The 288,358-nt window shown below is 46.0% G+C and overlaps 1 protein-coding gene and 1 pseudogene across 4 annotated transcripts; both read left to right on the top strand.

Annotated features, from left to right (window-relative positions):
• Positions 1 to 44,919: 44,919 nt before the first annotated feature.
• On the top strand, positions 44,920 to 61,848 carry LOC119939036 (annotated as a pseudogene).
• Positions 61,849 to 149,949: 88,101 nt separating this feature from the next.
• Positions 149,950 to 276,266, top strand: PHLDB2 (pleckstrin homology like domain family B member 2). 4 transcript variants are annotated; one of them, XM_038759212.1, is made up of 18 exons: positions 149,950 to 150,028; positions 180,825 to 182,194; positions 193,727 to 194,110; positions 196,236 to 196,379; positions 196,854 to 196,991; positions 202,115 to 202,243; positions 208,235 to 208,390; positions 211,285 to 211,395; positions 212,199 to 212,288; positions 219,620 to 219,727; positions 229,702 to 229,842; positions 230,339 to 230,438; positions 244,085 to 244,292; positions 258,814 to 258,904; positions 259,453 to 259,599; positions 261,513 to 261,732; positions 272,868 to 272,953; positions 275,704 to 276,266. In XM_038759212.1, exons 2-18 carry the CDS (start codon positions 180,839 to 180,841, stop codon positions 275,842 to 275,844), a joined length of 3,750 nt encoding a protein of 1,249 aa, XP_038615140.1. In that variant the 5' UTR covers positions 149,950 to 150,028; positions 180,825 to 180,838; the 3' UTR covers positions 275,845 to 276,266. The 4 variants fall into 4 exon arrangements, with proteins under 4 accessions (XP_038615140.1, XP_038615142.1, XP_038615141.1 ...); XM_038759216.1 differs by lacking the exon at positions 149,950 to 150,028 and adding an exon at positions 218,658 to 218,819 and having other exon boundaries at positions 180,830 to 182,194; XM_038759214.1 differs by lacking the exon at positions 202,115 to 202,243.
• Positions 276,267 to 288,358: the final 12,092 nt, after the last annotated feature.

The following is a 288,358-nucleotide window of genomic DNA, read 5'->3' as shown; positions in this document are numbered from 1 at the left end:
GAGGGCTTGGAAAGGGAAGTGAGGGAATAGTTAGTAAAGGCCTCTTGGAGGAGATATGATTTTAGTAGGGCTTTGAAGATGTGGAAAGTGGTGTTGTCAGGTAGGAAGGGGATGGAAGTTCCTAGCTAGAGGTAGATGTGGGCATGTGGTAGGTGGCAGAATAGGTGAGACTGAAGTACAGCAAGTAGGTTGGTGTTGGAGGAGTGAAATCTTTGAGAAATGTGTGGGTTGGGTTGAAGCAGGATATCAGTGAAGTAAGGTTGTAGAGAGCAAATGAGTATTTTAAAGCCAATCCTGACGAGTTTCTGTTTGAAGTGCAGGTGGATAGGCAGCCACTGGAGGTTTCTGAGGAGGGGGGAGATGTGGAGTGGACATTTTTTTTAGAAAAATGATCCAGGCACCAGAGAGATGTGTCTCATTGGAGGGAGGTGAGACAAGAGGCAGAGAGGTCAATAAAGAAGCTGATGCAGTAGTCAAGGCAGGATATGCTAAGTGCAAAAGCAGGAAGGGATGGAAACATAAGGAGGAGATTTAGAAATGAACAGCTCTTCATTCAGTGCATTTTTGGGTGCAGGGATCAAGGAATAAAAGTGATCTGTCCTTAGTGTGTTGTTTCTCTTTGGTGTCTGAAACATTTCCCTAAACTGTAAGCTCTCTAGACTCAAGCTCATTGTCGGCAGGGAATGTGCCCATTTATTTTTATATTGAACTCTTCCAAGCGCTTAGTACAGTGTTCTGCACACAGTAAATTCTCAATAAATACTAATGAATGATTGAATGAATTTCCCTTTAAAATCAAGAATGGAAGAGACATACAAAGTGTCTGCTCTTGGTAAGAATGGGAGGGAGTTTGGCAGAGCTGTCTATGCCATATAATCTGAGACACGTACGTACCGGGAATCACAATCATTGGTCCCATTCAAAGGCTGCAACTATAACCTAATTCTCTCAGAAAGCAAGAGGCCCCAACATTCAGTGTATGAAGAAACTTCAGAAATACAGTTTGGAAGGTACCTTATTATTTTTCCTCCTGCTTTTCAGAGAGATTTCCTCCTGCTTTTCAGAGAGACAGACACTGGATGGTGTAGGGGACAGACCATGCACCTGGGAGTCAGAAGGTCATGGGTTTTAATCTCAGCTCTGCCACTTGTCTGCTGTGTGACCTTGGACAAGTCATTTCACTTTTCTGTGCCTCTGTTCCTTGTCTGTAAAATGGGGATTGAGGCTGTGAGCCCCACATGGGGCAGGGACTCTGTCCAACCTGACTTTCTTGTAACCACCCCAGTGCTTAGTACAGTGCCTGGCACATAGTAAACACTTAACAAATACCACTATTATCATTATTATCAGTAAGAGTTAAAGAAAACTTACAGGCTCTGGTTCAGTGGGGCTTCATTCACCCAAAAGAATCCTTCATTTTTCCTGTCGAGACCAATCCAGGAATTCTTGAATTGCCGAATGAATAACTGCACCGGGAAGAAGAAGAAATCCTGCACTCAGTGTTTTTCCAGAGACACGGCCATTTTCTCTCATGGGAATTCATACAAAAGAGTCTCAGGATGTTCTGGCATCCTTTCCCACTAGAGACTGGAGGGAAGAACAGCGCACAGGTCCCAGAAATGGATGGTCTCTCAGTCATGGGGCTCCACCCTACATTCCCATCCATGTCCAAGGTCAACATGTCAGGCTGGAATCAATCAATCATATTAATTGAGTGCTTACTATGTGTACAACACTGTACTAAGCAATTGGGAGAGTACAGTACAACAGAACTAGCAGACAAAATCACTGCATTGTATCCCCATAGATCATGGCCCAGACGGACAGGACACCGAGGACCACTCCCTTCTCTTAGGAATACTACCTAACCCTGGTTTTACAGACATGGTTCTCTCCTGGTTCTCTTCTTACCTCTATGGCTGCTCCTTCTCGGTCTCTGTCGCTCCACCTCTCATGCCTTAACTGTGGATGTTCTTGAAGGCTCTGTTCAGCATCTTCTCTTCTCATTTTATACGCATTCTTTAGAGAGCTAATCCACTTCCATGATTTCAACTACCCCCTTTATACAGATGACTCAGAAATCTACTTGCTAAGCCCTGATCTTTCAATCCACTAGAAACTCATATATCCTCTTAACTCCAGGACATTCTGCCAACACTTCAGGTCAATTAGTGTAAACTTAAGCTCTATTTCTTCTCTCCCCAATCCTTTCCTCCACTAAATTCTCTCAATCACAGCTGACAACTATCCTCCCAGTCTCTGAGGTCTGCAAACTTGGCATTATCTTCAACTCCTCCCTCTCTTTCAAATCCCATACCAGATTGAATCTGTCACTAAATCCTGCCAATTATTCCCCTGCAAAATGGCCACCTCTTTGGTCCCTGCATTTTTTACATCCCAGTTTCATTACTGCATCAGTTAACTCATTCATCTCCAGCCTCCCCCATCTCGAGTCCATATTTTACTCTAATGCCCAGATCACATTTCTAAAACGTCGTTCTACATACATCCACTCCTCAAAATCCTTCAATAAATAATCATTTCTCTGTAAACCAAGCAGAAATTTCTGACCAATCAATTATTGTGTTCAGAGCACTTTACTAAGCACTTGGGAAACTACAGCAGAGTTTGTTGACACAGTCCCTACCCAGAAGGAACTTACAGTCAAAATGGGGAGATGGACGTTAAAATGCATTACAGACATGAGCTGAAGTTTTCTGAACCTGCGGATGGAGCAAATATCAAATGTTTCAAGGACCACGCATTCAAGCAGCTCTTAGAGAAGTAGCGTGGCTCAGTGGAAAGAGCATGGGATTTGGAGTCAGAGGTCATGGGTTCAAATCCCAGCTCTGTGTGACTTTGGGCAAGTCACTTAACCTCTCTGTGCCTCAATGACCTCATCTGTAAAATGGGGATGAAGACTGTGAGTCCCCTGTGGGACAACCTTATCACCTTGTAAGCTCCCCAGTGCTTAGAACAGTGCTTTGCACATAGTAAGCGCTTAATAAATGGCACCATTATTATTATTTCCTTCATACCTCTCCATTCTCTACTCCCACTACACTCTAGCTTGCTCTCCAATGATCTGTGTGTCACTTATCTCTGCTGTGTCTGATCCCTTGCTCATGTACATCATCCTGCCTGGAATTTCCTTCCCCTTAATATCTGCCAGACTGTTGTGCCGAGAATCAGCGAGTGAGACCCAAGTAGAAATTTAGAAGTGGATTTTATTAGCGCGCGGCTGCAAGGGGCCAGGGACCCAGATCAAGCAGCACTGATCCCATTCTCACTGCGTCTTTTATTCAGTTACAGCAACATGGGAGGGAGCATTTAGGAATTTCAGGAATCCAATTAGGACAAAAGGATGCTGTAAATTCTCTGTTTTTACTGCCTTGTAAAGGTTGTTATCTGCCATATGGCCTTGTATAAATAGGTGTAAATTCTGTTATCTTCTGTTGTCACTGTCTTGTCAGGATGTCATCTGACCTACGACCTTACACAGATAAGTGTTACTTGTTTAATGGCCTTGAAGGCATCTGTTGCAGACAGAACAAAAAGGAGTTGTTCTCTTAGCCTGCACAAAATGGAGTCAGTCATGTCAAGTCCGCTAGTGGACAACAGGGATGGCTTTTGTCAGGCAGGTCAGGGTGGGGGAGGCCTTTGTTAGGCAGGTTTTGTGGCGGGAAGTTTTGGTGGGCATTCTTCTTCCATGAAGAAGGGTGTACAAAGGGATGGGAACAAAATGGAGATCAGACAAACCCGTTCACAACAAGACCACAGCTTTCCCCATCTTCTTGGCCCTTCTGAAATTGTTGTGCCGAGAATCAGCGAGTGAGACCCAGGTAGTAATTTAGAAGTGGATTTTATTAGTGCGTGGCTGCAAGGGGCCAGGAACCCAGATCAAGCAGCCCCGATCAGGGGTAGGGCCGGAGTTTATAAAGGCACAAAAAGGCAAGGCTAATGGTCAGGAGTTGCGAATCAGTGGAAAGTTTACAGAAACAGAGGCTTGCAATTGGTTAATTTTCGCTTGGGGTCATATACGGCCCTGAACAGGGTGGGGGAGGGGTTTTGTCAGGCAGGTCAGGGTGGGGGAGGGCTTTTGTTTAGGCAGGTTTTGTGGCGGGAAGTTTTGGCGGGCATTCTTCTTCCGTGAAGAAGGGTGTACAAAATGGGGAGAGGAAGGGATGGGAAAACAAAATGGCGATCAGACAAACCCGATCACAACAAAATCACACCTCCTCCAGAAGGCTTTTCCTGATTAATTTTTCATCTCTCCATTTTATACTCCCCTTTCCCCACCAGCCCCAATCCACCCAGTTACCATTTCTGAATTCCTGCCAACTAGATTGATTACCTAGGGGGAAAGACAAAGCAACAGGGAAGCAGTGTGCCCTAATGTGATTGCAGTGATTGTATTTGTGGTGCTGATAAGTTCTCCAGGTGAGTGTTTAGTTGACTTGTTAATGTGTTAATGTTTCAAAAAGAAGAGTCAATAGGTGATGAATGCGGAGGCAAGTTAAGGACTCAGCAAATACCACTGATTGGTTGAGGGACATTGTCATTTGGGTAAGGAGATATTGATCTTATTGCTACCAATTCCTTCACTTAAGTTTTACCAACTTAGAAATATCTCCTTATGACTGAGTTACAGATTTACGAAGATATGTTAATTCCTTGGGTCCCCACTACTCGGGTTTTTCAGTGGTTCCTCCAGCATTAAAAAACAACACTAGAAATTCAGAATACCTTCAAACTTACCGACCAAAATTCTAAACGTTTCTTTATCAAAGAGGAAGGAGTGTCCCTGGATTGATTAGTTCATTTCAATTAAATGTTGGGTCTCTGTTTTAAAGGAATTGTCATTATTTGTTATGTCCCTCTGAATTTTCCCATTCCTTTTTTAATTATTCCCAAGTCCCAATGGGAGATCTATGTGAAGGCTTTGTATAATGAAATACTGCAAATCTAAGTCTTGAAGGGACAATTTTCAACAAATTTACTGACTGTATGCAGGGTTCAGCATTCCAATCACCAACATTGATCAATAAATCAATCAATGGTATTGATTGATGGCATTGAGTCATTATTTATTGAGTGCTTACTGTGTGCAGAGCACTGTACTAAGCGCTTGGGAAGTGCAAGTTGGCAACATATAAAGACAGTCCCTACCCAACAGTGGGCTCACAGTCTAGAAGGGGGAGACAGAGAACAAAACAAAACATATTAACAAAATAAAATAAATAGAATATGTACAAATAAAATAAATAAATAAATAAATAGAGTAATAAATACGTACAAACATATATACATATGTACAGGTGCTTTGGGGAGGGGAAGGAGGTAAGGTGGGGGGGATGGGGAGGGGGAGGAGAGGGAGAGGAAGGAGGGGACTCAGTCTGGGAAGGCCTCCTGGAGGAGGTGAGCTCTCAGTAGGGCCTTGAAGGGAGGAAGAGAGCTAACTTGGCGGATGTGCGGAAGGAGGGCATTCCAGGCCAGGGGGATGACGTGGGCCGGGGATCGATTGTGGGACAGGCAAGAACGAGGCACAGTGAGGAGATTAGGGGCAGAGGAGCAGAGGGTGCAGGCTGGGCTGTAGAAGGAGAGAAGGGAGGTGAGGTAGGAGGGGGTGAGATGATGGAGAGCCTTGAAGCTGAGGGTGAGGAGTTTCTGCCTAATGCGTAGGTTGATTGGTAGCCACTAGAGACTTTTGAGGAGGGGAGTAGCATGCCCAGAGTGTTTCTGGACAAAGATGAACCGGGCAACGGCGTGAAGTATGGATTGAAGTGGGGAGAGACAGGACGATGGGAGATCAGAGAGGAGGCTGACACAGTAATCCAGACGGGATAGAATGAAAGCTTGAACGATCAGGGTAGCGGTTTGGATGGAGAGGAAAGGGCGGATCTTGGCAATGGTGCGGAGCTGAGACCGGCAGGTTTTGGTGATGGCTTGGATGTGAGGGGTGAACGAGAGAGCGGAGTCGAGCATGACACCAACGTTGCGGGCTTGTGAGACGGGAAGGATGGTAATGCCGTCAACAGTGATGGGAAAGTCAGGGAGAGGCAGGGTTTGAGAGGGAAGACAGTCTGGCCTTCCCAGACTGAGCCCCCTCCTTCCTCTCCCCCTCCTCCCCCTCTCCATCCCCCCTGCCTTACCTCCTTCCCTTCCCCACAGCACCTGTATATATGTATATATGTTTGTATGTATTTATTACTCTATTTATTTTACTTATACATATTTACTCTATTTATTTTATTTTGTTAATATGTTTTGTTTTGTTCTCTGTCTCCCCCTTCTAGACTGTGATCCCACTGTTGGGTAGGGACCATCTCTATATGTTGCCAACTTGTACTTCCCAAGTGCTTAGTACAGTGCTCTGCACACAGTAAGCGCTCAATAAATACGATTGAATGAATGAATGAAAGACAAGGAGTTCAGTCGTGGACATGTTGAGTTTTAGGTGGCGGGCAGACATCCAGATGGAGATGTCCTGAAGGCAGGAGGAGATGCGAGCCTGGAGGGAGGGAGAGAGAGCAGGGGCAGGGATGCAGATTTGGGTGTCATCAGCGTAGAGATGAAGCCATGGGAGCGTTGAAGCCATGGGAGCAATGAGGTCACCAAGGGAGTGAGTGTAGATTGAGAACAGAAGGGGACCCAGAACTGAACCTTGAGGAACCCCTACAGTAAGGGGAGGGGAGGGGGAGGAGGAGCCAGCAAAAGAGACTGAGAATGAATGGCTGGAGAGATGAGGAGAACCAGGAGAGGACGGAGTCTGTGAAGCCAAGGTTGGATAGCGTGTTGATGGGAAGGGGGTGGCCCACAGTGTTGAAGGCAGCTGAGAGGTCGAGGAGATAAGTCGTCAAGTCTTCCTCTATCCCCCAACCTCACCTTAGCAGAATCCTTAACTCTGGACCTGGCCTTACCCTTCATAAGCATTTTGTTGATGTTTGCCTCACCCTCACTGCTATTTTCAACCGCTGTTGACTATTTCCCTCCTTCTTCAAAAATGTTCAAGTCTTCCCCATCTTAAAAGAACGCACACTCAGTTCCGTAGTCTAGTCCCTTTCAACAATGGCCCCACTTCCCTGCTCACATTTCTGTCTAAATCCTGAATGCGTTTTAGACACCCACAGCCTGCATTTCCTCTCCAACAACTCTCTTTTTAATCACTACAATCAGATTTTTGACTCCTTCACTCTACTGTGACTGCACTAAGGCCACCAATGACAGCCTTGTTTCTAAGCACCAATCCAAAGGGCTCTATCCTATTCTTCTTTGACCTCTTAGCCCCCTAAGACATCATTGATTATTCCTTCATCTTCAAAACCCTATGTGGCATCAGTGTTGCTAATATGATACTAATCTGGCTCTCTTCCCACTTCTCTGTGACCCCTCGATTTTGTTTGCAGGCTCCTTTTCTTTTTTCAATGCTATTTGTTAAGCACCTCTATGTGACAGATACTGTTCTAAGCACTGGGGTAGGTACAGATTAATTAGTATGGACACAGTCTTCTGCTTCCACATCTTACTGTGGGCAAGGCTCTGCTTTTGGTTCCAATCCCCCCATCCCCCATGCCCTACCTCCTTACCATCCCCACAACACTTGTACATATTTGTACATATTATTCTATTTATTTTACTTGTAAATATTTACTATTCCATTTATTTTGTTATTGATGTGCCTCCTCTCTGATCTCCCAACCTCCTGTATCTCTCCACTTCAGTCTATACTTCACTCTGCTGCCCGGATTATCTTTCTACAGAAACGCTCTGGGTATGTTACTCCCCTCCTCAAAACTCTCCAGTGGCTGCCTGTCATCCTATGAATCAAGCAAAAACTCCTCACTCTTGGCTTCAAGGCTCTCCATCACTTCGCCCCCTCCTACCTCACCTCTTTTCTCTGCTTCTCCAGCCCAGCCCGCACCCTCCGCTCCTCTGCCGCTAACCTCCTCTCTGTGCCTCGCTGTCGCCTGTCCCGCCGTCGACCCCCGGCCCACGTCCTTCCCCTGGCCTGGAGTGCCCTCCCTCCACACATCTGCCAAGCTGGCTCTCTTCATCCCTTCAAAGCCCTACTGAGAGCTCACCTCCACCAGGAGGCCTTCCCAGACTGAGCCCCCTTTTTCCTCTCCTCCTCCCCATCTCCCCCGCCCTACCTCCTTCCCCTCCCCACAGCACTTGTATATATATTTGTACAGATTTATTACTCTATTTTATTTGTACATATTTACTATTCTATTTATTTTGTTAATGATGTGCACATAGCTTTAATTCTATTTGTTCTGACAATTTTGACACCTGTCTACATGTTTTGTTTTGTTGCCTGTCTCCCCCTTCTAGACTGTGAGCCCGTTGTTGGATAGGGACCGTCTCTATATGTTGCTGATTTGTACTTCCCGAGCACTTAGTACAGTGCTCTGCACACAGTAAGCACTCAATAAATACCATTGAATGAATGAAATGAATGAATGAAAGTAGGGTGCAAAATAGGTTAACTGGCATAAAAAGGCCGCAGGGTTCGAGAACCCAAGGTGGTGATGCAGATAGGAAAAGGACTCAGAGACATGAATTCAGATAGAGCAGTAAAGGAGGAAGGTGGCTACCTGCCTGTTCACCTCCTGAGAGAGATATGAGTGACAAGCAGCCCCGAGTTCCATTCCCACTGTTCTTTATTGAGTTACAGCAACATGGGAGCGAGCAATGAGGAACTTCAGGGAATCAACGAGGACCGACAGGATGGTTGTGAATTTTCATTGGTCTCTGTTATCACAGCCTTGTACAGACAAGAGTTGCTTGTTATAGGCCTTACAACCTTGCTGTACAGACGGGAATTATTTGTTATCAACCCTACATCCTTGCATAGACAGGTGTTACTTGTTACTGGCCTTGAAGGCATTCTGTTGTTGAGCCTTGCATAAAATACAAAAAGCAGTTGCTCTCGGCCTGCACAAAATGGAAGGTTACTGTCGGTATGCACAAGATGGACTCAGTCATGCCAAGTCCACTGGCAGACAACATAACAAATACCATTATTATTATTATCTTTGACAAACATCAGATGCAGAAGAAGTACAGGTAACAGCACCAGGAACTTTACACAGTTTTCATGTGCCTCGTCAAATCATCTGACATTTTCAGCTGATCTGGATTCTGAAAGCTACTAAGCAAATTTGGCTGCCATGAAAAGTTCATTACAATTCTATGCCTGCTTCTTGGCAACATGGCTAGCCAGATCAGAGCCGAGAGTGCCTTGAATGAGCCATTCCCCATTGCCAATGGAATGAAACTAGGAAGTGCAATGGGTCTGGTCCTGTTCAACTTGTTCTAGGCAGCCATGCTGGAGGATGCAACAAGAGACCTGAATGCAGGTGGTAGAATATACTTTTACATCTCTGGAATTTCTTGCAATTCGACAAGCTTTGAGCTTCTTCCCATTGCTGTAATGCAGATGGCTGCTCCATAGAGGCCTATACCCAGGAAAATATGCAATTGATTGTAAATTGCCTTACTAAATCAGCTAGGTGTTACACAGTCCAATGATAAATGTAAAAAAAACTGAGGTGTGACATCAATGTAACATGGATTCTGCAGCCACCTTGTGGCCATTTCCTGCTACTTACCAGCCAAGTAGGAAACCTCTAATGGCCACCTGATGAACATAGCTCTCCTTCTTCAAACACTTACAATTCTGGATATTAAATGGGGTAAGGATACTGCAGGAAACTTGAAGTCCCGGGGACATGAATTCCAGGGAGAGAGGTCTCTGTACCAGGGCAAGGTTATTTGAGCTGAGGATGATGATGGCTACTTAACAGAACCATCAATTCGAAAGTAATGTGGCTGTATATTGGGTCTTTGCTCTCTAAAGAATGGGGTGAGGCATGCATAAACAGGATCTAGGGGGTACAACAGGCACTGAGTAGTAGTAGTAGTAGTAGTAGTAGTAATAGTGAGAGTATTTATTAAGCATTTACTGTGTACAAAGCCTTGTACTATGTGCTGAGAAAGGATATTCAGGTAGGAATTAGATACTGTCCCTGGCCCTCAAGGAACTCACTACCAAAGGAGAGAGGGCACTAGTGATACACACACCAGGAGCGATGAAACAAAACAACATGAAAACTCCAAATGGCAGTGCCAAATATACAAATTACACCAAATAAAAGCAGAAATCAGCAGATGTTGAGGCGAGAGAAGCAGAATTTCAGAGTCCTCGAGGCTCAAAGTTAAGAGCACATCTGTAGCCACAGCAACCAACAGTACAGCAGCCACCAAGCTTCCCTGGGCTTTGTGGCAGCCTCCTGCTGTGGGGGCTTTTCTCCTATCTGCCAAGGCGGAGGAAGCCAGGACAGAATTGAGTTTTCTCGATGGTGCAGGGGAGGAGAGGCGGTGCTCATTTGCGGGAAGACAGTGTTTTGCCTGGGGAAGGTGGGGAGGGGATTGTTAGGGTGCACTGCAGCAGCCACAGTACTCAGCTTCGGAGACCCAGCAGGATCAGTTTGGCCAAGCTAAGGCCTTGGTTGCCTGGCCATAGTGGAAGTCGTGCTGGGGAACTGACAGTGCTGTTCTGGTCCCAGCCAACTCTCTCTATCTTAATAATAAGAACTGTGGCATTTGTTAAATCACTTTTGATGTGTCAAGCATTGTACTAAGCAATGGGACAGAGATACAATATAATCCAGTTGAACACATGGGGCTCACAGTCCAAATAGGAGGGATAGCAGGCATTTAATCTCCATTTTACAGATGAGGAAACTGAGGCTCTGAGAAGCTAAGTGACTTTTCCAAAGTCCCACAACAGACAAGCAGCAGAGCTGGAATTAGAACTAAACCCCTGATTTGCGGGCCTGTGCTCTTTTCACTAGGCCATCCACTCTTTTCACCCTCTACAGCCCAACCCCTTTCTTCATTCCTCCTAAATTAACTGCATGATAGCACCCAATTCTTGACTCAGACCTTACTCTGACATGACCAGCTGTGCTGTCATGGAGCCACCTCAGAATCTTGCTGAATATTTAAGAGCCATTTTCCTAAGCAATAACAGGAGCCTGTATTTATTTATAGTATCAAAGACCTTTGTAAAAGTCTAGGATAATTATATAGGGGCCTTGGAACTGCTCTTGTTATTTCTTCAGTGTTCTCCAGTGTCTGGTGGGTGGTAAAGACATTGTCCACTGAGCCACACTGAGGTTTGAAGCAGCACTGATTCCAAGAGGTGGCGGCTGCAATATTCCTTAGTTGGCAACCAAAAGTATTCTGGCTAAGATTTGGTCAGCAGTAATAGTGGTAGTAGTAGTAATAATAATACTAATAATAATCAGTACTGTTTCAAACTACTGATTCCAAGAGGTGCCAGCTGCAATATTCCTTAATTGTCGGTCCAAAAAGACTCTGGCTAGGATCTTGTCAGCAGCAATAATGGTAGTAGTAGTAGTAGTAGAGTAGTAATAGTAGTAACAATCAGTCAATCGATAAATAATATTTATTGAGTGCTTACTGGGTCCGGAGCACTGTACTAAGGGCTTGGCAGAGTACAATAAACCTGGAAGACACAATCTCTGTCCACAGGAGCTTTACACTCTATTAGCAGTAGCAGTTATAATACATACCTATTGATTGCGTGATATAATGCATTGTTCTAAACATTTGGGAAGTATAAAGCAGACTAGTGATATTTTCCCAGCTGACAAGGAACATACAGTATAGACGGGAAACATTCAAAATATTTTAGGATAGAGTAATAAAAGAAAGTTATTGAATGTACAACTGAATAACCTATATACCAGAGTGCATTGTGATGTTACCGTACTCTGATCTTTCCCACTCCTCTGAGCTTGAAGACTTTGTCAGGTAGAGCCTCTGGCCTCAGGGCTTTGCCTTTTTGATAAGGGTCACATCCTCACTTAGTAGAATTTTCTGTGCTTTATAGGATTTCATCTTTAATCACTGAGGGTCTAATACTGATCTATCCTCTTTGGAGAAGTGTTTTCTAAAAGATTCGCTTTTAGGGTCTGAGTCTCCCCTTCTCTCCTTCTGGGTCGTTAATTTGGAGTGCCCAGACAGGCTGGGTGCAGGAGGGAGGTGCGCCCCTTGGGGGTTAAGGGGTAAGCGAGTTGTTGACCTCAGAAGACGTTCTGAGGGGCCTAGGAGATGTCCTAGAGGTTAAGCGCTCAATAAATAAATAAATACACAGTAAGCGCTCAATAAATACGATTGATTGATTGATTAATTAAGTGGAAAAGGGGTTCCAGTTGTTGGAACCATGGGCTGAGCTAGCTTCTCTCTTCAGAGATGTTGAGATTATGTGTATTAGTCCAAAGAGCTACCGTAGTAATGAAAACCCTTCTAGAGTTGGGCAAGAGTCATCTTTACATTTAGGGTTCAACTAACACTGTGCTGTGAGATATTTTAAGTTATCTAATATCTGCTCATACCTGCAGCAGGCCTCTTACAGTGTTGGAAGATGAAGGTAGGATGATGCATAAAGTTCTGACCTTTCCTCTGCAGGTCACAGAGATGAACAAGGAAGTAAGAAAGCCCCATTCTGGAATGAAGTGATAAAGGCCAATGAGCAGGTACCATGGTTCCCGGGCACTTCCCTGTTTTACCCTGGTGAAGTTGTCCAGTTGGCGAAGGAGCTGAAGGGGAGAATGGCACACCACTGCCATAACTGCTGCCACCACTATCAGTGGTATTTATTGTGCATTTACTATGTGCAGAGCACTGTACCAAGTGCTTGAGAGAGTACAATACAACAGAGTTAGCAGAAACATTCCCTGCCCATAAGGAGCTTAGAGTCTACAGTCTAGTCAGTCAGTTGTATTTATTGCTTACTGTGAGCAGAGCACAGAATTAACCACATGGGAGAGTACAATATAACAATATAATAGACACATTCCCTGCACATAATGAGCTTACAGTCTAGAGAGGGAGACAGGCATTAACATATTTATTTATTTATAAAATTACAGATATGTACATAAGTGCTGTGAGGCTGGGAGGGGGAGTAAATAAAGGGAGCAAGGCAAGGTGGCGCAGAAGGGAGTGGGAGAAGAGGAAAGGGGGTGCTTAGACAGGAGACTTAAACCCTCTTCTTGGAGGAGAAGTGCCTTCTAAAAGATTTTGAAGGAGGGGTAAAGAGGTTTCTGTCAGATATGAAGAGGAAAGGTATTCCAGACCAGAAGCAGGATGTGGGTGAGAGGTCGGAGGGTAGATAGACGAGATCAAGGTACAGTGAGAAGGTTAGCATTAGAAGAGTGAACTGTATGGCCTGGGTTGTAGTAGGAGAGTAGTGAGGTGAGGTAGGAGGGGACAAGATAATTGCATGCTTTAAAGCCTACTCTCGCAGTTGGCCCCACTTTCACCTAACAGTTTTCACATCCAGAGCAGCAGTTCCTGGAGTTTGCTTTATTCTGGAGCCTATTTTAAAATAATAATAATTATGGCATTTGTTAAGTGCTTACTATGTGCCACACACTGTTCTAAGCATCTGAGTAGATATAAGATGATCAGGTTTGACCCATAGTCCCTGTTCCACATGGGGCTTACAATCAAAGTAGAAGGGAAAATAGGATTGAATATCCACTTAATAGATGGGGAAACTGAGACACAAAAACATGAAGTGACTTGTCCAGGGTCACACAGCATGGGAGTGACAGAGCCGAGTTTAGAACCCAAGTCGTCTGACTTCCAAGTCTATGCTCAGAAGTAGCATGGCTCAGTGGAAAGAGCACTGTCCTGGGAGTCAGAGGTCACGGGTTCAAATCCCTGCTTCACCAATTGTCAGCTGTGTGACTTTGGGCAAGTCACTCAACTTCTCTGTGCCTCGGTTACCTCATCTGTAAAATGGGGACTAAGACTGTGAGCCCCACGTGGGACAACCTGGTCACCTTGTATCCTCCCCAGCGCTTAGAACAGTGCTTTGCACATAGTAAGCACTTAGCAAATGCCATTATCATTATTATTATAGACCATGCTCTAAGCCATGCCGTTTCTAACTTATGGCCTATTCATTCTTACCTCCACTACTGGGGAAACTCCATTCCCCTCTCCTGCTTTATGATGTTCCTGCCAATGCTGCTGGCTCCCTTTAGGCCACTTAAGTGAGGAGGTCAGACCAGGGTGGTTCAGGGAGTTGGCCTGGGGAGAGGTCCAGGGAGATGGTCCAGGGTTGTAGTCTGGGGGAAGTGATATAAGGAGTTGATTCTGGAGGGAAAGTGGCTTGGGAATTGGATGGGGAGGTGGACAGGGAGGTTGGGCTTGGAGGTGGTCTGGGGTGTGACCTCCAGAGGGAGTGGTGGTCCAGGAGGGAAGGTGTTTGGGGAGATAGATGGGCAGGGAAGGCGATGTGCGGAGATGGTCTGAGGAGATGACTGGGGAGGTATTCTGAGGTACCTGGTCCATGTAGGTGGCCCAGGGAGATGGTATGGTGTAATGGCTAGGGTGTTGGCCAGGGAGGTAGCTGGGGATGTGATCCAGAGAGGTTGCTGCGGAAGTGGTCCAAGGTGGTGGTCTGGGGAGACGGCCAGAGAGGTGGTCTGGGAGAAAGCTGGGGAGGTGGGCCAGGATGTGGTCCAGGAAGTGGATCAGCTGTGTTAGGAGCAATAGCAGGTGCTGCCATAGGAATTTCTACATAGACCCTCCCTTCCCACTGCCATGGGCAACTGACAAATCAGCAACAGCAATGGTTGCAGAAATGGCAAAGCAGTGTTCTGTCCACCTGCCCACCCCCCCTTCCAGCTTGTGTATTTCCTTGACTGCTGAAAGATTTTACAGTGGGATGAAGAAGGAGGAAAAGGAGAAGGAAGAGAAGGAGGAGAAGGAAGAGAAGGAGGAGAAGGAGGAGAAAGTACAGGAGGAGGAGGAGAAACAGGAGGAGGATGAGAGGGAGGACAAGGAAGAAGAGAAGGAGGTAGAGAATGTATCCAAATTCATTCATTCAATCATATTTATTGAGCACATACTGTGTGCAGAACACTGTACTAAATGCTTGGGAAGTACAAGTTGACAACATATAGAGACGGTCCCTACCCAACAGTGGGCTCACAGTCTAGAAGGGTGGGCTCACAGTCTCACAACAGACACTTCCTCCCATTCATTTACAAGTGTGGACAACTGTTTTTTTGAACTTAAAGAGGGCAAATGCTTTGATATATTTTAAATCAGCAGGGTTTTTCCCTACCTCACCCAATCCCTCCCCCAAATGCTGCCCCACCAAGCCTTACCCTTCCATTCCTCCCTTCCCTGGCCCTCATGCCCTTTGGGGCCATGTTCCCAACGTCCTTTCATACCCAGTTGAGCATCCGGTCCTTGAGCAGTAACCAGGAGAACAGGAAAGTCCCTTGATTAATTCAAGCTGAGGGAGTGACACATTTGTATTTTAATGAGTAAGCAGCAGGAGGAGGAGCAGTGTAGCCCAGTGGAAAGAGCATGGGCCTGGGAGTTAGAGGACCTGAGTTCTACTCTTGGCTCTGCCACTTGCCTGCTGTGTGACCTTGGACATGTCACTTAGTTTCTCTGAGCCTCAGTTTCCTCATCTGTAAAATGGGCATAAAATACCTGTTTTCTTATCATCACCCTCCCCCCTCCCCCTTTTTTGGGCTCCATTTGAGACAAGAACTGTGCTGTACTATACTATTTTATATCTACCCCAACGTTTAGGACACTGCTTAAAAATATTATTATTATTGTTATTAATAAACAAGATACTTTGAAACTGTCTTGTCTTAGGCTGTCAAGTCATCTCTGGCCCATAGAGACACCATGGACACATCTCTCCCAGAACACCCATCTGCAATCGTGCTGGCAGTAGATTGTGCTGCCAATCGTGCTGGCAATAGAGTTTTCTTGGTAAAAATACAGAAGTGGTTTACCCTTACCTTCTTCCATGCAATAAACTTGAGTCTCTGCCCTCTACTCTCTCCTATGCCGCTGCCGCTCAGCACAGGTGAATTTTGACTTGTAGCAGATTGCCTTCCACTTATTATCTTCTGGCCAAGCTAGGAAGGGAATGGGTATACCTCTGCTTGGCTCTCCCTCCTGCAGCCGAGACTGGTAGAGTAATAATAATAATAATGGTATTTGGTAAGTGCTTACTATGTGCAAAGCATTCATTCATTCATTCAATCGTATTTATTGAGCGCTTACTGTGTGCAGAGCACTGTACTATGCACTTGGAAAGTACAAGTTGGCAACACATAGAGACGATCCCTACCCAACAGTGGGCTCACAGTCTAGAATGGGGAGACAGACAATAAAATAAAACATATTAACAAAATAAAATAAATAGAATAAATGTGCACAAGTTAAATAAATAGAGTAATAAATACATACAAACGTATATACAAATGTACAGCTGCTGTGTTGAGGGGAAGGAGGTAAGGTGGGGGGATGGGGAAGGGGAGGAGGGGGAGAGGAAGGAGGGGGCTCAGTCTGGGAAGGCCTCCTGGAGAAGGTGAGCTCTCAGTAGGGCTTTGAAGGGAGGAAGAGAGCTAGCTTGGCAGATGTGTGGAGGGAGGGCATTCCAGGCCAGGGGGATGATGTGGGCCAGGGGTCGGTGGCGGGAAAGGCGAGAACGAGGCACATTGAGGAGATAAGCTCTGTTGTAAGGGCTGGGGGGATACAAGGTGATCAGGTTGTCCCACATGGGGCTCACAATCTTAATCTCCATTTTACAGATGAGGTAACTGAGGCACAGAGAAGTTGAGTGACTTGCCCAAAGTCACACAGCTGACAAGCGGTGGAGTTGGGATTAGAACCCATGACCTTTTACTCCCAAGCCCATGCTCTTTCCACTGAGCCACTGCTTCTCCAATTCTCCAGGAGTGATCCTGAGAGGGGTTTGAAACTGAGTCCACTCTCAACTCTGATTCCTAGCACCCTCCTACTAAATGAAAATACAACCAGGAACAAAGGTCATTCTTTAAGAATCACTGCAGACACTCATATACTCTGTCAAAGGAAGATGCTTAATAAATATATGGATTGATTATAAAATAAAGCAGAAAGAAAGGAAAAAATAAATAAAGGAATCAACCTCTGGGATTGGAAAGTATGGAACCTCTCCCCACAAGCTGCTGACACTGATGGGTTTTTTTTCTTCCTGACTTCTAGCCCCTCAGCATCCCCCCAACCCTGTGCTCTAATAAATAAATCAATTAAATGTATTGAGTATCCCCTAGTGACCCTGATAGAATTGTGGGAGGAACTGGATGTGGTGTCTGTGTGGGGTCCAGACGTCACAGCTATAAAGAAGGTTAGAAGCTCTGAAGGTCTTCCTCCGCACTGTGAAGGTGACTGTCCCTCAATCAAATATAGCTGAATACTTGCATCATACCTTTAACTCTACTCCTACTGTGGCTGCTTCTTCTCAAGGTCCCTCCTCAGGCCCTCTAACTCCATTATGTTTTGGGTTCATCTGGGTCCTCTCTGATTGTCACAGATGCACCCCACAGCTTAACACAGAGTTAAATGCCATCATTTTGCTGATTTCAATCAAGCCCTGAATAAAATAATTACATGTAGGCCTGTGCTCTTCAGAAGAGTTTCCTACTTCCCCACAGAAGACTTTTGTGGCTTAGACATGGTGAGGGTTTGTCACCCCATCTCCCCCACCTATGTGGTTTCCATCAGAAGGTGTCAGAAGCCCTTCCATGTTTTGGGTTCATCTGAGTCTACTCTGATTATCACTTATCCACCTGGAGGCCTGAATAAAGTAATTACACTTGAGCCTGTGCTCTTCAGAAGAGTTTCGTACCCCTCCACAGAAAACTTTTGCACTTAGACGTGATGAGGGGTTTTTTGCTTCCTCTTCCCTGCCCATGTGGTTTTCGTCAGAAGTTGTCAGAAGCCCTTCCATTTCTACCATCATCGCTAACCATGGAAGCTGTGTAGCTACAGTCAGAGGCAGAAGCAACCATACAGTCTCCCCACAGGGTGGGGTCACCCCCACCCCCATGAACCAAATCAGCTGGCCACATTTGTTGGTCATTCAATGTTATTTTCAGTTCAGGTTTTCTTATTTGACTAGATTTTGGCTAGTCAGTTTGCAACACGATTTGTTTCAGCTGCCTAATATATTTTAATGGTTTTGGTTAAGTTCATTTCATCCACCACTTCCAGTAAGTTTTTCCAAGTCTCCCAGTACTTGTTCCAAACACAATCTCCATGAAGGAATCTGCTTAAGTTCAAAATTGCAAGCTTAGTTCAGGTAGAACAGTTTCAATCTCACCCTTTATCTTAGCAGCTGAATTTTTCAGTACTTTCACTGACTTTGGGAAACAGCCATTTTGCCATCTAGAGAGTATTAGATTATCATCATGAATTGCATTTATGGATTGCTTACTGTGTGCAGAATACTGTACTAAGTGCTTAAGAGAGTGAAGTACAACAGAGGTGATAAACACATTCCCTGCCCACAGTGAGAAGCAGCAGGGCTTAATGGAGTATGAGCCTGGGGGTGAGGAGGACCCGGGTTCTAATCCCAGATCTGCCACTTGTCTGGTGGGTGATCTTGGACAAGTCACTTAATTTCTCTGTGCCTCAGTTTCCTCATCTGTAAAATGGGGATTAAGACTGTGAGCCCCATGTGGGACATGGACTGTATCCAACCTGATTAGTTTGTATCTACTCCTGCACTTAGTACAGTGCCTGGCAGATAGTAAGATTTTAACAAATAGCACAAAAAAGAAAAAAGATATTTCAGCCTAGATTATGATTACATCTTTCTGGTTTTGGTATATTAAAGGTAGATTAAAACTGTTAAACAATGACACCGTGAATAGTGTTTATTGAGGATCAACTCAGGGAAGACACCATTTCAACAGGTCCAAGCTCTTCGGTGGTCTTGTTTTCAGTTCATCATATAAAAAATACTGGCGTCAAAGCAGAGAGAACCCCCCAACTGTGTCACCCTTGCTGACACGACAGGATAGTGAACTCCATATGCTGGGTAAAAGCTCATTGTGCAATAAGAAGGCTCATAATGAAACTTTTCACAACCCCGTGAATCAGAGTTTCGCGGTTGAGGCATGAGAACCTATCTTCAGCTCCAGCCCTCCTACAGACCATGAACCATGGAGAGGTTCATGATTACATTCATAATACCATCATTTATTTATATTAATGTCTGTCTCCCCCTCTAGACTGCAAACTCACTGTGAGCAGGGAACATGTTTACCAACTCTGTTATATTATACTCTCCCAAGTGCTTAGAATAGTGCTCTGTCCACAGTAAAACACTCAATAAATATGATCTATAATTTACAAATAAGGGGAAAGAGAGAATGGATAGGTGGATATGTGGGTGAGGAGGGCCTTAAATTATAACATTTGGAAATGGGTACAAAAAGATGTTTTGCAGATAATAGTGAGTGCAAAAGTGCTGAGATAATATTTGGGAGGGGAGGAAGTGATCTGGGGAGAAGAATAATTCATTGAGGAAAATTGAGGAGAGGATAATTCAGAAGGGCTGTGGAAATGAGAAAAGCTGTCAGTTGGCAGATTTGAATGGGAAGTGAGATAATAATAATAAAAATAATAATACATTCATTAAGCACTTACTATGTGGGTGTAAGATAATCAGGTTGGACTCAGTCTCTGTCCCACATGGGGCCCACAGCTTAATGGGGGATGGAGAACATGTATTGAATCCCCATTTACAGATGAGTAAATTGTGGTTCAGAGAAGGTAAGTGACTTGCCCAAGGTCATACAATGTATCAGTGGCAGAGCCAGGATTAGAAACCAGGTCCTCTAACTTTCAGGATGTGGTCACATCCCATTACACCATAATGTTTCTAGGCATGAGTGAGGGCATGAGAAAGGGGTAAAAGGAGGGAGAGCTTCCATTTTCTTCTCATGTTCAATGAAAGCTTCTGAGGATCCTCTACTCTGTTAATTCCAGATCCTCTTAAGAATGAGTCAACCTCTTGTATTAAATGGATTCCAGTCCTGAACAGCATTTACAGTCAATTTATTTAGAAGACAAGCAAGAATAAGGTCTCTTTCACCAGCCTATACCATATTTTCTTTTCAATTCATTGCCGCAACCATATTCTGTGCCTTCATTACTAATGAATCCAGTCCTGCTTGTTTTTGTGTTTTGTTAAAAATTAGCAATTGACCTGTATTTTATAGGTTGGAACTATGTACAAATGAGTCTCAAAAATGAGCCCCATGTGGGACATTAGGTATTATGTCTCAGCTGATTAACTTGTATCTACCCCAAGGCTTAGTATAGTAGTTGGCACATAGTAAATGCTTAATAAAGACCATTAAAATAAAGCAAGTTCAGTTCTTTAACTTTTGTACTGGCTCTACAACACTTCCTGTTTCTCTCATTCTTTTAAAAGTCTATACTCTCTTATTAGTAAATATACCAACTTTAAGTATATGCATATAAAATATAAATAATGCATATATATATATATGTCCATTCACTCTTCTTTTCAGCCTTCTCTCAGGAGATGCCCACTGCATGCCAAAAGGCTAAACCATCTCATCTAGTGAAGATGAAGAAGATGAAGATAATGATGATGATGGTGATATAATAATAATATTAGTGAGAATAAATGTGAGGGTCAGAGTCCAGCCATTAATGCCCTTTAATTACCCTGCAATGCAAAAAGAAGAGTACTCTCCCACCATTGTATGACTGAGCCAATTTTAGAATGAGAGCAAGCAGCATCCCTTTTCTATAAACAGTGCCGACAGAATCAGAGGGACTTAGCATAGGGCCCTCCAGAGTGAGCTTCTCTGGGATTGGCTGGATGACAGGGGCCGGGGGTGGGGGTGGGGGCATGAACAACCTGAAGATTTTCCTATTTGTCTGAGGATCATAAGCTGAATCAATTATTCAATCAATCAATCAGTCAGAAGCATTTATTGAAGATGAGGCTGAAAGAAAGAAAACACGCAGAGGATCAATCAGCTAGTCACTCAGTAGTATTTATTGAATTATTGAGAAAACCTGGGAAAGGAAATCATATAGAGAGAATAATACTCTTTTACATGCCATCTTATCGTGACAAAAAGCAAGATTTCCAGTAGTATTTTCTGAAGTTAGTAGTAGTAATGAAATGGGTTTGAATATTCTGAATTTCATCCCGACAAATGACAGGTGGAAGTGATAAAAATATTTTTTGTTCATCTTTCCAGCTCTGCTTAAATGAATTGTATGTGATATTCAGATATTTCCTGTTTGGGGGCGTTATATCCTGTGTACAGAAGTGTAAACATCAACAGTCCCATGTACAGTATATTCTAGCCTTCTTATTTCCAACAAGAAAGCTTCAAACTGAGCTTCCTTTTTTCTTTTTTTATTAAGCTCTTACTATGTGTCAAACACTGTTCCTAGCACTGGGGTAGATACAAGTTAATCAGGGTGGACAATCCCTGTTCTGCATGGGGTTCACAGCCTGAGTAGAAAGGAGAAGAGATATTTAATCCCCATTTTACAATTGAGGAAACTGAGGCAAAGAGAAGTGAAGTGACTTGCCCAAGTCACATGGCAGGTAATTGGCAGAGCTGAGATTAGAACTCAGGTCCTCTGACTCCAATGAGCACACTCTTTCCAATAGGCCATGCTGCTGCTTCTTGTTCAGAGTTGAACATGTACCTTCAGAGAATCCCTCTGACTCTCCCACTCCCCATCTCCTCCTCTGCACCCCTAGAGTGAAGCTCAGAATGAGAAATATTTCCATTATTCCAAAATGTATGGAAGTTCCGTCCATACGTCATGCAAAAAGGATATCTGATCACTGGGCACCATCAAGAAGGGGAGAGAAAACACCTATGTGAAACTGTGGTACAACTATGCCTGGGAAACAGGCAGATAAATATAGATAGGTAAGCAGATAGATAAAACACAGTAAGTGTTCAATTAATATGAATGATCAATTTGTTGATTGACTAAGGACAATTATCATGAGGTTCCTCTAATGTTATGGCTCCTGGAGATAGAATCCTGACCTGGGTGGACTTTCGACCTGAGCCAGGAGGGTATTTCTCAGGTTTTTTGTTCTAAGATAAGGTAATATTATAAATTACTTATTTATTCATATTAATATCTGTCTCCCCCCCAGACTGTAAGCTCATTATGGGCAGGGAATGTGTCTGCTAATTCTGTTGTACTCTCCCAAAAATTAAATATGGTGTTCTGCACATAGTAAGTCCTCAATAATTATGATTGATTGATCAAGTGTGGAAAGTATATAAGCATGAGATCAATCAATCAATGCTATTTATTAAGTGCTTACTGTGTCATGTGTACTGTACTAAGCACTTGGGAAAGTACAGTACAATCGAGTTGGTAGTCATTATCCTTGTCCACAAGAAGCTTATACTCTAACAGGTGGAAACAAATACATCTATGTGCAAAACTCTAATTCATTCATTCATTCAATCCTATTTATTGAGTGCTTACTGTGTGCAGAGCACTGTACTAAGCACTTGGGAAGTACAAGTTGGCAACATATAGAGATGGTCCCTACCCAACAACAGCTCACAGTCTAGAAAGGGGAGACAGACAACAAAACACAACATGTGGACAGGTGTCAGGTCATCAGAATAAATAAAAATAAAGGTAGGTGCGCATTATTCACAAAATAAATAGAATAGTAAATATGTACAAGTAAAATAAATAGAGTAATACATCTGTACAAACATATATAAAGGTGCTGTGGGGAGGGGAATGAGATAGGGCAGTGGGGGGATGGGGAGGAGGAGAGAAAAAAAGGGGCTCATCTACTAAGCACATAGGCCTTGGGATTTGGGGGCTGCCGGCCCAAAAGCAATAGAGCTAATTTAAAAGAGAATTTGAAGTGACAAAGGCAGGCCTAAAGATCCAAGTCAGGCCTTCTTTTCTCCTGAAGATGGGTGAAAAGATGAAGGAGAGTGCTTAGTACAGTGTTCTGCACATATACATGTATTTAGTTGATTGAACTATTGATGAAGGCAAAGATGAAATGTAAAAGGATGGATTAGGGCTGTCTTGAGCCACTGTAGCTTAGAGTATGAGAGAGATTTAAGGCATCAAGAGGATTGAAAACAGTCAAGAGATGAGCATGGGGACCTAAAAACCCTGAGTTCATTCATTCATTCATTCTTTCATTCAATTGTATTTATTAAGCGCTTACTGTGTGCAGAGCACAATGCTAAATGCTTGGGAAAGTACAATACAACAATAAAGAGTGACAATTCCTGCCCACAGTGAGCTCACGGTCTAGGGGGGAAGAGGCAGGAGACAGACATCAATACAAAAAAACAGACATCAATGCAAATAAATAAAATTACAGATATGAACATTAGTACTGTAGGGCTGGGAGAGGGAGGAAGAGCAATTGGAGCAAGTCAGGGTGATGTAGAAAGGAATGGGAGCTGAGGAAAATTGGGGCTTAGTCTTGAAGGCCTCTAAGAGGAGATGTGCCTTTGAAGCGGGAGAGAGTAGTTGTCTGCCAGATTTGAGAAGGAAGGGTGTTCCAGTCCAGAGGTAGGATGTGGGCCAGGGGTTGGCAGCAAGACAGGTGAGATGGAGGCACAGTGAGAAGGTTAGCAAAGTATGTGGGCTGGGTTGTAGAAGGAGAGTAGTGAGGTGAAGTATGAGAGGGCAAGGTGCTAGAGTGCTTTAAAGCCAATGGTGAGGAGTTTTTGTTTTTGATACTGAGGTGGATAGGCCACCACTGTAGATTTTTGAAGAGTTGGGTGGCATATCCTGAACGTTTCTGTAGAAAGATGATCCAAGCAGCAGAGTCAGGTATGGACTGGGTGGGGAGAGGCAGGAGATTGGGAGGCCAAGCAAGGAGGCTGATGCAGTAATCTAGGTGGGATAGGATGAGCGATTGTATTAACCTGGTAGCAGTTTGGATGGACAGGAAAGGGCAGATTTTAGCCATGTTGTGAAGATGGGGCTGACAGGATTTGGTGATGGATTGAATATGTGAGGTGAATGAGAGAGAGGAATGAAGGACAACACCAAGGTTGCGGGTTTGTTTGACAGGAAGGATGGTGGTGTCATCTACAGTGATGGGAAAGTCCAGTAGAGAAGAGGGTTTGAGTGGGAAGATAAGGAACTCTGATTTGGACATGTTAAGTTTGAGGTGACAAGAGGACATCCAAGAAGAGATGTCTGGAAGGCAGGAGGAGATGCAAGCCTGGAGAGAGGGAGACAGATCGGGGGAGGAGATGTAGATTTGTGTATCATCTGCATAGAGATGGTAGTTGAAGCCATCGGAGCAAATGATTTCACCAAGGGAATGAGTATAGATGGAGAGTAGACGGGGACCCAGAACTGAACCTTGAGGAACCCCCACAGGGGGTGGGAGACAGAGGAGGAGCTCGTGAAAGAGACTGAGAATGGACAGCCAGAGAGATAAGTAGAGAACAAGGAGAGGGTAGTGTAAGTGAAGCCAAGGCTGGATAATGTTTCCAGAAGAAGGGGTGGTCGACAGTGTTGAAGGCAGCTAAGAGGTCGAGAAGGATTAGGATAGAGTAGAGGCCACTGGATTTGGCAAGAAGAAGAACATTGGTGTCCTTTGAGAGGGTTGTTTTTGTGGAGTGAAGGGTATTGGAAGCCAGATTGGAGGGGGTCTAGGAGAGAACTTGGAAGTGAGGAATTTGAGACAGTGGGTATAGACTCACTCAAGGAGTTTGGAGAAGAATGGTAGGAGGGAGATGGGCTGATAACTGGAGGGAGCTGTGTGGTCAAGGGGGGAGTTTAAGATTGGGGAGGTAAGGGCATGTTTGAAGGTAGTGGGAAAGAAACCACTGTAGAGTGAACAGCTGAATATGGCCATTAGGGAGGGAAAGAGAAAGGAGACAAATGTTTGGATAAAGTGTGAAGGAATGAGGTTGGATGTGCAGATGGAAGGGGTGGATTTTGAGAGGAGGCAGAATATCTTCTCTAGAGATACTGCTGGGAATGAGGGGAGAGTTGTAGAGGGGGTGGGAGGGGTGAGAGGCTGAGGACTGAGGAGGGGAGATTTTAGGGAGCTCACACCTGATGGTGTTAATTTTGTTAATAAAGTAGATGGCCAAGTCACTGGGGAAAGGGATGCCAGAGGTCGTGGGAACAGGGGCCCTGAGGAGGGATATAAATGTCTGGAACGACTGGTGAGGACAATGGGCATGGGTGTCAGTAAGGGAAGAGAAATAGTTTTGCCAGCAGAGGAGAAGGCAGAGTTAAAGCAGGCAAGGATAAACTTCAGATGGACAAAGTCAACCTTGTTTAAATTTCTGCCAGCAGCATTCTGCAGCTCAAGCACAAGAGTGAAGGAGGCAGACTGTGCAGGTGATCCAGGTCTGTGGGTATGAGAGCGGTAAAGGGATAAGGGAGCGAATGAGTTGAGTTCAGTAGAGAGGGTGATGTTGAGAACATCTATTTGGTCATCAAGAGTGAATAGATTGGGTATGGAGGCTAAGTGGGGTGTGATGAGTTGAGAGAGTCTGGTGGGGTCGAGAGATCGGAGGTCTCTGTTGGGGAATAGCACAGTTTTCCAGGGAGGAGGAATGTGGGAAAGGAGGCAAGTGAGAACATTGTGATCAGGAGAGGGATTTCAGAGTTGGCGAGGGACGAGATTGTACAGTGGTTAGAGATGATGAGATCGCGTGTGTGTTCACAGCATTGTGGAAAGACAGGACTTTTAGAAAATATGAAGGCCACAACAACTGTTTTTCTCATTTTTATAGTGTTGTTTCAACTAAGCTTCCCGAGTGAATTTGACAACCTTCCTTTTCCTTTGCTTGAGTTGACCAAGCCAAAGTGCTGCAGGAGGCTCTTCAAGCCCCTCATAATGATGGTAGCATTTATTAAGAACTTACTATGTGCCAAGCATTGTTCTAAATGCTGGAGTAGATACAAGATACACATTCTAAGTAAGAGACAACACAGGTATTTAACCCCCATTTTACAGACGAGGAAGCATAGGCACAGAAAAGTGAAGTGACTTGCCCTAAGTCACCCAGTAGGCAAGTGGCAGAGCCAGGATTAGAATGTAGGCCTTCTGACTTCCAGGCCACTGCTTGTTCCACTAGGCCTTATTGTTTTCTCATCAGAATTGGAATATCATTAGGATGCTAACCTTTCCATTACTCTCTTTTGAATCCACCCGGGTTCTCATCCACCTCAGGGCTGCTCCCCAAAGTGAGATGCACAGATATCAGCACTAATCATAAGGAACTTTGATCTTGTTACACTGAGTTACATCAAATGACTGGTAGTGGCTCTGACCCTGTTTTGTTCCTGTTATCGACAAGTAGGGTGCAAAATAGGTTAATCGGTGTAAATCAGCCGCAGGGTTCTTATACCCAGGGTGGTGACGCAGATAGGAAAAATGACTCGGAGACATGAGTTCAGATAGAGCAGTAAAGAAGGAAAGTAGCTACCTGCCCGTTCACCTCCCAGGAGGGGTACAAGTGACAAGCAGCCCCGATCCCATTCTCACTGTGTCTTTTATTGAGTTACAGCAACATGGGAGCGGAGCAATTGGGAATTTCAGGAATCCAATTAGGACCGACAAGATGTTACAAATTCTCGTTATTCTCTGTTCTCACTGCCTTGTACAGGTTGTTGTTATCTGCCCCATGGCCTTGCATAGATAGGTGTTACTGGCCTTGAAGACATCTGTTGCTGAGCCTTGCATAAAATACAAAAAAAGGAGTTGTTCTCACAGCCTGCACAAAATGGAGGGTTACTGTCAGCATACACAAAATGGAGTCAGTCATGTCAAGTCCGCTAGTGGACAACAATCCCCCCATTGATCCATCCTTCCGAGGCCCATGGCCTCCTGGAGGATCACATACAACCCTCCTCGGGATAACAAAGGTCTTCCGCAAAGCCAGCGCCTAAAGCATAGGACAAGGAAAAGACAAAAATCCAGGCAAAAAGGAAAAGATAGAAAAATCCAACCGAAAAATCCAGACACAACAGAGCAGACCACACACAACAATCCCCCTCCTCAGTGAAACGCAGCATCCAGACCGCGCTGCATGTCCATGATCTCAGCCTTGGACAGGGGTACAGTCGGGGGTTGCAGAAGCATCAGGGTAGATGAAGCATATCAGAGGCAGGCCTGCAGGAGCTGGAAAACACAGCACACCAAAAACAAGCCAGCAGCAACACACACAAATAAGCAAATAAGCAACCAGACAAATCTCACGGGACCGAGGCCCATCCGGTAGAAGTTCGACGCAGCCGTAAAGCTGGGACAGCGGGTGGCTCAGAATCCTGAGAGTTAGCAGAAACCAATGGGGGAATACAATTGGGAGGTGAAGCATCAAAAATGGCTGGCTTCACCTGGGAGTGGTGGATCCATGAGGGGCGCTCAGCAAGACGAACTGCAGAAAAGGAAGACAAGAGAACCTGGTAGGGCCCCTCTCAGGATGGCTTAAGTGAAGCGTTGCCGATCATGCGCTTAACCCAAACCCAAGTCTCCAGCGATGAACGGATGCAGATGATCGGTGAGAGGGGTGCGCTGACGGAGGATTCCAGCAGCCGGCAGCTCAGCTAGAATTCCCTGGAGAGACAAAACATAGGCTCGCAGGGCATTATTGCCCTGGTATGGTGCATGTAAAGAACATTCAATTCCAAGTGGTCGATAAATTTCAGATGGAACAGACTCAGTAAAATGTGATCCTTGATCAGATTCAATAACAGCAGGTGGCCCAAACCTGGGAATGACTTCCCACAAGAGACATTTCACCACCATAAGAGCAGTTGCTCGGGAGGAAGGGAAAGCCTCAATCCACCCAGTCAGATGATCAACAATGACTAGTAAATATCGGAAATGACCAGCCCTCGGAAGTGTCACAAAATCAACCTGCAAACCCTCAAAAGGGGAATAGACCCAAGGGTGTCCCCCCAAGGGAACCTGATGACCAGGGTGAGCATTGAAGTTCTGGCAAGTAGCATAACTGGCTGTAATCCGTTTGGCAACAGGATGGATACCTGGGGCAAACCAAACTTGAAGAACTGTGGCTGCCAAGGCATCTGCACCAAAGTGAGTCTCCTGGTGAAGACCCAGACAAACTGGTCGCAGTGCAGCAGCGGGCAGAATAGGCCGTCCATCAGGGACCCAAAAGAGTCTGTCCCATTCCAGCACCTCATATTGCTGAGGCCACTCAGCTCTTTCCTTATCAGTAATCAGGGAGGGCAACAGAGTGCCAGGCATAGACGTGGGGGCCAGGGCCATAACAGGAGCTACACATACAAGGGGGGCATGCCGAGCTGCCCAACGAGAGGCCTTGTCGGCTCGGCTATTGCCCAAACTCGGGGAATCACTTCCTCGGGTGTGGGCATGCACATGCACGATGGCCACCTCGGCTGGGAAAAAGAGGCGTAATAGGCACTCTATACGAGCCCCATTAGCAACCTGACGACCAGCTGAAGTTAGAAACCCACGACTTTGCCACAGGGCAGCTGTAGCGTGACAGACCCCAAAGGCATACTTAGAGTCTGTATAGATGGTCACACGCTTCCCTTTACCGAGTAATAATGCCTGTGTAAGGGCTTCAAGCTCAGCTGCCTGCGCACTGCAAGAAGCTGGGAGTGAGCCGGTCCACAGCACAGAGGTTAGGGTAATAACAGCAGTGCCGGTGAGGCGCACTCCTTGGTCCATAAAGGAGGAGCTATCTGTAAACAAAGTTAGATCAGAAGAGGACAAAGGCTCATCGCGAAGGTCAGATGGAGGAGCGACAGTTTCCCGAACTACTTCATCACAATTATGAATTTGGTCAGTCATGAGAGAGGACTCAAGCAGGGTAGCTGGATTCAAGGAGCCACAGCGCTCCACATGTACCTGCAGATTTTCCAATAAAGCAACCTCATATTTAGTCAGGCGTGCCACAGATAAGGCTTGGGTGGCTGCTCCACGAAGGAGGCGCACAACTTCATGCGGAGTCCGAACAACAACGGGATGTCCCAAGAGGATATCCTGAGACTTTTCAAGCAGCATTACCACTGCAGCTATACAGCGGGTGGAGAATATTTGACCTAGAATGATAGGATCAAGGACACCTGAATAATAGGCTACTGGTCGATAGTGAGGACCGAGAGTTTGGCACAAAACACCTGAGGCCACTCCGCGGCATTCATGAATGTACAAATAGAATGGCTTACTATAGTCAGGGAGTCCCAGGGCAGGGGCTGAACTCAGGCATGATTTTAGTGTCTGAAAGGCTTCTACAGCCTTGGGAGTCCAGTACAGGGGCTCTGGGGAGGTAATTTTTAGGAGCTCAAAAAGGGGTCTGGTTAACAACCCAAATTCTGGAATCCAAGCTCGACAAAACCCAGCCTCACCAAGAAAACCTCTCAAGGCCGGCTTAGTAGTGGGGCAAGGCATACATTGAATCAGGCTTGCTCAGCTGGGGGCGATTGCTCTTTCTCCCACCCGCAACATGAACCCAAGATATTTCATCTGGGGCTGACACCACTGCCATTTCTCGCAACTAACTTTAAGACCAAGCTGATGCAAACAAGCTAGGACCTGGAGGGAACCTGACCGACACAGATCCTCCGTGCCCCCAGCAATAAGGATATCATCCACATACTGGAACATACTGATCCCTTCGGGTAATATGAGGGGAGATAGGGCTCTGCACAATTCTCTCGAGAAGATAGTTGGGGAGTGAACAAAACCCTGGGGAAGCCTCGTCCAGGTTAGTTGACAACCTTCCCAGGTAAAGGCAAAAAGGTACTGGCTCTCACAGGACACCGGGATAGTAAAGAAAGCACCAGTTAGATTAATACAAGTAAAACAGGTTGCTTTGGGACTCACGGAGCTAATTACTGCCGTGGGACTTGGAACCACAGCATGCATAAGCAAAACATAAGAGTTAATTGCACGCAAGTCCTGGACTAACCAATAAAACAGAGGGGAGCCTGGTTTTCGCACAGGCAACACAGGAATATTACAGGAAGACCGGCATTCGACTAAAATTCCCTCGTGTCTCTTCTCTTTCTCCTTCACACACACTTAGTCTAACCTTCATACACGTACAATTTCCTTCAGAGGCAATCTCTCCACCCATCATTCCCCTTAGGAGACATCTGCTTCACAGGGTGTAGATGCCTGAGCAGACAATTTCCTTCAACTGCACCTTCTTTCCTCCTTCACCTTCTTTTTTCTTTCTCTTTTTCCCTCCTTCTTCCTTTATACACGTACAATTCTTTTAACCATCATCTCTTCTCTCTCACCAAGACAAGTGAAAAATTCATCAGAGGTTTCCCCTTCATTCTGGGCCATCCCATGAAAGGAGTCCCAGTTAGGAGGTTTACAGCCCAGTTCTTGGATGGCAGCCAGGAGAGTCTGCCGCCCTTGATTAAGGCGATTCCAATCTATTTCCACATTTAAGTTCCAATTAGGCTCAATTGTTGGCCACGCCACATGAGGCTGACCATCGTTTCCTAAATTTACAGTCAGAGCTCTGAGACGGGAGCTCTCATCAGAAGTGAAAAACAATTCATTTGTTTGAAAGGGTGGAGTATTCTGCTGCCAGGTTATAAGGGTTTGGGGGCTCGAAAGGGACATGAGCCCTTACTCCGGCTACTACAATATTCCTGCCTGCCCCTGGGATCTGCTGGTAGTTCTCGCGAACAGGGGCTAGAAATGGTACCGGAGGTAAATAAGCAGGGGGGATAGGAACTGAGGTACCTATCAGGTCCACTGAGTGAGACTGCGGACTCGGGACTGAAGGCAACGCAGCCTTTTCTGCCACAGGTGATAATGTTGCTACTTCAGTCTGAGAGGACTGATTCTTACTGACTTCAGCCCAACAATACCCATAGCACATTTCATCAGACCGGGAACAAGATAAAACTTCCCGGAGTTTGCGAAGAGTTTAAGGATCAAAAGACCCTCCCTCGGGCCAGAAAGAATAGCCCTGTTGGTCCCGGAACTTAGTCCAGGCCTTGTGACACCCTACAAGTTGTTTTTTAGACATTCCTTTAGTTACAGGCAAGTGACCCTCATTCCATGATTGGAGAACTTTAGCCAGGCACCAACTAGTCTTAGAGAGACTCGCACCCATATTTCCAGCAACCGGAACCCCCTTTCTGCTCAACCCGGAAACAACCCCTAGGACGTCTCCTAAGCCCCCTCAGAACGTCTTCTGAGGTCAACAAACCTTACCTCCTAACCCAGGAGGAGAAACCACCAGCCCCTTCCAACCGAAGAGGGGAGAAACCACCCGCCCCTTCAGCTGAAGGGGGGAGAAACCATCCACCGCCGTGTAAACGGAGGAGGAAGAAACCGCTAACCCGGAACCTCACCCGGGCGCTCGAAATTAACAACCCAGAAAGAGAGAAGGAGTGACTCAGACCCTAAAAGCGGATCCTTACTTACAGACTATTCAAGCTCGGTGGAGTCAACCGTTCTCACCCACGGAGGTTGTTCCTATCCAGATCACAGCACGAGGGTCTCTTCGTGGTTGCCAAAGAAGTTACTGTTATCGACAAGTAGGGTGCAAAATAGGTTAATCGGTGTAAATTGGCCGCAGGGTTCTTGTACCCAGGGTGGTGATGCAGATAGGAAAAATGACTCGGAGACATGAGTTCAGATAGAGCAGTAAAGAAGGAAAGTGGCTACCTGCCCGTTCACCTCCCGGGAGAGGTACGAGTGACAAGCAGCCCTGATCCCATTCTCACTGTGTCTTTTATTGAGTTACAGCAACATGGGAGCGGGGCAATTGGGAATTTCAGGAATCCAATTAGGACGGACAAGATGTTACAAATTCTCATTATTCTCTGTTCTCACTGCCTTGTGCAGGTTGTTGTTATCTGCCCCATGGCCTTGCATATATAGGTGATACTGGCCTTGAAGACATCTGTTGCCGAGCCTTGCATAAAATACAAAAAAGGAGTTGTTCTCATGGCCTGCACAAAATGGAGGGTTACTGTCAGCATTACACAAAATGGAGTCAGTCATGTCAAGACCGGTAGTGGATAACAGTTCCTTCTCTCTTTGAGCAGATCAGCATAGAAAAAACAAAACCTGTGGTTAGCAAGCATGCTTGCAATGGATGGGGGAGGAGAGGGCTCTGCAGCTTCTGATGGAAACCACACGAAGAGGACACTGTAAACTTCTCAATGTTTTGAAACCATAAACCCTTTCACTGTGTGTGAGAGGGGCCACTCTCTCCCAGAGTAGAGACCTAGGTGTTATTGCAACCAAGGCCAGAATTAGTAAGGAGAAATTCACCTATTGGAGTAGGTTGTTTCCAAAGACTCAAGCCTGGTGGACTTGGATTGAATCACCAAACTCCAGGACTCTAATGAAACTTCTGTTTAAAGGAAACAGTGAAGTCAGCGAACGTCCTGTAGCTCATTACAGTCTGATCGTATGTCCCAGGATCAGAGCAGTAAGCAGGCAGGCCTGAGCAGAGTCACAGAGGTGAGGGGATGAGAGGTAAGGAGAGGGTGGAAAAGACTGGAATGACCATCAGCCATGAAGAATGAGGTCATTTACAGGAATTCAGGGATTTCGGCAGAGAAAAAGCACAGTCTTTATAATACAGGAAAAGTCTACTTGATATTTCACTTTTAGATTTTTTCTGAGGGAAATAATTACACATTCCCTGAAGAAAATTCTGGGCATTTTTTTCACTGTTTTAATTTTCAGCTGAATAGTCTGGGTATGCTAAAGGAAAATTACTTACCTTTTCTAAGACAGACACCCAGATCCAAACTAGTTAAGGGATTCATTTAAGTAGCCTGTAAGTCTGTAAGCTCCTCTGCTACACTGCAAGCTCCTCAAGGGCAGAAATCACGTCTGCTAACTCTATTATATCCTCTCAAGCACTTAGTATGGTGCTCTGCACTCAGTAAGTACTCATGAAATATCAATGACTGTTTAACTTCTAGCAGGAAGTGAAAAGGTGATACAGCATTGCCTAGTAAAGCAAGGGGCTTGGAGTCAGAAGGATCTGGGTTCTGATCTCAGCTCCATCTCTTGCCTGCTGTGGGACCGTAGGCAAGTCACTTAACTTCTCTGTGCCTCAGTTACCTCATCTGTAAAATGGCAATTAAGAGCGTGAACCTCATGATTTGGGACATGGAGTCTGTCCAACCCGATTAATTTGTATCTATCCCAGCACTTAGTACAGTGCCTGGTACTTAATAATAGATTAACAAATACCATAAAAGAAGGTCATTGCTGTGAAAAATTAGTTTCAGTTACTCGTTTGTAAGTAAATGATCTGGCTAGTTCACGAGTCCTTTTCTAATCTTCAAAAGGAGAACCAAGACAGACCTGTGTCAAAGAAATGTGAGTGAAGTGACATTTTCAGGAGAAGGGAATGGTCAACAGAATAATAATAATAATAATAATAATGGTATTTGTGAAGTGTTTACTATGTGCCAAACCCTGTTCAAAGCACTGGGGCAGATACAACGTAATCAGTTTGTCCCACATGGGGCTTACAGTCTTAATCCCCATTTTACAAATGAGGTAACAAGAAGGCCTATAAACTAAGGAGCATTAGGACAGGGTGGAGTCCATTTGACTTAGCTTTGAGGCGGTCACTGGAGATCTTAAAGAGAACTGCCTTGGGGGAGTGAAATGAGTGAAAGTATTACTTGTTGTGGGTTAAGTAGAGAGTTTAGGCAGGAATGGGAGCAGGTTGACAGGTTGGGGTAGCTTTGGAATACAGCGATGGGTAGGCCTCCCTTCTGCCAAATCTTGCCCTAACACCACATCACCAGATGGCCCACCTGATTACTGATCTGGACCCACTAGAGCATCCTGGACCTGCTTTGTACCAGGTCCTGCTGGTTGGTGTGAGCTGTCCATTTTTCTATCTTTCCATCCTCTTGTGCCTACCCTCTGGCATAAGAATGAGTAAAGGAGAGGGGAGGAAGGACTGGGAATGGGAAGGGCAAAACGTAATTTGTTAAGCCGCTTAGAGGGAAGAACATTGGCAGAAAGGTTTTCCATTCACATCTCCCAGGGCATAATGATCCTGGAGGATTTTCTGACCAGAAGAATGTGAGGAATTATTGCCCCTGAACCTGTCATTTCTCTTCTTGGCTGGATCAGGGCCTGTGACAGTCCCCTGGAGGCTCTTTGAGAAACACTGGCCTGTGGATAGAGTGTGCAGCTGAGACTTTTTATTCTGAAGGTGGAAAGCATTGAGGAAACACTAAAAGTGTTTCAGTGACAAAAAGGGATTGAAAAATGCTATGTCATTTCCAGCATCAATTAGGGATGATGGCGAAGCTCTAGCATTTGGTTTTCTGGATGTCTCCTGATTAAACCAGGAGATATCTTGATTGGCATTGTTGCTTCACTTCTCTGTGAGCCAGTCTCTGTGGTTTGGGATAAGGTAGATTCTTCCTGTGTTGATACCACCCAAACTGAGCTGGTCTTGGTTTTCATGCCTACCTTTTGATTGCCCAATCTTTGCATAGCCTTTTTTGTGCCACCTTTCTTCTGATGACTGCCCACCAGGCTGGTTAGCTAGTTAGATAGTTATGGAATGGATTAAGAATATAATCATTTTGCAAATGTCTCCCCATCTCTTGCCATGGGGTTTTGGTATTTTATCCTGATTATCTGCCTTAGGCAATGCATGTGGAACTGGTCAAGTTATGGTGTGTTGCCCAATTCCATACAAACATCTAACAATGACAATAGCTGGGTAGACATAGATGAGGGTCTTTAGGCTGACTCCCCTTTCTTCCCAGAGGCAGTTTTCCTGGTAGTCTGTAAGATCCTTGTAGGCAGGGATTGTGTCTACCTACTATTGCATTGCACTTCCCCAAGTGCTTAGGACAGAGATCTGCACATAATAAATACTCAGTAACAATCACTGACTGATGGATTAATTATAAATATTTCATTGCCATTCTGATGATTTTTTAAATATCATCATCAGTGACATCATTTGGGGCTCGGCGTGCTGCCCAGGTAGCAGAATTTTTCAACAGCTTTAAGCTGCACACTGTTGACAGATGCTATTGAAGCAGAACCTCTTTGAAACATGATTTAGCTCTTCTTCAGACTGATTGCCAGTGCAAGGGTTTAGCGGCTCATGGAAAACATTGTGAGCAATTATATATCCTGAAGAGTATCCTTTAGACTGTAAGCTCACTGAGAGCAGGGAATGTGTCTACCGTATCTATTATATTATTATATTGTACTTGCCCAAGTGCTTAGTAAATTGCTGTGCACAGAGTAAGTGATCAATAAATGCAATTGATTGATTGGCCACTAGTTTGGAATATTGTAATAATAACTATTACTACTAATAATAATCGTAATGAATTAGTGGTATTTGTTAAGTGCTTACTATGCCCCATGCACTGTGAACTGGGACTGATATCTTGCCATTAGCTTTAAAGCATTGTCATATTATTATTATTATTATTATTATTATTATTATTATTATATTTGTTTAGTGCTTAGTATGTGCCAGGCACTGTACTAGGCACTGGGGTAGATACAAGCAAATTGAGTTGAACATAGTTCCTGTACCGCAAAGCACTCACAGTCTTCATCACCATTTTACAGATACGGTAACTGAGGTACAGAGAATCAATCAATCAATCATATTTATTGAGTGCTTACTGTGTGCAGAGCACTGTACTAAGCGCTTGGGAAGTACAAGTTGGCAACATACAGAGATGGTCCCTACCCAACAGTGGGCTCACAGCCTAGAAGAAGTTAAGTGATTTGCCCAAGGTCACACAGCAGACACATGGCACAGCTTGGGATTAGAACACATGACCTTCTGACTGCCAGGCCCATGCTCTATCCACTACGCCAGGCTGCTTCCTGTATCACCTTGCCCCTTCTTAACTTACTTATCTTATTAGCTACTACAACCCAGCCCACACACAACCTACTCACTCTATCTTGATATCATCTATCTCACCACTGAGCCCTTTCCTACATCCCGCCTACATCCTGGAATGCCTCACCCTTCATAACTGACAGATGATCACTCTCTCCACATTCAAAGCCTTATTAAAGTACATCTCCAAAAGGACTTCTCCTAATAATCCCTCATTTCCTCTTCTCCCACTCCTCACAACACATGGCCTAGAGGATAGAGCAAGGGCCTGGAAGTCAGAAGGGTGTGGGTTCTAATTCCGGTTCTGCCACTTGTCTGCTGTGTGACCTTCGCTTCTCTGGTCCTCAGTTCCCTCTTCTGTAAAACGGGGTTTAAGACTCAGCATTATGTGAGACAGGACTGTGTTCAACCCAATTTGACTGTATGACCCCCCAGTACTTAGTATAATGCCTGGCATATAGTAAGTGCTTAATAAATACCACAGTTATTATCATTACACACCTGTAATTTATTCATTTATATTAATGTCTGTCTCCCCCTCTAGACTGTAAGCCTGTTTCAGGCAGGAAATGTGTCTACCAACTCTGTTATATTGTACTCTCCCAAGTGTACAATATAACAGAGAAGTTATATGACTTTCAGAAGGTCATACAGCAGGCAAGGGTTGGAGTTGGGATTAGTAACCAGGTCCCCTGACTTTAAGTCTTATCCCATGCCCACAGATGAGAATCTTCTTCACCTTTGTCCTTGCATGAAGTCACTGCAAATTCCAGAGGCCACATCTAGGTGGTGTTCTCCTAAGTAATGGTTTCTGCATCAGCATCCTTGTTGACCTCTCTGCCTCCTGTCTCTCCCCACTCCAGGCATTTTTCTACAAAAATGTTCAGTCAGTCCATGTTTCCCCACTCCTCAAGAATCTCCAGTGGTTGCTCATCCATCTCCAAATCAAACAGAATCTCCTTGCCATTAGCTTTAAAGCACTCAATCACCTTGCCCACTCCTACCTCACCTCACTACTCTTCTACTATGACCCAGCTCACACACTTCACTCCTCCAATGTCAACCTACTCACCATACCTCAATCTCATCTATCTCGCTGTCAACCTCTCACCCATATCCTGCCTCTGGCCTCGAACACCCTCCCTTTTCATAGTTGATTATTATTCTCCCCACCTTCAAAGCCTTTTTGAAGGCATATCTCTTCCAAGAGGTCTTCCCTGACTAAGCTCTCAGTTCATTTTCTCCCACTTCCTTCTGGAAATGGCTGGAGTCACTTTCATACTTCGGTTGTACCATGATAGCATGTCATGGTGGTCTGTGGGTCTCTGCAGCCTTGGTCCTTGCCACAGTAGCCCACAGAGGTAGTTCTAAGAGACCAAACCCCAAGAGGTGTCCCCAGGGTCCTAGTGACAGCTCATGTTACTAGCTGAGGAAAGAACAACTTTAGAGGCAGACTTGAGTGAACCCTCAGTAACTCAACAGCTCCTCTAAAATTGATGCCACCTCCTCATGCCTTTCAGGATTGTTCCTCAGACAGCCTGGGAAGCATTTCAAGTCCATCTAGCCATTCCTCTGTCCATGAGGGCCGGTTGCTGGGGATGGAAGAAATTTCTCTCCTTCTCTGACTCTGCTCTGAGGGGAGGTTTTCCATGCAGGCATGAGTCTCACCTGCCTACCCCTAAAACAGGCACTAGGGGTTACAGATCATAGTTGGCTTATAATTAGATTTAACAATAAATGGCCAGCTAGTGTGGTTTAGTTTCTACAAACTATGGATAGAGAACTTAAACTGTCAGTTAATCAACCAATCAATTGTCCTTATTGAGCACTTACTCTGTGCAGAGCACTAAGTGCCTGGGCAAGTACAATATAAACTGTTCTTAACAGGGTGGAAGTTGACAAGATTAGCCAGATATTTTGGGCAGCAATTCTTTAAAACAAATTCAGTTTTTTAAAACTCTTTCCTTAAAGCTAGAACCTTTTCCATAGTGGGGAGCCACTCTCCTCCATATACCCTTGAAGTGACTTGCCCAAGGTCACACAGCAGACAAGTGGAGGAATCAGGATTAGAACCCACATCCTCCACAGTAAGGAGTGGGGGAGAAGGAAATGAAGGCTTAGTAAGGGAAGGCCTTTTGGAGGAGATGAACTTTTAATAAGGCTTTCAAGGTGGGGAGAGTGATGGTCTGTCAGATATGAAGAAGGAGGTATTCCTGGCCAGAGGCAAGAGGTTGGTGAGAGGCCAGTGCCAAGATAAATGAGATTGAGTAGGTTGGCCTTAAAGGAGTGAAGTGTTTGGGCTGAGTTATAGAAGGAAATCAGGGAAGTAAGATGGGGGGGGGGCAAGGTGACTGAGTGCTTTAAAGCTGATGGTAAGGAGTTTCTGTTTATGCCAAAGAGAATGTGCAACTACTGCAGGTTCTTGAGGAGTGGGGAAACATGGACTTTACGTTTATGTAGAAAAATGATCCAGACAGCAGAGGGAAGTATGGACTGGAGTGGGGAGAGGTCGGTGGCAGGGAGATCAACAAGGAGGTTGAAACAGTAATCAGGGTGGGATAGGGTAAGTGTTTGGATTACTGTGGTAGCATTTTGAATGGAGAGGAAAGGGAGGATTTTAGCGGTGTTGTGAAGCTCTTACTATGGGAAGAGCACTGAATTAATCTCTTGGGAACTACAATTCAGCAATAAAAAAGACAATCTCTGCCCACACCAGGCTTACAGTCTAGAAGGGGAGAGACAGACATCAAAACTGACAGGATTTAGTGATGGATTGAATAAGTGGGTTGAATAAGCGAGATGAGTCTAGAATAATGCCGAGGTTACAGGCTGGTGAAACAGAGAGGATGATGGTGCTGTCTACAGTGATAGGAAAGTCATGGGGATAACAGGGTTTGCGTGGGAAGATGAGGAGTTCTGTTTTGAAAATTTTAAGTTTAAGATGTTGACAGGATGTACAGGGCTGCAGATGTCAATTTGGGAATCATCTGCACAGAGATGGTAGCTGAAGCCATGGAGTGAATGAGATCTCCAAGGAAAGGGTGTAGATGGAGATTAGAAGGGGACCCAAAACTGTACCTTGAGGCTATACCTCAGGGAATGGTAGGTAGAGGAGGAGCCCCTGAAAGAGCCCGAGAATGAGCAGCCAGAGAGAGAAGGCAATTAAGCTAAGGTTGGGTAATGTTTCCAGTGTCAAAGGCAGTTGACAGGATGAAGAGGTTGAGAGGATGAAGATGGTGTAAAAGCTGTTAGATTTGTCAAGAAGGAGATCATTGGTGACCTTTGAGAGGACAGTTTCTGTGGAGTGAAGGGGGTAGAAGCCAGATTGGAGAGGGTCAATTAGTGAATTGGAGGAGAGGAAGTGGAGATAATTGGTATAGACTATTTGCTGATGGAGTTTGGAGGGGAATAGTAGGATGGAGATGGGGTGATAACTTGAGGGATCAATGGGGTAAAGGGAGGGGTTTTTTAGAATAGAGGAGACATAAGCATAGTGGTCTGGAATGTTCTGGGAGGGGAATGGTTTTTCGTCAGTGAAGTGAAAAGTTCTACTCCCCGCCCCCCAACCCCCCTTCCCCCTCCACAGCAGCAAAACTGAGCTCTACTTGAGGGCTGAGCAGGGGAAGCTTTAGATTTTAGAGTTGGCTGAGAAGAGGATGCAGGCCTGACTCCTGTCTGTGAGATCCAGTCAGAAGAATCCAGACCAGGAGATGGATTTCACTCTCTCCAAGCTCTCTCTGGGATAAAAAATGAAGGTTAGTGTGGGTTAATTTGATCCGGATCTTAATTTGCGGATCATTTAGACCTAGACCCAGTTCCTCAGAGTTCCCCAGTAAAAAACAATACCTTAGTTTTTGTTTAATATTTTTTATTCCCAAAGTGCTCTCACATTAATTATGTAATTTCTGCCCTCACAACAACCCTAGCACAGTGGCACATCTGGTATTCAGACTGATCCCTCGGTAGACTCCTTCAGCAGCTGAAAATAATTACATGACAAATTTCTCCTTGAATGGAAACACCAATGATCTCCTTTTTGCCAAATCCAATCCTAATCCTCTTCAACCTTTCTGTTGCTTTTAGGACTGCGGATCAAACCCCTTCTCTTGGAAAAATTATCTAACCTTGGCTTCATTGACATTGTCCTCTCCTGGTTCTCCTCTTATCTCTCCAGCTCTTCATTCTCAGTCTTTGTCACAGTCTCTACTCAAAGCTCAAGGCTCAGTTCTGGATCCCCTTCTATTGTCCATCTACACCCACTCCTTTGAGAGCTCATTTGCTCCCACGGCTTAAACTACCATCTCTAGGCAGATAATCCCCAATCTACCTCTCAAGCTCTGATGTCTCTGCTTCTCTTCAATATTGAATTTCCTCCTTCTTCAGGACATCTCTACTTGGATATCACACTGATATTTCAAACTTAACATATCTAAAAATACCCATATTTCCACCCAAACTCTGTCCTGTCTGTGATTTTCCCATCACGGTAGACAGTTCCACCATCCTCCCCATCTTGCAAGATCATAACCTTGGATTATACACAACTCATCTCTCTCATTCAACCTACTCATTACATCCGACATGAAATCCTGTCAGTTTTACCTTCACAACATTCCTAAAATCCACACTTTCTTTTCCACCCAAACTGTGACAATGCTGATTCAAGCACTCATCATTTCCCACTTTGACTCATCAGTCTCCTTGCTGACTTCCCTGCATCACTCCAGTCCATATTTCACTCTGCTACCCGGATCATTTTTCTGAAAAACAATTCAGTCCATATCTCCCCACTCCTCAAACAACTTCATCAGTTGCTCATAGGCTTTAAGGCAGTCAATCAGCTCTCTTTCTCCTACTTATTGGTGATATCCTACTACAACACAACCCATACACTATGCTTCTCTAACAGACCTACTCTCTGTACCTAGATCTCATCTATTTCACCATACAACTCTTTGCACAGGTTTTCCTTTGGGCCTTTAACTCCCTCCTCCTTTATATCCAACAGTCCATCACTATCCCCACCTTCAAAACCCTTCTAAATTCACATGTCCTCCAAGAGGCCTTCCCAGACTTCTTCAAATGCCATCCATTCGTTTCCAACCCAGAGTGACTCCATGGACACACCCTCTTCAAAGCGTCCCATCTTCTGTAATAATGTCGTTTCAGTTTGTGAAAGAGTTTTCTTGGTAAAGACACGGAAGTGTTTTACTACTGCCTTCTTCTGTGCAGTAAAAACTTGAGTCCCTGCCATAGTCTTTGATTAACATTTTGCTGACTTGATCATCTGCCTGTGACTCTTTCCCATGTTGCTGCTCCCCAGCACAGGTGAATTGACTTAGACTTTCCAGACTAAGCCCCTTATTTTCACTATCTGCCCTCCCTTCTGCATCAATTCTGTACTTTCATTCATGTCACTCAATCATATTTATTGAGCGCTTACTGTGTGCAGAGCACTATACTAAGCACTTGGGAAGTACAAGTTGGCAACATTTAAAGACGATCCCTACCCAACAAGGGGCTCACAGTCTAGAAGATTGTACACTTGGCTGTGCACTCTCTTATGCACTTTGTAACACCAGCCCCACAATACTTATGTAAATATTCTTATATTCTACTATTTCCCCTATACCTAATTCACTTAAATAATCTAATACTTCCCCTGATTATTATTTCCCCTCTAGCTGCTTTTGAGCAGAGAATGAGTATACCAATTCTGTTATACTGTAATCTCCCAAGCTCTTAGTACTGTGCTCTGCACACAATAGGCACTCAACAAATACCATCAATTGATTGATATTGTAAGATTATTCTTGGAGAGATTGCCTGTACCAACTCCTGTATTGTACTTTTTCCCAAGTACTTAGTACTGTACTCTGAACGCTCAATAAATACAACTGATTGATTGATTGATTGATAGTCAGCACTCAAGATACCACTGATTGAATCCATTCATTCAATCGTACTTATTGAGCACTTACTGTGTGCAGAGCACTATACTAAGCACTTGGGAAGTACAACTCAGCAACAGAGACAATCACTGCCCACAACAGGCTCACAGTCTAGAAGGGGGGAGACAGACAACAAAACAATTAAACAGGCATCAGTAGCATTATAAATAAATAGAATTATAGAGATATACACATCATTAATAAAAATAAATAGAATTATAATTATAAATATGTACATATATACACAAGTGCTGTGGGGTGGGGGGGTGGGGGGAGCGGAGCAGAGGACTGTGTTGTATTCTGTCCATTTGGGTGACTAATTAAATCCTGATATTAATCATGCCTAGTTTGGGGACATGTTCAGTCATGGTCCCTGGGGCCTATATCACTCAATCCATTGGGTGTCAGACAGGTTACCTGTCTACAAGGAGCTTACAGTCTAGATGGGGAAACAGACATTAAAATACAAAAATTACCTTGGACCCCAACAATCAATCAATCAATGGTATTTATTGAGCACTTACTATGTGCAGAGCACTGTACTAAGCACTGGGGAGACATGATAATACGAGTTGGCAGACATGATTCCTACTCTCAAGGAGATCACATTCTAGTGGAGAAGACCAACATTGAAATAAATTACAGATAGAAGAAACAGCAAAGTATATGTACATAAGTGCTGTGGGGCTAGGGATAGGGTGAGTATCTGAGTGCCTAGGGGGAACAGACCCAAGTGCATAGATGATGCTGAAGGTAGGGCAAATATTTTGGGGAAATGAAAGGTTAGTAACAGAAGGTCTAAAGCACTCCATCATATTTCTTCCTCCTATCTCACCTCACTACTCTCCTTCTACAACCCAGCTTACGAACTTCACTCCTGTGGTGCTAGCCTTCTAACTGTGCCTCAGTCTCTCCTGTCTCACTGCTGATCCATGGCCCACATCCTGCCTCTGGCCTGGAATGCCCTCCCTCCTTAAATCCAACAGACAATAATTCTCCTCCCATTCAAAGCCTTACTGAAGGCACATCTCCACCAAAAGGCCTTCCCAGACTAAGACCCCCATCCTCTTCTCTCATTCCTTTCTGTGTCACCCTGACCTGCTCCCTTTGTTCTTGCCCCCTCCCAGCCCCACTGCACTTATGTATATATCCGTAATTTATTTATTTGTATTGATGTCTATCTCCCCCACTTTAGATTGTAAGCTCATTGTGGGTAGAAAATAGTCTGTTCATTGTTGCATTGTACTTTCCCAAGCGCTTAGTATTCATTCATTCATTTATTCAATTGTATTTATTGAGCGCTTACAGTGTACAGAGCACTGTACTAAGCACTTGGAAAATGCAATTCAGCAACAGAGACAGTTCCTGCCAACAATGGGCTCATAGTCTAGAAAGGGGGAGACAGACATCAAAATAAGTAAACAGGCATAAATAGCATCAATATAAATAAATATAATTATAGATGTACACACATCATCAATATAAATAAATAGAATTATAAATATGTACATATATACACAAGTGCCTTAAGGAGGAAGGGGAGAGAGCAGAGGGAGAGAGTCGAGGCAATGGTGAGGGGAGGATGAGCAAAGGAAAAGGGGGGCTTAATCTGGGAAGGCCTCTTGGAAGAGGTGAGCTTTCAGTAGGGCTTTGAAGGGGGTAAGCAAGATTGTTTGGAGGATTTGAGATGGGAGGGCATTCCAGGCCAGGGGTAAGATGTGGGCCAGGGATTGATGGCAGGACAGGTGAGAATGAGGCACACTGAGAAGATTAGCACCAGCGGAGTGGAGTGTGTGGGCTGGGATGTAGAAGGAGAGAAGGAAGGTTAGGTAAGAAGGGGCAAGGTGATGGAGAGCCTCCAAGTACAGTGCACTTAGTACAGGGCTCTGCACCCAGTAAGCACTCAATAAATATGATTGAATGAATGAATAAATGAAAAGCATCTTGGAGGAGATGTGATTTTTGTAGGACTTTCAAAATTGGGAAAGTGATTGTCTGTTAGATATGAAGGGGATGGGATTCCAGGGAAGAGGGAGGACACAGATGAACCGAAAGCATTGAAACAGATGAGATCAAAGCACAATGAATATGTTGGCCTTAGGAAAGCAAAGAGCACAGGTTGAGTTGTAGCAGGAGATCATTGAAGAGATAGTAGAGAAGGAGCTGATTGAGTGCCTTAAAGAATGATAAGGAGTTCCTATTTGATGTGGAGATGAATGGGCAATCATTGGAAGCTTTTGAGGAATGGGAAAGCAGGGGAAGATTTTTTAGAAAAAAAAATGATCCAGACATCAGAGTGAAGTTTGGACTGGAGTGGGAAGAGAGACTGAAGGTAGAGTGGTCAGTGAGGAGGCTGATTATTATCATGGTGTTTTCAAGTACTTAAAAACTTTGCAAGTGCTATTATAGATATATGTTAATTAGTTCAGACATAGCCCATGTCCCACATGGGGCTCACACTCTAAGTGGGAAGGAGAACAGGAGTTTATACGTGATAAAACTGAGGCACAGAGAAGTTAAGTGACTTGCCCGTGGTCACACAACAGGTATCTGACAGAGTGAGGAATAAACCCACGTCTTCTGGCTCTCAGGCTCATGTTCTTTCTACTAATGCAGTAATCAAGGCAGAAAATGGTAAGTACTTGGATCAGCATGGTAGTAATTTGGATGGAGTGGAGGGAGCAAATTCCAAAAGGATGTTGTGACAGACCTAATACGTGGGTTGAATGAGAGAAATGAGTCAAGGATAATGTCCAGTTTATGGGTTTGTGAGACAGGGAGGATAGTGGTGTATTCTACAGTCATGTGAAAGTGACTTTATTTGTCCTCCATGCTTGATGTTTAGGTGCCTTGTGTCTTGACAGTTGCCAGGAACATTGAATCATGGAGAATTGTCCAATTATTTTGAAGGCTGGGTATTTGATTTGAGTTTCCTATTTTAGCGGGGTTGTTGTGATATTGCTGCCTGAGCTCTTGCTTCATTCTCCAGAAACTTCATGATTGACTGATTTGGGGATTTGATGGAATGGTTCTTGAGACAGTGTGATCTTGGAGCATGTGAGTTATTATCTGTCCTGCATGCCTGCTATAGAAATAACAAATGTGCACTGATTCTACATATTTTAATTTTTTTTTCTCCCCAACTATTTCACTCTCCACAACTGGCACTTCCTTTTCCAAACACCTTATAATTGTACAACAAAGTGAAAGTCACTCCCAACAGAAACATGCCAACTCGTTCCAGGCAAGAGCAGGAAAGTCAGGAAGGTAAGACACTTTTCTTTTTAATGAGTTCTTTTTAATGTGTTCTTCAACAATCCTGACCCAAATAGGGGAGCTCCTGGAAAGGCAGTGGCTTCCCTGCTCCTGTTTCCTGGCTGGAGTGGGGCAGAGTGTGGCATTTAACTTTTTCTACACATTCATCTATTAAATCATATTTATTGAGTGCATACTGTGTCCAGAGCACTGTACTAAGCACTTGGAAAGTACAATTCAGCAATAGAGACAATCCCTGCCCACAATGGGGAGGCAGGTATCAAAACAAGTAAACAAGCATCAGTAGCATCAATATAAATACATAGAATTATAGACATATACACATCAAAATAAGTAAACAGGTATTAATATAAATAGATAGCATTATAGTTATGTACATATATACACAAGTGCTGTGTGGCAGGGAGGGAAGAGCGAGTCAGGGCTATAGGGAGGGGAGGGGAAGCTGAGGAAAAGGGGGGCTTAGTCTGGGAAGTTCTCTTGGAGAAGGTGAGCCCTCAGTAGGACTTTGAAGGAGGGGAAGCTTGATTGTTTGGTGGATTTGATGGGGCAGGGCATTCCAGGCCAGGGGTAGGACATGGACCAGGGGTCGGCAGCGGGACAGGCGAGAACGAGGTACAGTGTGAAGGTTAGCACCAGAGGAGTGGAGTGTGCAAGCTGGGATATAGAAAGAGAGAAGGAAGGTGAGGTAAGAGGGGGCAAGATGATGGAGAGCTCTGAAGCCAATAGTGAGGAGTTTTTGCTGGATATGGAGGTTGATAGGCAACCACTGGAGATTTTTGAAGAGGGGAGGGACATGCCCAGAATATTTCTGTAGAAAGATAATCTGTGCAGTACAGTGAAGTATAGACTGAAGCAGGGAGAGATGGGAGGTTGGGAGATAAGTCAGGATGCTGATGCAGTAATCCAGTCGGGATTTAATAATGATATTAATAATGATGGTATTTGTTAAGTGCTTGCTATATGCTAAGCACTGTTCTAAGTGCTGGATGAGTGATTGTAATAAAAATAATAATAATAACAATGGCATTTATTAAGCACTTACTATGTGCAAAGCACTGTACTAAGCACTGGGGAGGTTACAAGGTGATTGTACTAGTGTGGTAGTGATTTGGATGGAGAGGAAAGGGTGGATCTTGATGATGTTGTGAAGGTGAGACCGGCAGGTTTTGGTGACAAGTTGGATAAGTGGGGTGAATGGGAGAGCATAGTCAAGGATGACACCAAGGTTGTGGGCTTGTAAGAAGGGAAGGTAGTGCCATCCACAGTGACAGGAAAGTCAGTGAGAGGACAGGGTTTGGGAGGGTAGGTAAGCGAGCTCTGTCTTGGATATGTTGACTTTTAGGTGGTGGGTGGATATCCAAGTAGAGATGTCCTGAATGCAGGAAGAAATGTGAGCCTGGAGAGAGGGAGAGAGAACAGGGGAGGAGATATAGATTTGGGTATCATCCACTTAGAGATGATAGTTGAAGCTGTGGGAGTGAATGAGTTCACCAAGGGAGTGACTATAAATGGAGAACAGAAGGGGACCAAGAACTGACCCTTGAAGAACCCCTACAGTAAGGGGATGGGAGGGAGAGGAGGAATTCGTGAAGGAGACTGAGACGGAATGGCCAGAGAGATAAGAGGAGAACCAGGAGAGAACTGAGTCAGTGAAGCCAAGGTTGGATAACATGTTAAGGAGAAGGGGGTGGTCCACAGTGTCAAAGGCAGCTGAGCGGGCGAGGAGGATTAGGATGGAGTAGAAGCCATTGGATTTGGCAAGAAGGAGATCATTGGTGACCTTTGAGAGGGGAGTTCCTGTGGAGTGGAGGGGACAGAAGCCAGATTGGAGGGGGCCCAGGAGAGAGTTGAAGGAGAGGAATTTGAGGCAGTGAGTGTGGGCAACTCGCTCTGGAGTTTGAAAAGGAAGGGTAGGAGGGAGATGGGGTGATAACTGGAGGAGGCAGTGGGGTCAAGTGAGGGTTTTTTTTAGGATGGGAGAGATGTAGGCATGTTTGAAGGCAGAGGGGAAAAAGCCATTGGAGAATGAGTGGTTAGAGATGGAAGTTAAGGAGGGGAGGAGGGAAGGGGCAAGAGTTTTTATAAGGTGGAAGGGAATGGGGTCTGAAGCGCATGTGGAGGGGTGGCACTTGAAATGAGGGAGGAGATCTTCTCTGAAGATACTGCTGGGAAAGATGGAAAAGTAGAAGAGGGGGTCAAGAGGAGGGGGGGATGGAGGAGGGGGAGGGGTTATTTGGGGGAACTCAGACCTGATGGTGTTACTTTTCCTAATGAATTAGGTGGTCAGATCAGTGGGAGTGAGGGATGGGGGAGGGAGAGGAACAGAGGGTCTGAGAAGGGAGTTAAATGTCTGGAACAGCTGACGAGCGTGATGGGCATGGGGGCCAGGAAGGGAAGAGAAATAGTTTTTCTGGGCAGAGGAGAGCGCAGAGTTAAGGCAAGAAAGGATAAACTTAAATTGGATAAGGTTGGCATGGTGTCTGGATTTCCACCAGGAGCATTCAGCAACTCGAGCATGAGAGCTGAGGCAGAGAGTGGAGGTGATTCGGGGCTGGGGGTTAATGAGTTAGTTTCCTACCCGACTCCCTTACTGCAACTATACATCCTTTCTGATAAGGTTCTACATGACAATGGACCAGTCATTGTCAGCAGGAATGGTGCCCTGTCTCACTGAGGAGTCAATATCACAATGCCCGAGGAGCGCTAGCTCATGGAGATAGGTGCGGCAGTTGCCCCATTAGGGAGAGATCTTTTCTCCTCTGAACAGGAACTGCTTGGGCAGGGCCTTCCCCATCTCCCCAGAGGAAGATGTGGCTACCTAGCATCTCTGTGACACCCCCACAAACAATCCCCTGGGCCTACCTCTGTCCTGCTCAGATGCTTCCACTGTAGTCTGTCTCCTGTCCATCTGGTTGTGTGAAGGACATAGACTGGGAAAACCAGGGGGAAGGGGAAGCATAAGGCAACAAAAACAAAACAAAGACTAGCAACATCAAGAAAAAATGTTAAGTGGAAAACTCTCCCCACCCATACTAAGCAACTCTGCAGATTATACTTGATGATTTTGGAAATGGATGTAGACATAGTAATGTCCTCTGCTGTTGGAGTCCCAGAAATTTCTATTCCATGGCCTTAGCCTGCACACCTTCTCCCTGCCTGCCATCTTGAAGTGAACACCATAGGCACCAGAGTTCGGAGGAACAGAAAGTGTGGATGGCTCAGGACAAGCTATCACCACAATCGCAAAGTAGAAAACTGGCAACCAAGCACATGATGTCCTGGTGGCGGTGGGATGAGCCTTTCCCTGTTTGGCAATCGGTGTCCAGACAGTGCTCATCCCCAAATGGCAAGGGGCCAGAAAAGGTGCCCGACTTTATTTTCAAGGGCAAAGTGTGCAAGTGTGACAGGGATTCTTTCTCATTGTCCCTCACAGTCAGCAGTGTCATCTTCAATCTCAAGGGAAACTCCTGCATGTATTGAAAATGAAAGAGCCTACTAACAGTCTTATGGAAACAGAGAGCAGAAGGTGACAAGAGAGACTGAAAAACACAAGGTAGAGAGAGCTATGGAGACAGACAGAGGAAGTCAGAGGATGTTAGAGAAACAGAGACAGAAATATACCAAGAGAGAAAATGAAAAAGAGAGACAGTAAAGCAGAAAGAGGCAGAGAGACTCAGACATGGGCAGGGATAACAAACACACTTGAACCCTGACATATGCAGATTTGTGTGGACACATGCAAATGCATCAATCAGTCATATACACACACATGCACACACAAACACACACTCACAGGCATCATATTTAATAACTCAATCAATGGTATTTATTGAGCACTTACGCGCAGAGCTCTGTATTAAGCACTTGGAAGAATACAACAGTGGCAGGACAATAAAATGCAACAGTGGTAGAAGAAGCACTGTGGCCTAATGGATAAAGCATGGGCCAGGGATCAGTCAATCAATCAATCACATTTATTAAGTGCTTACCATGTGAAGAGCACTGTACTAAGCACTTACTGAGTTGTACTAAGTGCTTATTTACTGAGTCAAAAGTACAGGAGCATAGATGCAGCCATAGGCAAAGAAACAGAAGCAGCCACTGATGACAGTGCTGCTGCTGCTGCTGGTAGCTCCCTACTGTAGAACCTACTGCAGAAATAACTCTGGGAAGCCAGAGGTGGGTAGCCATGGCTGTGCTAAGCTGTTGTCTTTCTTCTTACACTGATGGTCTCCTAGTTCTCCTGCTATCATAATTACCACAGGTGAAAGCAGAGTTTTTGGAGGTTCCATTATCTCTTCATGGGTGGCAGGACCAGGGGAAGACTGTGTTCATCCTGTCCTAGGTGGGTCATGCTGCGGGAGCTCTCAGAGCTGAGGATGGAGCCCACATGACTGAGGAAGCTTGTGTAACTGATACATGTCCTTTCTCTGTTTTAGGTTCCAGGTCTCTGTCTCTCCACTGCCACAGAGTCATCATCATCTTCCTCGGGATTGCCGTGTCTGCTTTGGTGGGCACAGTTCTCTATTTGTCCCTGAAATGTGAGTGCTTCAGCCTGACCCAAAGCCACATTTGAACACAATTTGCCCCTGTAAATGTTGGAGTCAGGAAAACCCTTGGTTTACTTCCCAACCTGAAATGTGAATAAGGAGGTCCCTCTGGTCCTTCAGGTTTGCAGAATGAATAATCCCAGGACCCTTTGGGATGGAATGGGATGCAGGTTGAAGGGGAAAGCCCACGGAAACAGTCACCTGCTAATTGGCTTTCCCTACTCCATTCTGGAATGGAATTTCCTTGACTTCTTGTTCAGCTTTGTGAGCTGCAGAGGAAAGGTCAGTGATTTGTTTCTCAGTGAACCTGCATCTTCCAACCCCCAGGATGTGAATCCTTCTGCAGGAAGGAAAAATTTAATGTTCCAACCAGATGAGGCAGCTCAGGCAGGGAAATTTAGATAGATCCTAACTGCAAAGGTTTCTTCTAGGCTTTGTGATGATTCGGTTTGGATTGTGCCATTTTTTCTCTGGCTGTCTCTGATCCTGAACTCCCTCTTTCTCATTTGCCTTATTGATCCCCAAATCAGTCCTGTTGTCAAATGGATCAAGCAGCTCACAGGACTCTGATTTGCACTGCTCTTCTGTCTACATTAAAAACTACCTTAACTACCCATGTTAGGGAGAGAAACAAATGTTCTCAGCAAAAAGTGAAGCAACCTAGTGGAGAGGGCACAGGCCTGAGAGTCAGAGGACTTTGTATTTTAATCCTGACTGCCACATGCCTGCTGTGTGACCTTGGACAACTCACTTAACTTCTCTGTGCCTCTGTTTCCTTGTCTGTAAAATGGCAAATTCCACACTTGTTCTTCCTATTTAGATTGTGAACGCTTGTAGGTCATGGGCTGTGTCCATCTGCTTATATTGTATCTACCCTCGTGTTTGGCACATAGCATTTAGAGAAGCAGCATGGCCTAGTGGAAAGGCCACAGGCCTAGGAGTCAGAGGACCTGGGTTCTAATCCTGGACTGCCAATTGCTCGGCCAATTGCTTCAATTAACTTCTCTGTGCCTCAGTTTCCAGACCTGAAAAATGGGGATTCAATACCTGCTCTCCCTCCTACTTTAGATTGTGAGCCCCGTGCGGGACAGGGATTGTGTATGACCTAACTGACTTGTACCTAACCCAGTACTAAGAACAGTGATTCAAACATAATAAGAGCTTAACAGGTACCATAAAACAAAACAAGCAAACCACGTTACTATTATCATTATCATTATTACTATTATTAAGTGGGACAGGAAACATATCAGTTTGGGGTGCTCACTTCTCTGGACTCTCCAGAGTCTTAATTTGGCCCTGCCTCTGCTCCTGGGAAACTGGCATTTTAACTTTACCTCTTCCTCAACTTCCCAGTGCTTGCAACATGCTCCCACCCCTCTGCTCCCCTTGGCATGAGGCTCTCCTTTTCTATTTCCCAGTAGCTGTGTACTGAAAGCCTCCTTAGTGGAAAATCCCCATGTTTCACTTTCCTCATTCTAAATAAATGGTAACACCAGCCCAGGCTGGACCTTTGACATTAGAGGTTGTCCACCCATTCTGCATCAAGAAATGCAGGAACTGAACTAACAGTTGCTAAGGATGGAGTTACTGTAGAAAGATAGTGAGGGGTGCAAGTTATATGGCTGCCCTCCCCTCCCCTCCCTCCTCCCAGAATGTATCCCTTCCTCAAGAAACTCCACTGTAGAAGTTCTTCATCTGCCTGGAAGAGATGCCCAAGAAGCATGTCTGGAATGAGTTTTGCCATAGTCCATCCTGAATCAGACCCATGAGTCTATGGACCCATGATCTGGTTGCTGAGGGGCAGCTGTCCCTCCATTAGCCCTCATATTCAAGGGTTGACCAGCTCTTGTACAGGAGCCAAGGGTTCAAAGAGCTCAGTGAAGCTCTGAGACAGTCGGGATCCAGTTCTTCCATTCACTGCCAGCAGGAAACTCTCCTCCCCAGTCTCTCCAAAGCTCACACCCTGCCCAATGTGTTCACAGAGCGCACATACCAATTTGGGGAGATGACACTCTCCCATTTTCCTATTCATTCTACAATCAATCAGAAGAGTACAATACAACAGAATTAGCAGTCACATTCCCTTCCCAAAATGAACATAATGACAGACATTAACATGAATAAATAAGTAGTTTATAGTATTTTAAAGATATGTACATAAGTTTCTCTCCTGTTTGATTTGCAGCCCAAGGCAGAGATTGGAGGAAAATCTGCACTCAAACTCAACAAGACTTGTGGCCCGGAAGGAGGAGCTGTGCATTGGTCAAAAGGGTAATGAGAGATGGTTGAAATGTTGTGAGAAGTTGCCCAGAAATTCAAGTGGATGGCTCTGACCATGATAGAGAAAACCAGGAAGAAAGCAGCTCCATGACATTTTCCTTGAAGCAGAGATCTCTTCACCCTGTTGCTTCTTCAGAAAAGTTTTTCACCGGGAATTCTCAACCCCACCTTGGCTGGGATGAGGGAACTGTGTAGGACGGGAGAGGGGCACAGACAAGGATAGAGATCTGCTATTCCAGCACCTTTTACAACCCCACTACTTATAGCTCTCCTCATGGGCTCTTTTCATTCCCCACAGGGTCTACTCATGCCCAATGTTCTGCTTATTCCTCATGGGTTCATATCACTCTCTAAGGGTTCTTCTAATTCCCCATGGACTCTACCCACTCCCTATAAACTCTCCTCACTCTCCATGAGCTCTTTTCATTTCCAAGGGGCTCTGCTCACACCCTATTGGCTCTGCTTGCTCTCCATGTGCTCTTCTCAATCCCCATATGCTCTTCTCATTCTTCACGTGCTCTTCTCATTCCCCATCTGTTCTTCTCACTCCCCATAGGCTCTGCCCTCTCACTATAGACTTTCCTCACTCCCCATGGTCTCTGCTTACTCTCCATGTGCTCTTCTCACACCCCATGTGATCTTGTCACTCTCTATGGAATCTGCTCACTCCCCAAAGGGTCCTCTCAGTCTCCATTGGCTCAAGTAACTGGGGAAGAGGCAGCATGTGGAGACCAGCTCCTCTTCTGAGTGTGGGAGAGATCTCCCCGGCATCATTCCTAGTTCTGAGTTTCTCCACCTGCCATATGCTATTCTCTAGCTCCTTTACTGATGAACCTATTGGACTTCCCAGCCCCATGGAGGTTATGGGGGAGGAGAGACTTTTATTGCAAGTATAACTGGGGATGCGCAGGGGAGGGGTCAGTTTTCCTATACCCTCAGTGTTAGTACATTCAGCATGTGATTTACATGACAGCAAAAAAGACAAATCCATGGACAATGAGGTTCAATTTCTTGTTTAGCGATGTGGGAGCCAACTTTATGGAAAGTGCTACTATCTCAACCACCCATTGTGGTCCTTCCCCCAGGTGCTGTGTGTCAGCTCTGCCCTCCAGGGTGGCAGCTGAGCAGCAGCCGGTGTTACTACTTCTCAGAAGAGTGTCGAAGCTGGGATACCAGTGACAGAGACTGTGCAGACAAGAAATCCCACCTTCTGGTCCTGGAGGATGAGGCTGAAGCAGTGAGAATTGGGGGAGACCTCAGGGCCTACAACAGTCCACACACATCCATTTACACACCACATTTGCCAGAACCAGCTGGAATTTCTGAATGGTGACTGCCCACGTCCTAGTTATGAACCTGAGGGGCTTCATCCTCCCTAAATAGGAGTCTGGGGAAAAATTTGAAGTTGTGTCCTTCTGGCAGAGCTCTGAGCTGGTTTTCAGGCTTGGGACAGGAAAGGGGGTTGAGGGGGTGCTGGCTGAGGGACTGTCAGGGCTCAGCATGTTTCCATTGACTCCACAGGATTGGGTCTCTAAGATGAGGCCACAGGATGAATATTTCTGGATCGGTTACAAGTATAACATAACCCAGGAAGAGTGGATGTGGTTGGACAACACTGGATTCTCCGGATACAGGTGGACCCCACTTCAGGCCTCGGACACTGGGCTGAAACAGGCCCATCATGTGGGTGTTTTCATAACTAAACATTCAAACCCACTTTAAGCTCTGACATTCTTGTCCAATGACACTGAGACCAGACCCTCCTGCCCTGCCTCATTCTTCCTCTGGGGGAGGAGGGAGGAGGAGAGAAGGCAAATAAAGATCCTGTGGTCCCAAACGCAGACTACAGCAATGGGTTCAGACTCCACTGCATGCAGCAGGGCAGGCTCGCCCGGGAGGAAGAAGGTTTCGGAGTTGCTCCCTTATCCAGGGTGCATGGCAGGAACTACGTGACCAAGATCCCATCCTCTCTGCTCCCTCCCTACACTCCACCCACCCCAAGAGAGGGACTGACTGGGGTCCTGGGGGAGGATAAGTCTATTTTAACATTTAATCATTTAAAGTCACATTTTATTCTTGATTAATCAACGGTACTTATTGAGCGCATACTATGTAAAGAGCACTATAATAAGTATTTGGGAGAGTACATTACAACAGGGTTGGTAGAAACATTCCCTTCACATGAGGAGCTCACAGTTTAGCAGGGGAGACAGACATTAAGATAAATTATAAGTACATACACGCTGGGGGGCTGAGAGTAGAATGAATATCAAGTGCCTTAAGAGTACAGATTCAATTGCACGGGCACTGAAGAAGGGAGAGGGAGTAAGGGAAATGAAGGCCTCTTGGAGGAGATGTGATTTTAATAAGTCATTGAAGGTGGGGAGAGTGGTGTTCTCCTGTATACAGATCTACGTCTCCCCCCCTGCTCTCTCCCCCTCTCTCCAGGCTCACATCTCCTCCTGCCTTCAGGACATCTCCATCTGGATGTCTGCCCACCACCTAAAACTCAACATGTCCAAGACTGAACTCCTTGTCTTCCTCCCAAATCCTGCCCTCTCCCTGACTTTCCCATCTCTGTTGACGGCACTACCATCCTTCCCATCTCGCAAGCCCGCAACCTGGGTGTCATCCTCGACTCCGCTCTCTCATTCACCCCTCACATCCAAGCCGTCACCAAAACCTGCCGGTCTCAGCTCCGCAACATTGCCAAGATCCACCCTTTCCTCTCCATCCAAACCGCTACCCTGCTTGTTCAAGCTCTCATCTTATCCCGTCTGGACTACTGCATCAGCCTTCTCTCTGATCTCCCATTCTCATGTCTCTCCCCACTTCAATCCATACTTCATGCTGCTGCCCGGATTGTCTTTGTCCAGAAACGCTCTGGGCATGTTACTCCCCTCCTCAAAATTCTCCAGTGGCTACCAATCAATCTGCGCATCAGGCAGAAACTCCTCACCCTCAGCTTCAAGGCTCTCCATCACCTCACCCCCTCCTACCTCACCTCCCTTCTCTCCTTCTGCAGCCCACCCTGCACCCTCCGCTCCTCTGCCGCTAATCTCCTCACCATGCCTCGTTCTCGCCTGTCCCGCCATCGACCCCCGGCCCACGTCATCCCCCGGGCCTGGAATGCCCTCCCTCTGCCCATCCGCCAAGCTAGCCCTCTTCCTCCCTTCAAGGCCCTATTGAGCGCTCACCTCCTCCAGGAGGCCTTTCCAGACTGAGCCCCTTCCTTCCTCTCCCCCTCGTCCCCCTCTCCATCTCCCCCATCTTTCCTCCTTCCCTTCCCCACAGCACCTGTATATATGTATATATGTTTGTACATATTTATTACTCTATTTATTTATTTATTTATTTATTTATTTATTTATTTATCTTACTTGTACATATCTATTCTATTTATTTTATTTTGTTAATATGTTTGGTTTTGTTCTCTGTCTCCCCCTTCTAGACTGTGAGCCCGCTGTTGGCTAGGGACTGTCTCTATGTGTTGCTGACTTGTACTTCCCAAGCGCTCAGTACAGTGCTCTGCAGTAAGCGCTCAATAAATACGATTGATTGATTGATTGATTGATTGTATATGAAAGGGGAGAGAGTTGCAGGCTAGAGGCAGGAGGTGGGCAAGGGGCCAGTGGAAAGATAGATGAGATCAGGTTTCAGAGAGTACGTTTGAATTAGAAGAAGGATCTCCAGCAGTTGCCCATCCACCTCAGCATCAAACAAAAACTCCTTAACATTGGCTTTAAAACACTCAATCACCTTGCCTCGTCTTATATTACCTCACTGCTCTCCAACTACAAACCAGCTCATACACTTTACTCCTCTAATGCCAACCTACTCACCATACCTTGATCTTGTCTGTCTTGCTGCTGACCTCTCACCCATGCCCTGCCTCTGGCCAGGAATGCCCTTCCTCATCATATCCAACAATTACTCTCTACACCTTCAAAGCCTTATTGAAAGCACATCTCCTCCAAGAGTTCTTGCCTGACTAAGCCTTCATTTCTTCTTCTCACACCTTTCTGCATTGCCTTTGTGCACTTGGATTTGCATCCTTTACGGACCCCTCCCTCAACTGTACAGCATTTATGTACATGTCTGTAATTTTATTTATCTATATTAACATCTGTCTCCCCCTCTAGACTGTAAGCTCATTGTTGGCAGGGAATATGTCTACCAACTCTGTTATATTATACTCCCGTAAGTATTTAGTACAGTGCCCTGCAAACAGTAAGCACTCAATAAATATGATTGATTGATTGATCTGGGTTATAGTAGGGAATCAGTGGTGTAAGATATAGGGGAGGGAGATGTTTAAGTACTTAAAAGCCCATGGTAAGGAGTTCCAGTTTCATATGGAGATGGATGGACAACCACTGTCAGTTCTTAAGGAGTAGGGAGGCAGAAACTGAACTTTTTAAAAAAAAAATGATTGAGGCAGTCAAGGGAAGTATAAGCAGGAGTGCGCAGAGTCAGGAGAAAGGAAGGTCAGTGAGAAGTTGATGCAGTAGTTAAAGTGGTTCTTTCCTGGTTTTCCTCTTCGCCCTCTGGCCACTCCCTTTCAGTTTCTTTCACTGACTCCTCTTCTCCCTATCACTCCCTAACTGAATGTGTCCGTAGAGACATTTCTGAGTCCCTCTCTACTTTTATTTTATTCTCACTCCCTTGGGGAGCTCATAATAATAGTAATGGTACCTGTTAAGCACTTACTATGTACCAAGCACTATACTAAGCACTGGGGTAGATATTAGATAATCAGATCAGACACAGTCCCTGTCTCATGTGGGTCTCACTGTCCAAGTAAGAGGGAGAACAAATGTCAAATACCCATCTTATTAATAATAATAATAATGGTATTTGTTAAGCACTTATGCACTGGGGTAGGTACAAGCAAATCAGGTTGGACACAGTCCCTGTCCCACATGGATTTCACAATCTCAATCCCCATTCTGCAGATGAAGTAGCTGACACAGAGAAGTAAAGTGACTTGCCCAAGGTCACACAGCAGACAAATAGCAGAACCAGGATTAAAACCCATGACCCTCTGATTCTCAGGCCTGTACTCTTACCAATTAGGTCACGCTACTTCTTATAGATGACTTACAGAGAAGTTAAGTGACTTGCCCAACATCACACATCAGGCAAGTGGTAGGGCCAGGATTAGAACCTAAGGCCCCTGATTCCTAGACCTGGTCTCTTTCCACTAGGCCATGCTACTCTGAAGTACATCTGCTCTCATGGCTCAAATCTATCTGGGTATTTCTCTTTTTACCTCCTCTACAGTCCCACATTTATTCAAGCCTGCAGAATATCTCCATGGAAATCCTACCAACACCTTGAGTTCAGTATGTCTGAAACCTAATTTCTCATCTCCCTTTCAAATTCTTTCCCCCATCCACCTTTTCCATTGTAGTTTACAAAACCACCAACCTATCCTCTCTGTCTTTGAAGCCCAAAATGCTGACACAATTTTTGACTTCTCCTTCTCCTTCCACTTTCATATTCAGCCATCACTAAATCCTGTCATTTTTTGATGCATATTTCCAAAATCTGCTTCTTCTTCTCCATCCAAACAGCCACTTCTCTGGCTCAGGCACTCAGCCTATTTCAGCTTGACTACTATATCAGCCTCCTCACTTATCTTTCTGCATTCATTCATTCAATCATATTTATTGAGTGCTTACTGTGTGCCAAACACTGTACTAAGCACTTGGGAGAGTACAACAGACATATTCCCAAGCGCTTAATACAGTGCTCTGCACACAGTAAGTGCTCAATAAATATGATTGAATGAATGAATGAACGTCAGGGTGGCTCCCAAGGAGATCGGGTTGTATGCAGGCCTTGTCCCGCAGCGGGCTCTTACCATGTGTATTATTCTATTTATTGATTTATTTTATATTTCTCTTTACTTATTTTATTTGTACATGTTTATTCTATTTATTTTATTTTGTTAATATGTTTTGTTTTGTTGTCTGTCTCCCCCTTCTAGACTGTGAACCCGCTGTTGGGTAGGGACCGTCTCTATATGTTGACGACTTGTACTTCCCAAACGCTTAGTACAGTGCTCTGCACACAGTAAGCGCTCAATAAATATGATTGAATGAATGAATATTCTACCTCCACGCTCTCCCCTCTCCAGTCCATGCTTCATTTTGCTGCCTAGATTATTTTTCTCTGTTGTCTTCTTTATAAGTACTTTGTCTCCTCAAATACCTCCAATCATCACCTATGCTTCTCTACATCAAGCAGATACTCCTTACTTCCAACTTTAAGGCCCTTGATCAGCTCAATCATACAGTGGTATTTATTGAGCACTCACTGTCTACACAGTACTGAACTTGGTGTTTGAGAAAGTACAGTTAATTAGTGGACCCAATCCTTGCCCCCAAGGAGCTTATAACCTCACTCTTACTTAACCACCCTCATCCATTACGGCTCACATTCTTCATTTCTCTCAAATGACCCTTCTCACTGCTGCTTCATTCTCATCTCTCCCGCTCCCCCTAGTCTTTGATCACACTCTTCCTTCAGCCTGGAACTCCTTCCCTATTCAAATCCCCTAGAACACAGCTCTCCCCATAGTCAAAGCCTCAGAAATTACACCTCCTCTCAGAGGCCTTCTCTGATTAACATTTATTCTCCTTAGGTCATAATCCCAAAGCTACCACATCAGCACCTCTGCTCCAACTTTGCATGTATCCACTTCCATCTACCCACAGCCCTTCTTTAAAGATTGATCTAGCTTATTCTGTGAGTACTTCCTCATGTGCATTTCCATTTTTCCTTTCTTTTCTTCTACTTGAAAATTATTTTGCGTTTGTCTCTCCTGCTAGACTATAAGCTCCTTGAAAGCAGATAGCCTATTTTCTAACTCTATTGTTCTCTCCCAGACACTTAGCACAGTGCTCTGCACATCGAAAGGGTCCAATAAATACTGTTGATTGATTATTTGATTCCTCCTTCCCATTTTTCTCCTTTTTCCCTTCTCCCCCTCACCCCCTACCATCTCTCCCTACTTGTCCTCACCCTTCCCTCTAACTGTGTTCTTTCTACTTTCTCCCAACCTCCTCTGTCAATACCTACCACCCCCTATTCTGAGCTTCTCTCTTCCCTCCTTCTTCCCATTCCTTCTTCTCTCCCTTTCCCTTCCCTTTCCTTTACCCTCTCCTATTGCCCCCCATTCTTCCACTTTCTCCTTCTCCTCTTCATTTTCCACCTCATTCCTCTTCTTCTTCCCCTTGAATTTCATCATTATGGAGAAACAACATCACAGGAAGTTTTGCAGGGAAAGATACCAGCAAGTTTCCAGAGGGTCATGGATGACTTAATGGATGGAAGTCCATGATGGGTTTTGAAATATTCTAAATTCCTTAAGAGCAGGGATCATGTCTTCCAAACAGTGCCTGGCACTTAGTAAGTGCTTAACAAATACCATTATTATTATTCCAAAAATTGCCGTAATCTCCCAAGCACTTGGTAGAGTGTTCTGCATGCATTGAGGTTTATTGACTGGGAAGGAATGGAAGGGATATTGGATGGTCAATCTCTAACCATGAAAATGGATGTCCACGAGGCCAATAATCAGGTTTCTACAAGATCCCTGGGGGTCACTGAAGGAGGAGGAATCCTGGACTGGATGAATTGGAGATCTGACCCAGCAATTGCATTTCTTATGTTCTTGTCACTTGCAAACTCATGATCTAACTTAAGGGATTCAAGAGACAAGGGGAAAGGATGGAGTTCCTATGGCATTTCTGGTTATTTTTGAGAATGGAGGACAGTTTCTAAAACTAGGATCCCAATGAGTCCAATCATTTGTGATTCGGAAGGGTTTCTCTTGAGGTTCCCTGCTAGCATACCCAAGTAATTTCCCTAGTAATTTGATGCCACCAACTTGGTACTCTTGGATTTGAAAACTTCAAAAGATTTGGGAAGGATATGGGGTTCAGCTGGCTTAAGGACCAGTTGCCAAAGTCTGGAGGAATGCCAGATGCCCATTCTCTTCCAGGGAAAGTGAATCTGTGTATTAGACTCTCTCTCACTGGTTATCAACAGGCCCATCAATACTGTCTTCAATTCGTCAATCAGTCAGTAGTACTTCTTGACCACCTACGATATTCAGAGTAATGTATGGGAGAGTGCAATAAAGGTAGAAGACATGATCCCTGCCTACAAGGAACTTAGAATTTTAAAGGGGGAGACTGACATCAAATAATAAAAAGTCGCAAAAGCAATAGTAGATGTTCAACTGAATCTAAAACTAGATCCAGGAAAAATGTGCTTCCCTAAACTGGGAAGTTCATTAACTTCCTTAACTTAAACCCAAGACTCTCCACCTCCATGGATACTGCTATTCTGCCCTTAGCCACTCCTCCTGGGGTGCCACCCACAGTTCACACCTTGGTAGTTCCTCCTGTTGATGCTCAGCCTTCTAGCCTTCCCTGACTAGGCCCTCATTTCCTCTTTTCCCACCCACTTCTGCATCACCCTTGTACTTGTAACTGTCAAGGGTTCTAATCCCAGCTCCTCCACATGTCTGCTGGGTGACCTTGGGGAAGTCACTTCACTTCTCTGTGCCTCACTTACTTCATATGTAAAATGGGGATTGAGACCATGAGTTCCACGTGGGACAGGGACCGTGTCCAACTGATTTGTTTGAATCCATCCCACTGTTTAGTACAGTACTTGGCACATAGAAAGAGCTTAACAAATACTACCATTAGTTGTATTTGCACACTTTTTCACCCCTCCTTCAGCCCCATGGCACTTATGTCCATATCTTAAATTTACTTATTCATATTAATGTCTGTCTCCCATTCTAGACTTATAGGAAGCTTGATGGATCATCACAGTCCCAACCACAGAACAGATGTGTGAGAACATGGGCTCAGGGTCAGATTGGGTCAGTAATAATAATAATGATGACATTTATTAAGTGCTTACTATGTGCAAAGCACTGTTCTAAGTGCTGGGGAGGTTACAAGGTGATCAGGTTGTCCCATGTGGGGCTCACAGTCTTAATCCCCATTTTATAGATGAGGTAACTGAGAGAAGTTAAGTGACTGCACCTACAACTTATCCAGGCTCCCAGTGTCCCATGACTCAGAATCTCCTTCCAGTTCTCTGTCCCTCTGGACCCTTTCTCTCCTCCTCTTCTCCCCATTTCCTCATCTGTGGTTCCAGATCTGGATACTCCTGGATGCTCCCAGACTCCTACGGTGTCATTCTTGAGCCAACCTGGCCAAAGTGCTACTCCTGTGGCCTGTGGTGTAGAAGGGTGTCAGGACCCCATCCTATCAGCCCTTGGTGCAAGATGTACATGTAGTGTTGCAGGGGAGGAGGGTCTCAGGACCCATCCTATCAGCCTTCGGTGCATGGAGGGTATGATCTTGTTTGGAGTGTAGAGGGCCTCGGGACTCCATTCTATCAGCCCTCTGGCAGGGAGCCTGTGTGGCCCTGTGGGGAAGGAGGGTCTCAGGATCCCACCCTATCAGCCCTCGGTGTGGGGAGCATGTGCGGTGCTGTTGGGGAGGACAGGAACTGGAGCCCTGTAGCCTCAGCCCCTCCACTGTTGTCCAGAGAGGGCACCCTGATGTCTCTCTGCAGCTCTGGCTGAGAGACATCTCTTTGTCTCTGTCTAGGGGAAAGGGCAGACTGAGTTCCTCCAGGTCCCAACTCATCTTTTACCAAACTGATCCGATGCAGGCTTGGCTCTGCTCTTTCCCCGACACCCTTCCCCTTAGATTCAACTGAGCCCAACACAGGCCCTGTCATTCCATTTGCCCCATCCCCACCCCCCACCCCCTGGCAGAACCAGTTCACTCATTCACAATCCTGTGGAAAAATGAAGGTCAATTCTTCTCTTCCTTTTGCTGTGTAAAAGTGGATAAAAATGTAAAAAAAATGAAATGTGCTGCTTTCAAAGTGAATGATGTACTCTCTCCCGAATTCTGCCAATCTACCCACAGCTGGATCTGTAAGCGACATTTGACTGTTCTGGACCCCTGAGTGGCTGTATGCAGGATCCCAGCATCCCCTGAGGCAGCCCATTTTCACAGTCAGGAACAATGATGCTCATTCTCCCCTGGCTCATTTGAAGCATGGTCTGGAACCCCAAGCCTAGGAAATGGGATCTGAAAACAGCTCCACCCAAGTTACCTGGCAGACTACCAGATGGCCGGTAGACTGTGGTTCAAGACAGTGAGGGCCTTTTTGTCTGTGTGATGGTGACTGTGAACATGGAAAAAGTGAACTATATTAAAAAAGATGTAACGTGCTATAACTTGCATTAACTCAATGAAAAGGAATTAAGGCCAATAAAAGCTAGGCAATGGATTCAGAGAGGGAATGGGATCCGGGAACATAAGGAGAAGTGTTAAGGAACAAGTGGAGCCATGTTTCATGGGCTGTTAGATGAGTGTTGCAAGATGGGGATGACACTACTGCAGCTTGGTGAGAGAACAGGGGAGATGAAGGTAGCTGGGTTCTTACAGCTGGGAGATGCCTAGGGTAGGATTAGCACTGGAGATTAGTATGGACTTCAATATACCGAAAATCTGTGTCCTCTCCATGATGAGGGTATCAAACAATAGTAATAATAGTAGTAATAATGGTATTTGTTAAGCACTTACTATGTGCCAAGCACTGTTCTAAGTGGTGGGGTAGATACAGGGTTATCAGGTTGTCCCTCGGGAGGCTCACAGTCTTTATCCCCATCTACCATCGAGTTGGTAGACATGATCCTTGTCCACAAATATTCTATTCATTCTTGTCTCCATCAGTAGAATGTAAGCTTTTAATAGGCCAAGAATAGGCCTTGTGTTTTTCTTAAACTTTCCAAAATTCAGTATGTTGCACTCAGTAGGTGATTAATACATACCATAACTGCCACCATTACTCTCTGGACAGGAGAGCTGAGCTATGGGGTTTAATATACCACAAGGACTTGTGTGAGTGCGGGAGGGTATGGATTTGTGATTTCACCAACTGTTAGCAAACAAAGGGATCTGAGTGGATGGGGGAAGGTGGGTGCGTGCTGGTGTTTGGAGAGGGGTTGCAAGGGGGTAGTGGAGGTGGGACGGGTGAGGGGCTGTTTATGGAACACACATTTCAGGCTAAGAACTCCAGCTGATCCCTTCAGTAGAGAAAACTGAGAACAATCTGAGAAGTGCTCAGGCATTGAGCAGCCAGTGAGGCCTTTGGACAGGGCAGTGATCTGGATAGGTCTCAACCAATCAGATCTCTAGTTAATTTAAAAGGAAAGCTGGACTAAAAAATTCAGGCTCTCACCTCACTTCAGTCTCTTAGAGGATGCAAACTCTAGAGAAACTAAAAAACCAAACCAGGGAAAGACTGGAGGACTAACTAGCTGATGGCAGTGGATGCCCATGGTTGTCAGTGATGAGGAGATCTTGACATGTCTGGATGTGGCCAGTATAGCATTTAGAAAGCTTGAACATCGACTTTGGAAAGAAAGAGGAGGCTGCCTAGATTAAGATGGAGGTCTACCATGCTGCTCTCAAATCATCCATCAGAAACCCCTTCCCTTTTAGCTGGAAAGCGCTCCATCAGCTCCCTCCATGCTACCTAGCATTTTGTCCTATCAAGGTAAAGGTGTTTTTAACTCAGATGAATGTATCCACATTCATTAGAGAAGGAGCATAGTCAAATGGAAAGAGCACAAGCCTGGGAGTGAGAGGACCTAGATTCTATTCCCGGTTCCGCCACTTGCCTGCTGTGTGACCTTGGGCAAATCACGTAACTTCTCTGTGCCTCAGTGACCTCATCTATAAAATGGGGATTAAGATTTGGAGCCCCATGTGGACATGGACTGTGTCCAACCTGATTACCCCAGCACCTAGTAGAGTGCCTGTTACTTCACAAATACCATAAAAATAGAAATAGCATACAGAGATACATAATAATAATAATAATGGTATTTGTTAAGTGCTTACTATGTGCAAAGCACTGTTCTAAGCCCTCGGGGGAATACAAGGTGATCAGGTTGCCCCATGCGGGGCTCACAATCTCAATCCCCATTTTACAGATGAGGTAACTGAGGCCCAGAGAAGTTAAGTGACTTGCCCAAAGTCACACAGCTGACAAGTGGCAGAGGCGGGATTAGAACCCATGACTTCTGACTCCTAAGCTATGCTCTTTTAACTGAGCCACACTGCTTCTCTTGGCTGGTACAGGTCTGCATGGGAGATGTCCTAGGGGTATCTGTGACTGTGTGTATATGGGGACAAAAAATAATAAATTTTATTTGAAATGGTACTTGCTATGACCTGTTTACCCAGAGAAAAAGAATTGAGTATAGTAGAACCAGGCTCTCGACTCATGGAGAATTGGCTCACAGGAACAAAGGGAGACATGCTGGAGGAGCGAGTAGGACTACGCTATTTCATTCATTCATTCATTCAATCATATTTATTGAGTGCTTACTGTGTGCAGAGCACTGTACTAAGCACTTGGAAAATACAATTCAGCAACAAATAGAGGCAATCCCTTCACAACAATGGGCTCATAGTCTAGAAGGGGGGAGACAGACAATAAAACAAAACAGACAGGCATCAATAGCATCAATATAAATAAATAGAATTATATATATATATACATCATTAATAAAATAAATAGAATAATAAATATGTACATATATACACAATTGCTGTGGGGTGGGGAGGGGGGTAGAGCAGAGGGAGGGAGTAGGGGCGATGGGGAGGGGAGGAGCAGAGAAAAGGGGGAGCTCAGTCTGGGAAGGTCTCCTGGAAAAGGTGAGCTTTCAATAGGGCTTTGAAAGGGGGAAGTATGCTAGTTTGGCAGATGTGAGGAGGGAGGGCATTCCTGGCCATAGGTAGGATGTGGGCCAGAGGTCGATGGTGGGACAGGTGAGAGGGAGGCAGAGTGAGGAGGTTAGTAGCAGAGGAGCAGAGTGTATGGGTTGGGCTGTAGAAGGAGAGAAGGGAGGTGAGGTAGGAGGGGGAAAGAGGATGGAGGGCTTTGAAGCCAACAGTGAGGAGTTTTTGTTTGATATGAAGGTTGACAGGCAGCCACTGGAGATTTTTGAGGAGGGGGGGATGACATGCCCAGAGCATTTCTGTAGAAAGATAATCTGGCAGCAGACTGAAGTATAGACTGAAGTGGCAAGAGACAGGATGTTGAGAGATCAGAAAGGATGCAGATGCAGTAATCTAGTCGGGATATGATGAGTGATTGTACTAACAAGGTAGTGGTTTGGATGGAGAGGAAAGGGTGGATCTTGGCAATGCTGTGAAAGTGAGACCGGCAGGTTTTGGTGACAGGTTGGATGTGTGGGGTGAATAAGAGAATGGAGTCAAGGATGACAGTCCAGGCTCAGTATTGGACTTGTTGAGTCTTAGGTGGTGGGTGGACATCCAGGTGAAGATGTCCTGAAGGCAGGAGAAGATACAAGCCTGGAGGGAGGGAGAGAGAACAGGGGAGGGGACGTAGATTTGGGTATCATCCATGTAGAGATGATAGTTGAAGCCATGAGAGTGAATGAGTTCACCACGGGAGTGAGTATAGATGGAGAAGGGGACCAAGAACTGACTCTTGAGGAACCCCTACAGCTAGGGGGTTTTAGACGGAAGAGGAGCTTGTGAAGGAGACTGAAAAAGAATGGCCAGAGAGAAAAGAGGAGAACCAGGAGAAGATGGAGTGCATGAAGCCAAGGTTGGATAACATGCTGAGGAGAAGGGAATGGTCAACAGTGTCAAAGGCAGCTGAGAGGTGCGTAGTAAGCACTCAATAAATACGATTGATGATGATGATGAGAGGTCGGGGAGGATTTGGATAGATTAGGAGTCATTGGATTTGGCAAGAAGGAAGTCATTGGTGACCTCTAAAAGGGCAGTTTCGGTAGAGTGGATGGGACTGAAGCCAGATTGGAGGGGGTCCAGGAGAGAGTTGGAGGAGAGGAATTTGAGGCAGTGAGTGTGGGCAACTCACTCAAGGAGTTCGAAAAGGAAGGGTAGGAGGGAGATGGAGCAATAACTGGAGGGGGCAGTGGGGCCAAGGGAGGTTTTTTTAGGATGGGGGAGATTTGGGCATGTTTGAAGGCAGAGGGGAAGAAGCCATAGGAGAGTGATGACAGTGACATTAATTAATTAATTAATGATGGCATTTATTAAGCACTTACTATGTGCAAAGCACTGTTCTAAGCACTGGATCACCAGCTTGTATCAGGCCAAATAGATACAGTATCTCCATGGATCCACAATCAAAACACTTTGCACTTCATCCTTCTACTAACTGCAGGGAGGCAGTACACCATCAGGAAACTGGGTGTTTGAGGGAGTCAGAGAGAATGAGATGATATGGATGGTCATAATGCTACCTCTAGGAAAATTTGATGGTACCAATCTCAGTACACCACACTCTCTTCTCATTCTGAGGCTCTCAGATGGTCACTAGTCACTGTCATGGAAGGAGTCTTAGGATCAGGGACAGTGCATTTGGGGATGATCAGGTTGAATCATTCTCCTGCCTGCAACCTTCCTCACGATGAACTACTAGTGACTGCTTAGTTCTGAATTTCCAGCAATTATTTCAGGGACCTTTTCCCCCAGTGTCCAGGTGATGGATGGGAAGAGCATACCTAGTTTCTGTGTCAGTGTCCAGTAGGCACATGGATGGGGATGAGGGTCGATCTGAACTTTTACCATTGGTCAGCAGCCAGGTCTGCCCTGGGAAATTGGGACTAATGAACAGAAGTAATCTAGAGAAGTGGGAGAAGTGTGTGTGTGTGTGTGCATGTGTGTGTGTGCGTGTGTGTGCGCACATGTTCATGTGCGTGTGTTTGTGTGACATCCAGTTCTCAGGGTAAGAAGTCCATGTTCCCATGGTGATAATGGATCTGTGAAGGGTAATAGATCAGTGGCTGTGCAAGGGACAGGTGGTGGGATTTGTTTGCTTGTTGTTGCCTGAGGATTGAAAGGAGAAGCCCCAAAGGCTCCACACTAGAAACAACTAGGGGTAAAGGAATGGGGAAGTAGAGATTCAAACTCTTCTGTAGGAGAAGGAGAAGGAAGAGGTCTCCCTTTCTCTTGACCCCAGCTCACCTTCTAGTTATCACCCTATCTTCCTCCTACCATTCCTTTCCAAACTCCTTGAACAAGTCGTCTACACATGCTGCCTCGAATTCCTCAACGCCAACTCTCTCCTCGACCCTCTCCAATCTGGGTTCTGCCCGCTACATTCCATGGACACTGCCCTCTCAAAGATCACCAATGACCTCCTGCTTGCCAAATCCAACAGCTCCTACTCTATCCTAATCCTCCTCGACCTCACAGCTGCCTTCGACACTGTGGACCACCCCCTTCTCCGCAACACGCTATCCAACCTTGGCTTCACAGACTCTGCCCTCTCCTGGTTCTCCTCTTATCTCTCCAGCAGTTCATTCTCAGTCTCTTTTGCGGGTTTCTCCTTCCCCTCCCATCCCCTTACCGTAGGGGTTCCTGAAGGGTCAGTTCTAGGTCCCCTTCTTTTCTCTATCTACACTCACTCCCTTGGTGAACTCATTCGCTCCCATGGCTTCAACTATCATCTCTACGCTGATGACATCCAAATCTACATCTCCACCCCTGCTCTCTCTCCCTCCCTCCAGGCTCGTATTTCCTCCTGCCTTCAGGACATCTCCATCTGGATGTCTGCCCACCATCTAGAACTCAACATGTCCAAGACTGAACTCCTTATCTTCCCTCCCAAACCCTGCCCTCTCCCTGACTTTCCCATCACTGTTGACAGCACTACCATCCTTCCCATCTCACAAGCCCGTAATCTTGGTGTCATCCTCGACTCCACTCTCTCATTCACCCCTCACATCCAATTGGTCACCAAAACCTGCCGGTCTCACGTCCGCAACATCGCCAAGATCCGCCCTTTCCTCTCCATCCAAACCGCTACCCCGCTGGTTCAATCTCTCATCCTATCCCAACTGGATTACTGCATCAGCCTCCTCTCTAATCTCCCATCCTCCTGTCTCTCCCCATTTCAATCCATACTTCACACCACTGCCCAGATCGTCTTTATGCAGAAACGGTCTGGGCATGTTACTCCCCTCCTCAAAAATCTCCAGTGGTTACCAATCAACCTATGCATCAGGCAAAAACTCCTCCCCCTCGGCTTCAAGACTCTCCATCACCTCACCCCCTCCTACCTCACCTCCCTTCTCTCCTTCTACAGCCTAGCCTGCACCCTCTGCTCCTCTGCCACTAATCTCCTCACTGTGTCTCGTTCTCTCCTATCCCGCCGTCGAGCCCTGGCCCATGTCATCCCCCTGGCCTGGAATGCCTTCCCTCCGCACATCCGCCAAGCTGGCTCTCTTCCTCCCTTCAAAGCCCTACTGAGAGCTCACCTCCTACAGGAGGCCTTCCCAAACTGACTCCCCCTCCTCCCCATCCCCCCGCCTTACCTCCTTCCCCTCCCCACAGCACCTGTATATATGTTCGTACATATTTATTACTCTATTTATTTTACTTGTACATATTTATTCTATTTATTTTATTTTGTTACTATGTTTTGTTTTGTTGTCTGTCTCCCCCTTCTAGACTGTGAGCCCACCATTGGGTAGGGACCGTCTCTATATGTTGCCAACTTGTATTTCCCAAGCACTTATGATGCCGGCCAAAACACCGGAGTCGCGTGGGGGAGTAAAGAATTACTCAGAGGATCGTTTTCCCAAGCAAGCTTTTATTATCCCGTCCAATTTCCCTCCCAGAGTGAATTTAGGTCTTTTGGGTGTAACGCACATAGCGGGCTCCGCGCCTTAGGGGAGGCAAGAGCCCTGACTGCTCAGCTGGAGTTGCTTATAAACTGTATCCGGGATTGTGGTGTTGACGGATTGGCTCTATCCTTCTAGTGTCACGTTGCTGGGCAGATTGTACATGGGGGGAGGAGGTGCTTGTCAGTTTCACCTCCTCCCCTCAGTTCCGGCCAGCTCAGGCCTTTGGAATGTACTGCCGGCAGCTCTCAGTTTTTGTCACGTTGGCTGCTCCTGTTCTTCTTGTGCCTGCTCGCCCGCGGTGCCGGCCTCACTTAGTACAGTGCTCTGCACACAGTAAGCACTCAATAAATACGATTGAATGAATGAATGAATTTGTGACTTTTATTGAGCATCTATTTAAGTGTGAAGCTCTTGTAATGACAACAGTAATAACTGTGGTGTTCATTAAGCATTTATTACATACACCTGGCAATCTCAGTCTATGGGTCGGGGAGAATAGGCATTTAATTCCTATTTTACAAATGAGGAAACAGAGACACATAGAAATCAAGCAACTTGCCCAAGGTACATGGCAGGCAAGTGACAGAATCAGGATTAGAACCCAGGTGTCCTAATTCCCACCTTTCCTGAACTCAAGAAGATCACCATCTAATGGGAGACAGAGATGGAAAGCAAAACTTTATTTAAAATAATGTGATGCAAGCAGGAGGAAAAACAAGGCTATAATGGAAAATATTTACTATATCAGGATGAAATAGAATAACTGCAGAAATAAATGGTCCAAGCTCTTGTCACATTGCAGCTGGACTATTGTTGTTTCATACTGCTTATTTGCTTCCCTGCCTTCAACCTCCCCGGATTCCACCCTTCCTGTATGGGCTACTCACTGCTGCTACACAATCATCTTCCTGCGGCACTCATCAGCCCACATCTCTCCACTCCTTAAAAACCTCCAACTTCCTGACACATCAAAGACTCTTCACAATCTTCAAAGACTCGACAAGGCTCTCAACTGATCCCTCCCCCGCCCCCACAGCATTTACATTCATGTCTTTATGCTTGATTCAGTTACTTAATGTTTGAACAAAATTTGATCTGCTTATATCTACCCCAGTAATTCCTAAAGTGCTTGGCACATAGTACAATGCTATGCACACAGTAAGCACTCAACAAACATGATTGATTGACTGACTGATTGATAGATAACAGCATTATGAAGAGGAAGGTTAAGCAGCTTGGAAGTTATCAGAGTCCAGCAGCAGGGTTCCTTAGTTCATCTTCCAGGATGGCTCAGTTTTACTGTTTCCAAAATGTCTATAACTTGTAGATTGCAGTTCTGCTTAGGATATTCTTCTCCAAGGAATGGGGTTTTGTGGAAAAGTCATCTCTCCCTCACCTGCATCACTCCATGACTTTCACCTGAATCAGCAAAATGTCATACGTACTCACAAAAACTAGGTCTTAGCTCTCCACTTCATCTGAGTCCTATGTGTGTGATTCCCATGTGGGACATGGACTATGTCCAAGCTGACTAGCTTGTGACTACCTCAGGGCTTAATACAGTGCCTGGCACATAGTAAGTGCTTAACAAATGAAATTTTAAAAATCTGTACAAAATCCAGATCCCAAAGTACAGAGGAAGTTAAAATACCATCCATAAGAGAAGCAGCATATCTCAGTGGAAAGAGCCTGGGTTTGGGAATCAGAGGTCATGGGTTCTAATCCCCACTCTGCCACTTGTCAGCTGTGTGACTTTGGGCAAGTCACTCAACTTCTCTGGGCCTCAGTTACCTCATCTGCAAAATGGAGATGAATAATAATAATGGCATTTATTAAGCACTTACTGTGTGCAAAGCACTGTTCTAAGCGCTGGAGAGGTTACAAGGTGATCAGGTTGTCCCATGTGGGGCTCACAATCTTAACCTCCATTTCACAGATGAGGTAAGAGAGGCACAGAGAAGTTAAGTGACTTGCCCAAAGTCACACTGCTGACAATTGGCAGAGTCAGAATTTGAACCCATGAACTCTGACTCCAAAGCCCGTTCTCTTTCCACTGAGCCACGTGTGAGCCCCACGAGGGACAACCTGATGACCCTGTAACCCCCCCCCCAGCTCTTAGGACAGTGCTTGGCACATAGTAAGCGCTTAACAAATACCAACATTATTATTAAAACTAAAACTAGAAATACTACAATGATTTTAACTGGTTTGAGATTGAGACTGATGACTGCACTTTCCCATAGATAAAATCTTTAGATTCAGGTCATCTGTAAAATGGGGATTCAATACCTGCTCTCCCTACTACTTAGTCTGTGAGCTCCATGTGGGACAGGGACTGTGTCAAACCTCAGTCAGTCATTCATATTTATTGAGTGCTTACAGTGTGCAGAGCAGTGTACTAAGCACTTGGGAGAGTACAGACGATTCCCTGTGCACAGTGAGCTTAAGATCTAAAGTGATAGACATGATACTCTTGTAGCTGTCCCAGAAAGTGTTTAGCAAGTATTATTATTATTGTCATTCTCATTTTATCAATCAATGGTATTCATTGAATGCTTACTCTATGCAGACCACTGTACTGAGCACTTAGTATATCATTCTCCATGGCTGGTGATCATAGAGGTCTTCTCCACCCTTTCCTTTCTTCACATTCCCTCTTATCCAGCTCAGACTTGCCCTGCTCACTGCTCTGCATCTAAGGGACATTTGAACAAACTGAAATGAGCTATCGGACACCCACTGTCTTCATCTTTTCCTTCGCATTTTACCTTTCAGCCTCTCTTAGTATTAGCCTAGGAATCAGTATCAGTTTCAACATTGGTTGTTCAATACACCTCCTCCAATAACATCTTTTTACTCAGTGTATATGCTAAGTATCCAAGTTTCAAATATGAGAAAGGTATCTCCATTGACATGCTGATATTGAAATACTGTTAATGATTCACCATGCAATGGTGCATAATGAATCAAACATTAATGGAAACCAAAATGCAGTGCAGCCTCAGGGAGGGAAATACAGTGGGAGGCACAGGAGAGAGAAGCAGCATGGCTCAGTGGAAAGAGCCTGGGCTTTGGAGTCAGAGGTCATGGGTTCAAATCCCAGCTCCGCCACTTGTCAGCTGTGTGACTTTGGGCAAGTCACTTAACTTCTCTGTGCCTCAGTTCCCTCATCTGTAAAATGGGGATTAAGACTGTGAGCCCCCCATGAGACAACCTGATCAACTTGTATCTCCCCCAGAGCTTAGAACAGTGTTTTGCACATAGTAGGCGCTTAATAAATGCCATCATTATTATTATTATTATCACCAAAGAAACAAACTGAGTTGTGGAGGACTTCCACAAACTGGTGTGCATGACTTCTAGACTGTGAGCCTGTTGTTGGGTAGGGACCGTCTCTATATGTTGCCAATTTGTACTTCCCAAGCACTTAGTACAGTGTTCTGCACACAGTAAGCGCTCAATAAATACGATTGAATGAATGAATGAATGAATGATGTTATTGTGTTACTGCATTCCCCAATGTAATGAATGTATGTGATGTCAAGCTGGTCTGTCCAGTGCCTGGGAAGACTGTCCATGGCCATTCTACCCGGGGCCTCTCTCTGGCCCCACCAAGTACCTGGTGGCTGACTGCAGGAAGAAAGTCATCAGAGTGGGGAATGGAGTCAGGCCCAACCAAAGTCTGACCTGGAGTTTCAAAGCGATTTGGGACAGGGCCGGCCTAGTTAAGGTGGAGCAAGGCAGGGTAGGGTGGCGTGGGGGTAGGTCAGGGCTGGATGGGGTTGGGGTGGAGCAAAGCAGGTGGGGCATCCCCAGCAGGGCTTTGTTCCAGGAAAAGATGAGGAGTCCCGCGGGACTGGCAACTGCAGTGCTCCAAAGTGGCCACGTTTCACCCTCTGGTCATGATAGCACCAACACTCAGCTTCTGAGTTTTCTCAGCTTCCCTTGCAGCTGGGCCAGAAATGGACAAATCCCCTGGCTGTTGGGAGATAAGAAAAGAGTCCAGGATGATGAGATGACACCCTCTGTAATATTGAATTTCCAATATTTCCTGGAGACACAGTTTGGAGGGGGTTCGGGTTTTCGATCTGAGAGCCGGGTTCCCATAGGTGGTATTACCTCCACTGCCCAAGGGCCCGAGGGGAGGGATTTATGTTTCCACTGCCTTCCTGCTCTGACACCCAAGCACACCAGCCCAAACTCACCCCAGCCCCCAGAGTAGGTGCTCAATAAACCTGAGTCCCATGCCTCTGTGCATCCTTTGGGTTACTATCCCGTGGGGTGATCTCATCCTCCTCCTCCTTCTCTTCCTACTAAGAACACTCACTCCATGGGAAGTACTATCTCTCACCAGGATTGTGTGAATGTGCTGGACAGGCACAGTGAAGTATCTTACTCCCTGAAACACAGGGGTTCAAGTGCTCTGTTCTTGGACCTCCTAGGGCTTGCAGCCATTAAATCTCTGACCTCCTGCAGGGCCAGTTTGATCATTCTCACACGTCATCCCCCGGGCCTGGAATGCCCTCCTTCTGCCCATCCGCCAAGCTAGCTCTCTTCCTCCCTTCAAGGCCCTACTGAGAGCTCACCTCCTCCAGGAGGCCTTCCCTGACTGAGCCCCTTCCTTCCTTTCCCCCTTGTCCCCCTCTCCATCACCCCCATCTTACCTCCTTCCCTTCCCCACAGCACCTGTATATACGTATATATGTTTGTACATATTTATTACTCTATTTATTTATTTATTTATTTTACTTGTACGTATCTATTCTATTTATTTTATTTTGTTAGTATGTTTGGTTTTGTTCTCCGTCTCCCCCTTTTAGACTGTGAACCCACTGTTGGGTAGGGACTGTCTCTATATGTTGCTAATTTGTACTTCCCAAGCGCTTAGTACAGTGCTCTGCACACAGTAAGCACTCAATAAATATGATTGATTGATTGATTGATTGATCTTCCAGTCAGACTGAGGCTAATGGATTTCTGGGGCCCCATATGCGATTCCTGTTGCCAATGCATATGACATCACTGGATGAAAAATCCAAGCCCAATCATAAATGTGTCTTCAGGCAATACCAGGAAGCCAACGTTAAATAGGATGTCAGCTCACCATCTCTGGCCTCTTTCTTGTCTCCCACCAGCTAGGGGACTGGCCCAGCTTTGACACAGCCAAAAAGGAAGCTGTGAAAATGAGTGCTGATGTTGCCATGACCATGGGGGGAGCATGGTAGCTTCAGGGCATGACACTTCTTCCTGGGTTCAGCAAGGGTTTTCTCTAGTTGGTGGGGGGGGGGGGGGGGGTGTCAATGTTCCCCTCCTGAAAGTCTGTCACTTGCCCATCAGTAGGCAGAGCAATGGTGGAAGATGAGCTAGGGAAGCTGAGAAGCAATGTGGCCTAGTGGAAAGAGCATGGGCCCGGGCATCAGTGCACCTGGGTTCTAATCCATGCTTTGCCACTTGCCTGCTGCATGACCTTGGGCAAAGTCACTTAAATTCTCTGTGCCTCAATTTCCTCATCTGTAAAATAAGGATTAAATCCTACTCCCCTGAATTTAGACTGTGAACCCCCTGTGGGCCAGGGACTGTGTTCCACCTGATTAACTTGAATCTACCCCAGTGCTTAGTATAGTGCTTGGAACATAGTAAGAGCTTAACAAATGCCATTATTATTAGCTGAGCAGGATCTCTTTTTTACCCCTCCCTCTCGGTCACCGTGAAGGCAAGCAGCCATTGCCTTCCATCTGGGGCTTCGAGGAGCTGGGAGAAGCTGGGAGGGGTGGTGGTGCTGAAGCAGAAGTGAGAGGATTGGGGCCTGCCACACCCCTGCCCTGTTCTGTCCCTGAGGCCAAGTGACAATTCCTGGCCAGTCTCCGGACAGCCCTGATGACAGGGGAGGGATGGGAGTGGAGGAGAGAGAGACTGGATGGGCTGTCCTTTGTCCCGTGCTAGGTTGGCACTGGGCAACACTCAGTCTCCCTTTGAAATGGCCAGCAGCAATTTAACCTATAATGCCACTGTGTGGGTCTGCTGGTGCTTGCTCTGAGATTGATAGTTTGTGTATGTGAAGAGCAGCTGTGACCATGATCACATCATGACGACTGTTTGCCTCTAACTCAAAAAACACCCTTCCCATCATCCCTCCATCTCACCTTATCACCCCCCACATAGCAACATACCACTGCCCCCACAAATAAAAGACACATCGACCATGGGATGAACAGGGCTAGTGGAAAGAACACGGGATGAGGAGTTAAGCCGGGTGCTAATCTCCATTCTGCCACAGCCTGCTGGCTGATCTTCAGCAAGTCTCTGGACCTCAGTTTTTTGTTAGGTCGGGATAAAAATACCCGTTTTACTCCTTTTAGACTATGAGTCCCTCTGGGACAAGTTCTGTGCCTAATTTTATTATCATATACCTATCTCAATGCTTAGCATAGTGCTGGCCACATCCCAAGTGTTTAAAAAATACCATGAACATAAAATACTGCATGTGGGGAGGGAAAAAAATCCCAGCTCTTCTCTGAATCTTCTCCCACACCCACAGCAGCAAGCCCAACTTTACAACTGCCCTGCTCATTCATGTCCTGGGGCTATGGGGGAGCCAGGGTAGTGGGACATTAACTTCACTTACCCCAACTCCCTCCCTTCACCAGAACACTTAGCTCCCTGCTCCCCAGAGCCTCCCAGTTTCTCCTCCCCTAATAGATCAGTTTACTATTTATTCTGATTGCTTCATTTATAAATATAATGGTAATAATGATAACATTTATGAAGCATTTACTATGTGCCAAGCACCGTACTAAGCAGCTCTGTACTAAGCACTGGGGTAGATACAAGATAATGAGGTTGGACACAAACCCTGTCCCACATGGGTTCACAATCTAAGTAGGAGGGAGTAGAATTTAATCCCCATTTAACAGGTGAGGAAATTGAGGCACAGAAAAGTTGTGACATCCCCATGGTAACATAGCAGGCAAATGGCAGAGCTCGGATTAGAACCCAGATCCTCTGATTCCCAGTTCTGTGCTCTCTCCCCTGCTTTCCTAATTCTGCCTCTCCCATTAGAGTGTAAGCTTCTTGTGGGCTTGGAACAAGGCTCATGTGTCTGTTGCACTTTCTCCAGCAATTAGTGAAGTGCATTTCATTTGTGGAAGCTCAATGCGACAGGGATTGTGTCCAACCTGATTATCTTGCATTTACCCCAGTATTTAGTGCAGTGCTTGGCACATAGAAAGTACTTAATGAATACCACAAAAATTATTCATTGCAATATTAATTCATAACCATTATTATTATTTAATATGTGTTGCTACTGTTCTTGCAAGGGAAACATTTCTTCTGTCTTGCACAATGAAATGAAAATAATAAAATAACCTCCTCCAAATAACAGCACATATATATGTATCTCTCAGCACCCATGTATTTATCAGTAATTCATTTATTTAGGTATATTAATTTCTGTCTTCCCCTCTAGAATGTGAGATCTTTGTAGGCAGGGAATGTGTCTGTTTGTGGCTCCTGTACCTGTACCTTCTTAATGTGCCTTGATTTCACTGTATTGCTGTTAACCCCAGCCCACTTCCTGCCTCTGGTCTGGAAGGCCCTCCCTCCTTAAATACGACAGACAATTACTCTCCCCGGATTCAAAGCCTTACTGAAGGTACATTTCCTTCCAAGAGTCCTTCCCAGGCTAAGCCTCACTTTTCCTCATCTCCCTCCCTTCTGTGTCACCCTGACCTGCTCCCTTTGCTCTTCCCCACTCCCAGCCCTGAACTACTTATGTACATATCTATAATTTTAATTGTATTGATATCTGTCTCCCTGACTCTAGACTATAAACCTGTTGTGGCAGGGAATGTGACTGTTTATTGTACTCTCCCAAGAGTTTAGTACAGTGCTCTGCACACAGTAACTGCTCAATAAATATGACTGATTGAATGAATGAATGAATGTTGTACTGTACTCTCCCAAGCGCTTAATACATTGTTCTGCACATAGTAAGTGCTCAATAAATACAATTGAATGAATGAATGAATGTATGAAAAGCACCACAGGGAAAATTATTAATTAATCAGTCATATTTATTGAGTGCTTTCTGTGAACAGAGCACTGTACTAAGTGCTTGAGAGAATATAACCCGACAATATAACAGATACATACCCTGCCCACAAGGAGTTTACACTCTACAGACATTACTATGAATAAATAAATTACAGATATATACGTAAATGCTGTGGGACTTAGGGTGTGGTGAATAAATCAAATGCAAGTGCAAGGGTGAAAGAGAAGGGCGTGGAAGAAAAGGAAATGAGTGCTTAGTCAGGGAAGGCTTCTTGGAGGAGATGAGCTTTCAGTAAATTTTAAAGGTGGGGTGAGTGATCATCTGTTGGATATTTAAATTGAGGGAGTGCCAATCAGTCAGTCAATCATATTTATTGAGCACTTATTATGTGCAAAACATTGTACTAAGTGCTTGGAAGAGTATAATACAACAATTAATAGACACAGACATTCATTCAATTGTATTTATTGAACTCTTAGTGTGTGCAGAGCACTACACTTAGCTTGCAAGAATACAGTATAACAATAAACAGTCACATTCCCTGCCCATAGTGAGCTTACAGTCTAGAGGAAGAGACAGACATTAATATAAATAAATGAATTACAGATATGTACATATGTGCTGTGGGGCTGGGAGGGGCGAGGAATAAAGGGAGCAAGTAAGGGTGATGCAGAAGGAAGTGGGAGAAGAAGAAATGAGGATTTAATCAGGAAAGGCCTCTGGAGGAGATGTGCCTTCACTAAGTCTTTGAACTGGGGGAGAGTGATTATCTGTCGGATTTGAGGAGAGAGTTCTAAGCCAGAGGCAGGATGTGGGTGAGGAGTCAGTGGTGAGATAGATGACATCAAGGTACAGTGAGAAGGATAGCAGTAGAAGAGCAAAATGTGTGGGCTGAGTTGTAGTAGGAGAGTAGCAAGGTGAGGTAGGAGGGCCCAAGGTGGTTGAGTGCTTTGAAGCCATTGGTGAGAAGTTTGGGTTTGGTGTGGAGTTGGATGGACAACCACTGGAGTTTCTTGAGGAGTGGGGAAACATGGCCTGGGTGTTTTTGTAAAAATAAAATGATCCAGGCAGCAGAGTGAAGTTTGGACTGTAGTGGGGAGAGATGGAAGGCTGGGAGGTCAGCAAGGATGGTGATTCAGTAATCAAAGCAGAATAGGATAAATGATTGTATTAACCATGGTTGCAGTTTGGATGGAGAGAAAAGGGTGGATTTTACAGATGTTGTTGAAGGTGGAATGACAAGATTTAGTGATGGATTGACTATGTGGATTGAATGAGAGGGAGGAGGCAAGGATAATGCCAAGGTAACGTGCTTGTGAGACAGGAAGGATGATACTCCCATCTATAATGATGGCAAAGTGATGGGGAGGACTGGGTTTGGGTAGAAAAATAAGGAGTCCCTGTATTCTGCAGGGCAACTATTTATAATAATAATTTTGCTGTTTGTTAAGCATTTACTATGTGCCAAGAACTGTATTAAGCACTGAGGTGCATATAGTACAATCAGATGAGACCCAGTTCCTGTCCCTTACAGTCTAAGAGGAAGAACAGGTATCTAATCCCCATTTTACAGATGAGGAAACTGAGGCCCAGAAAATTTAAGTGTTTTCCCCAAGGTCACATGACAGGCAAGTGGCAGAACTAGGATTATAACCTAGGTCCCTTGGCTCCCAAGTCTGTGTTTTTTCCCCTAGGCCATGCAGAACTCCCATTATGGGGGTTAATTGGAAGGTCAACAATCTCCAGCTGTAGACTGGATCCTAAATTGCAATACACTATGCTAGTCTCTGGAAAATATTACCCTTGTCTAGTTTCGTTTTCAGGAAGGTGAGGAGAGATTGAGTTCTTTTCTGAGAAGAGAGGAGAGAGCCAGTGCTCTTTCAGAAAAGTGAAGTAAGGACAGAACTCTAAACAAAGGTTGTCCTGCTGCTGGACGTGCCGGGTACCAGACCAGAATACCTCCACCTCAAACAGAAACTCCTCAACATCAGCTTTGAAGCACTCAATCACCTTGCTTCCTCCAGTCATACCTGGCTGATTTCCTTCTACAGCCCAGCCCACCCACTTTGCTCCTCTATTTCCGACATTCACTGTATCTTGATCTTGTCTATCTCACCACCAACCTCTCACCTCTGGCCTGAAACTTCTCACCTCTGGCCTTCTGCCTCTGGCCTGAAACTTCCTCTCTCTTCATATCTGGCAGATAATCACTCTTTCCACCTTCAAAGTCTTATTAAAAGCACATCTCCACCAAGAGGCCTTTCCTGACTAAGCCCTCATTTCCTCTTCTCCCATTCCCTTCTGCATTACCCTTGCATTTGGATTTACACCCTTTATTCACCCCTCCCTCATCCCCACAATGCTTACATATATATCTGTAATTCATTTGTGCACTTGTGCACTTGAGTCCAAGTGTACTTGTGTACTTGTGTAATACACTGGTGTATAATTGTACATATTTATTATTCTATTTATTTTATTAATGATTTGTGTATACTATAATTCTATTTATCTATTTTGATGCTACTGATGCCTGTCTACATGTTTTGTTTTGTTGTCTGTCTCCCCCTTCTAGACAGTGAGCCCATTGTTGGGTAAGGATTGCCTCTATCTGTTGCCAAACTGTACTTTCAAAGTGCTTAGTACAGTGCTCTGCACACAGTAAGCGCTCAATAAATATGATTGAATGAATGAATGAATTTATTTATTTATTTATATTAATGTCAGTCTCCCCCACTAAACTGTCAGCTCCTTGAAGGCAGGGAATGTTTCTACCAACCCTTGTTATATTGTAGTCTCCCATGTCTTTAATACAATGCTGTGCACACAGTAAGTACTCAATAAATATGATTTTTGATTGATTGATTAACTGCCATTCAGATGGACCACAAGCCCCTTTTCTTTTACAGTATATGCTTACCAACACTGTAGACAATACTGACCCTATCTTCATGATTCCACCAGCAACCACCATTTATTCATTAATTTATTCAATCGTATTTATTGAGTGCTCACTGTGTGCAGAGCACTGTACTAAGCACTGGGAAAGTATAATTTGGCAACAAATAGAGACAATCCCTACCCACGGGCTCATAATCAAATGCTTCAGGCTAAGCCACCCCTCCAGGAACAGAAGCATCCAGAAAAATGTGGTTATTTGAAGTCCAGGGCACCCCCCGTGTGCGAGTCTGGCTGCACACACCCTCTACTGCAGATCCCATTTCCCCACTCTGTCCAGTGGCCACTGCCCCGAAAATTCTGGAGAATCAATACCCTTCCCGGTGAGAATCGCTGAGGAGAGAATCCATTTAGGGACCTGTATATATGTTTATACAGATTTATTACTCTATTTATTTTACTTGTACATATTTACTATTCTATTTATTTTGTTAATGATGTGCATTTAGCTTTAATTCTACTTGTTCTCATGACTTGACACCTGTCCACATGTTTTGTTTTGTTGTCTGTCTCCCCCTTCTAGCCTGTGAGCCCGTTGTTAGGTAGGGACCGTCTCTATATGTTGCCAACTTGTACTTCCCAAGTGCTTAGTACAGTGCTCTGCACACAGTAAGCGCTCAATAAATACAATTGAATGAATGAATGACCATCTCCCCCTGCTGGCCGGAGAGGGAAGAGCCAGTTTTGGATTTTCACCACCTTTGTGAGAGATGTATATCAAATGGCTCAAGCTCTGATTTGGGATCTTGATACGACCCTAAAGGATGGTCTTGGACAGAGTCAAGACCCCAGAGTTTTCTTAGGGGTGAGAAGTGGTGACAAAATCTTTCTCTTTTCTCCTGGTACTGGTGGAGTGAGGAGCTTTGGCCAGATTGTAAAATTATTGAGGGCAGGCATCATGTCTCCCTATTCTGTTGTAGTAATAATTGCAGTATTTGTTAAGCATTTACTGTGAGCCAGATTCAGTTCATCAGGTCAAGATCAGTCCCTGTCCCGCATGGGCCACACAGTCTAAGTAGGAAGGAGAACATGTATTCAATTCCCATTTTATGATTTGTCCAAGGTCAAAGAAGGTAAGTGACTTAAGTGACTTACCCAAAGTCACACAACAGGTAAGTAGCAGGTCATGATTAGAACCCAGGTCCTCTGACTCCCAGGCACATTTTCCCATTAGTAGAACAAGTGAAAAGAAAATAGGCCTGAGAGCCAGTGGACCTGGGTTCCAATCCTGCCTCTGCCACTTGCCTGTTGTGTGACTTTGGACAGGTCACTTAACTTTGTGCCTCCTAATGATCTTGAATCATGCCCAGGGTTTAGTACAGGACTTGACACATAGTAAGCATTTATCCACTACTGTGATGATGATGATAATAATTAGATTTCCCTAATTTCCTAAACAGTCTTCATTTTCTTGTCTTTAATCAATTCTTCCCCTACTTGGTGACACTGGGCAAGGCAGGTCCCTTTGTTTCTCAGTTTCTCCAAAGGGATGACTGGCTATGCAAAGGCATCCCAGTGCTACTGGAGATCAATCAATCAATCAATTAATTATTGACATTTATTGAGTGCTGACTTTATGCAAAGCACTGTACTAAGTACTTGGGAGAGAACAATATAACAGAATTGGTAGACACATTGTAAGATTGCCCAGAGGAGTCCAGACCTGCTGATGGAAGGCCATGCCACAGACCCTCTTCCTACCACATGCTAAGCACTGTGTTAAACACAGGTAGGTGCAACACAATCAGATCAGGAACTGTCCCTGTCCCACACGGGGCTCACAGTCCCAGGGGAAGGGAGAACAGGTATTTAATCCCCATTTTACGAATGAAGAAACAGTCCCAGAAACTTTAAGTGTCTTGCCCAAGATCACAGAGCAAGTAAGTTGCAGAGCTGGGATTAGAACTCTGATTTCCTGACTCCCAGTCTGGTGCCCTTCCTGTGCCTGTGCGCATCCTGTCTCACAAGCCTGTAACCTTGGCATTATCCTTGCCTCCTCTCTCTCATTCAACTCACATATTCAATCCATCGCTAAATCCTGTTGGGCCCACCTTCACAACATCTTTAAAATCCACCCTTTCCTCTCCATCCAAACTGCTACCACTTTAATACAATCACTCATCCTATCCCACCCGGCTTATTGAATCAGCTCGCATCAGCTCCAGGCTTGCATCTCCTCCTGCCTTCAGGACATCTCCATCTGGGTGTCTGCCCGCCACCTAAAACTCAACGTGTCCAAGACTGAACTCCTTGTCTTCCCTCCCAAACCCTGCCCTCTCCCTGACTTTACCATCACTGTTGATGGCACTACCATCCTTCCCCTCTCACAAGCCTGCAAACTTGGTGTCATCCTCGACTCCGCTCTCTCGTTCACCCCTCACATCCAAGCTGGCACCAAAACCTGCTGGTCTCGCCTCTGCAACATTGCCAAGATCCGCCCTTTCCTCTCCATCCAAACTGCTATCCTGCTCGTTCAAGCTCTCATCCTATCAATCAATCAATCAATCAATCAATCATATTTATTGAGCACTTACTGTGTGCAGAGTACTGTACTAAGCGCTTGGGAAGTACAAGTTGGCAACATATAGAGACAGTCCCTACCCGACAGTGGGCTCACAGTCTAAAAGGGGGAGACAGAGAACAAAACCAAACATACTAACAAAAGAAAATAAATAGAATAGATATGTACAAGTAAAATAAATAAATAAATAGAGCAATAAATATGTACAAGCATATATACATATATACAGGTGCTGTGGGGAAGGGAAGGAGGTAAGACGGGGGGATGGAGAGGGGGATGATCCCATTTTACAGACGAGGGAACTGAGTCACAGAGAAGTGAAGTGACTTGTCCAAAGTCACACGGCAGACAATATAATAATAATAATGATAATGGCATTTATTAAGCACTTACTATGTGCAAAGCACTGCTCTAAGCACTGGGGAGTTTACAAGGCTATCAGGTTGTCCCACGTGGGGCTCACAGTCTTCATCCCCGTTTTACAGATAAGGGAACTGAGGCCCAGAGAAATAATAATAATAATGATGGCATTTATTAAGCACTTACTATGTACAAAGCACTGTTCTAAGCACTGGAGAGTTTACAAGGCGATCAGGTTGTCCCACGGGGGGCTCACAGTCTTCATCCCCGTTTTAGAGATGAGGGAACTGAGGCCCAGAGAAATAATAATAATAATGATGGCATTTATGAAGTGCTTACTGTGAACAAAGCACTGTTCTAAGCGCTGGGGAGGTTACAAGTGCTCCATAAATACGATTGAATGAATGAATGAATGAATGAGTGAGTATTGTGCTGTAACAGTGCAATTTAGCCTTGCTGTCACTTGATGTAACTCTTTATCAATCAATCAATCAATCGTATTTATTGAGCGCTTACTGTGTGCAGAGCACTGTACTAAGCACTTGGGAAGTACAAGTTGGCAACATATAGAGACAGTCCCTACCCAACAGTGGGCTCACAGTCTAAAAGGGGGAGACAGAGAACAAAACCAAACATACTAACAAAATAAAATAAATAGAATAGATATATACAAGTAAAATAAATAAATAAATAGAGTAATAAATATGTACAAACATATATACATATATACAGGTGCTGTGGAGAAGGGAAGGAGGTAAGATGAGGGGGATGGAGAGGGGGACGAGGGGGAGAGGAAGGAAGGGGCTCAGTCTGGGAAGGCCTCCTGGAGGAGGTGAGCTCTCAGTAGGGCCTTGAAGGGAGGAAGAGAGCTAGCTTGGCGGATGGGCAGAGGGAGGGCATTCCAGGCCCGGGGGATGACGTGGGCCGGGGGTCGATGGTGGGACAGGCGCGAACGAGGCACGGTGAGGAGATTAGCGGCAGAGGAGCGGAGGGTGCTGAGTGGGCTGTAGAAGGAGAGAAAGGAGGTGAGGTAGGTGGGGGCGAGGTGATGGAGAGCCTTGAAGCCAAGGGTGAGAAGTTTCTGCCTGATGCACAGATTGATTGGTAGCCACTGGAGATTTTTGAGGAGGGGAGTAACATGCCCAGAGAGTTTCTGGACAAAGACGATCTGGACAGCAGCATGAAGTATGGATTGAAGTGGGGAGAGACATGAGGATGGGAGATCAGAGAGAAGGCTGATACAGTAGTCCAGACGGGATAAGATGAGAGCTTGAAGGAGCAGGGTAGCAGTTTGGATGGAGAGGAAAGGGCGGATCTTGGCAATGTTGCGGAGCTGAGACCGGCAGGTTTTGGTGACGGCTTGGATATGAGGGGTGAATGAGAGAGCAGAATCGAGGATGACACCAAGTTTGCGGGCTTGTGAGACGGGAAGGATGGTAGTACTGTCAACAGAGATGGGAAAGTCAGGGAGAGGGCAGGGTTTGGGAGGGAAGACAAGGAGTTCAGTCTTGGACATGTTGATGTCCAAGACTTGGACATGTCCAAGACTATCCTGTCTGGATTACTGTATCAGTCTCCTCTCCAGTCTCCCATCCTCCCGTCTCTCCCCTCTCCAATCCATACTTCACGCCGCTGCCCAGATTGTCTTTGTCCAGAAACCTTCTGGGCATGTTACTCCCCTCCTCAAAAATCTCCAGTGGCTACCAATCAACCTATGCGTCAGGCAGAAACTCCTCACCCTTGGCTTCAAGGCTCTCCATCACCTCGCCCCCTCCTACCTCACCTCCCTTCTCTCCTTCTACAGCCCAGCCTGCACCCTCCGCTCCTCTGCCGCTAATCTCCTCACCGTGCCTTGTTCTCGCCTGTCCCACTGTCGACCCCCAGTCCACGTCATCCCCTGTCCTGGAATGCCCTCCCTTCGCACATCCGCCCTCTCTTCCACCCTTCAAGGCCCTACTGATAGCTCACCTCCTCCAGGAGGCCTTCCCAGACTGAGTCCCCTCCTTCCTCTGCCCCTCCTCCTTCCCCTCCCCACAGCACCTATATATATGTATATATGTTTATATGTATTTATTACTCTATTTACTTATTTATTTTATTTGTACATATTTATTCTATAAATAAATATTTATAAATATAAATAAAATATAAATATATAAATATAAATAAATAAATATTTATTCTATAAATAAAATAATATTTTGTTAATATGTTTTGTTTTGTTCTCTGTCTCCTCCTTCTAGACTGTGAGCCCGCTGTTTGGTAGGGACTGTCTCTATATGTTGCCAACTTGTACTTCCCAAGTGCTTAGTACAGTGCTCTGCACACAGTAAGTGCTCAATAAATATGATTGAATGAATGAATTAAATCAACCTTGTTGCTCACCTTCCAGACTCCTGCCTCTCCCCACTCCATTCCTTACTTCCCTCTGCTGCCCAGATCAGTTTTCTACAAAAACATTCAGGACATGTCATCCCACTCCTCAAAAAACTCCAGTGGTTGCTCATCCACCTCCACATCAAAGAAAAACTCACTATTGGCTTTAAAGCACGCCCATCACCTTTTTCCCTCCTACTTCACTTCCCTACTCTCCTACGAGAACCCAGCCCTCTCACTTCGCTCCTCTAATGCTAACTTTCTCACAGTATCTCGATGTCATCTATTTAACCTTGACCCCTCATCCACATCTTGCCTGGAATGCTCTCCCTTCTTGAATCCAACAATTACTCTCCTCCCCTCTCACAAGAACATGGATATGAGAGGAAGCCAAAGCATAATGTTGGGTTCCTTCTCATGGTAGTCAAGCTGGGGTGGGGTGGGGTACCCTGAAAGTGGGGTTTAGTTCTTTGGGGCAGCAGTCCAGAGGGAAGATAGTGTTGAGAGATGAGATAGTAGTTGGGGAAGACTGTTAGGCTGGGAACCTACTTAGAGGATGCAGGAGGCCCCAGTTTCTGTCCTTCTGAATTCATTCAATCAATCAATCAATGGTATTTATTGAGCACTTACTATGTGCACAGCACTGTTACAAATGCTTGGGAGAGTACAATACAACAGAATTAGCTTACAGTCTAGAGTCTAGAGTTACCAAAGGTCACCAGTTACCTTTGTGAATCTTAGTATTCATAAAGGCACATTCTCACTGTGCCTCATTCTCACCTGTCCTGCCATGACCCCTGGCCCACATCCTACCTCTGGCCTGGAATACCCTCCCTCCTCACATCCACCAAACTAGCACACTTCCCCCCTTCAAAGCCCTGCTGAAAGCTAACCTCCTTCAGGAGGCCTTTCCAGACTAAGCCCCCCTTCTCCTCTGCTCCTTCTCCCCTCCCCATCACCCAAACTCACTCCCTCTGCTCTACCCCGCCCCCCCACCCCACAGCACTTGTGTATATATGTACATATTTATTATTCTATTTATTCTATTAATGATGTATATATATATCTATAATTCTATTTATTCATATTGATTCTACTGATGCCTTTTTACTTGTTTTAATGTCTCTCTCCCCCCTTCTAGACTGTGAGCCCTTTGTTGGGCAGGGATTGTCTCTGTCGCTGAATTGTAATTTCCAAGCACTTAGTACATTGCTCTGCACACAGTAAGTGCTCAATAAATACTATTGAATGACTGAATGAATAGTATGCCCAACTGGAAAGTGGGTCTTGATGAAGTCAGGGGACTACTGACATCCCTCAATCTTATATCCTTCAGCAAATGACACCCCCATGAGGGCTCTGTACTGGAAAATGCCATGTGCTAGGCATACGTGATGGGCTGAGCCGTCCTGGAGAATGGCATAATGAGCTCCCTGAGGGCCCTTGAGACATTTCAAAAGCATTTTTCCAATGCCAAAGTCTCCTGCTGTCTCAAAAAAGGGGCAGAGTTGGAGCGGGCTAGATTGGAGGGAACAGGGCAAACCAGATTGGACTTCAGAGGTGCCTCTCCTCCCTCTCCCAGCACAGCAGAAACATGCCTTTATATCCGGACTTGACCCAGTTTCTGCAGCTTGCCAGAGCCCAACAATAATGATAACTGTGGGTATTTGGAAAATGCTTACCATGTACCAAACTCTGGAATAGATACAATGCAATCAGATCAGACACAGTCCCAGTTCCACATGGGGCTCACAGCCTAAATGGGAGGGAAAGCAGCAGACAAATGGCAGAGCTGTGATTAGAAACCAGCTCTCTTGACTTCCAATCCTGAGCTCCTCCACTAGTCCCTACTGCTTCCCTATATCTTTTTTTTCCCCTAAGGTATTTGTTAAGCACTTACTATGTGCCAGGCAGATACAAGCTAATCAGGTTGGACAGTCTATGTCCCACATAAGGCTCACAGTTTTAATCCCCATTTTACAGATGAAGTAACTCAGAAAAGTAAAGTGACTTGCCCAGGGTCACACAGCAGACAAGTGGCAGGGCCAGGATTAGGACCCAGGTCTTCTGACTCCCAAGCTCATGCTCTTTCCACTAGGCCATGCTGCTTCTCCATAGTTTGAAAAGAATTGCTCCTTTCTGGATAGATGTACGTAGTTGTCGATTTTTACCCTGCTGCCACACTGTCTGAGTCTGGGCTTGAAGCATTCCTCTGTCCTCTTTGTTTTCAGATTCCCCATTTCAGCTCACATCATTTAGCATGTTATCATACCATCATCCTGCCTCTTAACGTGTCCAGAAAAGCAGTGCTTTGATTCATTCATTCAATCAATTGTATTTATTGAGCACTTACTGTGTGCAGAGCACTATACTAAGTGCTTGGGAAGTACAAGTCAGCAACATATAGAGATGGCTACCCAACAACGGGCTTACAGTCTAGAAGGGGGAGACAGACAAAACAAAACATGTAGACAGGTGTCAAAATTGTCAGAACAAATATAATTAAAGCTATATGCACATCATTAACAAAATAAATAGTATAGTAAATATGTACTAGTAAATATGCTTAGGAAGCACTGTCCAAACCTGCACAAATATGTGGAGAGACAGGATTTCGCTTTTCAGTGCTGAAGAGTTGATTGCCCCTCTGGAGCACACTGTTGGAAATCTTGTCCTGACATTAGATGTTGGAAATGGCTCATACGTGACATGGCCAGAGCTGGTAGGAAGGATGGCGCATCTTGTATTGGAGAGCTAGGACTCAGATCCTCACTGATGAGAACCAGCGTGGCCTAGTGGAAAGAGCCCACAGGGTTTGCAAGACAAGGGACCCAAGTTCTAACCCTGATTCCACACAGGTCTGTGACCCAGGGCATCTAACTTCTCTGTGCCTCATTTTCCTCATCTGTAAAGTGGAAGGTAAATATCTAGTCTCCTCTTACACTGTGAGTCCTAAGTGAGACTGGGACTGTGCTAGATCTGATTATCTCCTATCTTCCCCAGTATTAGCATAATGCCTGGCACATAGCAAATGTTTAATAAATACCACAGTTATTATTATTCAAAGCTATGGTGGGGTCCAACCTTCTATTGAATCAATCAATCGATCAAGTCAATGGTATTTGTTGAGCACCTGCTTTGGGTGAAACACTGTATTAGGCTCTTGGGAGCTGCAACAGAAGTACAAGACAAATTCTCTGCCCAAAAAGAGCTTACAATCTGGTGGGGAATTGAAGCCTGAAGCCCTGTTGTCAATTTCCTACAATCCAACATTGGCTGTTGGGGTTTAAGGGGCACAGCATGGCTTTACAGGAGGGGGGCAGTGGTAACTCTCAACATGGAGAGCCCAGAGTGGACCAGATCAAACGTTGTCAGGGAGGAGGAAAACCCCTAAGCCATTAAGCCACAGAGAGGGGGCAGTGGCTGAGAGAAGACAAGCCCTGTGCCTTTAGGCCTTCTGGGAGGATGTTAGGGAGAGGCTGAGCATCTTCACCTGACAGGTGGGTCAGTGGACCATGGGGAGTAAGCAGGGGGAAGTCAAGGGGAGATCAGTGAGCAGAACCAGCCCACTGGGGGCACTGGTGTGTACTGGAGAGGCAGAGGACAGATCCATGTCCACAATAAAGTGTTCCTGGTTCTGGCACCACGTCTGATTCAAAGCCTAACCTACAGTAAGGGGCTGTATTAATGATAAGGATATTTGCTATCTGTGGTAAATATAATACAATCAATCAAACAATCAAGGATATTTATTGAACATTTACTATGTGCAGAGCATTATACCAAGCGCTTGGGAAAATACAACAGAGTTGGTAGACATGATTTCTGCCCACAGGGGCTTTACAGTCTATAAGGGGAGACAGATATTAAAATAGAGTAGGAAGAGGGGAAATAGTAGAGTATAAGAATATTTACATAAAATACTGTGGGGCTGAGGAAGTATTAAAGTGCTTAAGGTGTCCACAACCAATCAGGTTGGATATCATCCCTGTCTCATATGGGAATCACATCCCAGAGAGAGGGAGAGAATGTATATTATCCCCTTTTTACATATGAGGGAATTGAGGCCAAGGGAGGTTAAGTGACTTGCCCAAAATGACACAACAGGCAAGTGGCGGCTTCAGAATTAGGACCCAAGTGTCCTGACTCTCAGTCCTGATCACTTTCCAGGAGACCACACTGCCCCCTGGGGTCTATCATACTGTGGGCGATTGCAATTGGGGGAAGCAATGAGATATAAAGATATGTACATAAATGCTGAGGGGTGAGGGTGGAGTGAGTGTCCAATTGCCAAGCAGGCACAGACCTAAGTGCATAAATGACACAGATGTGAGGGAGAAGACGGTGGAGAGATGAGTGTTTACTCAGAAAAAGCTGCTCAGCTTGACTTTCACCATGCTGTCCCAGTTAAATGGAGGCTCTTTTCCATTGTTTAACACAGTGCTTTGGTGCACAGGAAGCACTAAATGCCCTACCCAGACCTGCACAAATGTGTGGAGAGGCAGGGTTTCTCTCTGCAGTTCCTTCCTGTCAGAAAAATGTGGCCACTCAGGTACCTGGGCTCAAGCATGCCCTTTCACGCTCTGTCCAAGCCCTAGGTCTGGGCTGAGTTGGGACAGGCTGGGCTGGACTGGGCCGGTGGAGTGAGCAGTGAGGGGTCCAGGAATGGTCTAGGGGTGGTGCAGGAGAGGGAAGAAGAGGGGTGTGAGGGAGAAAGGGAAGAGAGGAGGGGCCTGAAACTGGGCTGGACAAACAAAGGCAGAACAAATACTGGGAATGAGATGAACTATTTCTCCTCCCTTATTGACACCCATGCCCATCACCCCCGCCAGCTCTTCCGTACATTCAACTCCCTTCTCAGGCCCCCAGTTCCTCCCCCTCCTCCTTCCCTCACCCCCAACGATCTGGCCTCCTACTTCATTAACAAAATTAAATCCATCAGGTCCGACCTCCCCAAAGTCACTTCCCCCCCTTCTCCAACCCCCTGGCTCTCAACACTCTCTGCTACTCTCCCATCCTTCCCAGCAGTATCCTCAGAGGAGCTCTCCTCCCTCCTCTCAAGTGCTACTCCGGCCACCTGTGCTTCTGACCCCATTCCCTCTCATCTCATGAAATCTCTAGCTCCATCCCTTCTCCCCTCCTTAACTTCCATCTTCAACCGCTCACTCTCCACTGGTTCCTTCCCCTCCGCCTTCAAACATGCCCATGTCTCTCCCATCCTAAAAAAACCCTCCCTTGACCCCACCTCACCTTCTAGTTATCGCCCCATATCCCTCCTACCATTCCTTTCCAAACTCCTTGAACGAGTTGTCTACACGCGCTGCCTAGAATTCCTCAACAACAACTCTCTCCTCGACCCCCTCCAGTCTGGCTTCCGTCCCCTACATTCCACAGAAACTACCCTCTCAAAGGTCACCAATGACCTCCTACTTGCCAAATCCAACGGCTCATACTCTGTCCTAATCCTCCTCGACCTCTCAGCTGCCTTCGACACTGCGGACCACCCCCTTCTCCTCAACATGCTATCTGACCCTGGCTTCACAGAGTCCGTCCTCTCCTGGTTCTCCTCTTACCTCTCCGGTCGTTCATTCTCAGTCTCTTTGGCAGGCTCCTCCTCCCCCTCCCATCCTCTTACTGTGGGGGTTCCCCAAGGTTCAGTGCGTGGTCCCCTTCTGTTCTCGATATACACTCACTCCCTTGGTGACCTCATTCGCTCCCATGGCTTCAACTATCTTCTCTACGCTGATGACACCCAGATCTACATCTCTGCCCCTGCTCTCTCCCCCTCTCTCCAGGCTCGCATCTCCTCCTGCCTTCAGGACTTCTCCATCTGGATGTCTGCCCGCCACCTAAAGCTCAACATGTCGAAGACTGAACTCCTTGTCTTCCCTCCCAAACCTTGCCCTCTCCCTGACTTTCCCATCTCTGTTAACGGCACTACCATCCTTCCCGTCTCACAAGCCCGCAACCTTGGTGTCATCCTTGACACCGCTCTCTCATTCACCCCTCACATCCAAGCCGTCACCAAAACCTGCCAGTCTCAGCTCCGCAACATTGCCAAGATCCACCCTTTCCTCTCCATCCATACCGCTACCCTGCTCATCCAAGCTCTCAACCTATCCCGTCTGGACTACTGCATCAGCCTTCTCTCTGATCTCCCATCCTCGTGTCTCTCTCCACTTCAATCCATACTTCATGCTGCAGCCCGGATTATCTTTGTCCAGAAACGCTCTGGGCATATTACTCCCCTCCTCAAAAATCTCCAGTGGCTACCAATCAATCTGCGCATCAGGCAGAAACTCCTCACCCTGGGCTTCAAGGCTCTCCATCACCTCGCCCCCTCCTACCTCACCTCCCTTCTCTCCTTCTACAGCCCAGCCCGCACCCTCCGCTCCTCCGCCGCTAATCTCCTCACCGTACCTCGTTCTTGCCTGTCCCGCCATTGACCCCCGGCCCACGTCATCCCCCGGGCCTGGAATGCCCTCCCTCTGCCCATCCGCCAAGCTAGCTCTCTTCCTCCCTTCAAGGCCCTACTGAGAGCTCACCTCCTCCAGGAGGCCTTCCCAGACTGAGCCCCTTCCTTCCTCTCCCCCTCATCCCCCTCTCCATCCCCCATCTTACCTCCTTCCCTTCCCCACAGCACCTGTATATATGTATATATGTTTGTACATATTTATTACTCTATTTATTCATTTATTTTACTTGTACATATCTATTCTATTTATTTTATTTTGTTAGTATGTTTGGTTTAGTTCTCTGTCTCCCCCTTTTAGACCGTGAGCCCACTGTTGGGTAGGGACTGTCTCTATATGTTGCCAATTTGTACTTCCCCAGCGCTTAGTACAGTGCTCTGCACATAGTAAGCGCTCAATAAATACGATTGATGATGATGATGGTGAATACTTGTCTCCAGCTCTGGGCTGCCCTCCCCTCACTCCCCCTATCTGCTCTAACTTTCTATGTCCTACTCTAACCTGCCTGTCTGCCCATCCCCTCCCCTGCCCTGTACTTGCCATTCAGATGCAAAATTCCTGGACAAGCTTCTTCCCTGGCCTAGATCAGCTCAGTCTGTCACTGAACCCCCAGTGGCAGGCAGTCTCCCCAGACCGCACTGGTTGATCGCAGGTTCCAAGATGATCTCTCTGGGTGGAGTGGGGAGTGCAGCGAAGAGGCTGAGGAGAGCAATGCAGGGGTCCCTAGGGTCAGGGGTGGTAGTGATGCTATCTGGACTGTTGGTTGATTTCCTTCCTGCCTGCCTTAGGAGCTGAACAGCAGTCCAGGCCAGCCCCTTCCCAACTGACACCCTGCCTGGCAGTCTCTGAGCAGGGTTGTCACATCTGTGCCCTGCAGGGTCCAAGCAGCATTGTTACTTCCATGCCAGGAACTATCTGAGCATGGTTGTCACTTCTGTGTCCAGCAGTGTCCAAGCAGGGATGTTGCTTATGTGTCCTGGGGGGTCATGAAGCCCTTGAGACATAGGGACTGTGTCTGATGTGATTACCTTGTATCTGTCCTAGCACTTAGCTTAATATGGGCCACGTTAAAAGCACTTAATAAATACCATCATTATTAATATCATTGTTATGATAAACCTCCTGTTCATCTGGGCCCTGAACAGCTACAACAGGAATTCCAGCCACCCTTGGCTGGCTACTGGGTTCAAAATTTGGCTTTTAAGCCTCCGTGTCTGGGGTTTGAGGTTCCAAGTCTGGGAACTGACGTTTTGGGTTCCAGGTGCGGCTCTCCCTTGTGGAGGTCAGTCCAGTGCAGCACCCAAAGGCTGGGCCTTATCAGTAATACAATATCCCCTGGCCTGGTTGCCCTGCCATTCAGGGTGGCCCAAGGCCTGACCGTCCAGAGCAGGGTATGGCTTGACTCTAGGGGCTAGGAACCCTTCCCTCCTACATTGAGCTGCTTCCAGGGTGCCTGGACCTAACCAGCATGGAGAAAGCTGGGAGCCTGTTTTACTGCCAAGCTTCAGGGGCTGGGCCTCCCAGCCAATGCAGAGGATGGCGGTGATCCAATGTGTCTGTTGGCTGCTGTGTTATCCCATGCCTGTGAGACAGCTGGGCTCTGCCTCTCCTATAATTGTAGTGATGTTGGGCATTTACTAGGTGCCAAGTGCTGTAAGATCAGAAACAATTCTTGTCCCATACAGAGCTCCCAGTCTAAGTGGGAAGGGAGAACAGGTTTTGAATCCCTATTGTACAGGTGAAAAAACTGAAGTCAAGAAAAGTTAAGTCATTTGCCCAAAGTCACACAACAGGTGAGAGGAGAAGCAAGCTTAGAACCCAGGAATCTGATTCCCAGGTCCATGCTCTTTCCTCTAGGTGATGCTGCTTCTGCTGGATTTGGGCTGCAGATCTGTCAGCCCAGAGTAGGCTGGGAGGAAAGGTATGCTGAGCTGGACCTTGAGCTTCTGAAACACCTACAGCGAGATGGCCTCCTACAGCCTCAGGTCTGGGATCTGATGGAGGTTTGGACCCTGGGTGCAGACCCCCAGGGAGCCAGGTCAGTCCTGCCCCATCGGGTCCAGCCCAGCCCCAGGAGTGCAGGGGAGAAACAGTAGGTGGAGGACTCCCTGGAACTGTGGTCCTGGCAGGGTGAGGGTGGGCCGGGCACAGGGTGGGGCAGAGATGGCACAGACAGACAGGGGAGGGGAGGGAGGGAGACAGGCAGGCAAGCAGGAGGTAGACAAGCCTCAAATTTTGGGTAGTTAAGCCGGGGCCTCTAGTAATAATAAAAATTTAAAAACAACAACAACAACAATAACTATAGTGTTTGTTAAGCACTTATTATGTTCCAACCACTGTAGTAACATTAGCATCCATGTGTGTGTGCATGCATACACACACACACACACACACACACACACACACACACAATATAGGACACTCCATTGCTTTTCCCACTACCCAATACACCCCCCCCCCCCCACACACACACACACACCTGAGGACACTCCACATTTCCCTCCTACATATATTGTTGAATTTTTTTTCCTGGAAAAATACTCTTATTTTAAAGCTCTCATGGCTCCCTGTCACTCAGAAAATAATACCAAGTTTAATAGAAACAGCAACAAACACGGCCAAATTGATAAAGCACCCAAAATAAAAACAAGAGTGCATTTTCTTGTAAACCACATACATAGCAGGACATACTGAAGAGGGCAAGCAGAAGTATTTAATAATGATTTTTAATAATGATGGTAATTGTTAAACACTATGTGCCAAGCACTGTTCTAAACACGGGGGTAAATACAAGGTTATCAGGTTGTCTCACGTGAGGCTCACTTTCTTAATCCCCATTTTACAGATGAGGTAACTAAGGCATAGAGAAGTTAAGTGACTTGCCCGAAGTCACACAGCTGACAAGTGGCAGAGCAGGGATTAGACACAACATCTGACTTCCAAGCCTGTGCTCTCTCCACTAAGCCACACTGCTTCTCAAGTGTTTGTCCTCCTGACCCGTGTCCCCAGGGGTGGATAAATACTGCTGCTCCCTGGATGGAGGTCTCAGCAGGGAGGGGAGGGTCAGACAGGGGGAGCCTGAGTCCATCCAGATGGACTGCAGGTGCCCTGGCCCCCTCCCCATGCTCCCAGGCCCCATGTTTGTGTGCAGTTCAGCTAGGAGCTCCAGGCTAGTGCCAGCTCCCCCTCTGGGGGTAGCCTCAGCTGAAGTGATTTGGCTTGGGATTCCCCGGGGCCCTACCTGTTCCAGCTCTGCCTGTTAGTTTCTACATCAAACAGAAACTCCTCACCGTAGGTTTTAAAGCACTCAATCACCTTGGCCCCTCCTACCTCAGCTTGCTACTCTTCTACTACAACCTAATCCACCTACTTTGCTCCTCTAATGTGAACCTACTCACTGTACCTCAATCTTGTTTTTCTCACTGCCAACCCTTTACCCACATCCTCTCTCTGGCCTGGATTTCCCACCCCATCCATATTCCACAGACAATCACGTTTCTCACCTTCAAAACCCTCCTAAAGTCACATCTCCAAGAGGCCTTCCTCAACTAAGCCAACATTTCCCCTATTCATTCATTCAATCATATTTATTGAGCACTTACTGTGTGCAGAGCGCTTGGGAAGTACAAGTCTGCAACATATAGAGACGGTCCCTACCCAACAACGGGCTCACAGTCTAGAAGGGGGAGACAGACAACAAAACAAAACATGTAGACAGGTGTCAAAACCATCAGAAGAAATAGAATTATAGCTATATGCACATCATTAACAAAATCAATAGAATAGTAAATATATACAGGTAAAATAAATAGACTAATGAATCCGTACAAATATATACAAGTGCTGTGGGGAGGGGAAGGAGGTAGAGCAGTGGGGATGGGGAGGAGGAGAGGAAAAAGGGGGCTCAGTCTAGGAAGGCCTCCTGGAGGAGGTGAGCTCTCAGTAGGGCTTTGAAGGGAGGAAGAGAGCTAGTTTGGCAGATGTGTGGAGGGAGGTCATTCCAGGCCAGGGAAAGGACGTGGGCCAGGGGTCGACAGCAGGACAGGCAAAAGTGAGGCACAGTGAGGAGCCTAGCAGCAGAAGAATGGAGGATGTGGGCTGGGCTGTAAAAGGAGAGAAGGGAGGTGAGGTAGGAGGGGGCGAGGTGATGGAGAACCTTGAAGCCAGAGTGAGGAGTTTTTGCTTGATTGTAGGTTGACAGGCAACCACTGGAGATTTTTGAGGAGGGGAGTGACATACCCAGAGCATTTCTGTACAAAAATAATCCGGGCAGCAGAGTAAAGAAAGACTGAAGCAGGAAGAGGCAGGAGGATGGGAACTCAGAAAGGAGGCTGATGCAGTAATCCAGTCGGGATAGGATGAGAGATTGAACGAAGGAGGAACCCTACTCCTTCCTGTTTCTGCATTGCCCTTGCCATTGGACTTGTACCCTTTTTTCACTCCACCCTCAGAACCATAGCATTTAGGTATATATTCATAACATATTTTAATGGCTGTTTACCCCTCTACACGATAAGCTCCTTGTGGGCAGGGCACACGTTACCCACTCAGTTGTATTGTACTCTCCCAATCTCTTAGTCCAGTGCTCTGCAAACAGTAAGCACTCAATAAATACCATTAATTGATTTATTGATTAAAAGGAGAATCAATACCTGCTCTCCCACCAACTTGGATTGTGAGTCCTGCATAAGAAAGGGACTACATCTATTTTAACGGCATTTGTTTAGCACCTATTATGTGTCAGGCACTGTACCAAGTGCTGGGGAAGATAAAAACTAATTCATTCATTCATTCATTCAATTGTATTTATTGAGCACTTACTGTGTGCAGAGCCCTGTACTAAGCGCTTGGGAAGTACAAGTTGGCAATATATAGAGACGGTCCCTACCCAACAATGGGCTCTAATCAGATTGGATATGGTGCCTGTCCCCCATGAAGCTCACAGTCTTAATCCCCAATTTACAGATGAGGTAACTGAGGCACAGAGAAGTTAAGTGACTTGCCCAAGGTCACACAGCAAACTAGGGGTGGAACCAGGATTAGAATTCTGACTACAAGCCCACGCTTTTTTCACTAGGCCGAACTGCTTCTTCTGTATGTGACCTGATTACCTTTTCTCTACTCCAGCCCTTAGTACAGTGCATGACACATAGTGAGCACCTAATACCATTACTATTATTATATCAGAACAAGATAAGGTTTTTTTCATCTTCCTTATGTGTCTTTCTCCAACACTCACAGGCCCCACCCCTTCTTGTTCTTGGACTGTGAAATCCTAGAGGGCCGGGGAGATTGTCTATTTTCAATTTATATACTTTTTCCTGAAATTTAGATCTCTGTTTTGTACATAGCAAGATCTTAACATGGTAAGGAGTGTGGCCTAGCAGAAATCAATCAATGGGATTTACTGATTGCCTACTAAGAGCACAGCAACATACTAAATCCTTGGGAGAGTGCAATAGAGTGAGTGGACACCTTCCCTGCCCTCCAGGAGATTACAATCTAGCTGAGAAATAAACATTACAATAAATGTAGATGGAAAAAGCAACCTCTGATAAGGCTCTGTACATAAGTGCTTTGGGAGTGGGAAGTGGGGTGAATATCTAAGACTGAGGACTCTCCTACACAGGTGACACAGAGGAAGGGAGAATGGGGTGGAAAGATTAGAGTTTAGTCAGGGAAGGCTTTCTAAAGAAGCAATATGGCCACAAGGACAGAGCATGGACCTGGGACTCAGAGGGCCTGGATTCTGCCACCCAAGCTCTGCCACTTAGTTTCTGTGTCACCTTAATTTCTCTAGGCCTCAATTTCTTCATCTGTAAAATAGGGATTAAATATTTATTCTCCCTCCCCTTTCAAATGTGATTTCCATGAAGGATATGGATTGGGCCTGATAATAATAATAATAATGGTATTTGTAAAGCACTGAGGTGCTTAGTACAAAAAAAAGATACAAAAACATCGGGATGGACATCGGGATGAGTCCCTGTCTCACTTGGGGCACACAGTCTTAATCCCAATTCTCTGGGCATTGAGGCCCAGAGAAGTAAAGTGACTTGCCCAAGGTCACACAACAGATAGGCGGCAGAGCCAGGATTAGAACTCATGAGCTTCTGACTCCTAGGTCAGTGCTCTAAACACTATGTCATGCTACTTCTCTCTCACTATATCCCAGATCCTAGTACAGAGTTTGAGCACATTAATAAATATCAACATTATTCTCATAATTATAATAATAATTATTATTACTACTACTACAACTACAGAGAGAAGCTGGAGCAGCTGAAAACCAGGCTGGCTGGGAAGAACAAACAGTTGGCCCCTCAACCTGAGTGCCAGCTGCCAGCTAATAGCCCACTTTCAGAGTTAGAGATCCAAGAACCAGCAAGCATGGATAATCAGAAAAAAACTGCTGGGGTTCCAACCCACAGCCTCCAGCACAGTGCTGAAAATACCACCATGCCCTAAGAAACCACTGTGGCTACTTGTCCTAAACCAGGGAAACCAAGTGCTGACAGTCCAAGAGGTCATTTCTTTATTGCTGAAAAAGTGAGTGATTTGGCTCTGGAGGACTGATTGAACTCCCCTGGCCCTTTGGAGGAGCTCGGGGCTCATAGGTAAAGTAAGGGGATGGAAGATTAAAGGTCATTTCCACGTCTTTGAGCCTCCCTGCCACTGCAGGGGCTAAAACCATAGTGGGATGGGGAGAGGAGAGAGGAACCTGAGAAAGTGGGGGTGTTGGGGGAAGGGGAGCTAGAGGCAGTGGGGAGGATGAGGGTGAGAAGGAAGAGGAGCCAGGGGCCTGGGTGAGCAGAGTCACCCTGAATTTGAAGGGGAACTGGTGCAGGAGGGCCAGACATGAGCAAGTGTGAGGGAAACAGCAATAAAGTGGGCAGATGGACGGGGGCTTTGAGCCAGCTCCAGCCTCCAGGGAAGGTACAAGCCAGCAACTCTGAGAATGGGAATTGGGCGGAGCTGGGCCAGGCAGAGAGTGTAGAGAGCAGCCGGGTCCTGGGAAAAGATGCTGTTCCCCGGCATGGGACAGTCTTCTGTTGCTTCTGCTATTCTTGTCCCAGAAAAATGGGCTGGCGGGAATGTGAGGGCTGGCAGCAGCATGAGGCCTGCTGGCCACGGGAAAAAGCAGGACCTTGAGAATTTCCCTCCTTGGTCAGCACCCGCTGCCCATTCCCTCAGGTTAGTGCCACAGCTGACTCAACTTGGTTAGACAAAACTGAATCCAGCCCCACAGCACTTATGTACATCTCTTTACCCTCTGCTGCTTCCCCTATCTGCAATTCATATTATTGTCTGTCTCCCTCACTAGACTGTAAACTCCCTGAGAGCTGAGATCATGTCTCCCTACTCTATTATGTTTTAGTTTCCCATGTGTTTAGTACAGAGCTCTGCACACAGTGAGTTCTCATAAATGCCATAGATTAATTGATTGACTGATTGATTTTGCCCTCACTACAGCATGACAATCTGGGCCTTCAGTGCCTCAAGTAGCAGTCATCACTGCTAAGGGCCAAGACCGGATAGCACAGCAGACATCAGGAGAAGCAACAGGCCTATCCTCACCCAGTCCTGTTGGGAACGGAGGGCAGTAGGGGAGGCAGGCGACAGGTAAAGGAGCAGGACAGGAGAAAGTCTGCCTCAACATGGGCCTGCCAAGGGCTGAGGGTAACAGAAGAGGCAATAAACCTGTCTCTATCTGTGCCTGCAGGATGTTGAAGGCAGGCAGAGAACAGGAAGGCTAAATGAGGATTATCCAGCACATCTGTCCAGGACTCTAGCAAGTCTGGAAATGTTTGTGCTGGGATTCTGGTCCTTTCTGCAACTTAGCAGAGTGTGGCCTTTACAAGGACTGATGGTGCAAGGCTTGTCTGTTTCTTTCCAAGAGAAGGGGGTGGTGAAAAGGGAGGACTCATCAGGTCTCCCTCGGCTAGCTAACCTTGCTCCTCTCCCACTACAGCCCAGCCGACACACTTCATAATTTTAACTCCAACCTACTCATTGTATTTCCATCTCACCTATCTTGCCACCAAGCTTTTACCCACAACCTCCTTTTAGTCTAGAACTCCCCCCCTCAAATCCGACAGACCCCCCACTCTCCCCACCTTCAAAGCCCTCCTAAAATTACATCTCTTCCAGAAAGTCTTCCCTGACTCACCTGTCATCTCCCCAGTCTACTCTCCCTGCCTTCTGTATTGCCTATGCCCTTGGCTCTGCACCCCCATTGCCAGGCCTGGACCTGCTCCTGACTGAAGTTTCTGTTCCCTCTGCAGGAAGGCTCTGCTCAGCCAACCCTTCTGCTCTTCTTCCTTGGGCTTCAGCTCCAGGGCAAGGAGGGGAGCCCTGAGTCGTTTCTCCCATGAGGCCAACATGCTCCACTTTTCTCCTCTCATTCATTCATTCATTCATTCATTCATTCATTCGTATTTATTGAGTGCTAACTGTGTGCAGAGCTCTGTACTAAGCACTTGGGAAGTACAAGTTGGCAACATATAGAGACGGTCCCTACCAAACAACGGGCTCACAGTCTAGAAAACCCAAGTGCCCGGGGTTCCCCCCAGGACCCACCACTGGAGAAGCTGGAGCTATTGCTCACCTCCTCACAACGGGTGCTGTGGCCTACACTGCTTTGTCTCTGCTTCACCTCTCAAGGAGAGGTAGCCATCTGCCTAAAGAAGGAGTGATTTGGGGAGGAACAATTGTGGTGTGAGTTCAGTGCTTACTATGTTCCCAGTACTGTGCTAAGCACTGGGATAATGCAATACAATCAGATCTGACCCATGCAATACAAGATAATCAGGTCTCACACACAGTCCTTGTTGCAAATGGGGCTCCCAATCGGTTAGAAAGAGAATAGGTATTGAATCCCCATTTTACAGATGAGGGAACTCATGTCCAAAGAATTCATTCATTCATTCACTCAATCGTATTTATTGAGCACTTACTGTGTGCAGAGCACTGTACTAAGCACTTGGGAGGTACAAGTTGGAAGTACAAAGAAGTTAAGTGACATACCCAGGGTCATACAGCAGACAAGTGGCAGAGTTAGGATTACAGCCCAGAATTCCTTGTTTACCACAGGCTCTGTTTGTGGAACAGGCCTGGCACTGGTAGCCTCACACAGCACCAGCCACCTACTGCAGACAAGGGAAAGAAGGAAGGAGAATAAAAAAAAAAATATATGGATCTATACTGAGTGTGGGCTGTATTTAGTGACCACTTGATATTTATTGACCATTACAGTGGGTTTATTTATTTATTGACCATTGCACTGTTCTAAGTACTGGGAAGAATACAGTACAAAAGAGTTGGTGGTCACTGTATTGCCCACAAGGAGATTACAGTTCATATGGGGAGATGGACATTAAATTAACTTATGTGTATAAATATATATATATATACAAATACTGTGGGGCTGAGGGTGGGGAAAGCATAGATGACACAGAAGGGAAAGAGAATAGAGGAAATGAGGACTTAGTCGGGAAAGGCCTCTTGGAAGAGATGTGATTTTAATATGGCTTTGAAGGTGGGGAGATTAGTAGTATGTTATATTTGAAGGGGGAGGGAGTTTCAGACTGGAGACAGAACATGGGCAGGGGGTCGGCAGTGAGATTGACAAGATCGAGGTACAGCGAGTAGGAAGGCATTAGAGGAGAAAAGTGTGTGGGCTGAGTTATAATAGGAAATCAGTAAGATATGAGTTGGCAAAGTGATTGAGTGCTTTTAAGCCTATGGCCAGGACTTTCTGTTTGATGTGAAGGTAGATTCTGGAGAAGTGTGGCAAAGTGGATTGTTAGAATTTTTAGAAAAGTGATCCAAGCAGAGCAAAGCCTGAAGTCTGAAGAGACAGGAGGAAGGGAGGTCAGTGAGGAGGCCGATGCAGCAGTCAAGGCAGGATAGGATAAGTTCTTGAATCAGCATCATAGCAGTTTGGATGGAGAGGAAAGGGCAGAGTCAAGTGATTTTAAGAAGGTAGAACTGACAGAATATGTGGGGTGAATGACAGAGATGAGTCGAGGTTCTTGCTCAGGATGGCATATTCCCCTCTCCTCCTCATAACTTTCCATCTCTGCTTCCCTCTTCCCGAAGCCCACAAAATGAGTATCATTCTCAACTAAGCAACATGGCTTAGTGGAAAAAACACAGGCCTGGACGTCAGAGGACCTGGGTTCTAATCCCAACTCTGCAAGTTGTCTGCCATGTGATCTTGGGGATGTTATTTGACTTCTCTGTGTCTCGGAGTCCTCATCTGTAAAATGGGGATTCAAAACCTGCTTTCCCTTCTATTTAGTCTGTGAGCCCCATACGGGACTGAGACTGTATCCAACCTCATTAATTTTATCTACCCCAGCAGTTAGAACAGTGCTTGACACACAGTGCATGCTTAACAAATACCACTAAAAAAAACCCTCCTCTCAACCTTTCAGTGCTCACACTTAGTCAACTGCTAAATCCCACTGGCCCTTTCTCCACAATATTTCCTTGATCAGTCCCTTTATGGTGAGAGCCATTGGCCTGCCACCTCATTCCCTGCACTAACAAGGGATCCTGGCCTCATCACAGGGAACTCCAACCAACTCCCAACCTGGAGTCCTAATCCCTTAACTCCCAAAATAAAGAATGACTTCTGCTGAATTTTGTCGCTAGGATCAATCAGGCCCAGACAACTTAAAATGGCTGTCCTCCTTTTCCAATTAGCTGGCCCAATCAGTCAATCAATGGTATTCACTGGGTGCGTAATCTGTGCAGAGCACTGTACTAAGTGCTTGGGAGAGTAAGATTCAATAGAGTTGGTAGATGCAATAGATTCCTGCCCACAAGAAACTTACAGCCTAGCCCAATGCCCTTCCTCCTTAACCCCCTCTCCCGTGGGTTGTTTTCAGGTGGAATCCTCAAATAATGACTGAAATCTTAAGTTAATAAACCAAAGCCAATAGGTGATTTTGGGTCTCTTATGTCTGTGTGGGCAAGCTCAATGACTTTCTGAGCCCAGAGCACTTCCACTGGAGTTCCCTCCAGATCTGCCAATCTCATCTGCTGAAGGCTAAAGAGAGCCAGGCAGTGGGGTAGAGGTGGGGATGGGGGAGTAAGGGGGTCAGGAGGTTTGGAGTCCCCGGAGACCAGTGGCCCAGTATGTAGCCAGGGGCGGGTCAGAAGGGTTAGAGTCCCCAGAGATTAGCCACCCAGAATCCAGCCCAGTTCTGTCGCCGTTCATATGGAGGGTCCACTCTGGGAGTCAACAAGACAGTGGTCTGACTTCCAGCCCTGGATGAGACTACCAGAAATGCAGTGAGGGTGGCTACAACACCCCAAAGAGATTGATTTCTGGCTGGTGTGACTGATGATTCAGGGGACAGCGGGAAGAAGCAGACCAGAAAGGAAACAGCAACCAGTAACACCATCCCCACCAGCAAGGTCACTGCTGCCCCTACAACTGACAGGATTGCTACTGGGGGAGGTAGAAGGGAAAGACATATTCAGTTGGGCCTGTATGGGAGGTGTTTCTGGGCCAGGTTCCTGCTCACAGTTACTGGTGTGGGCTGCCAGGGGCTGGGACATCCTGGGATGTCAACTTAAGCCACCATTTTGTTAGGCCCTGACTCTCTAGGGACCCATTTTAGAGCAGGGAATTGCTCAGGGAAGGACTCATCCTTATTTGGTCATGTGAGCCATCCACTGTTCCTGCGTCCTGAGCTTCAGCCACGTGAGAAGGATGCTGCCCCTTCCCCAGGACCCCAAGACTCCAGGACTCTCTGAGCTCCCAACGGCCCACGTTCCAGCCTGGGGAAGGACTCTGCCAACAGCTATTGTGGCAGCAGTGGTATCAGCATGAGTCCTTCTCCCTCTTAGAACTTGGAGAAGGTCCCTGCCAAGGCTGCTGCTGGGATTGCTGGAAATGTTGGTCTGAGCTGCAAGGAGCCTGAACTCCCACTGCTCCTTTTGTGTTTTTTGTTCACTGTCTTTTAAAATTTTATTTGTCTATCCTTATGTTTCTGGAGTTGCCCCCACCCCCTACCCCTTCCACATTCTTACATTGTGAGCCCCTTGGGACTCATCAGTGTATTTCTTTCCCAGTGCTCAGTACAGGAGTTCGCACAGAGTAAACAATACTACTTCCGTCACTCGGGTGCAGGTCTTGGGTCCCTCAGCCTGATTTGCTGATCCATGTGCCAATAGCAGTAGGGGGGACAAGTAATGTTGGCTTTGAGGCTGGTATTGCTTAACACAATACAGGACTGTGCCTGAAGGCAAAAACAGAGAAACTGCCATAATGCAGAGCACCATGGCCCCTTTGCCTCCAGTGAGGCAGGGATCATGACCACCTAGGAGCTGAGGAAGCAGGGAAGGAAGGAAAAGAGTCTCCCCCATCATACTCCCTCTGGCATGTGGTCAGCAGTGCTCACTCACAGGGCTTCTAGCCCCGACTTGGTGCATGGAGCTGGCCTTTTGGTGCTTTGACAGTAGGGCAACCTTGGCTTCCTTGGTGAGGTAGGATGAACATACCGGACCGCTTGCTATCAGATTCACCTGTGACCACATGCAGAACCAACCCCAACCTTCCCCCACCTCCCTTACCCTCCTGGCTCTCTGAAAGCTTCCCTGCTCCTCACCCCCTGACCTGTTCCTGCAGGTACCCATGCCCAACCCCACCCTCAACTGACTCTGTCCAAAGCCTTTTTTATCCTGCTTTGCAGCACCCAATATTTTTCTTTCCCCACAGTTCCAATGGCTACCTCACCCCTGAGAATCCTGAACCTGCCCCTTCCCTGCTCTCCCTCCCCCTCACTTCATCACCAGGTCAACCAGTAACTTCATCCTCCTCTGTTCCACAATGGGTCTGGACTCCCCACTAATGGCCGGGGAAGGCTCCTTTCCACCCATACCCTCATGTTTCCCCACTGAGCCTTCTCCTGGGGCCGAAGAGTGTCATGCTGGAAACTAAATCAAAGAAAAACCTCTGACCAGCAGCCAAAAGGCCCCTCCACCATTTTGTGGCTCCTAGGCTCTCTGGTTCCAGCACAAAGTCAGGAGAAACTGTGGCCATGAGCCTTCATTGCTGGTAGAAACTGTTAAAGGCTAGCAGTGAGGGGGCCGGAGACCTAACTGCCCTGCCCACTAGGTTTTCCATGAGGATGCAGCTTGCCATTATCCAACTGACTATAAAACTGGGAGGCCTGTCACAGTGACATGCCATGACTATCTACCAACTCTGTTGTATTGTACTCCCCCAAGAACTTTGTACACTGTTCTGCATGTATTAACTGCTCAATAAATACCATTGATCGATGATTATTTGAGGAAAGATGGAGTACTAACTTACATACATAATTACTCTTGTACTCTACAATTTCCCTTATCCCTAATCTGTTTTAATGTAGATTGTAAACTCCATGTGGGAAGGCATTGCATCTACCAACTCTGTTGCATAGCTGTACTTTCCCAAGTGTTTTAATACAGTTATCTTTACACAGTAAGTGCACAGTAAACAACACTGATGATCAAATGCCAGGCAGGAGAGGCAATTGTCAAAAGAAAGAGCCAATGTCAGGAGAGAGAGGAATACCAGGCAGGAGAGGCAATGCCAGGCAGGAGAGGCAATAGCAGCAGAAGAGACAATATCAAAATGGAGAGGCGTGCTGGGCACGAGAGGTAATACCAGCAGAAGAGACAGTGTCAGAAGGAGAAGCAATGCCAGGCAGACTACTGAAGCTTGGCTCAACCCTGTCAAGCCAGGGGCCCTGGACGGAATCATAGGAATCCTTCCCCGAAGGAGTCTGGAATCCATCAACTTTGGCGGAGTATCATGAGGCCCTGAGGTCAGTGGGAGGAGCTTCCTGTTTCCTCACTCTTCACTGCAGAGATTTAACTAAACAAAGCTGATCCCTGTCAGCAGAGTTTACAGCCATCTGGCATCAGATGATTAATCCCTTTGAAGAGTAAATTGTATTCCTTCATTCTGGCGATCTGCCCTAGTGACTGGCACCTGCTCCCAGGGAACCATGGGGGAGGAGAGGGCTAGGATGAGGAACAGTAGATCTCACTGTAGCTCACCAACTCAACGTCCTCCTGTCTCTGGCCCTGGTGGGGGTGGGGATGGCATTGGTAGGGGGCTGTTGACACCATCCACATGAAGAAAGGGAAGGACCCTGAGTTAGGGTGGACTAACTCCCTTCTAGACTAGAGAATTCCCATCTGGGATAGTCTGGAAAGCAATAGGGTTTATGGAAAAGAGAGTCAGGAGAGTTCTAATCCCAGCTCTGTGAGCGGCCAACGGCATAATTTGGGCATGTGACAACCTCCCTGTGTCCCATCTGTAGAATAGGGATAAACTAGCCTGTTCAGGGGCAGGAGAGTGAGGATGCAGTGGTAGGGCGAGAGGTCCCAGGTGGCCCTTCCCCAGCAGAGTGTCAGTGCCCAATGAAATTGCCCAGCCTCCATGCCATCCAGGTCTTCCATCATGCCCTGTTTCAGGGTGACCACATGACAACAGCACCATAGGACCTTCCCAACTTTAGAACATGATGACCATGAGCTCCCAAGCCCTGGGGTTCATGGAGCTTGCCCAAACATCTCGCTACCTCCTTCTTGAACCACCTCTGATGCATAGAAATTCCAGTGGAGTACACGATAGGAGTGCGGCCAAGGTATGGCCAGAGTTCCATGAACAGTTGATGTACTTTGCTCTACAATATGTTAATCAGGTAAAACCCTTCAAGAGAACCCAATAAATAAGTGGTTCATAGTGGTGCCTGGTCAACTCTCTTCACAGTTTAAATTATAAGGTTACCTGATCTTCCAACCAGTGGATGGCCCTGAGGAAGAGGGAGATGGACTTTCCATGAAGCTCAGGAGGAAGGGACCCAGGTGCCTGTGCCGTCTGCAGGTACACAGATCAGTGGATTCTACCAAGGAGCAGACTTCACTGAGGACACACGTGTAATATCCTCCACTGGACTGGGGATCGTGTGCAAACTGAAGTGTCTCTGTCCTGGTTCCATGGGAGGGTTCTTGCTCACTGAAGCACTTCCCTCTGTATCTTCCAGATCCCAGGGCTACCACCCCTCCAGGGGTCAGAGAGGCTACTCCAACAGGGACAGGGGGATGGAGTCTGTGGCATTCCTGGGAAGCAGACTGTCAGCTGGGGATAAGTTTGGAGAACAGGCGCCAAGCTAGTGTTAGATTGCATCATATTACTGGCAGATGTCAATCACAGGGGAGGCAGTGCCATGTTGGGTCATAGCTTAACCCCTTCAATTCTTATCAGATTGGTAGATCTGATAGTATGCCTAAACATATTCATAATCCAAACAAATGCCTCCTATGCAAACCACACCCCTGTCAAGGCCCCATGGCCAGCATTCAACAGGCAGATTCACACACCAATCAAATCTTGCCTGGGGTCTTCTGGATTTATGAGTCACACCTACCAGCCAACCCTCCCCTTCCCACCCCCACCCCCCACCCCCCATTCCCACCCTGGCATCTTGAGTGGTTCCCCCAATCTGATTGGTAGGCAAATATGCCTGTTGAGTGCTTACCACTGAGATGATGTCTAATTCTCATCTTGGTATTATTTCCCAGCACTTAGGACTCACACAGTAACTACTTAATAACTACTACTACTACTACTACTACTACTACTACTACTACTACTACTACTACCACTACTACTACTACTACCACTACTACTACTACTTCTTCCACTAGGCCAGATCTGATTGGTGGACAAATCTGCTTCCTTCGCACTTCCTTCGCTCCTGTCCTCTGTCATAGAGACGCTTCATGATCAGTCTTGAGAAACTAGCTACGCAGTCATTCCTTCAATCATATTTATTAAGCACTTATTGTGTGCAGAGCACTGTACTAAGAACTTCAGAAAGTACAATACAACAATAAAAAGTGACATTCCCTGCGCACAACAAGCTTACAGTCTAGAGTGGGAGAGACAGACCTCAATGCAAATAAATAAAATTACAGATATATACATAAGTGCTCTGAGGCTGGGAGTGGGGAAGAGCAAAGGGAGCAAGTCAGGGTGACACAGAAAGAAGTGGGAGATAAGGAAAAGTGGGGTTTAGTATGGGAAGGCTTCTTGGAGGAGATGTGCCTTCAATAAGGCTTTGAAGTGGGGTAGAGTAGTTGTCTGTCAGATTACAGGATAGAGCATTCTAGGCCAGAGGCAGGATGTGGGCTAGAGGTCGGTGGTGAGACAGACAGGCAAGATTGAGGCACAGTGAGAAGGTTATCACTAGAGGAGAAAAGTATGTGGGCAGGATTGTAGGAGAGAATTGCGGTGAGGTAGAAGGGGGCAAGGTGATGGAGTGCTTTAAAGCCAATGAAGAGGAGTTTTTGTTTGATACACAGGTGGATGGGCAATCACTGGAGTTTTGTGAGGAGTGGAATGACATGTCCAGAATGATTTTGTAGGAAAATGATCCAAGCAGCAGAGTGAAGTGGACTGGATTGGGGAGAGACAGGACACTGGGAGGTCAGCAAAGAGGCTGATACAGTAATCCAGGCAGGATAGAGTGAGTGACTGTATTAATGAAGTAACAGTATGGACGGAGAGGGAAGGGCGAATTTTAGCGATTTTGTGGAGCTGGGACTGACAGGATGTGGTGACAGATTGCATATGTGGGTTGAATGAGAGAGAGGAGTCAAGGATAACACCAAGGTTATGGGCCTGTGAGATGGGAAGGATGGTGGTGCTGTCTACAGTGACAGGAAAGTCCAGGAGAGGACAGGATTTGGGTGGGAAGATAGGGAACTCTGTTTTAGACATAAAGTTTGAGGTGATGGGAGGACACCAAGTAGAGATGTCTTGAAAGCAGGAGGAGATGCAAGCCTGGAGAGAAGGAGAGAGATCAGGGGAGGAGATGTAGATTTGGGTATCACCTGCATAGAGATTGTAGTTGAAGCCTTGGGAGCAAATGAGTTCTCTAAGGGAATGAGTGTAGATGGAGAATAGGAGGGGACCCAGAACTGAACCTGAGGGACCCACACAGTTAGGGAGTGGGAGGCAGAGGAGGAGCCCATGAAGGAGACTGAGAATGAATGACCAGAGAGATGAGGAGAAATAGGAGAGGACAGAGTCAGTGAAACCGAGGTTGGATAAAGTTTCCAGGAGAAGGGGGTGGTCCAGAGTGTCAAAGGAAACTGAGAGGTCGAGGAGGATTAGGATGGAGTAGAAGCCATTGGATTTGGAAGAAGGAGATCACTGATGACCTTTGCGAGGGCGGTTTCTGTGGAGTGAAGGGGACAGAAGCCAGATTGGAGGGGATCAAAGGAGAAAATTGGAGGAGAGGAATTTGAGACAGTGGGTGTAGGCAACTCACTCAGGATTTTGGAGAGGAATGGTAGGAGGGCAATGGGGCAATAAATGGAGGGAGCCATGGGGTCAAGGAAGGGGTTTTTTTAAGATAGGGAAGAATGGGCATGTTTGCCCATAAAGTCAGATTAACTTCACGGTACCTCTCTTGTACTTAGCTCTCCATGAAAGATCATCCTGGGGATCCCTTCATTGTTCATTCATATCAGATGACCACACCATGCAACCTGAACTCTGAAATGTTACCACTTCAGAACATAAGATCCTGCAACATTACAGGACCTCAGTGCCCAGGATGTGATTTAGACATTTTAAGCGGCTCTCCACCACAAACAGTGCAGGGGGGACTGGTAGAGTCACTCTGTGTCATTGGCATGGTTCCCATCCCTTACCATCATAGAGCTAAGTTGTGACATTAGACATTGATCTTTGTCCCTTGGCTAACTCCACTTCCCATCCAGTTCTATTGCATTGTACTTTCTCAAGCACTTAATAAAAACCATTGATCAATTGGTTGATTCCAAATCTGATGTTCCAGCTTTTCATTTGCTGAGCTGAACATGCCAATATGGCTTGAGACGTCATCATCAATAATAACATTTTGCAAGAGCATACTGCCCAAGAAGCAGAATTTTTCAACAACTTTCAACTGTACACCATTGGACGGATCCCACTGGAGTAGGAGCTGTACTATCAGGGTTGGGTTAAAGCTTGACTTCGGTCTTTCCAAATGGATTGTTTACCCAAAATGTTTGGTGGCTCATGTAACATGTGAGTAATTGTCTGTTCTGAAAAGTGTAGGCTACAAGCATAGAATCATCAGCCAATCATCAGCTCATGGATCAGTCTTTGCCACCTTTGTCTTGGCAAATCAAGAGTCCACCCAGAGGCTGTAATGAGTGAAGACTCCACGTTTCATGCCTCACAATCAGTCTGCAAGACCACAATCCTTATGATGAAAAGAATCAGTGCCAAAATATAGCCTTGTCTGATGCTGTTAATGGCAGCAGAATTTTAAGAAGCAGCCAGAACTCTGATCTCTTGTGATGTTAACAAACTCTTCCAGACAGCCAAAACTTACCAAGAATGACTAACAGACTATCATGACACATTGCATTTAGGATAAGATGAACACCACTGGCCATCTGTGGCTCAGTGGAAAGAGCACGGGCTCTGGAGTCAGAGGTCATGGGTTCAAATCCCAGCTCTGTCAATTATCAGCTGTGTGACTTTGGGAAAGTCACTTAACTTCTCTGTGCCTCAGTTACCTCATCTGTAAAATATGTATTAAGACTGTGAGCCCCCCATGGGACAACCTGATCACCTTGTAACCTCCCCAGTGCTTAGAACAGTGCTTTGCACACAGTAAGTGCTTAATAAATGCCATTCTTCTTCTTCTTCTTCTTCTTCTTATTATTATTATTATTATTATCTGTTTATAGCCTGCATGGAGCTAGGAGCTTCTTTCTCTCGGCGAATCCAGAAATGTCTGCAGATGTGCTGTATGTGGTGTCCCGATCTGAGCCATTGGAATGTGACAGTGAGTCAAGAGCCTGGTTCATTCCATTGGCTAGCTTATGATGCATGGTAGCCAGCTTCCTTGGAGGTGGTACTTTGACAGGGCCAGCTCAAGTTTAATTCAGTTGTCTGTGAGATGGTGGTCAGACAGCAGGGATATTGCTTTCAATATCCCCACTGTCCAGCAGCAGCATAATCTTTTATGGGAGACCTTCTGTGGGAGAATGAGTGCATCTGTGGCATTTCCAAATTACATGCAGCATGGCCTAGTAGATAGAGTAGGGGCCTGGGTTCTAATCCCAGCTCCACCACTTGTCTGCTATGTGATCTTGGGCAACTTCTCTGTGCCTCAGCTTTCTCATCTGTAAAATGGGGATTAATACTGAGAGCCCCATGTGGGACAGGGACTGTTTCCAACCAGTTTGCTTGTATCCACTCCAGTGCTTAGTACAGTGCCTGAAACACAGTAGGAGCTTAACAAATACCACAATTATTATTATAAGGAAGCAGCATGGTCTACTGGATAGAGCAGCAGCCTGGGGGGTGGTCAGAAAGACCTGGGTTCTAATCCTGGCTCTGTACTTATATGCTGTGTGACCTTGGACAAGACACTTAACTTCTCTGAGCCTTGGTTACCTCATCTGTAAAATGGAGATTAAGACTGTGATCCCTGTTTGGTGCAGTCACTGTGTCCAGTCCACTTATCTTGCATCTACCCCAGTGGTTAGTATGCGTCTGGTACATAGTAAGCACTTAACAATTACCACAATTATTATTCCACTTTTCTGCCAGTTGGACCATGTTTGAGAAAACCACTTCATAATTTAAGAATAATAACAATAATAGTTGTGATACTGGTGAAGTGCTTATTAGGTGCTAAGCATCAGGGTAGATGCAGTGCAATCAAATCAGACACAGTCATTAATCCACACTGGGACTCTTAGTCTAAGACAGGGGAAGAACAGGTCAATGAATTGCTCGATAAATGGTATTTATTCAGGGCTTACGAGTGCAAAAATATTGAATCCCCATTTTACAGATGGGGAAACAGAGGCACAGAGAAGTTAAGCCACTTGCCTAAGGTCAAACCTCAGGCACATGAGTGGGCAGAGTGGGCCTCAGGCCTTGGGCCTGGGGGGGATCCTCCCCCATTTTCCCTACTGAGAGCTCACCTCATCCAGGAGGCCTTCCCAGACTGAACCCCCTCCTTCCTCTCCCCCTCCTCCCCATCCCCCCCTTACCTCCTTCCCCTCCCCAGAGCACCTGTATATATTTATATATGTTTGAATGTATTTATTACTCTATTTATTTTATTTGTACATATTTATTCTATTTATTTTATTTTGTTAATATGTTTTGTTTTGTTCTCTGTCTCCCCCTTCTAAACTGTGAGCCCACTGTTGGGTAGGGACCGTCTCTATATGTTGCCAACTTGTACTTCCCAAGTGCTTAGTACAGTGCTCTGCACACGGTAAGTGCTCAATAAATACAATTGAATGAATGAATGAATGAATGATGGAGCTGGCATTAGACTGGAGATCTTCTGGCTCCCAGGCCTGTGCCCTTTCCATGAAGCTATGCTGTTTCTCCACAGAAGTGGACTGTTTGCGTTTGTCTTAATTACACTATGCATCTCTAAGATTTTGGATTTGGGCTTCAAATTTACAAGCAAGTTCAGCATTGAAGTCACCTTGCATTGCCTAGTAGATAGAGCACAGACCTGGGAGTCAGAAGAACCTGGGTTCTAATCCCAGGTCTGCCTCTTGTCTGCTGTGTGACCTTATGCAAGTCACTTAACCTCTCTGTGCCTTGCTTACCCCTTCTGAAAAATGGGCATGGACTGTGAGCTTGTATCTACCCCAGTGCTTAGTACAGTGCCTGGAATATAGCAAGGGCTTAACAAATACCATAAAATAACAATAATAATAGTAATAATAATTCATTCAAACCTCGGATCTGCCAATTGTCAGCTGTGTGACTTTGGGCAAGTCACTTGACTTCTCAGCCTCAGTTACCTCATCTGTAAAATGGAAATTAAGACTGTGAGCCTCCCATGGGACAACCTGATCACCTTGTAGACTCCCCAGCGCTTAGAACAGTGCTTTGCACATAGTAAGCGCTTAATAAAAATTCCACCATTATTATTATTATATTCATTCTTTCACATGCATTTATTGAGCACTTGTGTGCAAAGTACTGTTCTAAGTGCTTGGGAGGGTACAATATGACAACAAACAGATACATTCTTGCCCATAACAAACTCAGTCTAGAAGGGGAGACAGTCATCAATATAAATAAATAGATAAATAAATAAATTACAGATATATACATAAGTGCTGTGGGAATGGGAGGGAGGATGAATGAAGGAGCCAGTAAGAGTGGCACAGAAGGGAGTGGGAGAAGAGGAGAGGAGGGTTTACTCAGGGAAGGCTTCTTGGAGATGTGCCTTCAATAAGGTTTGAAGTGAGGGAGAGTAATTTTCTGTCTAATATGAGGAGGGAGAGCATTCCAGGCCAGAGATAGAATGTGGGCGAGAGGTCGGTGATAAGACAGATGAGATCGTGGTATAGTGAAAAGGTTAGCATTAGAGGAATGAAGTGTACAAGCTGGGTTGTAGTAGGAAAGAAGCAAGGTTAGGTATGCGGGGGCAAGGTGATTAAGTGCTTTAAAGCCAATGGTGAGGAGTGTTTTGTTTGATGCAGAGGTGGCTGGGCAACCATTGGAGTTTCTTGAGGAGTGGGGAAACATGTTCTGAATGTTTTTGAAGGAAAACTATTTGGGGAGCAGAATGGAGTATGGACTGGAGTGGGGAGAGATAAGAGGAAAGGAGGCCAGCAAGAAGGCAGTTACAATAATCATAACAATAATAACCTCACACAATAAACTGGTCTTTCTGTAGCAACACCTCAAAGGCACTGTCCAAGTGCTCACAGAGGCACTCTCTGTGGTCCTCAGAGTGGGTCACCAGGGTTGGGGTATGCCTTGGTGATGGAAGGATGGGGCAAGTTAGATACAGGGAGAGCATCATATGTTCACTGATTCCTCTCAGGATTGAACTAAATGCTTAGACAAAAGAGGCCTTGATGGCAAAATGAACACCAACCTGCCACCGCTCTTGCAACAGTTTGCTGATACAGTAACAATTTGCCCATCCATTTCTGCATTAAGCAGAAACTCCCCCCTCCATTGTTGGCTTTAAGGGGTACTCTATCAACTCTCTCCTCCCCACCTACACTGGCTCCTTTCCCACTACAACCCAACCTGCATACTCTGCTCCTGTAATACCAACCAACTTCCTGTGCCTCACTCTCATTCCTCTTACCACAGACTCCTTGCTCACACCCACCCTCCTGTCTGAACCTCCTCTTCACATCTGACCGACTATCACTCACCTCATCTTCAAAGCTCCACTGAAAGACTGTGAGCCTGTTGTTGGGTAGGGACCGTCTCTATATGTTGCCAACTTGTACTTCCAAAGCGCTTAGTACAGTGCTGTGCACACAGTAAGCACTCAATAAATACGATTGAATGAATGAATGAATGAAAGCACATATCATCCAGGAAGCCTTCCCTGAATAGTCTCTCATCTCCCCATCTTATTTTCCTCCATTACTCTGTCATCAATGCATTTGTGTCCATACCCACTAAGCACTCAGGTCTCACTTGGTCTCCACCCCTACAGCATTTAGGAATATATCTTTAAGCTTTATTGCTTCCCCTTGCCTTAGTTTATTTTAATATATCTCCCCCACACTAGACTGTAAGCTCCTTGAGGGTAGGGATCATGTCTACTAACTTTTTTGTGCTCTCCCAAGTGCTTAGCACAGTGCTGGTACAGAGTCAACATTCAGTTATAAACTATTGATTAATTGATTGAACTTCCTCAGGTTACTCTTGTCTCATTCAGTACAGCCACACTGAGTACCTAACCCTTATCCCTCTTCCCCTCAGTGAGGTGGTGAAAACAGCAGAAAGCTGTAGCAGCAGGTCTCTATGCAAATAAAGCACACAACTGGCTTGAAGAAGAACCTGGAGGAGGAGAGAAGAGCAGATGAAGGATGTCTTACGTCACTTGATGAAACGATGTCACTGTATTACACAACATGATGTAATGTTTCACAGGTCATGAGGTAGCCCCACAAAATTCATTAGCCTAAATCCTATGGAGGATTAATCCAGCCCTGCCTGTGAGTAGTCTGAGTGTTATTAATCAGTCAGTGATATTTATTGAGTGCCTGCTTTGTGCCAAACACTGAACTAAGCTCTTGGGAGACTACAACACAACAGGGTTGTGAGACACAGTCCCTGACAACAAGGAACTTACAATCTAGAGAGCCTGACTTGGGGAACTATTATCCAGGCTGGACCCTCAACATCCTTGTGCTTCTGTGGCCAGGGCCGTGCAGGACTGCTCATTATAACAGACTAAAGAGTGAGCAAGAGCCGGGGAATTCTCCCACACTCCTTTATGCCAAGCTTGGCATATTTTCTTAACAGGAAAAAAAGGCTATCTTCACACTCAGTTCTCATTTTCCCTTCTTTTTCATAGGGGCTTCAGGGTCCTGGGAGGAAGGAGTGTGGGGACAGTGGTAATGGACCACAATAAATAACAGCTATAGAGTGTCTGCTGTGTGCAGAGCATCATTCTAAATACTTAGGAGAATAATAATAATAATGATAGTAATTGTGGTATTTGTTAAGTGCTTACTATGTGTTAGGTGCTGTACTAAGTGCTGGGATAGATACAAGGTAATCAGGTTGGACACAGTCTATGTCCCACATAGGATTCATGGCCTTAAACCCCATTTTACAGATGAGGGGACTGAGTCACAGAGAAGTGAAGTGACTTGCCCGAGGCCACACAGCAGACAAGTGGCAGAGCCAGAGTTAGAACCCAGGTCCTTCTGACGCCCAGGCCCACGCTTTATACACTAGGCCATTCAGCTTCCCATAAATAAAGTGGAATCTGTGAACTCCCTACTCTCAAGGAGTTTACAGTATAACAAAAGAGACAGACAGTAAAATAAATTACAGATGGCAGGGTGAAGGGAAGAGTAATGTGTGCATGAGTTCAGTGAGTTCAATTATAGGTATTTAAACTATGTGCTGTGGGAGGTTGTGAGTATTTAGGTGCATGGGTGGTGCAAAAATTCTGAGCAGGTTGTAGAGAGGGTATGAGCAGGCAAGATTTTAAATTAATCAGGGAAATATTTTTGGAGAGGTATGATTTCAGAGGGCTTTGAGGATGGGAGAAGCAGCTTGGCTCAGTGGAAAGAGCACAGCTTGGGAGTCAGAGGTCATGGGTTCTAATCCCGGCTCCTCCACTTATCAGCTGTGTGACTTTGGGCAAGTCACTTCACTTCTCTGTGCCTCAGTTACCTCATCTGGAAAAACGTGGATTAATACTTGTAAGCCCCATGTGGGACAACCTGATTACCTTGTATCCCCCCAGTGCTTAGAACAGTGCTTGGCATATAGTAAGCACTTAACAAATGCCATTATTATTATTATTATTATTATTGTGCTCTGTCAAATTTGAAGGAAGAGAGAGCTCCAGGAAGCAATCACAATAATAATAATTATAATAATTATGGTATTTGTTAAGTGCTTACTGTGTGCCAGATACTGTATTAAGCAAGAAGTAGGCCATGGGAGAAATGAGCTCAAGGTGCAATGATTAGTTTAGGAAAAGGGGAATGAAGACCTTGAGCTAAGGTTTAGAGGAAGGAGAGAATGGAAAGGAAGGAGGGAAAGAGCTGATTGAGTGCCTTGAAACCACTGATCATGAGTTTCTTGTTCATGCAGAGAGGGGTGGACAACAATTGGAGGTTTTTGAGGAGTAGGGAGATGACCTTAGAATTTTTGTTTTGGTTTAGTTTGTATTTTTTATGGTATTTGATAAGCACTTCCTCTTTTTCCACTCCCTTCTGTGACACCCTGACTTGCTCCCTTTGTTCAGCACCCCTCCCCCAGCCCCACAGCACTTGTGTACATATCTGTAATTTACTTATTTATGTTGATGTCTGCACCCCCACACCAGACTGTAAACTCATTGTGGGCAGGGAATGTGCCAGTTTATTGTTGTATTGTACTCTCCCAAGCACTTAGTACAGTGCTCTACATACAATAAGTGTTAAATAAATACGATTGAATGAATGAATGCATATGGGCCAAGCACAGTTCTAATAAGCACTGGGGTAGATACAAGTCAATCAGCTTGAATATAATCCCTCTCCCACACGAGGCTCACAGTTTAATTAAAGGAGTAAGATTTAATCCCCATGAGGTAACTGGGACATAGAGAAGTTAAATGACTAGCCCAAGGTCACGCAGCAGACACTTGGCAGAGTTGGGATTAGAACCCAGGTCCTCTGAATCCCAGGCCCGTTTTCTTTCCAATAGGCTATGCTGCTTCTGTGTTACGAATATGATCCAGGTAGCTGAGTGAAGCATGTATTGGAGAAGGAAGAGGATAGAGACAGGAAGATAATAATAATAATAATGGCATTTGTTAAGCATTTACTATGTGCCAAGCACTCAGCAAGAAGACTGTTTGAGTAATTAGTTTGGGGTATGAGAAGTCCTGGACCAATGAGGTGGCCATTCAGATGGAGAGGAAGCAATGTGGAATATAATAATGATAATAATAATAATTTTGGTATTTTGTTAAGTGCTTACTAGGTGCAAAGCACTGTTCTAGGCACTGGGGAGAATACAAGGTGATCAGGTTGTCCCACGTGGGGCTCACAGTCTTAATCCCCATTTTACAGATGAGGGAACTGAGACACCGAGAAGTTAAGTGACTTGCCCAAAGTCACACAGCTGACAATTGGTGGAGCTAGGATTTGAACCCATGACCTCTGACTCCAAAGCCCGGGCTCTTTCCACTGAGCCACGCTGCTTCTACTATGGTAGAAGTATGGTATGGTATGGTATGGTATGGTATGGTATGGTATGGTATGGTATGGTATGGTAGAAAGAGCCCAAAATTGGAAATTGGGTGATCTGAATTCCAATCTCAGCTCTGCCACTTCCCTGCTGTGTGACTCTGGACAATTCACTTATCGTCTCTGTGCCTCCATTTCTTCATCTGTAGAATGGATATTCAATACCTGTTCTCCCTTCTAATTAGACTGTAGACCCCATGTAGGACAGAGACTGTGTCCAACCTGGTTATTTTGTTTCTACTCCAGCTCTTGGCAGAATGCTTGGCACATAGTAAGTTCTTAACAGACACCACAGTTATTATTATTAAGGGCATTCTTGGAAATATTGAGGAGGAAAACCCTGGATAAGTCACCAAGATATCAGAATCAAGAACTGGAAAAAAGGAATTGAATTTGTTGGTGGAAGGTTGCACTGTGCTACTCACACTTTCCCATCCCTGTCAGTCAGGCTCCTTCCTGACCAGACAGTACAGTCAGCCAAGGGGGGAGTTGATTTCTGACCCTTACATTCAATGCAAGAACCTTAATGTTGCCTGCAGGAGTTCAAACTATCCTGGAAAAACTGAGGCCAACTCTGGTGGCTTCTTGTCTCCAGGGCCCAGACCCAGGTGTCCCCAGCCCCCCAGGGCTATGGACCACCTGTCACACTCTGTGATCCACTTCAGACTCACAGCACTGTCAACCTGAAAATAACCTTTCAGTGACAAAGTCCATGGTGAAGCACTGGAGGGAGAGCTTGATGATACACAAGGAAAGCCACTTCAAGTAGAAAAGTAAATATTTACCTTGTTCCCATAGCCCCTCCTTCCAGCCTGTCTCCAAGCCTTCAAGCTTGAAGAATATCCAAGAGGCTGCCCTGCACCCGTCTCCCTCCCTTACCTCATTTCCTCCCTCTCTTCTGAATCCCCTCTAAATGGCTGTGCATTATTCCCTGGGGAATCTGCCTCTACTGCAGCCAACTCCTTCCTTGTCTGGTGAAATCCTATTGGGTTACCAACACCTTCCCCAGCCTGAGAAACCCAGGCACTTTTCCAGCCCACATTGCTACAACCCTTCTAGACTGTGAGCCCACTGTTGAGTAGGGACTGTCTCTATATGTTGCCAACTTGTACTTCCCAAGCACTTACTACAGTGCTCTGCACACAGTAAGCACTCAATAAATACGAGTGATTGATTGATTGACCACTGAAGTATCTGGCCCCCCTGAGAATGGCTTTCTCCAGGCACCTGTCTCCCCACTGCCCATCCAGGTAAGGAGGTGGAACCCAGGCTGGAGTCAGATCTGGAAGCTCATCTCCACCCATCCAACATTCTGGGCCAGTGCAGAGTGGCCAATTGCAAAGTGGAGAAGGGAGCCAGGAAACAGGGATTGGAGAAGAATGAAGAATGAAAACAAACAGAGAAAGGGGAATGGGAAAGGGAAAACAGAGAATGGGTAAGGAGAACAGAGAATGGGTAAGGGAGACCAGAGAATGGGGAAGGGAGAACCGAGAAGGGGAAAGAGAAGTAAGAGAATGGGGAAGGGAGAGTAATGCAAAGAAAGGGAGAACAGAAGAGAAAGGAGAACAAAGAATGGGAAGGAAGAACAGAGAATGGAAAAAGAGAGATCAGAGAGAGCCAGACTGTGAGGGGTTTGAGACCTCCCCTCTTGGACCCCATGAGTACATGCTCTAGGCAGAGTGGACTGGTCTCCATATAGCTGGGACAGTGCCAACTCTGAAAGAAAGACCAACACCTGGTTTGGCCTGGATCCCTCCTGAGTCCCCAGTCTCATGATCATCCTGGGAGACCTAGCAACCGCTCAGCCCCCAACCAGGAGCCATGCCCAGTGAGCTAGGCTATAGCAAACCATGGGAGCAATGAAAGGGAGGACTAGTGATGAACTTCAGAGGCACTTTGCATGCTCAGAGTGAGTGTGGGCTGACTGGCTTCACCCCAAGTGCTCCCACCTGTGTCTGCAGAACAGCCCCAAGAAGTCCCCTGTTCACTTCACCTCCATGTAGATGAATTCCCTGGGTAGTTTCGGGCCCAAATGACTGACAACAGGTGACCCCATGGCCAAGGGTGAGAGCTAACATCATTTCACGCAAGCATTAACCTGCCCAGGTCCCCCTAGAGTCAGGAAAAGTCAGGGAAGGAAAGGAGATTGCTCATGTCCACAGCCAGCTGTGTCATCCGCTCTCCTCTAGAATGTCCCGGTCCAAGCCAGGCTCCCAACCCATGGGGCAGCAAACTGAGAAAATGATCTTCTTTCTCATTATCAGTGTCCTTTTCTGTTCCTGGGTTTCTCCAGCACAAATGGAGTCAGAAAAAAAATCTCCCTCTGCCTGCATCCAGCAGTACTGTGGTCCAGTGAGAACCAAGCCCAGGAAGTTCTAGCTAGGCCAGTAGCCCCCCTGGTCCAGAGTGGATTGGAGGAGGAGACAGCTTCTGGAAGCACCAAATTCTGTTTCCCATTTTGAACAATAAGAATAATAACAACAATAATAGTAATGATGATAGTGGCATTTGTTAAGCACTTACTATGTGTAAAGTGCTCTAGATACAAGATAATCCAATCAGTCAGAGTCCATGCCCCATATGGGGCTCAGAGTCTAAGGGGGAGGGAGAAAAGGTATTGGACTCTCATTTTACAGATGAGGAAACTGAAGCACCAAGAAGTTAAATGACTTGCCCAAAGTCACAGTAAGTGGCGGGGATTAGAACTCAAATTTTCTGAGTCAGGTTAAAATTTTTTAATTAACTTTAAAATATCAGAAAAGTGCATTGTTCTTTAAAATTGTCTGAGTGATGCTGTTGTTAGACCAAAAATCACAAATGTGTTCAATGTCAGAAACCAAATACCTAAAATTGTTTGATATTGCTTCACTAATTTTGTCCAAAAAAGGGTTGTGAATCTCCTGGCCTGGGAACAGTTCTAATCTGGGCCTGTGAGAAGGGAGTGGAACGACAGGTCAAAGCTCACACATCCTAGGTTGCCCAAAGATACACAGCCAGGAAAATTTTCCATTAAAATGTTTCTAAAGGCATTTGTGGAATGTTGACAAGAATGTCTCCTTGGCTGTAGGGAGGGGGAGAGGGAAAGGCAAGAAGGGAGGGAAAGGAGAAAAGAGAGGGGAGTTTGTTTGATGGGGGAAAGTGCACCTTGGTCACACAAGAGAGGGGCTGACCCTATTCATTCAATTGTATTTATTGAGAGCTTACTCTGTGCATAGCACTGTACTAAGCTATCTACCATGCAGGATCACACCTCTCCCCTATTTCCTACCCCTAGTGATGTCATATAGGATCTCACAAATCCCAGAATGTCTCCTTCCTGGAATTCCCACCCAGGTATGGGACAAGTTTTATGAACTCTATAGGGGGGAGCTGGGATGGGAATTCTGTGGGGAGGAGCCCTAAAAGAGGAGGGAGCCTCCTTCTGGACTGGAACTCCTTCTAAGTTCACATCCAGAGCATGTGGCAGAGCAGCGTGGCTTAATGGAAAGAGCATGGGTTTGGGAGTCGGAGGTCATGGGTTCTAATTCCAGCTATGCCACCTGTCAGCTCTGTGACTTTGGACAAGTCACTTACCTTGTCTGTCCCTCAGTTATCTCATCTGTAAAATGGGGAATAAGACTGTGGGCCCCTTATGGGGCAACCTGATTACCTGGTATCTACCCCAGTGCTTAGAACAGTGCTTGGCACATAGTAAGCACTTAACAAATACCATCATTTTTATCATTATTATCCAGCAGACCACCACTTTCCCCATCTTAAAATCCCTAGTAAAATCACATCTCCTCCAGGAAGCCTTCCCTGACTAATTTCTCATCTCCCCACCTTGTTTTACCTTTCTCCTGTGTGACCTATGCTCTTGAGTCTGTACCCACTAAGAACCTACTCACCTCACCCCCACCCCCACCAACACTGACTACCTTATCACTCAATCATTGGTATTTATTGAACACTTACTGTGTGCAGAGCGCTATACTGGGTGCTTGGGAGATACAATGCAATAAAGTAGGCAGACACAATCCCTGGTCACAGTTGCTTCCCCTACCTACAATTTATTTTAGTGTCCTCTCCCTCAGATTATAAACTCCATGAGGGAAGACATTGTGTCTTCTAACTCTATTGTACTCTGCTAAGCACTTAATTCATTGTTCTTCACAGAGTAAGTGCTCTAAAATAATAATAATAATAATAATAATAATAACTGAGGTATTTGTTAAGTGCTTACTAGGTGCTAAGACCTGAAGTAGGTACAAGATAATCAGGTCCCACATGAGGCTCACAGTCTAAGTAGGAAGGAGAACAGGTTTCCCCATTTTGCAGATGAGGAAACTAAGGCACAGAGAAGTTGAGTGAATTGCCCAGTGTCACCCAGCAGGTATGTGGCAGAGCCAGAACTAGAACTCAGACTCCCAGGTCCATGGTCTTTCCACTAAGCTCCACTGCATCTTACTCAATAAATACCACTGACTGATTAAAAGAGACAGAGGAGGGACAGAGAGGGGAGAGACAGAAGGAGGAGGACAGAGAGAAGGCGAGGGAGAGGAGCAAGAGGAGAAGGGAGAAAGGGAAAGAGAGAGGCAACTCACTCTGGGGAAGTCCCAACAGTGGCAGAAGCAGCCCTGGCAGCAACCTCGGCAACCATGGCAGCCAAGCTGGACCAGTCTGCGGTAGCCATGGGCCTCTCCAGTACCAGCGGAAACACTTCAATTTGACTGGACTGCTATCATCCATGTGCAGCTCCAAATTGGAGTCATCTGGTTATAGTGGTAGGGGCAGTGGTCAACTGCAACAGGAGCTCCCACTGCTAAAGAGGAGGAGAAAGAAGACAAGAGAGCCAGGCAATATCTTCTAATAATAATGATGATAGATGATAAACGTGGTATTTGTTAAATGCAGCATGACCTACTGAAAGAAACACAGGGCTGGGAGTCATTTTTAAGTTCTTGTCTGCCACCTGGCTGTGTGAACTTGGGCAAGTAACTTAACTTCTCTGTGCCTCAGTGACCTCATCCTTAAAATAGGGATTAAGACTGTGAGGCCTATGTGGGACATGGACTGTGTCCAACCTTGCATCCACCCCAGCACTTAGTAATAATAATAATAATTTTGGTATTTGTTAAGTGCTTACTGTGTGCCAAGCACTGTTCTAAGCACTGGTGTAGATACAAGGTAAGCAGGTTGTCCCACGTGGGGCTTACAGTCTTAATCCCCATTTTACAAATGAGGTAACTGAGGCACAGAGAGGTTAAGTGGCTTGCCCAAGGTCACACAGCAGACAAGTGGTGGAGCCCGGAATAGAACCCATGTCCTCTGACTCTCAAGCCCAGGCTCTTGCCACTAAGCTATGCTGCTTCTCAGTGCCTGACATAATAAGTGGTTAAAAAATACTGTTTTGAAAAAAGGAGCTTACAGTCTAGAGGGGGAGATGACAGAGAGAGGACAGGGAGCAGGGGTGAGGAGGAGAGGGCAAGAGTAGAGGTGAAGAAGGGAGGGCAGGGAGTAGGGGTGAGGAGGAGAGGGCAGTGAGCAGAAGTGGAAACACCATCTTCCCCATCTCACCCCAAAGTCAGTCACCAAATTCTGTCGGTTCTATTGTTACATCTCCATTCAATCATATTTATAGAGTGCTTACTGTGTGCAAAGCATTGAACTAAGTGCTTGGAAAGTACAATTCAACAACAGATACGGACAGTCCTTACCCAACAGCGTGCTCCGAGTCTAGAAATCTCTAGACTCCGCCCCTTCCTTTCCATCCACACAGTTACCATTCTGGTAATTGATTGATTAATAATGCCAACCCACTTGATGCACCTCAATCCTGCCTCTCTACCCATCTACCCCTTGCTCACATCCTTCTTCCTGCCTGGCACTCCCTCCCCGTTCACTTTCTACAGACCAGCACTCCCCCCATCTTCAAAGTCCTACTATGATCATGTCTCCTCCAGGGAGCCTTCCCTGACTAACCCCATATCACCCCATCCTATTTTCCCTCTATTCTTGTCACCTATGACTAATCTTTCATCTCCCCACCTTATTTTCCCTGCTTTCTGTTTGCCCTACACACTTAAGTCCATTCTCCATTGATTGGTTAACTGCCCCCGCAACTTCAATTGGAGTCAGTTGGAATCAATAAGGAGAGATCATAGAATTGTGCCTGGGACAGAGTCAGCCATGCCCACCTTCCAACTCCGACCCTAAGAAGGTGGGATGGGGTAAACGTTTCTGGGAATTTCTCCTCTTTTCCTCCCCTCCCCCTTCTTCCCTGCCCTCCTCTTCTCCCTTTCCCTTCTCTCCCCTCTTCCCTTTCCCTGCCCTCCTCTCCCCTCTTCCCCCTTCCCTCCTTTCCTCTTCTCCCCCTTTCCCTCCTCCCTTACCCTTTCCTCTTCTTCCCCTTCCCTCTCCCCGCCCTTTCCCCTGTTCTTTCCCTCCTCATTGCTCCCCAGTTGAGCAGAAAAAGGGACAGCTATAAGTGTGTTTTCCTCCAGCCTTTCTTCCCCTGTTTGGCTCTGAGGGAAGCTGGCCCAGGAGTGAATCAGCTCACAAACATCCCTCCTTCTCCATGGCAGAACAGAGGCAGACTGGCTCTGGAGAGAACCCAAGGGACAAGAGCCAGGGCAGGGCTGTGGATTGGGAAAGGTTTAGGGGAAACTGAGTTCAGATTTGGGGTTCCCTCCAGACTTATCAAGTCCCTTGTCTGAGCCCCAGACTCTCAGCAGGGAAGGCATGTCTCCCACTTTGTTCTGAGCACTGGCATATGAGGCAGGGTGGGCGGGGAGTGAGGAGTGAGGTTATATTAAAAAAAAACTCAGCCCTGGGGAAGTCTCCCACATGCAGCTTTTGAATGTAAACAGTTAATGAGCTTCTGCCTCAGCACCCAGGAATCCTGGGCTGGCCCAACCCTGCCTCCCATCAGGAGTGGCTGGCTCCCCAGCCTTGGTGGGAGCAGCATGGAAGGCAGTGGGGACAGTCTTGGGAAAACGGGGAGGAACCCTGGTCTCCACTACACCCTAAGTTCTTCCTTCATCATTGAAGCAGGGGGCACTGCTTTCACTCAATGACAGATCCAGAACTCAAGCTCAACTCCACTGAAGAGGGAGCTGAACCATAGGCAGTGGGTGCCAGGGCTGAAGGGTGGCTGGGGGCCCTGAACCAGCCCCTGCCCCCTCCGGGTCCTTTCCAGATACTGGGCCAAGCCTCTTGAACACTAAGTGGCCGGTTCAGAGGCCGGGGGTGGCCAGCCTGCAATGACTGACACTCAGAGCAAGGTGATGATGTCATATTGATGGCATTTGGGGCAAGTCCAGCTGATTCAATCAGAATCACCCAAGAACTAGAAAGTCTCTCTGGGGAACCTGGACCCCTCCTGCAGGCCCCCAGAAAATGCCCCAGAGTCATCACATCCCCCTCCTGGATCTTTCTGAGCTTGGATGTCATGACCAAGTCACATAACTCAGTAGCAGGGGCCATGGTGGAGGGAACTAGACTGGATATAAAGGCATCTGGCAACATGACAGGACCCAACAGAGGGTAGCTAACAGCTGAACAATGTACTGCTTGGTACCCCAGGAATGGCCACCCTAGCTGGGGATAAAGATAATGATTTTGGCATTAATTGTGCCAAACACTGTAACAGGTACAGAAAAAACAGACTGGACACAATTCCTATAGCACCTGGGGCTCATGGTCTAAGGCACATCTGTTGTGTGACCTGGGGCAAGTCATTGAACTTCTCAGTGCCTCAGTTACCTGATTAACATGTACCTACACCAATCATATTTATTGAGCACTCACTGTGCACAGGGCACTGTACTAAGCTCTTCGGAGGGTACCCAACCACAATATAATGGACATATTCCCTGCCCACAATGACATGAGTACTTAGTACATTGCCTGGTATATAGTAAGCACTGAACAATCAATCCAGAGTACACTCTGTGCCTGGAGCAGTGGTCGTGTGCTGAGCCCTTTCAGGAGGGAGTGGGAATAAACTTGGAGCAAGTTGTGGTGTTTGTTTTCTTTATACTACACCTCACTGGGAATGGTAGAACATGTGTTTAGCAGAATCCTGGGTGGACCATCTTCCATTGTAAAGCAGTGTGGCCTACTGGAAAGAGTCCAGGACAGAGTTAGGAGAACTGGGTTCTAATCACAGCTCTTCTACTTGCCTGCTGTGTGATCTTGGGCTAGTCACTTAACTTCTCTGGGCCTCATATTACTCACCTGTTCTCCCTCCTCCTTATACTATGAGATCTCTGTGGGAGAAGTATTTTGTCTTATCAGATTGTACTGTATCTACTCTAATGCTTAGCGAAGAGCTGTGCATATAGTAAACACTTGTCAAAAATTATTGTTATAGTTCTCTGATATACTCCAAGCTCACGCTAGCTACACAACCACTACATTCAAAGGAGACCTGCCTTCCAGCACAGAGCTCTTCCAACTAGATCAACCACAGGGCTCCCAAGAGAATACCCAAGTGACTGTTGTATGGTAAATGGAAATCCAGAAGTCAATACCAAGGAGGACAGAGAAAGGTTTTAATGATAGTGCTGCAGACTACCCAGCTCAGTGCAATACTTGCAAAGAAGGAGCACCTAGGCACATTCTTTGGCCTGACAAGGTGCCCATTTGATGGCCTGGTCCTGCATGGAGCCAGCCCCAACTATCAGGATGTCCTTCTGATTCCTAACCCTGGGTGAAGACCTGAGGGTGAGGATAGAGGAGGAGGGAGGGTAGGGCATTTCTAGTTTAGGATTCAGGAATGTCCCCTCCCCACCACACACACCAAGCTCTACAATCCCCACCATTCAGACCTACCTAGCTACCCTCCACTCATCAACCTAACCACGCTTGGAACTGGGCTAGGCACGAGGCAGGATAGAAAAGTGCTCACTTCCTGCCCTGATGTCCTCTACTCCCCAGACCATCCAATTCCAATCCATTGGTTAAGTGTTGCTTCTGTCCTTCTTTCTGGGGTGCCGCCTTTCCTGGAAGGCAAGGGAGAGGGAAGAGAACTCCATGAGGGCAAGGATCCTTCTGTACTCCCCCAAGCCCTTGCCCCGGGCTCTGTACACATTAAGTACTCCATCCGACATTGATTGATTGGTTGGAAAAGAATATGAAGCAGGCAGCTGGGGGATGGAGGAAGTGTTGGAGGGGAAGGGCCCAGAGAGCAAGAGATGACACAAACAGACTGGTCTTGGCAGTGATCCAAGACCAATAGAGCAGCCCGGTATGGTAGAAGTCTTGATCAATCAATCAATCATATTTATTGAGCACTTACTGTGTGCACAGCACTGTACTAAGCACTTGGGAAGTACAAGTTGGCAACATATATGCCCAACTTGATGCCCAGTGGTCCCCGCTCCCAACCTCTCCCCACCCACTCCTGAGGTTCTCTCCCTGCTCCTGAGTCTGGAGGGGTCCTTCCTGCCGGCTGCCCCCCAAGACAGGGGGCCAACAGCTCTATTTTAACCCCGTGAGCTGGTCATCAGTCCAGATGCTGCTACTCACAGGGTCATCACAGGGGACTTGTCCTTTGTCACCCACAGGCACCAAACCCGTGACTTCCCTTTAGCTTTTACATTCAAATCTTTAAATAGCTGTAAAGTTCATTGCTTCATTGTTCGTAGTGTAAGAACTTAGATTGCAGAGCATCGAAAGTGGAGGCCGGGCTCAGTCCTCAGGGTCGACCGTGGTTCTGGCAGGGCTGCTGCTGCCACTGCCATTGTTGCTGGTCCTACAACCTTCCAGGAGCAGAACTGCAGTAGCAGCAGCAGCAGCAGCAGCCAGTTTTGCTGTTTCTAACACCCTGACTCATAAGTTGTTGTTTTTCCTCCTCCCTCTCAGCATAGGGCATGATTATAGCCTATTTCCTGGGTGTAAATATCATCTCAGGGACCAGCAGGAAGGGCACCAGACTCTGATAACCTGCAGAAGCAGGAAGGAAGGCTGAATCAATCTTAGAGTCAGTGAAATAAGAATTTTAAAAGATGGTCCCTCCTGCCCATCAGGTCAGCAAATGGGACTCCACCAGGTTACAGAGGGGACAGGAAGCCACGGATTCAGAAATCTGCAGGTAACTGTGATGCCTCCTCAATATCTAGACTGTGAGCCCGTTGTTGAGTATATGTTGCCGATTTGTACTTCCCAGCGCTTAGTACAGTACTCTGCACACAGTAAGCACTACAGAATAGAGAAGCGTTAGAGAATAATAATAGAGAATAAGAATAATAGAGAAGCGATGTGGTTCAGTGGAAAGAGCATGGGCTTGGGAGTCAGAGGTCATGGGTTCTAATCTTAGCTCTGCCACTTGTCAGCTGTGTGACTTTGGGCAAGTCACTTCACTTCTCTGTGCCTCAGTTACCTCATCTGTAAAATGAGGATTAAGACTGTGAGCCCCAAGTGGGACAACTTGATCACCTTGTATCCCCACCCCCAGTGCTTAGAACAGTGCTTGTACATAGTAAGCACTTAGCAAATACCATCATTATTAATAAGTGCTCAATAAATATGATTGAATGAATGAATGAATGGATCAATCAATCATACTTACTGAGTGCTTACTGTACACACGGTACTGTACTAAGTGTTTAGGAAAGTACAACACAACAATATAATGAGCACATTCCCCGCCCACAATGAGCTTACACTCTAGAGGGGGAGACAGACATTAACAAAAATATATTACAGATGTATGCGTAAGTGCTATGGGGCTGGGGTTGGGGGTGTGGTGATATTGAGTAAAGGGGCTAAGTCAGGGTGACACAGAAGGGAGTGGGAAAAGAGGAAATGTGGGCTTAGTCAGGGAAGGCCTTTTGGTGGAGATGTGCCTTCAATAAGTCTTTGAAAGTGTGAAGAGTAATTGTTTGTCGGATGTGAAAAGGGAGGGTGTCCTCCCTTTCCTCTCCCGAACCTTGTCCTCTCCCGAACTTTCCCTTCACTGTAGACGGCACAACCAGCCTTCCCATCTCACAAGCCCATCTTTGACTCCACTCTCTCATTCAACCCACATATCTAATCCGTCACCAAATCCTGTCGATCTCACCTTCCCAACATTGCCAAGATCCTCACTTTCCTCTCCATCCAAACTGCTTCCACGTTAGTACAATCACATCCTATTCCACCTAGATAACTCTATCAGCCTCTTTTCTGACCTCCCAACCTCCTACCTCTTCCCAGTTCAGGCCATACTTAACTCCGCTGCCCTGATTATCTTTCTACAGAAACGTTCAGAGCATGTCACCCCACTCCTCAAAAATCTACAGTGGTTGCCTATCCACCTCCATATCAAACAAAAACTCCTCACTATTGACTTTGAAGCTCTCCATTACCTTGCCCCCGCCTACCTCACCTCCCTTCTCTCCTTCTACAACCCAGCTTGTACACTTTGCTCCTCTGGTGCTAGCCTTTTCACTGTGCCTCGATCTCATCTGTCTCGCCACCGACCCCTGGCCCACATCCTACCTCTGCACACAGTAAGCGCTCAATAAATACGATTGATGATGATGATGGAATGCCCTCCCTCCTCATATCTGCCAATCACTTTTCCCCCTTCAAAGCCCTAGTGAAGGCAACCTCCTCCAAGAAGCCTTCCCAGACAAAGCCCCCCTTTTCCTCAGCTCCCACTCCCTTCCACATCACCCTGACTCTTTCCCTTTGTTCCTCCCCCTCCCCACCACATCTTGCAGCACTTATGTATATATGTACATATCTATAATTCCATTTATTTATATTGATGCCTGCTTACTTTACTGATGTCTGTCTCCCCCCTCTAGACTGTGATAGACAGGGATTGTCTCTCTTTATTGCTGTATTGTACTTTCCAAGTACTTAGTTCAGTGCTTTGCACACAGTAAGTGCTCAATAAATACAATTGAATGAATGACTAAATGAGGGTGTTCCAGGCCAAAGGCAAGACATGGGCGAGAGGTGGGAGGTGAGATAGGCAAGATTGATGTACTGTTAGTGGGTTGGCATTAGCTGAGCAAAGTGTGTGGGCTGCGTTGTTGTTGGAGAATAGCCAGATGAGGAAGGAAGGGGAAGGTGATTGAGTATTTTAAAACCAATGAAAAGGAGTTTCTGTTTGGTGCAGAGGTGAATGGGCAGCCACTGGAGGTTTTTGAGGAGTGGGGAAAGATGGATTGAATGTTAAGTACAGTCATCATAATGATCATAATAATAATAATAACAATAATGGCCAACAGGTATTTTATGCCCATTTTTGCCGATGAGAAAACTGAGGACCAAAGAAGTGAAGTAACTTCATTCATTCATTCAATCATATTTATTGAGCGCTTACTGTGTGCAGAGCACTGTACTAAGTGCTTGAGAAGTACAAGTTGGCAACATATAGAGATGGTCCCTACCCAACAGCGGGCTCACAGTCTAGAAGGGGGGACTTGGCCAAGGTCACAGCACAGGCAAATGGCAAATCAGCATGACATAATGGGAAGAGCCTGGGCCTGGGAGTCAGAAGATCTGGGTTCTAATCCCACCTCTGCCTGTTGCCTACTGTGTAACCTTGGGTAAGTCACTTAACATCTCTGTGCCTCAATTTCCCTCATCTGTAAAATGGGAATTAAACTCTACTCCCTCCTACTTAGACTGTGAGCCCCAACTGGGACATGGAATGTGTCCAACTTAATTATCTTGTATCTACCCCAGTGCTTAGTACAGTGCTTAGAAAAGAGTAAGCACTTAACAAGTACCATTGAAAAGAAGAAAAATTAGCACCCAGGTCTCCTGACACCCAGGCTGTGATCATTATACTAAGTCCCCCGGTCCACATCATCCCCCTGGCTTGGAATGCCCTCCCTCTGCACATCCGCCAAGCTAGCTCTCTTCCTCCCTTCAAGGCCCGACTGAGAGCTCACCTCCTTCAGGAGGCCTTCCCGCACTGAGCCCCCTTTTTCCTCTCCCCCTCCCCATCCCCCCCACCCTACCTCCTTCCCCTCCCCACAGCACCTGTATCTATGTATATATGTTTGCACATATCTATTACTCCATTTATTTATTTTATTTGTACATATTTATTCTATTTTGTTATGTGTTTTGTTGTCTGTCTCCCCCTTCTAGACTGTGAGCCCACTGTTGGGTAAGGACCGTCTCTATATGTTGCCACCTTGTACTTCCCAAGTGCTTAGTACAGTGCTCTGCACACAGTAAGCGCTCAATAAATACGATTGATTGAATAAATGAAAGTCCCAGCATTCTCTGTAGCCTGGTTTGATAACTCCAGAAAGGCTGTGGGTGGAACTTTTGGGGGCCCCTTCTGCCCCACAGGAGTGGAGGTCCCCTGCAAGGTGTTCTGGGAGTCATTGCTAAACTGGGGCAAGACCACAGGCTCTCTCTGGCCTCTCGTCTGCCTCTTCTCCAGGAAGTTCAATAATTCAATAACCTTTATTGAGCACTTACTGTGTGCAGAGCAATGTCCTACATGTTTGGGAGGGTACAAAACCAGAGCCCAAGGGCACATCCAGGCCTCTTCATCTCTTCCCTCCATGTCAAACATAAACTCATTGTGGACAGGGAATGTCACTGTTTATTGTTGAACTGTACATTCTCAAGTGCTTAGACACAGCATGGTGTGGATAGAGCATGGACCTGGAAGTCAGAAGGTCATGGGTTCTAATCCCGGCTCTGATACTTATCTGCTGTGTCACTTGGGCAAGTCACTTAACTTCTCTGTGCCCGTTACCTCATCTGTGAGCCCATTGTTGGGTGGGGACCATCTCTGTATGTTGCCAATTGTACTTCCCAAGCACTTAGTACAGTGCTCTGCACACAGTAAGTGCTCAGTAAATATGATTGAATGAATGAATGAAAATTCATAGGTCAGTGAAGAGAACCATAAACCTTGGTCTTAAAAGTCTTCCAGTTTTAGCAGGTCATCTGCCCAAGGGTACTACAGGCCACCTCCTCCCCTCACCCGTTCTGCCTGCCTCCAACTCTCCCCAGAAGCAGAGACCCTTGGAGCCAAACTCATCTGCCCTAACAGCAGCCCCTGACAATCACTCAGGTTGGGGAGAAGGGCTGACTGGGATCTACTTTGCTTCACATTAGCAGAGGCCCTCACCCAGCCCACACACTTACTGTTCTGATTGGATGGCTACAGAGCTTAAATCAAGCTGGATTGCTAGTCTGTGAATTGGCTACTTTTTTGGCCATAAAAGCCTTAGGCCCAGGCAATGTAGTAACTGTCAATAGGCAACGGAGTCCCAAGGCCATTCTCAAACTGCTAAAATTAGAGGCTGAGAGCTCTATCTGCTCAGGATTTCTACTGTTTGCCAGGAAATCAGCTTCCTTGCTGCTTTCTCACCTCCGGCTTCCAGCCTCCTCTCTGGTTAATTCCAGGAGCATGAAGTAACTTCTGACAGGAATTTGAGAGATTTTTTTTGTTTCAGAAAATCTTGGCCACCTCCCTGGGGAAGTGGGGGTCGGGGTTGGGGACTGGGGGAAGCCGGGGACGTTGCTGCAAGTTTTTAGAATGAAATCGTGAATGTCAGAGCTGCTTCCACTTGAAGCCTGGAGTGTGAGAAGGGCTGAGATTGCAAGGCACCAGGGAGTGTCACCCCTTTCACTGTTCGATGAACCCTGATTGGAACTGGTAACCCTGTAAACCTGGTGTTACCCTGAGAAATCTGTGTATCCCCAGAGGGTAAATCTATCACCGTGGGGTGGACTTGTTCCCTGAACTTAGGTGTTAAGTAACTTTCCTTACCAGATCCCCACTTGCCTCAATTTGTAAATTGGAAGCCCCTTTCAAAGGCTTCAGTAGCTGGTGCTGAATAAATGGTGACTGGGAAGGAAGTTCAGAGAACAATGATCTATTTCTAGGAGGACAATTAAGAGCACTGGCTTGTAGGTGGAGGGAGGGCATCAACTCATTAAGGGTTTGTGTGGAACTGGGCCAATAAGCAAATTGAGCAATCTCACTTGGGAGTCAGGAAACAGCTGCCCCCGGGGCTTATGGGGGATTCAACCATCATCCATCATCCTGCTGCAGCCCACAGGCAGAAGCGGCTCCCCCGTTTGAAGAGGAGGGACTTCCCAGAGTGTCTCTGAAGGACTCCCAGTTCAAGGTGGCCCTGTGAGTCAGAGCCTACGGTGGGGCAGGTGCACCTGGTGGCCTGCCGGCTATGCTGCTGCTTCACAGTCCACTCTCAGAGACAGAGCCAGAGCCAGCTCTGCCTCCCATGCTTCACCTCGCCCCTTCCGCAGGCTCAAACCCCCGCTGAGCTGCAGATGAGATAAATGAGCTAGATGTCAGGGCACTGAGTGGGGTTTTCAAGGAAGGGCTCCTGATTAGAGGCAGGAATAGGATGGCAGGGGCTCCGAAGCTAGAGCCCTGCCTGGTCCAGATTTCCCCAGGTTAACTCCACCCATCCCTGATCCCAGGCCTGATCCCAACTCTGATCCTAGCAGACCCAGGCCCAGATAAACCTGGGATTCCAGCACCAACATCATTCATTCATTCATTCATTCATTCATTCATTCATATTTATTGAGCACTTACTGTGTGCAGAGCACTGTACTAAGCACTTGGAAAGTACAATTCAGCAACAAAGAGAGAAAATCCCTGCCCACAACGGGCTCACAGTCTAGAAGGGGGGAGACAAACATCAAAACAAGTAAACAGGCATCAAGAGCATCAGTATAAATAAATAGAATTAGAGATATGTACATATATACACAAGTTCTGTGGGGAGGGGAGGCGGGGTAGAGTAAAGGGAACAAGTTGGGATGAAGTGAGCGGGGTGGGGAAGTGGAGGAAAAGTGGGGGCTTAATATGGGAAGGCCTCGTGGAGGAGGTGAGCCATCAGTAGCCACGTTTAGGGCTCCAGTTCTGCTGGCTTAACCTGATCCCCCAGAGAGTCTTAACCTAGCTCAACATCAATCAATCAGTCAATGGTATTCATTAAGAAATTACTGTGTGCAGAACACTGTACTAAGCACTTGGACAACCACAATATTAAAGAGCTGGTAGACTACAAGAACCTTGTAGTCTAGAAGGGGAGCAGACATTAGTATAAACAAATTACTGATACGTACCAAGTTCTGTGGCCCTGAAGGAGGGGTGAATAAAGGTTGTAAATCTAACTGCTAAGGCAACACAGAAGGGAGTGGGAGAAGCGAAGATGAGCTGGTCCTCTCTGCTGGGTGTCTGGGGTCCTGGAACATCTGTGGTTCCCATCACTTTAAGGAGCAGCGGCAGAGGGCATAAAGCCAGGTCCTACTCCCTCTGAAATAGCAGTTTATCAATCAATCAATCAATCAATCAATCAATCGTATTTATTGAGTGCTTACTGTGTGCACAGCACTGTACTAAGCACTTGGGAAGTACAAGTTGGCAACATATAGAGATGGTCCCTACCCAACAGTGGGCTCACAGTCTAGAAGGGGGAGACAGAGAACAAAACCAAACATATTGACAAAATAAAATAAATAGAATAGATATGTACAAGTAAAATAAATAAATAGAGTAATAAATATGTACAACCATATATACATATATACAGGTGCTGGGGGAAGGGAAGGAGGTAAGGTAGGGGGGATAGAGAAGGGGAGGAGGGGGAGAGGAAGGAGGGGGCTCAGTTTGGGAAGGCTTCCTGGAGGAGGTGAGCTCTCAGTAGGGCCTTGAAGGGAGGAAGAGAGCTACCTTGGCGGATGGGCAGAGGGAGGGCATTCCAGGCCAGGGGGATGACGTGGGCCGGGGGTCAACAGCGGGACAAGCGAGAATGAGGCACAGTGAGGAGATTAGCGGCAGAGGAGCTGAGGGTGCGGGCTGGGCTGTAGAAGGAGAGAAGGGAGGTGAGGTAGGAGGGGGCGAGGTGATGGAGAGCCTTGAAGCCAAGGGTGAGGAGTTTCTGCCTGATGTGTAGGTTGATTGGTAGCCACTGGAGATTTTTGAGGAGGGGAGTAACATGCCCAGAGCGTTTCTGGACAAAGACAACCTGGGCAGCGGCGTGAAGTATGGATTGAAGTGGGGAGAGACAAGAAGATGGGAGATAGGAGAGGAGGCTGATACAGTAGTCCAGATGGGATAGGATGAGAGCTTGAACAAGCAGGGTAGCGGTTTGGATGGAGAGGAAAGGGCGGATCTTTGCAATGTTGCGGAGCTGAGACCGGCAGGTTTTGGTGACGGCTTGGATGTGAGGGGTGAACGAGAGAGCGGTGTCAAGGATGACACCAAGGTTGCGGGTTTGTGAGACGGGAAGGATGGTAATGCCATCAACGGTGATGGGAAAGTCAGGGAGAGGGCAGGGTTTGGGAGAGAAGACAAGGAGTTCAGTCTTGGACATGTTGAGTTTTAGGTGGCGGGCAGACATCCAGATGGAGATGTCCTGAAGGCAGGAGGAGATGTGAGCCTGGAGGGAGGGGGAGAGAGCAGGGGCAGAGATGTAGATTTGGGTGTCATCAGCGTAGAGATGATAGTTGAAGCTGTGGGAGCGAATGAGGTCACCAAGGGAGTGAGTGTAGATCGAGAATAGAAGGGGACCAAGAACCGAACCTTGAGGAATCCCCACAGTAAGGGGATGGGAGGGGGAGGAGGAGCCTGCAAAAGAGACTGAGAATGAAGGACCGGAGAGATAAGAGGAGAACCAGGAGAGGACGGAGTCTGTGAAGCCAAGGTTGGATAGCGTGTTGAGGAGAAGGGGGTGGTCCACAGTATCGAAGGCAGCTGAGAGGTCGAGGAGGATTAGGACAGAGTATGAGCCATTGGATTTGGCAAGCAGGAAGTCATTGGTGACATTTGAGAGGGCAGTTTCCATGGAATGCAGGGGATGGAAGCCAGACTGGAGGGGGTCGAGGAGAGAGTTGGTGTTGAGGAATTCGAGGCAGCCCGTGTAGACTTGTTCAAGGAGTTTGGAAAGGAATGGTAGGAGGGAGATGGGGTGATAACTAGAAGGTGAGGTGGGGTCAAGGGAAGGTTTTTTTAGGATGGGAGAGACATGAGCATGTTCGAAAGCAGAGGGGAAGGAACCAGTGGAGAGTGAGCGGTTGAAACAGAGAATCCTAGAGCAAGCCAGAGATACATGACAGAGTGGCACATTTTTCACTTAGGCAGGCTGTTCAGTCGAAACCCTGGCTCAACTGTCTTCGGGACAATCTTCCAGTGACTATCCTCCCCGCACTGAGAGGGACAATTCTACTGCTACATGATGTCAGGCCTTCTGTCAAGCAAAGTACAGTCATCCTCCAGACAAAGACTGGAAGATGAGATGGTGGAATTTGAGGAGTGATTCTGATGCAGTCTTGTGTGTGTGTGTGTGTGTGTGTGTGTGTGTGTGTGTGTGTGTGTGCATGAGTGACAATAATTATGGTATTTGTTAAGTGCTTAGTATGTACAAAGTACTGTACTAAGCCCTGGGGTAGATAAAAACCAATCACATCCCACACGGAGCGCACAGTCTAAGTCTCATCTCTCTTGACCTCCTTTCACTGGCCCACTACCTGGAATCTCTGATCTCTTCCCTTATACCCCAACTGCCTGCATCAGCTCTCTCCCTGGGGCTGTAGCCCACTAAGATTGTAAGCTCCTTGAGGGCAGGGATCATGTCTACCTACTTTAGTGTGCTCTCCCAAGCCCTTAGTACAGTGCTCTGCACACTGTGTGTTCAATAAATACTATTGATTGATTGATTGATTAATTGCATCAGGCAAAAACTCCTCATCCTCGGCTTCAAGGCTTTCCATCACCTCACCCCCTCCTACCTCACCTCCCTTCTCTCCTTCTACAGCTCAGCTAGCACCTTCCGCTCCTCTGCCACTAATCTCCTCACCGTGCCTCGTTCTCGTCAGTCCCACCGTCGACCTCTGGCCCACGTCATCCCCCCTGGCCTGGAATGCCCTCCCTCCGCACATCCACCAAGCTAGCTCTCTTCCTCCCTTCAATGCCCTACTGAGAGCTCACCTCCTCCAGGAGGCCTTCCCAGACTGAGCCCCCTGCTTCCTTTCCCCCTCCTTCCCCTCCCCATCCCGCCACCTTACCTCCTTCCCCTCCCCACAGCACCTGTATATATGTATATATGTTTGTACGTATTTATTACTCTATTTATTTATTTTATTTGTACATGTTTTTTCTATTTATTTTATTTTGTTAATATGTTTTGTTTTGTTCTCTGTCTCCCCCTTCTAGACTGTGAGCCCACTGTTGGGTAGGGACCGTCTCTATATGTTGCCAACTTGTCCTTCCCAAGTGCTTAGTACAGCAAAGTACTGTGTGCTCTGCACACAGTAAGCGCTCAATAAATACAATTGAATGAATAAATGAATGAATGATTAAGACTTTCCAGCTCATTTCTGGGTCACTTGAAGCTAAAGTGCCTCTGGTCTAGATGCTGTCTGGACGGGGACCAGGAAGTCTGTTGTGCTTGAGGCTGGGTCTTTCTTGGAGCAACTGGGGGCTTTGGGCTTCAGGAACAGGGAGTTTGCAAAGCAAAATGGACTGGCTTCCTAATGAAAGGAAAGGAGGGTGAGAAAGGCATTAAGACAAGTCAGTGTGAGCAGGGAGCTCCAAATCAATCCATGGTATTCATCGAGTGCTTACTTCATGTAGGGCACTGTACTAAGTGCTTCTGAGAGTACTTACAGCCTAGTGAAGAAACAAACTTTAAAATACGTTACAGCTAGGGGAAGCAACAAAGTCTGAGGATATGTACCTAAGTACAGTAGGAGTGAGCTGGGGTGAGTTTCAAAGTGCTAAAGGGGTATGGACTTAGGTGGATAAGTGATAGAATGGAGGGAGAAAAGGGTGGGAAGATGAGAAGTTAGTCAAGGAATGCTTCCTGGAGAGATTTGAAGTGCTGAATTCCAGTCCTGGGGATGCTGGAAACAAGGATGAGACCATGGGAGAGGATCCATTACAACAGATGGAGAAAGGCCATAACAGCATAGGTCTATTTCAACATCTAATCATTTCTTCACTGTTCTAGAGGGACTCAGACTAGTCCAGACACTCACTTTCCTCCCCTCTTGCTCCTGGGCACTGCTTGGGTAAGACTCCGGCTATAGGGTGGAACTGCATTGGATTGCCTGGGGAAGTGACTCATGGCTAGTGAGTTTGAGGGAGTCCTTTTGGTAAGTGCTCAATAAATAAATACGATTGATTGATAGTGGAAGTCCACTTGCAGTCTTTGGATTCCAGATATCCAGGAAAAGAAGTCACCACAACCTGTAAACTGTGAACCCCAAGTGGGTTAGGGACTGTCTGATCTGATGATCTTATATCTGCCCCAGAGCTTAGTACAGTGATTGGCATAAAGTCAGTACTTAATATAGATGAATATCATTATTATTTTTATTATTCTTACCAGAGCTGCTACAGAAGGGCCCAGGCTTTCACGCTAGATTTACTAGAGTCATGGAGTATGCCCAGGAGAGTTGGGAGTTCCTGTGGTGTGCTCTGCCAAGGCTCTGATTTCAAGGACATTCCCCAGCATTCCCCTCTGCTGCTCAAAGTTCAGGCTGCCATGGTTGGCTTCAATGCCTATCCCTGGTGTCTGAGTCAAGCCTAGCTTTGTGGCAACCACCATGGATGTACAAGGAATCAGTGGGGGAGGGGCCCCTAGTTCAGTGAAAAACATCACATGAATATTCACCTTTCAGGGTGCTATTACAAGGAATCTTGCTACATTGGCTACTGTACTGCACCGCACTCAGTTTGCAAAGCACAGGTTGTCTTTGGAAAAAATCTTACTGGGACCTTGGATTATTTACGGAAAAAGTTTTCTTTTTTATTTTTATTTGTCCTGGAAAATGATATGCAATCAGCCATAAAATCTCCCCCTCTAGATTGTAAATTTGTTGCATTGTACTCTCTCAAGTTCTTAGTACAGTGCACTGCAGATGGTAAGTGCTCAATAAATACCATTGTTGTTGCTGCTGCTGCTGCTGCAGATGATGATGATGCCAAGTGGTCCTGGTACTCACTATATTCTTATTATAGGGCGTTGTTGCATTCACGGAATACTCAATAAATAGCATTTCCTATTACTTCTCCCTCCTCATATGTCCTGGTTCCCCTCTCCCATTTGTCAGCTGAAGATGCCCCTGACTCCCCTCCCCCTTGATATTGATCTGCAGATGGATTGTTTTCCAGGTAAAGACAAACAACACAAAGACAAAGAAAACAAAGCCCATTGGTCTAAAATTGGCTCTACATGTACTCCAAGCTATCCTTTGTGTTCAGAGATGAGGCTGCTAATGCTGACCATGGGACCTTAGTTGTGAGTGCAACTGAAAAGACCTGATGAGTGATTGAAACTCCCTCCAGCACTCCTTTAAGGGAGAGTCTTTCAGGCATGAATGGATCTTTCCCATAAAGGACCTGTCTATTTTCAAACCTGCCTTCTGGCTTTCCTCTGTTCAAGTGGCCTTTGCTCAAGGTGAGCAGCTCCTCTACCCTATGCTGCCTGCCAGGCCTGCCTCCCAGGGGTCTCCCAGTTGCAGTGGTCTCCCAGCAGTTCAAGTATTTGAGATTATATTCACTATGTCTTTGAAATGTTCCTTCTGCCCTGTCGCCTTGCAGGTCATCACACTGGATCTGCTTGAATACCCTGATCTAGTCTATTCTCCTCACATTTCCACCCAGTGTAACTGGGAATCTGCATAGCCATAGCCTAGTGCAATGAGTGCAGGACTGGGAGTCAAAAGATGGGTTCTAATCCCAATTCTGCTACTTGCCTGCTGTACAAACTTGGGCAATTCATTTAACTTCCCAAGCCTCTGTTTCTTCATCTTTAAAATGGGGACTCAATACCTGTTCTCCCCCTGTCAGACTGAGCACCTCATATGGGACAGGGACTGTGTTGGATCTGATCATACTGTATCTCTACCAATGTTTGGCACATAGTTAACAAATACAATTAATATTATCATTATTCCTGCACTTATGTACATATCTATAAATTATTTATTATAAATTATTTATTCATATGAAGTATTTATAGCGATTATATTAATGTTGGTAACTCCTTTGAGATATCAAGGATAATGACAAGATTATGGACAGGAAGGATGGTGGCTTGACTCTCCCTCCCATAGTCAAGACTGGTAGAGAACTGGAAACTCTCCAGGTGCAACACTGAGAGGGCAGAAATATAATGTACAGTGGTGCTAATCAAGCAATAAGGGGCAGAAAGGAGCAAGAAATAGGCTATCTTTCTTTACCTTGCCCCAAGCATATGCATATGCAATTTATAGGATAATCAGTTCAGTTCAGGACACCTGCTACAACTATTAAGCATTGTTAGTTGTTGCTGTATACTTTACTTGGTAAGCCAACCTGGTAATTAATTTGTATTTATAGACCGCACATACATTCCTGTCTGAACCCTAGGGCCACAAACACAAACATTACAGAGCCATTTGTTTGAAACCAAACACATAGAAGCCTCCATTTCATTGTCACAGACAGGTTCAAGGGGATGGAAACTTGAATATTCTCCAGGAGGGTGCCCACTCTAACCTGGAAACTGGGAAGCCGCATGGCCTAATGAAGAAAGCACAGGCCTGGGAATCAGAGGACCCGGCTTCTAACCTTGACTCCACCACTTACCTGCTGCATGGCCTTAGACAAGTCACTTAATTTCTTTGTGCCTCAGTTTCCTCATCTTACAGATGAGGATTCAATACCTCCTCCCCCTCCTATTTAGACTGTGAGCTCCATTTGGAGAAGGAACTGTATCTGAACTAATTACTTTGTACCTACCACAGTGTTTGGTACTAGTTGGTATTTAGCAAATGCCATTATCACATAGTTAAGAATCTTGGACAGCCAACTGGTTGGGATACTTGAGGCCCTTACAAATGAGCTAAAATTGCAGTGTCTTCTAAAAGAGATTCTCATCACAATTTTTATCTCCATCTCTGCTGGAGCTGCCTTCATTGAGCACTTGGGAATTATTGAGTCCCAATAATGGGCTGATATTATGTCCCTGATGCAGCAATGAGGGTTTTGGAGCAAGAGTTTAATTAATTACCACAAGGTCTCCACCTTGCGGTTGACAGAGATAATTATCTCCATTATTAAAGATGAGGAAACTGAAGTCCAGAGAGGTGAAGCCCTCTGTTCCTAATGATAGATCTTGTTAGGCAGTTAGTCCCCTAGTTTATGGGTCCATAGAGTCATCCCCACCCTGGCCAGCAGAAACTCCAGCAAGGTCCAAATTGTTCTCAAGTCGAATTAGAGGTGCTGGGAGAGGACATCAACCAGTACTTTTGGCAAGCCTAACTCAGAGGAGAAGCTCACAGGATTCCCCAGGTTAGTGCTGGGTCTGGTGGGGTTGAGGCGGTGACCGGGAGTCCCTGGGTTCTGGGCCCACAGTGTCAGAAAAGCAATTGACTCCCAGTCTTTAGGTGACTGGAGAAAAGGATAATCTGTACTCTATCACGGTCCTCTGCCCCAGCTTCAAGACACATGTCTTGAAGACACACGGACACATGCACACACTCACAAACATATTGACACAAACACACCCTTACACACAAAGCACATGCAAACATTTGCACTCACCCATACACAAGCACAGACTCCTTTGGTTCTGCCTTGGGGAACCAAACACCAACAAACACCAAGGAAAGAAAAGAGATTCTTGGCACATTCCTGTATTCAGCTTCTGCCACTTGGGCAGTTCTGCAGCTTAGAGAGAGAGATACAGCCCTCACATATGGTGTGCCCTGCTGCATCCCTGGGAAGAAACCCAGAATGCACAAGCTGCCTGTAGCTGCTAATTTCCCTCTCTTGCCACTGATAGGCATAGCTGACAGGGCATTATTATTATCATTATTATCATATTTGTTAAGTGCTTACTCTGTGTCAAGCACTGTTCTAAGTACTGGGGTAGATAAAAGTTAATCAGATCAGATACAGTTCCTGACCCACATGGGACTCACAGTCTAATGAGAGGGAAAACAAGTATTTCATCCTCATTTAACATATGAGGAAAATGAGACACAGAAAAGTTAAATAACTTGCCCAAAGTCACACAGCAGGCAAGTGGTAGAGTTGGGATGAGAACACAGGCTGCATGATTCCCAGGCTTATGTGATTTTAGCTAAAATGCTAGGAGACTTTTTTCATTCCAGAATTGCACTTACTGTGATCCCTGCCCAGCCATTTGTTGTAACTTTAACCCAAAGTGATACTGAGGGACCTGCCCAGGGAGTCGGATATGAAGTCTGTGGAGGGCCCCAGGCTCAGAGTCATAGAGAAGGATAGCCAATCCTACAAAGGCTCTGTACATCTTCAATTTGGTCAGACATTCATTCATTCATTCGTTCAATCATTATTGAGTGCTTACTGTGTGCAGAGCACTGTACTAAGTGCTTGAGAAGTACAAGTTGGCAACATATAGAGACAGTCCCTACCCAACAACGGGCTCACAGTCTAGAAGGGGGAGACAGACAACAATACAAAACATTAACAAAATAAAATAAATAGAATAGTAAACATGTACAAGTAAAATAAATAGAGTAATAGATCTGTACAAACATATATACAGGTGCAGTGGGGAGGGGAAGGAGATAAGGTGGGGGGATGGGGAGGGGGAGAGGAAGGAGGGGGCTCAGTCTGGGAAGGCCTCCTGGAGGAGGTGAGCCCTCAGTAGGGCTTTGAAGGGAGGAAGAGAGCTAGCTTGGCGGATGTGCAGAGGGAGGGCATTCCAGGCCAGGGGGAGGACGTAGGCTGGGGGTCAATGGCAGGACAGGCGAGAATGAGGCACAGTGAGGAGGTTAGTGGCAGAAGAACAGAGGGTGTGGGCTGGGCTGTAGAAGGAAAGAAGGGAGGTGAGGTAGGAGGGGGCAAGGTGATTGAAAGCCTTGAAGCTGAGAGTGAGAGGCTTTTGCCTGGTGCATAGGTTGACTGGTAGCCACTGGAGGTTTTTGAGGAGGGGAGTAACATTCCCAAATTGTTTCTGCACAAAGATGATCTGGGCATCAGTGTGAAGTATAGACTGAAGTGGGGAGAGACAGGAGGATGGGAGAGCAGAGAAGAGGCTGATGCAGTAATCCAGTTGGGATAGCATGAGAGATTGAACCAGCAAGGTAGCGGTTTGGATGGAGAGGAAAGGGCGGATCTTGGTGATATTGCGGAGGTAAGACCGGCTGGTTTTGGTGATGGATTGGATGGGAGGGGTGAACGAGAGAGCAGAGTCAAGGATGACGCCAAGGTTGTGGGCTTGTGAGACGGAAAGGATGGTAGTGCTATCTACAGTGATAGGAAAGTCAGAGAGAGGGCAGGGTTTGGGAGGGAAGATAAGGAGTTCAATCTTGGACATATTGAGTTTTAGATGGCGGGCAGACTTCCAGATGGAGATGTCTTGAAGGCAGGAGGAGACACGAGCCTGAAGGGAGGGAGAGAGAGCAGGGGCAGAGATGTAGATTTGGGTGTCATCAGCGTAGGGATGATAGTTGAAGCCATGGGAGCGAATGAGTTCACCAAGGGAGTAAGCGTAGATAGAGAACAGAAGGGGACCAAGAACCGAACCTTGAGGAACCCCCACAGTAAGGGGATGGAAGGGAGAAGAGGAGCCCACAAAGGTGACTGAGAATGAACGGCCTGAGAGATAAGAGAACCAGGAGAGTACAAAGTCTGTGAAGCCAAGGTTGGATAGCATGCTGAGGTGAAGGGGGTGGTCCACAGTGTCGAAGGCAGCTGAGAGGTCGAGGAGGATTAGGATAGAGTAGGAGCCGTTGGATTTGGCAAGCAGGAGGTCATTGGTGACCTTTGAGAGGGCAGTTTCCATGGAATGTAGGGGACGGAAGCCAGATTGGAGGGGGTCGAGGAGAGAGTTGGCGTTGAGGAATTCGAGGCAGCAGGTGTAGATGACTCGTTCAAGGAGTTTGGAAAGGAATGGTAGGAGGGAGATAGGGCAGTAACTAAAAGGGGAGGTGGGGCCAAAAGAGGGTTTGTTTAGGATGGGGGAGACGTGGGCATGTTTGAAGGCAAAGGGGAAGGAACCAGTGGAGTGTGAACGGTTGAAGATGGAGGTTATGGAGGGGAGGAGGGACGGGGCAAGAGATTTCATAAGATGAGAGGGAATGGGGTCAGAAGCGCAGATGGCCAGAGTAGCACGAGAGGAAGGAGGAGATCTCATCTGAGGATACTGCTGGGAAGGATGGGAGAGTAGCGGAGAGGGTTGAGAGCAGGGGGGTCAGGCATCTGGTATCCAACTCTGACAGCCTCCCAAAGATTTTGCTGGCCTTCTGGAATGGACATCCTGCCCCCTTTTCCATCACTGAACAGCTGGTCAAAAGTTGTTTATACTAATGTCTGTCTTCCCCTCTAGATTGTCGTTTTGGGCAGGGAACGTGTCTACCAACCCTATTAAGTTGTATTCTCCCAGGTGTTTAGTACAGTACTCTGCACACAGTTAGCACTCAATAAATACCATTGATGACGATGTTGCTGCTGCTGATGATGATGATTCTGCTACCAGGCAATAGAATTAAGTGATGGCATTTAGCTCTGTGTTGTCAATGTAAGTTACTGCCTGTTGTATGGTTTCTGTGATGCAGACCATTCGGTGCCTTTGCTTTTCATGAAACTTATCATCAGTTCATGATGCTCATCTCTGGACTGTAAACTCACTAAAGCCAGGAAACATGTTTACCATCTCTGCTGTATTATCTACTCCCAAGTTCTTAGTACAGTGCTGCGCACACAGTAAATACCCAATAAATAACATTGATTTACTGTCTGATTCGGCAAAATAGTTCACAGTCACCTATGCTCTTCTATGCTGAGTCCTCTAGGATGCACTCATACTCAGTACTTCCTGAGGAAGCAGCATGGTCTGGTGGAAATATCATAAGCCAGGAAGTCAAAAGACCTGAGTTCTAATTTTGACTCCATCACTTGTCTACTGGGTGATCTCGGGAAAGTCACAACTTCTTTGTGTCTTGTTTTATGCTTCCAGTGGTCTCCAAGACATAGAGATACCATGGAAACATCTTTCCCAGAATGCCTCACCTCCATCTGCAATCCTTCTGGTAGTGTATCCATAGAGTTTTCTTGGTAGAAAATACTAAAATGGTTTACCATTTCCTCCTTTTGTGCAGTAAACTTTAATATCTACCCTCAACTCTCTCCCATGCTACTGCTTCCCAGCACAGATAAGTTTTGACTTGTAGCAGATTGCCTTCCACTCTCTAGCCACTGCCCAAGCTAGGAATGGAAATGACTCTACTTGACTCTCCCTTCCATAGCAAGACTGGTAGAGAACTGGAAACTTTCTAGATGCGACCCTGAGAGGGGTGCCTCAGTTACCTCATCAGTAAAATGGGGATTAAATCCTCCTCCTTCTGACTTGGACTGTGTCCAACCTAATTATCTTAGTACAGTGTCTGACATAATAAGTACCACCAAAAATGTTGCTTCTGTTCCATAATAGCAACTCACAAAACCCAATTCAGGATTACGCCAAGAATAATATCTACTTTGGGAATATTCCAGGCTCTTTGCTTCTCACTCTTCTTCCTCCAGTTTTCTGTCTTTTAGCTCTGCTCTAAGGAGCCTTGATTAATTTAAACCACATCAATCTCTACCCTAACTTTTTACCTTGCCCATTTCTATTTCCAATAGCTCAGCGAACTCTCAGTTATCAAGGGACAGTTATTCATTTGTGGATAATCCAGGCTCTTGCTTCTCTTTTCTCTTGGCTTTAAACATTGCTTTTCATGTCTTTTCATACTTAGTAAATCAGTATCACCACCTGGTCAGAAGTCTTGGAGTACTCTAATTGGTCAGGGATGGCTTTTAAACAGGTGATTGAGTAGGAGCTGGAGACAGAAGAAGGAAAGGGAGAAGTGGAGGAAGGATGACAAAGTTAAACAAAGACAGCAGAATTAAATTGGGGAGAAAAAGAGAAGGGATGAGGTAAGGAAAGGAGATGCAGTTAATCATATTTACTGAGTGCTTACTGTTTACAGAGCATTGTACTAAATACTTGGGGAAGTACAGTGTAACAATTTAGCAGACACATTCACTGCCCACAACAAGCTTACAGTGTTGAGGGGGAGACAGACATTAATATAAATAAATAAATTATAGACATGTCATATATGCTGTGGGGTTGGGAGGGGGAATAAACAAAGGGAGCAAGTCAGAGACAGAAGAAAGTTGAATAAAAGGGAAAGTGGGCTAAGTTAGGGAAGGCCTCTTGGAGGAGATGTGCCTTCAGTAAGACTTTGATGGTGGGGAAGAGTAATTGTCTGCCAGATGTGAGGAGGAAGGGTGATCCAGGCCAGAGGTAGGACGTGGGTGAGGAGTTGGCGGCAAGATAGATAAGATAGAGGCACGGTGAGAGGTTAATATTAGAGGAGGGAAGTGTGCAGGCTGGGTTGTAGTAGGAGAGTAGTGAGATGAGGTAGGAAGGGGCAAGATGATTGAGTGCTTTAAAGCCAATAGTGAGGAATTTCTTTTGGAAGTGGCGGTGTAGGGGCAACCACTGGATGTTTTTGAGGAGTGTAGAAACATGGCCTGAATGTTTTTGTAGAAAATTACCCTTTAATTCAAGTAGGGACTGGAGTGGAGAGAGGCAGGAGGCAGGGAGAACAGCAAGGAGGCTGCTCAGTGATCAAGGTGGATAAGTGATTCGATTAACACGGTAGCAGTTTGGATGGAGAGGAAAAGGCAGATATTAGCGGTGTTGTGAAGGTCAAAGCAACAAGATTTAGTGATGGATTGAATAAGTGTGTTGAATGAGAGAGAGGAGTCACCAAGGTAGGAATAGAGTAGCTGAGAAAGAACAAAGTAAAAATGCAAAGGCAGCAAGGGAAATAGTGAGGACTAGGAGATGGGCAGATAGACTAGGCTGTGAGCTAGACTGTGAGTTTGCTGTGGACAAGGAATGTGTTTGATTTTATATTGTACTCTCCCAAATGCTTAGTATAATACTTTGCACACAGTAAGCGCTCAATCAATATGACTATTATTATTAATAATAATTATATATATATGGAGAGAGAGAGAGAGAGAGAGAGAGAGAGAGAGAGAGAGAGAGAGAGAGAGAGAGAATGTTAATGTGTAATTTGGAGCTGGGGGTGGGTTGGGGGAACAGAAAGCAGAGAAAGGCGGCAAAGAAGAGAAGAAACCAGGGAGGAATGAGAGATCCAGTGACAGGCAAATCTACAAAGGGAGATGGAATGAATCAACTAGTAGAAGTAGTCATAGTAGAAGCAGTAGATTTTTTGTTTGCCTACTTGGTGCAATAGACTGTACTGGGCACTTGGGAAATAAGGAATAAAGAATATTCCCTGTCCCCAAGGAGCTTACATTCTAATGGGGGAATCAAACATTAAAATATTTACAGGAGTTGTCAAAATAAATAATGGACTGCTCTGCTGAATAAACATACATTCAATCATTCTGAGAATAAATACAGTCATTAGTGCTAGAATTTCTACTTGATAGTTGGTGCTGGAAGTGGATTGGGGAAGGCTTATAGGAGGGTAGGGACTGTCTCTATATGTTGCCAACTTGTACTTCCCAAGTGCTTAGTACAGTGCTCTGCACACAGTAAGCACTCAATAAATACAATTGATAGATTGATTGAGGTAGAGTTTCAGGAGGGCTATGGCTATGGCTGTAGGTGTACTGTGTTCTGTCACATTTGGGAAAGGAGGAAGTTCCCAGCTGGGGGAACAGCTTGAGTGAGGGAACAGGAACAGGAGAAAGGAGAACGACATAGAGCCAGAGGCTTGGCTGAGCAGGGTAAGAGACCAGAAAGATCAGGTGGGGCTTCCAGGGGGAAGGCCTTGAAGCCGATTTATTTGATGTAGAAAGACACAGGGAGCCGGTGGAGAATTGAGGAGAGATGTGGGACACCCTTGACTATCCCACCTATAAGTGCTAGTAGAACTCTTCCCAAGCTGAATCTGCCAAACATCAGCTCTGACCATTTTCCAAGCCCTCTTAAAATTCCACCCACTCCAGCAAGACTGACGCCATTAATTCCCATCATCCTGAGAGGTGCCCAACCCTAAAACCACACCTAACCCTGTCCTCAACATGCAGAATGAATATTCACTTCTACGCTCAATCGTCTATTCTACTTCATCCTTGCATATTCATTCTACTCCTTATTCTATCTTCCCGCTATTTGTAAATATTTTATATGTCTATCTTTTTCCCATGCAACTGCAAATTCTTCTTTAATAAAGAATGGTATTTTTAAGTGCTTTCTATGTGCCATTCACTGTACTAAGAGCTGAGGTAGATATGAGATAATCAGAACACAGTTCATGTTCTACATGGGGCTCACAGTTCTACATGGGGCTCACCCATTTTACAGATGAGGTAACTGAGACCCAAAGAAGCTAAATGACTTGCCCAAGATCATACAGTAGACAAGTGGAGGGACTAGAATTGGAACCTAGGTCCTTTGGCTCCCAGGTCCATGCTCATTCCAGTAGGCCATGCTTCCTGTAAGCTCCTTGTGGGCAGGAATCATATCTACGAACTCTATTGTACTACACTCTTCATAGCACTTAGCACCATGCTTGGCACTTGGTAAGCATTCAGTAAATATCATTGATTGATTTTGTTTGGGTTGTAGTTTCAGTCAGTCAGTAAGTCAGTCAATCGTATTTATTGGGTGCTTACTGTGCACAGAACACTGTACTAAGTGCTCCCCTCTAGACTGTAAGCTCGGTGTAGGCAGGGAATGTGTCTTTTTCTTTCAGTCATTTTTATTGAGTGCTCACTGTACGCAGAGCACTTGGAAGAGTACAATACAACCATAAACATATGCATTCCTTGCCCACAACGAGCTTACAGTCTAGAAGGGGAGACATTAATATAAATAAATAAAGCTCAGATATGTACATAAGTGCTGTGAGGGGGAAAGGACAAAAGCAGCAAGTTGGGGAGATGCAGAAGGATGTGGGAGAAGAGGAAACAGGGAGCTTAGTCAGGGAAGGCCTCTTGGAGGAGATATGCCTTCAATAAGGCTTTGAAGGAGGGGAGAGTAATTGCCTGTCAGATTTGAGGAGGGAGGGCATTCCAGGCCAGAGGCAGTACGTGGGTGAGGGGTTGGTGGTGAGATAGATGAGATTGAGGCACAGTGAGAATGTTATCATTAGAGGAGCGAAGTGTGCTGGCTGGGTTGTAGTAGGAGAGTAGCGATGTGAGGTGTAATAATGATAATAATAATGTTAGCATTTATTAAGTGCTGTGTGCAAAGCACTGGAGGGGGTAAGGTGACTGAATGTTTTAAAGCCAATGCTGAGGAGTTTTTGGTGGTGGAGAAGATGGAAACTATTGAGTGTCAGGGACTTGGGTTTCTTTGCATTTCAATTACCCATGCCATTGCTACCCTGGGCCCCATGTCTATGGATCATGGAAAGCTGGCTGAATTACTAGGAGGCTAGCTTTGGTTGGGAGAATTTTGCAGGGCTTCAATGGGACACAGGAAGGCAAGTTGGCAAAAGAAACAATATTTCCAGAGTGACAGCTTTGTGTGTGTGATTGTGTCTGACTGTGCACAGGGTAGTTGATGTGTGTGTGTTTGTGTGTGTGTGGATTGGGCACCAATGAGGGACTATGTATGTGTGTGACTGTCTCCACTAGACTCCATCTATCTCCTACCTCACTTCACTAGTCTCCTACTACTGGCCAGCCTGCACATTCCGCTCCTCTATTAGCAGCTTTCTCACTGTGACCCCATCTCACTTATCTTGCTGCCAACCCCTTTCCCATGTGCTCCGTCTGTCCTGGAACTACCTCTCCCACCACATACACCAGACCACCACTCTCGCTTCAAAGGTTTGTTAAGGTCACATCTCCTCCAAGAGGCCCTCCCCGATTATAGGCCCTCTTTTCCCCCAGCTCGCTCTCCCTTCTTCATCATCTAGGCACTTGGAATATTGACCTCTGGGCAGTTGTTATTTGCCCCACGCTCAACCCCACAGCACTTTTCTTTAATTTCTATATTATAAATGATTAATATTAATGTTTGTCTTCCCCTCTAGACTGTATGCTCCTTGTGAGCAAGAAATAGATCTGCTAACTCTGTTGTGTTGTACTCTCCCAAGCACTTAGAACAGTTCTCTGAAAATATTTAAGGACTCGGTAAAAACCACTGATTGAGACTGACTGGGTGTAAGGGTATAGCCGCAAGTCTGGATGTAGGATTGTATACGTGTTTCTTTGTGTGTGTTGTGTGTATATGAGTGTGTGTGTCTCGGGGGAGGGACTGTATCTGTGACCATGTACAACTGGGTAACAGTGTATAAGTGTCTGAGTAACTGTGTGTCTGTATAACTGAGTGTGTGCCCCCTTTTAGACTGAGCCCACTGTTGGGTAGGGACTGTCTCTATATGTTGCCAATTTGTACTTCCCAAGCGCTTAGTACAGTGCTCTGCACATAGTAAGCGCTCAATAAATACGATTGATTGATTGATTGACTATGTAGCTGTGGGAGTGAGAGCGTCTGTTTGACTGTGCAGCTGTGTAGTTGAGTGCTGTTGTGTAGTCGGTCTACAGTTGTAGGTACCTGTGTAGGGGAGAGACACCGACAGGGACAGAGAAAGACGGAGAGTACGTGTAACCGTGTGGTTGTGAGACTGTCCGACCGGGAGGCTGCGAGAAACAGAGTAGGACGCTGGGTCCAGGGTGACCGAAGCTCAGCAGGGGCAGCGGGACGGGGCAGGGCGGGGTTGGGGGGTGAGGGGCTCGGGCTTAGAGTCGGGGCGGGGCTCAGTGGAAGGGTTGGGGGTGGTCTGGGCTCGGGGGCAGGGCTGGGGGTGGGCGGGGCTCGGGGGGGACAGGATGGGGGGGTGAGCGGGGCGGGGCTCGGGGGTGGGATTGGGGCAGTGGCTTGCGGAGCGGGAGGCGGCTGCGGCACGGGCTGGGGGTCGTCGTTGTCGTGGGGGTCGGCGCAGAGGATGAGCCGGTCAGTAGGGGGCCGGGGGCGGGCAGCGCCTCTGGGGTTGGAGGGGGGGCGGGGGGAGACTGTCCGTATCCTCTGTTCCCTTCTCCTCCCGGGACCCCCAGAAAAGCGGGCGACGGAGGGGGAAGGGCGGCAAAGAGGAGAGCGACTAGCGAGCCCTCTTGGGGCCTCCAGGGGGGATCTCCGCCCCCCCCCCCCCCGACCCAGCCCTGACCCCCTTCTCGGGCTAAGGTCCCGGTGCAGCGACGGCCGGCGTTCTCTCGTCACTGCATCCGGAAAGTTGGGCTGGGAGTCGGGCGCGGGTCAGCGGGCGCCAGCTGTGTCCGGCTCCCCCTGGCTCCCCCCGGGTCCCGGGGGCCAGCCGTGCCCGGCTCCCCTCAGTTCAGCCCAAACGGCCTCTGAGCAGCCGGCGGCTTCCCGGCTCCCCCCCTCCTCTAGCTCCCCCGCTCACCTTTCCTTCCCCGCCCAGGGTCGGTCCCCAATTGCTTTTACCCATTTCCCCATTCCCCGCCGCTACCATTCCCCTCCTCACCCAGGGCCGGACCCCCAACCGCTCTTGCCCTCCTCCCCATCCCTCCGGCAGCTCCCCTTTACCCTAGCCCTCCACCCGCTTCTGCCCCCCATCGCTATCGTTACCCTCCCCGCCCGCCGACTCCCCCACTAGACCCATTTCTACTCCCTGTTCTTCCCGCTCACGATCCCTGTCCCCCCTTTCCCTCCCCGCCTTCCCTCTCCCTTCTCTCCCCTCTCCCTTCCCTTTCCTGCCTCCTGGCCCTCCCCCTCCCTCCTTCCTTCCTCCTCTCCTTCCCTCCTCTCCCCACTCCCCTCCCCCTCTTCCTCCCACCTCCTCCCTCCTCCCTTTTTCCCCCACTCTCCGCCCCCCTCCCCTCCTCACCACGCTCTCCCCTCTTCTCCCCCCCACCCCCCGCAGTCCTCTCCCCCCCACCCCCCGCAGTCCTCTCCCCCTCCTCCCTTCCCCCTCCTCTTCAACCCCCACTCTCCCCACTCCACATCTTCGCTCCCCCATCTTCTCCCCACCCCCCCTTGCCTCCTTTCCCTTCCCTTCCCCTCACCCCCCCCCCCCCCCGCCTCCTGCCCCCTTCGCCGTACCCCCTTCCCCCAAGGCCGGGACGGAAAGCGGCGGAAACAGTGGTTCCCGGCTACAGACGAACAACTCACCCTCCCCCACCAGCCCTGGAAATGAGAACCAGATCGGGGGCGGTGGACGCCGTCGCAGCCGCAGCTTTTTTATCTGGGATTGCTACCCTGCCTTTGGCCCCAGATGGAAACCTCCCAGCTCAGGCCGGTGGGCAAGGTCATTCCAGACTTATCCATCCCCGGGCAGGAGCTGTGGGCCGAGAGGAAGGACGAGCAGGAGACGGGCATCCCTTCCCCGGCTCTCGGCGTCGAACCCGCCTAAAGCCCCCGCCCCGGCCCCCGCCATAACGCTCCCACCGGCGGTAGTTGTACATTAACCGCGTTCGGGGAGGAATGAATGGTTTCAGGCCGCTGGCGTGGCTTCAACGCCCGAACGACTTCGCGTGACTGTGGCCGGCAGGGAGATTGACCGGGTCGAGGGGGTTAAATTCCTCCCGGGGTCGGGGAGGGCAGGGGGCTGCAGGCTTACGCCGGGAACTGGAGTTACGAAGCTGTGTTTGGAAAACGTGGCTATTTACCTGATGCTTTTGCCTCAATTGTGTAAATATTTCTCCGAAGAGAAACCAGAGTTCCGCGGCGTTTTTCCCAAGCTCTGTGTAAGTGATTAGAACGTTCTTTGAAATGAAATGCTGAAGAGTGTGTGCGTGTGTATGGTTAACATTAAGAGAACAAGGGAAACTGGTTTATAGTGAAGGGCAGTTTCCCCAGCACATCTGCAGAAATGACTGCGTGCAATTCTCATTAACCGCACAAATGTTTGCAGATTTCAGGCCCAGTCTCAAGTGGACCAGCGAGACTTGCGTTCTGGTCTAGATCCACTTGCAAGCCCCTGCCCCCGGCCGTCCCGGCGCTGTTTGCTCTCGGGAGAAGCAACGCAAAAGCCACTCTGCCCACAGGGTGCGTTGTGGCCCCATGCTGGGGTGTCCGGAAAGCCACGGGACTGAGAAACAGTGTGCCAATCACCCGGGCTCGACGAGCCGCTCCGCGAATCAGAGAGGAAACATTTCGACAGCTTTAACACCACAGACAAACCTCTTTGCATCCCCAACTCTGTTGTAGTATAAGTTTTTTCTAGAAATAAGGGAGGAAACTTAATTACACGGTAATTCCCATAGTAATTGTGGTTTAACACACACTTACGATATGTGCCAAGCACCATACTAAGCACTGGGGTACATAGAATACAAACGTATCAGACACAGACCCTGTCTCACTTGGGACTTAGCCTAGAGGGGAGGGAGAATGGGTATTTAATTTCCATTTTACAGATAAGGAAATGGAGGAGAGAAAAGTTAAGTGCCTTGCCCAAAGTCGCACAGTCTGCAGCTGGTAGAACTGTGATTAGTACCCAGGTCTTCTGACTCCCAGTCCTGGGCACTTTCCATTTGGCCCTGCTGATCTTCCAGGTTGTAACCTTGAAATTTTCAGTTTACAGCAGACAACTGGTGAACAGATTCATCAATTTGTGAACTTAGAAGAAGAGGCTATTTGTTGCCCCAATTTCCACTAGAGTACTAATTATTCCTGTTTTAGGGGAGGCAGCACAGTGAGCCCGGAGGAAAGAGCCTGGGACTGAGAGGTATGAGACGTGGGTTCCAATCCCACATCTGCTGTGTGACTTCAGGCAAGTCATTTTATCTTGTTGAGCCTCAGTTTCCTCATCTATGAAGTGAAGATAGGACACCTGCTGTCCCTCCTTAGACTGTGAATCTAGTGTGGATCAGGGATGGACTGTGTTTGGTTTGATTATCTTGTGTCTACCCCAGTGCTTAGCACATAGTAAGTGCTTAATATCGGGCTTTGGAGTCAGAAGTCAGGGGTTCATTCATTCATTTATTCATTCAATCGTATTTATTGAGCGCTTACTGTGTGCAGAGCACTGTACTAAGTGCTTGGGAAGTACAAGTTGGCAACATATAGAGATGGACCCTACCCAACAGTGGGCTCACAGTCTAGAAGAGTGGACTCACAGTCCCAGCTCCACTCTTGTCAGCTGTGTGACTTTGGGCAAGTCACTTCACTTCTCTGGGCCTCAGTTACCTCATCTGTAAAATGGGGATTAAGACTGTGAGCCCCCTGTGGGACAACCTGATCACCTTGTAACCTCCCCAACGCTTAGAACAGTGCTTTGCACATAGTAAGCATTTAATAAATGCCATTATTATTGTTATTATTATTATTATATGTACTATGAATAATGTAGAGGCCCAGGGAGGTAGTTTGCTATTGCAGTATTATCACTAATCAGTCACCAGATAAACATCATCTGATTTCAAATTAACACAAAGGCTCACACCATCTGGTTTATCTTCAAGTGCACCTCAAATTCATCCTTGCTTGCTTTAACTGTGCCCAACACAATTATTTATTCCCCCAACACACATTGCCCCCACCATTTGTTCCAGACACTTAATTCCCTCCTCATACCCCCAGTCAACTTGCCTCAGCCATCCCTTGTCCCAATTACTTGCTACCTACTTTATTAAAAAGATTAAAACTATCAGGCATGATTTCCCTAAAATCTCCCCTGCTCCTCTCCAGGCCCTCCCTCCTCATGCCTCTTCTTTAACTGTCTCATTCTTCCTAGCAGAATCTCAAGACGAGATCTGCCTTTTCTGAAAATCTACCCCCTCCACCTGCACATCCAACCCCATCCCTTCACACCTTATCAAAACACTTGCCCCCCCTTTCTTCCCTCCCTGACCACCATCTTCAACTGTTCACTCTACAGTGGCTTCTACCCCACTGCTTTCAAACATACTCATGTCTCCCCATCCTAAAAAACCCTCTTTTGTCCCCATGGATCCCCCAAGTTTTTGCTCCATTTCCTTCCTACTGTTCCTCTCCAAATCCTTGAGCATGTTGGGTACAACTGCCATATCAAGTTCTCTCCTCCAATTCTCTCCTTGGCTCCCTCTAGTCTGTCTTCCACTTCATTCCACAGAAACTACCCTCTCAAAGTTCACCAATGATCTCCTTCTTGCCAAGTCCAACGGCCTCTACTCCATCCTAATTTTCCTCAACCTCTCAGCTGCCTTTGACACTGTCCACCACCCCTTTCTTCTGGAAACATTGTCCTACCTCAGCTTCACTGACACTGTCCTCTCCTGGTTCTCCTCCCATGTCTCTGTCTGCTCATTCTCAGTCTCTTTCTTGGTTTCCTCCTCTGCCTCCCACCCCCAACTGTGGGAGTCCCTCAAGGTTCAGTTCTGGGTCCCCTTCTATTTCCCACCTACACCCACTCCCTTGGAGAACTCATTTACTCCAATAGCTTCAACTACCATCTCCATGTGGATGATTCCCAAATCTACAGCTGCAGACCTGATCGCTTACTCTCAATCTCACATTTCCTCCTTCAAGACATCTCTACTTGGATGTCCTTCCATCAAGCATTTATCCTATTCTGCCTTGATTACTCTATCAGCCTCCTTGTTAACCTCCCTGCCTCCTGTCTCTCCCCACTCTAGTCCATACTTCAGTCTGCTGCCCGGATCATTTTCTGCAAAAATGTTAAGTCCACGTTCCCCACTTCTCAAGAACCTCCAGTTGTTGCCCATCCATTTCTGCATCAAACAGAAACTCCTTAACATGGGCTTTAAATCCTTGCCCCCGTCTAGCTCGTTGTGGTTAGGGAATGTAATATTGTTATATTGTACTCTCAATCAGTACAGTGCTCTGTACACAGTAAGTGTTAAATACTATTGACTGAGTGCTTCACCTTGCTACTCTCCTACTGTAACCCAGACTGCACACTTAGCTCCTTTGATGCTGATCTTTTCACTGTACCTCAGTCTAATCTATCTTGTGCTAACCTCTCGCCCATGTCCTGCTTCTGTCCTGGAAAACACTCTCTTCTCATATCTGACAGAAAATTACTCTCCCCACCTTCAAAACCTTATAGAAGGTACATCTCCTCCAAGAGGCCTTCCCTAAATCCTTATTTCCTCTTTTCCCACTCCCTTCTGCATCTCCCTTTATTCTCCACCCTGGCCCTGGGTCACACAGCACTTATGTCACCAAAACCTGCCGGTCTCAGCTCCGCAAAATTGCCAAGATCCGCCCTTTCCTCTCCATCCACACCGCTACCCTTCTCGTTCAAGCTCTCATCCTATCCCGTCTGGACTACTGCATCAGCCTTCTCTCTGATCTCCCATCCTCGTGTCTCTCCCCACTTCAATCCATACTTCATGCTGCTGCCCAGATTGTCTTTGTCCAGAAACACTCTGGGCATGTTACTCCCCTCCTCAGAAATCTCCAGTGGCTACCAATCAATCTGCACATCAGGCAGAAACTGCTCACCCTGGGCTTCAAGGCTCTTCATCACCTCGCCCCCTCCTACCTCACCTCCCTTCTCTCCTTCTACAGCCCACCCCGCACCCTCCGCTCCTCTGCCACTAATCTCACCATACCTCGTTCTCGCCTGTCCCGCCATCGACCCCTGGCCCACGTCATCCCCCGGGCCTGGAATGCCCTCCCTCTGCCTATCTGCCAAGCTAGCTGTCTTCCTCCCTTCAAGGCCCTACTGAGAGCTCACCTCCTCCAGGAGGCCTTCCCAGACTGAGCCCCTTCCTTCCTCTCCCCCTCGTCCGCCTCTCCTCCCCCCATCTTACCTCCTTCCCTTCCCCACTGCACCTGTATATATGTATATATGTTTGTACATATTTGTTACTCTATTTATTTTACTTGTACATATCTATTCTATTTATTTTATTTTGTAAGTATGTTTGGTTTTGTTCTCTGTCTCCCCCTTTTAGACTGTGAGCCCACTGTTGGGTAGGGACTGTCTCTATATGTTGCCAACTTGTACTTCCCAAGCGCTTAGTACAGTGCTCTGCACACAGTAAGCGCTCAATAAATATGATTGATGATGCTGTACACATCCGTATTTTTTATCTATATTAATGTCTGTCTCCCCCTCTAGACCTTAGGGTCTTCCCCTTGCTCATTGTGGGCAGGAAGTATGTTCTATTATGTAGTAGTCTCCCAAGCACTTAGTACAGTCTCTTCCCATAGTAAGCGCTCAATAAATATGATTAATTGAAATCCCAAGTACACTACCGCCACTGTGCCTCAGAAAATGAGTTTAAAACTGGTCCTGGCTCACCCCAAGAGAGACCTGAAACCACTGTTGAATCTGTATCCCTCTTTGTCTGAAGGACTGTGGGTGTCAGAGTCTCTAGGAGTGGAATACAGCTTGGCTCTGGGTTGCTGGGAGTTGGCAGCTCACCAGATGACTATGGAAAAAATCATTAGCAGGGATGTTTGAACCCACTCTTCTGTTGGGTCAAAAGTAAAGATTTTCTGGGGTTCCAGGCCTGCAAGTTCCTTATTTAAAAAGGAAGTTTATTTAAAAACAAAAATAATAATGAATAATCATGATAATAATATTTGTAGCATTTTCTATGTGCCAACCTCTATATCAAACTCTGGGATAGGTACCCTGTTATAGGCAGGGGATGTGTCTGCTAATTCTGTTGTACTCTCCCAAGTGCTTAGTACAGTGCCCTGCACATAGTGAATGATCAATAAATACCATTGATTGACTGATTACTGCACACAGTAAGCACTCAATAAATATGATTGAATGAATGAATGATTGATTGATCAGGTAGGACACAGTCCCTGTTCCACATGGGGCTCACAGCTTCCAGGGGAGAGAGAACAGGTATTTTATTCCTATTTTACAGATGAGAAAACTGAGGCACAGAGAAATGCCCAAGGTCACACTGCAGGCAACTAGCAGAGCCGGAATTAGAACCCAGGTCCTCTGACACCCAGGCCCTTTCAAATAGGCCACATTGCTTCATGTGAATGAAGAGTGATTTGCTGCCAGACAGAAGAACTAGAGGACATATGTCTCCAGGTGGCAGTGCCAGGCCAGGGTTGCCCTAGACTATTGTCTACTCCTTCTGACTGTTACAATGGACAACAGATGGTTTCTCAAGCACAGCAGATGCTGACTTGAACCCATGTGCAAAATGGGGATATGGAAGCCCCCATCATTCGTTAGTTCCATCCACAAGCCCTTAGTGCCTAGAGCTGCTCAGCTCTCATTACATGTGTTAAAGTGGAAACATGCATAATAGTAGTAGTGTTGAAAAGAAAGTGCTTCTATTCACTTAGTGAATTGGGTGTGCCAATTAGAAGTTTTTCCCATCAACACAGGAAAAACGGAAACCAGCAAGCTCAGTGGGTGGCTACTTCACTAGATTTTGATTGCCAGATGCCCTCAAGGTGGTACCTATTTTCTGGGCCTCAGTTGCTTTTCTCCTGCCACCTCCCCCACTGCTTGAAATTCTCTTCTGCTTCACATCTGATAGACTACTGCCCTCTCTCTGTTCAAAGCCCTTCTGAAATCACACTTTCCCCAGGAGGCCTTCTCTGATTGATTTCTGTTCTCCCCACCATATATCCCCTCTGACTCACCTAAGCATTTAAGTATTTAAAACCCATGTCATATCACTTATGTTCATATCTTCATAATCCATTACTTCCTCTTACCTGCATTTTAGTGTCTGTCCCCTCACTAGAGTGTAAACTCTTTAAAGGCAAGGATTGTGTCTACTAATTCTGTTGTACTCTCCCAAGTGCTTAATACAGTGCTCTGCACATAGGTGATCAAGAAATAGTAATAATAATAATTATGGTGCTTGTAAAGCGCTTACTATGTGCCAATAGATAGTACTGATTGATTGCACTGTGGAAAGGACTCCACGCAGATGATGGAGGAGCTAGACTAAGGTTCAGTAAGATGGATTGAGCATCCACGAGGTTTTCAGGGCAGGCCAGGGTGATATGCCAGGCAAGTTCTTTCACAGTTTAGTTGTTCAGCTTCCCCATTGAAAAGGGAAGGATTTGGCCTTTTCCAGCTTTACAGGAAAATAGTCATAGATATATGTCAATCAGTCAATCAATCAATCGTATTTATTAAGTGCTTACTGTGTGCAGAGCACTGTACTAAGCGCTTGGGAAGTACAAGTTGGCAACATATAGAGACGGTCCCTACCCAACAGTGGGCTCACAGTCTAGAAGGGGGAGACAGAGAACAAAACCAAACATATTAACAAAATAAAATAAATAGAATAGGTATGTACAAGTAAAATAAATAGAGTGCTTAAGTCATGGAAAAGTGCCATGTCAGTGTCTGCCATGACAGTTATAGCCAAGAGATTTGCGGGCAGTGTAACATCATGACTGTTCAACCTCTGACTTGACTATTTGCAAACCCATTTGCTCCCACAGAGAGTACCCAGCAAGTAGCTTAGTACAGTCTTCTGCACACAGTAAGCGCTCAATAAATATGATTTAATGAAGTAGCTTAGGATGGGGAGCCCTGACACTCTGGTGACCTTGGCTCCAAGTACCGTGCCCAATGCCCCTGTGATGAGTTATTTCTTCTAATCCTCAAATTTGTGCATGCCTGGCAAGGTGGGAAAGTTCCTCAAATGCCTGGCCCCTGAAAGAAGTCACGGATGTGTGCACTGCTGGTGCTGAGCCACCTTACGTTACATGGGCCAATCCACCAGCTTGGCGGGCCACTAACGTCAGCAGGTAACATGTGGCAGGTTCTGGTGAGGCTGCCTGGAGCTTTGGTAGTGATGGCTGTTGGCTGCTGTTTCTAGTGGGATCCTTTGGGCAAGTGGCCCAAGTCAAGTTTGGGGAAGCATTTCTACTCCTCTCCCATTCTGTTTCTAAAAGTGCCTTTTTAGTAGGAGCAAAAATAGACTACAGCTTTGACTCATTCCCTGAGGAGCACTCATTAGAAATATTTTTAGTGTGTTGGTGCTAACACCGTAGTGCTTTGTCCTGTTGAAATGGTAGTTGAAATAACAGTTTGCAGTCTTTTCAAATTAAATGGGAAAGCAGAACTCTAATAACAATAATAATAATGATGGCCTTTATTAAGCACTTACTATGTGTAAAGCACTGTTCTAAGTGCTGGGGAGGTTACAGGGTGATCAGGTTGTCCCACGGGGGGCTCACAGTCTTAATCCCCATTTTACAGATGAGGTAACTGAGGCCCAGAGAAGTTAAGTGACTTGCCCAAAGTCACACAGCTGACAATTGGTGGTTGGGATTTGAACCCATGACCTCTGATTCCAAATCCTGTGCTTTTTCCACTGAATCACTAAAATTGTATCTCCTTCACACCAATGGGGAAGCTTTCTGAGGGATCCATAGCAGAGACTAGAGCTGAAAGTACTTAATACATGTGAGAAAGGTTTCAGCCTTCCCCACCTTCAGAGCCCTCCTCAAATCCCACTGCTCCGACTCACCTGTACCCTGATTCTTATCAAACCTTCAGCCACCTCTTGCCCTTACATCTGCATCTATTTATTTCAAGCCATCCTCAATCTTGGGCATAGATGCATACTTGGTATTTCTATGTCTATCTCCCCTATTAGAATTTAAGCTCCTTTGTAGGTAAGGAATGTCAGTCAGTTGTATTCTCTGAGTGTTTACTGTGTGCAGAGCACTGTTCAAAGCACTTGGAATAGAACAGTAGAACAATATAACAGACACAGTCCCTGCCAACAAAGAGTTTACAGTCTAGAGGGAGAGACAAACATTAATATAAATAAATAAAATTACAGATATGTGCTTAAGTACTGTGGGGTTGGGAGGGGGATTGAATAAAGGGAGCAAGTCAGGGTGATGGAGAATGTAGAAAGGAGTGGGAGAAGAGGAGAGGAGGGCTTAGGTAAGGCCTCTTGGAGAACATGCACCTTCTATAAAGCTTTGGAGGTAGGGAGAGTAATTGTTTGTCAGATATGCGGAGGGAGACTGTTCCAGGCCAGAGGCAGAACGTGGAGAGGAGGTCAGTGGTGAGATAGATGAGATTGAGGTACAGTGAGAAGGTTGGCATTAGAGGAGCAAAGTATGTGGACTGTGTTTGAAGTAGGAGAGTAATGAGGTGAGTTAGGAGGGGGCAAGGTGATTGAGTGCTTCATTCTCCCAAGCACTCAATAGGTGCATTGCACTCAATTGGCACTCAGTAAATAACAATGCTACTACTATTTACTGTGCATTCTCTATTTAGTGCTCTTCTTGCTTAACATTCTACTTCCCTAGAATCAGATTGCTAATCTACTGTATATTCAATTTTCTGTTCAGCTATTTCATGCTGACATGATTATACTTTTTTACCTCTTATACCCTTAGTCTGTTGTTCCCATTATTTCAATCAATAAATCAATCAACTTGAAAGTAATTTACATAAATTAGACTGTAAACTTCTTGAGGACAGGGTCTTGACATTCTGCTCCTGGGGTACTTTGCTAAGTGCTTATTACAGTGCTCTGCACTCAGACACCAAGGATTGACTGGCTAGTTGTAATAGTATTTAGTATTTAGTAAGCACTTACTGTGCTTACTGTGTTTCCAACTTGTACTTCCCAAGCGCTTAGTACAGTGCTCTGCACACAGTAAGCGCTCAATAAATATGATTGAATGAATGTGTGCCAACCACAGTATTAAGAGCTGGTAGACTGTCTTTTAGACTGTGAGCCCACTGTTGGGTAGGGACTGTCTCTATATGTTGCCAATTTGTACTTCCCAAGCGCTTAGTACAGTGCTCTGCACATAGTAAGCGCTCAATAAATACGATTGATGATGATGGTAGAGGTGGGAATTAGACACAGATCCTGTCCCTGCAGGGGCTCCCAATCTATGGTTGAGATATATGTGTGCAAGCAAATGACAACAGGATCAGAGGAAAGGGGGTTAGTTGGGAAATGTCTCTTAGAGGCAGACAAAGAAACAAGGAGGTGGTAGGAGCTGGCAAAGATGCCAAGAATCTACAAGACTAGGACGGAGGGTCTTTTGTAAGCTTCTTGCAGGCAGGGATCATCTCTACCAACTAAAATACCATTGATTGATTGATTTCAAAGAATCAGCAGTGAGGCATCTGGAACCCTTCAGAAAGAAGTGTTTAAAGTGGGAGAATGATTGGAGGCTTGAAGCAGCTCGCCTAGTAGAAAGAGCCAGGGCTTGGGAGTCAGAGGACCTGGGTTCTAATATCAGCTCTGCCATTTTATGCTGTGTGACTTTGAGCAAGTTACTTAACTTCTCTTTACCTCAGTTCCTTCATCTGTAAAATGGCAATAAAATGCCTGTTCCCCCTCCTACTGTGGGATGAGGACTGTGTCCAACTTGATTATCAGGCACATAGTAAGAATTAAATAAATATCACAATTATTTCCATCTCCTCAAACAAAAATTCTAACTTCAAATAACTGTGGGTTTCAGTGAGTCCAGGCTTCCAGCTTTGTAGGGAACTAATGGATCAGAATCAGACTGAAAACTGAAGTTGCATTTTGCTTTGTGACCACCTATTTCTCAACCACATCCACATGCCCCGTGCCTTTATGAAACTCCTCAACAGCTCAGTTCAGGTCAGATCAGGTCTGTTTCAATAGATTATAGAGCAGAAATATCCACCTGAGGTGTTGTTTATTTGTGACTGAGCTAATCACACCTGCCTGCCCTAGCCCAAGGCAAACCCATGGAACAAGATCCAGATCCTGGTCTTCCTGGCCTATACTCTACTTGCTGCTGTAAGGTCAGGCCTTGAGCTCTGTTGGCCTGAGGGGTCACTGAACAGCATTTATTAAGCACTTACTGTACTTAGTGCTGGGAAAGAATCCCTAGCTCTCCCAGTGGATGAACGATTCCAGCTCTAACAGGATTCTTGGCTGGGCTCACATTGCTGTAGGGGAAGGTTATAAAGATGCAGAATTGGTAGCTAAAGGAATGCAAAAGAATATGTGCATTTCCACACTTCCTGTGGAAATAGAGCTCCATATCACTGAGGTGAGGCGTGGGGGAGCCCTATGCCCACAGGGCTTCTGGAAATGTAAACCTTGTTAAAGGGTCACAAGCAGCTCAGCCAGCTAGAGTTTCTTTGTTAGGTAGAGGCCACTTATCTTTCAAACAAGGTACCTGCTCTGCAATCATTGTGCTCTCTTATTACATAGTAATGGCCCAGGGCCCTAGGAAGGGAATTGGTGAAGATAACTGAAATACAGCCATTTTAGTAGCCTTAAGTTGGCAGTCCTGTGCCTAACCTTTACCCAAACTTTCAGCCTCTTTTAGCAGTGGGCAGTGATGAAGGGTGGGCTAAGTGGACTGACTGGTTTTTCACCACCTTCCCCTTTCTTTCCTTTCTTTCTGATTGTGCAGCCTTCCATCTCTACCTCCCACCCCCTAACTGTGGGAGTCCCTCAGAGCTCAGTTTTGGGTATCCTTCTTTTCTCCATTTATACCCACTCCCTTGGAGAACTCATCCATCTCAAGACTTTACCATCTCTTGGTAGACAATTCCCAAATCTACACCTCCAGCTCTGATTTTTTCTCCTTTTCTGCAGTCCTTCTGCCTTCAGAACATCTCAATTTGGATGTCCTGCTGAAACCTCAAGCTTTACATGTCCAAAACAGAACTCCTCTTCTTCCTGCCCAAACCCTGTCCTCTCCATGACTTTCCCATCACTGTAGATGACACTAATTAATATCCTCCCAAGCCTGTCACCTTGGCATTGTTCTTGACTCATCTCTCTCATTCAACCAACATATTCAATCTGTCACCAAATCCTTTCAGTTCTACCTTCACAACATTGCTAAAATACACTCTTTCCTCTCCATTAAAATTGTTAGTATGCTGATCCAAGCATTTATCATATCCCACTTTGACTACTACATTGGCCTTCTCACTGACTGTCATACATCCTGCCTCTCCCCACTCCACTCCATACTTCACTCTGTTGCCTGTATCTTTTTTTTTAAGCTGTTCACTCCATGTTTCCCCACTCCTCAAAAACCTCTAATGGTGGCCCATCCACCTCTGTAGAAACTCTTTACTGTTGGCTTTAGAGCACTTAATCAGCTTTTATATCATTTATCCTTTACTACAATCCAACCTGCACACATCACTCTTCTAATGCCAACATACCTTCTATACCTCCTTCTCATCTTTCCAGCCACTAGCCCTTTGTTCATGTTTTCCCTCTGGCCTGAAACTTCTACTTCATCTCCAACAGACTACCACTTTCCCTATCTTCAAATCACATCACCTCCAAGAGGTCTTCCCTGACTAAAACCTCATTTCTTCTATCCACCTTCCCCTCTACATTGCCTGTGCACTCAAATCTGTATCCCTAGAGCTCTTGATATTCACCCCACCCCTGGTTGCCAAGCAGTTATACCTATCCCTACATTTCACCATTTCCCCTACCTGTACTTTATTTTATTGCCCACCTCCCCATCTAGACTGTAAACTCTTTGCAGGTAGGGATCACGTCTACTAATTCTATTGCATTGTGTTCTCCCAAGTTCTTAATACAGTGCCCTACACACACAAAGTGCTCAATAAGCAGCAGTATGAAAAGCAGCATTGTATAGTGAGTAGAGCACAGGTCTGGGGGTCAGAAGGTCATGGGTTCTAATCCTGGATCTTCCACATGACTGCTGTGTGACCTTGGGCAAGTCACTTTTCTTCTCTGTGCCTCAGTTACCTCATTTGTAAAATGGGAATTGAGACTGTGAGCCCCATGTGGGACAGAGACTGTGTTCAACCCGATTTGCTTGTAACAACTCCAGTGCTTAGTACAGTGCTTGGCACATAGTAAGCACTTAAATACCACTATCACTATTATTATTAATAATAATAATTACAATTGGTTGATAATTTAAATGATTCCTTGTCCCACCAATGGTGGGGGAGTTGGTGCTAAAGATGTGCTGGAGAGGGCAGAGGTGGATGAGAAGCTCCAAGGGAGTAAGGGGGCGGGGGGGGGGGGGGGGGGGGGGGGGGTAAGTATACCCAGACTGGATAATTAGCTCGTAAAAATCCAAGATTTAGCTGGCCACCCTGCCCAGATGTCTCCTAGATAGAATAGTTAGGTTTCCTTAAATTGATCTCAGATTTTAAGGTCAATTCTAGTCATCCATCAAAATAGTGTCATGATTTCTACCTCTCAGAGAAGGGCAATGAAAATAGTTTGTCAGGGGATAAGGCCAACCACATTATATGCATGAGTATTAATATTGATGAGGATATTTTTGGAAATCAGAGGGGTAAATTGCTTAGACATTTTGGCTTTCAACACTCTCCATGCAATCCATAAACTCTTGTTTTGGGGGGTTTTTTATTTCGAGGTACTCAGTTGTAGATGACAGTTTTTCTAAGATCAATAAGAAAATGCCCCAACTTTCATTGTTTGTCATAACTGTACATAGCTAAATGCATTTTTTGTAAATAAATCACAAAGTACTTTGAAAACATTAATTTTAGGAACTTTTAAAAATCTAATAGAAGGTTAGTATTTCTGCAGAGATTCAGAAATGGCAGAAACCACCCCTGTGACCTCATCCTTCCCTGTAAAATGAATCCTGCAGAAGTCTACTATAAACACTTCAGTTTTTGACTGCTACTTTTCCATGTGTCTTTCTTGTCTGGAATCTAAACATTCTAAACAGCAAATTCCTTTCCTGTTCAACTCATGGGGATCTGTGAAAACGTGCTAACAGCCTTTAACGTGCTTTGAGATCCTTAGAGGTCAAGAATTCTAAACCCACCTGGATACTTCATGTTTTTCATGACAGTGTAGGAGAGTGCAATATGAAGTCCTAGCTAACAATCACCCCCTCAGTTCCGTAAGGACAATTCCAAGCAGTGGACCCTCAGAGAATAGTTCTCTTCCTCTCCTCATTTCTCAAATAGCACATCAATTTCTTGTTTGGTATAGGCTCAGATAATGAAAACTCACATTGGAAAAGTCAGAGGTGGGGATGGTTTTCTACAGCAGCCACAATTAGAAGTCTAAAAGCCAGGCTTTGTTTGCTTTTAGTGATTTCAAACCAGGAGAATGTTGTACATTTGTCAGTAAGCAAAAGACCATTTTTCAGTAAGCCAATAGAAGCAGCACTTGATGGAACATTGTGATCTTTTAGATAATAAATCATTGGTCCCAGATTATTGACTCCAGAAGGAATCCATCTTCTAGGGACAGAAGTCCTCGAGTGGGAAGAATTGAGCTCTTTAAGCTGAAATCCTGGGGAGCTGGTTGGTTGGGGGAGAGGAAGGAGAAAGGCAGCATGGCTAGTGGAAAGAGCAGGGGCCTGGGAGTCAGATGACCTGGGCTCTAATCCTGGCTTTGCCACTCATCTGCTGTATGATCTTGGGCAAGTTACTTCACTTCTCTGAGTAACAGTGTCTGTCCTCCCTCCTACTTAGACTGTGAGCCCAAGGAGGAATAGGGACTATGTCTGACTTGAATGATTTTGTATCTACCCTATTTCTTGACATCTAGTATAAACAGTTTAAAGACTGTGAGCCCACTGTTGGCTGGGGACCGTCTCTATATGTTGCCAACTTGTACTTCCCAAGCGCTTAGTACAGTGTTCTGCACACAGTAAGCGCTCAATAAATATGAGTGAATGAAATACCACTAGTATTACTGTTGTTATTATTATTATTACAGTTACTATTAGCTGCCTTGGGTGGGACTTTGGGAGGTAGACATATACCTGGCCGTGCCTCAGCCCCCAGGTGTGATTTACAGCCATCTCTGATCCAGGTCCTAGGGCGCAGCTGGGGCCTGGTTGCGAAAAACCTTGTCTGGGTTTGGCTTTCTGCACAACTCCTCTCCCTTCCCCACCCCTGGGACAGGACACTGAGGCTTGGGGGAAGTTTGCAGAATGCTGAGTGTTTGTTGAGTGAGTATCAGGAGGGGGCGACAGGAGGAGAGTCGTCATCGGGGGCTCTGGAGGTGGGCAGCGATTGCGCCGGGTGCCCAGCCCTTGCTCCACCTGCGGTCAACCTTTTTCCGCCTCCCCCACCTGTTCCCGCACCTCCCGCTTCCCAGCCCCTCTAGCTGATTCGGCCTCAGCATGGTGGTGGCAGCAGCAGCGTCGGCTCTCCAGGCTCTGGGCCTCTACCTTGGAGGGGGTGGGAAGGAAGGACTGCTCAGGGCCGGGCGAGCCCACCCCCACCCCCTTGTCCGCTGTTCCTCAGGCTCATCCGCAGGACTGTCCACCCCATCCACCCTTCTCCTGGCGGGACTTTCCCCTGACGGGGCCCAGTTTGGCTGGCACACTTGTTAGAAGCAGGATGGCTTAGTGGCAAGAGCCCAAGCTTGGGAGTCAGAGGATGTGGGTTCTAATCCCAGCTCCACCATTCACATGCTGTGTGCCCTTGTGCAAGCCATTTAACTTCTCTGTGTCTCAGTTTCCTCATCTGTAAATGGGGATTAAGACTGTGAGCTGCAAGTGGGACAACCTCATTACCTTATATCTACCCCAGCTCATAGAACAGTGCTTGGCACATAGTAAGAGCTTAACAAATGTTATTATTATTATTATTATTATTATCATCATTATCTGTCCCCTTCCTGTCCAGCATGGCCCTAGAACACACTGGTCCAGTGCCCAGGGTCCATCATCAGGCCATCAAGGAGCTCTTGGGCCTCGATGATGTTGGTTTCAAGTGAATCGGGAAAGCCTGGGTAGGTGGACAGCTGTGGGGTGGGGGGAATGGGGAGGGAAGGACTGTTCACTTGTTTTGAAGTCTGTCTCCCTCCTTCTAGATTGTGAACCCTCTGTTGGGCAGGGATTGTCCCTATTGTCCCTATTAGAGAAGCAACATGGCTCAGTGGAAAGAGCCCAGGCTTTGGAGTCAGAGGTCATGGGTTCAAGCCCCGGCTCTGCCACTTGTCAGCTGTGTGACTTTGGGCTAGTCACTTCACTTCTCTGGGCCTCAGTTACCTCATCTGTAAAATGGGGATGAAAACTGTGTGCCCCCCCCGTGAGACAACCTGATCACCTTGTAACCTCCCCAGCGCTTAGAACAGTGCTTTGCACATAGTAAGCGCTTAATAAATGCCATTATCATTATCATTATTATTTGTTGCTGAATTGTACTATCCAAGTGCTTAGTACAGTGCTCTGCACACAGTAAGCGCTCAATAAATACGATTGAATGAATGAATGAATGTTGTGGTGGGTGCATAGGGGGGGTCCCTGGGGCGGGGGGAGAGAGAGAAGAGAGAGAGAGAGAGAGAGAGAGTGAGTGAGAGAGTGTGTGTGTGTGTGTCCCTGTCATCAGGGCTGGGGGCTGGGAGAGTTCTTTGCAGAGATGAGTTGAGGGGGATTTGGTTGGTGGAATGATTTGTTATCCTAAAAGTTGTGTTTGCAGAGGGTGGGTGGAAAGGGGATTTTGTAGAGCTAGGAGGGAGGGTTGCAGAATGTGGGTGGGGAGGGGCCCAGCAGCCTGCATTTGAGAAATAATCTGTTTATCTTGTTGGGCTGTGAGTAGGAGAGGAATGAGTTGGTAATGGGGAGGCAGGGGTTCACACAAATAATAATGGTAGTACTGCTTAATGATCCCTCTCAGGGTTGCACCTGGAGAGTTTCCAGTACTCTAACAGTCTTGACTTTGGGAGACTTTTAATATCTAGATTGGGCAGTGGCTAGCAAGTGGAAGGCAATCTGCTACAAGTCAAAACCCACCTGTGCTGGGCAGCAGTGGCATGGGAGAAAGTCAAAGGTGGATACTCAGTTTACTGCACAGAAGGAGGCAATGGTAAACCACTTCCATATTTTTACCAAGAAAACTCTATGGATACATGACAGAACTATTGCAGATGGAGATGGGATATTCTGGGAGAGATGTGTCCCTGGTGTTGCTATGGGTCAGAGACAACTCGACAACAAAAGACAAGACTGCTTAATACAGTATGCTGCACACAGTGAGCATTCCGTAAATTCCATTGATTGATTTTGTTAACCCTTACTATGTGCCAAGCTCATCTCTAGACTGTAAACTCATTGTGGGCAGGGAATGTGTCTTTAATATTGTACTCTCCTATGTACTTACACACAGTAAGTGCTCAATAAATATGATTGCTTTATGAATTGATTGTCAAGCACTGAGCAAAATGCTGGGTAGAGACAATACAGTCAGATCAGCCAAAGTCCTTTTCCCATACCGTGGGGGGTTCTTTATTTACGGAGGAGAGAGAACAGGTTTTTAATCCCTATTTTACAGAGGAGGAAACTGAGCACAGAGAAGTTAAATGACTTGCCCAAGGTCACATAGCAGGCAAGTGACAGAGCTGGGAGTAGAGCCCAAGTCCTCCAACTTCCAGGCCTGAGCTCTTTCTACTAGGCCACTCTGCTTCTCCCTAGATCCTTCGTTGAGCCCTACAGAAGGGGCAGCATACTGAAGCATAGGGGATATGAGGAGGTCCCTTTCCCCCATCTCCTGGACAGTTGAGATCTGGGGTGAGCTGCAGCCTGGGCACCGGGGCCACCACGGGAGCCGGGAAAGCGGGCATCCCGACTCGGGGAGGAGGGGGAGCAGCATGGAGGCGGGAACCAAGCAGATGACGGCTCCCCTGATGCTGGCGGTGGGAGTGGCGGTGCTCGGCTCTTTGCAGTTTGGCTATAACACCGGGGTGATCAACGCTCCGCAGAAGCCTCCCGTTTGGATATGGAGGCATGGGCCCCCGATGTGAGGCCTTGCTGCTCCCGGAAGGATCCTCTCCTCAGAGCGCCGCCATAGACGCCCGGGACACCGTTCCCGAGAGGCCCGCCCGCCCGCCCGCCATCACCCCGCGAGGACTTGCCACTCCCGGAAGGCTCCTCTCCTCAGAGCGCCGCCATTGACGCCCGTGACTCCGTTCCCGAGAGGCCTGGCCGCCCACCCTCCCGCCATCTCAGCGCCCCCACGGACGCCCCGCCTGCTTCCACCCCCCCCACTTAGGAGGCCTTCCGTAAAGTGCCCCTCATCCCCCCCCCTTCCCGGTCAGGTCCTGACTGACTCTACCCCCGCCCGCCCCCAGGTAAAAAGCCCTTGTTAGCACCTTGTTAGCACCATGTTACATGTTACATTAACGACAACCTCATTCACACCTCCTCAGCCCTCCCATGCTAGTTGACTGTTCGCTCCCCTCCCCAGGTATCTCTGCTCCCTGACCCCCCTTAACTGGCCCACCCTACTCCAGCTCTTAATAGTTTGTATCTGCTCTCTGTGGCATCATTGTTTGCCAATTCTATTATTGCCATAGCATATTGATTGCTCAACTACACCCTGTGATGCCATCGCCTACTTTTATCATTGCTACTGTTTTATTGCTTCTGCATCTCAATTGTTAACCCCCCACTGTACTGTCACTCGCCCTGCTGACCTCACCATGAACTTTCAGTTCCCTTGCTCCCAACTGCCATTCCCATTCCTCACCTTCCCCTTCCCCTCTCCCACCCAGCTGTTTCCCTCCCTCTCACCCACCAAGACCGCTCCCCCTCAACCCCTACCGAGGATTCCTCTGTACCAGCGCAGGTCCTCTGCTTCTCCCTCCCGACCCCCCTCCTCCCCTTCTCCCCGCCCCCACCCCATCCCAGTTCTCCTTTCCCATCGCCACCCCCCCTTCCCACTCTCCCCGCCCAGGCCCCCCGCCAACTCATCCCAATCCAAACCCTCCCCACCCCTCGCACCCTTCCCCCTCCCTCCCCACCCTCGACAGCTGATGCCAAGTGTGGCCTCTGGAACCCCCGCTCCGTTTTAAGTAAGATTCCTTTCATCCTGGACCTTTTCCTTTCCAGTTCTCTACTCCTCCTCGCCCTAACTGAAACATGGCTGTCGTCGGACGACACGGTCTCTTCTGCTGCTCTCTGCAGTGCTGGCCTCTTCTTCTCCCACTCCCCCAGACTCACTGGAAAAGGAGGAGGTGTCGGTTTCCTTCTCGCCCCCCAATGTCGCTTTCGCACTATCCCTCCTCCCCCTTCCCTTTCCCTCCCCTCCTTTGAAGCCCACATTATTCGCCTCTACCACCCCCTCCAGATTCTTGTAGCCGTCATCTACCGCCCTCCGGGCCCCACTTCCAACTTCTTTAACGACTTTGACCCCTTCCTCACATTCCTTCTCTCCTTCTCCATGCCCACTCTGATCCTTGGAGACTTCAATATCCACATGGATATCCCTAACGACTCCTCTGCCGCCCGCCTTCTATCTCTCCTTGACGCTGCCAACCTCTTCCTCCACCCCACCTCACCCACTCACCAACTTGGTCATACCCTCGACCTCATCATCTCCTACCGCTGCACTGTGTCCACCCTCACCAACTCTGTGATCCCTCTCTCTGATCATAATCTTCTCACCTGCCTCCTCACTCACACTCCTTTCCCCTGTAAATCCGTATTACTCCCTCACAGAGATCTCCGCTCTCTGGACCCCACCCATCTTTCGGAACGCCTCACACCCCACCTCGCCGCCCTCTCCTCTCTACCCAGTCTTGATGATCAGATTACTGCTCTCAACTCTACCCTTTCTACTCAGCTAGACTCGCTCGCTCCCCTTTCCCTTCGCCGCTCTCGCACCACTAACCCACAGCCCTGGATCACTGCCACTGTCCGCCTCCTTCGCTCTTATGCTCGAGCTGCCGAACGCTGCTGGCGAAAGTCTAAACACCATGCCAACCTCGTTCACTTCAAGTTTATCCTTTCCTGCCTTAACTCAGCCCTCTCTTCTGCCAGACAAAACTATTTCTCCTCCCTTATTGACACCCATGCCCATCACCCCCGCCAGCTCTTCCGTACATTCAACTCCCTTCTCAGGCCCCCGGTTCCTCCCCCTCCTCCTTCCCTCACCCCCAACGATCTGGCCTCCTACTTCATTAACAAAATTAAATCCATCAGGTCCGACCTCCCCAAAGTCTCTTCCCCCCTTTCTCCAACCCCCCGGCTCTCAACATTCTCTGCTACTCTCCCATCCTTCCCAGTGGTATCCTCAGAGGAACTCTCCTCCCTCCTCTCAAGTGCTACTCCGGCCACCTGTGCTTCTGACCCCATTCCCTCTCATCTTATGAAATCTCTCGCTCCATCCCTTCTCCCCTCCTTAACTTCCATCTTCAACCGCTCACTCTCCACTGGTTCCTTCCCCTCTGCCTTCAAACATGCCCATGTCTCTCCCATCCTAAAAAAACCCTCTCTTGACCCCACCTCACCTTCTAGTTATCGTCCCATATCCCTCCTACCATTCCTTTCCAAACTCCTTGAACGAGTTGTCTACACGCGCTGCCTAGAATTCCTCAACAACAACTCTCTCCTCGACCCCCTCCAGTCTGGCTTCCGTCCCCTTCATTCCACGGAAACTGCGCTCTCAAAGGTCACCAATGACCTCCTGCTTGCCAAATCCAACGGCTCATACTCTGTCCTAATCCTCCTCGACCTCTCAGCTGCCTTTGACACTGTGGACCACCCCCTTCTCCTCAACACGTTATCTGACCTTGGCTTCACAGACTCCGTCCTCTCCTGGTTCTCCTCTTATCTCTCCGGTCGTTCTTTCTCAGTCTCTTTTGCAGGCTCCTCCTCCCCCTCCCATCCTCTTACTGTGGGAGTTCCCCAAGGTTCAGTGCTTGGTCCCCTTCTGTTCTCAATCTACACTCACTCCCTTGGTGACCTCATTCGCTCCCACGGCTTCAACTATCACCTCTACGCTGATGACACCCAGATCTACATCTCTGCCCCTGCTCTCTCCCCCTCCCTCCAGGCTCGCATCTCCTCCTGCCTTCAGGACATCTCCATCTGGATGTCCGCCCGCCACCTAAAGCTCAACATGTCGAAGACTGAGCTCCTTGTCTTCCCTCCCAAACCTTGTCCTCTCCCTGACTTTCCCATCTCTGTTGACGGCACTACCATCCTTCCCGTCTCACAAGCCCGCAACCTTGGTGTCATCCTCGACTCCGCTCTCTCATTCACCCCTCACATCCAAGCCGTCACCAAAACCTGCCGGTCTCAGCTCCGCAACATTGCCAAGATCCGCCCTTTCCTCTCCATCCAAACCGCTACCCTGCTAATTCAAGCTCTCATCCTATCCCGTCTGGACTACTGCACTAGCCTTCTCTCTGATCTCCCATCCTCGTGTCTCTCTCCACTTCAATCCATACTTCATGCTGCTGCCCGGATTATCTTTGTCCAGAAACGCTCTGGACATATCACTCCCCTCCTCAAAAACCTCCAATGGCTACCGATCAATCTGCGCATCAGGCAGAAACTCCTCACCCTGGGCTTCAAGGCTCTCCATCACCTCGCCCCCTCCTACCTCACCTCCCTTCTCTCCTTCTACTGCCCAGCCCGCACCCTCCGCTCCTCCACCACTAATCTCCTCACTGTACCTCGCTCTCGCCTGTCCCGCCATCGACCCCCGGCCCACGTCATCCCCCGGGCCTGGAATGCCCTCCCTCTGCCCATCCGCCAAGCTAGCTCTCTTCCTCCCTTCAAGGCCCTCCTGAGAGCTCACCTCCTCCAGGAGGCCTTCCCAGATTGAGCCCCTTCTTTCCTCTCCCCCTCGTCCCCCTCTCCATCCCCCCGCCTTACCGCCTTCCCCTCCCCACAGCACCTGTATATATGTATATATGGTTGTACATATTTATTACTCTGTTTATTTATTTATTTATTTATTTTACTTGTACATTTCTATCCTACTTATTTTATTTTGTTGGTATGTTTGGTTCTGTTCTCTGTCTCCCCCTTTTAGACTGTGAGCCCACTATCGGGTAGGGACTGTCTCTATGTGATGCCAATTTGTACTTCCCAAGCGCTTAGTACAGTGCTCTGCACATAGTAAGCGCTCAATAAATACGATTGATTGATTGATTGATTGATTCATTCAATCGCATTTATTGAGTGCTAACTGTGTGCAGAGCACTGTACTAAGCACTTGGAAAGTACAATTCAGTAACAAATAGCGACAATCCCTGCCCAACAATGGGTTCACAGTCTTGAAGGGGGGAGACAGACTTCAAAACAAGTAAACAGCCCCCCCCCCCCCCCCCCCCCCCCCCCCCCCCCCCGGTTGCCCACCCACCCAGGCTTTACCCCGCCTCTGGCTAGCCCTCCTACCCGGTAAGGTCTCAGCCCCATGGGCCATCTCTGCAGTAATCAGGTTTGAGCACCCTGGCAGGGTGCATACTACAATCCTCTTGGACTGGGGGATTTCTTTCAAAATGTATCAGCTAGAGAACAATGAGCTTCATTGTTTTTTTTTGCCCTTTCAAAGGCTCAGAGTTCCTGACTCCCCGCCTCCTGCATTCTCCTTGACTGACAGCTGTTACATAGCCCTTGTAAGCGGTAAAGTAACTAAAGCCCTGTGTGAGATTTTTGGATTAGAAAAGTTTAAACACAGCTTGTCTTCATTCCTTCTGAGGCCTCCGGGTGCAGTCCGTTGTTCTAGCTTCAGATGTGCTGTATATGGAAGTTGCATTGCCCCCTCCCCTGCTGTGCCCCTCTGGGACTGCGGTTGGGCATGTAATATTCTTGTCCTTTGGAGCCCACGGAACTCTTTGGCTTCCATACTAAAAGCACAATGGTTGGTTTGTGCAGTCAGAATTCTTGTTGTGAATTCAGAAGAATTTAAAGAGGAATCAGAATACCCTAACTATCCCTTCATAGAAAGTACATCTGCAAACCCTCTCAACAGCTTCATTCATGCAGTGTAAGGAAGGAGAGAACAAAGGAGTGGAAAATGAAATGCTGACTCGAGGGTTGTATTACTAACGATAGTAAACGTGGGATCTGTTAAGCACTTACTCTGTGCTGAACACTCTACTACGCACTGGGGTAGAGACAGTACAGTCAAATCTGACACAGGCCCTGTCCCACATGGGATGAGGTAACTGAGAACCTGAGAAGTTAAATGTTTTTCTCAAGGTCACACAGCAGGCAAGTGGCAGATGAGGAATAGAACCCAGGTATCCTGGCTCTCTGGCCACTGCTTTTTCCATTAAGCCATAAAGAGAGATGGCTGTAGACAAGAGAGGGAAATTCATCATCCCTTTCTCAACCATGCTGGTTCAAGCACTTATCATATCCTGGCTAGTTTTCTGTATCAGCTTCTTTGCTAACCTTCCTGCCTCCAGTCCCTCCCCTCTCCAGTCCATACTTCCCTGGATCATTTTTATAAAATGTAGTAATGCGCATATCTCTGCACTCAAATACCTCTAGTGTTCATCTCTTCCTCTCCACATGAAGCAGATGCTCCTGACCACTGACCTTTAAGGCACTCCACCAGGTCTATCCCCACTATTTATCCTTTTTCTTCTTCCACTACATTCCAGCTCAAACAGTATGTTCCCCTAATGCCAACCTGCTCATGATGCCTTGTTCTGTTCTCCCTCGTGGTTGACCTCTTCTAGTCTTGTCTGGATTCTGGTTCCCTGCTACCCTTTGCTTGAAATTGGTTTGAGGGATTCATGATTACAACAGGAAAGCCTGACACACATCCAGTGCTGGAAAAATGCAAGCTGAATGAGTTGGGCGAATGGGCTGATTGATTCATTCATTCAATCATATTTATTGAGTGCTTAATGTGTGCAGAGCACTGTACTAAGCACTTGGAAAGTACAATTCAGCAACAAATAGAGACAATCCCTACCCAGAAACAGGCTCACAGTCTAGAAGTGGGGAGACAAACAACAAAACAAAACAAGTAGACAGGTATCAATAGCATCATAATAGATAAATAGAATTATAGATTTATACACATCATTAATAAAATTAATAGAGTAATAAATATGTAAAAATATAAACAAGTGCTGTGGGGCGGGGGGGTAGAGCAGATGGAGGGAGTAGGGGCAATGGGGAGGGGAGGAGGAGCAGAGGAAAAGGGGGGCTCAGTTTGGGAAGGCCTCCTGGAGGAAGTGAGCTTTCAATAGGGCTTTGCAGTGGGGAAGTGAGCTAGTTTGGCAGATGTGTGGAGGGAGGGCATTCCAGGCCCAAGGAGGTTAGCAGCAGAGGAGCCGAGGGTGCAGGCTGGGCTGTAGAAGGAGAGAAGGGAGGTGAGGTAGGAGGGGGTGAGGTGATGGAGAGCCTTGAAGCCGAGAGTGAGGAGTTTTTGCTTTATTCGTAGGTTGACAGGCAACCACTGGAGATTTTTGAGGAGGGGAGTGACATGCCCAGAGTGTTTCTGTACAAAGATAATCTGGGCAGCAGAGTGAAGTATAGACTGAAGTGGGGAGAGACAGGAGGATGGAAGATCAGAGAGGAGGCTGATGCAGTAATCCAGTCGGGATAGGATGAGAGGTTGAACCAGCAAGAAAGTGGTTTGGATGGAGAGGAAAGGGTGGATCTTGGTGATGTTGTGGAGGTGAGACCGGCAGGCTTTGGTGACGGATTCAATGTGTGGGGTGAATGAGAGAGCGGAGTCAAGGATGACACCAAGTTTGTGGGCCTGTGAGACGAGAAGAATGGTAGTGCCATCTACAGTGATGGAAAAGCCAGGGAGAGGACAGTGTTTGTGAGGGAAGATGAGGAGTTCAGTCTTGAACATATTGAGTTTTAGATGGAGGGCAGACATCCAGATGGAGATCCTGAAGGCAGGAGGAGATACGAGCCTGGAGGGAGGGAGAGAGAGCAGGGGCAGAGATTTGGGTGTCATCAGCATAGAGATGATAGTTAAAGCCATGGGAGCAAATGAGTTCACCAAGGGAGTGAGTAGGTAGAGAACAGAGGGGACCAAGATCTGACCCTTGAGGAACCCATACTGTAAGGGGATGGGAGGGAGAGGAGGAGCCTGGAAAGGAGACTAAGAATGAATGGCCAGAGAGATAAGAGAGGACGGAGTCAGTGAAGCCAAGGTTGGATAGAGTATTGAGGAGAAGGGGGTGATCCACAGTGTGGAAGGCAGCTGAGAGGTCGAGGAGGATTAGGATAGAGTAGGAGCCATTGGATTTGACAAGAAGGAGGTCATTGGTGACCTTTGAGAGGGCAGTTTCGATGGAGTGTAGGGGACGGAAGACAGACTGGAGGGGGAGGAACAGGGGGCCTGAGAAAGGAAGTAAATGTATGGAACTGCTGATGGGGATGATGGACATGGGTGTCAATCAGGGAGGAAAAATAGTTTTGGTGGCAGAGGAGAGGGCAGAGTTAAGGCAGGAAAGGATATACTTGAAGCGAACAAGTTTGGCTTAGTGTTTAGACTTCTGCCATCAGCATTCAGCAGCTCGAGCATAAGAGTGAAGGAGGTTGACAGTGGCAGTGATAAGGCTGTGGGTTAGTGGTGTGAGAGTGGCGAAGGGAAAGAGGATCGAGCGAATAGAGTTGAGTAGAGGGTGGTGTTGAGAGCAGTAATTTGGTCATTAAGAGTGGGTAGAGAGGATAGAGTGGCGAGGTGGGGTGTGATGTGCTGAGAAAGATGGATGTGGTTGAGAGAGCAGAGGTCTCTGGGGTAGTAATAACGGGGGGGAGGAGTGTGAGTGTGGAGGCAGGTGAGAAGGTTATGATCAGAGAGAGGGATTTCAGAGTTGGTGAGGGTGGAGATAGTGCAGTGGTAGGAGATGATGAGGTCGAGGGTGTGACCAAGTTGGTGAGTGGGCGAGGTGGGGTGGAGCAGGAGGTTGGCTCCGTCAAGGAGAGATAGAAGGCAGGCAGCAGAGGAGTCACCAGGGACATCTATGTGGATGTTGAAGTCGCTGAGGATCAGAATGGGCATGGAAAAGGAAAGAAGGAAGGTGAGAAAGGGGTCAAAATTGTTCAAAAAAGTTGTAGGTGGGGCCAGAGGGCGGTAGATGAAGGCTACAAGAATATGGAGGGGGTGGTACAGGCGAATAATATGGGCTTCAAAGGAAGGGAAGGAAAGGGAAGGGGGAGGAGGGATAGTGTGAAAGCTACATTGGGGTGCGAGAAGGAAGCCGACACCTCCTCCTTTTCCGGAGAGTCTGGGGGAGTGGGAGAAGAAGAGGCCTCCACTGGAGAGAGCAGCAGAAGAGACCGTGTCATCCGGGGTGAGCCATGTTTCAGGGAGGAGGAGGTGGAGGAGGGAGGAAGGAGGAGGTGGAGGAGGGAGGAGGGAGGAGCTGGAAAGGAACAGGTCAAGGATGAAAGGGAGCTTACTCATAATGGAGCAGGGATTCCAAAGGCCACACTTGGCAGCAGCTGTGGAGGGAGGGGAGTGAGGGGGAACTGTGTGAGGGGAGGGGAGGGTTTGGATTGGAATGAATTGGCATGGGCCTGGGGCCGGAGAGGGGTAAGAGGGGTGGTGATGAGAGAGGAGAACTGGGATGGGGCAGGGGCAGGGAGGAGGGGAGGGAGGGGGTTGGAAGGGAAGGGTTGAGGGTTGGCGCTGGTACAGAGAGATTCTGAGGAGGGGGTGGGGGAGAGGGGTAGGTGTGGGGGAAAGGGAGGGAAAGAGCTGGGTGGGAGAGGGGAAGGGGAAGGTGAGGACTGGGAAGGGCAGATGGGAGCAGGGGAATTGATAGTTCATGGTGAGGTCAGCAAGGTAAATGACAGCACAGTGAGTAGTTAACAATTAACATGTAGTAGCAATAATGAAGTAAGTAGATGATGACATCACAGAGATCAGTTAACAATTAACATGTCATGACAATAAAATAAGCAGATGATGTCACAGAGAGCAGTTAACAATTAACATGCGATGGCAAAAATAAAATGATTGTTAGTGCAAATCTATAGTATTTGTAAATATTATTTCATGATGGTTAAGAGCAGATGTTACTCAGTGTAGGGACCAACCTTGCTGGATGAATTTTCTCTCTTCTGTGGCCTTCCCTGGGCCACTGCCACCGAAATCACCTGATCACACTCTGACCCAAGTTTTACACTGATAGAATGGGGGTGACAGGTCTCCTAGTGAGCCTTCTCACTTGGTAAGTTTGCCTTTTTTCTTCTTCAACCTCCATGTCTTCCAGTGTTTTAACCCAGGAAGGGGCTTTAGGAATAGCAGGGATTCTCTACCCCAGGGCCTTGATTGCCAAAAAGGTTGAGACAAAATACTATTTTGTCAAGGATCTGGTGATAGAGATGGAGGGGTGGGAAGCTTGTCTCTTTCTCCACCCATAGTTTCTAAACCAGAGCTGTAGGGTTTACTAAGAAGCAACATGGCCTAGTGGAGCAAGCACAACCTGGGAGTCAGGGGACCTGGGTTCTACTCTTGACTTTGCCAACTGCTTGCTCTGTGACTTTGGGCAAATCATTTAACTGCTCTGTACCTCAGTTTCCTCAACTCTAAAATGGGGATTAAATCCTATTCCCTCCTACTGAGAAAGCAGCATGGCCTAGTGGAAAGAGCATGAGCCTGGAGTCAGTGGTCATGGGTTCTAATCCTGGCTCTGCCAAATGTCTGCTGTGTGACCTTGGGCAAGTCACTTAACTTCTCTGTGCCTCAGTTACCTCATCTGTAAAATGGGGATCAAGTTTGTGAGCCCCATGAGAGACAAGGACTGTGTCCAACCTGATTACCTTGTATCTACCCCAGTGCTTAGAACAGTGTTTGGCACAGTGTAAGCACTTAACAAATACTACAATTATCATTATTATTATTACTTAGAGCGTCAGCCCCAGGTGGGACAAGAACTGTGTTTCTACCTCAGCGTTTAGAAATGTGTTTGACAAATAGCATAAAAATATGCTTGACACAATGTGCTTAAGTGCAACAACAATAATAATAAAATAATAGTGGACATTCTGGTTAAGCTCTTGGACATTCCTTTGGATGCAATACAAATACAAATGTCTTTTATCTTGTTTCTTCTGACTCAATGCATGCAACGTACATATTATTTTAGGTATATATATATATGTATTTAAGAGAAGCAGAGTGGTTTAGTGGAAAGAGCACAGGCTTGGGTGTCAGAGGTCATGGGTTGTAATCCCAGCTCCCCCACTTGTCAGCTCTGTGACTTTGGGCAAGTCACTTAACTTCTCTGTGCCTCAGTTACCTCATCTGTAAAATGGGAATTAAGGCTGTGAGCCCCACGTGGGACAACCTCGTATTTACCCCAGCGCTTAGAACAGTGATTGGCACCTAGTAAGCACTTAACAAATACCATCATTATTATATATATCTCTATATATACATATAGATACATCTGTATTTAATGTATATAAATGAATTTTAGGCTGTTTCTACTGACTTGTGCTTATTTTAATGTATCTTACCTAAAGTACCTGGGGCTTTGAAGGAGCCTGGGGTGATTCTAGCCTGTTGTTGTATTCCCTGCTTTTACCAAAGCACTAAAATGTAATTGTTTAGGGCGGCATACCCTCCATTTTTTATTTGGGAATCATTTGGAGGGGTAGGAAAAATGCAGCAGCAACTCTATTTGGTTAGCCTCTTGATGAAAATATTAAAATTGCCTTTTATGGAAGAACTGGGCCCATCAGCAATTCTGCCTCCATCCCAGGGAACAACAAAGAAAATTGAGAAGATCCACTAAAAAGAAAGCTCTTCTAGGTCAGGTTTCACAGGGGAAGCCGGGAGAAAAGGAAGCATTGACTAGCTATTGCAGTCCAGGGAATGACCCCTGACCCCAAGGAATCAATAATGTCTTTACTGTTACTGGCTGGAGTCTGAAAACAGCCCTTTGAGATGGAGATACTCATTCACCTGTAACCTTTGACCTCCAGGCAACAGTCTGCCCAATTTAAGAAACCCAGATTCATCTTTCTGAACTTCTTGCCATCCTGAGTCCAGTCTGCAACCAAATTGGAGAGAATAATAACTATGGTATTTGTTAGGCATTTACTATGTTCTGAGCTCTGTATTAAACACCTGGGTAGATACAAGTTAATCAGGTTGGTTCCTATCCCACATGGGCCTCACAGTCTAAGAATGTCCATGGCCTCTAAATCTCACAATCCAGGAGCTTCAAGTTTAGTTTCTGGGATGAAACCCAGTAGTCTAACAGCTTTAGCTTTTTGGTCCTCTGGCCCTCTGGCCAGCAGATGGCAGAACAAAATGAGAAGCTGCTATTAGCCTGGAGACTCCCACTCCGTAGGTTTCTGAACAAATTCATCAGCCACTTTGCTATACTGGAATTGCCTTTTCCGGCCCCCTGAGCAATGAGGTCATTTGATTTACTCTGCCTTAAAATGTGTTTTAATAACTTGTTTTGTCTTAAAACTTGTTTTGAGAAGTTACCCTCTCTCCTGGTAAATAGGTCAAATACTGTTCTAATAATAATAATAATGATAATAATAATAGCAATAACAGTGGTATTCCTACCATGTGCCAAGCCTTGTGCTAAGCACTGGGGCAGATACAAGGTAACCAGATTGGACATAGTCCCTGTCCCAAATAAAGCTCAGAATGAATTTGCATCTCTGCTTGGGATTGTGTCCCGTAGATGCTGAGTGTTCTGCTTCCTTCTCTTTTTGGACAAAAACGGTGCTGCTCAGTAATAATAATAATAATATAATAATAATGGCATTTATTAAGCGCTTACTATGTGCAAAGCACTGTTCTAAGTGCTGGGGAGTTTACAAGGTGATCTGGTTGTCCCACGTGGGGCTCACAGTCTTAATCCCCATTTTACAGATGAGGTAACTGAGGCACAGAGAAGTTAAGTGATTTGCCCAAAGTCACACAGCGGACAAGTGGCAGAGCCAGGATTTGAACCAATGACCTCTTACTCCAAAGCCCATGCTCTTCCCACTGAGCCACGCTGCTTCTCTCAGTCTTATTTAAAGCAGAGTGCTTAACTTTGGATATTCCTGTTGCATAGCTGTTTAGGACCTGTTTGTCAAGCAAAGAGTTGGACTTTAATACTTGGGCGGGCAGAGGTCATGTTCTTTGGCAAGAGACAGATGTTGAGCATTTCAGTTTTGTAAAGCAGTTTTTTTTTCTTTTTGACAGATTCCAACAAGATTATGGCACACAACAGCCACATGCAGACGCAGCTGGATTTCTACCATGCTAACTTAGGAACAGGGGCTGAGGCCCATCGCCTTGAAAATGATCTCCAAGACATAATGGAGAGCCTGAGCCAGAAGAAGTACTCCTCAAGTCTAAAATTTCAGACCAATGGAGACCACTCAGGCTCCTATTTAACCCTGTCCCAGCCAGCGCCTCCAAGGAGAAGCCCTACGGTCCTGGCCTCTAGGGTCAGGAACAGCCCCTCTGGGATGCAAATCCAGGGCTCCAGGCAGCTCTCTGGTGGTGGCCCTCACCCCTCAGACACAGGCATCTCCAGCAAGCCACCAGCTCCCAAGCCAGGCGGTGCGAGCTCTCTTGGCAGCACCCCAGGGAGGGCGGAACTGGACCGTCATCCCCGGTCAGACTGCGAAAACTCCCCCAGACCAATGGACAGACGCCCCTATTCCAAATTCAGCTCCAGGAATAAGTCACATGACAACGTGTACTGTCCTGGCCTGTTGGAGGGCCGGGCGGTGTCAGGATCCCTCCTGGCAATTAGCTGTGGAAGCGACTCTGGGCTCCCCCCACCGGGCCGGTCAGGGGCTGTCAGTGTGCCCTCCAGCCCTAAGCAGGCCCGGAAGTTGGGTGCTCAGGACGTCCTCGGACTGCAGCCCAGACGGACCAGGCACAGGGGGCCAGCAACAGTGACAGCAGCAGGGTCGGAGAGTGTGGGCTCGAGGAGCAGGAAGCATTCTGGGGGCTCACTGACTCCCATGGGGGTACACAGTCGCTCCCTGCCCAGGCTCTACAGATCCTCGGAAAACCAGCCTCTGCCTCTCAGCTTGCCTCCGAGAAACTCTCTGGGAAGCTCCCGCAGAAAGATAGTGGGAGACAAGGATCTACCTCACAGCCTGCTAGATGCTGACAATTACCTGAGTTTCTCTTCCTGTAGCTCGGGGATTTTACCCTGTAAAAATTCTTCCCCTGATACCCACCCCTACGTCAACTCAACCCTCAGTGTCCCTGCGAGCCCTCGAGTAGCTAGGAAAATGCTGCTGGCATCCTCCTCTTCCTCCTCCTATATGTCAGACGATTTAGACGGGATCACCTTCTTGGGGGCCAGCTCCAACCACTCGTTTTCCCCTGAGGACCCCGACAGGGTGTTTTCGGGCAGGAGAAATTTTTCCTGTGGCTCCATGGAATTCGACGAGGCTGACTCAGAGAGCCTGCGGCAAATGGCAGGCACCCCCCAGCCTGCACCTCGGGAGAGGAAGAACAGCATCAGCTCCATCTCGGGACGGGATGAGTTAATGGATTACCACCGGAGGCAAAGGGAAGAGCGACTCAGGGAACAGGAAATGGAACGATTGGTAATTCTCCTACTACCAAATTCTTTGTTGGGTGGCCCAGAGGCTTCTGGGATTACTCAGGAAGTGGCCCAGGCTTTGAAATAAGATCAGATATGTCTGGGGCCCAAAGAGCTTGCACTACCCACACCCTACCTGCTCATGCCCACTGTATACCTTGCGGAGTGGTGGTAGTAGTAACATTATTTATTAAGCATTTACTGTGTGCAGAGTGCTGTAGTAAGTGCTGGGAGAGAATACTCAGGTGAAAATTAGGCTCATACCCTGTACCTTGGGGAGTTCACAGTCTAAAAATATAAAGTGGGAGAGGGCACTGGTGACCAGTGCTAGACGTAAGCCAGCACCGTGTGGGTCCTGGGTGAATTTGGCTGAGGAAAGTCCCTTAATGACTAGGGAGGTGGTGATGGAGGTGGTGGCAGCAGTGAGCTGGGGAGGGTCTTTTCCGCCGGCTCCCTCCTCAGCCTCTGCTGCCCCTGGTCCAGCAACTGCAGCCCCACCTTTCTGCTCCAAGATCCTGGGCTGTGTTCCCTGGGTGGTCTCCAGTGGCCACTGGCCACCTGCCATTTCAGGCTGTCCTAGCAAGGAAGAGAAGAGATAATTAATCTCCATTTTACAGTTGAGAAAACTGAGGAACAGAGAAGGTATGTGACTTACCCAAAGTCACACAAAGCAATTGGCAGAGCTGGAAATAGAACCCTGGTCCTCTGACTTACAGGCCCATCCTCTTTCCCCTAGGTCTTCTCACTCCTTTCCACTTCTTGATTATTCTGAGGGTCCTGGGAGGTGGTGCTAGTAGTAGTAGTAGTAGTATTTAACAAGTGAGTACTGTGTGCAGAGCACTTTAGTGCTGGGAGAAAGTACACAGGTGAGAATTAAACAGGGTTCCTGTTCCTCATGGGAATCACGATCTAAAATTTCAAGTGAGGAGAAAGGATTGGTGACAGACACAATAGGAGTGATGAAACATTAAAACACAACACAGAGAAACAGACTAAATAGGCTCCAAGTTGCGGTGATGATGAAGGAGTCCAAGAGCATGAGGGAGCAAGCAGGGAGAGGAGTCCCTTGGTGGCAGGAAGGAAGGTGGTGATTACTGTGCTCTTTTTTTGTTGGCTAGACAAGAGTAGAAGCTGGGCAATTGATAGTGCTGAATAAGAACAAATTTGAAATGTTCCATTGGGAAAAAACTTAAAATAACAATAATAATTGAGGTATTTTCTAAGCACTTACTAAGTATGAAGCACTGTACTAAGCACTGGGGTAGGGATCTGATAATCAATTCAGATACAGTTGTTGTCCCACATAGCTTTCACTAAGTAGGAGGAAGACCAGGTTTTGAGTCCAAATTTTAAAGATGAGGAAATGGAGTCCCAGAGAAGTTAAGTGACTTGCCCAAGGTCATGCAGCAGGTAATTGCTAAGAACCCAAGTCCTCTGACTCCCAGGCCCATTAGACCACACTGTTTCCCATAAAAAATCATTTGGACAGTTTAAGGATTACTATCCGCTAGACAGCATATATTAAATTTATTCTCTGCTTCTTCATGCACCCCTGACCCCTGAAGCTGACAAGCACCCCTGGGGAGAACAGGAAGGAGAGGAGTTGCCCATTTGTTCATCTGAGAACCGGAAACTAGGCAGTTCCAGGCAGGCTCTGCCCTCACCCAGTAGCCCATTTCTGAGCCTCTTGAGTCACAGGTGCTGCTGCCTGCACAGCTCTCATTTCTATATTAGTAAGGAGAAAAACATTTCATTGAGGTGACTACTGGGGCTGTTTGAACTCAATTCCAAGAATTGGACTCACCATCTCCTAATGAATCCTCCTAGCCTCCTGGTAAGGCAGGTCGGGACAGGTAATGTTTTTCAGGAGGAAAAGCTGAGGAGGCAGAGGATTTAGAAAAGTCACCCAGGATCCCTTTACTGGGAACCCCATGCCCACTTCTCTCTTCTCGGCTCCTTCACTGCCTTCTCCTGCCTCCTGAACATTTTCAAAGGATTTTCCAAAAAGAAAGAAAGTTCTGTTTCCATTTTAGTGAAACAGAAATTTCAAAACAGAAATAAGGGCTGGTATAAATTTCCTTTTATAGACTGGGGTAGTAGAGAAGGGGGATGGGGTGGGGGGACAGGGACGTTTCTGGACCTGGGAAAATGTTCTCAAGCCCTAGAAATTGGTTTTATCTCTGTCCCATTCTGCCTTGAAAGAATTTCCTCTCCCTAGCTACATTCTGGTGGTTACATAGTTGGGCTCAATCCAAAGGTCTAGCTAGCTAGTGTTGGCAGTTCAAGAGTCAAAGAGCCATAGAATCCTGGGCCTATCCAACCCTCAATAAGTCATAAGTGCTAAGGAGCAGGAGCAGTGGAGAGAGTATGGCTACCCAAGTGCTTAGGTGGAGTAGATTTAGATCTAGGGTGGGGACACAAGATGCAGGACACATTTTAGTTTCCTTTGTGGGTCTGGGCAGCTGGAGCTGGTCCTATTTTCCACCCTTAGACTCTGAGCTTATTAAGAGCAGGGCTTGTGGTTTAATCTTGTAGAAACCCCTACTACCTACCAGAGAAGCATCCTGGCTTTGTGGAAGAAGTACAGGTTTGGGAGTCAGAGGTCATGGGTTCTAATCTTGGCTCTCCCATTTGTCAGCTGTGTGACTTTGGGTAAGTCACTTAACTTCTCTGTGTCTCAGTTACCTCATCTGTAAAATGGGGATTAAGACTGTGAGCTCCACATGGGACAACCTGATTACCTTGTATCTACCCTAGGGCTTAGACCAATGTTTGGCACATAGTAAGCGCATAACAAATACCATCATTATCGTTATTATTATTATCAGTGCCACCAATGTTTGGCACATAGTAAGCGCATAACAAATACCATTATTATCGTTATTATTATTATCAGTGCCTTGTCCAAAGGGAGGTTGTGGTATTATCTTTGCCAGCAGGGGCTTGCTAGACAAATATGTCTTGAGTAGGAGGACTCTGAGAGGAAAAGTTAAAAGAATCGGGAGTGTTTAGCCATGAGAAGAGAAAATTGTCTCTTTGGCTCAGGAAGGGAGGGTTGCGGAGAGGGGGGCGGGAAAAAAGAGGGGATACTAGGAATCCCTGAAAGTATTCCAAGGTCTGGATCCCATTTCCTTTTAGCTTGGGTTTAGGTTCCTGAAGGTACAGAAAAAAGATTGAATTGTCTAATTAACTGGGGCCAGTTAGCTGGGATAGATACAAGATAATCAGGTTGGACACCGTCCCTTTCCCACATGGGACTCACAGGTCAAATCCCCATTTTTACAGATGAGTTAACAGGTTAAGTGATTTGCCCAAGGTCACAACAGACAAGTGGTGGAGCCTGGATTAGAACCAAGCTATCCACTAGGCCATACTGTGTCTCATGAAAATATGGGCTTTGGAGCCTGGCTTCAGGAGGGAGTTGAAGGTGTGGGGCAGTTGGTGAGGTTTTTGGCAGGGAAGTTAGGGAGGGAGGGACAGTAGAGTAGAGAAGGCAGAGAAGCTGAGTTGTAGCAGGACAGATCAGATCTGCTGTGATATAAGCCCAGCTGAAGTCAGCTGAACTCAGCAGTGTGGAAGTGGACTGGGGGTGAACTGGAGCTGGGAGGTGGTGGTCCCAGAGCAGCGAAGGAATCAAGGAGCAAGTGATTTGAGGATGATGGAGAGGGCAGAGTTGGAGATGGGCACCTTCACTCCAAGGGAAGAGAAGGATGTCAAGGAGTCCAGGAAGGGTGTGAAAGTCCAGGATAGGGGAGGCGATCCAGACATGGGGGGACCAGAAGGGGATGAGGAATGAATTTGAGGGTGAGGATTGAGGTAGCTTGTGGTTAGTAAGTTGTCAGAGAGTAGTGAGTCAGAATTGGGGATGTTAGAGAGGAGGCATTTAAATCTAGATTTGGAGATTTTTAGATGTAGAAGCATCGTGAGAAGCAGTGTAGCCTAGTGGAAAGAGCACAGGCCTTGGAGTCAGAGGACCTGGGTTTTAATCCTGGCTCTGCCACTTGTCTGCTGGGTCACCTTGGGCAAGTCACTTAAACTTCTCTGTGCCTCAGTTACTTCATCTGTAAAATAGGGATTCAGTCCTGCTCAATCAATTAATCAGTTGTATTTATTGAATGCTTATTGTGACTGTACTAAGAGTTTGGGAGAGTAGAATATAACAGAATTGGTAGATCCATTCTATTCTCCCTTCTACTTTGACTGTGAGCCCCATGTAGGACAGGGATTGTGTCCAACCTGATTATCTTGTATCTACTCCAGTATTTAGTACAGTGCCTGACATGTAGTAAGCACATGACAAATACAAGCACTTAGTACAGTGCTCTGCACACAGTGCTCAATAAATATGATTGAATGAATGAATGAAATACCATAATACATATACATATATGTACATATGGGACTCAGTTCAAATCCCCATTTTTACAGATGAGTTAACAGAGAGGTTAAGTGATTTGCCCAAGGTCACACAACATACAAGTGGTGGAGCCTGGATTAGAATCAAGATATCCACTAGGCACTGTGTCTCATGAAAATATGGGCCTTGGAGCCTGGCTTCAAGAGGGAGTTGAAGGTGTGGAGATATATGTTGCCAACTTGTACTTCCCAAGCGCTTAGTACAGTGCTCTGCACACAGTAAGCGCTCAATAAATACAATTGAATGAATGAATGAATATATATATATATATATATATATATATATATATACAAGTATAAATATATACTTACTGTGTACATGTATACTTGCTGGTGAGGCTGAGGTGTGGTGAAGCAAGGGATGAGTGGAGTTGAGGAGTCAAGGGATCATCAGCCTGGAGTTTGAAGTCCCCAAAGATCAGACTAGGAAAAGAAAGTTTGTAAAGGTACTTGTTAAGCTCTTATGTGCCTGAGCCCTGGAGAAGATGATACAACATAATCAGATCAGACCCAACCTCAGTCCCACTCCAAGATCATAGTTTAAGAGTAAGGGAGAGCACACATCTCATCCCCACTTTGCAGACCAGGAAACTGAGGTCCAAAAAGGCCAAGTGAAGTGCCTACAGTTATACAGTATGACAAATGCAGAGGCTGGTACTAGTAATAATAATAATAACATTAATTAAGCACTTACTATATGCTAAGTACTGTTCTTCATGTTGGAGTAGATACAGGATCATCAGATGGCACACCATCCCTGTCCCATACAGACCTCACATTCTAAGGGACAGGGAGAACAGGTATTTAATACCCATTTTGCAGATGAGGAAACTGAGGTCCTGAATCACCTAAGTGATTTTTCCACAGTCACAGAGCAGGCAAGGGGCAGAGCCAGGTTTAGAACTTAGGTATCCTGACTCCCAGGCTCATTGTCTTTCCACTAGGTCACATTGTTCCTTTAGAATCATGTAGATAAATTTTTCAAAAGTAGTCAATTTTTCCTTCTGACTACTGATTTATCATTGTCAGCACTGGTGATATTTATTAAGCTTCTAAGTGAGGGCAAGGGCTTGGGAGAGTTTAACAACAGGAAAGTCCTCACATCCCACCCACGAGGGGCCTGCAGCCCAATGTTTAAGACAGATAAAATTATTCATTAATAGAGGGAGTAGGATGAAGAACAAAAATCCCATAGGGAGTGGACCAAAGATTCCAGAAGGAAATATCAACAGTGCGAGACCCAGCCCCTTCTGTTGAGGAACTTACAAGCTTACAGAGATCATGTCTACCAACTCTGCTATACTCTCCCAAGTGCCTTGAACAATGCTATCCACAGAGTAAATGCTCCAAGAAGCCATGTGGCCTAGTGGAAAGAAAATGGGTTTGGGAGTCACAGGACCTGGGTTCTACTCCTGGCTCTGCCACTTGTCTGTTGTGTGGCTTTGGGCAAGTCACTTAATTTCTCTGTGCCTCAGTTATCTCATCTGAATAACGGGGATCAAATCTTACTCCATACTACTATGACAGTGAGACTCATGTGGGACAAGGACTGTGTCCAACTTGATTATCTTATATCTACCCCAACACTTAGAGCAGTGCTTGCACATAGTAAGTGCTTAGCATTAACTATCAAAAAAATACAACTGATCGATTTGTTGATCATCTGAAAAAATGAATGTTAAGTAAACCACCCACCGGGTGCTACAACTAACAAATCCAGTACTCAACAGAGAGACCCTGTGTGTACAAATGGTGCCAACAGAGTAGAAAAGCAAGAAAACCATCAGCATCAACAAGACTTGCTGAAGCCTGTATATAACAATGACTAGAAGCAGGTAGGAGGTGGTAGAGATGAGTGGTAAAAGATTTAAAGAAAAAGAGGAGAGAGATGGAGGGGCTGAGATACAGCAGAAATAGTTATATTTAGTCTAATATTTATTTAGCACCCATTTGGTGCAGTGCACTAAGGAGGTACAGACAAAAGAAGTGAAAGGTATCTTGCCCTCATGCAGCTTGCACTCTGAGGAGACAAATATAAACATATTTTCAACTAGAGTGCTAGAGTTGACCAAAGGAATGATTAATTGGGAAAAGCTCGTTGGAGAAGGCGGGTTTTGGGAAGAGACTGTAGGGAGAGCTGTGGCCTGTCTGATGTGGGGAGGGAGGGAGTTCCAAGTGTGGAAACAACAGGAATGCAGGAATGAGAGGACAGTAGCCAGAGAGTTGAGCATGAGAATCAAGGGAAGATTGGCTTGGGAGAAGCAAAGACTCCTTGGGAGGGTTGGGGAGAAGGGAGTGAAGATAGCAGAGAGTTCCAGTGGGAACGGATGATGGAGCTCCTTGAAGCTGATTATGAAGAGTTTATTTGATGCAGAGAGACATGGGAAACCAGCATAGTGTTTTGAGGAGAAGCACAATTTAGGTCAAGTGATGTTTTGGGAAGATGATCTGAGGAGCAATACGTTGTCCAGATCAGAAGTGGTGGTGGAGGCTGAGAAATTGGCAAGGAGTCCAGTGCAGTAGTCCAGCCTTGGTGAGATCAGAGCCTGAACCCCAGAGGAAGCAGTTTGTTTGGGGAGGAAGGACAGGGCCCGGAGATGTTTCACAGTTAACCGGCAGGATTTGGCAGTAAACTGAATGTGAAAGTTGAACTCTAGGGAAGAGTCAGATGACACCAAGATGGTGGGATACTAGATGGGAGGAACAGTGGTGGGGTTGTTTAATGAGATGGGAAAGATAGGGGGAGGACTGGACTTTGGAGGAAAGATGAGAAGTGCTTTTTTACAAATGTTGAATTTGAGGTTTCAGTAGGACATGCAGGTGGAGATGTCCTGGAGGCAAGAGGAGATGTGGGATTGCAGGTCAGATGAGAGATCAGGGTTACAGAGACAGATTTGGGAGTTATCTGCATAATGGTGGTAGCTGAAACCATGAGAGCCACTGGGCTCCCAGAGAGAGTGAATGGAGAGTGAGAAGAGCAGAGGACATAGAACAGGGTCTTAGGGAATACTCAATATAAGAAAATGAGTAAGAGAAGAGGAGCCAGAAGATAAAACTGAGAAGGAGCCATCAGAGAAATAGGAGGAAAGGAAGGATAGAACTGGATCAGCAAAACCGAACACAATAATGTTTCAAGGAGGAGGGAGTGGTCCACATTGTCTGAAGTAGCTGGGAGGTAAAGGAGGGTCAAGATGGACTTTGGACTTGGCTCTAGCTTGGTCATTGAGGACCTTGGGAAGAACAGTCTTTGAGGAATGAAGGGATTGAAAGCCAGACTGCAAAGAATCAAGGAGAGAATCAGTGGAGAGGGAATTAAAGCTGTAAGAGTACTTGACCCTTCCTAGAAATTTGGATAGTAATGGGAGCAGAGAGACAAGGTGATAGTTGGAAGCCACAGGAATTGTTTTGGGAAGAAGCAGAAGAAGGCACTTCAGCATGTTTCCTGGACTGTGCACACAAGGGGAAGGGACTGTGGGGTCAAGAGAAGACTTTTGTAAAATAATGAAGATTTGCATGCTTTGAAACACAGAGGAGAAAGAGCTGTTGGAGAGTGAGAAGTTGAAGATGGCAGTGAGGGAAAGGAGGAGACTAGGAGCAGGTTAAGGTAGGAGGGTTAGAGGGTAGATTTAAAGAGCAGGTGGGAGATTTCTTCTTGGGAGGCATTTGGGAAGCAGGTGAAAGGAGCAGGACTGGAATGGTGAGAAGTGACGGGGAGACAAGAAAGCTCATGCCTGTTGCTTCAATTTTTCCAACAGAGTAGTTGGTGAGGTCTTCGGGTGTCAAGGAGGGAGGTGGAGAGTGAGGTTGAAGGCTTCAGGAGAGAGTTGAAGTTTTGGAAGAGTTGGTAGAGGCTGACATTGGTGGCAAGGAAAGTGGGGGGAATGGGAGAAGATGAACCCCCCACCCCTAGGGCAAGTGTCAATAAAGGCAATATCCTCAACTGAGATCCAAGTGTCAGTAACAGTGAAGAGGAAGAGGAGGGAGTGTGCCTTGGGCTAGACAGAAAGGTGGCCAGGATGTATAAATATTTGATGTCCAGGTGGTATAAATCTACAACAATGACTTGTGACTCAGGAGTCATAGTGGGGGTACAAATGGCATGAGGGAGCTCTAACTGATTGCTTCCTGGCCCAGAGCTGCTGGCCACAACTGTAGTCACCACATGAGGGGTGGAAGAGCTGGGTCCTTGACCCAGTCCTACAGCCCAGTGCGGGTGGGAAATGGCAGCAGAAGAGACATCGGGGGCATGGCCTGCTCACAGGGAACAAGGCCAGACACTGTCACCAACACCCTCATTCCACCTCCCAGCCTTTGCTGGCTCAATCTATAGTATTTGTTGAGTTTCCATTGTGTGCAGAGCACTGTAATAAGCACAAGGGAGCAAACAACAGAGTTTGTAGACATGGTCCCTCTCCTCTAGGAGCTTATATTCTAGTGGGGTTGACAGGTAGTAAAAAAACATGAATAGTGGGAATAAGGGAAAGGGGATATGTACAGAAGTCAGTGCTTAAAGAATGGGGTATGTAATCCATCACTTCATTGTTCTGGGAGAATGGAAGTTGACAAGTGCTCAGGTGGCAGAGAGAGTAGAAGGTAATGGGGGAAGACCTCCTGGAGGAGCAATCCAACTCTGGCCTGCCTGGGTCTGCCAAATAGTCTCTCACAAGGATGATGGTTCCCTCTTGCCTCCATGGAGTCAGTGCCTATGCTGCCACATATTGCATTGTTTGTATATGAAAGCCTATATACTCCCAAGGACTTCAGCTCCCAGCATCCTCAACCTTGACCTCACGAAAGTCAAATCTGGAGGGTTAGACTTGGGGATCAGGCTGGGAAGGGGCCCAATACCCCTTGGATGGATCCTCAAGGCAGGCTAGGTCAGCCCCTAAAAGGGCTCTCCTAATAAAAATTAGATATTTGTATTGGTATTTGTTATGTACCAAGCATTGGGGTAGATACAGAATAATCAGATCAAACACAGTCCCTGACCCACAGGTGGCTCACATTCTACAGGGGAGGGAAAACAAGTATTTAATCCCCATTTTCCAGATGAGGAAACTGAGACTCAGAGAAGTTAGTATTCTTACCCAAGGTTAGGCAACAGGTAAGTGGCAGAGCCAGGATTGGAACCCTGGGCTCCTGACTTCCAGTCTGGTGCTCTTTCCATTAGGCCATCCTTCTCAGATCCAGGGAAAAGCCTCATCACAACTGCTGCATGACGGCTTTGTTGATAGTTTGACCTAAAGGCAATTTAGGGGACTCCAGCCCAGACTGACTGGCTTGAATGTAGTGATAAGAGTAGAGACGGAAGTTCCTGTGCCCAGGCCTGTGGTTCCTGGGTTTCACTGCCTGAGAATGCATTCACTCTGATACTAGGATCATACATCCCAGGGGAGTGACGCAGATGGGCTGGCAGCCACAGGAACTATTTTGGGAAGTAGAAGTAGCAGGTACCTCATCAAGTATCCTGGACTGCACACACAAGATCCCTGGACTCATAGGTTGGAGCCAGGCACTGTGTGGTCTTTCAGATAGACATCAGTGGCTTCAGAATAATCCATACCATAATGATTTCCAAAATCGATGCTCATTTATGTTCATAAAATAAGAAATAAAGCCATTTTCAGATACTGGAATCTAAGGAATTTACCCTTCTTGTAAATCCTAGCCAAGAGCACAGATGCACTGTTGGGGTGGGATAGAAGAGTACTGGGTCCTATCCCAGCTTCCCCTGGCTGGCCTACACATACTCCCTTGTGGATTTTTCCAGAAGGCACTTTTAAAATAAATAAAAGCAGCGTATTGTCAGTGCTCTCCTCATGAAAGCTGGGCTGGGCAAAAGGAGCAGGAGTTTGGGGCTGAGTTAATTCCAGTGCTGCCTCAAAATGGCCTTTATTTGATCACGCTTTCAATAAAAAGTTTTGATTGGTGCTCTAGTAGGTTTTAAAGTTGAACAAACAATGGATTTAATGCAAAAGATAAAGTTGATAAGATGATATTTCCCCCCAAAATCCAAAAGCTCATGATAAACATGTTTCTATTTCTGTGTTAATAACAATGTATTTTGAGAAGCAATGCATTTTGAGAAGCAGCGTGACCTATTGGAAAGAGCACAGGCCTGGGAATCAGAAGGTCATGTGTTCTAATCCCGGCTCCACCACTTGTCTGCTGTGTGACCTTGAGCAAGTCACTTCTCTTCTCTGTGCCTCAGTTACCTCATCTGTAAAATGGGGATTGAGGCTGTGATCCCCTCAAGGGACAGGGACTTTGTCCAGCTCAATTTGCTTGTATCCTCCCAGCACTCAGTAACAAATACCTCATTATTATTATTATTATTATTATTATTATTATTATTATTATTAACAATAATAGTAAATGTAAATCTACAAACCGTAAACTTGTGCAAAGGTTTAAGGTGAACAAGTCCTGACAGGAAATTTGATCAACTTATGCAGAAGGGAATAGTTGTTTTTACTGTCAAAATATCAAATGATTTGAAACAAATTAAAAGTTTAGCATTAGCAAAAGCTTTTGGTGACTTCGAAAGCATCTTAACAGCTCTGATTCTCTATCTGGGGATGGGAGAATCAGTCTGGATGTTGTACTGACCTTCCAAAGATTTGAGCACCAAGTATTCCTTGCTTAACTTTGGGACACACAATGCAGCTTTTCACTTTAAAATGAGGTAGCGGAAAAAGGTGTACAGAAGATCCACCAAGGGTAAGGAAACACTCAAGTTGTTAGAGAAAGAAAATCTGAGATGGCCAATTCCTCAGATATTCATTGTATTTCCTTTAGCCTCTGGGCAGGAATGCCTTCCTCGTTGGGCTTCATGTAATAGTTGTATAACAGGTTAATCATGCTGCAGTGAGATGACCTTGCTGTGTGCCTAAGTACTGGAGTGGTGCAGGGAGAGGAAATCTTAGGGGAATAAAAAGGGCCAGAGCAGTAGGGCCCAGTTGCCTCTGAAAGGGAAAGTCATCTTTCCAAGTGGTCTCTGTTCCTTGGTTCATTCAGGGTGATCCTGGGAGGAGCATTCTGAGTCTTTATGGTGTGAAGAGGGTGATTGCCAGGGACCTTAAAATTCATTCCCTGTCTTTCCTTCCTTTCTCTAAACTAGGAGCGCCAGCGGCTGGAGACAATCCTTACTCTGTGTGCAGAGTACACCAAGCCTGAGAACAGGACCATGACTGCTACCACTGTTGCAGATGTGCAGAAGATTAATAAAGAGCTAGAGAAACTTCAGCTTTCTGATGAAGAATCTGTTTTTGAGGAGAGCCAGATGACCCCAGAAAGCAAATACAGGGGCCACCAGACACCACTACTCCTCGATTCTGACCTCTCTGCTCCACCTGGTCTCAGCCAGAGTTCTTCCAATTTCTTTTCTCCAAGAAGCATTAGGAATGATGAACCCCTCAGGGATGCCAGTGACTCTCCCCAGTTTCCTTCCTCTAGGTCACTGAAGATCTCCAGTGAGTCAGCTTACCTAAGTATCATTCCAAAGGTAAAGAAATGCACTGAGCAAAGGGGTTCTTCCAGACTGGCAAAGTTGACATTAATCAGCTACACAAAGACTGAAGATATTTGGTTGTGGTAGGAAGGGCTAAAAGGTAATAGTAATAGTATTCATTAAATGCTTAATGTGTGCAGAGCACTATACTAAGCGTTGGATAAGAGTATTCAGGTGGTAATTAGAAAGTTTTTTGGGGTTTCCTTGTTATGGAGCGAGTATCTATGGGAGTTGGATACCATCTGGTTTGGGAATTTTTCATTTCAAGGATTTCCCTGGAAGCCTTCACTTGCCCTGCTCCATGCCATGTTGCCCCAAAATGGTGAAAATGAAAATCCAAAATCAACTGGATCATTTACATCCTTCAGTCATCCAACATTCCCCAGATTTACTCCTCATTGCATGAAAACAGGCCAGTTCTGCTCTAGAATCAACTGAAACCATGAGAATTTCACTCCAGGGCTGAGTATATTTTCCCAAATAATTGATTACTCATGGGGAGTTAAGCACTATAGGAAGAAAAGGACCCTTGTGGAAATCTTGGCTTGTTCTTGAGACCCTGAGCATAGCTCAGAAGGATGTGTAAATTGTTTAGTAGATGACCTCCACAGAACTCAAGTATTCTCTTGCTTTTTCTCTCTTAGTACCTAAGGTGAGAGCCTCATTTTAGTGCAACAAACTCTTCAGGTTAATGGGATCCCCCTGGATTTGGGAACCTTCTTTTCCTTCTAGAGCCGAGACTGATTCTAAGGAAAAGGAATGATATAGTCTCAAGATTTTATGAAGCTGTTGTTGTTTTTCAGAGAATCTATAAATTATTAAAGCCATACTCTTTTAATGAAAATAAATTTCTGGAAGCTTTGTGGGCTCAGGCAATGCCCGTGACTTCCTTTCTCTCTCTGGTGAAAGTGATACAACCACTGGGCTGTGGAGTAGCCAGTATTAGAGACAGTTCTTAATCTGTGATATTCAGTAGTCCCTTCCCCCACTGAGAAATCCTATTTTTATTCGTCATTGAAAGCTGAAATACAAGACATTAGTGTTAGCCTGAACCAAACAGGATACGGGCAACATGTGGCTTTCCTGTTGGGATTTCTAGATTGTGGATGTCGGGGGAGGGGTGGGGTGTGTGTGTGTGTGTGTGTGTGTGTGTGTGTGTGTGTGTGTGTGTGTGTGAAAGAGAGAGAGAGAGAGAGAGAGAGAGAGAGAGAGAGAGATGAAATAGCAGGCTGCTAGTGTGCCAGGAGAAGGGAGACAAGCTATTAGCTTCAGGGTGGCAATTGAGTTTTTGCCAACCTTCCTGGGGAATGGAATAAGCAGGACTATCTGCAAAGTGGTGGAATATCTTTAACCAACAGAAATCAAAAAGAAAAGCAAATTTCGACACCGACTTGGGAGACATTTGGGATTTATATGTACAAGTGACCCATGGATCAATCCATCACTGCTAGTGGAGTTAAATGAGTGAAGGATCTCTGAGAGAATGGTGCCAATTGAACTTCCAAGGTCTGGTCCTCACCATCCAGGAAGTTAGGATGGCTGAGATGGGGCTGAGTAGGGGGTTGGGGCCTCCAGGACTAACAGCCTATTTTTGTTGTCAGGGAGTAGTCTAAGTGTCAAGAAGTCAGGAGCCACACTCCAACCTTTATATCCCATAATGGGCAGAGTTGCAGCCATTCCAATCCTACAGGGGCAATGCCCAGTCAACCATAATGAAGGGCAGGAAAGGGGAATGAGGGAGGGGGCACCATTTCACTTGTTAAACTTGACTGTCCTGTAATCTGAGTCTGATGTAAAATGACTAACTCCCTTTTTCTTAATGTTTGAAGTGGAAGACTTGGTGAGTGTCACTTGACACAGATTGAGCAGTGAAACCCTGACACCAAAGTGCTGCTGAAGAGTGGAAAGACAGATTTAAGCCTTTTGCAGTTTGCCCAGCCTGGCCTCCAGGCCTTGTAGAACCAGAATTAGTGATTCCCTCTGTGGCCAGGGCATAGAAGCCCTGAGTGATCTCTCACACAACCGTTCATCTTTCCTCTGGTCAGTTGGAGAGTGCCATTGGGTGGTGCCCTAGCAGGCAGGGGGTTGTCCTGACCACCACCCTGTGTGTTAATTACAGATGTCCGAACGAGCAAGTGAGGAGCAGGGGGAGCAGGAGCTTTTGCAAATTGGAGAGGAGCGAGTGGCGATCCTGAACAGCATGGAGGAGCTGGAACAGAAAATCAAAGACCTAAATGACCAGATGGATGAGTCTTCCCGAGAGGTAAAGGATCAGCCCTCCTACCTGCCAGTCTGCCCTTGCATTCTTTCTCAGTGGGTTTAAAGTTTTCTGATTGGACGGTTGAGCCCTCAGGTGCTCAGCCTCAAGGCTGAAGCATGCATCCTGTCCTAACGTTTGCCAACTGGTTTTCCCCAAATCCTTCTGATGGATTTGACTTATCCATGGAGGCCTTTGATGGGTTGGTGTCCCTGGGGTCCAGTAAGGGGAGGGTCTTGCTGCATAGGGCCAGTTTCACAGGAAGGGAATTGAATTCCACAGGAAGGGAATTGGAATTGGATTGGGAATTGGAAGTTAGAATCAGATTTGGACTTGACAGTTCCCCACATTACAGCTATGAGGGAGCCCTCAGAGAGAGTCCAACCTAGAGAGTCCAACAAGAGTTTTAAAAGTGAATCACTGTCAGAGATTCTCATTCTTAAAGGTGAAACCTTTCTGAAAAATGCTTTGTATTCACAGTTGGATATGGAATGTGCCCTTTTGGATGGTGAACAGAAATCTGAAACCACTGAACTTCTGAAAGAGAAAGAGATATTGGATCACCTGAACAGGAAGATAGCAGACCTGGAAAGAAATGTCATGGGAGAAAAGACCAAGGTTAAAAAAAAAATGTTTCATGGTTCCACCTGCAGATTTGCTTGCATCCTTCCCTGAGGGAGGTTTAGTCTTAATTGAAAGTTTGTGTAATTGTTCCTTTAGCCAGAAACAGAAACAATGTTTAGTCCCTTAACGTGCTGTGGTTCTCCATGGGGCAGTTCTAGATAACATGGAGTATAGGGTGTCTGGCTTAGGTGGGGGACATTGGGAGTTTTCTGTTGGGTGGGAGGCAAGGAAACAGGGGGCTGCTGTTTCTGATCTAGGGGGTCTTGGTGAAGAGCCTGCCATGGTTAGGAACCAAGCATTTTCTTTCTTTACAGTTCTCATTTCAGTTTTTCAAGAGGAATTTCTCAGAGTTTTGATTTTCTGCTTGAGGCTATCATGCAGGCTTGAATTTAATGAGATAAACATGGCCTGAGCCCTTGGCCAGGGAAGCGCAGTCAGTGTTGGGTGCAAAGAGACCAGACAGTGGAGCACTCAGTGGACAGTGGAGTGTCCAGGGAGGGAAGGTCACCCACTCCACTGGGGCCCCATGAGGCTTCTGCTACAAGCAGGTCACATCTGACACAGATTCCTCTGGCTGATGGGAGGTTGGAAGATAGAGAAGTCAGAACTTGAGCGGAACATTCAGCCTACATTCCCAAGCTGCTGTAACCAGATATAATTCCTGATGGGACCCTCAGGGAGTTCTGGAGATATGCACCACCATCCCTGGGACCCACCAGTCCTGACCCCCTTTGGGGAACAGTAGTGGGTTGGGGGCCCCAGAACTCCCACAAAGCCATATTCAATTCATTCCAGGGTCCTTCTGCTGACCAAGCACTGTAGCTGCACCATCACTTCTTTGCTTTCTCCTCCCGGCTCCCTGGACCTGCGGGCCTATTCTCAGTCGAGGTTGTTCTGCTTTCCAGTGCCCAGAACTCTGAGGAAGCGGAAAGAATGAGCCAGTGTTGACTCTCTGAGGTTTTCTTGCTTCAGGTTGAGGGGATTAATTTCATACCCCTTCATTCCCTACCTAAATATCCTGTCTTGGCTTTCTTCTACCACCTGGCCCAAGACTCTGCAGAATGTTGTCCCTTCCTCTGAGGGAAGGCATATCCATAACTGAGTCAGTTGTAGCATGTCAGGCCCCATCCTGTCCTCCTGGGGTGAGTCTTCCTCCAACTTCAAAGGGAGCCAGAGGCCACACCAAATCCAAATCCAGAGCCACACTAGTCTGTTTTTAACCCAACCCTTGGGTCCTACCCAGCTTACCAACTGTGGATGGGTTCACTTCCTGCTCTAATTACCTGTCTGAACTGCCCTACTCTGCTGAGGGTTTAGCACATCCTGGTCTCCAAATAGAAGCAGTACATATTATTTTTCTTCTGGCTCATGGAGACACCTCACTGGTTTCTTAGGGTACTGACATTCCACTCTCCACTGTCACCCCGTGATGTATCTCCCCCCCCCCCCCCACCCCAGTCCACCTGCTACTGGCTCTGGGGTTTCTCTCCCTGCCCTCTCTCTTCATAAAGCCAGTGCCCTGATCCACTACTTGGAGCCAGACAGCTGTCAGCTTCACTCCAGAGTTGCTGTAGGTTCAACTCAGATGGTGCCTGCCCGCCTAATTCTTTGGGCCACACATTTCTACAAAATTGTGAAATGCTTGGGATTTCCTGGAAGAAAGTCATTAGAAAAAGTGAAGGTAGTATTTCTCTATTTTCATTTTTGCCACTGTTATCAATTAGCTGTTGTTAGTAGATTGAAGTGGATTTGTTTCTCTTTTTATAGAAATATTATTTGACTGGCAGATCTGTTCAGTATTACTTTCAAAACCTAGAAATTAGCATTTAAACTGGAAAAGAACAGACTCTTGATGTAGAATTTGAAATGGCATCAACTGTTTATATTCAGAGTAAGAAGTGTTGGATGAGACATTGGGCAAATTATCCTTCAAGTGTGGCCTAGTGGAAAGAACCTAGGAATGGGGGTCGGAGGCCTTGGGTTCTAATCCTGGCTCTGCCACTTGCCTGCTGTGTGACCTTGGACAAGTCACTTAAAATTTCTGTACCTTAGTCTCTTCATCTGTCAAACAGGGATGTAATACCTGTTCTGTTCTTCTTCTTTGTTAGACTATGAGTCCCTGACCCACCAGGGACTCATAGTCTAACAGAGAAGAAGAACAGAACCAGGGACTGTGCCCAGCTTGATTATCTTATAACCCCCCTGATTAGCACAGTGCTAGGCACATAGGAAGCCTTAACAAATACAATTGTTATTTTTTAAGTGCTGTACTGCGTATTTAAAACCAACCTGATTAGAACCTTGTTGGTTATAGAAGCTGGAAACAGGAAAGATCTGTCAGATGAAACCATCTCATAGCAAAGCATGGGCTCCTGGCCACAAAGGAAATAACACTTGATGCTGGCCAGCAGCCCACCAGCTGGCAAGTATTCCCTATTTAAAATAAGTCAACCCCCAAATTCTCACTAGAAATTGGTGTCAGACCGGTTGTGTTAGGTTAACCAAGCCCTCTCTTGCCTGTCCTGTTCCGGCTAGCAAAGCCTCCATCACCCAGCATGGGGCTGCCATGAACACTTAGCTGGGAGCTAAAAGCTTTCCTTCTGACCAGGAAATTAATGCCACACCTGCAGAGCTTGCAAGGTGTGCAGGGCTTGCAGGATGTGCAGGATTTGCGGGGCTTTCGGGGCTGATGGTGTTCACAGGGCTTACAGGGTTTAAAGGGTAGACAGGGCTTGCAGGGAGTATGGGGCTTGCAGGGGTTACAGTACTTGTAGGAGGTATGGGGCTTGCAAGGTTTACAGGGCTTTGTGGGGCTTGCAGTACTTACAGGGCTTGTGACCACATATCAGTTCATCTGCTTCCAGTGGAGGGGATTTATTTTGGCTTTTCATTAAGCAAAAAATGTCAAATCAAAACTCTGTTTACATCATCAGTGCTTTGTCCTTTTATAGCCATAAAACCAAAAGTGAGCTCTGCTTCTTAATGGAGGGGAGCGTAAAGAGAACTCAGGGTTCTTCAAGTGAATGGCTTAGTGGGCTGTGGGGGCCTATCTCAGCTCCAAGTCCCGAGCTCCTGTAACCACAGACAACTTGGGTTACAACCCCAGAGAAAGGGGGAAGCCAGTCTGAGGGCAAAAGAAACCACTTCTAAATTAGTGAAGAAAGGGTCAACCAAAGTTCGATTCACAGCCCAAGGGAATGCCAAAAAGAAGAGGAGCAGTTTCAAAACTAAGTAAGGATTGATTGTTCTTCCTGGTATGGAGGACATAAGCAATGCAGATTGATTTCCCATCCTTCTCACTCAGAACAATCCAGTGATGACCATTTCCTCCCTTGACTGCTCCAAAATGTGTGGATCACAATACTGGCCTGATTGTTAATAATAATAATCATACTAATCACTGTCCTATTTGTTCAGCAATTACTCTGTGCCAAGTACTGTACTAAACCTTGGGAAAGATACAAAATAATCAGTTTGGACATGGTCCCTGACACATGGGGCTTACAGTCTACGGGTGAGGAAGAACAGGTGTTGAGTTGCCATTTTCCAGATGTGGAAAAGTCAAGTGACTTGCCCAAAGTCACACTGCAGATACGTGGTAGAGTCACCACCATCTCCTGCCTAGATAAAGGTCCAGAGGCAAGATAGTGGCATATAAGGTTTGATCCTGGTCTGACGGGTTCCTTGGGGTGACTTTGGAAGCTCTCATTGAAACATCCATCCCTTTGTAAATAATACAGGGTAATCATTTCAAAGGCTTCTCGAAGTTATTAAGAGAAAAGTCCAAGAGAGCGTATTCTGCTTTTATTCAATCATGCCACACCACTGAGCAAAGCAGGAACCTCAGCCAAGACCAGAAAAATTTGTCGAGCAGATCGAGGCAATGTGGGGAAGGGATCAAGTTTCTGTGCAGACGTCTCAGAGCTTACTACGATACTTGTGTTCCCTTCTGGTTCTCTGAGGAGCAACTGAGCCTGGGAAACTTGGAGTAACAGTTAGGGGAGTAGGAGTAGCTGGGGTGTGTGTGGGGGGTGAAACTGACCCTGGGAGTGACCATCCTCAGACTTTGGAAGAAAAGCAGAGTCTGGCAGCCTGAATGTGGGGTGAGCATGTCAAAACCAAAGGAAGAGGACATGGTTCTGGAACCAGACTGCAGGGAAGGGAAGAAAATAACTGGGGAACTCCTTCAGGTGCTGTGTAAGAGCATTTCCTTGGTAAAGTGTAGAGGACAAAAGACTGCCCCTGTATCCCCCATCCCTGCTAATATATTTCTTTTTACACTGCTTTCCTCATTCCATGTTTCTGCAATTGATAAGGTAATGCCCTCATTTCAGCTGCCACTAGAGTGTACGTTGTCTCCTGTGCCCCCTTGCCCCCCTCGTCAACCTCCCTGTTTTCTCTTCCTACCTTACACAGGTCTTGAAGAAAACTACCCCAGATTTACCAGCCGACAATTCTCTTTTCCTTCTTCTCTCTTCCATTTATTCAGTCCTAACCCATCTGCTCCTGACTACCTAGCTACTCTCAGCTCACCCAGGGAACCGGATTCTACCATGGCAGAACTGGTGTATGATAGACCTATGTGGAAGCTTCAATCTATAAGAGTCTGTTTAGAGCTTTGAAAAACTTTCTAGGTGCCTGAGAGCTCCCTCACTTTCAAGACTTGTTTCATCTCATTCCCAGGGAGAGGAAAAGTGGCTGAGGCCCCCCCAAAGCACCTGTCTCATATTAGTAAAATGAGTACAATTGTTGTTCCTGTCCCACCTAACCCATCCAGACCAGCCAGGTGGCTCCCAGCTTTTCTGCTCCAGGAGCCTGGTTTTTCCTTGGCCTTTGTTGACAGTGACCTAATATGACTGCTGCTTTGTCTTATGTTAGCAGCCCAGATCAGACACAAGAGCTGGTGCAGGGGAGGGTGGAGGGGATGAAGGCCCCTGGTTCTCCTGGGTTCTGGGTCCACAGTGGGGATAGGAAATGTGCCAGAGCTAAGGACCAAAGGGGAAACCTGATCATTTCAAACATCTGTAAGGGGGCACTGCTCGTTCTGGGATGATCGTTAACTCTGGGGCAGGGCCTGAAGGTAATTCTATTCTTTATTTCTGATTTCTAAACTTCAGGAAAAAGTAAAGCTTGATGCTGAGAGGGAAAAACTAGCGAGGCTCCAGGAGCTTTACTGCGAACAGAAGACCCAGCTTGACAACTGCCCCGAGGCCCTGAGGGAACAGTTACAGCAACAGCTGAGGAGGGTCAGTAGAAAGCTTCCAGGAACGTACACTGCCTTCTGGGACATTTCCACCCTTCCCTGAGTCCTCGAGGACCTACCACAGTGTTCTTCCCAGAGCAGACTTGCCCTTGGTGGTCCTGGTCTCCCTACGTCTGGTCCTCCCCATGTAATAGATGTGTTGGCCTGGGGACAGGGAAGGTACGGTGCCCAGAGGGCTGCCTATACATATTTGGGTTCCAAGTTCCCCAGTTAGCATCCTTCTGTTTACCTTTTAGTGCTTCTTGGAAATGTATTACTGCTTCCATTGGAACAAAGCAGACCAGTGAAAAGCTGCTGGCCACAAGTTTTAACTGATATTGAGTGTTGTAGAATTTAACTTGTAAGCAGCAATAACTGCCCATAGCCTAATGGTTCCTGAGGGCTACACTGGAAACCAATTACTGTGGAATGTATTCAAAGTTTCATGTTATTCTCAAACTGCTGAGAGCTCTGCTTCCTCTCACCCTGTTTCCATGGCCTCTTGCACCCTTTTATAACATACTAGATTGATTTCTGCCACTCTTCTATCCCAATATTTCCCATGGGCACAGCAGTGCCTTGATGGCTCTACACTTAATTGGATATACTGACGGAACTTCACTAACTTGCCTCAATGAAGCCTGGCAATTCTAATTCCCTGTGGATCAAATGACTATTGAAGTTAAAACTGCTAGACTGTAGTCCCCTTCTCTTTAAAGTTCCCTAGAAACCAGCACCTGAGTGGCTTTGTAAACAATAGCATTTGAAACAAGCAAATCCTAATAAACTTGTAGTAGGTATTTAGGCTTACAGAGAGCCATCTGCCCAGTTTCAGTAACCATTTTTGCTGGGCAAGTAGAAAAGAGTTTGGATTTTATTTACTTATTTTATTTATTTTCCTTATTTATTTTATTTATACTCCTTAAGTGTGAACAGCCTGGTTAATTTTGGAGATTAATTTGCAGGACTATCTTAATGAACATAATTAGATGTTCCCAAACCCTATTAGGCAGAGCTCCCTTTTGGTGCTGGTTAAGTGTGTGTTGCTCAAAACTGGTACCGGCACCAATAATATGAGTTCAGGTGGTTTGAGCTGCCAAATGAAACTTTTAGTATTGGTGCCTTTGGTGTGTGCTCAGGGAAATGGGACTAACAACGTCAATTAATTCATCTTCCCTTTATCCTGCAGTGAGTTGTTTAGGGAACTGAAATTGCTCTAAAAAAATAAAACTGACCACTTGGGAAAAGCCACAATTTGGGGACAGTATTTTTGATGTAACTGTAACTGATGGCTTGAGTTATATGCTTGAGTTCCATTCCATCTGTGTACCCATGGCAACAGCAAGTACAGTCAAAGGAAAAAAAAATAGACTCAGGATGTGGGATGTCCAAACAACACTGAAATGGAGCCAGTGTGATTCATTATTGTGGATTTCTTTTTGCCCTGATGCCTTCTTCCCAGCACTCCTGTATGGTTGTAGGAGAAGGGTCAGAAGGGCTCCTGGTTCTAACAAATCACAACCCAGACAGATTGCTCTTCTTTCCTCTCACATAGGCAGCCCAGCCCAGGAAATCTGTAACTGTTCTAGATAGAAATGATTCCTTCTTGCTCAGCTTGGGGTCCAAAACATGTCTCATAAAAATCCCTCCTTGTGTGCTAAGGGATTTGGAGTACAGAAAGAGAAAGGGAAGGCTATAGCCCAAACCTAGCTCTGTTGAACAGATGGCTGTAGCTCCTGTCATTTTCTCCAAAACAGGGGAAATTCTCCCAATTGTACTCCTTCCTCAGGAGTGCCCCTGGCGTGGATGAGAACCAGTCCTACTCTAATCAAGACAAATCCTAATTTAGTTTTCCAGGATTGGGAACCTGCACATCCCTTCAGTGATTTTCTATAGAATCAATCAACCAATGGTGTATATTGAGAACCTACTAAATGCTAGGCATTGTTGATTGAGTTGCCATTGAGAATGAAAGACGAGCCTAGGTGCTGAAACTGCGTAATAAATATTATTGCAATTATTATTGTCATCATCATCAATTTTTCAATGCATTATTGTTTTGGCCATGGGCTTGCAAGAAGGAATTGATTTGAGAGCTAGTGATTTGCCCAGCGGGTCTCACACCCTCTCCTCTCAGAAAGCTGTTTTCCTACTGGTGCTCAGAGTACACCTAGTGAGTTGAGGGGCAGGGTTATAGCATATTACAGTGGGCACGTGACCAGAATAGAGCCAAAGTGACCACAAGTACAGTGCCAATGCTGGGCCTTAGGGTTCTACCACAGTGGGAGGTTCCTTGGTAACCACTGAGCCTTTCCCATCTACTTTAGCCACCTGTTTTCCAGAATTCCATCTGGGTCTGGCCACCTTACAAAATGCCTGAGGTGGTTTTCCAATCAAAACCACTTCACCATTGATAACATAGGCCCAGCAGACATTTCCCTATTTGCAGCACCTAAACTAAAGAACCCAGATCTCCTGCTTTCCGGAACCATGCTCTTTCCATGGACCAAGAGCAGAATTGTCCTAATTTATGCTTCTTGCCAAAAGGGTACTGCAATATAATGGGGGAGTCAGACTGACTGACAAGAAGCACCTATAAATAGTGAATGACTCATTATAATAATGGATCTTTAATCAACATTGGCATTTATTGAGTGCAGAGTACTGTACTAAGCACTAGGGAGAGTATAATACAACAGAGTTGGTAGACATATTCCCCAAGCAGAGTAAGCTTCAGTTCATCCTGGAGACTTCCTGATTTAGCACAAACTTATTTCCCCCAGGTTGCAAACTCTTGAAACACAGACTCCATGCAAAACATTTCCCCAGGCATTTAGAGGTTAAACACAGATTCAGGCCAGTTGACTTTTGTTATCTTTGACTTTAGGTACCCATTTGGGTCAACTAGCAAATAGAGGTTTGGAAGATGTTTTCCAGTGCAACCAAGCTGAAATTTCAAAAAATAGCTCTCTAAGTGTGAATATCACCCAACAAAATTATTGAATCATGCCCCTGGAGCAGAGAGTCTCCATATTCTGAATCCCCAGTTTGTCCTCAGCTGTAGCTGGCCAGAATTTTACCCTGCCAGTGGGGAATTGACTGCTCATGGATGAGAGCTGATTTTCTTCCATTCTGAGCAGGATTTCTCCTGGGCATGGCAAAAATGACTGTTCCTATTTTCACTCAGGTAGAATATCAGAGAGCTGAGAGCTAAGCCATTCCCAGTTGCCTCCTAAATGGGCTGGCACTCCTTACTGTTTCAGGAAGTCCTTGACTTTTGGTGTTCCTATTTAATACAAATGGCACTTGCCATGTTTCTAAGTCTATCCTACTGTGGAGTTACACTATTACTATTAGTAATGGTGACTGGGATTTGTTAAGTGCTACTGGGTGCCAAGCACTGTGCTAAGTGCTGAGATAGATGCAATCAGATCAAATGCAGTCCCAGTCTTACTTGGGATTCACAGTCTAAGGGGAAGGGAGAATGGGTATTGAGTTCCTATTTTACAGTCTGAGGCCCAGAGAAGTTAAGCAATGTGTCCAAGATCCAACAGCAGGCAAATGGCAGAATCAGAATTAGAACCCGGGGCTCCTGATTACCAGTCTTATGCACATGCCACTAAGCAATTCTGTTCTTCCTCCTACTAATACTCATTTACAGTTAATTGAATACCCATGTCTGGGGAATTTTGGTCCAAATAGGTTGTCCAATATCGGTTTGGAAACCAATCCCTCATTTGTTACATTGATCTATGAGAAAATTAGTTGCTACTTAGGTAACGTTTTAATTTCAGACACCTTGTTTGAAGGCCAATGGTGCCATAAATCCAAAGGCTTCCTGTACAGTCACCCACAGGATGTATTAATGCCAGTGTCTTGGTTAAGGAGTACTGATCTGACTTCCTGGCTTTCTTCTTTGAACACAGATATTTTGCACAATATTTAATGTAGAAGATCCTACCAAATTGACATCAATCTCAACACTCACCCCTTCCCATTCTAGCCAAACCCTCTCCAGCCCAAGAGCCTTTCTACCTAAAAACTCTTCAGAGTTCTTCCACTTTTATTTAAGGACCACAGACAGGCCTCACTGAGACTAAAATGAGAGGTGCACACATGATGTTGCTGCTCTTACACCAGGCATGTTTTATAACATAAAGACAACATTGGTGGCAGTTTCCTGAAGAGTTCAGATTTCCAATGATCCTAGAGCATTTGTGCTGATGGGACCTCTGAACCTCCTGATTTGTTCTACTCTCCCAAGTGCATGTGAACTCTGGTACACATGGCACAACATCCAATGGCAAGAACTTATGACAGAGGGAGGTTTGGTCCTGAAAATAGAAACCTGACAGAAATCCAGTACTGTACTGGAACCAGGCTGGCCGGACCACATGTAGTCCAGTGTAGTCCTGGACCCCTGACCACCTTACCTACATACGTCCCCATTAGCAGCCAGTGGGAAGACAAAGTAGATTTTATTAAATTTATTAAACATGCTTGGCAGGCAGTGTGACTTCATGGAAAGTGCATAGGGCTGATAAACAGGAGACCAGAGTTCTAGTCCCAGCCTCGCCACTTGCCTGCTACTTAAAGATACTTAAATTATCTGGGCTTCAGTTTCCTCATTTGTAAAACAGGGATAAAATACTGGTTCTCCTTCTCTCTTAGGCAGTGAACTCTGCAGGACAAGGGACTGTATCCCGACGTATTAGTTTGTATGCATTTCAGTGTTTGGCACATAGTCAGTGCTTAATAAATATTATTATTGTTATCATTATCAATTTTTCTGTAGATTCAATGTATGATTATTTTGTCCATGAGCTTGGAAGACACAGTTGATTGACCCAGAGCCATAGTATTGGCCTGATTAATACTTAATCAGGAAGTATTTGGGCAGCAGTGACCTATACTGCTCTGGCCTTTACAAGAGATCATAACTGCACATTGCTGATCAATCAGTATCATCAGAGATATTATTGAACATTTACCGTGTACTGTACTAGGCCCCCTTTTTCCTCTCCTCCTCCCCATTCCCCCCACCCTACCTCCTTCCCCTCCCCACATCATCTGTATATATATTTGTACAGATTTATTACTCTATTTATTTTACTTGTACATATTTACTATTCTATTTATTTTGTTAATGATGTACATCTAGCTTTATTTTTATTTATTATTTATTTATTTTTGAAAAGCATCTAGCTTTTTTTTTATTCTGATGACTTGACACCTGTCCTCATGTTTGGTTTTGTTGTCTGTCTCCCCCTTCTAGACTGTGAGCCCGTTGTTGGGTAGGGACCGTCTCTGTATGTTGCCAACTTGTACTTCCCAAGCGCTTAGTACAGTGCCCTGCACACAGTAAGCACTCAATAAATCCGATTGAATGAATTAATGAATGAATACTAAGCTCTTGGAAAAGTGCAATCAATAGCGTTGGTAGATGTGATCCCTATCCACACAGAGCTTTCAGTCTAGAGTCTACGGTCTCCAATTGTTCCCGGAATTCCTCTTACCTATTCACCTTACCTCATTTTTGTCAGCTCATTTGCAGGGAACATGTATTTTTCTACTTACTTTCATTTAGTCATCTCTTTCATAAGACACTTTTACTTGCCTCATTTGCAGCAAATAGGGTCTATTTTAATAAAGTAGTTTACTAATTTACTACCTGAACACAGTACTCATTCAAATTCAAAGTTCTGTTTGAAGATAAATCATCAATCAATTGAAAAAGACTGATTTTTTGGATGATTCACGTTTGTTTTCCTATGTTCTCACACTTCAGAAGGCACAGTCTGGATTGCCATTACAATCTGGTTGTTATGGAAATAATAAGCACTAATGGAAAGCTCATGTCCCTGAAATGAGGAATATGTCCTAGAGGCCTAAACTGTAGCAAGTGAAGTGGACAGCCCTTTCCAGCCACTTTGAGAAAGAATTTAGGTAAAGACCAAATCCTCGTTTTATTGCTTTTGTCTCTACTTCCCAAAAGGATGCTGACCTACTGGAAGTAGAGAGCAAACACTTTGAAGATCTGGAATTTCAGCAGCTGGAGCATGAAAGCCGATTGGATGAGGAGAAGGAAAACTTGACCCAGCAGCTCCTGCGGGAGGTGGCAGACTACCAGCGCAGTATCGTCACTAGGAAGGTAAAATCACTACCAAGGCTCTTACCGTAAAGCATCTGTTCTGATCAGTGCCTTACAGGCTCCTGGTTCTTCTGTCTGTTATTGAAGACAGCAAAAAGCTACTGTTGTGCCTCGTTAGCAGTCAGTATTTGACCAGAGCTGACAAGATCTTTGTTCAGCTAAGAGCCCAGGTAAGAGCCTGGGGCCCAGACCACAATCCTGGCCCATCAAGCCCAGGGGTGCCCAGCACCCAGCTAGTTTTGCTTCCAGTGGTGAGGAGAGGCTGAGAGGCTGAGCCTGTGCTAAGTAATTTGGGTAGCTTGACCTAAGGACTACTGGGGCCAAGCTTCCCTCAGAAAGACTGTCCATGGAGTTCCACATATGTCCAGGGACCACAGCTGCCATTGGCAGGCTCAGCTGGAAGAGGCAGAAATAATAATAATAATAATAATAACTGTGGAATTTAAGTGTTTACTATGTACCCAGCATTGTACTAAGTGCTTGGGTAGATACAGGATAATCAGGTCCCACATGGAGCTTACAGTCTAAGTAGAAGGAAGCACTGGTATTAAATCCCATTTTGCTGTTGTGCTTGGGTAGATACAGGATAATCAGGTTCCACATGGAGCTCACAGTCTAAGTAGAAGGAAGCACTGGTATTAAATCCCCATTTTGCTGATGAGGAAACTGAGGCACAGAGAAGTTAAGTGACTTTCCCAGGGTCACACAGCAGGTATGTGGCAGAGCCGGGATTAGAACCCAGGGCTTCTGACTTCCAGGCCTATGGTCTTTCCACTAGGCCACACTGCTTGTCAGTATCCAGCAGGGCAGCCTGGGCCTGGTCCCACCATGCCTTGACCAGTCCAGCCCAGGCAAAGCTCTAGAGCATATTCCTTAGCTGGGAAAGCTCAACATTGGGAGGAGGGCCCACCACACAGCTGTTTGAACTTCCCAAATCTTTGACCAACACTATTGAAGAATCCCATCTCTTCGTCTTCTCACATTTTCCCCTCTTCTCCCTCTCCCTCATTCATTCACTCATGAGAAGGAGCATGGCTTACTGGAAAGAGTATACACCAGTACTAGTAGTAGTAGTATTCAGTGCTTAGGACAGTGCTTGGCACATAGTAAGCACTTAACAAGTACCATCACTATTTAGTAGCAGTAGTAGCAGCAGCAGCATTTATTACTTACCATGTGTAAAACACTCTACTACGTGCTTGCTGGGAGAAAATGCACAGGTGAAAATTAGACACAGTCCCTATCCTTTAAATGGGCTTAGATTCCAATAGTTTAAGTGGGGGGAAGGAATCGGAGACAGGCTCATCAGGAGTGATGAAACATTCAAACCCAACACAACAAATCCACCAAGTAGGCTCAAAGTCTTGGTGGAGATGGAGGAATGTGAAAGCATGGGGGAGCAGCTTGTATTCCCAGCCTGGCACTCATGGAGAATGACAGGGGGACCCTCAGTGGTGGGAGAAGGCAGCGTTCATCATGGTGCTATTCTTGGCAGAGATGGAGAGTCCAAGAGTGTGAGGGAATATTCCAGGAGCAAGGGTCCTCAGGGTTAGGATCTATGTTCTAATTCTGACTCTGCCAATTGCCTCCCGTGTGACCTTGGACAAGTCACTTCACTCATTTTCACAAGTCACTTCACTCAGTTTCCTCATCTGTAAAATGGAGATGAAATTACTATTGTCCCTCTCCCTTATTCTGTGAATCCCATGTTGGGCAGGGACTGTGTCCACTTTGATTATCTGGTAGCTACCCTAGTGCTTAGTATAGTGCTTGGCACAGTAATTCCTTAACAGATTTCATTATTATTAGCATGTATTTATTCATTCAATAATATTTACTGAATATCTACTGTGTGCAGAGCACTGTACTAAACCTTTAGAAGAGTACAATAGTAGAAGATGTGGTCCTTGCGCTTGAGGAGCTAGGAGCTTACAGTCAGTCGAATGGAGAAGACAAGCAGTGGAAGCATGAAGAGGAAAACAGATACAAATGAAAATAGCAAAAGTATGGGAAAATGAGTAAATGGTTAAAAAAGTGCTAAATTAATATAAGTGCTTAGGGTGGCTGTGTTCCCCATATTCCTCCTTTTTCTCTTCTCTTCCAGCTCCTCCCTCCCCCATGACTTACATTGCCTGCCCACAACCAAAGGTTCAGGCAACCAAACCAATATCAGGGGGGAAACACTGAACAAACAAAATGTTCTTTTTTCTCCAGTGAACAGCAAATATAAGAAAATCAGAATGATCCCTCCTATCATTTTTTAATCTATTGCTTTTTGAGCCCCAGCCTCCACCCCAGGATAGCACTGCAGGAGAGATGTGAAGGGAAGCTTCCTCTGTTGCTGTTGTTGGGCTGGGGTCTGTCATCATCACCAGTAGAACCTGGTGCCAGGAGCCAGTCAGACCCTTTGCCCTGCTCCCTGCCTCTTTCCTTGACCCTTTCCCTTAGCATCACCTCAGGGAGTAGCTTGACAGAGTGTGGGGAAGAAGACAGGATTTCTTCCTGAAGCTCTGCAGCTGAAAGGGGAAAACAGGATATGTTTTTGTAAACAGGGTTGCCTCCCAAGAGAAGAGCAAATCTCTTACAGTTCAAAATCAGGCTTCCTGTGATAATCTTCTTTCCTCAAACTATTACTCTTATTTAATCTTCATTGGCCTGAAGCCCAGGAAGTTTCTGGTTTGACTGTGCCCAGAGCCACTCTTCAGGGGTAATTATTGAGTCAGAGGTCGGAGATATGTTTGAGCACCCCCTATGAACTGGAACCAGCTCCAGAGTCAGAACATCATCGCCAGGGTCCTAGTCAACGTACCCCCTTCCCACTTCTGGCAGGAGCCCAGCCAGACAGAATTGGAAAAGTCAGTTTCCTTTCATGGTGTGTTTTGGTTTCCCATCAGGAGAAAATTTCTACCTTGAAGAAACAAGCCAGCCACATCGTGCAACAATCGCAGAAAGAGCAAGACCATTTCGTCAAAGAGAAAAACAATCTGATGATGATGCTGCAAAAGGTACGCAGATTCTCCCAGCTTCTGCTGGCTTGCATAAAGCACCAACTGGGTTTCTGCAGGGTGCCTGATCTGTGGGGTGTGGGTGGGGGAATTCTGCCTTTCTGAGGCAGGGTTGCCTAATGGAAAGATCCCAGGACTGGTAGTCAGGAGACCCAGATTCTAATTCTGGCTCCACTACTTGCCTGCTGTGTGACTCTGGACAAGTCCTTTAACCTCTCTGGGTCTCAGTTTCTTCATCTGTAAAAAGGGGGATAAAATGCTTGTTCCCTCTTCCTTTTAGACTGTGACCCCTGTAGGGTATTTGTTAATAATTATGTATGTATTAAGTGCTTACTATGTGCCAAGCAATGGGATAGATACAAAATAGGGTTGGACCCAATTGCTGTTCCACATGAGGCTCACAAGGACTTTATCTGCATAGCACAATGCTTTGCACATAGTAATTGCTGCATAAATACAACCATCGTCATCATCATTAGTAGTAGTAGTATATTATTTCTGCTTCTCCCTCTTGACCCTCTCTTTTCCTCAGTCAGTCATTCCATGGAATTTTGGCAGCTTGTTTATTTTGAAGCAGTGGAGAGTATTTTCCTGAGGGTGTTTTGCATAATGGTGATCACACAACAAACCAGAATAGAAAGCATAAATTCCCCTTTCCAGAGTAGTTTAATGGAATCCTGTTCCTCTCTGGACCACCATCTGGTAAAGCTGCCCCACAGGGTTTTTCCAAGTTTCTCTGATGTCTCACTCGATGCCATCCTGCAGGGGTTTCGTTTAGCTTAACTTCCTTATGGTCTTCACAGGAAAAGGAGAATCTTTGCAATTTGGAAAAGAAATATTCCAGTCTTTCAGGAGGCAAAGGATTCCCAGGCAGTCCCAGTAGTCTAAAGGAGGTAAGCCTTGTGTTCTTTGGGATTTAACTCTGCCCTTTCACTCCAGGCAGCAAGTTTCAAGTCTAATGTGTTAACCAGTTCAAGAGTGGGTTAGGTGCATTGTTTTCTTTACTGAGTAATTTCTAATGGCTGAGCCATCTGGGGGAAATTTCAAAAGGAACAAGGAGGAAGATAAGAGCTTCATTTAGAGATACTGTTGGTCCTGCTACAGCACAGGTATGAGTTTTCGTAACTTCTTCTATGTCAAGAGAAGCCCACAGCTAAAAGTGTGTTGGAATAATCCATGAAGGTCGTTGCAGTTCTGGAAATCATTAACAGGTAGCCATCACTCCATCCAAGTGATGTCCAAGTCCATCTCATTAATTATGCCCTGGTCCATCCCATCAACTCTGGCCTGTTATTTCAGTCCCTAAAGGAAGTTCCTTTCTTCAAAACTCTTTGCTATTTGAACATTGCTACCTCTGCTTAGCTCATCTAAGTAGGGAAGCTCCATAGGGCTTAAAGGAGTAGGACTGAGGTAACTGGCCACCTGTCTGTCTGCTGGCTACTGCTACAGTTTTTAGTGAGTGTGTTTCTGCCTGGGAGGCAGTATGGCCTAGTGGGAAGGACACAGGACTGGGAGTCAGAAGACCTGGGTTATTATACCAGCTCCATCGCATGTCTTTCATGTGACTGCTGGCAAGTTACTAAATCTCTCTATGCTTCAGTTTTCTCATCCATAAAATGGGGATAAAATAGATTGTGGGACTCATATGAGACGGGCTGTGTCATATTTCACGGGCTGTGTCATATTTCGCACCCTTCTATCTGCCTCAATTCTTAACACATGAGTGTTTATAAATGCCATAATTATTATGAATTATTATCACTGCCACAACAAGAGGGACTTGGGATTCAACATAAGGTCTCACAGGCTCCCAAAGCTAATAATCCAGGGAATGGTTGACCCTGTCCCCTTTCCCTTCAAGTTGTAGTTCTTTCTGCTAACTTCCTTCCTGGGCCCATTTCTGGTTCTAGGAATAAAAGATTCCAGCAAAACAGTTTACCTCAATTATGTTTATTGAGTGCTTACTGTTTGCACAGCATTCATTCATTCAATCGTATTAAGCGCTTACTGTGTGCAGAGCACTGTATTAAGCACTTGGGAGAGTACAAAGTATAATATAACAGACTTGTTAGACATGGTCCCTGTCCTCAAGGAATTTAGAGTCTAGACAAGGGGACAGACATTAAAATAAATTGTGGATAATTACTTAAGTTCTGTAGGGCTTAAGGTGAAGTGAATAAAGGGGGCAATTCCAAGAACAAGGGCAACACATAAGGGAGAAGGAGTAGGGGAAATGTGGGCTTAATGGTGGAAGGCCCCTTGGAGAAGATGTGCTTTTAATAAGACTTTGAAGGAAGGGAGAGTGATGGTCTGTTGGATATGGAAGGGGAGGGAGCTGCAAGACATGTGTCAGGAGTGGCAAGATTGAAGTAAAGTGAGTAGTTTTGAAAGACATTTAAAGGTAATAGGAATCGGAATGAATTCTGGAACCTTCAGAATGGTTGGTGCAGGAGCACATATGTCTGTGAAAAGCATGTATGAGCATGAGATGTGTGTGTGTGTGTGTGTGTGTACGTGTGCCTATATATGTGTCTGTTTGTGCGTATATATGTTCATTAATGTGGTTCCAGATTACTGGAAAGAGAAAGATAAGGAGAAACTCAGGAAAGTCAGCTCTGCCATCCTAAAACTTCCTCACCCTGTATTGGGCAAGTGCTTGTGTAGATCTGGTAATGGGGCTCTGGTCACTGGAGCAGGTGCCAAAGTTGCTTAAGGGCCACTGAATAGCAAGTGGTCATCCCCAAAGCCCCAGCACAGTACTCAGTAAGGGGAATGGATTTGGCTCAGTTTGGATTTGATGTTTCCCTGTCCAACACCCTCATTTCCAGCACCCTTTCTGGCCATCACTCCTCTGTGAGCTGGCAGAGTAGAAGAGGGTCTCTTGATTCTGGGAATTTCCCAGAAGGTCAGGTTGTAGAGAAGGAGTGGGCTCACTAGAGAGAGTGTAATCCTTTGGCAGCCTGAATTTGGTTGAGAACGCTGAGAAGGACACAAGCAGGAGTTTGATATTGCTATTCCCAATAACCCAAGCTGGCAACTGTAGTCAACCATATGTGACACTGTTCAGGATTGCTTTTGGGCTTCTACTTCTAGAAAGCTCTTTTTAGAGGTTTCCAGGGTCCAGTCTGGCACTGAGACAGGATTCCTGCCTAATCTGAATCCTTGAACCTTTCGTTTCTAGTGCTTAATCATTGATGCCATGCAAAGCCATTCCCTGAATTTTCAAATCATCCTATTATCTGGGAAACATTTTATGTGGCTGCTCCTTTAAGAGAGGAAGGCTCTGCAGTGTGGACTCACTGCTCCTTCCCAGGAGGAATGTTTCTGGTCTTTTATCTCTAGAGTCTCAAAGAGCTTGATAGTAGAAACCCTAATTCCAACCAGTTATTTGGCTGGAGGGGACTAGGGAGAAGTGGGGAGGGTGATGTGCAATAGCATCAATCCCTGATGCCTAACAAAAAGGATGAGTTCATTTCCTCTCTGTCATTCCTGTTCCAATAAAATAGAGTTTCTGTGACTGTCCAGTTCTACTCAGGCTTGCTCAGTTCAGTCTGTCCTGTTTGTGGACTGACTGACCACTCAGGGCATCCATGAATAGACCCTATCTTGTATCTATCCCAGTGTTTGTCACATAGTAACTGCTTAAAAATACCACAATTATTATTATTATTAATTTCCCCAGTACTTAGCACACTACCTGGCACACACTAGCAGCATGGCGTAGTGGATAGAGCATGGGACTGGGAATCAGAAGGTCATGGGTTCTAATCCCGGCTCTGCAACTTGACTGCTGTGTGACCTTGGGCAAGTCAGTTCACTTCTCTGTGCCTCAGTTACCTCAACTGTAAAATGGGGATCTGAGATCATGAGCCCCACGTGGGATAGCAGCTGTATTCAACCTGATTTGCTTGTATTCACCCCAGCACTTAGTACAATGCCTCACACATAGTAAACGCATAGTAAGTGCTTAATAAATATCATAATTATTAATTATTATTCATTCATTTATTCAGTTGATTGAGTGCTTACTGTGTGCAGAGCACTGTACTAAACACTTGGAAAGTACAATTCAGAAATAAATAGAGACAATTCCTGCCTACAGCGGGCTCACAGTCTAGAAAGGGGGGATAGAAATAACAAGTAAACAGGCATCAATGGCATCAAAATAAATAAATAGAATTATAGATATATAAACATCATTAATAAAATAAATAGAATAATAAATGTGTACATATATACACAAGTGCTGTGGGGTGGGGAGGAGGGTAGGGCAGAGGGAGGGAGTAGGGGCGATAGGGAGGGGAAAAGGAGCAGAGGAAAGGGGGTGCTCAGTCTGGGAAGGCCTCCTGGAGGAGGTGAGCTTTCAGTAGGGCTTTGAAGCAGGGAAGTGTGCTAATTTGGCGGATGTGAGGAAGGAGGGCATTCCGGGCCAGAGGTAGGATATGGGCCAGGGGTTGATGGTGGAACAGGTGAGAATAAGGCACAGTGAGAAAGTTAGCACCAGAGGAATGGAGTGTGCTGGCTGGGCTGTAGATGGCAAGAAGGGAGGTGAAGTAGGAGAGGGCAAGGTGATGGAGAGCTTCGAAGCCAATAGTGAGGAGGTTTTTCTTGATATGGAGGTTGATAGGCAACCACTGGAGAATTTTGAGGAGGGGAGTGACATGCCCAGAACGTTTCTGTAGAAAGTTAATCCGGGCAGCAGAGTGAAGTATAGACTGAAGTAGGAGAGACAGGAGGTTGAGCGATCAAAAAGGATGCTGTTGCCGTAATCCAGTCGAGACATGATGAGTGATTGTTCTAACATGGCAATCACTTGGTGAAGTTGTTTATTGTTGTTATTATTAGTAGTAGCAGTAGTATCACCTAAGCTTTCCAGCCCAGCTAGTATCCTATCTTCTGGCTAAGGTCTCCCCTGATTAATCTCTCATTTCCCCACCCTACAACCCTAAACTTCCATGCTACTCAAGCACCTTTGTCCTTATGTAGGAGTTATTTGTGTATCATTATATTCTGCAGGCTCCTCCTACCTCTAATTCACTTTAGTGACTGTCTCACTTGCTAGATTTTAACTCCTTGGGGGCAGGGATTGTATCTGCTATCTTTTGGGAGGATTTTTTTATGATATGTGTTAAGCACTTGCTATGGACCAGGGACTATACTCTGCACTGGGGTAGATGCAAGATAAACAGGTTGAACACAGTACATGCCCTATACTGGGCTCACAATCTTAATCCCTATTTTATAGATGAGGTAACTGAAGCACCGAAAAGTGAACTGACTTGTCCAGGACAAGTGGTGGAGCTGGCACTAGAACTCAGGTCCTTCTGGCTTCCAGGCCCATACTCTATCCACTGAGCCATACTGTTATCTCTGTTGTACTCTCTGAATCGCTTAGTGCAGAGTTTTGCCTGCAGTAAGCATTTCATCATTAAATTAAGGCTCTTGTCCTTCATACATCCCCAGAAAATAGATCTGCCTTCATCTTGGTCGCCCTTTCGAAAGGAGAGATGAGAAGCAGTGTGGCCTAGTGAAAAGAGCATGGGCCTGGGAATCACCTTGGGCAAGTCACTTAACTTCTCTGTGCGTCAATTCCTTCATCTGCAAAATGGTGATTCAATATCTGTTCTCTCACCGACTTAGTCTGTGAGCCTCATCTGGGATCTGATTATTTTGTATCTACCCCAACATTGAGCACACTGCAGCACTTAAGTACCACAATTATTGTTAGTATTATTAGTATTATTGTTTTTATTATTGCCATTTTTATTAGTAGTCATAGTAGTAGTGTTCTCCAGTGAGTTACTTCTCGTTGATTATTCTAAACATGGCAAAGTTTGGAGTCTCTCCAAACGTGGAGACAGTTTGGTGCAGGTTTTTTTTCCCCAGTCCCTGTTTCCTTTTTCTCCCAAATCTGATCCATCTGCCCTGGGAAGCAGGCCCAGTGACCCCTTCAGGATGCTACAGCCAGAATCGAGTAGGACCTGTAGGATTCTTTGACACCCCAAAACTCTGGCTCTGTCACTTGTCTGCTAGGTGACCTTGGGCAAGTCACTTAATCAATCAATCAATCGTATTTATTGAGTGCTTACTGTGTGCAGAGCACTGTAATAAGCGCTTGGAAAGTACAAGTACACTTAACTTCTCTGTGCCTGTTACCTCATCTGTAAAATGGGGATTAAGACTGGGCCCCAATTGGGACATGGACTGTGTCCAACTTGATTGGCTTGTATCTACCCCAGCACTTGGTAAAGTGCCTGGAATGTAGTAAGTGCTTAGCAAATACCATTTAAAAAAAAAGCCAAATCAGACCAAGCCCCAGGCATGTCCTTTTCTGTTACCTTCCACCCTTCCCTACCTCTCCCACAGATTCAGGAAGGAAAAAAAAGGGTGTTGAATTATGAAAGGCTCCCTCAAGAGGGGAAGAGGAGAGCTTTTTCCTGTTGAGATCTGTGAGGAAGGAGTCAAACAAGCCATGCTGCTGTAGCCATGACTGTTACAGATTAAAGCCTAGTGTGATGCAGAGGAACATCCATTCTGGCACTACTTAGCATCGCTGGATATGTTGTTCTGATCAGATGACATAGTTCACCATATTCTCTTCCCCTTTTCCATAAGGACTGATTCTCCCAATCAATCAAATAATGGTATTTCTTGAGCCCTTACTGTGTACAGAGCATTGTACTAAACCCTTAATTATCTTAGTAATCCTATAGTCTTCATGTCCTAGAGCTCTGAGGAGGGCAAGAAAGAAACATTGGTGCAAACAGCTCTCAAAAGGGAGTGGCTGCCAGTATGGCATTTCAGATCACACAGGGTGACGGTTTTCCATTTGTGCCGTAATGGCAATCCAGCCAAATTTAAAGAAGAAATGTGTCTAGGGATTTGTAAAGCAGGTGTTGGTCTACTGCATAGTTATTTGGGATTTCCCAATGAAAATATTATGTGTTTGGGATCACTAAACTTTTCTGCATGTTTCCACATGACTTTTACTTGATTCTTGCTGATTTCCCCTACAAACTGTAAGCTCACTGTGGTCAGGGAATGTGTCCACCAGCTCAGTTGTATTGTATTCTCCCAAGTGCTTAGTACCGTGCTCTACACACAATAAATACCATTGATTGATTCATTCACTCATTTAACAAACACTGGGGCCCAGTCCATCGGCTGTGTAACTTTAATCTGCAGGGGGAGTGGGAGAATTCATCTGCCTGCCTGCACACCTTCTGTTCCCCTTGTGTTTAATTTCTGTCTTTCTCCCTTAGGGTTCTCTCAGTGCAAATGAAACTAACAAACTGGGGGTCATTTCCCCAAGTCTGTCCCCTGCTGCCTCCCGGCTGCTCTGTGACACTGCTGCTCTCTCCACTGCACCTTCTTCACCTTCTTCCACAGCTGGCTTGTTGAGCCAGCAGCCACAGACTGAAGAGGTTGGTTGGTTGGGTGATTGGTTGATTGGCTGGAGTGCCACATTCCATGCTTTCGTCTTTTCTCCCCACTTTCTGCATGCCATAAACTATCCCCAAGGTAACTACAGTCCACCAGGGCAGAGTCATATGGTCCCATGGGCAATGGGAGCCAACTCAGTGATGCAACCCATGTATTCTTGGGATGTGAGGGAACAGGTTTCTCTGAGTCGAGGAATCTTTACCTTTGAAGTGGAAACAGAGAGTGAAGTTTGCATCAGCTGTACACTGAACCTATGAAATAGATTTTCTTGTAATGGATATAAATTGGGAATTTTCTGAGAAGTTCATTTGGACTCATCTTTCCACTGTATTGTTTTTTTAAATGCTATTTGTTATGTGCTTACTATGTGCCAGGTACTGTACTAAGAGCTGGGTAAGTAATCACCCTGAAATCTGATTTCCTTTTCAAACAGGAAAGCCAACATGCTATAGCAAAGGCATTTTATTCCTGTGTACCTGGGTATTTCCTGGGCATATTTTAATGCTGCTTCAGTGCTTTGTAAAATATCCCGAGAACTCCAGCACTTTATGGCAATGGACTACGTTTCTGCTGCTCCAGTTGGACAGCACTTACAATTTGAATACTTTTGATGGGAGTCTTGAAAATAAGAGTTAAATATGATTAATTTTAATTGTCAAACCTGTCTTTTCATGCCAACCAGCAAATTCTGTCCTCTTTCTCTTTCTCCTATAAAGCAAGATCACCTCTATGCTCTGCATCTGAACCTCCTCACTCACTTTCTCTTCCACCTGTCCTTCAGCTTCCACCCATCCATTGGCCAGAGGACGTGGCTCCATTTGCTGATCACTGTTCTTTAAATGACACGCCTCCTCCTCTTCCTGCTAAGAAACACCGCAAACAGCAGCAGGTACAGGAGATCTGGGATTTGTTTTATGGGGTCTTCGCCTCAGTCGCTAAGCCCTGTGGATTGGGGGAGAGCTTTAACCTGCTGTCACTGGGTCTCGGTATCCTCCTCCCCAGAGATGGGGAGAGAAAACTCCCTGAGGTGAGGCTGTGAAGGCACATGACACCATGATGGCACCTTGATATCCTTAGGGAAAGGGGCCAAATCCAAGTTTTTTTCACTACATTAACTGTACGCAATTGACTGAGCCTGAATCTTTACACATTATGAAGGACTGTGATCCCATTTAATGTTTGTATATGAATTGTTTTAGTGCTTATGTTTTGCATGTCTATTTATACATCATGTTGTATCTAATGCCATTTAATGTCAGGCATCAGCCTTTAAGCAGCGTCATTCCTTGGACAGCCCCAAGCCCTAACTAGCCCAAGACCCTGATTGAAATAGTGGCTTCAGGATGCTTACAGTAACCATATGATGGAAGCCCTCCTGGACATCCATCTTTATAGTTAGGGATGGATCATTCAACAACTGTAAATTTTCTTTCCCCACCCTGAACCTATCTTTTAATGACCCAGTATGGGTAGCTCAACAATGAATGTATCCAAACCCCTTTTACTGCTATGTCCAGATGCATGGTTTTCTATGGGAACAAATTCCATGGGCTTCTCACCACTGGTTGAAATTGGTTTCTCATTCATTCATTCATTCATTCAATCAGTCATTTTTCTTGAGTGCTTACTGTGTGCAGAGCACTGTAGTAAGTACTTGGAAAGTACAGTTCGGCAACAGATATAGTCCCTACCCAACAACGGGCTCACAGTCTAGAAGGGGGAGACAGCAAAGCAAAACAAGTAGACAGGTGTCAATACCATCAGAATAGATAAATAGAACTATAGTTATATACACATCATTAATAAAATAGAGTAATAAATATGTACAAATATACACAAGTGCTGTCAGAAGGGGAAGTGTGTAGGGCAGAGGGAGGGAGTGGGGGCAATGCGAAGGGGAGGAGGAACAGAGGAAAAGGGGGGCTCAGTCTGGGAAGGCCTCCTGGAGGAGGTGAGCTCTCAGTAGGGCTTTGAAGGGAGGAAGAGAGCTAGTTTGGCGGATGTGTGGAAGGAGGGCATTCCAGGCCAGAGGTAGGACGTGGGCCAAGGGTCGATGGCGGGACAGGCGAGAACGAGACACAGTGAGGAGGTTAGTGGCAGAGGAGCGGGGTGGGCTGTAGAAGGACATAAGGGAAGTGAAGTAGGAGGGGGCAAGGTGATGGAGAGCATATGTCCAAAGCCTTGGTTCAGCCTGTAAATCGTGCTCTCAACCAAACATTAAAAGCTGCATGAGCTGGTACTTCACTGTCTAGAAACTGTCATTCCTGAACCCTTAAGTCTAGAGCAATGGTGGCCTCACCAATCTTGAGGGACTTACAACAACCGTGAGGAGTTTACAATGAGGAGTTTACAATGTACAGTGACAGGGCTGAATTTGACCACACCCCATGAAGTCAGGCTATGTGTGCTCCCTGGGGAATTTTGGCAGGATGGGCTTGGGCATATGTAGGCAAGACAAGGTGCTGGGTGTCTGCTAATCTGATTAGGGAAAAATTCTTCCTCCAACAGTCTCCTGTAGCTGATGGTAGGACTGAGTTTCCAGAGACTGCAGTTCCACCAAAACATGAATTTATCTATAAGGTTGTAACCCTGGAGTTTTCTTAGCTAACCCTCCAAAAAGGCTCTCCTGTGTGGAACAGGGTCTGTGTCCAATATGATTATTTTGTACCTACCCAGGGGTTAGCACAGTTCTTGTCAAAGAGTAAGCACTTAATAAAGGTTATCATCATCATCATCATAACATTGGACCAAGCTTATCTGTTGTTTGCACAAACCTGGCCATCCCGAACCCCCAGGGACTATTATAATCCCAGGATCCTTAGCTTTCCACGTTCCTCTTCCACAACTGATACATTCCAAGATTTCTCATATAAACTGCTGCCCTTAACCTGGGATTTAAATCCCTGAGCTGGCCCAGGAATCAGCTGGGTTTCCACTATCTAGCCCTGATCTGACCTGGGAACAGCAGCTGACTTCTCTGAATCTTAGCCCCCTCCTTAGGTGGCTATTATCAGTGAAGACTTGGATGCCCCGAGTCTTCCAATGACTCCCAGACTTCCCAATTTACAAAACAAAAGAGATAAAAAATACTATAGGCAAACATAGTTCACATATTAGTAAGGTTGTAATAATAAGCAGATTTTGTCAACTGATACAACACCTGCATAGTGTAAAACAGCCTGTTCTCTACATCTCTGTAGCCAGGTTTTTCATTCTTCCAAAGTCATCTACCCTTCTGTGGATTTAAGGGACTTCTCAAAAGCCATTAAGAGCTTTCCTCTTTCATGACCTTCACCTCAGCTCCTCCTAATTGGCATTCCTCCTTTATGGCAAAAGTGCTTCCCTTCCTGTGCCTTCATCTTTGCAGCATTTCCCTGCTCCCGGTTCATGACCCAATTTCTGATATGGTATTGGCTCAGACCCTGTTGATGTCATCAGATTCTAAAGACCTCATCCCTGCTCTTTTTTTTTCTTATGGTATGTGTTAAGTGCCTACTATGTGCTAGGCATTGTACTAAGCACTGGGATAGAAGCAAGCTAATCAGGTTGGACACAGTCCATGTCCCACATGGGGCTCCCAATCTTAATACCCATTTTACAGATGAGATAACTGAGGCACAGAGAAGTGAAGTGACTTGTCCAAAGTCACACAGCTGACAAGTGGTGGAGCCAGGATTAGAACCCATGACCTCTGACTCCCAAGCCCATGCTCCTTCCACTGGGCCACGCTGTTTCTCTAACAGTCTTCGCAACATAGTGCTAAATAGAGGAGGAATAGGAATGGAGAGGGCAATTATGATAATCAGTGATGGGGCATAGAAGTTTCCTCATAAGGTTAGGCTGAAACTGTTAAAGATCCCCTGGAAAGGTGTAGGCAGGGAGAGTACAAGATGAATGAAATTTGCAAAATCCTAAAGGGAGAAGGCAGGGTAAATTGGAATAGTAACTCACCAAACTCCACAGTACCTGGGGGTATCAATCAATCCATCAATCCACTATTGAGCATTTACTGAGTGAAGAGTACTGTCCTCAGAATTTGGGAGAGTATAATAGAACAAGACTTAATAGAACAAGAAGTAGACAACAGCCCTGACTTCAGGGAGCTCCAGACATGAAAATGAATTAATGGAAGTAACCAAGTATAGTGATATGTATATAGAGTGCTGTTGAAGGTTTCTGGTGTTTAGTTCAAAGTCCACGTAATTCCAAAACATCAGCAGCTCTAAACTCTTATTTCTGCCAGAGTGTGTATTTTCTCTCCAGATTTGTATAAAATATAATGCATGCCTGTCTGGATACAGTGCTCCCGTGGTTTTCGAAGACACAGTTCTGTGCTTGCACAGGGTGTAGAGCAGGGGGTGAATATTACAAAGTGAATGAATGGGATTCCAAGTTCTAGAACTGGGTGTCCCTAAAACCTGTGCCCATTTAACATTTGTCTGTTGCCTCACAGAACACCCTCTTCCATTGTCTTCATCATGTCCCATTGTCCTAAGTACTTGTTTCTCAGGGGTGTTGCTGTGGGCAGAAATGATTTTTCTAAGGTCAAGGACCTGATAATACCCTGTAATGGTTTGATCCTAAATCAGCAATCTTACATACTTAAACTGTCTTTATACTTTCAGAAACTTCTGATCTTCTTTTCACTGGTTAGCAAGTTTCCCTTGAAGTTAATCTCTCTAGGGTAGTCATATCAAAATGTAACCCTTTTCACCTAACAGGTGGTCAGCATAAGAAAGTTGTAAGCGGAAACTATGGGAAAGTCCCAGAGGGTTTTGTCTAGATTCATGGATGAGCAGTCATCCCTCCTGGGACCTAGAGGGAAAGTTTGGAAGGGTAGCCATCCCTAACCATGAGGACAGAAGTCCAGGAGGGCAGCCATCACTCAGTTCCTTCAAAACCCTTGTGTCCTTTCCAAAGACAGAGATATGAGAAATGTCATGGCATAGTGAATAGAGCATGAGCCTGGGAGTCAGAAGGTCATGGTTTCTAATCCCAGCTTCACCATTTGTCTTCGCCTCAATTGCTTCATCTGTAAAATGAGGATTGAGACTGTGAGCCCATATGGGACAGGGACTGTGTCCAGCCCAGTTTGCTTGTATCTACCCCAGTGCTTAGTACAGTGCCTGAAACATAGTAAGCGCTTAACAAGTAACAAAATTATTATTATTATCATTATTGGTTCTCAGCTGGATGAATCATGGTGCTGACTCAGTAAGGACATTGTTAATGATACCATATCATGTTCTGATGGTGGTTTTCTTCCCTGAACAAAAATCAATCAATCATACTTAGTGAGTGCTTACTGTGTGCAGAGCACCGTACTAAGTGCTTGGGAGAGTACGATATAACAGTATAACAGAGCAGGTAGACACAGTCCCCCTTCACAATGAGCTTACAGTGTAGAGAAGGACGTAGACATTAATATAACTAAGGCTGAGGGAGGGACTTGTGGGGGTGAATAAAGGGAACAAATCAGGGTAATGCAGAAGGGAATGGAACAAGAGGAAATGAGGGCTTAGGGAATGCCTTTTGGAGGAAATGTTTCTTCATTAAGGCTGTGAGGCGGGGGGAGTTCTTGTCGGTCAGATATGAAGAGGGTGGGCTTTCCAGGCTAGAGGCCGGTTGTGAGCGAGAGGTTGGCAGTGAGATAGATGATCAAGGTACAGTGAATAGATTGGCATTAGAGGAGTGAAATGTGCAGGCTGGGTTGTAGTAGGACATCAAGGAGGTAAGGTAGGAGGGGGTAGGCTGATTGAGTGCTTTAAAGCCGATGGTAAGGAGTTTCTGTTTGATGCGGAGGTGGAAGGACAACGATTGGAGGTTCTTGAGGAGTGTGGAAACATGTACTGAATGGTTTTTTAGAAAAATGATCCAGGCAGAAGAGTGACGTATGGACTGGAGTGGGGAGAGACAGGAGACAGAGAGGTGAGCAAGGAAGTTGATATTTGTAATCAAAGCAGGATAGGATAAGTGCTTGGATTAACATGGCAGTGTCTTGAGCCCCATCCTGGGGATTGCTCCCCTCTAATATAAGGCCCTCGACCTATGAGCCTTTCACCAGGGACTTGACTCCCTTTTTAATTTGGGCGCTCAAATGACATTTTCCAAAAGTAAAAACGAACAGCACTGTTACAGTAGAAAGCTTTATTTTATACTAAAATAGGTTGGGTGCATGCACGCGCGCGCGCGCGCGCGCACACACACACACACACACACACACACACACACACACACACACACACACACACACACACCCTCCCCCCCCCCCCCCAACATTTATAGTTACCAATCCAACTGGTTTTCTCCAATTCATTATGAAGATGATTCCACGTTTGAGGTGTTTCAAGGAGGCTGCCTGCAGCTTGTCATAGTCCTGGTTCAAGTCTTAGGTGCTTGGCTGCAGCAGCTGTAGGTGTCTTAGTGCATGGATTAGTTGGTTCCAACTACAGAAGCAGTGTGGCTTAGTGGAAAGAGCACAGGCTTGGGAGTCAGAGGTTGTGGGTTTTAATCCTGCCTCTGCCATTTGTCAGCTGTGTGACTTTGGGCAAGTCACTTAATTTCTCTGGGCCTCAGTTACCTCATTTGTAAAATGGGGATTAAGACTGTGAGCCCTGCCTGGGACAACCTGATTGCCTTATATCTACCCCAGTGCTTAGAACAGTGCTAGGCACATAGTAAGCACTTAACAAATGCCATCATTATTATCACTATTCCACACTGAATAGTTGTTCTGGGTCGGGGAGTGATTTGCAGCAGGGGGCTGCTCAGAATTACCTGCTGTCTTCTGCTTGTTACCTGATAACAGGAGGGATGGCAACCCCTCTCCCATCCATTCAATCGTATTTATTGAACCCTTACTGTGTGCAGAGCACTGAACTAAGTGCTTAGAAAGTACAATTTGACAACAAATAGAGACTGTCCCTACCCAACAATGGGCTCACAGTCTAGAAGGGGGCAGACAAAACAGGTACACAGAGGCATCAGTAGTATCAATCACCTCATCCCCTCCTACCTCACCTCCCTTCTCTCCTTCTACAGCCCAGCCCGCACCCTCTTCTACTGTTCCACTAACCTCCTCACTGTACCTCATTCTCGACTGTCCCGCCTTTGACCCCCGGCCCACGTCCTCCCCCTGGCCTGGAATGCCCTCCCTCCACACATCTGCCAAGCTAGCTGTCTTCCTCCCTTCAAAGCCCTACTCACCTCCTCCAAGAGGTCTTCCCAGACTGAGCCCCCTTTTTCCTCTCCTCCTCCCCATCCCCCCTGCCCTACCTCCTTCCCCTCCCCACAGCACCTGCATATATGTTTGTACAGATTTATTACTCTATTTATTTTACTTGTACATATTTAGTATTCTATTTAATTTGTTAATGATGTGCATTTAGCTTTAATTCTATTTGTTCTGATGATTCTGACACCTGTCTACATGTTTTGTTTTGTTGTCTGTCTCCCCCTTCTAGACTGTGAGCTCATTGTTGGGTAGGGACCGTCTTTATATGTTGCCAACTTGTACTTCCCAAGCACTTAGTGTGCACTCTACACACAGTAAGCGCTCAATAAATATGATTGAATGAATAGAATTATAGATATATACATATCATTAATGAAATAAATAGAATAATAAATATGTACATATATACACAAGTGATTTGGGGAGGGGAGGGGGAAGAGCAGAGGGAGGGAGTTGGCAATGGGGAGGGGAGGAGGAGCAGAGTAAAAGGGGGGCTTAGTCTGGGAAGGCCTCCTGGAAGAGGTGAGCTTGCCTCCCACTGCCCCCTCCCGCAGGCATAGCCCCAGTCAGCAGTCTTTTTCCTGCCCAACAGGGCAATTTAGCTCCTTCTTAAGCTCTTTGTAAAACAATTCAATTCCTCTCCAACAATTGAGGTATTCAAAACTTCTCAGAAAGATAATACAGTTTCTCCTCCAGTTCTTCCTTCGGCCTTCTTGCTACTGGGGTCTATGTGACTGACAAGATGGAGTCACCCCTTTCTCCTCTAAATCATCCTTTGGCCTCGGTGCTCCCAGGGTCAAATAATACAAGATGGAGTCACTCTTGCTCACCACAGGCAGCAGATTGGATAGAGAGGAAAGGGTGGATTTTAGCAATGTTGTGAAGATTGAACTGACAGATTTAGTGACCAATTGAATGTGTGGGTTGAATGAGATAGATGAGCCAAGGATAATGCCAAGTATACAGGCTTCAACAGTGTCTGGCACATAGTAAGCACTTAGCAAATACAAAAAAAAAAAAGCTTGTGAAACAGGAAGGGTGATGGTGCTGTCAGTGATGGGAAAATCAGGAGGAGGATAGGGTTTGGCTAGGAAGATGAGGAGTTCTGTTTTGGACATGGTAAGCTTGAGCTGTTGTGGGACATCCAAGTAGAGATACCTTGGAGTCAGGAGGAAATGTGAGATTGCAGAGAGGAGAGATATGAAGATTCAGGAATCATCTGCATGAAGGTGGTAATTGATGCCATGGGAGTGAATGAGTTCTCCAAGGGAGTGGGTCTAGCTGGAGAATAGAACGGGACCCAAAACTGAGCCCTGAGGGACTTCCATAGTTAAGGAGTGGCAGGCAGAGGAGGAGCCCGCAAAAGAGACTGAGAATGAGTGGCCAGAGAGATAGGAGGAAAACCAGAAGAGGATAGTGTCAGTGAAGCTAAGGTTGGATAATGTTTCCTAGTGAAGAGGGTGGTTGACAGTGTCAGAGGCAACTGAGTGGTCAAGGAGTAGAAGCTGTTGGAATTGGCAAGGAGATCATTTGCGACCTTTGAGAAGGCAGTTTCTGTGAAGTGAAGGGGATGGAAACCAGATTGAAGGGGGTCAAGGAGAGAATTGAAGGAGAGGAACTTAAGACAGAGGGTGTAGACAACTCACTCAAGGAGTTTGGAGATGAATGATAGAAGGGAGATGGAGCTATAACTGGAGGGAGCATGGGGTCAAGAGAGGGGTTTTTTTTTATGATGCAGGAGACATGGGCATGTTTGAAAACAGTGGGGAAGGAGCCATTGGAGAGCAAACAGTTGAAGATGCTAATCTGGGAGGGAAGAAGAGAGGAGGTAAGTGCTTTGATAAGGTACAAAAAGGGAGGAGGTTGAATGCATAGGTGAGGGGGGGTAGATTTTGAATGAAGACAAGAGATCTCTTGAGATACTCATGGGAAAGATGGGAGTTGAAGAAGGGGCAGGAGGAGGGAGGAACTGGAGAGGACTAGGGGAGATTTTAGGGAGCTCAAACCTGATAGTTTCAATTTTCTTAATAAAGTAGGTGGCCACGTCATTAGAGACAACAGATGGAGGAGAGTGGGGAGGATATGAGTTAGAGGAGGAAGTTAGACTTCTGAAACAAGTGGAGAAGGCAATGGGCATGGGTGTCAATACTGATAGAGAAAATCTTTATGCAAGCCTGAGACTAGCAAGTTTCGCATCTGTAGTTGTAATTGTTTATCTTTCTTACTTTGTTCCCTGGATTGCATTTGTTTTAACTGTTTACACCTGGGGTGCCAGTTGGGACAGCCCATAGATGGGTCAGTCATTCATTCATTCATTCAATCATATTTATTGAGTGCTTACTGTGTGCAGAGTACTGTACTAAGCGCTTGGGAAGTACAAGTTGGCAACATATAGGGACGGTTCCTACCCAACAACGGACTCACAGTCTAGAAGGGGGAGACAGACAACAAAACAAAACATGTAGACAGGTGTCAAAACTGTTAGAATAATAGAATTCTAGCTATATGCACATCATTAATAGAATAGAGTAGTAAATATATACAAGTAAAATAAATAGAGTAATAAATATGTACAAATATATACAAGTGCTGTGGGGAGGGGAAGGAGGTAGGGCAGGGGGGATGGGGAGGAGGAGAGGGAAAAGGGGGCTCGGTCTGGGAAGGCCTCCTGGAGGAGGTGAGCTCTCAATAGGGCTTTGAAGGGAGAAAGAGAGCTAGTTTGGCAGATATGTGGAGGGAGGGCATTCCAGGACAGGGGAAGGATGTGGGCCAGGGGTTGATGGCAGGACAGGCGAGAATGAGGCACAGTGCAGAGATTAGCGGCAGAGGAGTGGAGGGTGTGGGCTGGGCTGTAGAAGAAGAGAAAGAAGGTGAGGTAGGAGGGAGTGAGGTGATGGAGAGCCTTGATGTGATGGGTCCCACAGCAAAGACAGGCTTCCTTTCTTGAATTGTATTTGCCTTGTCCAGGTAAACAGCTGCTTGGAAAGAGAGTCAAGGTGGCAGAGCTTGTCTCCTTTTTAGAGACAGGGAAAAGGAGGCTGTCTATTAGAAAACAAAAATAGTCTCTCCTGGAGTGAGACCTTGGTCAGCACCAAAAGTGTGACCTGCCAGGGAGTTGTGCTTGAATTCAGAACCAAGCTGAACTGTAGTTAGTCTGAAAACAACTTCCCTGGATTGTTTTCTCCTCCTCCTCCTCTTCCTCCTCTCCACTCTCCCGCTTGTCCTAGTCTGGCTGGCATTGCATAAGGAAGGAAGCTCTGAGTTAACTTTGAAAGCCAGATGCTGATCATAGCCTCACTGCAGCAAAGAGACAGTTTTCAGTTTCTGGTAGAGATCCTCCTTTTCCTCTCTCTAACTCTTTCTGAGGCTTTGGAGAGAAAGAAGCCATGGAAGGGCAGGGAGGGGGTTTTTGAGAAGCAGTGGTAAATTCTGAGAGGCATCATCCCTGCACCTCATTGGCCAAGTACACCAGCCCCAGGCTATGCATCACAAAAAGCAAATCAAAAATATTTGCTGGGAGGAAGCCTCATATAGTAACCTTCACTCTAATCTCACGTGAATGAAACCTACTTGAGCAAACATTTACTATGTGTCAAAACTGCTGTTTTGCTTTGCAATTTACATTTAAGCCTCTTAAGAATCTGGAAGGAAGGAAGCACAACCAAAAAGAAGGCCTGTACCTGAGCGACACACTGCCTCGCAAGAAACCCAGCCCCTCACTCTCAGCCCGTTTCAGCAGTTCGACCCTGGGAAGAAGCAGCACGCCCAAGGTGAGATTTGGATGGAACAGATGGGCAGAAGGTGAGCAGCCCCAGAGCCCCAGCACGGTGCCCAGTAGCCTGTTCTGAGAGCTGGAGGGGAGCACCACAGTTGGCCACCCTCCTTTCTGGGCTCCCGCCTCGCTCTCGATCTTGGCTATTGCAGGCCTGGGCAGCAAGGCCACCTATGAAGGACTTGGGGAGCAGTAAGTGGGAGCAGGAGGGGAGCTTCTCTGTACCTTTCTGATCTTCTGGACTCCTGCCTTTTGTTTGTCCACATCCATTGAAAGCTCGGGCCAGGAGCTGCACAGAGCTGAGCCCCTGGCATTGGGCACACAAGTGGCCATGAGGTGGATGTTGGAAGCTGTTGAGTGCCTAGCTCCCCAGGGCTCCCCAGAGTCACTGAGCCTTTATTTGGCCCACAGTAGTTGGGCTATTAGTGGGGGTTTTCTGGCCAGCCCACTGGCTCTCCCATTCACTAACAGCTTTTCCCCTTGGCTTCTTGCAGAGCCACCCACCCCTGGGGCAGAGCAACAGCTGTGGCAGTGTCCTCCAACACTCTCTGGCCACCATGGCCAAGGATTCTGAGCCCAGAAGGATCCACAAAGGTATGCACTTTGAACACCAGAGATGGGCTTTTCTATGGGGATAGGATTGAGGTGGGGTGAGGGGATAGCAACTCAAACTATGCATTTCCCTCCTGAAAATTGCTTTTGGATGTAGAAGTGTGCGTCTTCTATATAAGCTGGGGACTGTGTATTTAACAGGGGCAATTATAGGCACACACTCTGCTCTTTGGCTTTAAAAGTAGCAGCAGAGAATAGAAGTGACTCACCCATTCCAAAGCAATGCTTCACATCTAGGAAGCAACATGGCCTAGTGGAAGGAGCCTGGGAGTCAGAGAACCTAAGGTCTAATCCTAGCTCTGCCTCTTGCCTGCTGTGTGACCTTGGGCAAATCACTTAACTTCTTTGTGCCTCAGTTTCCTCAACTATAAAATGGGGACTCAATACCTGTTCTCCCTCCTACTTAGACATGTAAGGACATGTGGGACAGGGACTGTGTCTGACCTGATTGATTTGTATCTATACCAGCTCTTAGAACAGTACTTGACACAAAGTAAACCCTTAACAAATACCATAAAAAATGTAGGTATGAACTTGGGGATTTGAAATATGCACTCCCTCTCCTCCAGTATGGAATGCTTGAATCAGGGGGATAAGCACAGTGAGTGTGTGTTATCTGGATTTGTTCAGGAGGCCTCTTGGTGGGTTAAGTGGTCAGTGTTGGCACTTCACAGGTGACTAGCTTATTCCCAGGATTGGGTTCTCCCAATGGCAGGGTTCGGCTGCTTATTGCAGAGCACAGTTAGATGGTTTCATTTATCTTTGAAAATCAAGTTCCCAGAACTGACTTGAGAAAGGAAGAAACTGAGTCTCTGTAAAAGCAACAAGGTCAATTAATTTAGTGCAGAATCACTGCTTACTGCTCTCATTTTCTGGCCTATTGTAGATCCTGTTCTCTGAAATGAGAAAGCAGAGGTGGAAATAATTTTCCACATCTGGCCCCTCAGTAACTGGGCACTGGCACATTGTTCCTGGGGCTACTGGAGTAGGTTACTTTAATACTGAGAAGCAAGCATGGCCTAATAGAAAGAGCACAGGCCAGGGAGTCAGGGGACCTTGATTCCAATCCCACCTTTACCACTAACCTATTGTGTGACCTTGGATAAGTCACTTAACTTTTCTGTGCCTCAGTTTCCTCATTTGCAAAATGGGGATCCTGTTTAGATTGTGACCTCTGTGTGGGAAGGGGCCTGGTTCTGATCTGATTATCTTGTGCAGAGCTTAACACCTTGTAAGCATTTAAATAATAACGTAATTATTTATTATCAATCAATCAATGATATTTATTGAGCACTTACTATGTGCAGAGCATTTTACTGAAGGCTTGGGTGAGTACAATACAATAGAGTTGATAGACATGTTTCCGGCCCACAAGGAGCTCACAGTGTAGAGGAGGTGTTCACAAGTCTAGAAAATTCAATTTTCTTCAATGCGCTTTGTCCCTGAATACATGGCCCACAAGTTAGTGTGTTGATTTTCCAATAAACACCAGCAAATGAAACGTTTGTGAGTGAGTAAACATCTTCTTGCCTCAATTTCAGGTGTGCAGTACATGAAGTAGATACTTGCAGGAAGGATCAAAGATTTGAGGGGCTGGGGTTGCCAAAATCTGTATCTTAATGAATGGGCAGGAAATCGGGCAGAGTGGAGGAAGAAACTGTAATTAGAAGGATAGGTTAGGGTGATGGCAAAGAGGACACATCTCTCTGCAGAATTCTTGAGAATTGACCTAAGACCAGACTTCTGGGAAGACTGAGCCAGCTAGCCTGGCTAAGTCCTTCTGGCATGCTCCCAGAAGCAGCCTAGGGCAATGAATCAGGCGGATTCTGAGGAAATAGAGAAGAAACTCCTTGTGCAATATGGAGCTCTGGAAGACAAAGTTTAGAAACAGCTATGCTGGTGTTAATCCCAAACCTTTCATTTAGCAAGAATAAAGAAACATTTGTTTTTCCTTATGCATGGACAAAGGAGTTTCCTAAGGCATACTTTTCATTCATTCCTTCAATTGTATTTATTGAGCACTTACTGTGTGCAGAGCACTGTACTAAGCGCTTGGGAAGTACAAGTTTGCAACATATAGAGGCGGTCCCTACCCAACAGTGGGCTCAGAGTCTAGAAGGGGGAGACAGACAACAAAACAAAACATATAAACCAAATAAAATAAATAGAATAAATCTGTACAAGTAAAATAGAGTAATAAATATGTACAAACATATATACATATGTACAGGCATACCTAATGTCTTGGAGGAAAACTCAGTCAATCCATTCGTTATATTTTTTGAGCACTTGCTGTTTGAAGAGCACTCTAAAAATTGCTTGAACACCAGCTGGATATGTTGGCCTTATGAAAATAATTCCCAAAAAGGTTGTCAAAGAGTCACTTGATCACTTATCACTGAGGGTCGTTAATGTACTTATAGATCATTGGAACTTGAAATAGTTCACACCGCACCTGTATATATGTATATATGTTTGTACATATTTTTTACTCTATTTATTTATTTTATTTGTACATATCTATTCTATTTATTTTATTTTGTTAGTATGTTTGGTTTTGTTCTCTGTCTCCCCCTTTTAGACTGTGAGCCCACTGTTGGGTAGGGACTGTCTCTATATGTTGCCAATTTGTACTTCCCAAGCGCTTAGTACAGTGCTCTGCACATAGTAAGCGCTCAATAAATATGATTGATGATGATGATGAAGTACACCATTAGATGAAAAAACAATTTCTTTTTACCAGCCATTCATGATAGTTAGCTCCAAGAGATAATCTTCCCTTCAAAGTATCTTTTATAAGCTCTTTAAAGACAGGATCATGTTTACTAACACTAGTGTACTCTCCCAAGCATTTATTGGAATGCTTTGCACACATTAAGTGCTCAGTAAATGCCACTGATTGTTTGATTGATTGGCTGAACTTGTGCTAAGTGAAAACATATTAGACATTTAAACCAAGGTATCTGAAATGGAAAATTGTAAGTCTTAATTATTGGATAGAAATGCTGCTTGCTTTGAGGACAAGGGGTCTATTCCAAACTTAAGTGACTGTAGACCTGTACTTTGCCCATCACAGAAAATGGAACAGTCTTCATAGAGGTCTTTTTTATATTCTATTATTTCCTCATCTCTAATTTACTTTAGGGTCTGTCTCCCCCCCTCTAAACTGTAAGCTCCTTGAAGGCAAGGATCAAATCTACCAACTCTATTAACTTATCTTCCCACACAAACCCTGTCTTCTCCCTGATTTTCCCATCTCTGTAGACAACACCATCATCCTTCCTGTCTCACAAGCCCAAACCTTGGCATGGTCCTTGACTCATGTCTCTCATTCAACATACATATTCAATCTGTCACTAAATTCTGCCTGTACAAGCTTCATTAACATTGCTGAAATCCACACTTTCCTCTCCATCCAAATTGCTACCACGTTAATCCAAGCACTTATCCTACCCCACCTGATTACTCTATCAACCTCCTTGCTCACCTCCCTAACTCCTGTCTCTTCCCACTTCAATCTATACTTCACTCTGCTGCCCAGATCATTTTTCTACCAAAACATTTAGTCCTTGTTTCCCCACTCCTCAAGAACCTCCAGTGATTGCCTATCCACCTCTGCATCAAACAGGAACCCTTTACCATCGGCTTTAAAGCACTCTGTCAGCTTGCCCCCTCCTACCTTACCTCCCTCATTTCCAGCTACAGCCCAACCCATACACTTCACTTCTCTAGTGCCAACCTACTCACTGTACCTCAGACTCATCAATCTTGCTGCTGACCACTTGCCCACATCCTGCCTCTGGCCTTGAACATCTTTCCTCTTCGTATCTAAGAGACAATAACTCTTCCACCTTTAAAGTCTTGCTGAAGGCACACCTACTCCAAGAGGCTTCCCTGACTAAGCCCTCATTTCCTCTTCTCCCTCTCCCTTCTGCATCACCCTTGCACTTGGATTTGTATCCTTTATTCACCCCTTCCTTAGCCCCACAGCACTTATGTACATTTCTGTAATTTATTTATATTAATGTCTCCTTTCCCCTCTAGACTGTAAGCTTGTTGTGGGCAGGAAACGTGTCTACCAACTCTCTGTTATATTCTACTCTCCCTTCTACTTCGTACAGGGCCCTGCATACAGTAAGTGCTCAATAAATACAACAGATTGAAAGATTGTTTAATCCATTTTACTGTAGTCTCACAAGTGCTTAGTTCAGTGCTTTGCACACAGTGCATGCTCAATAAATACCAGAATTGATTGACTGATTGATTTACTGATGAATGAAGTCTCTTTTTTTGTCTTCCAATGCAGAGAAAGCCCAAAAAGGTATATCCCATTCCTAGAGTAAGACACTGTATTCAGGCTCTGCTTGTGTCACATAACTCATGAAAAGGTCACTGTCAAGTCCCTTCCACATTCCAGATCTGTCTCCCAAGCTTTACCTTGCCAGTTACCCCAAAAGGTAAAAAAAAAGTTGGGCTCCTCTCTCTCAGAACTAAAATTCCCCACCTCTGGCAGAACTCCTGGCCCATTTTTGTTCTTTTCTTAAGGGACGGGAGTACGGACCCAACCAATCACAGTGTGATTCTTCCTAAGTCCTGGGATTCGCAGTAGCAGCAACCAGAGGCCAAGGGGCTATTTCTTCACTCTAAAGAAATAACTTGACATTGTCCCTCTGGGAATGAGCATTGCAAACATGAACTTGTGTGATCCTGGCTTGAGATCAATTTGTGCAAAATTGGTTTGGTGCCAAAATTGCATCTTTTTTCATCTGCTTCTGTAACTGGGTACAGGTGCAGGTTTATTATTAAGTTTTGCTCTTCCTTTGAGTTCCCTGAATCCCTGGACCCTGCATGATCTCCAGATGAATTAAAGCTGTTGCTGGTACTGTTTACCAAGCTTTATGCTGGTAGTGACCAGGATGGCACTACCATAACTCTTATGACCAACTGGGCTCTTTTCTCTGAGCAAGCTGGTTACTTGTCTTCTCTTCCCTGTCTGTTGTCTTTTCTTCTCTGCATCCTTTTCTATTTCTCTATTGCCCCGTCCTCCCTGATTTCTCCACTGACTTTCCCTTCTCCGGCTCTGGACTGGGATTAGGAAGAAAAAATTTCTCAGCAGGTGAGCTATGAGGAATTGGCTTGAAAGTTCAATTTTGTTTTTCTCTTTTGGAAGGGTTAATAATGTGCACTTTGCCTGGTTGCTTATAAATACCTTTCATACAAATAGGAATGAATCATAAGAATAATAATAATAATGAGAAGCAATGTGGTCTAGTGGATAGAGCATGGGCCTGGAAGGGTGGAACCTGGGTTCTAATCCCACTTTTCTGCTTGGGATCTTGGGCAAGTCACTTCACTTCTCTGTGCTTCAATTTCCTCATATGTAAAATGAGGATTGAGACTGTGAGCCCCATGTGGCACATGGACTGTGTCCAACCTGATTAAGTGTATCTACCCCAGCACTTAGAACAGTGCCTGGCACATACCATACAATACCATTTAAAAATAAATGAATAAATAATACTAATGGCATTTGTTAAGTGCTTACTATGTATCAAGCAATGGGAGGTAAATACAGTGCCACACATTCTGTCCGACATGAGGCTCACAGTCTAAGGGGGAAGTCAGTCAGTAAGTCAATCATATTTATTCAGTGCTTACTGTATACAAAGCATTGTACTAAGTGATTGGTAGAGTACAATATAATAATAAATGGACACATTCTCTGCCCACAGTGAGCTTACAGTCTAGAAGTAGCAGATATGCACATAGGTGCTGTGGGGATGGGAGGGGGAATAAATAAAGGGAGCAGGTCAGGAGTGGGAGTGGAAGTGGGAGAAGAGGAAAAGGTGGGCTTAGTCAGGGAAGACCTGTTGGAGGAGATTGTCTTCAATAAGACTTAGAAAATGGGGAGAGTACTTGTCTGTCAGATATGAAGAGAGGATGTTCCAGGCCAGAGGCAGGATGTGGGTGAGAGGTCGGTGGTGAGATAGTTGAGATTGAGGTACAGAGAGAAGGTTAGCATTAGAGGAGCTAAGTGTGCGGCCTGGGTTGTAGAAGGAGAGTAGTGAGATGAGGTAGGAGGGAACAGGGTAATTGAGTGCTTTAAAGCCAAAGGTAAGGCGTTTCTGTTTTATGTGGAGGTGGATGGGTAGTAAGATAAGTGATTGTATGAACATGGTAGCAGTTTGGATGGAGAGAAAACGATGACTGAATTAATGTGGTAGCAGTTTGGATGTTATGAAGGTTGAACCAATAGGATTTAGTGGTGGATTGAATATGTGGATTGAATGAGAGAGAGAGGAGTAAAGGATAATGCCAAGGTTATGGGCTTGTGAGAAAGGAAGGATGGTGGTGCCATCTACAGTGATGGGAAATTCAGGGGGAGGACAGGGTTTGGGTGGGAAGATAAGGAGTTCTGTTTTAGGTGTGTTAAATTTGAGGTGATGGGAGGACATCCAAGTAGAGATGTCTTAAAGGAAGGAGGAAATGCAAGGCTGCAAGGAGGAAGAGAGATCAGTTCTGGATTTGTAGATTTGGGTGTCAACCACATAGAGATGATACTTGAAGCCAGTGGAGCAAATGAGTTATCCAAGGGAGTGGGTGTAGATAAAGAGTAGAAGGGAAACCAGAACTGAACCTTGAGAGACACCCACATTTAGGGGATGGGAGGCATAGGAGGAATCCACAAAAGTGACTGAGAATGAGTGGCCAGAGAGATAGGAGAAGAGCCAGGAGAGGACAGTGTCAGTGAAGCTGAGGTTGGACAGTATTTCCAGAGTAAGGGGAAAGTTTTCCAGTGATGAGTGGAGGCTCCACAGGCCACCCTTGATTGAGGCTTTGAGGGTTATTCTGTGGGAGGAGAGGGCATGAAAGGTGGGGATGGGTTGTATGGAAGTGAGTTGACGGGGGCCGGTGCAGGGGGATGGGGATGAAGGGTGGCGCTGGGACAGGATGACAGAAATGGCGCCAGAGGAGAGGTGTGGGGACAGTGCAAGACTCGGGGAGGGGTTGGGTGGAGGGCAGAGGAGGTGTGGTGGGAGGGGAGGACTGGGATGTGCTGACTGGAGGGCTGGGATTGAAGGGTCATGGTGGGGTCAGTGAAGTTTAAGCATTGTAGGTGAGGTAATCGACAGCAATAACTCCTTAATTCCATGATTCTCTGAGGAGATGATCAGCATGGCGTAGTGGATAGAGCATGGGCCTGGGAGTCAGAAGGTCATGGGTTCCTAATCCCAACACTGCCACTTGTCTGTTGTGTGACCTTGGGCAAGTCACTTAACTTCTTTGTGCCTCAGTTTCCTCAACTGTAAAATGTGGATTGATACTGTGAGTCCCACGTGGGACAAGGGACCGTGTCCACCCTGATTTCCTTGTATCCTCTTAGTACAGTGCCTAGTACATAGTAAGCACTTAGCAAATACTATAACTATTAGTATTATTATAATTAGTAATCGTGTGCAGTTCCTTCGGTTCTTGAGAGTGAAGAGACCGGTGTTTAGGAGAAAGCAGGGAGAGGGGGACAGTGTTTTATTCTCAGTTTACAGATAAGGAAACTGAGGTCCAGAGAGGTTAAGTGTCTCATTCAAGGTCACTCAGCAGGCTACTGGCAGAACTGGGATTGGAACCCAGCTCTCTTGACTCCCAGCCCCATTTTACACTAGCCCATGCCTCTTAATAAAAACCAAAGGCCAAACTGGCTGTCCCATTCCTGGTGCTTGGTGTCAGGGACTGGTCTCCTCTTCCAGGCCCCAGCCAGCCTGACTCCCCTTTCTCAAACCTGTTCCATCTTTCCCCTCATTTTCAGCCCAAACTGAAACTTATTACTTTTCTCTGTCTTGCTGAATGCTTGTGGTGTCAATTTTGGGGTCAGTTTAGGGTCAGGGTTCCTCTTGTCCAAGTTTTGGCCTGCATCATGAGCTAGCTTCAGCACTCCTATCCTGGCTGTTGGATGGTTGGTAGGTCTGGGAAATTCCACAAGGGGGCAAGGCACATAGGGGTTTACCCACTCCTCTGGGCTATCTCCAGAGTGTTTCAAGGGATTAGGAACCTGGAGGAATTAGAACTTGAGAGCCATTAACAGTGGTTTGGTAGTGAGATGTGAAACTCTGAGATCAGTGAGCAAACTGCCTCTATCTCCTAGAGCATCCCCTGCTTTTCTCCCTCTCTTCCTTTATTTCTTTTCCTCCCTCCCCTCCTTATTCCAGCTCTGGCAATTTGGGCAAAACAAGGAGACAGTGATTGGAGTTGGCAAGTCCACACAATAGTTTGGTGGGGACAATAGCAAGCAAGCAGCTAGCTCTTTGAAAAAGGGGAGGGGGTTAGGGCTGAGGCTGCAGTCTAATAATCCCCATTTCCTCTTTCAGCATCTTGGCCTTAGATAAGAACAGCCCTGATCTGCTGGTTAACTTTAGTCAAAGAAACACAAACCAGATTGTAGGGGGTCCAAGAAAAAACTGGTGGAGAAGGGGATGAAGATAGTGAATGGGCAACCATGTATTTGAGGTGTTTTAACACAAATGGGAGTATGGAGATGGGCTGATAGGTGGAAGGGACTGGGCAATCCACAGTGACCTTGGAAGGAGCCAAGAATGGGTAGCAGCAGTTGAAGAGAGCTGAAAGGTAAGATGGAGAAGGGTGTAAGATGGAGAAGGGTGGTGGAGAGTCTTGGAGTAATGGAAAGGAGATTCAGATTGAAGCAGAGGCAGATGGATAGCCATTTGTGATGTTTGAAGAGTGAGGAGATAGGTGCCAAGCAGTGCCTCAGGAAAATGAACCACACAGCAGCTTGCAGTACTGACTGACAGGCTGGCAGCAGCGAGATCAGGGAGGAGATTGATAAAATAGTTTACCTGTGATCTGACCAGAGAATGGACCAGGGTGATAGCAAACATCTGAGGTAGGTTCACCCCAGGAAGTGCTAAGTAGAAAGAACCAGCAGGATTTAGTTATCGAATTAGCATGAGAGTTGAAAATTATGAGACATGAGGTTGACACCAAGATTGTAGGCTTCTGGAGTGGGAAGGATGATAGAAATCAGATTTTTAGGAGAAGGAGGTGTGAGTTTAGAAGGGAATATGAGAAGTTCTGTTTTAGACATTTTGTGTTGGAGGGGCCAAGAGGGCTGAAGAGGTAGATTTGGGCATCATCTGTAAAGAGTGGGTAGGCAAAGTCATATGAGTGAGTGAGTGAATGCCCCAAGAAAGTGAATCTACATGGAGACAAGTAGGGGACCCAAAACTGAGCCTAGTGAGAATCCACAGTTGGGGGATGAGAACTGATAATGGTGCTGATGAATGAGACTTAGAGGGAGCGGCCAGAAAGAGAGGAAGAGGTTCAGAAGAGGACCTTGTCAGAGAAACAAAGGTTGAAACAAAGTTTTTCAGAAAGTAGGAAATTATCTACAAAATGAAGGCAGCAGAGGCAGAGCATTTGAGGAGGATTAGGCTATGATGAGGTCATTAATGACCTTGGAGAGGCAGACTAGGGCCAGCTTACACATGTTTGAAGGCAGAGAGGAATCAATCAATCAATCAATCGTATTTATTGAGCGCTTACTATGTGCAGGAAGAAGCTAGTTCTACAGGAAACTTTTCCCAGTTCATTCATAATATCATTAGACAATACCTTCTTAGACTGAGAGCCCCATGGGGGACAGGGATTCTGTCCAACCCAATTAATGTTAATTGTATCCACCCCAATGTTTAGAACAGTGCTTGACCCATAGCAAACACTTAACATACAATAATAGTAATAATCCCGATCACTTCAGTCCAACACCCATGTATAGTACTTGAATAATTCCTTTCTCTCCTCAGCACTTATATGCATATACATACTTAATTTACATATTAATCCAAAAATTCCGTTATTTGTTCAGCTGTCATCCTGGTGTGCTTGTATTGTTTCATCTTTTTATCTTTATATACACCTGTATATATTTTTATCTTTATATACACCTGTATATATGTATATGTATATATATATATATATACACCTGTATATATGTATCACCTGTATATATGTATCACCTGTATATATGTATATATGTTTGTACATATTTATTACTCTATTTTACCTGTACATATCTATTCTATTTATTTTATTTTGTTAATATGTTTGGTTTTGTTCTCTGTCTCCCCCTTCTAGACTGTGAGCCCACTGTTGGGTAGGGACTGTCTCTATATGTTGCCAACTTGTACTTCCCAAGCACTTAGTACAGTGCTCTGCACACAGTAAGCGCTCAATAAATATGATTGATGATGATGATGATGATCTTTGTTCTTCCTTGGGCTTTTATTCTCTGTAGTTCATTTGTGATCTGACTTTCTTATTAATTGTAAGCACCTGAAGGGTAGGGAATATGTGCTTGTTACTATTGTGCACTCCCAAGAACACTCAGTAAGTGCTCAACAAATGTCATGGATTGATGTATTGATGTGGGAAAGAAGTTGAAGATTGTGATAAGGGAGAGGAAAAAAGTGGGATTGAGTGTTTTTAAGAGGTGGAAGGGGATGAGGCAGAAGGGAGACTCTCTCTTGGGAAACAGCTAGAAAGTAGGAGACAGAGGAAGAGGAGAAAGTAGGTTATCAAAGAGATGATGGAGAAATTTGGGAAGTTCACAAACAAGTTGTTGTTTTTTAATTTTGCCAAAGTAGGTGGCGAGGTCATAGGGGTTTAGAGAGGAAGATGGTGGAGAAGGGGGAAGCAGATTGGAGGTAGATAAAGGGACTAATAGCTGTAATGGATGGGGATGCAAATAAAGAGTAGGGAAGGGAAGGAAAAGAGAGAGAATGAAAGAGATGAATGAAAGAATGAAAGGCAGGAGGCAAAAAGCAGGCCAACTTCTCTTGGGGGGGTGCAAGAAGGGCACCCCTCCTTAGAGAGAGAGAGAGAGAAAGAGAGAGAGAGAGGGAGGGAGAGAGAGAGAGGCAGTGGAGACAGTCATTAAATGTAATGGTGAGGAGTGAGTGAGTTAGTGAGGAACAGGTCAATGAGGAAGGCTAGTTTTCCCACAGTGCGGTCGGGGTACCACAGACCACAGTAGGATGGTAAATGGCAGGCCAGTGAGGAAGGCCAGCTTGCCCACAGTGCAGAGGGGGTGCCACAGACCACAGTGGGATGGTGAATGGGGAGTAGTAGAGTAGGCAGGGCTGCAAGGGAGAGGGATAAGGTACCAGATGATGATTTCAGGGACTGAAGATTTGGTGGGACATATCATCAATCATCAATCGTATTTATTGAGCGCTTACTATCTGCAGAGCACTGTACTAAGCGCTTGGGAAGTACAAATTGGCAACATATAGAGACAGTCCCTACCCAACAGTGGGCTCACAGTCTAAAAGGGGGAGACAGAGAACAAAACCAAACATACTAACAAAATAAAATAAATAGAATAGATATGTACAAATAAAATAGAGTAAAAAAAATGTACAAACATATATACATATATACAGGTGCTGTGGGGAAGGGAAGGAGGTAAGATGGGGGGGATGGAGAGGGGGACGAGGGGGAGAGGAAGGAAGGGGCTCAGTCTGGGAAGGCCTCCTGGAGGAGGTGAGCTCTCAGCAGGGCCTTGAAGGGAGGAAGAGAGCTAGCTTGGCAGATGGGCAGAGGGAGGGCATTCCAGGCCTGGGGGATGACGTGGGCCGGGGGTCGATGGCGGGACAGGCGAGAGCGAGGTACGGTGAGGAGATCAGCGGTGGAGGAGCGGAGGGTGCGGACTGGGGACATAGTGGGAGAGAAGTCTAAAAATGTGGAGGAGGAAGAGGGCATGGATTGTTTGATGCATAATCTCCCCCAGGGCGATGTCTAGTTTAGCCACAAACTGCTGCAGCTTTCCCAACATTCTAAAAACCCTGAAGACTTTTTGGTCTCTGTAAGCAAGGCACCTAAATCCACAGTTGCTCTGAGAAAACCAATAGTCCACATTTCTCACAGTTATAACAAGAGGAGCATGCTTAATCTTATAAAGCTGCCAGGTAATTTTACCTGTTTTGGGGGCAACCATAGGGGATGCTCATATCACTGTGTGGACCGAGTGATTTTCTGAGGGGTTAATGCTGGGCTGCACATTGAAGCTGGTCTAAAGGATGCTTTCTGAGTGGATGCACCTGCCCTACCATTTCATTATGATTTCACTCCTGGTTCTTTGTGTTCATCCTTAAATATTTCACATTAAGTTCCTTTCGGCAGATACTTAGAATAGTTAGCATCATGCCTCAAATGTTTAGACTCCTGAGTTGCATGAGGGGAGCTAAGAAATGTTTACTGAACTTGGCTGGAGTGTAAATCTGTTGGGATCATTGGTTTACTCTGGTGGTGTCTTGAGGCAGAGTTATACTGGACCTGATGATAAATGAAGCCATCTCTAGCGCCAAATTCAGATTGTAAGCTTCGTGAGGGCAGGGATTATGTCTACTAACTCTTTTGTACTATCCCAAGCACTGCGTACAGTGCTCTGCACAGGGAGAGTGTTCAGTAAATGCCTGTGATTGAATTGGGAAGTTGCCGGGTTGGGTGGGGAAGGGAGAGAGCTCCCTTTATTATTTGTAAGTGAGAAACTGTTTTTGGGAGGAGAAGCCATGTAAGCAAAGGCCTTGCCTTGGTTCTGAGACTGAATTCAAGACCTAGTTCTGTCTTGGTTTCTTCCTTCCCCATTTGTGAATTGAAGATAATTGAATTTTCCTGTATTCCTGAGATTTTGTGGGGATCAGCAAGTTAACATCTATCAATGTGTTTGCTGTGTGAGTTGTTATTACAAATATTTGTTTGAAAAACTTTATTTTCCTAGAATTTCCAAAACATGTAGTTTTAAATACCAAAATGATTGCTCCTCCTTTTTGTTAACATTCCTTTCATAACTCTCTATGATATGGTTTCCACCACATCCAGACCACCTAGGATCACTTCCCAAGTTCACCAGTGATCTCTGCCTTGCCAAATCTAATGGACTCCTCTCTCATCCTCCTCTGAGAACCTGTTCATTCTTCTGAAATCACTAGCTAACCTTGTTTTTTCTGACATACTCTTCTTCTGGTTCTTTTCCTACCTCTCTCAGTTTCTTTGGCTGATTCCTCTTCTGCCTTTCACCCTCCCAAAAGTGTTTTGGGTCTCTTTCTCTTCTCATTTTTTACACCCACTCTCCTAGGGAGCTCATCTATGCCCATTCTTTGGGGTACTACCTTTATGTAGCTGACTTCTATATACATCTCGATAACCACAACTTCTCTCTCCTCTTCTACAATCAGCATTCCCTCTGGTTCTCCAGGACATCTCTACATCTATGTCCTGCCAGCACCATAAGTGGAATATGCAGGAAAGTGAACTACTTATGATAAAGATGATACTTACTATTTTTCAGTCAATCATCCAATCGGGGTACTCATTGAATGCTTACTGTATGCAGAGCACCTTAAGCACTTGGGAAAGTACAATACAATAAAGTTGATAGACATGATCCCTACCCACAAGGACTCTACAGTACACTGCTTTGCACACAGTAAATGCTCAATAAATACAGTTAACTGACTGAGAGGTGAAACAATAAAACACTAAGACAATATGAAGACATGGACTAAAGATTTTGAAATTAGACATGCTAACTGACATGTTTATGGTGCTCTTCATAGGATACAATCAACAGCAGGTGAATGAAGGACAAAGACAGAAATCATCAGAATTTTACAGCCGAACTGCATCTGAATCGAATGTCTATTTGAATAGTTTCCACTACCCGGATCGCAGCTACAAGGACCACACCTTCGACACACTGAGCATCGACAGCTCTGACAGCTTGGAAACCAGCCTCTCTGCCTGCTCCCCTGACAATATCTCCAGGTAAATTCTCCTTCAGCTCTGGAAAAGGGGAAGGTTGCTGTGGATGGGGTGAAGAGGTTAGCAGAAAAAGGGAGCCAGCAGAAAATAGTTGAACCAGACTTTCTGGGGTGACATTAATAGCTTCCTGTCAAAGTCTGAGTGAATTTTTCTGGTTTATTTGCCATTCCCATATATGTTCACATCATTTTAGATCCATTTGGGGCTGATTTGTTTCCTTGTCATTGAATAGTGTAGTTTTTTTATTTATCATAGGCCCCTGGATTAGTTTCCTGGAAGGTAGCAGCCAACCAGAAGGAGACTTGTCCAAAGGGTGAAAAGATTGTTTCTTAATCTCCTTTACTTTCTGAATAAATTGGTTTCTAATTGATCTAGCTCCTGTCTGGACTGTAAGCTCCTTTTGGGAAGGGAAGGTGTCTACCAATCCTATTGCATTGTACTCTCCCAAGTGCTCAGTAGACTGCCTTTCACACAGGAAGCACTCAATAAATACCATTCATCGATTGCTTAAATCAATAAAATGTGCTTCAATCAAGTCTCATCAAGAGATAACAGTCTTAATCTTGGATTGATAATACCCAATTGTAACATTCACTGAGAGTTGACAATGCATATGGCTCCATATTAAGTGTTAGGAAGAACTCATGGAGACAGAAACCTGACCCAAGCCTTTGTGCGACTCACAAGCTAAAGAGATGAGGGATGGAGACATGGGGGAGAAAATACCAGGCAAAAATTAAACAAATGCAGTAAAAGGTGATCTTCCATTCTTTTGCTAATGAAGAAAGCCTCCCGGAAAAGGTGTCTTCAACTTCCTCCTCCGGGAGGCAGGGAGAACAATTCTCAGCTGCCTGAAAAATAAGGCTCAGTTTTGTAGAGATCTGAGGGCTGGAAATACCCTGAATGTCATTGTTGGTTTCCACTTATCAATCATTGGTATTTATTGAGCGTTTCTTGTGTTCAAAGCACTATACTAAGCACTTGGGAGAGTACAAGTACAGTAGACTTGGTAGACGTGATATTTGTCCCCAGGAGGTTACAGTCGAGAAAGGGAGACTAACATTAAAATAAATTACAGGTGGGTATGTAAATACTGTGGGGCTGAGGGAGGGATGACTAACAAAGTTCTTAAGAGGTACAGTACCCAAGGGAATAGGTGACAAAGAAGGAAGGGTTTAGACAGGGAAGTGAATGCTTAGTCAGGGAAAGAGCTTCTTGGAGGAGGTTTGATTTGGGGGGGCTTTAAAGGTGGGGAGAGTGGTGGTCCATGGAATATGAATGGGGAGGAGGTCCCAGGCCAGAGGGAGGATGTGGGCAAGGAATCGGTGGCGATGAGCTCCTTGTGGGCAGTGAACATGTTGACCTACTTATATTGTACTCTCCCAAGCACTTAGTATAAATACAGTTGACTGATTGATTGAGAAAGACAAGATTGTGGTTCAGTTAGTAGATTGGTGTTAGAGGAGTGAAGTGTGCTAACTGGGTTATAGTAGGAGATCAGGGAGGTAAGGTTGCAGTGGGAGAGCTGGGAGAGTGCCTTAAATAATAATAATAATAATAATGGCATTTATTAAGCGCTTACTATTTGCAAAGCACTGTTCTAAGCGCTGGGGAGGTTACAAGGTGATCAGGTTGTCCTATGGGGGGCTCACAGTCTTCATCCCTATTTTACAGATGAGGTAACTGAGGCACAGAGAAGTTAAGTGACTTGCCCAAAGTCACACAGCTGACAATTGGCAGAGCCGGGTTTTGAACCCATGACCTCTGACTCCAAAGCCTGGACTCTTTCCACTGAGCCACGCTGCTTCTCTAAAAGCCAGCAGAGTTTCTGTTAGGTAGGGAGATGGATGGACAAACATCCTCAGGTAGTGAAATAATATTCTAAAGCATGCACAGCAGATTTTTCCTAGCTATATCATTTCCAGGGATGGGGAAGGGTAGGGAAAAAGACAGGTGATAGTGAAGGAGTAGTTGGGGGCAGGGCAGGAGACAAAGAGGGTGGGGCAGGGGGACAGGACAGGGTGTGGGTGGAATGTGGTTGGCAAGGCTTTGGCAGTTCTCATGGGGCAGCTTTCCCCGGCTCGAGGGTTCCACATTGCTCCTGTCATCTTGGATGCTTCCCTCCAGCTTCCAAGTCCTCTTGGGCTTGGCCACAAGGCCAAGGCAGGGGCAAGCAGTAGAGACTACCGCCAAGAGGCTTAGGTCAACAGTAGACATTGTGGCTGTAGACATTGTGGCTGTGTCTCTTCACTGAACTCCCAACCTCAGGAGGAAGTGATAGGCCTTGGCAGCCATATGAAAAGCTTGGCATGACAGCAGAATGGCCAGGCTTTCTAATAACAATAGCATTGTGATATTTGTTAAGCTCTTACTGAGTGTCAAGCACTGTGTTAAACTCCAGGGTAGGTACAATACAATCAGATTGACACAGTGCCTGTCCTTCAGTGGGGCTTACAGTCTAAGGGGGGAAGAGAACAGGTATTTAATCTCCATTTTACAGATGAGGAAACTGAGGCATAGCAAAGTTCAGTACTTACCTTAAGGTTACAATCCAGGCCTGAGGCAGAACCAAGACTAGGACTCAGGCCTCCTGACTCCTAATCCTGTCCCAGTCCATTAGGCCACACTCCTTCTGTCCTAAAGACTTTTTGTTTGTCTCTGATCAGGCAATTTCTCATCACTGTTTTGCACCTTCTAATCCAGCATGCCATGCATAATTCAATCCTCATTTCAGAGGCAAGATCAACTATAAAGAGATCAAAACATTCCCATTTCCAGATGCAAGAATAGCCAGCCCTCTGATTAGGTTGAGTGGGGTTCAAACAGCAGAATTACGTTCATTCTTATTCAGGAGTGAATGGTAAGTCCAGCCAGGAGAGCCTCTTCCTGCCTGTGCTCTGGCCCTTGTTGCTTCTGGTGGGCCCCTGCTAGCCAGTCTCAGTTCACTTGGGTGACTTGTGTTCCTTTTAGCTATAGAGTTGTAGGCTGCTCCCTGCCCAGAAGAGGTCCATCACTGGACAAAGCTTCACTTGGTTTGAGGTCCCCAGTGGTGTTCACTGGCTCTAACTTTCTTAACCCGAAGCTGGTATGGTAATGTGTTTAAGTGCTAGATCAATCATGCAGTCATATAGTCAAGTGCCCGGGTTTGGGAGTCAGAGGATGTGGGTTCTAATTCATTCATTCATTCAATCATATTTATTGAGCACTTACTGTGTGCAGAGCACTGTACTAAGTGCTTGGGAAGTACAGGTTGGCAACATATAGAGGCGGTCCCTACACAACAACGGGTTCTATTCCTGGCTCTGCCACTTGTCTGCTGTGTGACTTTGGGCAAGCCACTTACGTTCTCTATGCCTCAGTAAACTCATCTGTAAAATGGGGATTAAGACTGTGAGCCCCACATGGGAAAACCTGATTAGCTTGTATCTACCCCAGCGCTTAGAACACAGTTTGGCACATGATAAGTGCTTAACAAATATATTACTATTATTATTATATAGTCCCTTTGAAGACTCAATGCTAAATTAGATTTCCTGATAAACAATTCTGGAACCTATGTCCATGAGTGAAACTAGTCTCTGGTCAGCGCTGTGATCTATCTAGCCAATTCCCAAGGGCATTTGGAAAAACCATGTGATGCTTGCCATTCTAGACATCCATCTTCATGGTATGGGATGTACACCCCTAAATTTTCCCACTACTTCTTTAACTTTTTAAAATAATAAAAACAATAACAACATTAATAATTGTGGTAATGTCAAATAATCAGATCTGACATGGGCTCATAGTTTAAGTAGGTGGGAGTACAGGTACTTAAATCCCTATTTTACAGATGAGGGAACTTTGACACTGAGAAGTTAAAGTGATTTGACCAAGGCCTCCCACAGCAAGCAAGCAGCAGGGCTGAAATTAGAACCCAGGTTTGCTCATTCTGAGGCCCGTGCTCTTTCCACTAGGCCATGTTTTATTACTATTACTGTGGTATTTGTAAAGTGCTCATTATGTGTCAAACACTGTTCTAGGAGCTGGAGTTGATACAAGTTAATCAGATCGGACAGGTTTTTCCACTAGGTCATGCTGCCATGTTGCTGCCGTGTCCTCAAGGCTATGCTGCTTCTCAAAGCAGCTTTCTTGTAAGGTTTTGTGCATTTTGCTTATGTGTTTTTTTAATATGTTTTTATCATTGGATGGAGTTACTTGATACATTTGTGGGATGAGATGTTGGTGCCTTGACTTTGAATGCCATAGTATTGGTTGCTGACTTCCTTTTCTGTCACATGAATGTATTTTTCCAGTTGAAGTGGAGGATAAATATTTTACAGCAGCCTTTCATATGTGACTTAAAAAACAAAAACTTGTAGCAGGCCCAGTAACTTCTAAAAATCAATATTCCTTTCTTATAATCACTACTGGGCTCAGTATCACTGATGTCTTCCATAAAATGAACTATTTTTCTCTGGAAAGCCAGGTGTTGTCTGAGCAACATCTTATTCTATTTTTATTTTTAGTGGTAGTACTACTACAAGAGTGGGAACACTAGTTTAGGTGCTTGTTAAGCACTTACTATGAATGAGGTACTATATTAAGCCCTAGGATAGATTCAAGTTAATTAGGTCAGACACAGTCCCTGTTCCACATGGGGGCTCACAATCTAAGGGAGAGAGGTAGACTAGAAATTCATTTAGTGTCTGTTTTACAGATGAAGAAACAGAGGCCCAGAAAACTCAAGGGACTTCTTTAAAAATGGCATTTGTTAAGCACTTACTATGTGCCAGGCACTGGGGTAGGTACAAGCTAATCAGGTTGGACACAATCCATATCCCACATGGGACTCACAGTTTTAATCCTCATTTGTTAAACTGAGGCCTAAAGAAGTTAAGTGACTTACCCAAGATCACATAGAAGACAAATGGTGAAGCCAAGATTAGAACCTTCTGACTCCCAGGCTCACACTAGCCCATTAGCCACACTGCTTCTCTGAACTCTTCGACCCCCGGGCCTGGAATGCCCTCCCTCTGCCCATCCACCAAGATAGTTCTCTTCCTCCCTTCAAGGCCCTACTGAGAGCTCACCTCCTCCAGGAGGCCTTCCCTGACTGAGCCCCTTCCTTCCTCTACCCCTCGTCCCCCTCTCCATCCCCCCCATCTTACCTCCTTCTCTTCCCCACAGCACATGTATATGTTTGTACATATTTATTACTCTATTTATTTATTCATTTTACTTGTACATATCTATTCTATTTATTTTATTTTGTTAGTATGTTTGGTTTTGTTCTCTGTCTCCCCCTTTTAGACTGTGAGCCCACTGTTGGGTAGGGACTGTCTCTATATGTTGCCAACTTGTACTTCCCAAGCGCTTAGTACAGTACTGTGCACACAGTAAGTGCTCAATAAATATGACTGATTGATTGATTAAAATCACACAGCAAGCAAGTAGCTGAGCTGAGATTTTCAACTCCCTGGATCATGCTGTTTCCAATAGGACACACTTTCTCTAGCTGACCCACTGGGGGAAGAAGTTAACTTAAGGGAAATGTATTTGAGTCTTAGAGCTGGGGTCTGGTTGAGGCATATTAGGAAAAGGAAAGAGGATTAAAAAGTCAGGCTTGGTTAGGAATGGCATTTAATTCTGAGTAACATACCCTGAAATTATCCCCAATTTAAGGCTGCACAGGAATTCTCCACTAGAGTTTTGGGGCCATAAACTTAATCTATTGGTTATTCTATCACAAGGAGCCTTCAGTGGAATGGGAGCAAGAGGCAAAGATGTGGACACAGTGGTGCTTCCCATTTTTGTTGAGACATCAGTTTCCCAACAAATACCCACAAGGAGCCAAAGAGCTGTTTTGAGTCTCGAAAAATTTTGCCATTTCAGCCCCATTCCAGGATCTGGAAGATGGACATGTGGCTCTTAGGAAGAGGAAACTACTGTCAGAAACTCAGGAGCTGAGAGAAAAAAATCTGTTTCCATTCTGCTCAGCTTCTAAAAGAACCAGATGAGCTGGAATGAAAGGGAATCTGAAAACTGTCTCCTAGCACTTCGCCATCAATGGGAGTCAGCCACTGCTGCAGCTCCTGTGTCATTGTTCTGTGCAGGGGTTTGGGCTGGCCTGGGGCCATGCCCCAGGACCGGGACTTCCCATGGAGGAAACCTTCAGAGCAGGTTCTGGATGATGGATGAAGGAGCTGACTGGATGATGTGGCTGTGGACCCAGCCTTCCATGTTATATTACTCTTCCCAGCATCTCCTGCACTGTGCCTTGTAGGGCAGCACCTGCACCCAGCAGCTGGTACTCTTGTTGGGCCCAGTAGAGGGTGAGCCAAGATGGGGGTGACTCAGGACAGTCATGCTATTGGGGGTTTGGTCCCACCCCTCGGTGGTTTTTGACTGATAATCAAGTTGGTATTGGTTAAGCGCTCACTGTTCTATGTGCTGGGGTAGATGGCCCCCCCATTTTACCTATGAGGAAACTGAGGCAGTATGAAGTTAGTGACTTGCCCAAAGTCCCACAGCAGGCAAGTGATGGAACCAGTATTAGAACCTAGGTCCCCTGACTCCCAGGTCCCTGCTCTTTCCACTAGAACTTTTCATTCAATCATTCAATTAATTCAATTGTATTTATTGAGCTGTTACTATGTCCAGAGCACTCTACTAAGTGCTTGGGAGAATACAATACAACAATCTATGGACATATTTCCTGCCCACAACGAACTTACAGTTCTCAGCTACCTCAGCCTCAGCCCCAGGAGTTACTGCTGGAATTGCTGCCACCACTGTTACTGCATCTGAAATGTCCTTCCGGGCCTGGGGAAAGGAGTTTCCGGAACAGACAAAAAATGGTATCCAGCAACACTTGAAACTCCATCCCCAGTCTGAGGGGCTGTTTCTGACAGGGAGAGCTGCTTTGGGTGGTGGTGGTGAGTCTTTCCCTTGCAGGTATGTCCTTGTGCCTGTGTGGGTGTGGCCGCTGTCACTCTACTGCTCCAGCTCTCCATTTGTCTTTCCTGCTTTTAGCCCCATCCCTGTGAAGCCCAGATAGAAGTTGACACTCTCCTCACCCATCTCTCTCTGGTTAAGCCCCTGGGAATTCTGCCCCAACCCCTCCGCCCCCAGTCTATTGTCTGTTTGAAATGGTGATGGCGAGACTGGCCAAAGAGGCTCCCCATGCCCTTCCCTCTTCTGCCACCTTGTTGGCATTGTTTGGCACAGAATTTCAAACCAGCATTCCAGATCCCAACTGTTCACTGTCACGCCAAGCTAACCCTTTCTCTCACTCAGAGGAGCTTGATTTTCTGTGTATAGCTAGGAATTTGTAAGACTTCTAACTCAGAGGGCTCTGCCTATTTAGTATGTTAATTTGCATAACCAACAACATTTTCTCCTCTTCCCTTCCAGGAAACAATAATGAAAGTTATAGACTGCTTAACCAGTCTAGCAGAGTTTACAATCCATCTTCATGATCATTACATCATCATTATCAGTATTTAACTGAGTGTCTTTAATTGAGCATGCAGTCATGCTCAATTACTAGGATCGTGCATTCAAAATAGAAGGTATGGGCAATTCCTGCCCCCAAGAAGCAGTCAGTGTAATGAGGGAGACAAGCAGACATAAGTAGTACATATGCAGTGGGAACAAGGGAAGAAACCTGAATTAAATAATACTAAAATCAAGCAAAAAATGAATAAATCAGTACATCACTAAGTGGAATAAGTAGACCAATACACCTGAGGGCTTAAGGTTGCCAATGGGAGACATGGGCAGCAAGATGGGGATTAGTCTGGGGATGCCTTCCAGAGGCGAGTGGAGTTCAGGTGGGTTTTGAAAGGAGGTGGTACATGGCTTGGCAGATTTGAAGCATCGTGGCCTAGTGAAAAGAGTCCGGGCCTAAGAGTCAGAGGTCCTGAATTCTCATTCCAGCTCTACCACTTCCCTGGTATGTGGCTTAACTTCCGTGTGCCTCAGTTTCCTCACTTGCAAAATAGGAATTAAACACCTGTTCTTCCTCCTGCTTAGGCTGCAAGCTTCATGAGGTACAGAGACATTCTTTTATGTAACACAGTACTTAGTACAGTGCTTGGGACATAGTAAGTGCTTGAAAAATAACACTATTATTATTGTTATTTGAAGGAGAAGGCTAGAGCAAGATTATCAGCAATAGAAAGAAATAGGAGAATCAAGAACAAGGCATAACTAGGAGATTAGCTTGGGAGGAGCAAAGAGGGTGATCAGGACTATAATGAGAAGAAAGTAGAAAGGTAAGAAGAAAAGAGCTGCTAGAGATCTATTGGATGTAGAGAGAAATGTGTAGCCAGTCTTAGGAGGTTTCTGAGGAGTGGAGAGAAGCACTCTGAATGGCAGTTTAGGAATACTCATTCATACATTCAATCATATTTATTAAGTGCTTACTGTATGCAGAGCACTATAGTAATCACTTTGGAAAGTACAATACAGCAATAAAGAGTGACAATCCCTGCCCACAGTGAGCTCACAGTCTAGAGGGGAAGGTGATCTGGGCAGCATTCATTCATTCAATCGTATTTATTGAGTACTTACTGTGTGCAGAGCACTGTACTAAGTGCTTGGGAAGTACAAGTCGGCAACATATAGAGACGGTCCCTACCCAACAACGGGCTCACAGTCTAGAAGGGGGAGACAGATAACAAAACAAAACATGTAGACAGGTGTCAAAATCATCAGAAAAAATAGAATTATAGCTATATGCACATCATTAACAACATAAATAGAATAGTAAATATATACAAGTAAAATACAGTAATAAATCTGTACAAATATATGCAAATGCTGTGGGGAGGAGAAGGAGATAGGGCAGTGGAAAGATGGGGAGGAGAGGAAAAAAGGGGCTCAGTCTGGGAAGGCCTCCTGGAGGAGGTAAGCTATCAGTAGGGCTTTGAAGGGAGGAAGAGAGCCAGCTTGGCGGATGTGTGGAGGGAGGGCATTCCAGGCCTGGGGAAGGACGTGAGCTGGGGATCGACAGCGGGACAGGCGAGAATGAGGCACAGTGAGGAGTTTAGCAGCAGGGGAGCAGAGGGTGCAGGCTGGGCTGTAGAAGGAGAGAAGGAAAGTGAGGTAGGAGGGGGTGAAGTGATGGAGAGCCTTGAAGTTGAGAGTGAGGAATTTTTGCTTGATTCGAAGGTTGATAGGCAACCACTGGAGATTTCTGAGGAGGGGAGTGACATGCCCAGAGCGTTTCTATACAAAGATAATCTGGGCAGCAGAGTGAAGTATAGACTGAAGTGGGGAGAGACAGGAGGATGGGAGATCAGAGAGGAGGCTGATTCAGTAATCCAGTTAGGATAGGATGAGAGATTGAACCAGCAAGGTAGCGGTTTGGATGGAGAGAAATGGGCAGATCTTGGCAATGTTGTGGAGGTGACCGGTAGGTTTTGGTGACGGATTGGATGTGTGGGGTGAACAAGAGAGAAGAGTCGAGGATGACACCAAGCTTGCGGGCTTGTGAGACGGGAAGGATGATAGTGCTGTCTACAGTGATGGGAAAGTCAGGGAGAGGATAGGGTTTTGGAGGGAAGATAAGGAGTTCAGTCTTGGACATATTGAGTTTTAGATGGTGGGCAGACATCCAGATGAAGATGTCCTGAAGGCAGGAGGAGATATGAGCCTGGAGGGAGGGAGAGAGAGCAGGGGCAGAATTTGAAAAGGTCAGAGATTGGAGGTAGGGAGATGACTATGGAGACTGATTTCAGCCGTCCAGCACTGAGTGACCAGGCCTTGGACCAGGGTGGTAGTTGTCAAGGGGGAGAAGACAGGAGGGAGCTTTCCCTTTGGGAATCTGTTTGGGAGTCTCTTCAAAGACCAAACTCTTCTAACTCTTGTGTAGCTTTCTTTCTAGCCCAAGTCACTTAGTCTCTCTCATCCAACCTGGTGTGGTTCAGAGAAAGGTTGCGTTTTTTGAGCACTCAGTGCCTTATCATGCCATTTTTACATTGGTGCACAAAGTGAATTTCATGCAAATAAGCCAAGAAATCCACTCTACGTATGTATGTAATCACATTCAAAGGTCTTCCAAAAGCATTTGACACATCAACTGACTTTCAGCTGTAGTAACGACAAACAAATTTAATTGTTCTAAGTTCCCTAAAACCTAAGGACACTTCACAGATGAGTCAGAGTTGATGGTGCCCTTTTCTCCATCACCCTCAGGTTAAAGCAGGGCTATGTGATGGGCGCTGTTCTGCTCAGTCAATTCTGGGTCACCCTCCTGGAGAATGGAACCAGAGAGTCAGCATACTCTTCTGATTCAGTTCAACAGGTTATAAATATCAATCAATGGTATTTATTGAGCACTTACTATGGGCAGAACACTGTGCTAAATGCTTGAAAGAGTACAACAGAGTTGAGGGGACATCAGAGCTGTACTTAATCGATACAATTTATTTAGTGCCTCCTGTGTAAAAAGTATTGAATTAAGCATTCAAGAAAGCACAAAAGAAGTAAAGACATGGTCCCTGTCCTTGAGGAGCATATAGTCTAATGGAGGGGATAGACAAATACAAATTACTTACGAACAGTAATGAGATTGATAATAGAAATCATATGGATAAATGAGCTTGGGAAGCTCAACCACTCACTTGTCTTCAGGTGTCACTTCTCTCTGGATGTTGTACACATTTACCTATCTCCAGGCTCTCTTGCTCTTTGGTCTCTCATTTTCCCTTTCCCCCAGAACATGGAGCTTCACAAAAGATCCACTGGCACATAAAACCCAACCTGACTGAAACTGAACCTTCCGTCTCCTCTCCTAAATGCACTCCTCCTCCTACAGTTAATGACACCACTATCCTCCTGCCCCAGAAACACCTAACCTTGGTGGTGTTTTATATTCCTCAATATCTCTGAACTTTTGCCTTCAATGTTGCTAAATCTTTTAACTCTCACCTTCAGGGTTTCTCCTCCATGATATTTTCCAAATTGACCCTTTCATTTCCACACAAATAGCCACTACCCTGGTTCTTTTGTCATCTCCCTACTAGACTGTAACGACTTCCTCATTCAATGGTGCTTTTTTCAACTACACTCAGTTGCTCTGCTTGAGTAGGAAGCAGCATATCCTAGTGGAAAGAGCATGGGCCTGGGAGTCAGAGACCTGAGTTCTAATCCTAATTCTGTCACTTGCCTGCTGTGTGACCTTGGGAAAGTCTATTGATTTCCCTCAACCTCAGTTTCCTCATCTGTAAAATGGGAATTAAAATCCATCCTCCCTCTTTCTTAAACTGTGAGTTTCATGTGGGATAGAGACTGTCCTACCCAAATTGTATTGTACCTATGCCAGCATAGTGCAATCAGTTGATCAGTGGTATTTATTGAGTGTTTACTGTGTGCAGAGCACTGTACTAAGCCTTTGGAAGAGTAAACAGGATTCCTGTCCACAAAGAGCTTATAATTGGCCAATAGTAAACACTTAAATATCATTATCATTATTTATTGTCTTCTGAAATGCCTCTTGGCACATATTGCTCCACTCAGAAGCATTCAGTGGTTCCCCACTTATCTCCATCTCAAGCACAAACTCCTTTCTTTATGGTATTTGTTAAGTGCATACTATATGCCAGTCATTGAACTAAGCTCTGGATAGATACAAGCTAATCAAGTTGGACACCGTCTGTTTTCCATATGGGGCCCACGGTCTGAATCCCCATTTGAAAGATAAGAGAACTGAGGCACAGAGAAGTAAAGTGACTTGTCCAAGGCCATAGAGCAGAAAAGAGCAGACAGGTTAGGAGCAGCATGGCCTGGTGGATAGAGCATGGGCCTGGGAATCAGAAGAACATGGGTTCTAATCCCCACTCCACCACTTGTCTGCTGTGTGACCTTGGGCAAGTCACTTAACTTCTCTGTGCCTGTTACCTTGACTGTAAAATAATAATAATAATAATGGAATTTATTAAGCACTTACTATGTGCAAAGCACTGTTCTAAGCGCTGAGGGGGTTACAAGGTGATATTAAGGTGATAAAATGGATATTAAGACCGTGAGTCCCATGTGGGACATGGACTGTGTCCAACCTGATTAGCTAATACTCAACAAGGCTTAGTACAGGGCCTGGCACATAGTAAGCACTTAACAAATATGATTTAAAAAAGTGATTCCAGCCCGTAAGGAGCTTACAGGCTACAGGGTGCCTGGGTCCTGGACCACAGAACTCTGGATCCTGTCCCCCTTCCAAAAACCGAGCTTGATTGGACTCTGATCTTCACATATTCCCCTTCACTCTCAAGCCTACCACATCCCTCTATTGATGCAGGGCTAAGAGCCTGCATGATGAGTCTGGGGCTGCCAGAGGGCTGGAGGCAGCCCTACCAGCCGTAACCCATGAGAAGAACAGAGGACAGCAGAGTTTCCAATTAGCTCCACTCTGGGAAGCCAGATATAGCAAAGTAGAATGGATCTTTGCAGAGTCCAGCATAATCTCAAACAATGTGGCAGAGCAGCAAACTGGAAACTCCATGAGGCAAGGGTTGGGGCTACTAATACTATTGTCCCCTCACGAGCCCTTAGAACAGTATTGTGCACACAGTAAGTGCTCAGTAAATACCACTGATTGGCAGAATGGAGAAAAGTTCCTTTCCTTGAGCAGATACTTCAGGGAAGTCAGCAAAAGAAGAGGCATGTGTAGTCATGAATCTGCTAATTCTGTTGTATTGTACTCTCCCAAGCAGTTATTATAGTGCTCTGCACAAGTAAGTGCTCAGTAAATACCACTGATTGATTGAAAATACCAAGAGTCCCTGAAAGGGGCAAACACATCCAGGCAGCAAAGGACAATCCTGTCGTACTTACAGTGAGAAATGGAAGGTTGTTCGCTCACTCACAAATCACTTCCTCCCCACGTCCATGCCAGGGAAGTGCCTCCCCATCTGTAGCATCCTCTGGGTATACGAAAGGTGGCTCTCTCTTGATATCCATTGTGCCTGGGCCTAAGTGCACTGTACCTCGTGGCAACAAGGAGCAAGCATCACTGGCATCAGTGACTGTACCCATAGGCAGCTGCTTCACCATCTCAGAGTAGAAGGAGCCAGAGTCTGTGCTTCTGTACTTCTTCTCATGTGAGATGGGGAAAACTGAATTATCAGTGTCTATTGAAGGAGAACTAAAAAGTGCTGATCTAATCAGACAGTTTTGGGTAGGACAACATCTGACCCTTTCATCTCTCTCTCTCTCTCGCTCATCACACACACAAACACACATACACATATTTCCAGGCTGTGACTTTAGATTCTGGAAACTCCATTTTTGGTTAATTCCAAAGGGGAGAGTTGATTTATTCTATGTTTGGTTCTGGCCAAATATAGCAATTTATATTTGCAAAATGATGCACATCCATTTTCAGCTTGGACTCTGGTATGTTATGTTGGCCTCCATTTCCCCAGTGAGTTTGGGATTTGACTTCAAGTCTGATCACTCCCCATGATAGTTTCTGCTGACTAATGTTTGAGGGATGGGCTCCCTGGGCCCAGTTTGTGTTACATTTGCTCAGACTTGCCCAGAAGGTCCCCAGAATAGTCAGTATGTGGGTGGGTGTGCATATCCATGTGGGGAAGGGGTGTGGGTGTGTATACTCTGTGTGTGTGTGTGTGTGTGTTCCATCCAAACCGCTATCTTGCTGGTTCAATCTCTCAACTGGATTACTGAATCTGCCTCCTCTCTGATCTCCCATCCTCCTGTCTCTCCCCACTTCAGCCTATACTTCACTCTGCTGCCCAGCTTATCTTTGTACAGAAATGCTCTGGGCATGTCACTCCCCTCCTCAAAAGTCTCCAGTGGTTGCCTGTCAACCTACGAATCAAACAAATACTCCTCACTCTTGGCTTCAAGGTTCTCCATCACCTCGCCCCCTCCTACCTCACCTCCTTTCTCTCCTTCTACAGCCCAGCCCACACCCTCCACTCCTCTTTGTCTAACCTCTTCACTGTGCCTCATTCTTGCCTGTACCGCCGTCAATCCCTGGCCTGGAATGCCCTCCCTCCACACACCCGCCAAACTAGCTCTCTTCTTCCCTTCAAAGCCCTACTGAGAGCTCACCTCCTCTAGGAGGTCTTCCCAGACTGAGCCCCCTTTTTCCTCTCCTCCTTCCCCCCCCCACCCCCCCCCAGCCCTACCTCCTTCCTCTCCCCACAGCACCTGTATATATTTGTACAGATTCATTACTCTATTTATTTTACTTGTACAAATTTACTATATTTTATCAATGATGTGCATATAGCTATAATTCTATTTATTCTGATTGTTTTGACACCTGTCTACATGTTTTGTTTTGTTGTCTGTCTCCCCCTTCTAGACTGTGAGCCCACTGTTGGGTAGGGACCGTCTCTATATGTTGCCGATTGGTACTTCCCAAGTGCTTAGTACAGTGCTCTGCACACAGTAAGCACTCAGTAAAATACGATTGAATGAATGAATGTGTTGCGCAGGCATGGGTGAAGGATGTGTGAATGTGTACCATCAATAGAGAGCAGATTCTGACAAGGCTATTTTTGTTCTTCAGTGCCAGCACTTCAAATATTGCCAGGATAGAGGAGATGGAGAGGCTTTTGAAACAGGCTCATGCAGAAAAGACACGATTGCTGGAATCAAGGGTAAGGTGCCTGTTTCTGGGCAAGGAACTACAGTTGACATAAACTGTTTGTGATGAACAATGTAAGAGTTGTTTCCAATCATTCTCAGTAGTCATCACTCCTCATAGAGTGATTCGGAATGGACCGAATTCCTGGTTGTATTTTAGTTTTAACTGTAGAGTTTCTTAAGCACTTACTATTTGCCAAGCAGTGAACTTAAGCACTTACTGCCAGGTGCTGGGGTAGATAGAAGATAATCAGATCAAATACAATCCCTGTCCCACATGGGGCTCACATTTTATGAAGGAGGGAGAACAGGTATTGAACCCCATTTTATAGATGAGGAAACTGGACTTTCCCACAGGCACAGAGCAGGCAAAATGTGGAGCCAGGATTAGAACGTAGGTCCTCTGTCTCTGAGACCCGTGCTCTTTTCACGAGGCTGCACTGCTTCCACTTCCCAACCATTAACTCAAAAGAACAGCAGAGCCAGTCTTTTCAAATGTGTCTCCTTGAGTTTGTGACTCTGTTAAGGCTTAAAATAAGATTCTTTATCTGGTGATATTTAGGAACGAGAGATGGAAGCCAAGAAGCGAGCCCTGGAAGAAGAAAAGCGACGTCGTGAGCTCCTAGAAAAGCGATTACAGGAGGAAACCAGTCAACGGCAAAAGTTAATTGAAAAGGAAGTGAAAATCCGGGAAAAGCAAAGAGCCCAGGTTTATCAGCCTTTTCCTACTGCTGTTCTTTCTGCCCTGCCAGTCCTTCCTGGCATACAATCCCTTCTCTATTCCGAGAGGATTAAGCCCTCTTCTGGTTCTGCAGTTCTCATAGAACTGCATATCTGGGATGGTCCAAGTTGGAATCAAGGGTAAGATGCCTGTTTCTGGGCAAGGAACTACAGTTGACATAAACTGTTTGTGATGAACAATGTAAGAGTTGTTTCCAATTCATTCATTCATTCAATCGTATTTATTGAGCAGTTACTGTGTGCAGAGCACTATACTAAGTGCTTGGGAAGTACAAGTCGGCAACATATAGAGACAGTTCCTACCCAACAGCAGGCTCACAGTCTAGAAGGGGGAGACAGACAACAAAATGAAAGATGTAGACAGGTGTCAAAATCGCCAGAATCGAATTAAAGCTAGGTGCACATCATTAGCAAAATCAAAAGAATAGTAAATATGTACTAAACATGCTCATTGGTTCAAATCCCGGCTCCGCCACTTGTCAGCTGTCATTTTCGGTAGTCATCACTCCTCATGGAGTGATTTGGAATGGACAGAATTCCTGGTTGTATTAAGCACTTCAAGTCTGATCACTCTCCATGATAGTTTCTGCTGACTAATGTTTGAGGAATGTCGAAAAAGGAGACTGAGCATTATTTCTGTCTGTGGGATATACAGTCCCATCATCCCTGACCTAGGGATGAATTGTCCTGTCCTAGCTCTATTTTGTTTTCTAATGGTACCTGTTAAGCACATACTATGTGCCAGGCACTGTATTAAGCACTGAGGTAGATACAAACTATCAGGTCCCTGTCCCACAAGGGGCTCACAGTCTTAATCCCCATTTTACATATGAACTAACTGGGGCACAAAGAAGTAAAGTGACTTGCCCAAGGTCACACGGTAGATGTGTGGCAAAGCCTGGACTGAATCCCAGGTCCTCTGACTCCCAGGGATGTGTTCTTTCCACTAGACCACGCTGCTTCTCACACAATATTGGACAGAGAAGATGTAGGAAAGGGCACATTTTCTTCCATCCACCCACTACCCTCCTCTAGGAATGTTTCTAAAAGTGACTCAAAAGATTCCCTGTGCAGCTTTGAGACTGTGAGCAGGAGGCAGATACCTAAACAACACTTTGAATGCAGGATTGTGGTGGTTTGGAGAAGCAGCATAGTCCTGACCAAATCTAACAATGACTCTGATGGACATCTGGACCTCCACTTTCAATCTCTTTAAAATTGGGCTAGTGACACTTTCTGATACTTTCTGAACAGGGCAGTCATGATGATTAGGCAGAGAGACTTTATGAGAGTTAGAGAAACCCTACAGGTCCATTTCTTTGAGATCTTTGAGGACTGTGAACTTTGTTTTGTTGAGCCAGACACACCTTGACTTTGGCCCTGTGGCAGTCCACTTCTTGTGGACTATTCCTACAAATGATAACTATTCTAAATTGGTGCTGAAACATGTTGGAGCATCTTGACTCTAGTCTTTGCATCCAGTACAGAATGAGTGGGACAGGTGGTGGTGATTAATCAAGTCCCCACAGCCCACCAAGAATCGAGTCCCAGTGCATTTCGATCATGAAGAATGGTCATTGAAGGCCTTACATTTTAGGGAGCTTCTAAGGGAGGGTATCCGAAGGCATAGCTTCACTGGGGGAAGAGAGGGGAGTTGTCTGCACCTCTGGCGCAGATAGATGCCCCTTCATTTCCATGGGAGAGATCAGTTTGTCCCTGTTGCCTCCAGATGCAATAGGCGGCCCAGGTGCCTGGCCCGCCTGAACAGCTCCCTTTTTCTGTCAGGGTTTAATCTTTGATCCTCTCATGCCTCTCCTCGTCGTAATTGGTGTGCCATGTTCCTGGGGTTTTGCAAGCCGAATGGGTTGTGTTCTGTTGCAGGCTCGGCCCTTGACGCGCTACCTGCCAGTTAGGAAGGAGGATTTTGATCTGCGGAGCCATGTGGAAACAGCTGGACACAACGTGGAGACCTGCTACCATGTCTCAATCACAGAGAAGACCTGTCGGGGCTTCCTCATCAAAATGGGCGGGAAAATTAAAACCTGGAAAAAACGGTGGTTTGTGTTTGACCGGAACAAGCGCACCTTCTCCTATTATGCAGGTGGGTGTTGGGGGAGCGAGGGTCGGGGGCTGCCTTGGGAGGCTGCAAAGGCAGCGGGCCCAGTCACCTCAGCAGACCTTTAACACTCAGCCTCTTGGCTCTTTCCCCATGGCTTTTGTTGTGTCTGAGTTGGGCTCCACTCTCTCCATTTACTTGGTTCCTCATGGTGAATGGGCTACTCACCCATCAAGCTTCGGTTTCTCCTCCTCTCCCTCTCCGGCCCCCCAACGATCCACTCATCCTGTGGGAGTCTCCCTCCAGTTGGGATGATCCCAGGGGAAGCCAAACAGGAGCCTGCAGTGAGGAGAAGATACTCATATCATGCAGTGTATCTTGCCTCATTTCATGGTATTTGTTAAGCAAATGGTCAAACATTGTTCTAAGTGCTGGGGTAGGTACAGAACAATTAGGTCAGACACAGTCCCTGTCCCACATGGGTCTTACAGACTAAGTAGGAGGGATAACAGGCATTGAATCACCACTTTACAGTTGAGGAAACTGAGGTACAGGGAAGTCATGTGACTTACTCAAGGTCACATAGCAAGCAATTGACAGAGCAGGGATTAGAACCCAGGTCTTCTGACTCCATAGCCCATGCTCTTTCAACTAGGCCCATATTCTTTCCACTAGACCATGCTGCTTCTTCCTCCCTCTCTCCACTCTCTGCCCCTCGGGCCTCGCCAAGAGCCTTTGTGTGTGCCGCCCCCCATCGTGGGGCTGTCCCCCTGCCTCCCTCAACTGTCAAGGGGACCAACTTGGAGTTGCCCTTTGACTTCTTTCTTCCTCCAAAGTGCCCCAATCAGGGCTGCCGTGGAAAAGTTTAGCACCTGGGAACTAGCTGTGCAAAAGCATGGGTAAATAGCTCTCAGACAGAAGGATGGCCAGCCATGCATTTCTAATTAATACTACTGTTGATTACAAAGTGCAGAAAGACGTTTCCGATGGAGACTCACCAACTGAGATTTAAGGCTGCACACACCAAGCCTGACTGATTCCAGAGACACCATAGCATGTGCTGAGTCCAGGTCTTCAAAGCCCAGATGCATGCTTCCTCTAAAACTTTTGCCCAGAAAAGGGATGGAATCAAAAATAGCCCAAATAAGTCCTTATGTTCCTGGCATACTCTACTCCATAGATTGGTGAAGCAGAGAGAGATAAAAAAACCCACCATACCCACTCTTAGGGAATATTCAAATTAAAGTAGGGACAGAGTCCTGCTGGGTTCCAAAGCAGGCAACAACAGAGGGTGGAGAGACCTAGGGAGTCTCAGCACTCAGTAATAAAAGTTTAGCTACACCCTGGTAGTGAAGGCAAACTCTTCCCAGAAAGCCTCAGTGGCCTCTGGGAAATGTAGGGAACCAGCTCTGCTTCCTGGGAAACGTAGCGTTTTACTCTATTAAATTGAACTCTCCCAAGCGCTTAATACAGTGCTGTGCACACAAGTACTCAATAGCATCGACTGATTTGATTTCCCCTGCCTTCCCTGAACTGTAGCAGTTGTGCTCCCATCCCTCAAATTCACCCTGAGGGGTGGAGCTGTCCAAGAATCATTACCCAGGATCCAGAGACCCTCCCCCCTGCCCAAATCATAAGTTTCAAAGTGATGGCTGAAGTACTGTTTTTCATCTTTGGGCATCATTCTAAACTGACAGCCAGGCAGTGAGGATCTAGAGGGCCCATAGAGAGGAATGACTGCTTTGAGGATTGACTTTGAAGGTCTTATGGGGCTAGACAATCTGGTGGTTGCTGGATATTTGTATTTTCCAACCAAGGACAACCACTTTTAATTTTTGGGTTTGGGGCAGAGCATCAAGGGAGCAGAGCAGTCGGAGAGCGGGGCAGAGAGGAAAGCAGGCAAAAAGAGAAGGAGATACTCTCTTGTGTGGCCTCTTTTTCTCCACTGCTGCTTTACTGGAGGTCACCAGGCAGGGGATGGGCATGAGAAATTCCTCTACCTGGATCCTTGTGGGAGGAGTTGACTAGCCCCCTCATCTCTGACCAGTCCGCCCCAGCAGCTTGGGGGATCTCCGGGGACAGGGTGGGAGTCAGACCTTGGGAACTGCTGCAGCTTAAGCATCTGCAAGGCTGCCCAAATGCAGCTTCCCTGTGAAGTGTCCTCCCTGGTGATGCCTAGGGAATTCCCCACCCCATGCCTTTGTGCCCTGGTGGGGATAATGGGGCAGATGGCCCTTTCTCCTAGGCCCTTTAGGAGAGGGAGAGAGGAGACACTCATGCTCCATTTCTGGGTCTGAGGAGGACCAGAAAAGTATTATCAGCAGAGCCATGATCTTGGGTCCATCTCTGGTCGCTTTATGGCTCCAAGGGGGAGGGTGGCAGTCCACCCTAAAGTATGGGAGCAAAGTTAAGGCTCCTGAATATTTTGATGAGATCCTACTCTTTCCTTGGATTGGGAGCTCCATGTGGTGCAAGGGTCTGTGTTTCATCTGATTATCATTAACCTACTCCAGCACTTAGCACGGACAGGGTTTATTGAATAGCATACTAATTCATTGATTGTGGGAATGGTGATACTCGAATGGGAGGGGTCAGAAGACTTGGGTTCTAATTCTGACTGCACCTCATGTCTTGTGTGTGACCTTGGACAAGTCACTTCTCTGTGCCTTAGTGCCCTCATCTGTCAAATGGGGATTCAATACCTGTTCTCCCTCCTAGCTAGACTGTGAGCCCTATGTGGGACAGGGACTGTGTCTGACCTGATTACCTAGTATCTACCCCTACGCTTAGAAGAGTGCTTAGTATGTAATAAGTGCTTAACAAATACCACAGTTATTATCATTATTATCATTACTATTAGTCCAGACCGCTGACCTTTCTACCCACACAACCCAATACAGCCTGGGTGAACCCAGCTCACACCTGGCCTCTCAGCAGAGAGTTCTGATTGCCTGGACTGTTGTCATATCACTTTCTGACTCAGTCAGGGAAATGAATCCTGACCCTCCTTTTCCCTGCCTCTTCCCGAATAATACGCTTTCTTAGGAAGCCCCAAACACTATGGGGTCCCTGGCAGAAAATACTGTTCCTTCTTTGAAAAGGCCACTGTAGAACTATTCCCTTGGTCAATCAGTCATTCAGTCAATGGTATTGACTAAGCACTTTACACTGTGCAGAGCAATGTACTAAGCATTTGGTAGAGTATAACCCAATAGAGTAGGTAGGCACGATCCCTGCCCACAAGGAGCCTGAAGACTAGAGGAGGAAACAGGCATTAAAACAAGTTACAAGTATGCATAAATGTATGGTTCCCTGGAGTCTCTCTTTCTGCCCATCCTGGACTCTTGGGGAATGGGCCCAGTAGAGAAGCAGCGTGGCCTACGGGAAAGAGCCTCGGCCTGGGAGTCAGAGGACTTGGGTTCTAATCCTGACTCTGCAAGGCACTTCACTTCTCTGTGCCCCAGTTTATTCAATTGTAAAATGAGGATTAAATACCTGTTCTCCCTCCTACTTAGATAGTGAGTTCCATGAGCAACAGGGACTGTGTCCAAACTACCCCAATGCTTAAAACAGTGTTTGACACTAGTAAGCGCTGAACAAATACCATTAAAAAAGAAGTGTTGTGGGTCCGGGGGAGGGGTGAATATCAAAGTATTTAAGGGAAACAGACTCAAGTGCATAGGTGATGCAGAAGTGAGGGCTTAGTTAGGGAGGGCTCCTTGGAGGAGATCAATCAATTAAGCAATCGATGATATTTATTGAGTGCTTACTGTACTAATTGCTTGGGAAAGTTAAATGCAACAGAGGTGGTAGACGTAATCCCAGCCCATGATGAGTTTACAGTCTACAGAAGATGTGATTTCAGTTGGGCTTTGAAGATAGGGAGAGTGGTGGTCTGTTGAATATGAGGGGGATGGGAGTTACAGGACAGAGGAAAAATGTGGGCAAAGGGTCTGCCGCGGGAAATTGAGGTAGAGTAGGTTGGTGTTCAAGGAATTAGCAGGGGATCAGGAGGTACAGTCTGCCCTCTAATGGCTAAAGACTTAGAAAGTATAAAATCATGAAAGAATTGGTTTCAAACTGAATAGAAAAGAGAAAGGTGCTAAAGGTCTTGGTGTAGAAATCAACAGGTAAAATCATATTTTTTCATCATAAAAGCAAAGAGGGTGCCATTGTTCATGATAAAAATGTTACACCTATCCTTCTCCTCCAACACTAATCTTCCTAGACCAAATGAAGTGAATCTACTAAGAGAATCCATTAATTAGGAGCAGGACCATAATTATGTCAAAATTCCTACTGGGAAACCTTGGAATGAGAATGCTGGCTGCAGGGAATGGGGAAAGGGAAGGGGAGAAGTGAGAAGGATTGAGAGGAGAAATTGTCAATCATTCAGTCACACAATCAATAGTATTTATTGAGTGCTTAGTAAGTACTATACTAAGTGCTTGGTAGAGTACAGTACTCTTCCAAAGCATCATTAAGGTCACATCTCTGTAAGAGACCTTCTCCAATTAAGTCCTCTTTTTCCCAGTTCACTCTCCCTTCTGCATTGCCTGTGTACTTGGATTTGTGACCTTTGGGCATTTGATATTCACCCACCCTCAACCTCACAGCACAGAGAAGCAGTGTGCATAATGGAAAGAGCATGGGTTTGGGAGTCAGAGGACGTGGGTTCTAATTCCGGCTCTGCTACTTGTCTGCTTGTGACATTGGGCAAGCCACTTACCTTCTCTGTGCCTTAGTTACCTCATCTGGAAAATGGGGATTAAGACTGAGAGCCCCATATGGGACAACCTGATTACCTTGTATCTAGCCCAGTGCTTAGAACAGTGCTTGGCACATAGTAAGCACTTTACAAATACCATTATTTGTAAATATGTGCATTTACATATTTACCATGTAACTATTATGTAACCACAATGTACATATCTCTAAGTTATCCATTATAAATTATTTGTTTAGATTAATGTATGTCTCCCCTTCTAGACTGTAAGCTCATTATGGGCAGGGAGTGTGTCTGCTAATTCTGTTGTGTTGTGCTCTCCCAGATGCTTAGTGGAATGCATAGTATAAAGAAAGCGCTCAATAAATACCAATGATTGACTTATTGATTAACTAAATTTGAAACTAAATTCTTAAATCTTCTTCCCACTTTTGTCTAGTCCACTGCAAAAATACATTTCCTGAGTGTAATTAAAAACTGCCCCAGATCGTCATTGAATGATTTACAGAAATAGCCATGAATTATTATCCCAGTTGTTGTTATATTTTACCAACCATTATTTGACCCAAGAAAAACAAAAAATTTGTCACCTGGAGATAAGCAGCTAATTGGGGTAGTGTGCTCAACAAAAATGATCTCTCTTTTAGAAATCTTTTGCAAGATTAAAAAATCAATACTTACTGTATATATTTCAGGGGAAAGATATGTCTGTAGAAGGTCTACTATATGTAGCCAAATGTTTATTGTGATTTACCCAGATACATTTTCAAGAAAAGGCAAGATTATAGTTCCTAGCAATTCTTAGATAATTAGACACAAGGCTTGGGGATCAATTAATGCATAGTTAGCCATTATCATAAAATTAAGTGTATTGTAGATACTCATGGATAAAAACCAATACATCTTCTGAACAATTTTATAAATGAGATTACTGGATCAGGTCGAATGTCAGACCTGGTGGTGTCCTTCAAGATGGCTGCAAGGACTGGAAAGATAGCTCTAAAATGAATTAATTCCCAATGCCATTTGGTGAAATACAAATAATCAATGGTATTTATTGAGTGCTTACTGTGTGCAAGTATTATGCTAAGTGTTTGGGAGAATACAATAGAGAAGCAGTGTTGCCTTGTGGAAAGAGCATGAGTTTGAGAGTCAGAGAACCTGGGTTCTAATCCCAGTGCTGTCATTGCTTGCTGTCTGACTTTAGTACGCTGCCAACCTCTTGCTCCACCCCACCTCGCCCACTCACCAACTTGGTCATACCCTCGACCTCATCATCTCCTACCGCTGCACTGTGTCCACCCTCACCAAATCTGAAATCCCTCTCTCTGAGCATAATCTTCTCACCTGCCTCCTCACTCACACTCCTTTCCCCTGTAAGTCCATATTACTCCTTCACAGAGATCTCCGCTCTCTTGACCCCATCCATCTTTCTGAGCGCCTCACACCCCACCTCGTCTCCCTCTCCTCTCTACCCAATCTTGATGATCAGATTACTGCTCTCAACTCTACCCTTTCTACTCATCTAGACTCACTCGCTCCCCTTTCCCTTCGCTGCTCTCATACCACTAACCCACAGCTCTGGATCACTGCCAATGTCTGCCTCCTTCGCTCTTATGCGCGAGCTGCCGAACGAAAGTCTAAACACCATGTCAACCTCGTTCACTTCAAGTTTATCCTTTCCTGCCTTACGTCAGCCCTCTCCTCTGCAAGACAAATCTATTTCTCCTCCCTTATAGACACCCATGCCCATCATCCCCGTCAGCTCTTCCATACATTCAACTCCCTTCTCAGGCCCCCGGTTCCTCCCCCTCCTCCTTCCCTCACCCCCAACGATCTGGCCTCCTACTTCATTAATAAAATTAAATCCATCAGGCCGACCTCCCCAAAGTCACTCCCCCCACTTCTCCAACTCCCCAGCTCTCAACACTTTCTGCTACTCTCCCATCCTTCCCAGCAGTATCCTCAGAGGAGCTCTCCTCCCTCCTCTCAAGTGCTACTCAGGCCACCTGTGCTTCTGACCCCATTCGCTCTCATCTCATGAAATCTCTCGCTCCATCACTTCTCCCCTCCTTAACTTCCATCTTCAACCGCTCACTCTCCACTGGTTCCTTCCCCTCTGCCTTCAAACATGCCCATGTCTCTCCCATCCTAAAAAAAACCCTCTCTTGACCCCACCTCACCTTCTAGTTATCGCCCCATCTCCCTCCTACCATTCCTTTCCAAACTCCTTGAACAAGTCGTGTACACTCGCTGCCTAGAATTCCTCAACACCAACTCTCTCCTCGACCCCCTCCAGTCTGGCTTCCGTCCCCTACATTCCACGGAAACTGCCCTCTCAAAGGTCACCAATGACCTCCTGCTTGCCAAATCTAATGGCTCATACTCTATTCTAATCCTCCTCGACCTCTCAGCTGCCTTCGACACTATGGGAGCCCCCTTCTCCTGAACACGCTATCCAACCTTGGCTTCACAGACTCCATCCTCTCCTGGTTCTCCTCTTATCTCTCCGGTCGTTCATTCTCAGTCTCTTTTGCAGGCTCCTCCTCCCCCTCCCATCCCCTTACTGTGGGGGTTCCCCAAGGTTCAGTTCTCAGTCCCCTTCTATCATGGATCTACACTCAGTCCCTTGGAGACCTCATTCGCTCCCACAGCTTCAACTATCATCTCTACGCTGATGACACCCAAATCTACATCTCTGCCCCTGCTCTCTCCCCCTCCCTCCAGGTTTGCATCTCCTGCCTTCAGGACATCTCCATCTGGATGTCTGCCCGCCACCTAAAACTCAACATGTCCAAGACTGAACTCCTTGTCTTCCCTCCCAAACCCTGGCCTCTCCCTGACTTTCCCATCACTGTTGATGGCACTACCATCCTTCCCGTCTCACAGGCCCGCAACCTCGGTGTCATCCTCGACTCCGCTCTCTCGTTCACCCCTCACATCCAAGCCGTCACCAAAACCTGCTGGTCTCAGCTCTGCAACATTGCCAAGCTCCGCCCTTTCCTCTTCATCCAAACGGCTACCCTGCTCGTTCAAGCTCTCATCCTATCCCGTCTGGACTATTGTATCAGCCTCCTCTCCGATCTCCCATCCTCGTGTCTCTCCCCACTTCAATCCATACTTCATGTTGCTGCCCGGATTGTTTTTGTCCAGAAACGCTCTGGGCATGTTACTCCCCTCCTCAAAAATCTCCAGTGGCTACCAATCAATCTGCGCATCAGGAAGAAACTCTCACCCTTGGCTTCAAGGCTCTCCATCACCTCGCCCCCTCCCACCTCACCTCCCTTCTCTCACCTCCTTCTACAGCCCAGCCCACACCCTCCATTCCTCTGCTGCTAATATCCTCACCGTGCCTCGTTCTCACCTGTCCCGCCGTCAACCCCCGGCCCACATCATCCCCCTGGCCTGGAATGCCCTCCCTCTGCCCATCCGCCAAGCTAGCTCTCTTCCTCCCTTCAAGGCCCTACTGAGAGCTCACCTCCTCCAGGAGGCCTTCCCAGACTGAGCCCCTTCCTTCCTCTCCCCGTCGTCTCCCTCTCCATCCCCTGTCTTACCTCCTTCCCTTCCCCACGCACCTGTATATATATGTATATCAATCAATCAATCATATTTATTGAGTGCTTTCTGTGTGCAGAGCACTGTACTAAGCGCTTGGGAAGTACAAGTTGGCAACATATAGAGACAGTCCCTACCCAACAGTGGGCTCACAGTCTAAAAGGGGGAGACAGAGGACAAAACCAAACACACTAACAAAATAAAATAAATAGAATAGATATGTACAAGTAAAATAAATAGAGTAATAAATATGTACAAACATATATACATATATACAGGTGCTGTAGGGAAGGGAAGGAGGTAAGATGGGGGGATGGAGAGGGGGACAAGGGGGAGAGGAAGGAAGGGCTCCGTCTGGGAAGGCCTCCTGGAGGAGGTGAGCTCTCAGTAGGGCCTTGAAGGGAGGAAGAGAGCTAGCTTGGCGGATGGGCAGAGGGAGGGCATTCCAGGCCAGGGGGATGACGTGGGCTGGGGGTCGACGGCGGGAGAGGTGAGAACGAGGTACGGTGAGGAGATTAGCAGCAGAGGAGTGGAGAGTGCGGGCTGGGCTGTAGAAGGAGAGAAGGGAGGTGAGGTAGGAGGGTGCGAAGTGATGGAGAGCCTTGAAGCCGAGGGTGAGGAGTTTCTGCCTGATGCGCAGATTGATTGGTAGCCACTGGAGATTTTTATATATGTTTGTACATACTTATTACTCAATTTATTTTACTTGTACATATCTATTCTATTTATTTTATTTTGTTAATATGTTTGGTTTTGTTCTCTGTCTCCCCCTTCTAGACTGTGAGCCCACTGTTGGGTAGGGACTGTCTCTATATGTTGCCAACTTGTACTTCCTAAGCGCTTAGTACAGTGCTCTGCACACAGTAAGCGCTCAATAAATATGATTGATTGGTTTATGAAGTCCCTTCACTTCTCTGGGCCTGTTTTTTCAATTGTAAAATGAGGATTAATGCCTGTTTCCCCTCCTACTTAGACTGTGAGTCCCATGTGGGACAGGGACTGTGTCCAACCTGATTAACTTGTATCTACCCCAGAGCTTAGAACAGTGCTTAGAACTTACAAAGTATGTGCTTAACAAATATGATAATAATAAAAATAATAGTACAGTAGAGTTGACAAATATGTTTCCGGCCCACGAGGAGCTTACAATCTAGATGGGGAGACAGAATAATAATAATAATAACAATTATGGTATTTATTAAGTGCTTACTTTGTATCAAGTACTGTACTAAGTGCTGGGGTGGATACAAGCAAATCAGATTACACATAGCCCCACATGGGGCTCACAGTCTTAATCCCCATTTTACAGATGAGGTAACTGCAGCACAGAGAAGTGAAATGATGTGTCCAATGTCACACAGCAGACACATGGTGGAATTGGGATTAGAACCCATGACCTTCTGACTCCCAGGCCCATCCTCTATCCATTATGCCATACTGCTCTCTACATATATTAAAATAAACAATAACTACTATACAGTTGATATGATCCCTGCCCACAAGGAGTTTACAGTCTCCTTTCTAATAGGCCCCATCATCCCATTAATAATAATGGGATGTTTAAGTGTTTGTTTATGTGTTTACGCTGTGCCCGGCACTGAGGTAGACATAAATTAATCAGGTTAGATACAGTCTCTGTCCTAGAGAAGCAGCATGGTGTAATGGATAGAGCATGGGCCTGGGAGTCAAAAGGTATCATGGGTTCAAATCTCAGTTCCACCACTTGTCTGCTGTGGGACCTTGGGCAAATCATTTAATTTCTCTGTGCCTCAGTTACTTTATCTGTAAAAATTGGGGATTGAGTGAAGCCCAGTGTGGGACAGGGACTGTTTCCAACCTGGTTAACCTGTATCTACCCCAGTGCTTAGATCAGTGCTTGGCATAGAGTAAGTGCTTAACAAGTACCATAATTATTATTTTTTTAAATTATTATCATTACATGGGGCTCACAGCCTATGGGGGAGGGAGAACAAGTATTTCATGCCCATTCTACAGATGAAGAAACTGAGGCCCAGAATAGCTAAGTGACTTGCCCAAGGTCACACAATCCACAAATGACAGAGGTGACTCACAGTCCTCTGCCTTTCCACTAGGCCATGATTTCTGAGTGGTCTGAGTGGTACCACTGCCTTACACCAGAGTCAGGAGATCTGATGCTGGGTTCCTCTGAGCCTTGACAAAGCCACTCACTCATCTGGATTGCAAAATGTGGGATCTGCAGCCACGAGTGTTTCTAGGCAAAGGGTCAACAGGGCATTCCGATTTGTCAGGGAGAAGGGGCTGATGATCCACCTTCCCACCTTCCAATAGGGGGGTAATTCTTTGTGATTATCAAGAGGAAATCAGTTTGGCCCCGGTGATCTCCCATAACTGCGTGGAGATGCACGTTTCACTGTCCCCATCTCTCTTTGCAGATGAACACGAAGTGAAATAAAAAGGTGTGATCTATTTTCAAGCTATCAAAGAAGTACGGGGCATTCTGATTTGTCAGGAAGAAGGGGCTGATGATTCACTCCTACCTTCCAATAAGGGGGAAATACTTTGTGATTATCAAGAGGAAATCAGTTTGGCCCCTGTGATAGAGAAGCAGCGTGGCTCAGTGGAAAGAGCCCGGGTTTTGGAGTCAGGGGTCATGGGTTCGAAACCCGGCTCTGCCAATTGTCAGCTGTGTGACTTTGGGCAAGTCACTTCACTTCTCTGTGCCTCAGTTCCCTCATCTGTAAAATGGGGATTAAGACTGTGAGCCCCCTGTGGAACAACCTGATCTCCTTGTAACCTCCCCAGCGCATAGAACAGTGCTTTGCATATAGTAAGCGCTTAATAAATGCCATCATCATTATCATCATCTCCCATAACTGTGTGGAGATACACATTTCACTATCCCCATCTGTCTTTGCAGATAAACACGAAGCGAAATTGAAAGGTGTGATCTATTTTCAAGCTATCGAAGAAGTCTATTATGATCACTTAAAGAATGCACATAAGGTAAACAGAAACTAAATGTGGGGGTTTCCTGGGCTGACCCTCCATCTCTATCCCCAGTAGACTTGGGGACTGCTCCTTTGTGCAGGCAGGGGTAGAGAAGATGGGCAGAGTGACAGGGAAAAAAGGCTTTTTTTGCTACGGTCAGGAGGAAGAGGGATGGCTGTGGGGAAGCCATCTAGTGCTCCCCCAGCTTAGTCCTCTGCTCCTTGGTGTAGGGATGGGATCTGACGAACGTGGAAAACCTGCCTCTGGCAGAGTTGGGGAGAGGAGAAGGTATGAGGGTGAGGCCTCCATCATGGCCAGGACAGGGTTTGGGTTCAGGATGACTGGAGCTCCCCACAGGCACACCGGGCCAGTAGTCCTGCCTTGACAGCAGAGGCCTGACCAGAACCAGTCCAGATGGCCTGGCAGGTACACTGAATTCCTCCGCCAGAACTGAATCACCCAGGCCCAAAATGAAAGTTTAATATCTGGGTATTTCCCCTCAGTCTGGCCAGTCCCACCCATCCCATTCCATCTTATCCCCACCAAAGTTTAAGCCAGCATAGAGTCCCAAGATGAAGAACCCACCTTCCTCCTGTCCCACGGTGAGTCCCAGTTGAGACTGGGAATTAAGAGGAGCATCCCACCTAGCCTGCACCCTAAACTTCTATTTGTTTGTGGCCCCAGCAGTGTAAAGAAAAGTTGGAGAAAGGGAGGCTTTTTCCTGTAGCAGCAGCCATTGCTTTCACCTCCATGGTTGAAGAGGCCCCACCCATCACTCCAGGAAAACAAAAGGCCTTTATTAGATGCTTATTAGATGGCAGAACAGAGCCCAAAAATCAGGGGGCCTTGCCTGGAGCAAAATTTCTGGTCAATGGGATATGTCCCACCACCACGCTGACCCAGAGACAATGTACATGTGTATGTGTGTTATGTCCTTTTGAGGCTCTAAGCTGACCTCAGGACCCAGTGTAAAACCAGGGGTGGTGGAGAGTGGGCGCTTTCATGGAGGCTGATGCCTAGTGGCTGGAGAAACACTGTGGAGACACAGAACATTGCAAAGGCAGGGTGAAGGAGGGCAGGGATTGTAAAGGCTTGGCGATTGGGAGAGGACAGTCTAACAGGTCCAAAAGCCACCATTTTGGTCTTTTCAGCCCTGACTGAAAACTCCCAGGTCTTGTCAGAGATCGGACAAGAGTAAGCCTGGAGGTCCCACTCAAAAAGTCCCTACCACAACCTAGATGAAATTGGCATCTCTGACACAAAATGATGACCGACTCCCTCCCTGCCCATCCTGAGAACCACGCCCTTCAAACTCCTTCCTCATGAATCAGAAACACCTGTTAGACAAATGGAAGATCTCATGTTCCAAGACAAGCAGGCAAATCCTGCCTGAGACCCTAGTCTCAGTGGTTTTGCATGTTTGGTAGTTCATCTTTAAGAACCCAGATCTGCAATAGCTTTAATTATATTTGTTCTGAGACGACTTTGACACCTGTCTACATGTTTTGTTTTGTTTGTCTCCCCCTTCTAGACTGTGAGCCCGCTGTTGGGTAGGGACCATGTTGCAAACTTGTACTTCCCAAGTGCTTAGTATAATAATCTGCACACAGTAAGCGCTCAATAAATACGATTGAATGAATGAATGAAAGACATCAACAAAGAGGCAGGCCATATTGCTAAGATCCCTGCTCCCTGCTTTTTTCTTTTCTTTCAGTCAATTAGACCCTGGGTGGGAGAAGAGTTGCTTGGGATGATCAGGCAATGTGGAAGGAACTTGTCGGGCACTGGCTGGTGCTAATGGTGCAGGAATGGCAATGAGACCCTAGCTAAGGGCCAAGGCTTCAGGAGAAAAACAAGGTCCAATAAATCTAGGCTCCACCAATCAACCGATAGTATTCATTTAGTGCTTGGGAGATTTCAAAAGAATTAGCACACATGATTTCTACCTTCAACAGTCTTACAACCTAGTGGGGAGAGGGAAACTAAAGTAAACTACAAGTAGGAGAAGCAATAAAATCTACAGGTATTAAATAAGTGCCATAGAGAAATGTGTGTGTGCCCAATGCTTAGGTGATGTGGAAGTGCTAAAGCTGCAATTGTGGGGGAAGTAGTGTAAGGAGATGAAAGATTAATCAGGAAAGGACTCATGTAGGAGATGTGATTTTAGAAAGGGTTTGAGGATGGAGAGAGCTGTGGTCTGGTGTGAAGGGGGTTCCAAGCTGAAGGAAGGGCAAGAGCCCAGAAGTTGGTGGCAAGAATGAAGGCAAGTGAGTAGTTTGGCCCAAGAAGAATGAAACGTGCAAGCTGAGTAAGAATTAAGTAGTGGAGAGAGAACTATCTTAAAGGTGAGGCGTTTCTGCTTGATGTGGAGATGGAGGGCAACCACTGGAAGTTTTAGAGGAGCAGGGAGATAAATGCAGAATTATCAGCAAGAAGAACCAGTGCTCCAGAGCAGAGATGGGTGATTAGAAACTCCCTGGAGGAAGTGGGGCTTCCTAAACAATTCAGTGAATGCTCTGTTGGGGTAAGACTGGAATGGCAGGGAAAGCTAGGGCCCAGAGTGAGTGAAGCCTCAGGCACAGTAGGGGCAAGTCATAAAATCTTGGTAATAGAGAGGCAACTCAGAAATGGGGGAGTGTAAAGCACAAAGGTGGGGTGTGTGAAGGCGTAGATGGGATGAGGGTGAGTGGAGAAGTGAGGAGTGAGCATTTGATCTCTCCATGTCAGGTGGTTTAATTGATGATTTTTCTTTTTTCTCCTTCTAGAGCCCTAATCCACTGCTCACTTTTAGTGTAAAAACCCATGACCGTATCTATTATATGGTGGCTCCAACACCCGAAGCCATGAGGATCTGGATGGATGTTATAGTGACTGGGGCAGAAGGCTACACACACTTCATGTTGTAGGGAGTCTCTGCAGCAGTTAGTTACAGGACAGAATAAATGGCCATCTCTCAGACCTGGTCCCTTTCTATGACTCTCCAAAGCTAGCCTTTGGCCTAAGGGAAAGCGGGATCATAACCTGGCCTTGCAGGAGGAAGAGACTTGAAACCATCACAGGAATGAACACTTCATCTGAGTAACGACAACAATGTCATTTATAGGAAAATGTCTTTTAAACTATTGTATATCAGTTGTTTTAAGGAGAACAAATTAAACAGTTTGCAGAACTGTGTGAACTCAGCAACATGCAAGTATTTTAGAACATGAACCCCAAAGATGTATAGGTACATATTTTTAATATATAGTATTTTTCACTTACTGATAACCAGCTGGCTTTTTTAATATAGGTGTTCTTTTCTTATGGGTATTTTCAAATAAAACCAAAGCCGGGGTAGGAGGAGAGGGTGGGGAAGATAGGGGGGAGAGCAGTCTACTTTTATCAATGGTATTTATTGGCGCTTACTGTGTGCCCAGCACTGCACTAAGCACTTCAGAGAGTACAAAATAACAGACTGGGTAGCACGTTCCCTGCCCATAAAAAGCTTGCTTCGCCTCCAGTTCTTGCCTTGAAGTCCTGCACTAAAGCCAAAGACTGTTATCTCACTGAATGAGAAGGAAAGATGAGCTTCTAATCTCCGTGGCAAAACAGAGAAAACTTTGAACTATTCAGTAGCATTTGAAAGTGGTGAAACATTCCATAATATGGTTTTAAGGTTATCCTGGGCAAAAACCATCATGTGAGATGAGAACAGATTGAAGATGGAGTCCTGCGAACAAATATCAATCATTTGTTTATTTGGTTTGGATGAAAAGCACGGATTTGGACATAGAAATATGACCATCATCTGTCATCCATTTGTGTGCCTTTGATATAGACGCCCCTGCTTAACCTTTGTCTTTTCTGTCTTCATAAACAGCCTGACTCAGGTTTCACCAGAGAACAAATTCAACTCTGAGGTTAAAGCCAAAAACTGTCCTCAGGATCCCTGAAATGGAATGGAGTTATGAGGCTCCACTTTATTTCAGAGAGTATATCTTCCTTTGGAATTAGCCATCACATTTTATAATGTTAAATCAACCTGCTGAATGAAACTTTGACTTCACGAGGGTATGTTATAACACTTTTTCTAATGCTGCCCCACCTTATCTGCATATTTATATATGTATGCATGCTGTATTTATCTGCTATATTATTTACTTTGATCAGGCTCAATGTGTAGGAGACAATAATAGGTCTTGATTAGGCAAAGTACTAAATGAAGTGAACAGAATTCTCTTCTGGTATTCATGCTTTACTCATGAGTGCCATGATTAGATTCTTTTACTTGAACATTAAAGGACAAAAGTGCTATTAAAATAATTTTTATGTTTATTTTGGAGATCACATTTAAACTGTAATATAAAAATTTAAGTAAAATGAAATATCTGAAATTTCTTTTTATATATGTTAACCTACATCATTTTTCTATGGAAAATTGTGCCTTCACCCTATGGTTATTCAGGTTTTTCAAATTAACTTTTATATCTTGCATGAGTCAATAAATCCATTTAAATTCAAGGTTTAAAATATGCTATTTTGTTATTAAAACACTGATTTAATTTCCAATTTTATGATGTTGCCTTTCTGGTGGAAGTGATGATTTTACAAAGGTTTACAATAACTGATTGTAGAAGTTGTAGTAGTAGCAGTTATAGAAATAATGTTTATTAAAAGCTTAAAACTTGCAAAGGACATTACTGTACAAAGATACATATGAACCCTGATCCAGGGGAAGCTCAAAATTCAGCTGACTTGCTTCTCCACCCCACTTACCCACTCCCCATTCCCATTACATCCCAGACCCTCCTTCTCTATCAACATTCTCCAACACCTCACCACCATATCAGGGATTAAGACTGTGAGCCCCCCGTGGGACAAACTGATCACCTTGTATTCCCTCCCCCAGCGCTTAGAACAGTGCTTGGCACATAGTAAGCGCTTAACAAATACCAACATTATTATTATTATATCCTGTCTCTCCACCCACTGTCCTCCCTTACCCCCATGTCCTGCTCCCACAACTTAGTACTGCTTTCATTTGTGGAGCCCCTGTTCTACCATGGGCAAACTCCTCCTTATCCTCAATCTGTCCCCATGCACTCACTTCTCACCATCAGGGTGACTTGGTTCTCACCTGATGACAGTGTCTCTCCTGCTGCCCCCCACCCCCCCACCTTGAGAGGGCCCCATCTCTTTCCCCACTTCCAGGCTCACAGGGAAGGGGGTGGAGTCACCCTGCTCGTCACCGTCAGACATTCTGTCAACTCTTCCACTCTTCTTCTGAATCCCACACTGTCCACCTGTAGAGCTACTAGTTGTTCTTAATCACCTGCTACCTGGTCCTCCCTCTGCATTTCTTGCTGATGTTGATGCTTTTCTCACCTTCCTGTTATCTCTTGCTTCTCCCATTCTAATCCATGGGGACTTCAACCTCCACATCAACGACTCTACTAGCTCTCTCCTCTCCCCTGCAACTCCCAGCCACCCACATGCATCCTCTCCTGTACTGACCTCTTACTACCCCTCCCCACCTCAGCGACTCACTAGCATGGACTCACCCTTTAATCATCTCCAATGTCTCATCTCCTACTGCACCAACTCTGCCTTACCACTTTGTAATCATAACCTAACCTGCCACCTCACCCATACCCCCTGCCCCTTAAATTTGCTCCTCACCCTCTATTGTGACTTCTGGACTTTCCCAGGCTATCTCACCTCCCCTGGACTCCCTCCCACCCCTCCCATTCCTCAAATGCAAAAGTACCAGCCCTCCATTCCACCCTCTACCAACCTGGACTCCCTTGCCCAGCTATCCCTGCTAACCCTTCGCTGCTGCAGCCCCTCCAGCCCCTAGTCCTGCATCATTGCTCCAGTGCATTTCCTCTGCTCCTGTACCTATGCAGCTGAAAGCAGCTGGTGAAAATTCAAGCTCCTGGCTGACTCCTGTCACGATAAATTACCTTTGATCCTTTAACTCACATCAGCTCTCTGCTCATCAACCTTACTATTCCTTTCTTGTTGATTTGTGTGTTTACAACCCCCACCAGCTCTTCCACACCTTATCTCCAACTCCCCTCCACCCCCATGCTCCCAATCCCTTCTCCCTCCACTCCTCTCTATCCCAGAAGCCCACACGTCCTGAAAGGTCACTTGGCCCACATCTCTCCTCTCCTCAAAAATCTCCATGTCTCTTCACATCTAATAAAAACTCCTTACAGTCGGCTTCAAGGCTCTCCAACCAATAAATGAGTGGTATTACTGTGTGCAGAGCCCTGTACTAAGGGATTGGGAGAGTACAATATAGTAGATTAGGCAGATACAATCCCTGCCCATAGGCATTTTATAGATCAAAGAGAAGTGCTTCCCACTTGGTCCCGCTTTACCTTTCTGTTTGCTACCCATCATGCGGGGACGAGTTCGAGGACGGACGCAGCGAGAATGAGAAATGCAAAATTTATTCTGCGTGGCAAACTGAACTTCCCTTTGGAGAGATATACACTTATTTTTAGGTATTCACACGTGGCAAACTGAACTTTCCTCCAGGGAGGAATGTACTTATTTTAGTTTGGCGCCCTGTGTCCACTCAAACTGAAGGTTTCCCTCTCAGGAGTAATACACTTATTTAGTTACTCGTACATGGTGAAGCGCCCAGCTCCTGCCCACGAACACTTCTCACTCAGGAGTTCACTTTTGCGTTACACCACATGGCAAAGCGTCTAGCTGCCAGTCCCATGACAGCTCAGAGGGACACTCTCCTTCCTGTCCTGCGGTTCCTCACTTGGTGCAGACAGACTGGGCATTCCATGCTCTGGGCAGGGTCGACACACAGCTGACTGCTGCCAGAACGTTGGAGGCAGCAGGTATTTATTACCTGTTCTCCGGGCTGTTCGGGCTTCCTGATTCCTCTTATCTAATCTCCATCCCCCCTCTCATTAAAACTGTACATTCGGTCCAGTAAGTTTTACCTGTAGAAACCACCTCTACCTCTACCTCATCCAAATTGTTAACCATGCTGATCAAAGTACTTTTCCTGTTCCGCCTGGCTACTGCATGTCTTCACTGACTTTTCTGCCTCCTGTTTCTCTTCTCCAGTCCAAACTTCACTCTTGCTCCCCAGATCACTAAAAAAGTGCACAGTTCACATTTCATCTCTTCTCAAAAGCCATCAATGGTTGCCCATCCACCTCTACATTGAACAGAAACTCCCTGTCATCAATTTTAAGGCACTCACTCATCTTGGCCCCTCCTACCTTACCTCGTTGATTTTTTACAACTCAGACTACGGCCTTCACTCCTCTACCACTAACCTATTCACTTGCATCTCGACCCCTTGCCTACATCTTCCCTCTGGCCTGGGTCTCCCTCCCCATTCATATCCAACAGAGGATCACTCTCCTCTCCTTCTAAAGAAGAAGAACAGCGATTCATCAAGGAGATAATGTGTCAATCACCCATTAAATAAGGGCTTGATAGTGCTCGCCCATTCTCTTCGGACCAACGAGTTAATAATTCACTAACTGCATCTCAGAACTTGTGAATTCCCCCGAGCTGGGAGCTGCTGAGTGCCATTTACTAGAAGAACTGCGTTAGCCACTGCTGCAGTTCGGGACTTTCTTTCTCTTACACCCTAACCCTTCCCCACTATATGCCCTCAGTCCCTTTCCTCTGATAATAATAATAATAATATTTGTTAAGGGCTTACTATTTGCCAAACACTGTTCTAAGCGCTGGGTTAGATACAAGGTAATCAGGTTGTCCCACGTGGGACTCACAGTCTTAATCCCATTTTACAGATGAAGTAACTGAGGTACAGAGAAGTTAAGTGACTTTCCCAAAGTCACACAGCTGCTAAGTGGCAGAGCCGGGATTAGAACCCACCACCTTTGACTCTCAAGCCCATGCTCTTTCAAGACAGGCTGCTTCTCAATGCAGCTGGCTCCCTGAGCCCAGCACTCCTCCTCACCCCCTCCCCACCCCTAGTGCTACCCCAGCCCCATTACTGTCATCATGTCCGAGCACCACCCTTCATTCCCCTCTTTTCCCCCTCTTTTCGCACTGGCCCCCGGCAGCTCATCCCTCGCACCTTTTCCATCCCACGCACCCTCCCCATAGCCTCAGCCAAGTGCGGCCTGCGGAAATCTCGCTCAACCATGGAGAAGCATTTCTTCATCCTTGACCTGTTCCTGACCCAATCACTGTTCCTTCTCACCATCACTGAAACCTGGCTCTCCCCAGATCAATCGAATTTATTGAACACTTACTGTGTTGGCTTGTCCACCCTGTCCACCTTAAATTCATTCTTATCTGCTTCAATTCTTCACTCTCCTCTGCCCGACCATAATATTTCTAATTCACTCCCATACCCACTGCCCCCATCAGCTGTTCCTGACATTGAACTCCCTCCTCAAACCTCCTGTTGCCCTGTGGCTACCTACGTCATCAACAAAATTGAAACCATCAAGCATGATCTCCCCCTGGTCCTCTCCAATTCCCCCCCACCCCCACCCCGCACTCCTCAACTCTCCTTATATTCCTGCAGTAACTCCCGATGAGATCTCTCTCCTCTTTAAATCTACCCCACCACCTGTGCTTCTTTCCAGCACTTTGCTCATTGACTCCAATGCTCACCATTTGAAACCATTAACTTCCTTCTGAAAGGTCCAGTGCCCCCACCTCCTCCCTCACAAATGCCTGAACCCCAGGATGACTACATTGTTGTTCAAAAAAATACCCCAAACTCTTCAGCTCTATGCTTCATTCCCCACATCAACATTCTCTTCTTTTCCAGCTGCATCTGAAAAGGAAGTGTCCCTCCTGCTCTTCCGATCTAGCCCCAGTATCAGTACCACCCTCATCAAATGATGATGATGATAATAATAATAATAATAATAATAACAATAATAATAATAATAAATTGATAAGTGTTTAATGTGGCCAAATACTGTACTAAACTAGTTCATTTTGGGCAAGGAACATGTCTCCTAATTCTGTTCTATTGTACTCTCCCAAGCACTTAGTATGGAGTTAACTACAAGACACTCAGGTCAAACACAGTCCCTGCTCCACATGGGACTCACAGTCTAAGAGGGAAAACAGGTATTGAATCTTCACTTTACAGATGTGGACACTGAGGTGCAGAGAAGTGACTTCGTGGCGGGTAGTTGGGGCAGGTGGATGGGGTGCCCAACCTCACCCCCACCCCGGGGCATCACCCCTGTGCCAGTCCTGCGGGGGGGCAGGGAATGGTGGGGCAGCCGAAAGTTTCCTTCCATCCTATTGATTGAGCACTTACTCTGTGCAGGGACACCATACTAAGCGCCTAGGAAAGTGCTAGAGAAGCAGTATGGGCTAATGGTTAGAGCACGGACCTGAGAGTCACAAGGTCATGGGTTCTAATCCCAACTCCACCAATTGTCTGCTGTATGTCCTTGCTGTGTGATCTTGGGCAAGTCATTTCCCTTCTCAGGGCCTCAATTCCCTCTTCTGTAGAATGGGGATGAGACGGTGAACCTCACGGCGAACAGGAACTGTGTCCAACTTGATTTCATTGTGTCCACCCCAATGCTTAGTACGGTGCCTCGAACATAGTAAGTATTTAACAAATACCATCATTATTACTATTACTCCCTGGGCCTCAGTTACCTCATCTATAAAATGGTGATTAAGACAGTGAGCACCATGTGGGACAGGGACTGTGTCCAACCTGATTAACAAGTATCTACCCCAGCAGTAAGGACAGTGCCTGGCACATAGTAAGCATTTAAATAAATACCATCATTATCATTTATTTACTATCACAGTAAATAGACACATTCCCTGCCCACAATGAGTTTACAGTCTAGAGGGGCTTCCCCCATTCCCAAAACACCCCTCCCTACTTGATCGTCTGTTCCAGGATGGCTGCCTGCTGGCACTGCACTTTCCTAGCCTGGTGTCTCTGGTCCTGGGCTTCTCATTGACTGCCCCCTGCTCCAGCTAGGCCAGTGATTTCCACCCCTCTGCCTTGACATCCTGAAGAATGGCCCTGGATCCCACAGACCAGCTGTCCCCAAGGGGCATAGGGATGAGCAACCCTGCAAAAGGCGAGGGAGTCTGGCAGGTGCACCTGCCTGGCACTGGGCGGGTTCAGCTGTTGATGGAGTTACTCTTCTGGGTGACGATGATTCCCCAGAAAGGGGCTAGATAAGTCTTTGTGGGGATGTCTCGAGACACAGCTTCACTTACCGATGGTGGGAGAGTTTAATAATGGAAACCCCCAGGTTAGCCAGCATCTTCAGCAGTCCCTTGTTTTGGAACACCCAGGAGCAGCCACAAGTTTGCAGAAAGAGCACTGTAGCATTCAAATACCATGGGTGTGAAGGGACTGAGACCAGAGAAGGAAATTGCACAAAGGTCAGGCCTGTGAAGCTTAGTTCATTTTCAACTGGTTTGCCCTGCAGCGCCTTCCAAAAATTATTATTAGTGTTATATTTAATTTGTGGAAACCATCCTGCATTTGGTAGATTGGAGGCAGATGGAGCTTAGGGAACTAACTTAAAAATGAGAGGGGAATATGCACACAGCCTGGCAGAAGGAGGTTAAGCGCTTAGTACAGTGCTCTGCACACAGTAAACACTCAAATGCCACTGATTGATTACCACCTGAATATTGCTTGGGTCCAGTAGACAGGAGCCTAGCTGAAAGCAAGCTCTACAAGGTGAGACCTGTCCAAATTGCAAGATGTCTTGAGGCTGCCTTAATGATGATGATGATGGTATTTGTTAAGCGCTTACTATGTGCAAAGCACTGTTCTAAGCACTGGGGGGATACAAGGTGATCAGGTTGTCCCACGTGGGGCTCACAATCTTAATCCCCATTTTACAGATGAGGTAACTGAGGCACAGAGAAGTTAAGTGACTTGCCCAAAGTCACACAGCTGACAATTGGCAGAGCCGGGATTTGAACCCATGAACTCTGACTCCAAAGCCCGTGCTCTTTCTGCTGAGGCATGCTGCTTCTCAAATGAAATTCCTGATGCTGCAGGAGAGGGATTCCAGCTCTGGAACTCTTCTTGCTTGTGGAAAAAGTGATGGGACATCTTCATGTCCCCAGTCAGTTAAAACAAGTCCCATGTGATGGAAGTTTTGATAGTTGGAGGGGTGAGGGGAAGATGTGGAAGTTCATTTGGATAGTAGCGGCCACTGCAGTCTGCTGGCCTGTCGTGTGGTGATACTGTCTTTACAGATCCCATCAAAGGGTTTGCCAATTTCCAGTGTTCCTGCTATTTGAACCCAAGAAAAAGAAAGCATATTCTAGAAGAGCTGCATCGGATGGTTTTGTGGTGTTGGAGCTTCTCCAAGTTATAAAAACATAATAATAAAATGTAATATCTAGGTGTCTCAGCCTCTCTCCATGAACTTAAAGAATGACCAGTGTCCTGGCAGGAAGGAAACATCACCAAGAGAGCTGGGCTGAAGCTGCATCTAATAGTAATAATTGTATTTGTTAAGCATTTACTATATGCCACACTCTGTACCAAGTGCTGGGGTATTTATGAGATAAGCAGATCAGACACAGTCCCTGTTCCACATGATACTCACATTCTAAGGGGAAAAGACAACGAGTATCTTCTCCCCATTTTTCAGATGAGGAAACTGAGACATGGAGAAGTTAAGTGGCTTGCCCAAGGTCACCCAGCAGGCAAATGTAGGAGTCCGGCCCCTACCGGTTTTCTCAGTCCCAACCAACCACTTACTTGCTTTACCATCTCATTCCTCTTCTTGCCTCCAGGACATCTGCACATGAGTGTCCTCATCTCCGCCCACCCAAACCTAACTCTGACAACACTACCATCCCTCATCCCAAAATCCACAACCTTGGTGTCTTCCTCGACTCTGTCCTCATTGTCTTTCAACTCTCAAATTGCATTTGTCACTAAATCTTGCTGTTTTTTTCCCCCCCTCCACATTTCCTAAATCTGCCTGTTCCCCTTCAACCAAAATGACACTACCCTGGTCCAGGGTATCTTGACAACATTTCTGAATCAGTCTCTTTACTGTCTCTCCCAATCAATCACACAACCATTTAATCATGGTACTAAGTGCTTTAGAGAGTTCGACAAGAGAAAGACTGCCCTCTGTCCTCAAATGGCAGAGGCAGACAAAAGTATTTAAGATATTAAATGCTGAAGGAAGAGCAAATATAAAACAGGAAGCCCTAAACACATTAGAAAGAAGCAGCTGAACAGGCATGTACAGATAGATTCATTCATTCATTCAATCGTATTTATTGAGCACTCACTGTGTGCAGAGCACTGTACTAAGCGCTTGGGAAGTACAAGTTGGCAACATATAGAGACAGTCCCGACCGAACAATGGGTCACAGTGAGAAGGGGGAGAAAGACAACAAAACAAAACATGTGGACAGGTGTCAAGTCATCAGAATAAATGGAAGTAAAGCTAGATGCACATCATTAACAAAATAAATTGAAAAATAAATATGTACAAGTAAAATAAATAGAGTAATAAATCTGTACAAACTTATATACAGGTGCTGTGGGGAGGGGAAGGAGGTAGGGCGGGGGGATGGGGAGGGGGAGAGGAAAAAGGGGGCTCAGTCTGGGAAGGCCTCCTGGAGGAGGTGAGCTCTCAGTAGGGCTTTGAAGGGAGGAAGAGAGCTAGCTTGGCGGATGTGTAGAGGGAGGACATTCCAGGCCAGGGGGAGGATGTGAGCCAGGGGTTGACGGCGGGACAGGTGAGAACGAGGCATAGTGAGGAGGTTAGTAGAAGAGGAGCGTGGGGGCTGGGCTATAGAAGGAGAGAAGGGAGGTGAGGTAGGAGGGGGCGAGGTGATGGAGAGCCTTGAAGCCGAGAGTGAGGAGTTTTTGTTTGACTGTTAGCCACTGAAGATTTTTGAGGAGGGAAGTAACATGCACAGAGCGTTTCTGCACAAAGATGATCTGGGCAGCAGTGTGAAGTATAGACTGAAGTGGGGAGAGAGAAGGGGATGGGAGATCAAAGAGGAGGCTGATGCAGTAATCCAGTTGGGATAGGATCCGAGATTGAATCAGCAAGATTGCGGTTTGGATGGAGAGGAAAGGGCAGATCATGGCGATGTTGCGGAGGTGAGACCAGTAGGCTTTGGTGACAGATTGGATGTGAGGGATGAACAAGAGAGCGGAGTCGAGGATGACACCAAGGTTGCAGGCTTGTGAGACGGGAAGGATGGTAGTGCCATCTTCAGTGACGGGAAATTCAGGCAGAGGGCAGGGTTTGAGAGGGAAGATAAGGAGTTCAGTCTTGGACATATTGAGTTTTAGATGGTGGGCAGACATCCAGATGGAGATGTTCCTGAAGGCAGGAGGAGACCTGAGCCTGAAGGGAGGGAGAGAGCGCAGGGGCATAGATGTAGCTTTGGGTGTCATCAGCGTAGAGATGATAGTTGAAGCCGTGGGAGCGAATGAGTTCACCAAGGGAGTGAGTGTAGATAGAGAACAGAAGGGGACCAAGAACTGACCCTTGAGGAACCCCTACAGTAAGGGGATAGGAGAGGGAGGAGGAGCCCGCAAAGGAGACTGAGAATGAATGGCCGGAGAGATAAGCGGAGAACCAGGAGAGGACAGAGTCTGTGAAGCCAAGGTTGCATAGCATGTTGAGGAGAAGGGGGTGGTCCACAGTGCCTAAGGCAGCTGAGAGGTCGAGGAGGATTAGGATAGAGTAGGAGCTGTTGGATTTGGCAAGAAGGAGGTCATTGGTGACCTTTGAGAGGGAAGTTTCAGTGGAGTGTAGGGGATGGAAGCCAGATTGGAGGGTGTCGAGGAGAGAGTTCGCAGTGAGGAATTCGAGGCAGCGGGTGCAGACAACTCATTCAAGGAGTTTGGAAAGGAATGGTAGGAGGGAGATAAGGCGATAACTAGAAGGGGAGGTGGGGTCAAGAGAGAGTTTTTTTAGGATGGGGGAGACATGGGCATGTTTGAAGGCAGAGGGGAAGGAACCAGTGGAGAGTGAGCTGTTGAAGATGGAAGTTAAGGAGGGGAGGAGGGAAGGGGTGAGAGATTTCATAAGATGAGAGGGAATGGGGTCAGAAGCACAGGTGGCTGCAGTAGCACTTGAGAGGAGGGAGGAGATCTCATCTGAAGATACTGCTGGGAATGATGGGAGAGTAGCGGAGAGGGTAGAAAGCAGTGGGGTTGGAGAAGGGGGAGGAGTGACTTTGGGGAGCTCAGACCTGTTAGAGTTAATTCTACTAATGAAGTAGGAGGCCAGATCGTTGGGGGTGAGGGATGGAGGAGGGGGAGGAACAGGGGGCCTGAGAAGGGAGTTAAATGTACGGAAAAGCTGACAGGGATGATGGGCATGGGTGTCAATAAGGGAGGAGAAATAGTTTTGTCTGGCAGAGGAGAGGGCAGAGTTAAGGCAGAAAAGGATAAACTTGAAGTGAACAAGGTTGGCTTGGTGTTTAGACTTTTGCCAGCAGCGTTCAGCAGCTCGAGCATAAGAGCGAAGGAGGCGGACAGTGGCAGTGATCCAGGGCTGTGGGTTAGTGGTACAAGAGCAGTGAAGGGAAAGGGGAGTGAGCGAGTTGAGCTGAGTAGAGAGGGTAGAGTTGAGAGCAGTAATCTGATCATCAAGATTGGGTCAAGAGGAAAGGGAGGAGAGGTGGGGTGTGAGGCGCTCAGAAAGATGGATGGGGTCAAGACAGCTGAGGTTTCTGTGAGGTAGTAATATAGATTTACAGGGGATAGATGAATAATTAAATTACATAGATGTGTAAATTACTTAATAAAGTAATTCTTACAAGAGTACTGATAATAGAATCAATTAATCAGTGTCATTTATTGAGCACTAATTCTGTGCAGAGCACAGTACTAAGGATTTGTACAATACAATAAAGTTGGTAGATATGATTCCTGCCCTCAAGGAGTTTACAATCTAGTCAGGGAGACAGACATTGAAATAAATTACAGCTAGGGGAAGCACATAACACAAGGATAAGTGCTGTGGGGCTAGGGGAGGGCTGAGCATCAGTGTACTCAAAGGATACAGGCCCAAGTGCATAGGTGATGCAAAGCTGAGGGAGAATAGGGTGGGGAGATGAGGTGTTAGGCAGCAGGAAAGGCTTCTTGAAAGAGGTATGATTTTAGTAAGGCTTTGAAGATGCGGAAGGTGTCTATCTGTCAGATAATCAATCAATCAATCGTATTTATTGAGCACTTACTGTGTGCAGAGCACTGTACTAAGCACTTGGGAAGTACAAGTTGGCAACATATAGAGACAGTCCCTACCCAACAGTGGGCTCACAGTCTAAAAGGGGGAGATAGAGAACAAAACCAAACATACTAACAAAATAAAATAAATAGAATAGATATGTACAAGTAAAATAGAGTAATAAATATGTACAAACATATATACATATATACAGGTGCTGTGGGGAAGGGAAGGAGGTAAGATGGGGGGATGG

The sequence above is a fragment of the Tachyglossus aculeatus genome, chromosome 17, assembly GCF_015852505.1.
Source record: "Tachyglossus aculeatus isolate mTacAcu1 chromosome 17, mTacAcu1.pri, whole genome shotgun sequence".
Taxonomy (NCBI): Eukaryota; Metazoa; Chordata; class Mammalia; order Monotremata; family Tachyglossidae; genus Tachyglossus; species Tachyglossus aculeatus.
Note: the sequence above shows the minus strand (reverse complement) of the source record. Positions and strands in the feature narration are given on the sequence as shown.

Excerpts from the sequence above, each read along its gene's own strand:
- PHLDB2 (XM_038759216.1), top strand. The coding sequence starts at position 180,839 with ATGGCACACAACAGCCACATGCAGACGCAGCTGGATTTCTACCATGCT. Across the intron at positions 219,728-229,701 it reads AACACCGCAAACAGCAGCAG|CCTCTTAAGAATCTGGAAGG; the intron begins GTACAGGAGATC and ends TTTACATTTAAG. Across the intron at positions 230,439-244,084 it reads GCCCAGAAGGATCCACAAAG|GATACAATCAACAGCAGGTG; the intron begins GTATGCACTTTG and ends TGCTCTTCATAG.